At 38.8% G+C, this 241,078-nt stretch overlaps 2 protein-coding genes and 1 long non-coding RNA gene across 3 annotated transcripts; 2 read left to right on the top strand and 1 right to left on the bottom strand.

The window, feature by feature from the left end:
- The first annotated feature begins 5,298 nt into the window (after positions 1-5,298).
- On the top strand, positions 5,299-15,515 carry creld2 (cysteine-rich with EGF-like domains 2). Its single transcript, XM_067391126.1, has 9 exons — positions 5,299-5,638; positions 6,339-6,421; positions 6,548-6,658; positions 8,358-8,449; positions 9,570-9,746; positions 10,814-10,912; positions 12,737-12,820; positions 13,340-13,435; positions 15,220-15,515. Exons 1-9 carry the CDS (start codon positions 5,510-5,512, stop codon positions 15,297-15,299), a joined length of 951 nt encoding a protein of 316 aa, XP_067247227.1. The 5' UTR covers positions 5,299-5,509; the 3' UTR covers positions 15,300-15,515.
- A 5,605-nt stretch (positions 15,516-21,120) lies between these two features.
- Positions 21,121-199,178, top strand: LOC137024622 (protein phosphatase 1H-like). Its single transcript, XM_067392374.1, has 10 exons — positions 21,121-21,472; positions 86,952-87,117; positions 95,354-95,722; positions 109,337-109,449; positions 109,577-109,661; positions 135,931-136,049; positions 147,281-147,344; positions 165,150-165,257; positions 173,815-173,966; positions 195,512-199,178. Exons 1-10 carry the CDS (start codon positions 21,234-21,236, stop codon positions 195,657-195,659), a joined length of 1,563 nt encoding a protein of 520 aa, XP_067248475.1. The 5' UTR covers positions 21,121-21,233; the 3' UTR covers positions 195,660-199,178.
- A 10,071-nt stretch (positions 199,179-209,249) lies between these two features.
- On the bottom strand, positions 209,250-210,662 carry LOC137023984 (uncharacterized). The gene is made up of 3 exons (XR_010895607.1): positions 210,358-210,662; positions 210,060-210,280; positions 209,250-209,632 (listed from the first exon to the last, which is right to left on the bottom strand). It is a non-coding gene; the product is annotated as an uncharacterized lncRNA (long non-coding RNA).
- Positions 210,663-241,078: the final 30,416 nt, after the last annotated feature.

The following is a 241,078-nucleotide window of genomic DNA, read 5'->3' as shown; positions in this document are numbered from 1 at the left end:
GATATTAATTATTTAGAATTAGTTATTTTCATTATCTCATCCTCAGTTGAGAGGGATGTAATAGGTTATGTATTGTATTAACCCTGAATTTGATTATGGATTTAATTTGTTGATGGACATAGTGTTCTCCCCCAAGACCATAGACTTCTGGACCAGTGTGTTTTTTTTTTAAATAAAAGATGGAGATTAGTTATTCCTTTTTGTTGCCAAGATTGAAAGAGGATATGTTTATTATACAGTTGAAAGTCCGAATTGAGCCAGATTGGGGTGCATGTACATGGTGATAGTGATAAATTATTAATCTTGTTCACTATCCACCAAGCTGTCAGTGATCTCACAATTATAATATTCTTGAAGTAATTTTCTTAATTGAAATTGGTAGTAAAGCAAGATCTGGAGCTGAAGTGTTGTTGCATTGATTTTGTTCCAGATCTATCCATGAGATACTATAGTTGTTTTTGTGAATCCATTAAACTAAACCCTGCAAACAATCCTTAGCGCAGGCCCAGCACAGGCAGCCCTCACTTAGCCCCCAGGAATACCTCACTGGGCCCACACAGGGCCCGCACTATTAATCTACAACAATAAATCACACACAGGGTGCCACACAATTACCATTAATGAAAATATTGGTTAATGATCATTAAAAAAAGAAATGGTCAATGACTGGGGTGTCTGCCACTCAAATATTTCCTAAATTATACTCTGTAAAATGTAAATCTCTTTGATTCTGACCACTGCATGATGACTGACTCTTCAATAAATAATCAACTTCACCTAACTAGAATTTCTCTTACAATTTTTGCTGAAACAAATGTGTTTCAAAAACACACAGTAACAGCAGCCAACAACTGATGCTGAAAAGTCAAAGGTCAAGAGTCCAACTAAAGCAAACGCTCACCTCCATAACGGTGACTTTAAAATTGACTATATTCAATAAAACATCAACATCAAAAAGTTTTGTATGAAAGAAATAGTCAAACTGGATTGTAATAAGTAAAGATGCTGAGATCTGGACAAATCTGTTAGCATTTAATGTTCTGTTGCTGCTCATGTGACAGTGTTTTCAGCTTATTTATATAAGGAGATTTTACTTTACCGCCAGTCATTTGATCAATTTATCATCTGTTTTGTTATTGTATTAATTATAGATTATTTTTATTATTTTACATACATTTGTATATACATATAATATATACATACATATATAAAAATACAGCCAAAGAGAGCATGGGAAACGGAAGTGGGCTGCCTACACAAAACCTGCATAGGCCCAAAGGTACAAAAGTTGCTTTTGGCCCCGAATGGGCTGCCCCACACTGGACCTTCATGGGCTTAATGTGGGCAGTTTTCTAGTGTGGGCTGCTCACATAGAGCCCACAGTGAGCCCAAAGCTGTGGGCCTCGCCTGGGCAAGCCCACACTGGCCCTGTTTAGGTTTGGTGTGGGCTGGCCCTAGCCCATTGTGCACGCAAAAAGCCAGCATGGGCCCCGCAGGTGCATGTTTGCAGGGGATATTGTAATTGTGTTACTAAGAATTAAAACTGAAAAAGTTAGGGGCTTCTAAACCACCCTGTAGTTTTGCCTTTTGTAATTTTGTCAATGATATTTTTGGTGTTTTGTCTTTCCATTAAAAATGAGAAATTAATGAATCGAGTGATTTAAACCATTTATCTGTGGGTGTTATTGAAAGCTGTGAAAACAAATCATTAATTTGAGGTAATGTTTTCATTGTAACTGTAGCAATGCGACCCATAAGTGATAGTGGAAGGTTTGTCCAGCGTTTGAGATCATGTATTTATAGTTGAAATTAAACAACTCGGACAGCTTGGGGGAAACACTGATACCAAGATATGTGATGTTACATGTGTGGAATGGGAGAGATGTGTTATGAGCTGTAGGATCCCAGGCGTCTTCAGAAAGTGGTAGTATAATTGATTTATCCCAGTTTATTGTGTAGACCGAAATTTGGGAGAAAATATTAATAGTTTTGAAGGTTTCTTGTAGTGAATGATAGGGATCCTATAAGCATAATAATAAATCATCTGCATAGAGACAATATATGGCAAATTCATAAACAAAAGTTTGCAAATTGTATTCCTATCCCCACTTTGAAACTGAATTAATCTCACTTCTTAAATCTCTTCTTTATATAAATAATAAAAAATCCCTAAGATTTATTATGAAGAAAAAATGTGTAAAGAAAATACAAAGCTGTATGTTAGGGTGCGTTCACACTTGTAGTTCGGTTCGTTTGGTCCATTTGGTCCGGACCAAAGAAAAAAAAAAAACATTTAGTCCTGGTCCGGTTAGCGTTCACATTGGCAATTTTATCACCGAACCAAAAGATACCGAACCTTCAGGCATAGGGATGCATTCACAACGTGATTGGTCGGATTTTATGACGTATCGCCTATTTTCAGACGGAACTTACCGAACATCCAAAACAATGCTGTTTTCTGAGGTAAATGCGCTCGTTGTGTGTGCGTAGCGGTGCGTAGCCTGCATGTGATGGTATTTTGGCCAGCTGGTAACTCGTGAAGAGCTTATAAAATGTGTAAAGTAGTCAAAACACCGGCGGGAATCCCTCCGTCACACACACAAATGATCTGCTGCGTGGAGACGCGCATCTGATGCCTGTGATGGGCAAACTCGCGACTATGACAAGAAAAGGCGACATGCGTGAGGATTCTGTCCTTTTTAGGGTCTCGTCTTCCTGTTTTTGGTTCGGTTACATGTCTTTGGTCCGGGTTGCGTTCATATATCATTCGAACCGCACCAGAGTTCGTTTGGAAGCGGACCGAGACCCATCTTTTCAGCGGTCTCGGTCCGCTTGTTTGGTGCGCACCAGGGTTCGGATGGCAGCGTTCACATATGTTCAAATGAACCGCACTATCCGAGCAATCGCACCAGGGTTCGTTTTAATCGAACCAAACATGACAAGTGTGAACGCACCCTTAATGTCTGTATGTTAATGGATCAATACAGTTGTAGTGTATGCATTCTTGCCATGTCTCTTTGTCATCTCATCTTTTGTTTTTTATTGTTTTTTGTATAATCCTTGTTTTTTTCTTTGCTTTATTATATGTATGTTGTATGTAATTCCTTGACAATGTTCTTATGTTATTGAACATTACTTTAAAAAAAAAAAAGACGCAATTATCACAAAGTAGTATGTCCAAAGCTTGCCTACTCTTCTGCTACACACTCAAAAGTGTGTACTTTTTCTTCACAAAAACAGTGCATTCTTTTCAAGATTCAAGATTCCTTTATTTTTTACAACATACAATTATAATATAATAACAAACACAAAAACAAATACAGACACTACTACTCATTTCACACTGCCTTACATCCTGAATTTAGAAGATTCACTGATAGAGGAATGAAAGAACTTTTATACCCATTCAGGTATCTTTTTCTGTATTTAACCAGCACACTATAGTGTCTAGGGAGTAGTTTGTATTTGGAGTACAGGACATGGGAGGGGTCCGCTAGAATTTTCTTTGCATGTTTTGGCCTTCTATGGCCTTCTCTAAGAGAATTAGGAGGGAGGGAAACTTCTCTTTCATTGCTGTATAAACCAATCTGTTTATTTGTGATTTCAAATTTGATATGTTACCAAACCAAGATACAATTCCATAACATAAAACACTCTCAGTCACAGCATGATAAAATGAAATCAGTACCCTCAGTCCAACCCCAAACACCCTGAGTCTTCGCAAGAAGTAAAGTCTCTGTTGGATCCTAGTGCATACAGAAATCACATGGATGTTCCAAGACAGATTACAGTCATTCTTCATGTATTTGGAAGAATGAACCTGGGTAATACAAGTGTTCTGGACCAGTAATGGAGAATGATCCCCCACATGTCCCGGGTCAAAAATAATTTCTGTTTTCTTAGTATTTACAATGAGATGATGATCCTCACACCACTGTACATTTTAACCTCCAAACTATAAACAGAAATGTCAGTATCCATGTCCATAAGTCCCAAAATAGCAGTGTCATCAGAAAACTTTACAATAAAAGTGCTGGAATGACTGCTTGTACAATCGTATATAACGTAAACAAAATGGGAGAACTCACACATCCCCAAGGAAAATCTATATTGATGATTTTAGACTCAGATAATGTCTGGTTCACTCTGACCTGCTGGGTCCTATTGGTCAAAAGAGAGTGATACCACCTAATAATATATGGATTAACAGACATTTGTCTGAGCTTACTGAGAAGGACACAGAGTAAAAGCAGAGCTGAAGTCTAGAAATAATAGACTTAATAGTCTAGCGCAGGCCTTGGGGTTATCAAGATGTTGCACAATAAATTGGTTAGTGTATGGTTAGTGTAGCATCATCAGTACACCGATTGTCTTTATAGGCAAACTGATATGGGTCTAGCTGTCCCTTAATGTTTGACTTCAGCTTCCACACCATAAGCTTTTCCAAACACTTCATTACAACATAAGTCATGGCTACTGGTCTATTATCATTGTTTTCTTGGGGAACATGTTGTTTTGGAAGAGGAGAAAAGATTGCCTTTTTCCAGAGAAATGGAACTATATGAAAGTCAACTGACCCTGACAGACAGGGACCCAAGCTGGTGTAAGTTCCTCTGCACATATATTCAAAAGAAAGGCTGAGACATCATCAGGGCCTGTTGCCTTATTAGTACTTATTCTTTTAAAAAGTCGTATGACTTCCCTGGGACTATGTCTATCTTTGGAACACACTCATCAATTGTTATGGTATTAATGGCACTGTCCCGGTCTAGAGAGAAATCATGTTAATCAAACCTGATGTAGAAGTTATTCAAATCATTTGTCATAATGTCATCTATTTTGTGCAGTGGTTTCCTGGTAGAAATCCTATTTGTAATGGATTTCATGATATCCCACAGTTTCTTTGTATTATTTCTTCTCTATGTATTCTTTATATTGATATTCTTTATATTTTAGGGCATAGTATAAGCAGGCAAATTTGGACACAGCATAAGTTATGATAAGTGATTCTAATTGATTCAAGACTTGTCTAAGACAGTCATACCACCTTATCGCTAGGTGGCGAAAGTAAGAAGAAAAAAAAGCGAAGAACGTGAAATAGAAGAAAAGCGGTACTAGTGACGACATCAGGGATTCCCTATTGGTTGTTTTGTTGGAGGGGCGTAACTTGTAGGGGCGGGGTTTGTAGCACTGCGGGACACAGTCGGATACACTTGCGCGTGGAGGCATAACATTGGCTTATACGTTGATGGCCAGGAGAACTCTCCAATTACATAAAGACACAATGTTACCGAAGGGCTGACGCGGAAATCCGAATTGAATGTCTAGCTGGTGTGGCGGCATGGAGATATGTAAAAGTGACATTATACACATCTTTATACTTAACGTGTCATAATTTCAGGCACTAGATGTTGATTCAGGGCATCCTAACTAGCTGGAGACAAACCCAGAAAAAACAGTGTTTTCTTACCTGACAGCATTGAAGCTAGACAATACACTTGACGAAACCATGTTACTGTCATATAGTATTTTTAACTTGATGTTTGTTGTTTTGTTTCTACCACTTGGATTTATCTATACAAAGGACTTTAGCGCGTTATGCTCAACATGCAGACAAATAGTCGACAATTTTGACAAGGTATGTATTTTCTATCTTAAAGAAAGAGTACATTTAAAGTGACATTTCTTTGAAATAAAAAGTTTGTTAGTTTTTAAATGACAAAACAATACATATGCTATTCAGAAAAGTGTTAGTTCTTAGAAAGTCTCTAGCATCAGGAATTATACATTCATTGTAGTGGCATTCAGACATGTTTAAAAAGGGTTTCTGCAGGTCTTAAAAAGTCTTAATTAGCCCTTACACAAATTATGGCGTTAAAAAGGTCTTAAATCAGAGCTGAAAGTCTTAAATTCATTATGGCATTAAATGTTGCATGCATTGCAAAAAAATGTCATCTTCAGTACTTTTGTCCTGTTTTCCAATACAAATATTGAAGCATCTTTGATGCATTTACTTAAGCTGGACAATGACACCATTTTCTTCTAGAGCTGCTGTACAGCTAAAATGATGTTTCCTCTATCACTGTAAAGCTACTTTGACACAATCTGCATTGTAAAAAGTGCTATATAAATAAACGTGACTTGACTTGAGACGCAAATGTAAAATGAAGACTTGAAAAATTGAATGGTGTATTGTGTTCCCTTCAATTTGCTCCGTAAATTTCCTTTAGTTGGTCTTGAAAAGGTCTTGAAAACCCTGTTAAATGTGAGGCAAGTGTCCGAATATGTTTTAGGGTCTTTTTAGATATGTTAAGTTTTAACTTATGCGTTTTTCACAGGGTGTTGAAAAAACTGCAAATTACAATTTTGGTGGTGGAAACACAGAATGGGAAGAGCGAAAACTCTCCAAATATGAGTCGAGGTGAGAAGAATAAAATTGAACAAAACATCTCAAAACATTTACTTGCATGCACTAATGAGCTAATGAAAATGCACTTGTAACTTGTCAAGATAGACTGCTTACAGTCATTCTATTTTTTTTTTTCAGTGAGATTAGGCTGATGGAGATACTGGAGGGCGTGTGTTACAGCAGCAGTTTTGAGTGCAACCACATGTTGGAAGAAAATGAGGAACACTTTGAGACATGGTGGTTCAAGAGGTCAGGAACTCTGATGGAGAATTTGTGCCATAATAACTGAAGACTTCATTCTCAAGGCTGAGGTATACTTCATTTTTCTGCGTGCCGTTACGTCTCGTGCACTGTTGAGTAGGCAAGCCTTTCTGAGCGTTCTTCATTTGACTGTGTGCGAGGCAGACCTGTTCGCACTATAGCTGTTGCGTTCCAGTATTAGTCTACTGCTCTGAAAGACAAAGCAGCAGCATCATATACTTGGGTAGGGTGACCAGCCGTCTTGCATTTTGTAGGACAGACCCAAAAATTAGGAGCCTGCATTTCAATTATGGCTGTATTGTTTTTTTCTTTCTTGGAAACAAACAAACAAAACAATAATTTGCATTTAAAAATCCATTTGTGTGGCTGTCATGTTCTTTCTGAGTCCTCCTCAGCATTGAATGAGACGGTCTACTAGGGGTGCATGGCTACGCCATAAAGGTTTCTTCCTCTGCAGTCACGATACAAAAATACTATTAAAATTAATTTTGAGAAAAAAAAAAAATCATATTAACTGACTTTGTATTAATGCAATACAGTGAATGACAACTGTCTGTCATTTTCTACTGGTTTATATTATTGGCAGTTTAATATTGTGATTGTTTTACAACAAAACAAAATGATGCCATATATAAATATAAATCAGGCATAACATTATGACCACCTTCCTAATATTGTGAGGCATGGACTCCAATAGATGGTGTGCTGTGTTAAAATGTTAGCAGCAGATCCTTTAAGTCCTGTAAGTTGCGAGGTTGGGCCTCCATGGATCGGACTTGTTTGTTCAGCACATCCCACAGATGCTCGGTTGGATTGAGATCTGGGGAATTTGGAGGCCAAGTCAACACCTCAAACTCGTTGTTGTGTTCCTCAAACCATTCCTGAACCATTTTTGCTTTGTGGCAGGGTGCATTATCCTGCTAAAAGAGGCCACAGCCACCAGAGAATACCCTTTCCATGAAAGGGTGTACATGGTCTGCAACAATGCTTAGTTAGGTGGTACGTATCAAAGCAACATCCACATGGATGGCAGGACCCAAGTTTTCTCAGCAGAACATTGCCCAAAGCATCACACTGCCTCTGCCAGCTTGCCTTCTTCCCATAGTGCATCCTGGTGCCATGTGTTCCCCAGGTAAGCGATGCCCACGCACCCGGCCATCCACGTGATGTAAAAGAAAATGTAATTCATCTGACCAGGCCACCTTCTTACATTGCTCCGTGGTCCAGTTCTGATGCTCACGTGCCCACTGCCGTCGCTTTCGGCAGTGGACAGGGGTCAGCATGGGCACCCTGACTGGTCTGCAGCCCTATATGCAACAAGCTGCGATGCATGCGCGCATATATATATATATATATATATATATATATATATATATATATATATATATATATATATATATATATTATTACATGCATACATACAATGTGTGTGTGTATTACATGGTGGATGGGTTAAACAGAACACCCCTCAAAATATAAATTTTCTCATAAAGACCTCTGCTGCTTATTGTGTGTAATCATTTTACGTGCAATTAATTTATGTCATGCGCACTGTGCGATACAGTACGGCACGCCGACAATGGATGTATACTTTGGACTTCTATCTCGTTATGGAAAACATCCATTTAATCGAATTAAGAAATCTAAGAAAAAAGAAGTCTAAGAATTGTTTGCATTTCTGTTGCAGGAAAACAAAACACCCAGATCTGTTTAAATGGTTTTGTATTGAGACCATCAAAGTGTGCTGCCCTAAAGGTTCATTTGGTCCTGACTGCAACAGTAAGTGAATTAAAGCCTTACTGTATTAGGCCACAAAAAAATTTCCAAAGTATGCAAATGCAAATACAAATGCTTACCCAACACATTGCAAGTGCACAGTAATTTGTACATACTTAAAGGGATAGTTCACCCAAAAATGAAAATTCTGTCATTAATTACTCACCCTCATGTTGTTTCAAAGAGTTTAATTTATCTTCGGAACACAATTGAAGATCTTTTTGATGCGATCTTAGATCTTTCTGTCACTCCATAGACAGCTACACAGCTGACACTTTGATGCTTCAAAAAGTTCATAAAGCGATCGTAAAACTAATCCATATGAATGAATTGAGCGGTTTAGTCCGAATTTTCTGGAGAGACACGATCACTTTATATGATGAACAGATTTAATTTAGGCTTTTATTCACATATAAACATTCATCAACTCGCACATCAGTTGTGGTAAACAGAAGCTCAAACATGTTTGCTTGATGTGTGCAAGAAACAATGATATTTGTTCTTGTTGCACAGCATGTTTCAAGCCTCTGCAAGAACCAGTGAGGTTCATTCTCATGTGTTACGCAGCCTGTTTGAGCTTCCACAAGAGGTTTGTTCTCGCACTTGAAGCAGGCTCGGTTGAGCTTCTGTTTATGTTTGCTGATCAATGTTTATATGTGAATAAAAATATATATAATTTTTTTTTTTTGAAGCGTCAAAGTGTCAGTTGTGTAGCTGTCTATGAAGGGACAAAAAGCTCTCAGATTTCATCAAATATCTTCTTTTGAATGGCATGCGATTGAGTAATTAATGAGAGTTTTCATTTTTGTGTGAACTGTCCCTTTCACATGTTCTTGCATTACTTTAATCTCAGTACAAAACAGAGACAAAAGAGTAACCTTTAAATCTCTAATCTTCTAATCCATTAAACTTGATTCAGGTAGCTAGCTATAAGCTGATGGAAAAGAGACAAAAAACATATTACAGTGCTTTTGCATGCAAAATTTCTTGAAATGCATGGAACTGAGTTTGTGTAGCTAGAACAGTTACCATTCAGGCACTTATGTTGTTGGAGACTTTATTGCTCCCCGTCTTAATTATGAAAACTTATCTTGTAAAATTGTATCTTATTTTGTATTTTAAGCTTGTGTTGGAGGAGCTGACAGACCGTGCCATGGTAATGGCAAATGTGATGGAGATGGAACAAGGGCTGGAAACGGGAAGTGCAGTTGTGATAAGGGATATGAAGGGGAGTTTTGTCTGGACTGCAGTGATGGATATTTTAGTGCACTTAGGAATGATACATTCTCCTTGTGCAAAGGTACACAAAATAAACAACTTGATTACCCTCATATACAGTGGCTATGGAAAGTATACATACACCTATTAAAACAGCTTGTTTATGTAATATAAAAAATGAAACTAATATAAATCATATCAGAACTGTTGCACCTTTTTAATGTGAACTACTAAAACCCAAAGTGACACATTTCTGAGAAGAGAAAGTATCATCAAAAGCCATCTTTACAATGCAGAGGAAACACAGTGGCTTTTTCATTTAAGAATTAAATGTAATTGAGCCACTGACTCACCCAATTTGTTTAAAAACACTGAATCATTCAGTAACAAATCACAGCTGTGTTGCACAGAGAAGGCAACTGTTCTGCTGTGGATTTGTTTGAAACAATGTTTGTTGGTGATACAGAGCAAGAACAAACAATATAGTGTCAAAAATGTCAGTTAATATTGACTACTTGTTTAAACTGTTGTATAAAATCAGTCACATTTGCAGTGTTGTTGATGTTTGTGAAAATGGCACTTCTGGTTGTGTGATGTTCCTTAACTGTGCGCGTGTGCGCGCGCGTGTGTGTGCGCGCGTGTGTGTGTGCACGTTAGCATGCATGCAAGCAAGATGTCAGAAAAATCTAGGAAAAACTGACTTTATTTTTGGAGTATACCTGTCTCGACCTGAAGTGACTATTTCACATGAGTTTGTTGATTAGTGCGAACGTTTCTTTTTTATTTTTATAAACCAGCTATTTTAACAGAGAAATGTATACTTTTAATATCCACTGTAAGTTCTGTAGTTATAATATTTGTAAAACGGAGTTTGTCCGTATACTGTGGCGTCCAAAAGTCTGAGACCACCTTGAAAATATGGATTTTAAAATCTAAAATCTGGAAAAGGTTTTAGAATATTGAAAAATCAAATACAAAGAATAGGTGCATTGTGCATGCTGTTATTAAAGCAAATGGTACATACTAAAGCCATTTTGATGTAAATTTGTCAATGCAAGTTTTATGACTTATGCTGATGATATTTGAGAAGTATGTCATTTTTTGCAGTTATATAGTTGTAATTCTGTTTCTTTAATTTATGTTTTTAAGATTGTCATGAGTCTTGTGTTACCTGCACTGGAGGAACCAATCAGGACTGTAAGGAATGTAGAAATGGTTGGGAGGAAGACCAAGAAGGAGCATGCATCGGTAAGAAAAAGTTTCCCATGGCTACCGTGAACTCGTGGTTCAAGGGAATTTTATGTTATTTTTTTAATGCCTGGAAAACGAATGGAACACTTAAAATTCATGGGGGGGAGGGGGGGTATTTCTGACTGCTTTATCTAAAAACATCTTAATATTAATAATATTAATATATAATATTAATAAAATTGATAAAAATACAATTATAATTATACAGTAGGTACAAAATGCTTATTATCGCCGCATGTAACGCCGCAGCGTTAAATGCATACCAGTGACACTCGTCGTGAAATCACCACCAGGTGGCGCAGGTGGTTTGCAACATTGCATAGGGCTGCTGTGACATTTGTAAATTGGCCTAAACATTTTCAACACGGGCTTACATAATGTCCTGGGACAGTTAAACTCATTAATTATTGCAGGTTTGAATAGAGAGATTGGTGTTTGTATTTGCTGTGTCTGGGATGCAAATTTAACGATGCAGCCTCAAAGACGTTAATATGAACGCGCTTTAGTCTATAATTCAGAACAAATTCAAAAAGACATTGTAGCTATTACAGCGAAAATGTCAGTTGTTTTATCATAAATAACAATTGTTTTATGTTGTTAGGTTTTCCCCATTAAGCATAAACTGTGTTATTTGCAAAAAATCTGTTTTCCCCAAAATGCAGCGCGACCCCTGATCAAGATTTGAACACGGCCCTCTTGCACTTAAAAATACACCTCAAGACCATCATATCTCAGTCAGTGCCAGAAATTTCCTCAACAAATAATGTGAAATGAGCTGATTATTTTTACTTTGCAATAGTGATAAACATGAGTGGGTCTGTACTCTACCATTTCCGTCCACATCTATCCATCATAAACGTGTACTCCACGACTCTGGGGGTTAATAAAGGCCTTCTGAAGCGAAACGATTCATTTGTCAAGAAAAAAAGACATATTTAACAAGTTATGAAGTAAAATATCTAGCTTCCGCCAGACCGCATACCATATTCAAGTTAGGAAGAAAGTGTAAACTGGGGTTGCCTTAGTTGAATAGGGAAGGCGTAGGACATAGCATACATTTTTTGAACTTAGAGAGTTATACACTTTCTTCATACTCTGAACACAAGAAGAAAATAACATAATACATAGTCCTATTAAGAAATATTTTTAAAAAGAAATATGGGGTATTATTAATGAATTAACAATTAATTCATTACTGCATTAAAGTGCAGTCCATGAAAAAGTAAACACAATTTACTAATCTTATTGATAGTATTTTTTTAATCACCACAATGTGCAGTTGACTGCTACTCGCGAAAATTTGCTGCGATACGTACACTTCATAATGTGAAAATCTATGGTTATAGCACCACTAGCGTTCAAGAGCAGAAATGAATTTCCGCTGCAAACCACTACGGTACCCGGGATGAAAAAAAAACTTTTTTTTTTTTTTTTGCAATCAGTTTGAGTACCATCTGTAACTTAACATGATTATAAGGCTGCACAGAGAAAGTGTTTTTTGGTTATGTGTTTTGTTTTTTTTGTTTTTCTTTCCGTAAATTTAGAATAAAATGTAATATGAATGTTTTTGGTGAATCATGATTTGTTTGTGAAAATGTTCGTACGCAGATTTCACAAACAAATTTGTGTGCATGCAAGCTTAGTAAATGAGAACCATTGATTTTGAGCCAAAATGTGACCTTGCTCTTGTGTTGGAACCTTGTAAGTTTATTAAATACTTTTTGAATGTTTAATATGTGTGATGTGTAATTCTCATATATTTTGTCTTTACCCTTTATTGATCTTGCATTTTCCTCATTTTCCAAATTTTCTCCATTGCAGACGTCAATGAGTGCACCAAAGATTCAGCTCCATGCAAAGATAACCAATACTGCCTAAACACAGATGGTTCTTTCTCCTGTAAAGGTTTGTTGAAGTAATGTTAATTATCTAGCCTCTATTACTTTAGTAACGCTTTATTTTAAGTCCTTGTTAAGGCAAATTCACACTGCGCTGACAGACATAGACAATCACCAGATTACCGTACTTCACTTCTCAGACATTTCACGACCTGACAAACGTCGATTGAACATGTTTAGTTCATGAAAAGAAAGTGCTCACCAATGCTGACCGGGGTAACATACTAATCCAACAAAACCCGATAAACGGCAACAGATGGTGACAGTGGTAACACTAATCAGACAAAGTGTCTTTTTCCATTGTTCTGCATCTGTTGGTGCAGTGTGAATTAGGGGTGTGAGATATCACGTTATTATAGTGTAATTAAACAAATTAGTACTGAGTGATTACTAATATTATTTAAGTGTACTTGCAGTAGGTTAAGGCTTAGGTTTAGGTTAGTTGCTTGTAATTATGCTTAAATTACTGTATTAACATGTAACATGGACAATGTAAAATAAAGTGTACTGTTATTTTATATCCCAGCATGCAATATTGGATGCTCTGGTTGCAAAGGACCTGGTGCCGATAGCTGCCTCACCTGTGCTGATGGCTATAAGGATGAAGAAGGCACCTGCAAGGGTATCACTTATCTTCATGCTCATAAACATTGTGTAATATACCTTACCTGTGTTGGCATTGTCTCACATGGTAGAACTTTAAAGGTGCCGTAGAACGTCTTTTTAAAAGATGTAATATAAGTCTAAGGTGTCCCCTGAATGTGTCTGTGAAGTTTCAGCTCAAAATACCCCATAGTTGTTTTTTTTTATTCATTTTTTAACTGCCTATTTTGGGGCATCATTAAATATGCACCGATTCAGGCTGCGGCCCCTTTAAATTCTCGTGCTCCCCGCCCCCGGAGCTTGCGCTTGCCTTAAACAGCATAAACAAAGTTCACACAGCTAATATAACCCTCAAAATGGATCTTTACAAAGTGTTCGTCATGCAGCATGTCTAATCCCGTAAGTATTGTATTTATTTGGATGTTTACATTTGATTCTAAATGAGTTTGATAGTATGCTCCATGGCTAAAGCTAACATTACACAATGCTGGAGAGATTTATAAAGAATGAAGTTGTTTATGAATTATACAGACTGCAAGTGTCAAAAAAATGAAAATAACGACAGTCTTGTCTCCATGAATACAGTAAGAAACAATGGTAACTTTAACCACATTTAACAGTACATTAGCAACATGCTAATGAAACATTTAGAAAGACATTTTACAAAAATCACTAAAAATATCATATCATGGATCATGTCAGTTATTATCGCTCCATCTGCCATTTTTCACTATTGTCCTTGCTTGCTTACCTAGTCTGATGATTCAGCTGTGCACATCCAGACGTCCTGCCCTTGTGTAATGCCTTGAACATGAGCTGGCATATGCAAATATTGGGGCCGTACATATTAATGATCCCGACTGTTACGTAACAGTCGGTGTTATGTTGAGACAAACAACGGTGTTTGAGACTCACTGTCATTTCCATGTACTGAACTCTTGCTATTTAACTATGCCAAGGTAAATTCAATTTTTAATTCTAGGGCACCTTTAATGGCAATGATCAAAGTTGGACCATACACTCTTTCGTGGCTTTGTAGATATGTGAGCAATTGGAAGCAGTATGTATTAAAGGACAGCAGGAGTGTGTTATGGTTGAAGGAAGCATTATGTGCTTGTTTAACTAGTTTTAGAGCAAATCCTTAGTGAATGTTTGCTCTTGGTGTGAATAGGTACTTACACTGTTTACACACATCTGATTTTCTTCTGCAGAATACAAAAGGTGGTCATTTAATGGATATCCTTTTGGATAAATTCAATACAATGGCAGTAGATGGTGTCATAATTAAAAACTTACTTTAATAAATTACCCATGAGTATGATAATATCGCTGATAATTTTCCAAGTGCTTTGTTATCAGGTTATTTTTTAACCAAAACCGATCAGGACATTTGGTAAACTATAAGTAAGCTACATGTACTTTATTTCTGACAATCTTAGGTGCGTTAAGTGTTTAAGTGAATGTACTGCCTTGCATTGAATTCACCCAAATAAATATTCATGCAGATAATACAGCTTTTAAACAACATGGGGGTGAGTAAATAATAACTGATATTTGAAATACCATATTCCTAAAAGATGAAGATATGGCAGAAATAGTCATAGTATGATAGTATTCATTTTTTGAGTAAGCAATTCCTTGGGCATTTGGTTGTACCACCACTGAGGTTTTCAACATTTCTACAGTGATGTTCAGTTAATTATTACCCGTTATAGTAAGAGGGCAGATATCCACCCTATGTATAAATTCCTAAGTTGTTTTACACATAAATTCATACTTCTATAATTTGCTCTTTCATTTTAGAAGAGAACAAGGACGAGCCTGCATTTAATTCTGAGGGTGTCCAAACTGGCGATTCACCTGAAAAACATGAGGACCTCTGATGTCACATGGCTTGGATGAAGAAAACAACCACCAGGACACAAAATTAGCCTAGGGACCACTAGTACCTGCACCAATAGATACTAGTAGATACTGTTAGCTCTTCATCTACAGTGATCATAACTGAAAGGCACTTAAACTTACTTCTCAGTGAGCAAGATTTAAATTAAGATGCATTTACAGATATATCTGGGGTTTTTTTTAACTTATATACTGATTTGGATGTTGTTTTTCATTTTGTTTGTTTGTCTTGAATATGAAATAAAGTCAAACTAAAACATCAATTTTCTTTAATTGTCAAAAGAGGTTATATTTACAAACACTAAGCACAGACTTTTTTATATTAAAAATATTGGAAATGCTGTTCACATGGTTGTGAACAGAGCTATTCCTTAAACTAACCTTAAAATGGTGTATCCTGTTCATTAGATCTGATAACCTCTAATGTAGTCATTAAAATGTGGAAGGCTGATTTTCAGTCAAAATGAAGTGAAAATAACAAAAAATGATGAAGCCTAAGAAATAGATATTGGCTCAACAAAAGTCATGCAGATAATTTGCCTTATTGTGCTCTATGAAGGTGTGGAGCGGAGCCTTGGGCCAAAGGCAGGAAAACACTGGACAGGTGGCCAGTCGATCAAAAGGCTAACACACACACACAGACTATGGGCAATTTTATGTCTTATTTGGAATTGCACCTGACTTGCATATCTTTGGATTGTGGGGGAAGAGTACCTGGAAATATTGAAAAGTTGGAAAAAAAAAATGAAACATGGACTAACAATTTAAAAAATCTCAACAGGTGGTTTGTTTGCATATTTGTAACGTTTACAGTTGGGTTGAATATAGTCCCATTTTGTGCAATCTTTGTGGGTCCAGTAGAAGTAAATGGGTTTTTATATATTAGAAGAAATTTAATACAATGGTGAGCCACCCAACAACTGCTCAGCCATATTATTATTATTTGCTTTAGATTAAAGGTATAAGCAATTTTAATATATAAATACAATTAATGTGTGCTTGTCAATAAAAGACCATATCTTTGACATTTGTGAGACTGCATTACAAGCTGCTCAAAGCAGCAGACATTCATCAGAACACCAGCTCACAAACCTGGGCTGCATTTAAATTTATGCACTTCCCTCACTATAACTTCCCTCCATCTAGTTCACTCGGACGTATGTAATTGCTTGCGTTGCATGAGTGCCCACTACTGGCGGAACCCTTGTTTAAACGGAACACCCTGTGTCAGGATCACTTATTCTTAAGCATCAAGCTTAATTATTTGTATATCCAATTGGAATCTGATCTAAAATTATTGACGTCCACATTGGCTATGTTCAGATTGTTAGTCCAAATCAGATATTTGTGCATATTCAATTAAAATCTGAACAGATTTAGCAAATGTGAACAAATCTGTTTCGAGTTACATTCATAAGTGAAATCCTATTCAAATCATATTTTTGGAAATTCGTTTTTGAGTCTGATTGCTCTGATCAGATTTAACGTGGTTTATGTGAAAACATATGAAGGGAACAGAATTAAAATAGCTTCTCAGGTAATTTTACAAACTTCCAGCCAAAGCCACATCCACTTCCGTTTTTATCTGAATACAAATATTGTCTGAATCATGTTGCTGAAAATTGAGTGTCCCAATGTGTATCAGCCAGGTACTTACCAGTACCAGCACCCCTAGATAAAAAAAAAAAAAAAAAAGATAAATTGTTGATATTTTTAGGCAATATAATGCCAAGTGCTTACTTTCTTCACTATACAGACAGGTTAAAGGAATCATTGAAACAATGATTAACTATGACAACAAAATTAAACCGTGACAACCAAGGAAACACAGGAAACAATAATATACAATAATAGTCCATGAAAACTAAACTGAAAACAAATCTAAAGGTGACAACAAGGCTGAAAGGAAGGAATGAGACTTTAGTGGATGATTCACAAATATTTTGTAATCACCTGTAGGTTATGTATTTATCTAATCATAACAGTCGTTTGAGTGTGCTATATGATGTTTTATTAACAAAATTCGGGAGGAGCACTAGCAAATTATCTATACAATCAACTCGTCATATGTACCATATGTCTATCCTATCAGCTTGAGAGGAAGCATATATATATATATATATATATATATATATATATATATATATATATATATATATATATATACACACAGTCAACTCACCTACATTCCTCAACAGTTGTCAGCATCCCTCCACCAACTCGACTCCTAACACTTGGCTTTTCCTACCACAGCCAGGAATACGGGGGGGTACTCTGGGTTTCGGGCAAAATAGAGAGCTCGGAGGCCTCTCCTCAGATAGCATGCCAAATATGCATACCATTTATTTAATCTGACTTATTTGTAAGAGTGAACTCGTGAGGCATCTATTGTCACCTTATCTGAGCGCAAAACAGGATAAAATAATACAATTATGTACACTTGTTAATATGTGTTTATTCTTGTCAGTTTTTAATTCCTATATATACTTTTTGCTTATAAACACAAATTAAGCATAACACATTAAATTATTATTTATTGTATTAATATACCATCTACCTATGTATTAATATACCATCTACCTCTGTCTATGGTATCCCACTGGAAAAGGCTCCAACATCCCCCTAGTCTCAGCCTCAGACGTCACGCCCACGGACCTTCTGCCGTCAGTCTGAAGGTCTGGCTACGTGAGACTAGCATCCACCTGACCCTGTGGTATGGTATGGAAGTTTTTTCATACCAAAATTAAAATGAAAAATTAAATGCTTTAATGGATCAAATTATAAATCAAACTCTCAAAACAGCTGCTCAAATGAGAAATCAAATGCTCAAATGCAATTTAATTTTCTCATTTAGAGAAGCATGAACTGTACCAAAAATAAAATTAAAAATTATTTGTATTTGATATTTAATTTTCATTATCGATCCGTTGTAAACCTGTCACAATTAAATCTATAATGCTCAAATGATAAATCAAATGCTCAAACCGACATCGCAAACGTCAAATCAAATACTCAAATAGACCCCACACTCATCGACTCATTGGTTGGGCATTGCACTCGAAAGTGGAGTCACATGAAGCTTGCAGGTGGAGGGTTTAAACGGAATGGAGAAATCCTGCATATCAACAGAGAGAAGTTCCTTTTCACCACAAGGTAGTTGTGGCATTTTGATTAAACATTACAACATTGAATAGCTTATTCAAACAAACTGACAAATAAGGATTATTTGTAGCACAACATTATTATTTAAAATTATTTGATTCAGTCCTTTTGAGAGGCAGTTTCCAAAACCAAAGTGCCACATATTTTAAAATTCAGTAGGTTAGTTCAGAAAAAAGGTGAGATACATCAGCATCTAAATTATCTTTCCGTGTCCCTAATTGCTTACGTATACTATGCCCTGAAATATGGAGTCTTTTTGTGAAGAAAAAGTGCATACATTTGAGCGTGTAGCAGAAGTTTTTTTTAATATATTGAACAAACAGGCTCATCCCATAATTATGTGCATCCTGTCATCATAAATTGGCCTGTCAATCATCTTATGATAGTTATGTCCTCATATACACATTCCACAATTAATGTAATTTAATTTATGCTACTATACCGTACTGGAGAGAAAAGAAGTAGCACACTGATCTGCCAGTTTGGGGGCCTTTCATGTGGAGAACTGAGAGAAAAAGTATACAATATTACTGCATTTGAAACATAACATATTTAATTTTTCAGCAGGATAGGATAGATATTGATTATTAATCACTCAAATCCCTTTCAGGGCATCTCCCACACACATCACTATCTGTCTCAGACATGGTCCCTCTTTGGCCCTGTGTGGATGCACTGCCCTTGCGGTGGTTCTGGTCAGTCCATGACTGCATTCATTCATTCAGTCATTTATTATATGGATGTAATATATGTTTTGTTATATTTTGTGCCAGAATAAAATCACTGAGATTCTGAAATTAGTGAGGGATTTACAAGATTATTTGCATATCTTTTATAAAAAAAAATATTTGGATTTGAAAATTAGAATCTATTAGTCTGCATTTACATTACTTATAGTGCACATCTACACTCAACAGCTACTTTATAGGTACACCAGTTCAACTGCTTGTTTACGCAAATATCTCATCAGCCAATCACATGGCAGCAACCCAATGCAGCATATAGACATGGTCAAGATGATCTGCTGAAGTTCAAACTGAGCATCAGAATGGGGAAGAAAGGTGATTTAAGTGACTGAACATGGCATGGTTGTTGGTGCCAGGCGGGCTGGTCTGAGTATTTCAGACACTGCTGATCTATTGGGATTTTCATGCACAACCATCTCTAGAAAGTGAGCTGCAGTTCTGTAGGCAAAAATGCCTTGTTGATGCCAGAGGTCAGAGGAGAATGACCAGCAGATGGGCTACAGCAGCAGAGGACACACCGGGTGCCACAGGAAACTGAGGCTAAAATTCACACAGGCTGATTCATCCTGTCTTGTACCATCTGGTGGTGTAATGGTGTGTGATGGATATTAGTTTTAGTTTATTAGATTTTGGGCCACACTTTGGGCCCCTTAGATTGTTTAAAGGCCTCAGCTTATAAATAAGTAAATACAGTACAGTCCAAAAGTTTGGAACCACTAAGATTTTTAATGTTTTTAAAAGAAGTTTCGTCTGCTCACCAAGGCTACATTTATTTAATTAAAAATACAGTAAAAAACAGTAATATTGTGAAATATTATTACAATTTAAAATAACTGTGTACTATTTAAATATATTTGACAAAGTAATTTATTCCTGTGATGCAAAGCTGAATTTTCAGCATCGTTACTCAAGTCTTCAGTGTCACATGATCCTCCAGAAATCATTCTAATATGCTGATTTGCTGCTCAATAAACATTTATGATTATTTTCAATGTTGAAAACAGTTGTGTACTTTTTTTTCAGGATTCCTTGATGAATAGAAAGTTCAAAAGAACAGCATTTATCGGAAATACAAAGCTTCTGTAGCATTATACACTACCGTTCAAAAGTTTGGGGTCAGTAAGAATTTTTATTTTTATTTTTTTGAAAAGAAATGAAAGAAATTAATACTTTTATTCAGCAAGGATGCATTAAATCAATCAAAAGTGGCAGTAAAGACATTTATAATGTTACAAAAGATTAGATTTCCGATAAACACTGTTCTTTTGAACTTTCTATTCATAATCCTGAAAAAAAATATTGTACACAAATATTTGTACAATTGTACACATTAAATGTTTCTTGAGCAGCAGATCAGCATATTAGAATTATTTCTGAAGGATCATGTGACACTAAAGACTAGAGTAATGATGCTGAAAATTCAGCTTTGCCATCACAGGAATAAATTACTTTGTGAAATATATTCAAATAGAAAACAGTTATTTTAAATTGTAATAATATTTCACAATATTACTGTTTTTATTGTATTTTTAATTAAATAAATGTAGCCTTGGTGAGCAGACGAAACTTCTTTTAAAAACATTAAAAATCTTAGTGGTTCCAAACTTTTGGACTGTACTGTAAATAAATAAATAAATAAATAAATAGAGGGTGTGTATTTATGTATATATGTGCACACACACACACACACACACACACACACACACACACACACACACACTTTAATAATTGCAAAAATCGTCGAGCGCGAGCGATTGCGATTACTGTATTCATCATCAGGTCCTGCGCAAGTCCCACGCAAGCTGTCATCGTTTAAGCCGCTCAGAAAACAGATCCATGAGATCACATGACCTCTAATCTTTGGACTGTTTCCGCTTTGGTTCAGACACTGACTGGAAAATTTGTGAAGCGAGCACGATTCATTCAACGCGTCTCAGGGCTGTGGATCGTGCTGGCAGGGGACCATCGGGCAGAAGGAGACGCACAAACAAACGGCGCTCCGCAGACATGCTCACGCGCGTCAAATCCGCAGTTGCCAGCTTCATGGGTGGAATCATGGCTGTATCGTCTATTAATAATAATGAACGTTCGGGTGGCTCGGACCTGCCGCTCAAATACCCCTACATGAGACCGAAGTTTCTAGGACTGTCGCCGGATGAGATCGAGTGCTCGGCGGATCACATCGCTAGACCTATCCTGATCCTGAAAGAGACTTGCAGGTTGCCGTGGGCGACGGGATACGCAGAGTAAGAGCAACTCCTATGCATGCGCCTTACAAAATAACACTATTAAATGAACGCTAATGCACCAGCGGGGCATGGTTAACATGCAGTGATGTATAATAATCAGGGGCGTAGTTTGTGGGGGGGATGGGGGGGAGGTCACCCCCCCAATATTCAAATGCTTCAGTTACAACCCCCCCAATATTTCAACATGAAAATCACAGCAGATCAAATGAAAAATATGTAGAATTCATTTATTTTGTAACAATAATTTTGTTTGTATTCAAATATGAGTTTGTCATAATAAATTAGACAAAAATATTCTCCCCCTCCATTGAACCGATTGGTAACGCCCAACCAACGCGCCTCGCTCTTTCACCAAAACAACGCGAGTGGAGCTGTACTGTTTGAATGAGACAGCGCGGGTAGCACCAAAAATGAAGAGAACCGCTGCCCAGCCAACTATATTAAACCGCTGGTCCGTTAAAAAGAATAAAGCATGTACTGAGAAGGAGGTATGAGAATGTTTTGTAATACACTCATATTTTAGCTAGCTAATCCATTACAATGTAGCCATAAGGTCCGTGTACGTTTTGATAGTTTGTTTTCCAATTTGAAATGAAATACGCAGAAACGAGAAAACGGTCGTTTTCCGTTTTTTCGTTTGTTAAAAAAAAACGGGAAAACGAGATTTTGACTCGATTTTCGTTTTTTTCGGGTCACAGATAGAAAACGGAAACAGGACTTCAAAACTCGTTTTCCACATGTGGGCGGTCATTACACGCCCCTTTCAGCCGATTGGTCTATCAAATCTGAGCCAGTGACGTCATCTTCAGTTCGTTCAACAAAATAATAGTCCTCTGCTGCTATATCAGTAGATGTCATAAATCGGCTTTCTTCTGTGCAACCTAACGCGTATTTCACAGAAATATGTTTGCACAGATAAAAAAAGAGAGGTTTTAAAAAACCTACAGTAAACCTACAGTAAATTTAATTAAGTCTGTTTTTAAGCTGTCATTGTGTTTTTAAAATGTAAAATGTAAATGCCTCTACATCTGTTACCAAGCGCATGACATCCTTTGGGCTACTACCACCGATCAATAGGCTATACATAATGATAGACTGTTCTCTATTATAGATCAGTGGCTACTGCACTCATTTTTTTTTTTTTTCTTATTTTTCTTATTTTAATGTTTTGAAACATTTTATACATTTAAGTTCAATCATTTAGCCGACGCATTCTTTGCAGTAGACTATGCAGTCATATTAGAAAATAGGCTATCCACTAGGTGGCAACACCTAATAACGGTATCACCATCGGGGGGCTTTTTAGTTTTCCTTAGCTTATAAATGGCCATACAGATTTTATCTCTTAAATTAAACACTTTTATGAACACAGTGAACATTATTATATGTCACAGTTTACTTGCTATCCTCACTTTTTCTGTCTTTCCTTCGCTTTTGAATGAATTAGCTATAAATGGCCCTGAACATTTTACTTTTAATTTCGATTTAACGGCTATTGGCGATTCTGCGTCAATTGCTTGGACAACAGCAAAACAAAAACTCTCGTATATTAAACAGAACTTTTCTCATCTTTGTAATTATTTTATTTTGTAAATATTCGTGGCTTAAACAGCGGGAAAATTTACTGTATGCAGTTCTGTGGATGTTTTGAAAAACTTAAATTAAACGAAAATTATTGTTGCCTTGTCAATATAATTTCTGTTTTTTTCCCCCTGACTTTCAACTGATGCGATCATCGTTTCATTAACCTACAAGATTATATTAAATTAGAATTAAACGAAATTTGATAAATGTCTGTGAATCATTAAAAAAATCCCAGGGGTTTAGTTTTAGCCTACATGAACAAATAGCAGAATAAACAACAGAACATGAGGATTCATCATCATCACGCACCTGCAGCGCTTCTGTGAACGGATTCAATTATATAAAAGGAATAAATAGCCTATGTCTATGCGCGAAATTTATTTCACTTAATTAACATATTACCAAAATGAAAGGGGAAAAAATGCGACAATATGAGTGTCGATTCATTTTTGAGAAGTTCACAGAAAGGAAACCAAGACGGCAGAAAATTTCTTTGTTTATTTTACAAGCAATGTTTTGTTTTTTATTGTGAGTGTACAAAAATAATAGGCATATTTAACCCTTCACAGATTCGAATGATGTTACATATATTTGACCATAAATGTCTGAGTATTTTAAGTTGTTTCCGCTTTTATAAGAAAATTCAAGTGAACGCGTCGGCGCCTCACGCGCACAACATCAGTTTTAGTAACTTGACATCACAGCCTGTTAACTGTGAAAATAACATACATTCAACCAAATATATAAAAAGTTATACTGCTCATTTTAAGTAGTCTGTGTAGGCTACAATAAAAGCGTTTAAATAATAAATATAGTTTAGCCTCCAAATCGTGAATATTGAAACATTTGGATTTGTGTCAAATTAGAGAGGTAGCCTAGGTTATAACGCCGGTTTCTGTTTCAGTTCAGCTTTAAATGAATTCGTTTTGGCTTAACATTTATATATTATTTTTGTCATAATTAAAATAGCTATGTAGCTGTAATTTTGATCTTTAATGTTTGATCTTTACATATTCCCTCAATCTTTTAACCAAAGGGTTATTAACATTAGCCTATATTCAGCAGGCAATGTTAGGCTAAATAAAATAAATAAATAAAGAGAGATGAGCTATTGTTCGTTTTTCAAAATTGCTTACACTGCTTATTTATTGTGATTTATTCTATTTATTCAAAATAGAATAAAATAAAAACTGTAGGTTTTTTTTTTTTTTTTTTTTTTTTTTAAATCTGTGCTTTTCATCCGCTCCTCTGTGTGGGTAGTGCAGTTTCACTATGCATATTAAACTACAAACAGCATTACAACAGTCTGTGTGCTGATTAACATTTCTGAAATAAGTTAGCGTTAGGTTGCACAGAAGGAAGCCGATTTATGACATCTACTGATATAGCGGCAGAGGACTGTTATTTTGTTGAACGAACTGAAGATGACGTCACTGGCTCAGATTTGATTGACCAATCGGCTGAAAGGGGTGTGTAATGACCGCCCACATGTGGAAAAAGTTTTGAAGTCGTGTTTCCATTTTCTATCCGTGACCCGAAAAAACGAAAATCGAGTCTAAATCTCGTTTTTCCGTTTTTTTTAACAAACGAACAAACGGGAAACCACCGTTTTCTTATTTCTGCGTATTTCATTTCAAATTGGAAAACAAACTATCAAAACGTACACGGACCCCATAACTATCAGTGTAAGTTAACTGTAACCAGTTACCAAAACAGCCGTCTGTTTTGTTTGTTCATTTTTCAATAGTGTCTGTAATGATCAATGACAAAAATATTCACATCGGTGTTTGTTTTCTTCCTAAATTAATCTGACTTTTGAACGAATTGGCTGAATGAACGATTTAAGTGACTCACTCACTCAATAAAAAAGCGAATCGCTGCCGCCTACTGGCGGTTTCAATATTTAACATAATTTCTTTCTTTTTAGAATCACCGTTATGTTAGAATTTGATGAATGATTATACATACATTTCATAAAGTTCTGATAGATAGATAGATAGATAGATAGATAGATAGATAGATAGATAGATAGATAGATAGATAGATAGATAGATAGATAGATAGATAGATAGATAGATAGATAGATAGATTATCCAATAACACTACACATAAAACAGATTATTATTTTTTAATATAAAAAACAAAACAAAAAAAACAAACAGGCAGCATACGTTCAACCCCCCCAATGTTGAAACCAAATCTACGCCCTTGATAATAATAATAATAATAATAATAATTAAGTAATACACGTGCAGCTTTTTGTCGCAAGCATGCATTCATACACACTCTTGCTCTGTGCAGTTTTTATAGGTATAATGTCAAATTTAGCAATGTTTACAGGGTAGGATGGGGGAAGATGCCCCCCTTAAGGACAACGTGGATTTACTTTTAAATTGTAATATATTTAGATAAGTTTAGCATGTGCAGGATGATGTGTCAGCCAATGTGTTATTATAGAAAATAAATGTAAACCTTTTCTAATTTAGTTGTTATAGCACAAAATGTCAAATATTAAAAAAGGGGTATGACGGCCACTGTTGTAATATTTGACATATACAGGTGCTGGTCATATAATTAGAATATCATCAAAAAATTTATTTCACGAATTCCATTCAAAAAGTGAAACTTGTATATTATATTCATTCATTACACACAGACTGATATATTTCAAATATTAATTTATTTTAATTTTGATGATTATAACTGACAACTAAGGAAAATCCCAAATTCAGTATCTCAGAAAATTAGAATATTGTGAAAAGGTTCAATATTGAAGACACCTGGGGCCCGTTCCATAAAACAAGTTTACCAAATAAGCTTGGCTTATTTCAGTTAGTCTGATTATTTTGAACCAAATCAACTGACAATAAACCAGACTTACTGAAATAATCCTGGATTATCTGGTAAACTTGTTTTATGAAACAGGCCCCTGGTGCCACACTCTAATCAGCTATTTAACTCAAAACACCTGCAAAGGCCTTTAAATGGTCTCTCAGTCTAGTTCTGTAGGCTACACAATCATGGGGAAGACTGCTGACTTGACAGTTGTCCAAAAGACGACCATTGACACCTTGCACAAGGAGGGCAAGACACAAAAGGTCATTGCAAAAAAGGCTGGCTGTTCACAGAGCTCTGTGTCCAAGCACATTAATAGAGAGGTGAAGGGAAGGAAAAGATGTGGTAGAAAAAAGTGTACAAGCAATAGGGATAACCGCACTCTGGAGAGGATTGTGAAACAAAACCCATTCAAAAATGTGGGGGAGATTCACAACGAGTGGACTGCAGCTGGAGTCAGTGCTTCAAGAACCACTACGCACAGACGTATGCAAGGTTTCAGCTGTCGCATTCCTTGTTTCAAGCCACTCTTGAACAATAGACAGCGTCAAAAGCGTCTCGCCTGGGCTAAAGACAAAAAGGACTGGACTGCTGCTGAGTGGTCCAAAGTTATGTTCTCTGATGAAAGTAAATTTTGCATTTCCTTTGAAAATCAGGGTCCCAGAATCTGGAGGAAGAGAGGAGAGGCACACAATCCACATTGCTTGAGGTCCAGTGTAAAGGAGATTCAGATTTCATTTTCCAACAGGAGTTGGCACCTGCACACAGTGCCAAAGCTACCAGTACCTGGTTTAAGGACCATGGTATCCCTGTACTTAATTGGCCAGCAAACTCGTCTGACCTAACCCCATAGAAAATCTATGGGGTATTGTAAAGAGGAAGATGCGATATGCCAGACCCAACAATGCAGAAGAGCTGAAGGCCACTATCAGAACAACCTGGGCTCTCATAGCACCTGAGCAGTGCCACAGACTGATTGACTCCATGCCACGCTGCATTGCTGCAGTAATTCAGGCAAAAGGAGCCCAAACTAAGTATTGAGTGCTGTACATGCTCATACTTTTCATGTTCATACTTTTCAGTTGGCCAAGATTTCTAAAAATCCTTTCTTTGTATTGGTCTTAAGTAATATTCTAATTTTCTAAGATACTGAAGTTAAGTTGTCAGTTATAATCATCAAAATTAAAAGAAATAAACATTTGAAATATATCAGTCTGTGTGTAATGAATGAATATAATATACAAGTTTCACTTTTTGAATGGAATTAGTGAAATAAGTCAACTTTTTGATGATATTCTAATAATATGACCAGCACCTGTATACCCTCCTTGGGTATATAATATATATTATATATAATGTCATTAATGTAGACTGGTGATGATGGTCGTTGGCACTTGAAAGAGCTCAAAGGCTGACCATGTGAGGGAGTGTGGGACAAACCCAAATGCATTAGCTAGGTCCAAGAACAAGACTTTAATAAGACTGTAATTCTCTTCTTTCTCTTTTTGCCGTTTAAATTTGGTGCCAAATCATATTGGAATGATCCATACATCCCAAGAATACTGGAATTCCTGCTTTTTCCAATGTATCTATCATGTTGTTTTGTTGTAAATACATTGCCAACCTTTGTGCGACAATGGCAAAAAAAATTGTGGGAATGAATTAAATTTTGCCTAAATTGGTCAGTGTTGGTGGCATTTTTCTTCTTCTGAACTAACACACTTTCTGCCCTATGCCACGCTTTTGATGTGTTAAGCTTTTTTCAAATGATCTTCAAAAGTTTCTTCCACCAAAACTTAACCACATGTGGAGTGTTGTTGTATAGGCAAAAATGCTCTAACGCGGCCTAATGATTAGAGAGTCAGACTGGTAACCCAAAGTTTGTGTGTGTGCATTAGCTTGGATGAGTTAAATGCAGAGGACAACTTCTGAGTATGGAATCCAAGACTTAGGTGAATTTTGGGTGAACGCTGTCGCGTTTGGCTGCCGCTGCTCTCTGGTGTTTTTAACATTTTTTTTTCTATTAAATAGCTATTTTATCATTTTATTTTATAATTCTCTACTCCTGATTAACTCTGCTGTTGACTGTCATGATGTGAATTGTTGAATGTTGATTGTGGATCATTGTTTGGATTGCTTTTTCATCATTGTTCCACTCAGCGACTTCACTGTTTTTGTATACAGTGACTGAACTTCACCGGCTGTGGTGCTACTCTGTCGAGCCTCCGCCTTCACTCTACCCCACTGGTCTCAAACTCAATTCCTGGAGTGCCACAGCTCTGCAGTTTTGCTCCAAACCTAATCAAGCACACCTGATCCAGCTTATCAAGGTCTTCAGGATTACTAGAAACATCAAGCAGGTGTGAGTAGGAGCTGGTTGGAGCTAAACTCTGCAGAGCTGTGCCCTCCAGGAATTGAATTTGAGACCACTGCTCTACCCCATCAGGATGTTGTTTGTCCCCATCCGAAATACATCCATCGCGGGTCTCGACAGGGTTTTAGGTACGACAACTCAAAGGCTATACGATCATTTTGGACTTTGGCTCCCCGAGCAGCAAGGAAAACATGGCGGACTGTTGACCAGAGCACGCTAACTAGCGTAGCCAAACTGGCTAGCTCTTTACTGGGTGGAAATAAGTTCAAAGCTTCTCCTGTGGATTTGCTCTCCTTTTATAACTTTGAATTACAGTAGCTCCTTGACACTCTCTCTTAAAACTCGGACTGTATCATTCGTTCACTCTGCACCATGATTTCTGTCTCATCTCAAATCTCAGCTCACCTTAGTAATAATATCTTGAGTGTTTTCAGTCAGGGTTTCGTTCTAAGCATATATTACGGAAACCGCCAGTGAGAGTAACTAATGATCTGTTAATGGCAGCTGATGGAGGGTCCTTATTTATTCTTGTTTTGCTTGATTTGAGTGCAGCTTTTGTCACTTCATACCTTTCAAACCGTACACAGTTTGTACAACTAAAAAAATTTCAATCCCAACCTTCTTTTGTTAGCTGTGGTGATCCCCCAACATTTTGTCCTAGGTCCCCTATAGTTCCTAATTTACCTTCTCTCACTTGGTAATATTAGGGGCTTTCACACTGGAGGAACCTGTCATCTTTGACAGCACCCTTTCTTTTGAAGCTTGCAATAATAGTATAACCAGGTCTTGTTATTTTCATCTACGTAATTGTAACGAAATGTAGCGGTTATTAATCAATTTATGGATGAAATATGAATATAATAATTCATAAGGTTATGAATAAATTATGATTCATATATCGACCCAACGGGGAATTAAACATATATTGTGAATCAATTACAACGAATTATAATCAATTACATATATGATTAGTTCTGGTTTAATAATTATTTAGAGAAACTGTTCGTTTGTCCAGCAAACTAAGTCCCTCACAGAATATTATAAACAGAGTTATTCTCTGGCCGTGAAAATAACTTGCATCAAAGCATAAAGCGATCGAAAAACGTTAAAGTGACTTGGTTTTCAGCTGAAAGAACAAACAGAACAATCGAGCGTGAATAACGTTTTAATATATGCAAACTACGAATACAGAGGTTATACATCTAAATATATATACAAGAATATATATATAAGAAAAGATATATATATATATATATATATAGATAGATAGATATAGATATAGATAGATATAGATAGATATAGATAGATATAGATAGATATAGATAGATAGATAGATAGATAGATAGATAGATATAGATAGATAGATATAGATAGATAGATATAGATAGATATATATATAGAGACATATATAATGAAGAAAAGACAGGGAAAGAAAGATGATCAAAGAATGGCAAATTACACAGTTAAACCTTTTTGAGAGAGCCAGCACAGAAATCAGTTTAGACAAATTTAAGGTAAATGATAATACTTGCTTATTGGTTCAAGTCCGTGAGTAGCAGTTTCAACGCGCTTGGCTTGGTCCTTTCCGAGAGGGTTTCTCCGGCGGGGTTTTCAAAAGCGGTTTAAACTTAAGTAACTTAACCGAAGAGAGAGAGAGAGAGAGAGAGAGAGAGAGAGAGAGAGAGAGAGACGTGCACGAGACGATCGGGAGGTCACCGGGAGAACAAAAAAAGGTGTGTGTCGTTGTTTTTATGGAAACCCAAACTAACACACCTCCTGAATTGTAGCGGCCAATAGATGCGCAGCACTATTTGGCGGGCAAAGTTCCTTGGTTTGGTCTCCTAGATGAATTTGCATACTTAATGGCCATCAGACCGGATTTCGAGATCGAGTGCTTTCTTCACAGTATCATTAAACACATAGAAAAATGCATATGTCAGCCATGTGACCCACCTCAGTAAATAGCTCGAGTCTGGAGCTTTACGGAGAGACCAAACTCGACAGATCAGAAAGGCATAGGAGAGAAGTTATGGTTTACAGACAAAATTATATCGTTAAAATGCACACTAGCACAAATACACTCATTTAAACACTAGGAAACATGCATAGGCCCTAAAATATATGAAATATATATTTCAGCATAGTGGTAGTGTGTATATATATATATATATATATATATATATATATATACAGTTAAAAGTGTATGTTTGTGTGTTTCTGTATGTGTGTCTGTGTGTGTGTTTTTTGTGTGTGCCAGTGTGTGTGGGTGCTGGAATGTGGATCTGGCCCGTAGTCCACATGAGGGGCCCCTTTGATGTCCTAAGAGCAAGGAAATTGGGCCTGCTGTGTTACCTCGGAGGGCCACAAAGGTGTCAAGTGGGCTCATCTTTAGTAGACAGTTCGGAGCCGATTTAGTGATTAAGAAACAAAGTTCATCAGGTTAAAAGCGTTCTGAAAACTCCAAAGTTTATTGACTCTGAACGGATCCATCCAGACGTTACAACGAATTATAATCAATTACATATATGATTAGTTCTGGTTTAATAATTATTTAGAGAAACTGTTCGTTTGTCCAGCAAACTAAGTCCCTCACAGAATATTATAAACAGACTTATTATCTGGCCATGAAAATAACTTGTTATTATAGCATCAAAGCATAAAGCGATCGAAAAACGTTAAAGTGACTTGGTTTTCAGCTGAAAGAACAAACCGAACAATCAAGCGTGAATAACGTTTTAATATATGCAAACTACGAATACAGAGGTTATACATCTAAATATATATACAAGAAAATACACACCTATGTACAAGAGTGGAAGTAGAGAAGGAAAGAGAGAAGGCAAGTAGCAAACTCACAACCAGTCCTAAGCCAGCACGGAAATCAGTTTCATCATCTAAGATTGAGAAACGGCAGTATACTTGCATTGGTTGCGTGTGTCGAATTTCAGGTTAGTGCTGGTGCAGTTCGTTGGCTTCCTCCGTTCCGCGGGAAAGTTTAAACTGAGGACTTGAGAGTGAGTTTCGCTGAAAGATGGCGGTCCCGGAGCTGAGCGCGATGGCAGCGCGTGGTCACCGGAGAAAAACGTGCACGAGAAGCTCGTGAGACAATCGGGAGAGAACACTCAAGAAATTGTGCGTCTTTGCTTTTATGACAGATAAGCCGACACACCTCCTTGAGGTGGGTTAGCCAATAACATGGGTGCAAAGTTGGCGGGAAAGCTTTCCCTTTGTTTGGCCTCACGACTTAATCCAATGATTTATGACTATCAGATCAGATCTTCTAATGGAGTGTGTTCTTCACAGTATCATTAAACACATAGAAAAATGCATTTGTCAGCTGTGTGACACATCTCAGTGAGTAGCTTGTGTCCGGAGCTTTACAGAGAGACCAAACTCGACAGATCAGAAAGGCATAGACAAGAATAACTTTTTACAGATAACTGGTTTACAGACAGAATTCCACTATTAAAATGCACACTAGCACAAATACACTCATTTAAACACTAGGAAACATGCATACACAGTAAATTTTGCAGTGTTAAATGAACTCTATAAGAGTCAAATTTAACACTCGGCCCGAGTGTATTTGGTCCCACTCAGAATTGGTGATAAATTGACTCTCGTCATAGTGTTAAATTTTCAGAGTTAAATTAACTCTATTTTGAGTAAAACTTTAACACTGCTCAACACTGAATAGTGTTACTAGAGTTTAACACTAGGAGAAATTAACTCTTTTTAGTGTTACTTGAGTTTAACACTAGGAGAAATTAACTCTGTTTGGTGTTACTAGAGTTTAACACTAGGGGAAAATTAACTCAGATTAGTGTTAATATTTCACTTATGTAGAGTTTATTTACATTTGTAATAGTGAAAAATTCTCAAATTTTAAAACCCTATTGGTGTTTTTAAAACAGAAAAGAAAACAAGTTCAACGACATCACATTTAAAATATTTATTTAAACGTTATCAGGCTCAAGAAACATACACGTATATGCACAAAAATACATCACATCTGCATGAAATGACAATACATCACTATATGCAGTACAGAATCTGTTGAACCACCTAGCTAAGCAGTCTTGCTCTAACCTCAGCAATACAATGACTTCCACTTTGTCAACATCTTTGTTGTACACTGTGGTCTGAATAAAAGTGTACATCTTGTGTAGAATAGTTTTATAAATGGTGCCACAAACAAAGTGTGCCTTAAAATGTTAGTTCACCAAAAAATAAATTCTCTCCTTAACTCACCCTCATGTCATTCTAAACCTGTAAGGCTTTTGTTCATTTTCAGAACACAAATGAAGATATTTTTGATGAAATCTGGGAGACTTCTGTCACTTCATTAACAGCCTACACAACTACCACTTTCAAGGCCCAGAAAGGCAGTAAAGACATCATTAAAGTAACCCATGTGACTCTGTTGATTTAACTTACTTTAACTTAACAGTTTTATGAAGCAACACAATACCGGACTTGAGTACATGAGAGCACAATGACGCATGAGTGATTTGTTAAAATGAAAGCAGTCGTTGTGTGAATGTGTGTATAAAGTTGAGGTTAAACCAATAGAGTAACATGGATTACTTGAATGTCTCATTGCTACCTGTCGGGGCCTTGAATGTGCTATCTTCATTGTTGTTTTGAAGATGAACGAAGGTCTTACGGGTTTGGAACGGCATGAGGGAGAGTTAATGACAGAATTTTCATTTTTGGGTGAATTAATCCCATTAAAAATATCATCAAAAGGCATCAAAAAAAGACTGACTTGAATGGAATGACATGTTGATCAAGAATGAAGAACTGGTGAACTGAATTCTTGGTTTCAACAGCCAGGTGATAGGGCTAAGCACTTCCAGCGATGTCTTGAAGATGCTCCTCAATGCTCGTTTCACTCTGAGAAAGCCAAGCAAATTGCAGAGGACTAATGTTAAATAATGAAAACTACAAGAAAATAATAATAAAAATAATAATAAATAAAAACAAACCTTCTAAAAGACAAGATCTCCATACATGAGATGTAGACGCCTTTTCTGGCCTTGACAAGACAATCCTTTTCCTGATGAACAATGAACAACAAAAGCATTTTAAGATCAACACTGCTTAAAGAATGCTATATTAAGTTAATCTTTAGTCACATTTAAAGGGACATTTAAATTCTCACCCTCATGTCGTTCCAAACCCATAAGACTTTTGTTCTCGTTTGGAACACAAATTATGATATTTTTGATGACAAAATGCTGTCAGATTTCCTTCCATAGACTGCCTTTCCAACTGATACTTTTGACACTTCAAAAAGTTCATAAAGACATGGGAAAACTAATCCATATGAATTGGGGTTTAGATCAAATTGTCTGAAGAGACTTGATCGCTTATGATGAACAGATTTAATTTAGGTTTTTACTCACATGTAAACATTGATCTGCAAACATAAGCAGAAGCTCAACCAAACCTTAATAACACACAACACCAAACCTCATCCGGAAGCTCAAACGCTGGTTATGCAGCACGTAACCAGCACGGTTCTTGTGCATTATTCAGTTTCGGTCGAGCTTCTGCGTATGTTCACTGATCAATGTTTACATGCAAGAAAAAGCAAAAATTAAATCAGTTCATCATAACAAGTGACCGATTCTCATCAGACAATTTGATCTAAACCACTCAATTCATATGGATTAGTTTTACAATCTCTTTATGAACTTTTTAAAGCATCAAAGTGTCAGTTGCAAAGACTGTCTATGGAAAGAAATCTGACAGCATTCTGTCATCAAAAAGATCTTCATTTGTGATCTGAAGATCAACAAAAGTCTTAGAACGACATGAGGGTGAGTAATTAATGACAGACCTTTTTCGTTTTAGGTGAACTAACCCTTTAATGCAACTCCATGGCAATAAAACTGCCGTGAAAGATGACACAATAAAATTCTCATTTCATTTTGTACCTTCAAATGATACTGCTTGTGCTTTAGCAGTGCCTCTCTGTATAGTTTTGATTCTCCATGGCAAGTAACTGGTGGCATTTTCACCAACATAGCAATGCTCCTTAGAAAGACAAAAGCACAGAAGAAGAAAAAAAAGTTTTAAAATCCAAGAGCAAAATACACCATTTAAAAAAAATTTTAAAAAAAATTTAAAAAAAGAAAAAGAAAATGTGTGATACTTACGTAGCCATTTTTGAAGGAGGGGTCACTGAGATACAGGAACACCACAATTACTCTGGCATATTTCTCATTCACCTTCCTTGGTTGTGATGTACAGTACTGCAAAATAAATAAAAAAAAAATGTATATATCTATCTATATATCTAATATCATGTAAAAATACTTAAGATTTATACATATTTTTCTAAATGTTTAATCGTATAAAGATCAAACTAATGTTGGATTTTTTTAATTGATTTATTAGTTTCAACAGTTTTTTTCTTTCCCCCTCAAATGCATAAGTAATAACGTGTTGCCCACCTTTTTTAGCTTCATCATCGAGCCTCATTCGTGTAACGTTACATGAAAACCTTTCTTCAATAATGAGTGTGTCCTGTGAGTCAGTGGAGTCAAAGGATGAAGACAGGGACTTGTCTGAGTGCACAGGAGAAGCTTGTTAATTAAAACAAAAAAGAACAAAATACGTTAGTTCAGCAATATGTGCTATACCATGCCAATAACAGTCACTTACAAAGAATGGATTTCAAAATGCGTTACTTGTATCAACCGATGCTCTGCTGAAGTCAACTGATTGTTTATGTCTAATAACAATAATATAAAATAGTTGTTCGTGCTGCCGTGATCATTGCAGAAGGTTAAAGTGACGAGAAACAAAAAAGCGGTTATTTTTAAATGAGACTTTCTTTCCGCCTTCCCCATCGCCTTCTTCGTTGCGTAGTGTTGGGCCATGTTAATGCTATCCCACAGCGCCATCTAACTTACGTGGCTTCAATAAAAATACAATGGTGGCATTTTGACAAATCGAATTTATAATTACCTTCATTGGACATATTTAATCTGTCGGGAGCTGAACAGTATCAAATATATAGTTTATATAACATTCGAACGATTTACATAACATAATTCATAATTCATAACATAATATATTCTGACATGTTTATGTTCTGTATGTAGCGTCGTAAGACATGCTAAAATATTTTAATCCACAATAACATTTGGCTACATGCTACACGTTAAGTTTACATTATAACATGTTGAAAACACCAGCCACAGCCCTAACTGCAAGATTTCGACCATCCAAACACATAAAAATGTGTCAGCTTACCACCTAGTGTGACGTTCAATAATTAAACGTTTAAAAAAAAAATATATATATATATATATATATATATATATATATATATATATATATTAACTACAGCTGAAAATCAAATTAAGTAAGATTACTGACATAATTTAAACTTTATCATTACCACATTGTGACGAAAAAGCACATTTCTCCAACATAGGCCTAGTGACTTTATTCGATATTTCCGAGTTTAAACCAAATTACCAGATCAAAAAACTACAACTGCATTATTATTAGCACAATCGTTAACATCAAATATTAAACTTACGTTTTAATAAGTTAATTAAAAAAACTTACCTTTTAGTGCGAGGCAAAAGAAGATGGCGATGAGAGAACTTCCGCTCAGGTCTTCGGAGTTGGCTTAAGGGGCGGAGCTTAACAGAGTAAATTTAACGACGCAGAATTCAACTCTGATTATTTTCACCAACACTAGGGGGTATTTTTCACTATTTGTTGTTAAATTAACTCCTTAAGAGTAAATGCAGATTAACACTGTTTGATTAACACTGTTGATTTTACTGTGTAGGCCCTAAAATATATAAAATATATATTTCAGCTCCTTTTGAAGTCACCAAAGTGAGGAAGTTGCCGTTTTCTGTTTACTCTCTCAGGTCCACAAACCTGCCGAAAGTCACAGTCGTCCGGAGCCGAGTTAGTGATTAACAAACAAAGTTCATCAGGTTAAAAGCGTTCTGAAAACTCCAAAGTTTATTGATTATCCTGATAAGTGTGCATACGCTACAGATTCCCCCTTTCGGCCAACGAAGTTCCTGTGCGGACTTCGTTGGACGGTAACCAAGTTCAATGGCACATGGATCCGGATGGTCACGCAGCAGGTGGTTCCTACTGGTCCTTGAGGGAGAGCAGATAAGCACCTGTCCATGGATTCTTGCATCCCTTTGATCCCTTGGGATAGGATGAAGGCCAGGCCCAGGGCGAGTGAGTACTTGATTGCCATGGAGAGGCAACGGGTTGTGTTGGCAGGAGTCCAAGCTTGGGGTTTAGGTGAGCTGGTCAGGACAGGCAGTCGTGAGAGTGCTTGGAGGGCTGTATCAATAGGAGTACTGTCACTTAGCTGGGACCCCCCTTTGTCAATCCTCAGTTCCATTCCTGGATCTAAGGCGTGATGGTGATCCCTGGGGGAAGATGGGATTTCCAGTTCTGATTGGTCCTCTTTGCTTGAGATAAGCCAGATGGCTGCGGTGAAGGATGGAACCCAGGGGTACCTGGATCCACTTACTTGGATTGGGCAGGTTGACACGAGTGGCGGTGTTGTGCTGATTGTAGGTTAGGGTGGCAGCATGAGTGGGGGTGTGGACGAGCAGTCGATCACCCACAATCTCGGCTTGTGTTCCGATGACTGGGGTGTGAGGCTTGGCCTCGGCAGGGCAGCGTGTGTCTCTGGTCATAAGCTGCAACCGGCCCATTCCTTCAGTGTGGTTTCTGAGGAAGAGCTGGTTTGGGCAGAAGGACTGAAAGTCTTTGGTGAAACTACGCCTGCAAAAGTCGGGAGCCAGGGACAGCCGTGGGTTGCTGTTGTGGTGGGCTACCACATCTGAGGTGTGTTTCTTGGCATGGGTGTTACATTGCCACCACCTGATATTGACCTTCTCTTTGGGTCTGGAGATGTTATCTCGTTCACCGCTGGGTAGATTGAGAAGGGCGGCCACCTCATTCTGCTCAGGGTCGACGTGCAGTAGGACGGCAGCACCCAGGGAGTCAGTGAGGTGGGCTGGAACTAGTCTTGGTGCTGGTCTTGGTGGGTCTGCCAGTAACAAAGTCCAGCACACTTTGTGTAGGGTACTGAGGGATCCTATTCATAGCCACTCTGTCCATAGAGACGCTAACTTCTCGCAGCAGGTCTGTCATCAGAGCTATGACCAGCTGATTTTGGGCAAAGTCATTTGGGAAGGCTGTAAACAGTTGCTTCATTGAGTTCGCCGTTTGGATCAGCAGGGAGCTGTGATTACAGAGAACCACCACAATACCTTTCCGGGATTTGCAGGTGATTTGCAGGGTTTGGCTGTGTGTTGCGAGTTGTTCTTTCAGTTGTAGGCGGAGCTTGTTGTGATGCTGATGAGGGGAGCAGGCTGTGATGAGACTCGAGTCTCCTGGTTGGTACAGGTGCAACGGCAGTGGCACCTGCCGTGCCATCAGTAGTTCCGTGGGGAACACCTGAGTTGACTCCTGTATGGTGTCTGTGATGGCCATGAGCATCAGAGGAGGTTTTGCAGTCCAGTCTTTCTGGTCGACTGACCGTGGAAACGTGACTTCTCTGTTTTGCAGTGGAGCTCGATGATTTGCGTTTGCAGTCTGGACGTGATGGCAAACTTGACATCCTCTGGCGTGCTCTGCCGCATCTTGCTGCAAGCTGGGCCAGTGCGCCACTTGTTTTAATGTCTCATGCATGATTCTGGTGCCATGGTGTTTGGCACATGGTGTGTTGTGGGTGTATATCCGTTCACCCCCCTTTTGGCCCTGTGGCAGTGCAAGCTTTGGCGCTGTGAGGACATCAGGGACATATTGTAGAAAGTTCACTCCCACACGCAGCATGTGGTTGGTCTCATGTAGTTGTTTGAGGCCAGGGACCGTCATGGGACCAGATGCCGTGAACGGGAGGTTGGAGGGGTATGAGTGGTGGTGCAAAACATTTCGCATGGAAGTGTTGGCAAGTTTGGTTGTCAGTGGCAGTGGCAGTAAGGCGGGAAATGTTGCAGGAACAGTCCGCTGGCTGCGGGTTGTTGTTGTCACACTAAGGGTGGGTGAATGGGGTGGGTGTGACCATTGCTTGTTATGCAGGGTGCCAGTCTTGGCAAGGGCATTAGTTTGGTTGTTCACGCCTTTGTCATGCCCTGGTTGCTTTAAGCGTCTTTTCACCTTTTCCGCGCAAGTGATCGTGTTGTGTGCTTGGGTGAGGTGATCACGTGTCTGGAACAGGTGTTGATGTTTCACCTGCTTGTTGCATGCAGTCTTGAAACCAGTTTGTTTCCAGCCCAGAAGATGGCATGTGAAACAAGGTCTGGCATAGTGTGAGTCTGTGCACCTGAGTTCTCTGATGTTATGAGCTGAGGAGACGTGAAGGGTTTTGAGGGTAGCTGCTGCTTCACCATACTGACATGACTGGGGACCCCACCTGTTGTTCTGTGGTTGGCAGGGTTGGTTTCTTAACCGTCGTACCCCTGCATTTGCCTGTGGGATGCCCTTATGGATATAGAAACGTCCATCACCGTAGGCCGTGGGCATTCCTTGGCACGCATTCTCTTTGAGGTACCTGTGACAGGTTGGTTGCTGTTGTTGGGGTACCTTTACCTTAAGTGTCAATGCTGGTGTGTTGTTATAGCAGTTTTGACAGGCAGCTGAATCTCCGCTCCGTGCAGACTTGTGCTTTCTGGCACGTTGTGGTAGTGGCACCTGCTGGTTCAGCCTCCTGAAGTCGCTGGTGGGTCGCCACTTGCTGTCTGGTTTGACAATGGACCAGGTAGGGACTGAATAGGTGCTGTTGCATGGGCAGATAACACCTTTTCCTTCTGTTGAATGAACAACCTCCTGTACTGGTTCATGTGGGGCGATGTGACTTTTGTATTGCCTGATGAAGGTGGGAGGAGCATTTGGGTGTGTTGCACTATGCATCATGTGAAGTTTAGTGAGACCACAGTCTAAAAAGTCTTGGGCAAATGTCGCTTTGAATTTGTTCAAGACCTGTCGGGGTTTTTGACAGTCTGCGTCATTCTTTAGCGCACTTGCATCTTTCTGGATCTGTTGGCCTTTAGGCCCAAACCTTGGGAAGGGCTCCTCTGTTGTGGTGTTAGCTGTCAGGTTGGCTGTCAGAGGTGCAGCGCTTTCCTGAGTTTCACAGGCAGGCTGGTTAGCGACTGCGGGTACTGCAAGGTGTTTGTCCTCCATCAGCTCCGTTCTGTGCACCTGTTCTGTGGGTACCAGTTTGATGGAAGTGATGGAGATGCTCTTGAAGGATGCCGTGAAGCTTGTGTTGCTTAAGCTTCCTTCTGGGACCATGGCAGCTGGTATTAAGTTAATGACTGTTAAGTTAATGACTGAGTTTAAAGTCATAGGGGCCGTGGTCCACTATCCATTCTAGATGGCAGGCTTTGGGAATGCTGATGTCTGTGACCATGCATTCTTTGAGCCAGCTGTGAACTACGTAGGGTGACACTTCAGTTAGCGGTGTGGCTTTTAGAGCAAGTCCAAGTTCCACGCCTTCAGGTGACAGTGTGAAGGAGCCCAGCATGTGGCTTAGGGTTTGACCACATTGCCTGTTGAGCCAACCAGCACCCCCTTTGGTGTAAGGTGGTACTACCGTTTCCTGTGCGTGAAGCCAAACACCACCCCCTCTGGTGTAAGGTGGTACTACAGTTTCCTGTATGTTGATCCAAACAGCACCCCCTTTGGTGTAAGGTGGTACTACAGGTTCCTGTATGTTGATCAGGATGCAGACCTGTTGGATAGTCTGGCCTGACAGGAAGTTGGCAGTGTTGACAGGAACAACAGGAAGCTGTACAGTCATCGGGGCCCACAACAACTCATTTGCACTGTCCGTATGAGCATTAGAGTGCATCAGGAGGTCTGGAAGGACCAAGAAGTGATGGGTTAAATGCCGGTTGTTCCATTTTGAAGTTCAAAACGCAGATGTCCTTGACAGTCATCATGGTCGGCAGACGAAAGTCTATTGGAAAGTGTGTTTGCTTGTTGACAAATGGGAGGTCCGGTGTTCCTTCACTGAGAGCACTTAACAGCGTGTGGCTGAAGGCTGAGTTGTCTGCCCACAGTGTGAGAATAATGTCTGTTGTAGTTACATCATTCAGCTGTGAGTCTGTCGTGACCTTGGAGCAGAGAGAGTTACAGTCTATGGTGAGTTGAAGTATGCCGGGTGGCGAACTTGAACTGTGCTCTGAGCCGGGGTTCCCGCAGTTAGCTGGGAGATTTCCCGCGACCTCTGTGACCTGACCGTCTGGCTCAGGTGGTCTGGGTGACTGGGAAGGCAGAAGTTCACACACTTGAGCCCAGATTTTCAGCGGTCTGGCATTAAATAAGGGCTCAAAACAGTCTAGCAGGTCTTTGTGGATGAAACAGGGAAACGTGTCCATTTGCGCTACACACACCGGAGGTGCCAGGCTCACTCGACCAATGGTGTGGTGCATGGGAGCTGTGTGTTCAAGGTGGACCTCATTTGGACTGTGCGACTGCACAGTCAGCTCACATCTTTGTGACTCGAGAATCTGATTTTGTCTTTCAGCTTCATTTCTCAATCTTTCAAAAAGGTAAGGACAGGTTTCTGGGCAGTGGTCGGAGACTGTGTAACTGGTTTGATTTTCTACAGTCTTTTCAGGAGCAGTGTTCTGCTTGGCGTGAGCTTCGTCAACCAAGTTTTGCAGCTGCCGAGTAGACATACTGGGTGAGCAGGCCAAGGCTGCCAGGTGATCACTCACCGCAGGGTGCAGCTCTCGGAGAAGCAGAGTGTTGAAGATGAAATCTTCCTCCATTGCTGGCTGACCACGTGCTCTAAAGCAGGCCATTTGCAGTCGGCTGTAGCAAGTGTATGGGTTTTTCAGTCTGCCCCGTTTTAGGTCCATGGCAGCAGGGAGCCCTTGATCTGATGCAGGGTCAGAAAGCTTTTGGATCAGAATCTGTCGCAGGTGCTGGCAGTTGGATGTGACAGCTGCTGGCGAAGGTTCTTGGCCGTTGGACGTTTTGGGCAGTGGACTTTTAACCCCATTTGGAATTAGGGCTTCTTGACTGGTTAGGGGAAACTCGGTCATGTGTGTTTCCCCTCCCATGCCACTTTTCAGTACTCTGTAACCAGTGTCAAGTTCATTCACATAGTCTCTTTGTTGTTTCGGAGCCATAACTCCTTTCTGGGCCTGTTTGAGATGATTTTCACAGGTCAGGGCTTTAGTGTGTCTGTCTTTCAGCTTAGTTTCTGCTTTGGCTAGGGGAGCTTCGCTGTGTTGGAGTTTTCCAGTCAGTTTTCTACGCTCCACCTCCAGGTGGAGCTCTGCAAGGGCTTTTTGAAGTCTTTGCAGCTCCTCCTGCAGCTCGGGTTTGGATTCGTCCGCTGTCCAACGCTGGTCCGGGGTCTCGACGAGTCGCTGATCGTGGTGACGATGAATCTGGGCCTGATTCCTCCGGGCATCCTCCGCCTGGAGCTTGAGGTTGTGGGCGATGGCTCGGATGACTCTCGCCCACTCTTTGTAGCTCGGCATTGGATCGTGGGCCATTAGTCGATTCAGGTTGTCGTCCAGCTGCTCGTTGCTTAGGTGCTGGGGATCCACAGCGTCGTTGGGCAGGATCGTGCTGGTCAGGGAGCCCAACCCGTTCTTGAGTCCGTCCCCATGGGTGCTGGGGCTGGCTGCTCTGAACACGTTAGCTTGCTGTTGGCGAGAGAAAGACAGCACAAACAGAACCAATGCAAGCACGCGCAGAGCTAACGACTTATAATAATGCATGATTATATAATTCTTTGGTTTGGTTCCAGTTAACTGGTGCAGACAGTTAGTGGAATGTAGGCTAGACACTTAATTGTCGATAGCCAAAAGGACCACGCGGGTCAATTTGTGTGGGTGAGTGCCGGATTTGAATAAAGATTTTGACAGGCGGTAGCCCTAAGAGTCCTTTGATGACTCTCGCTGCTCGGTCATCTATCTATTACTCAGTTTTCCGTGATGGCTCTCACAGGCTCTGCTTTTACATGAACTGAAAGAAACAAACACAGTAGAGAAGCAAAACAGAACAGGGTGGATGCAATTAAATGAGAAATAGAGCAGTAAACAAATAGAAAGGAATAAAAATAGAATAGCAATAAACTAAAACAGAAGGGCTAGAGGGGAGAAGTGAAACTTAAACTTCCTATTCCAGCTGGGTTTATGACGGTGTAACGAAATGTAGCGGTTATTAATCAATTTATGGATGAAATATGAATATAATAATTCATAAGGTTATGAATAAATTATGATTCATATATCGACCCAATGGGGAATTAAACATATATTGTGAATCAATTACAACGAATTATAATCAATTACATATATGATTAGTTCTGGTTTAATAATTATTTAGAGAAACTGCTCGTTTGTCCAGCAAACTAAGTCCCTCACAGAATATTATAAACGGAGTTATTCTCTGGCCATGAAAATAACTAAAGCATAAAGCGATCGAAAAACGTTAAAGTGACTTGGGTTTTCCGCTGAAAGAACAAACAGAACAATCGAGCATGAATAACGTTTTAATATATGCAAACTACGAATACAGAGGTTATACATCTAAATATATATACAAGAAAATACACACCTATGTACAAGAATAGAAGTAGAGAAGGAAAGAGAGAGAAGGCAAGTAGCAAACTCACAACCAGTCCTAAGCCAGCACGGAAATCAGTTTCATCATCTAAGATTGAGAAACGGCAGTATACTTGCATTGGTTGCGTGTGTCGAATTTCAGGTTAGCGCTGGTGCAGTTCGTTGGCTTCCTCCGTTCAGCGGGAAGGTTTGAACTGAGGACGAGAGTGAGTTTCGCTGGAAGATGGCGATCCCGAAGCTGAGCGCGGTGGCAGCGCGTGGTCACCGGAGGGGTCCGGGAAAAACGTGCACGAGATGCTCGTGAGACAATCGGGAGAGAACACACAAGAAATTGTGCGTCTTTGCTTTTATGACAGATAAGCCGACACACCTCCTTGAGGTGGGGTAGCCAATAACATGGGTGCAAAGTTGGCGGGAAAGCTTTCCCATTGTTTGGCCTCACGACTTAATCCAATGATTTATGACTCTCAGATCAGATCTCCAAACGGAGTGTGTTCTTCACAGTATCATTAAACACATAGAAAAATACATTTGTCCGTTTGGTGACATGTCTCAATGAATAGCTCGAGTCCGGAGCTTTGAAACGAGATCAAACTCGATAGGTCAGAAAGGCATAGGAGAGAAGTTATGGTTTACAGACAAAATTATATCGTTAAAATGCACACTAGCACAAATACACTCATTTAAACACTAGGAAACATGCATAGGCCCTAAAAATATATGAAATATATATTTCAGCATAGTGGTAGTTTACAAATACAGTTGAAAATGTATGATTGTGTGTTTCTGTGTCTGTCTGTGTGTGTGTTTTTGTGTGTCCCTGTGTGTGTGGGGTGTTGGAATGTGGATCTGGTCAGTCTCTGGGGGGGTTTTACAACCCAGTCCAGCATGCTAAAAGCGTTCTGAACATTCCAAAGTTTATTGATTATCCTGATACGTGTGCATACGCTACAGATTCCCCCTTTCGGCCAACGAAGTTCCTGTGCGGACTTCGTTGGACGGTAACCAAGTTCGATGGCACATGGATCCGGATGGTCACGCAGCAGGTGGTTCCTACTGGTCCTTGAGGGAGAGCAGATAAGCACCTGTCCGTGGATTCTTGCATCCCTTTGATCCCTTGGGATAGGATGAAGGCCAGGCCCAGGGCGAGTGCGTACTTGATTGCCATGGAGAGGCAACGGATTGTGTTGGCAGCAGTCCAAGCTCGGGCTCTAGGTGAGCTGGTCAGGACAGGCAGTCGTGAGAGTGCTTGGAGGGCTGCATCAGTGGGAGTACTGTCACTTAGCTGGGACCCCCTTTGTCAATCCTCAGTTCCATTCCTGGATCTAAGGTGTGATTGTGATCCCTGGGGGAAGATGGGATTTCCAGTTCTGACTGGTCCTCTTTGCTTGAGAGACAGTGCACTGCCAGGTGGCTGTGATAAAGGATGGAACTCAGGGGTAAATGGATCCTCTTACTTGGATTGGGCAGCCTGACATGAGTGGCGGTGTTGTGCTGATTGTAGATTACGATGGCAGCATGAGTGGGGGTGTGGATGAGCAGTCGATCACCCACAGTCTCGGCTTGTGTTCCGATAACTGGGGTGCGAGGCTTGGCCGGGCAGCGTGTGTCGCTGGTCATGGGCTGCAACCGGCCCATTCCTTCAGTGTGGTTTCTGAGGAAGAGCTGGTTTGGGCAGAAGTACTGAAAGTCTTTGGTGAAACTACACCTGCGAAAGTGGGGAGCCGGGCACAGCCGTGGGTTGCTGTTGTGGTAGGCTACCGCAACTGAGGTGTGTTTCTTGGCATGGGTGTTACGTTGCCGCCACCTGACATTGACCATGTCTTTGGGTCTGCCAGTAGCAAAGTCCAGCACAGTTTGTGTAGGATACTGAGGACTCCTATTCATAGCCACTCTGTCCATAGAGAAGCTAATTTCTCGCAGCAGGTCTGTCAACAGAGCTATAACCAGCTGATTTTGGGCAAAGTCATTCTGGAGGACTGTAAACAGTTGCTTCCTTGAGTTCGCAGTTTGGATCAGCAGGAAACTGTGAGTGCGGAGAACCACCGCAATACCTTTCCAGGATTTGCAGGTGGTTTGCAGGGTTTGGCTCTGTGTTGCGAGTTGCTTTCTCAGTTGTAGGCGGAGCTTGTTGTGCTGCTGATGAGGGGAGCAGGCTGTGATGAGACTCAAGTCTCCTGGTTGGTACAGATGCAACGGCAGTGGCACCTGCCGTGCCATCAGTAGTTCTGTGGGGAACACCTGAGTTGACTCCTGTACGGTGTCTGTGATGGCCATGAGCATCAGAGGAGGTTTTACCGTCCAGTCTTTCTGGTCGACTGACCGTGGAAATGTGATTCCTCGGTTTTGCAGTGAAGCTCGGTGCTTTGCGTTTGCAGTCTGGACATGACGGTAAACTTGACATCCTCTGGCGTGCTCTGCCACATCTTGCTGCATGCTGGGCCAGTGCGCCACTTGTTTTAATGTCTCGTCCGTAGTTCTGGTGCCATGGTGTTTGGCACATGGTGTGTCGTGGGTGTATATCAGTTCACCCCCTTTTGGCCCTGTGGCAGTACAAGCTTTGGCGCTGTGAGGACATCAGGGACATACTTTAGAAAGTTTATTCCCACACGCAGCATGTGGTCGGTCTCGTGCAGTCGTTTGTTGCTAGGGGCCGCCGTGGGACCAGATGCCGGGAACGGGAGGTTGGAGGGGTCTGAGTGGTGGTACAAAACATGTCGAATGGAAATGTTGGAAAGTTTGGTTGTCAGTGGCAGTGGCAGTAAGGTGGGAAATGTTGCAGGAACAGTCCGCTGGCTGCGGGTTGTTGTTGCCACACTAAGGGTGGGTGAATGGGGTGGGTGTGACCATAGCTTGTTATGCAGTGTGCCAGTCTTGGCAAGGGCATTAGTTTGGTCGTTCACACCTTTGTCACGCCCTGGTTGCTTCAAGCATCTTTTCACCTTTTCCCAGTAAACGATCATGTCGTGTGCTTGGGTGAGGTGATCACGTGTCTGGAACATGTGTTGATGTTTCACCTGCTTGTTGCATTCAGTCTTGAAACCAGTTTGTTTCCAGCCCAGAAGATGGCATGTGAAACAAGGTCTGGCAACGTGTGAGTCTGTGCACATGAGTTCCCTGATGTTATGAGCTGAGGAGACGTGAAGGGTTTTGAGGGTAGCTGCTGCTTCACCATATTGACATGACTGGGGACCCCACCTGCTGTTCTGTGGTTGGCAGGGTTGGTTTCTTAACCATCGTACCCCTGCATTTGCCTGTGGGATGCCCTCATGGTTGTAGGAACGTCCATCGACATAGGCCGTGGGCATTCCTTGGCACGCATTCTCTTTGAGGTATCTGTGACAGGCTGGTCGCTGTTGTTGGGGTACCAGTATCTCAAGTGTCAACGCTGGTGTGCTGTTATAGCAGTTTTGATAGGCAGCTGAATCTCCGCTCCGTGCAGACTTGTGCTTTCTGGCACGTTGTGGCAGTGGCACCTGCTGGTTCAGCCTCCTGAAGTCGCTGGTGGGTCGCCACTTGCTGTCTGGTTTGACAATGGACCAGGTAGGGACTGAATAGGTGCTGTTGCATGGGCAGATAACACCTTTTCCTTCTGTTGAATGAACAACCTCCTGTACTGGTTCATGTGGGGCGATGTGACCTTCGTACTGCCTGATTAAGGTGGGAGGAGCATTTGGGTGTGTTGCACTATGCACTGTGTGAAGTTTAGTGAGACCACAGCATAAAAGGTCTTTGTCAAATGTCACTTTGAATTTGTGCAAGACGTTTCTGAGTCTTCGACAGTCTGCATCATTCTTTAGCGCACTTGCATCTTTCTGGATCTGTTGGCCTTTAGGCTCAAACCTTGGGAAGGGCTCCTCTGTTGTAGTGTAAGCTGTCAGGTTGGCTGTCCGAGGTGCAGCGCTTTCCTGAGTTTCACAGGCAGGCTGGTTAGCGACTGTGGGTACTGCAAGGTGTTTGTCCTCCATCAGCTCCGTTCTGTGCACCTGTTCTGTGGGTACCAGTTTGATGGAAGTGATGGAGATGCTCTTGAAGGATGCTGTGAAACTTGTGTTGCTTAAGCTTCCTTCTGGGACCATGGCAGCTGGTATTAAGTTAATGACTGTTAACTTGCGTTCAAAGTCATAGGGGCCGTGGTCCATTATCCATTCTAGATGGTGGGCTTTGGGAATGCTGATGTCTGTGACCATGCATTCGTTGAGCCAGCTGTGAACTCCGTAGGGTGACACTTCAGTTAGCGGTGTGGCTTTTAGAGCAAGTCCAAGTTCCACGCCTTCAGGTGACAGTGTGAAGGAGCCCAGCATGTGGCTTAGGGTTTGACCACATTGCCTGTTGAGCCAAACAGCACCCCCTTTGGTGTAAGGTGGTACTACAATTTCCTGTATGTTGATCCAAACAGCACCCCCTTTGGTGTAAGGTGGTACTACAGGTTCCTGTATGTTGATCAGGATGCAGACCTGTTGGATAGTCTGGCCTGACAGGAAGTTGGCAATGTTGACAGGAACAACAGGAAGCTGTACAGTCATAGGGGCCCACAACAACTCACTTGCACTGTCCGTGTGAGCATTAGAGTGCCTCAGGAGGTCTGGAAGGACCAGGAAGTGATGGGTAAAATGCCGGTTGTTCCATTTGAAGTTCAAAATGCAGATGTCCTTGACAGTCATCATGGTTGGCAGACGAAAGTCTAGTGGAAAGTGTGTTTGCTTGTTGACAAATGGGAGGTCCGGTGTTCCTTCACTGAGAGCACTTAACGGCGTGTGGTTGAAGGCTGAGTTGTCTGCCCACAGTGTGAGAATAATGTCTGTTGTAGTTACATCATTCAGCTGTGAGTCTGTCGTGACCTTGGAGCAGAGAGAGTTCCAGTCTATGGTGAGTTGAAGTACGCCGGGTGGCGAACTTGAACTGTGTTCTGAGCCGGGGTTCCCGCGGTTAGCTGGGAGATTTCCCGCGACCTCTGTGACCTGACCGTCTGGCTCAGGTGGTCTGGGTGACTTGGAAGGCAGAAGTTCACACACTTGAGCCCAGATTTTCAGTGGTCTGGCGTTCAATAAGGGCTCAAAACAGTCTAGCAGGTCTTTGTGAGTGGAACAGAGAAACGTGTCCATTTGTGTCCAGGCTCACTCGACCAATGGTGTGGTGTGTGGGAGCTGTGTGTTCAAGGTGGACCTCATTTGGACTGTGCGACTGCACATTCAGCTCACATCTTTGTGACTTGAGAGTCTGAGTTTGTCTTTCAGCTTCATTTCTCAGTCTTTCAAAAAGGTAAGGACAGGTTTCTGGACAGTGATCGGAGTCTGGGTAACTGGTTGGAATTTCTACAGTCTTTTTAGACGCAGTTCTCTGCTTGGCTTGAGCTTCGTCGACCAAGTCTCGCGGCTGCTGAATAGACATGCTGCTTGAGCAGGCCAAGGCTGCCAGATGATCACTCACCGCAGGGTGCAGCTCTCGGAGAAGCAGAGGGTTGAAGATGAAATCTTCCTCCGTTGCTGGCTGGTTACGTGCTCCGTAGTACCCTCTTTGCATTCGGCTGTAGAAAGTGTATGGGTTATTCAGTCTGCCCCGTTTTAGGTCCATGGCAGCAGGGAGCCCTTGATCTGATGCAGGGTCAGAAAGCTTTTGGATCAGAACCTGTCGCAGGTGCTGGCAGTTGGATGTGACAGCTGCTGGCGAAGGTTCTTGGCCGTTGGACGTTTTGGGCAGTGGACTTTTAACCCCATTTGGAATTAGGGCTTCTTGACTGGTTAGGGGAAACTCGGTCATGTGTGTTTCCCCTCCCATGCCACTTTTCAGTACTCTGTAACCAGTGTCAAGTTCATTCACATAGTCTCTTTGTTGTTTCGGAGCCATAACTCCTTTCTGGGCCTGTTTGAGATGATTTTCACAGGTCAGGGCTTTAGTGTGTCTGTCTTTCAGTGTAGTCTCTGCTTTGGCTAGGGGAGCTTCGCTGTGTTGGAGTTTTCCAGTCAGTTTTCTACGCTCCACCTCCAGGTGGAGCTCTGCAAGGGCTTTTTGAAGTCTTTGCAGCTCCTCCTGCAGCTCGGGTTTGGATTCGTCCGCTGTCCAACGCTGGTCCTGGGTCTCGACGAGTCGCTGATCGTGGTGACGATGAATCTGGGCCTGATTCCTCCGGGCGTCCTCCGCCTGGAGCTTGAGGTTGTGGGCGATGGCTCGGATGACTCTCGCCCACTCTTTGTAGCTCGGCATTGGATCGTGGGCCATTAGTCGATTCAGGTTGTCGTCCAGCTGCTCGTTGCTTAGGTGCTGGGGATCCACAGCGTCGTTGGGCAGGATTGTGCTGGTCAGGGAGCCCAACCCGGTCTTGAGTCCGTCCCCATGGGTGCTGGGGCTGGCTGCTCTGAACACGTTAGCTTGCTGTTGGCGAGAGAAAGACAGCACAAACAGAACCAATGCAAGCACGCGCAGGGCTAACGACTTATAATAATGCATGATTATATAATTCTTTGGTTTGGTTCCAGTTAACTGGTGCAGACAGTTAGTGGAATGTAGGCTAGACACTTAATTGTCGATAGCCAAAAGGACCACGCGGGTCAATTTGTGTGGGTGAGTGCCGGATTTGAATAAAGATTTTGACAGGCGGTAGCCCTAAGAGTCCTTTGATGACTCTCGCTGCTCGGTCGTCTATCTATTACTCAGTTTTCCGTGATGGCTCTCACAGGCTCTGCTTTTACATGAACTGAAAGAAACAAACACAGTAGAGAAGCAAAACAGAACAGGGAGGATGCAATTAAATGAGAAATAGAGCAGTAAACAAATAGAAAGGAATCAAAATAGAATCGCAATAAACTAAAACAGAAGGGCTAGAGGGGAGACGTGAAACTTAAACTTCCTATTCCAGCTGGGTTTATGACGGTGTCAGGCGAGTGCACGGTTGCATCATAAAACCTAGAGGGATGGTATGGATCGAGAGCCTAAGGGTTGGCCCGCACCTGAGTAATTGAAGAATATGTAATATTCTGTGGCTTTCAATTAGGTGAAGTGACTGTATGTCGTAGGCCTGGGTGAATCGTGGGTGCTCAGATAAGAACTCAATGGCAGGCCACCTTTCCTCGACGATCAAACACTCTACTGCGGTGTCCGTGGCCACCTGTCCCCTTTGTACCACGGTGCAACCTCTCAAACAGGGAACACCAGCACAATTGCGCACTTTGGCAAGGTATTTGCGCCAACGGCCCGAGTGACCAGTCAAGATTGAGTTTTCCCTGAACTCAGAGTCTGTCCCCTTTACGGGCAGTTACTCCAAACGGGCGGTTCTGTCATGCAGAAGCCTGAGCAGGGAAATTAAACAAAATTGCCGCTTGTTGTCACCCCGGGTCTCGTTGCCTCCCTGTACCTGATACACAACTCGCTGATGTCCTTGCGTGTTGCCCGTGATACGAGGTCAGAATGTCCACGATTCACACACGGTTAGTGTAAGAAGCGCCAGGCCAGGTAGCTCCACTCACTGGAACTCACTGGAGCAACCGTCAGCTCACCCCAGGGCGCTAAAGGGCCTTATCTGCAAGTGCACAAACAGTCAGGTAAACACGACTTAATTGTAAATTTAAACTCAATTTAAATCTTGTTTAAATAGAATTTAACTAAATTAAGTGTGTAGGATAAAAGAGTAGGGGTATAAAAGGAACTAGCTAGAAGCAGAACAAAAGTAAAAATAACATAAAACAAAAACAAATCAGATGCACTTGATTCAAATTTGAATTAAACTCTGTTCAATTAAATTTAAATGAGTGCATAGAATAACAGGATGGGAAAAAGCGAGAAGAGGATAATTCAGACGCACTTGATTCAAATTTGAATTAAACTTGTTCAATTAAATTTAAATGAGTGCATAGAATAACAGAATGGGAGAAAGAAAAGAGAAAGCCTTCCCTATTTGCAGATTTTTCCTAAAGAGAATTGCTTGTTGATAGCAAAATGCCAACTGATTGCCACTACTTAATTTTAAAATTGAATTAAATGTTATTTAATTAAATTCAAAATAAGTGTATGAAATAAGGGAGGCTTGGGTGTGCGTGAATATTATTGCCAGCCAATAACACACAGGACCCAGAACTAAGAGTGAATAAAATAAAACGTTAAGTAAAAAAAAAAAAAAAAAAGGGAATGAATTTCCAAAGTAAAACTAAAGAAATAACTTGAGAGAGAGAAAAGACAAAAAGGGAATGGATGAAATAAAACAAAGTAAAATAAAATAAAATAAAATAACATAAAATAAGAGTAGACCGGTGAACACAGGGAAAGGATACAAGGAAAAGAGAATTGACTTATCTGGCAGTATCCACCAGGGGGCGCACTCTCAGAAAGTGAATTCCCTTGTTGGAAGGGAAACTTAATCTAAATTAAAGATTTAAACGTGTTTAAATTAAATTTAAATCAGTAAACCACATTCCAACAACGATTGGAAAGCATAGCCACCAAAAGCAAATTACTTTTACAACTCCCCGCAGTATAGAGAAGCAAAAGATAATTTGGAGATAATTTCAGTTCAAAGCATGGAGCGGCATTGACTCATAACGTCCACGCGGTGGCGTCAATGAGTCCACACAACCAATAAGTAGGGAGGGGTGCCACACCTGAGTAGACTGCCCTCTGGCGTCTGGTCAGAGTTACTGCATCCCCCTTCCTTAATTCGTGATACAAAAACGAGCGCGCTTGTGGGTTTCTGACCCTTACGCTGTTTTAACTGCACGGTCACGATTACAACTATAGAACCTCAGCGGATTCTTTCATAAATATATGTGTACCGTTTTACTCACGGGTACACAACTCTGGGAATCAGTCCCTTTGGTGCAAACTTTAATGCACGCGAATATGTAACTTTTGCGGGATTGCTTCGCCGCTGTTACTAATCAACATTGGATCAGAATGCTGATACGAGCTCCAAATTATTACACATCAATCGATAAACCAGACGGACTGCTTTTCCGATTAGATCTGTAACGGGGATCACGTGGTTTTGGGTAGCTAGTCCAAACGACGTAACCCAGGAGCAAACCGGCTATTGTGAATTTTTGGACGACACAAGAAATTCAGATTTAATAGCGGGTAAATATAAAGGCCTTTAAAAGAGATTTAGTGGGAATATTCGCCACTATACTCCTTTCAAAACGCGTTGAATACGATTCAATTCGTTAATTCAAGCGGAAATTAATGTTCAAAACTGTAACTTACTGCAAAGATTGTCGTCCTTCACAGATACGAGCTTGAAATATCAATAGACTGCAGTGTATTTCACGGTCAACCAAGGCTAGGCCTGCAGTGTTTTTAGACACAAACAGCAGCTTGTTAACGGTGCGTAGAGAGGACTCGTGCGTCTTCTCACTGAATAAAGCGCGCATGTAAGTTAAATCATACAAAATTATTCTACATTGCTCTTTTACCGAAAACCAAGTTTAAAACGTTGCTCGCGAATCCTCCACCAAATAATATATGTAACGAAATGTAGCGGTTATTAATCAATTTATGGATGAAATATGAATATAATAATTCATAAGGTTATGAATAAATTATGATTCATATATCGACCCAATGGGGAATTAAACATATATTGTGAATCAATTACAACGAATTATAATCAATTACATATATGATTAGTTCTGGTTTAATAATTATTTAGAGAAACTGCTCGTTTGTCCAGCAAACTAAGTCCCTCACAGAATATTATAAACGGAGTTATTCTCTGGCCATGAAAATAACTAAAGCATAAAGCGATCGAAAAAACGTTAAAGTGACTTGGGTTTTCCGCTGAAAGAACAAACAGAACAATCGAGCATGAATAACGTTTTAATATATGCAAACTACGAATACAGAGGTTATACATCTAAATATATATACAAGAAAATACACACCTATGTACAAGAATAGAAGTAGAGAAGGAAAGAGAGAGAAGGCAAGTAGCAAACTCACAACCAGTCCTAAGCCAGCACGGAAATCAGTTTCATCATCTAAGATTGAGAAACGGCAGTATACTTGCATTGGTTGCGTGTGTCGAATTTCAGGTTAGCGCTGGTGCAGTTCGTTGGCTTCCTCCGTTCAGCGGGAAGGTTTGAACTGAGGACGAGAGTGAGTTTCGCTGGAAGATGGCGATCCCGAAGCTGAGCGCGGTGGCAGCGCGTGGTCACCGGAGGGGTCCGGGAAAAACGTGCACGAGATGCTCGTGAGACAATCGGGAGAGAACACACAAGAAATTGTGCGTCTTTGCTTTTATGACAGATAAGCCGACACACCTCCTTGAGGTGGGGTAGCCAATAACATGGGTGCAAAGTTGGCGGGAAAGCTTTCCCATTGTTTGGCCTCACGACTTAATCCAATGATTTATGACTCTCAGATCAGATCTCCAAACGGAGTGTGTTCTTCACAGTATCATTAAACACATAGAAAAATACATTTGTCCGTTTGGTGACATGTCTCAATGAATAGCTCGAGTCCGGAGCTTTGAAACGAGATCAAACTCGATAGGTCAGAAAGGCATAGGAGAGAAGTTATGGTTTACAGACAAAATTATATCGTTAAAATGCACACTAGCACAAATACACTCATTTAAACACTAGGAAACATGCATAGGCCCTAAAAATATATGAAATATATATTTCAGCATAGTGGTAGTTTACAAATACAGTTGAAAATGTATGATTGTGTGTTTCTGTGTCTGTCTGTGTGTGTGTTTTTGTGTGTCCCTGTGTGTGTGGGGTGTTGGAATGTGGATCTGGTCAGTCTCTGGGGGGGTTTTACAACCCAGTCCAGCATGCTAAAAGCGTTCTGAACATTCCAAAGTTTATTGATTATCCTGATACGTGTGCATACGCTACAACGGTGTCAGGCGAGTGCACTGTTGCGTCGTAAAACCTAGAGGGATGGTCTGGATCGAGAGCCTAAGGGTTTGCCCGCACCCGAATAATTGAAGAATATGTAATATTCTGTGGTTTTCAATTAGGTGAAGTGACTGTATGTCACTAATTTAGGCCTGGGTGAATCGTGGGTGCTCAGATAAGAACTCAATGGCAGGCCACCTTTCCTCGACGATCAAACACTCTACTGCGGTGTCCGTGGCCACCTGTCCCCTTTGTACCACAAAGGAATAAAAATAGAATAGCAATAAACTAAAACAGAAGGGCTAGAGGGGAGAAGTGAAACTTAAACTTCCTATTCCAGCTGGGTTTATGACGGTGTCAGGCGAGTGCACTGTTGCGTCGTAAAACCTAGAGGGATGGTCTGGATCGAGAGCCTAAGGGTTGGCCCGCACCCGAATAATTGAAGAATATGTAATATTCTGTGGTTTTCAATTAGGTGAAGTGACTGTATGTCACTAATTTAGGCCTGGGTGAATCGTGGGTGCTCAGATAAGAACTCAATGGCAGGCCACCTTTCCTCGACGATCAAACACTCTACTGCGGTGTCCGTGGCCACCTGTCCCCTTTGTACCACGGTGCAACCTCTCAAACAGGGAACACCAGCACAATTGCGCACTTTGGCAAGGTATTTGCGCCAACGGCCCGAGTGACCGGTCATTTAAACAAACCGGAAATTAAACAAAATTGCCGTTTGTTGTCAATCTGGCTCGTTGCCTCCCTGTACCTGATACACAACTCGCTGATGTCCTTGCGTGTTGCCCGTTATACGAGGTCAGAGTGTCTCCGATTCACACACAGTCAGTGAAAGAACCGCCAGGCCAGGTAGCTCCACTCATTGGAACTCACTGGAGCAACCGTCAGCTCACCCCAGGGCGCTAAAGGGCCTTATCTGCAAGTGCACAAACAGTCAGTTAAACACAACTTAATTGTAATTTAAATCTCAATTTAAATCTTGTTTAAATAGAATTTAAATAATTAAGTGTGTAGGATAAAAGAGTAGGGGTCTACAATGAACTAGAAGCAGAACAAAAGTAAAAATAAAATAAAACAAAAACAAATCAGATGCACTTGATTCAAATTTGAATTAAACTCTGTTCAATTAAATTTAAATGAGTGCATAGAATAACAGGATGGGAAAAAGCGAAAAGAGGATAATTCAGAGGCACTTGATTCAAATTTGAATTAAACTTGTTCAATTAAATTTAAATGAGTGCATAGAATAACAGAATGGGAGAAAGAAAAGAGAAAGCCTTCCCTATTTGCAGATTTTTCCTAAAGAGAATTGCTTGTTGATAGCAAAATGCCAACTGATTGACACTACTTAATTTTAAAATTGAATTAAATGTTATTTAATTAAATTCAAAATAAGTGTATGAAATAAGGGAGGCTTGGGTGTGCGTGAATATTATTGCCAGCCAATAACATCAGGACCCAGAACTAGGAGTGAATAAAATAAAACATTAAGTAATAAAAGGGAATGAATTTCCAAAGTAAAACTAAAGAAATAACTTGAGAGAGAGAAAAGACAAAAAGGGAATGGATGAAATAACACAAAGTAGAATAAAAATAAAATAAATAAACTGAAATAAAATAAAATAGAGTAGATCTGTGAATACAGGAAAAAGAATACAAGGGAAAAGAGAATTGACTTATCTGGCAGTGTCCACCAGGGGGCGCACTCTCAGAAAGTGAATTCCCTTGTTGGAAGGGAAACAATTTAAATTAAAAATTTAAACGTGTTTAAATTAAATTTAAATCAGTAAACCACATTCCAACAATGATTGGAAAGCATAACCACCAAAAGCAAATTACTTTTACAACTCCCCGCAGTATAGAGAAGCAAAAGATTACTTGGAGATAATTTCAGTTCAAAGTATGGAGCGGCTTTAACTCAGAACGTCCACGCGGTGGCGTCACTGAGTCCACACAACCAATAAGTAGGGAGGGGTGGCACACCTGAGCAGACTGCCCTCTGGCGTCTGGTCAGAGTTACTGCATCCCCTTTCTTTAATTCGTGATATAAAAACGAGCGCTTTGTGGGGTTCTGACCCTTACGGTCACGATTACAACTATAGAACCTCAGCGGATTCTTTCATAAATATATGTGTAACGTTTTACTCACGGGTACACAACTCTGGGAATCAGTCCCTTTGGTGCAAACTTTAATGCACGCGAATATGTAACGCTTGCGCGATTCCTTCGCCGCAGGTTACAAATCAACATTGGATCAGGATGCTGATATAGCTCCAAACTCTCACACATCAATCGTTAAAGCAGATGAACTACTCGATTAGATTTGTAAGGGGGATCACGTGGTTTGGTTAGCTAGGCCGAACAACGTAACCCAGGAGCGCCAACTATTGTGAATTTTTTTGGACGACACAATTAATTCAGATTCAATAGTGGCAGTTTACTAATAAGGCCTTAAAAGAGATTTAGTGTGAATATTCGCCACTATACTCGTTTCAAAACGCGTTGAATACGATTCAATTCGTTAATTCAAGCGGAAATTAATATTCAAAACTGTAACTTACTGCAAAGATTGTCGTCCTTCACAGATACGAGCTTGAAATATCAATAGACTGCAGTGTATTTCACGGTCAACCAAGGCTAGGCCTGCAGTGTTTTTAGACACAAACAGCAGCTTGTTAACGGTGCGTAGACACTCGTGCGTCTTCTCACTGAATAAAGCGTGCATGTACATTAAGTCACACACAAATTATTCTACATTGCCCTTACCAAAAACCAAGTTTAAAACGTTGCCCGCATTCTCCACCAAATATATATAACGAAATGTGTAGCGGTTATTAATAAATTTATGGATGAAATATGAATATAATAATTCATAAGGTTATGAATAAATTATGATTCATATATCGACCCAACGGGGAATTAAACATATATTGTGAATCAATTACAACGAATTATAATCAATTACATATATGATTAGTTCTGGTTTAATAATTATTTAGAGAAACTGTTCGTTTGTCCAGCAAACTAAGTCCCTCACAGAATATTATAAACAGAGTTATTATCTGGCCATGAAAATAACTTGCTATTATAACATCAAAGCATAAAGCGATCGAAAAAACGTTAAAGTGACTTGGTTTTCAGCTGAAAGAACAAACAGAACAATCGAGCATGAATAATGTTTTAATATATGCAAACTACGAATACAGAGGTTATACATCTAAATATATATACAAGAAAATACACACCTATGTACAAGAGTGGAAGTAGAGAAGGAAAGAGAGAAGGCAAGTAGCAAACTCACAACCAGTCCTAAGCCAGCACGGAAATCAGTTTCATCATCTAAGATTGAGAAACGGCAGTATACTTGCATTGGTTGTGTGTGTCGAATTTCAGGTTAGCGCTGGTGCAGTTCGTTGGCTTCCTCCGTTCCACGGGAAAGTTTAAACTGAGGACTTGAGAGTGAGTTTCGCTGAAAGATGGCGGTCCCGGAGCTGAGCGCGATGGCAGCGCGTGGTCACCGGAGATGTCCGGGAAAAACGTGCACGAGAGGCTCGTGAGACAATCGGGAGAGAACACTCAAGAAATTGTGCGTCTTTGCTTTTATGACAGATAAGCCGACACACCTCCTTGAGGTGGGGTAGCCAATAACATGGGTGCAAAGTTGGCGGGAAAGCTTTCCCTTTGTTTGGCCTCACGACTTAATCCAATGATTTATGACTATCAGATCAGATCTCCAAATGGAGTGTGTTCTTCACAGTATCATTAAACACATAGAAAAATGCATTTGTCAGCTGTGTGACACATCTCAGTGAGTAGCTCGTGTCCGGAGCTTTACGGAGAGACCAAACTCGACAGATCAGAAAGGCATAGACAAGAAGTTATGGTTTACAGACAGAATTCCACTATTAAAATGCACATTAGCACAAATACACTCATTTAAACACTAGGAAACATGCATAGGCCCTAAAATATATGAAATATATATTTCAGCCTAGTGGTAGTTTACAAATACAGTTCAAAATGTATGATTGTGTGTTTCTGTGTGTGTCTGTGTGTGTGTTTTTGTGTGCCCCTGTGTGTGTGGGGTGTTGGCATGTGGATCTGGTCAGTCTCTGGGGGGGGGTGTTCCTTTTGAAGTCACCAAAGTGAGGAAGTTGCCGTTTTCTGTTTACTCTCTCAGGTCCACAAACCTGCCGAAAGTCACAGTCGTCCGGAGCCGAGTTAGTGATTAACAAACAAAGTTCATCAGGTTAAAAGCGTTCTGAAAACTCCAAAGTTTATTGATTATCCTGATAAGTGTGCATACGCTACATAATATTGCTTGCCCCCGTCCATTTCTCACTCTGCGTGATTGTGCTATTCTTGTTCATTTGCTTGTCACCTCTTGCATTGACTACTGTAATTCTCTTTTATTTGGTTTTCCACACAAATCTCTTTTATAAGCTCCAATTGATTCAGAATTCTGCTGCTCGTATCATAACCTGGACTCCATCTGTACAACATATTACCCCATCACTCCAACAGCTTCATTGGCTTCCTATCAAATTCGGGATTGAATTTAAAATTCAATTACAAATCTCTTCATAACCTCTCTCCACCTTAACTTTCAGATCTCTTACTGACCTACATTCCTTCTTGAACTCTCCAGACCTCTTCATTGGGTCTCCTCCATACACCTTCTGCTCATCTAACCACCTTGGGCCATAGGGCCTTTAGCCATGCTTCTTCTCACCTTTGAAATTCTCTCCCATTCAACATCCGTGTTAAACTTTAAACTCATTTATTCAGATTAGCTAATCCTTTATGATTACTGTGTGCATTCAAATCTAGCACTTTTGTTTTTGTTATTTTTATAGCTGTCATGTTTGTAATTGTTGCTTTCCCTTTATTTATGGGTTATTGGCATTGTTATTTACTGTTATTTATTATTTTAATATTGTTATTGTTGCTATTTCTTCTTGATGTATGGTGACCTTGAGTGATTAGAAAGGCACCTTAAATAAAATGTATTATTATTATTATTATTATTATTATTATTATTACCATACTTGTCCTTTACATGTCAGTTTTTTTACCAACTTTCTATACCGTTAGGACCTGGGTGGAAAATGTTCTTGCCTTCTTTACTGCCTTTCCAAGCCTACTCATTTTGAAAGGACTGCTGTCAAATGGGTAGAGCAGTTAAGACATTGGTGGCATATCTAAGAGTAGAACCTGTTCTCATGCCTTTGATTATCCGTGTATGTCTTTTTTTTCTAAAAGTCCTTTCACAAATCTAAACATGTCTTTATAGAAGGAAGTTTTAGTTCTTTATTCTATCATATCTTACTAAAGGATATTAATCCCGTCTTTCTTCTGATGTCGCCCTTTCCCATTGCTTTCTCTGGTGTTTTTTTTTTTCCTTTACTTAGGTGTTCTCTTTTTGCCATCTGGATTTGGGTGATGTTGACATGTTCTTTTTTGAGAAAACTCAGCAGATTACATCAGAGATGGCAGAGAGAATAGTGACTCATGTCCAGTTTTCAAAAAATTATTCATTCCAGTGTTTAGCTTTAAAAAAACAACCTTTCTCATATTCTGAGATTGTTTCTGAGCCATGCATGTCTTCCGTCACAGCGCTGTGTACAAACACAACTGCAGGTCAGAACATCCAACTGATGCCTGTGCATTATGATAGCATTCTACAACTTTTCAGTTGAAAAAAAAATAAAATAAAAAATTAGTCTCACTAGTAAATTTTTATGGATGATGATTGTAATCAAGGTTAAGATGATTGTAGTGACATACAGGAGTCACATTAGGCACATAAAGGTTTTAAGTTTTAATGCGCAAATAAGCTATATGTGCGCTCTCTGCCACTTATCACAGAGAGCGCACATAACATTGTATTTTTGCAGAAACACATTGTATTTTTGCACAAACACATTTAAGTATGGTCGCAAGATTGTCAAAAGTCATGTCTGCCAAGTGTTTTGGAGGAGTTAGTGAGGGTCAATGGCAGGGGCGGTTCTAGGCCGTTTTTAGGTGGGCTTTTTAACCCCCCTAAAACTATAATCACCTATCTGAATGATGAACATCGGGCTAGTGGTGCTTCCTCAAGAAAGTATATTGTTTTCACGTGTTTTTAAGTCTTGTCAGTTTAAACATTCATGTGATATTTAAGCCATTCAGTCACAAGATGCTGTGAAAGAAAACTTGCGCGCTTGTGAGTGTGCTACAGCGCGCAAGTTCTATGGCATTTGGGTCTGTAATATGACTTTTGCTACTACTTGTCACAGTGAACGTCTCACTCGATGTCTTTTTTTTTATTCTTTTATTTATTCCATTCAATTTAAGGCACAGACGAGACGTAGACGTCATGTAGACATCACACAGACGTTGCAGTGAAGGGTTTTTTTTCTCTAACACGTATTGCAACACGCTAACATGACTCAATGAAGTGTGTCAGCAACTGCACAATTAACTTTCTCTTCACTTATTCCTCTCAATGAACGTGACATCTGCATCTGTCTTAAAACGTGACGTCTGAGTGTGTGTGTACAGGTTTATATTACATATTAAATTACTTTTTTTTTTTTTTGCAAAAATGCAGAAAGTTTTGTGTGATGGGTAGGCTTAGGGTTAGTGTAAGGGGATATGATATACAGTTTGTACAGTATAAAATACATTATGCCTATGCAGAGTCTCAACAAAGATATTTAAAAAAAACAAAAGTCCCCACAAAGAGTAAGTTTTTTGATATATTGTATTTTTTCAAAGTTCATTGTTGGGGTTATTATTGTTTTTATCTTTTAACATTTTAATGTAGGCTACAGCACTTTGCTATACATCAGTGATCACCAACCCGTCGATCGCAATCGCGTCAACTGGTAGCCTAGATCTGAGACTGTTTCTGTAGATCCTGTAAATAACAGAAAAACAATTGCCTAGATTATGTCTGATACCCAAAATAATACAATTAGGCTATCTGCAAACACAAGAACTATAATAAACACAAAAAAAATATGTCCTATAGTTTACTGTAATTTGTTGTTTGTTTATTTAGGCTATTTATTTATTTTTATAACAACAGCATAATAAACCATTTGTCGTTGTTGATCCGTGATCCGTACGGACCGCCCCACGGTTGTGATTCGCAGATCAATTTGCAAGTTTAACCACAATAGAGTGAAAGGTTTTCATTTGCAAGTGTTTTGTCTTGCTAATTCACACATTAAATAGATATAAAACCATTCCAGCGCTAGAAGAGGCAAAAGAGGATGCCACGCTGTTATCGGTGCGCACAGACGCACATACATACAAGGCTCGGGCACACACAGAGAGAGGCGCGTTTCAGATAGCTCGAAAATTCCAAATTGATTTCTCTTTTGCGTTCTCAATGCACTTGGATGGAAACATACACATTATGTCAGTCAAAATGCCTCTCTCTGCAAGTATTCTCGTAAGCATATTCGGTTAATTATTCATCTTAATTGAACGAGGTGAGAATTTGGATGTGTATCTATCGGATGTGTGCGTGCATGGGATCTTAAAGTGACCGCAACCTATAAATACCTGCTGTTGTCTGTCATGTAAATCAAACAACAAAACACAGCTTTAACAAAGATTAATCTATATTAAATTTATACGGTGAACGGTTTCATTTTACATTTAATTTATTACATTTCTGTACACAAAATTAATACTACAGTTAGACCTTAAACTTTATTTGTAACTTTGTTGTAATTATCTATGCTTGTAATTGGTGTACAGTATTTGTTATTTTTACAGTCTGTTCACTTGCCTTTAATAATGTATTCTAGGCTAGTAGTTTCTTCTGCTGCGATCCGTGACTTAATAACCGTGATATGATCCGAACCGTGAGTTTTGTGATCCGTTGAACCACTAGGTTTTCAGCATATTTTAAATATATTCCTAATGTTCAGTTTGAGATTGAACATTTATTTTATTTATTGTTTAATTGTAGTTATTGCAGAAGGTTTTACTATTCAATTCAATTCACATTTATTTGTATAGCGCTTTTCACAATACATATCGTTTCAAAGCAGCTTTACAGAGAATGCATGTCAACATTACAAATTAAAGAATGCAGTTAGCAAATAATGTAATAATTTAGGCAATTAATTTAAGCAAAACAGAAAAAAAGTGGCTGGCCGCGCACTGAATCCCAAAAAAAAAAAAGACTGTAGTCTAGAAAAATACAAATTTTATTATATCAATTGCATGGTGCAATAAAGTGCAAAGTGCAAGTGAATTAAAAACAGAGGAGCAGACGTTTCAGCAGATTGCTATCCTCAGTGCTCAAAATGCAACAAACAATCACCCTCTTTCTAGAAAGACGAGCAATTCAGAGCCATCAGCTTAATCCAATTATCACAATCATCAATTAGCACCAATAACAATCAATTATCACAGCAAGTGTCACAGCAAGAGAGTCTGAAAAGCAATGAACATAGCACAAACTACATGAAATATACATTCAAAGCTATGAAAACAATAAGTATTACAAAAAAAAAAAAAAAAATTACAAGAAACAAGAAAGTTCAAGTTCTTCATTCATGCCATCAGGAAATAAAGATTTAAGTTCAAAAATCCAAAATGCCTCCATGTGCAACAATTTCTTGTCTCTATCTCCACCTCTTCTATGAGGAAAAATACTCTCGATGCCCAGGAACTTCATGTCAGACAAAGAATGTTTAGCAAGATTGAAGTGATGATAGATGAGAGATGTATCATCCCGTCTGCGAATTGCACTTGTATGTTCAATTATTCTAGTGCGTAAAGCACGTGTGGTTTTACCAACATATAACAGAGAACATGGACAAATGATAATATAAATCACATATGTACTCTTGCAAGTTATCAATTGTTTGATCTTATATGTTTTTTGTGTACAACTTGTACAGTACAAGGATGTACAAATGATTGACATTTGACATATTTTGTGCAAGAAGTACACCTGTAGCATGTAAAATTACCCTGGGCATCCAATAGGGTGGTCAGAGAAGAGACATGAGTGTCTGCATGAATGAGCTTATCCCTCAGACTAGAACTCCTAGAAGAAACAAAGAGTGATGGATCATTAAATACATTCAATAACTGAAGATCACTTTGAATGATGTGCCAGTGACTCTTAATAATCCTCCTGATATCATTGCTCAATGGACTAAATGTAGATTTAAAAACACATGAATACTTTTTTTTCCTTTTAATTGCAATCAAGTTACTTTCTTCACGTTCTTGTAAATTGCGCACCTTCTCAAGTGCATTGTGAAGCCACTTATTGGGATATTCACATGATTTAAAATCTGTATATAGATTATGGGCTTTAACATCAAAATCTTACTTCCCAGAGCAGATACGATTGATACGAAAATTGACTATAGGGTAACCCACGTTTTAGAGAAGTTGGATGGGCACTGGCAGCATGAAGGAGACTGTTCTTAGCTGTATCTTTTACAGCAATCTGTTTGTCAGCAATTGATATACAAGTATCCAGAAACTGACATTTGAAATTCCAACATCATGTGTGAACTTAATCGAAGGTCTAAGGCAATTCATATATAGAACAAATGCTTCAAAATCACTTGCAGAACCTTTGTAAATAACAAAACAATCATCAATGTATCTCTTAAACAGAATGATATTGTCAAAAAAAGGATTATTAAAAACATATCTATCCTCCAAAAAGCCCAGATATAAATTGGCATAGTCGGGAGCCATAGTGGCCCCCAAAGCAGTGCCCTCAATCTGTAAATAATACTGGTTTTCAAATAGAAATAATTCTTAGTGAGAACCATTTCAGCCATTTCAATGATAAATTTAGATGGAAGGGCATCGTCTTCCACACGTAAATCAAGAAAATGTTTAAGGGCCAATAGGCCTTCATGATGTGGAATATTGGTATATAGTGAAGTCACATCCATAGTTGCCAGTATAACATCCTGATCAAAATATTGAATAGTTGATAGACATTGGAGGAAATCTGCTCAGATAACTGGGAAGAGATGTGACTAACTGTCCCAGAACAAAAGCAACAAAATTCGAGAGTGGTTCAGTCAAACTATTGTTACCAGCTACTATAGGCCGCCCTGGTGAATTAATTTACAATCACTGTTAGCAGTTTATCTGAAGGTAGAAGCAATGAGCTCCTGGAAAAATGAATTACATATTAACAATAATTAGAATATATAGAAATTTGGGAATGTGCATGTTGATCCAGATGATTGCGTCTTCTGAAGTCCTTGCAGGAGTTGGCGCTGTCTCATCACAGGTGTTAGTCATCTGAGGTCTTCTTAAGAGGCTGGATCCAAACTGAAGCTGATGTACTCTCTAGTCACCTGTCCCGAGGTAAAACAGTAAAGCAAATGGAGAATAATTAGCGTAGCTACTGTTCATAACATTAAGCAAAGATAGTCATGTGCAATTGATCTGATATGAGATGCATTATGTAAATGCTTGGCTTAAGAGATGCATCTTTAATCTAGATTTAAACTGGGTGAGCGAGTCTGAGCCCCGAACATTATCAGGAAGGCTATTCCAGAGTTTCGGAGCCAAATGTGAAAACGCTCTCCCTCCTTTGGTGGACTTAGCTATCCTAGGTACTACCAGAAGTCCAGAGTTTTGTGATCTTAAAGAGTGTGAAGGATTGTAGGGCGATAGAAGATTGGTTAAGTACACAGGAGCTAAACCATTTAGACCCTTATAGGTCATTAGCAATACTTTATAATCGATACGGAACTTAATAGGTAATCAGTGTAGAGATGATAAAATTGGTGATATATGATCATATTTTGTTGACCTGGTAAGAACTCTAGCAGCTGCATTTTGTACTAATTGTAGCTTATTTATTGAGGAAGCAGGACAACCAGCTAATAATGCATTACAGTAATCTAGTCGAGACGTCATGAAAGCATGAACTAACTTTTCTGCATCAGAAATAGATAACATATTCCGTATCTTAGCAATGTTTCTGAGGTGGAAGAAGGCTGTTTTTGTAACATGAAATATGATTTTAATATGAGATATGAAGGATAAGTTGCTGTCTAATATAACACCCAGGTCTTTAACTGTCTAGGATGGAGTAACAGTACATCCTTCTAAATGCAGATTGTATTCTGAAAGTATCTGTGTACAGGTTTTTGGCCCTATTGGCTATATGGCTAATTGAGCACCATTCAGGGCAGCACACAGCTCTAGTCTGGGAATGGTCAAACGTCGTTTTGGGGCAACCTTGGATCTTGCTATTACAAAGGCTAATTGAATATGACCACTATCGTCTTCAGTACGTAGGTAGGCAACAGATCCATAAGCTTGCTCAGAAGCGTCGCAAAAGATGTGAATCTGTTTGATGTTGTGAGACTGATCAATGTTTGAGGATGTGACACAGCGGGGTAGTGAAATACTGGCTAATGTAGGCAGTTCTGCCTCCCATTCCTTCCAGGTTATCAAAAGGTCGTCAGGTAGATTTGGGTCATCCCACTCTCGTTGCTTGTCCCATAATCTCTGAACTAAAATCTTGGCTCGTGTGGTGAATGGGAGTATGAAGCCTAAGGGGTCGTACTGGGTTGCAAGTACCTTATAAATGTGTCGAAGGGTACATGGTCCAGGCTGGACATGACGGGTTTTATACCCAAGGAGGTCTGATTTGCAGTGCCACCTTAAACCTAGTGCAGATTCTTGCACATCGGTACGATCTTGAGATAGCCACAATTCGGTACTGCTGGATCTTCTGTTGGTAGGTGGTCCACCACACTGGGGTCATTACTCGCCCACTGGCGAAGTTCGAACCCACCACTGGCAAAGAGGGTGCAGAGTCTGTCTACAAGCTGCCTTGCCTCCTGAGGGGATGGTAGGCTTTCCAAACAATTGTCCACATAAAAATTCCTTTCAACAGTGGTTCGGATGTTGTCATCAGGAGTGCTATGATCCATGACATGTCTTTGGACAGCATAAATGGCACAACATGGGCTACAAGTAGTGCCGAAAGGTAGCACTTGCCACTCGTAGATGTCTGGTGGTTTAGATCTGTCCAAGTCTCGCCATATAAAGCGGAGAAGATGCCTATCACTGGGGAGAAGACGAACCTGATGGAACATCCCTTTAATATCACCGCTAATTGCCACTGGATATTCACGGAAGCGCAGGAATACACCTAACAAGGATGGGCCCAAGGCTGGTCCTGGCAGCAGATAGTCATTCAGGTTATGGCCTTCAAAGTCAAATGAACAGTTAAAAACCACACGGTTTTTACCATTGTGCTGCACAATGTGGTGAGGGATGAACCACGATTCACTTTGTGCATCAAATGATTCAGGTGGGAGTTTGACAACATAGCCTGTGGTCTCCAATTTCTTCATCTCCTGTTGGTAGGCGGCTGCTTTACTGGGGTCTTTCTCCAGACGTTTCTCTGTGTTCCGAAGGTTAGGAAGCACTGCCTCCATGGGAGCATGAAGTATAGGCATATCTTTCTTACGCAGGAGAGGAGTGGCGTAGCGACTCACACCATCGATCAGTACTCTGACAGTCTGTGACTGGAGCAAGTCAAGGGCTTCTTGGTCCTGCTTAGACCGAGTGACAGATTTCTCTGTTCTGTTGGGAATCACGTCTGCTTGCCAGAGTCTCTCAACATTTCGGAACAACTCTGTCATCGAGGGATTAACAGCAATGTGCAGACACTGTTGAGGTTTCACATTGTCTCCAAAGACTCTTGCTGGGCCTTGTAAAGACCAACCCAGTCTTGTCTTGACAGCTGCTGGACCTCCAGGTGGACCGAGGCGGACTGGTTCAATCGGAGTGATAAGGTGAGGATGATCTGCTCCGATCAATAACAGTGGACAGGCTTTGTGAATAGGCTGTAATGGTAAGCCTCTCAGATGTCGGTAACGTCGCTGAAGATCTGCAACAGGGTATGAATGTTCGGCTAAGCTCAGTAGTTCTGCCGTGAAGGCTCCCGTTATATTGTAACTCTTGCCAGGCTGGAATGGGGTTGAAATCTGAAAGGACACTGAGGTACCACGAAGCTTAGTGACATCTTGCCTTATAGTTCTCAAAGCCAAGTCCTCTGCCTGGCCTGCAAGTCCCAACCTCCTGGCTGCTGATGTCAACAGCATAGTTCGTTCAGAACCATCATCAAGCACAGCGTAAGTATCTAGGCTCTGTCCCTTATACTTCAGAATGACTCTGACTACTTTAAGAAGGACACTGCTGAACCCTTGAGGACGGTCTAGGTATAGCTTTTTGCTAGTTGAACTGACCAAACAAGTCCCTTCCTTCACTGGATTAATGTTGATCTCATGTAGGATCTGGAGGTGCTTTCCATTACACAAATGGCAGAGTTTCTTGAGAGTACACTGAGCAGCTCTATGGTTACGCCCACACTTCCAGCATCTGTTGTTAGTCTTAATCCAGTTGATCACTTGGTCTTTGGTTAGGCACTGGAATGTGGCACATTGACTCAGGTAATGCTCTTTACTGTTGCAGTATGGACAGAAAGCGTAGCCTTTGCCTTGACTCTTGGTTGACACTGGTGGCTCTGGGGGAGATAGTTCATTTGAGCTGTGAAATATGGTAGTCTGTCTAACCTTGGCTTTAGTCTCCTTCTGTTGATCCACTCGGGAACGAGCTCTATCTCTCTGGGGCTTATATCCACCAAAGCTCTCTGGATCTTGGCACCAGGATTCAAAATTAAGCCATTTAGCTAGATCAAGAAGCGTGTACACTGAGCCCGGCTCATAACTCATGTGTCTGCGGAAGGATGCTCTTTGTTCTGGAGGGAGCTTGGACAAAAGTCGTGCCACATGGGATCCACAATGCAATTCAATGTCTCCTTCTGTTCCTAATGTCTTAAGGAATCCTACTAGAGCTTGTATCTGAAGAGCGAAGCGTTCAAAGCCTACAGTGTCGCCAGGCTGAACATCTGAGGCATCCATAATGGCAGCAATTTTGCTCAGGGCAAGCTGATGAGGTCGACCGAACCGTTCAGTGAGAGCTGCCATGGTATCTGAGTAGGGAGTGGATGAATTTAAAAAGGAATCAGCGATGAGGCGAGCATCTGTTAACTTTAGGTGATCCACCAAAACCTGGTACTTGAATAGCTCTGTAGCTTCATCAGGTAGCAAGTTATTCAAGGAAAGTTTGAGACGGGCAAATTCACCAGGGTCTCGACGGGTGAAATCTGGAATGGTTGGCTGCGGACCTCTATAAATTATCTCCTGTCTTGTAGTGTTAGTCTGGATCCCAGGAAAGTTAACTGGTGCTGCATGTGGCTGACTAGAGTAAGGGGTAGGAGATGTGGAGATAATAGAAGCTCTCCTTCCTCCTGTTGGCTGCCTTGTGTCTCTATGAGTGTCAACAGTACCTGAGGATATGTGAGCAGCCACATTATCTGGAACAAAGGCATTTGAGTTAGGCCGCACTGAAGGAGCATACTGTGCATAGCTGACTTTAGCTGCAGAAGGATCTGTATTCTTAATTGTAGAAAGGCGGCGCGGTGCAGGAACTGGAAAGGCTCTAGGAGCTGGTGTAGGCACTGGAGAGTCTGACTGTCTGCTTGAAACTCTAGGCGAAGGAACTGGAGGGGTTAATACATGAGACTGTGGCTTAGGAGGAGGAGTTGACCTTTGACTTTGTGACTGGTTAATCAGCATCTCCTGCATGCTTTTCTGTATCTCTATAAGTTGGCTGATCTCTTCCCTCATGGATAACTGAGCAGCACGGAGGCGTCTGTTCTCTTGTTCCAGATCATGCACTGTGCTTTGAATGTCAGGAGGTAAAGAACGTGCATACCATTGAGGGCTGTGTTCATCTCTCTCTCACTCCAATGATCTGTGGTAAGGTACCAGGGCTCTGAAGCCAAGCGTGGTGATTCTAAAGAATCAGGTGATCCAACAGCCCCTTCTCTTTGATCATAATGAATACTAGATGCTTGTGGATGGGCCATAGGAATACCTCTGTCCTCATCATCTTGTTGAAAGTCATCTGACCCATGTGGTTGTGGTGTTGACTGAGGCAGTAGGACATTAGCTCTAGGCAACCCAGCATACTGCAACTCGAAATCTTGTAGGTAGGCTGGCTGACGAACTATACGTCTAGGGCGTGCTCCTTGAACTTGATACTCTGCATTCTGGTCCTCTGACATCATTAGTCCAGTGTAGACACAATATCCGGCTCGAAGGACCAAAATTATTATGAAGATTTGGGTAAGGACTGTATTTGTGCTGGAGTAGGTGGATTTGTATCCGCACTGGTGTGTCGGCAAGAACACATAAGACACAGTTGAACCAGAGTTTGAGGTTTACTGATGATTCATTTCAAGCAGTAACAGGAAGTGGTAACAGTGAGTGGTCTGAAAATATTAAAGAATAACAATAAGTATTAGATATACAGCTAAATCAATAACATTCACATGTCATAGGCAATCCAGGTTACATTATTAAAGTTATTGCAGTACTTAATCTGTCCACAAGATGGCATCGCGAGCTCACACATGGAAATATGAAAGACGCCATTTTAACATGTCATTACAGGCAGTAACGGCAGATAAAGAAACTAAAAATAACGTAATATATACAAATATGAGCAAATAGCAATATAAATCGCAATCCAGAGATATTACTCACACTATAATGGCACTCAGAAATTAGTTATATATAACATAACAAATGAACTTTGGCGCTTAGGCGCTAATGCGGACTGCCGCGATGGCGGACAAATGAGCCCATGGTTAATCAATAAAGTACACAAATCTGCCTACATACACATCAATAAGTGTACCGGATAATAGGAAACAAACAACGTACTTTCTGGTCATTAACTCGCTCACATAAGTTAACTGCTCAAGGAAAGGATGCAGCAGAGCATTCACAGCTCATCTCTTACTGACTGCGAGGCACTGACCGACGTCATTCAGTAAACTGCGCTCTGATTGGTTGAATACTTCTTAACAGGCCCAATAAGTAATACTTCAGTCTCATCTGAATTTAATAGAAGAAAACTTTACTAGTCATCAAATATTTTACTTCTTTTAACACACTCTGTCAGACTGGATAATTTAGAGATTTCATCTGTTTGTGTTGAAATGTATAACTGAGTATCATCAGCATAGCAGTGGAAACTAATTCCATGTTATAATATTGCCGAGTGGCAGCATGTATATTGAAAATAGCAGAGGGCCTAACACAGATCCTTGTGGCACTCCATAGTTTACTATCATTATCTTAGATTTTTCCCCGTTTAACTAAACAAAATTGTGACGGTCTGATATGTACGACCAAAACCACCGTAATGCCTGGCCCTGAATACCAGTATAATTTTGTAGTCTAGGAGTATTTTATGATCTATAGTGTCGAACGCAGCACTGAGATCAAGTCAAGTCAAATTTATTTATATAGCGCTTTTTACAATTGGTAATTGTTTCAAAGCAGCTTTACATATTAGAAGCACAGAAAAAAAGAGAAGTGGTTAAAAATAAGCTGTACAAGCAAGCGTGGTAATGTGTAACATATTCAAGATGGTGCTACATTGAGCCAATGTTGGCTGACTCCCAGGGGTGGAAAAAAACCCCTAGAAGAACACTGGGGAAAAAAGTCCTAGGAGGGAAAAAAACCCTTGGAAGATATATATAATATATGTAAATGGATATGGAGATCAAAATCTGAATTATACATTTTTATTATTGAGATTAAAAATAGATTATATATAAATATATGTAAGCGGATACGGGGATTAAAAATCTGAATTATAGATGCAGCCAGAACTGGATCTGTAAGCCCATTGTCTCCTGGGCTACGTTGTAGTCAGGTCCAGACACAGGTTCTCCATCTGATCTGGATACGGCCTGGATCCAGCACCCGGCAAACCTCAGGATAAGCAGAGAGACTGATATTAGCGTAGATGCCATTCTTATTCTGATGTACAGGTATATCTAGTGTTATAGGAAATGTTCTCGGTTCCGGCCGACCTAATTATTGCAGCGTAACAATCCTTTTAACGGATTTGAAAAATGTTAATGTATTGATAATGTGTTATGTCTATGCAAGAGCAAAGAGATGTGTTTTTAGTCTAGATTTAAACACAGAGTGTGTCTGCTTCCCGAACAATGCTAGGAAGATTGTCCCAGAGTTTAGGTGCTAAATAGGAAAAGGATCTGCCGCTTTCAGTTGATTTTGATATTCTGGGTATTATCAACTGGCCTGAATTCTGAGATCGCAATAGACGTGAAGGACTATAATGCACCAAGAGCTCACTTAGGTACTGGGGAGCTAAACCATTTAGAGCTTTATAAGTAAGTAGCAAGATTTTAAAATCTATACGATGTTTAATAGGGAGCCAATGTAATGTTGACAGAACTGGGCTAACATGGTCATACTTTCTGGTTCTAGTAAGAACTCTAGCTGCCGCATTTTGGACCAACTGTAGTCTGTTTAAAAGCCGAGCAGAACAACCACCCAGTAGAGCGTTACAGTAATCTAGTCTTGAGGTCATGAATGCATGAACCAACTGTTCCGCATTTGTCATTGAGAGCATGTGTCGTAATTTAGATATGTTTTTTAGATGGAAGAAGGCGGTTTTACAGATACTGGAAACATGACTTTCAAATGAAAGATTGGTATCAAAGAGCACACCCAGGTTCCTAACTGAGGACGAAGATTTAATGCAGCACCCGTCAAGTGTTAGAGAGTATTCAAAGTTTTTTCGTGAGGAAGTTTTTGGTCCAAAGATTAGGATATCGTTTTTTTTTTCTGAATTTAATAATAAGAAATTTCTTGTCATCCAGTTTTTAATGTCAGCTATGCATTCTGTTAGTTTTGTGAATTTGTAGGTTTCGTCAGGGCGCGAGGAAATATAGAGCTGAGTATCGTCAGCATAGCAGTGAAAACTAACACCATGCTTCCTAATTATCTCTCCTAAGGGCAGCATGTACAGAGTGAAAAGCAACGGTCCTAGTACTGAGCCTTGTGGTACTCCATATTGAACTTGTGATCGATACGACATCTCTTCATTAACTACTACAGACTGATAATGGTCAGATAAGTAAGATTTGAACCATGCCAAAGCAATTCCACTAATGCCAATATAGTTTTCAAGTCTTTTTAGAAGAATGTTGTGATCGATAGTGTCAAAAGCAGCACTGAGATCTAATAACACTAATAGAGAAATACAGCCACGATCGGATGATAAGAGTAGATCGTTTGTAACTCTAACGAGAGCAGTCTCAGTACTATGGTATGGTCTAAATCCTGACTGGAAATCCTCACAGATTCCATTTCTTTCTAAAAAGGAGCACAGTTGTGTTGAAACTGCCTTTTCTAGTATCTTTGACAGAAAAGGTAGATTCGAGATTGGCCTGTAATTTACTAAATCTCTCGGATCTAGTTGAGGTTTTTTAATAAGAGGTTTAATAATAGCCTGCTTAAAAGTTTTTGGCACGTATCCTAGTGTTAAAGATGAATTAATTATATCAAGAAGTGGACCTACGCCCTCTGGAAGCATTTCTTTCCGTAGTTTAGTCGGCATTGGGTCTAACATACATGTTGTTGATTTTGATGATTTGATAAGTTTATATAATTCTTCCTCTCCTATAGCAGCGAATGATTCTAGTTTTACCTCAGGGACATTACAGTGCACTGTCTGAAGCGAAACTGTAGACGGTTACATGTTTTTAATTTTCTCTCTAATATTGTCAATCTTGCAAGTAAAGAAGTTCATAAAGTCATTACTGCTGTGCTCTTTGGAAACGTCAGCAGTTGAATCTCTGTTTCTAGTTAAATTTAGCCACTGTGTCAAATAAATACCTAGTATTATGTTTGTTTTCTATTAAGAGATTTGAAAAATAAGTAGATCTAGCATTTCTTATAGCCGTTCTGTACTCAATCATTTTTTCTTTCCACGAAAGGCGAAAAACTTCTAGTTTTGTTTTCTTCCAACTACGTTCGGCTTTTCTCACAGCACATCAAGTAACACCAGTATTGAGATACAGCCTTGGTCAGAAGCTAGAAGTAAGTAGTTTGTAATTTTAACGAGTACAGTTTTTGTGCTATGATAAGATCTGAATCCTGACTGAATTTTTTCATAGATTGCGTTTTTTGCAAGAAGGAGCACAATTGGACCGACACCACATTTTCTAGTATTTTAGACATAAATGGAAGATTTGAAATGGGTCTGTAATTTGCCAATACATTTGGATCTAAATGTGGTTTCTTAATGAGAGGCTTAATAACTGCTAGCTTAAACAGTCTTGGGACATGACCTAGAGATAAAGATGAGTTGATAATATTGAGAAGAGGCTCTTCTGCTACAGGTAACAATTCTTTCAGTAGTTTAGTGAGTATTGGATATAATAAACATGTTGCTGGTTTAGACGCAGTGATAAGTTTATTTAGCTCTTCCTGTCCTATAGTTGTAAAGCACTGCAACTGTTCTTGAGGGGTGATAACTGAGGCTGAATCATAAAACTCTGTTAAAGGTTGTACATTTACAATTGTATTTCTGATATTTTTTCAGTAAAGAAATTCATAAAGTCATCACTACTGTAATGAAATGTTTTGTTCTGGTGATGTCTGTTTGTTAATCTAGCCACTGTACTAAACAAGAACTTTGGATTGTTTTGGTTATTTTCTATGAGTTTTTGCGGAGATGCTTGGCCCTGGCTGCTTTTAGAGTCTTTCTATAACGGGACGAGCTGTCTTTCTACGTGATTCTGAAGACCTCTAAATGAGTTAGTCTCCATTTGCGTTCTAGATTACGGGTTTCTCTTTTGATAGCGTGAGTTATACTGTTGTACCATGGTACAGTATTTTTCTCTCCAACCTTTTTAAATCTCATCGGTGCAACAGTATCTAATATACTAGTGAAAATGGTGCACTTACTGCTAGTCATTTTCTCGAGATCATTTGTATGTTTAGGTACAATGAGCAGCTGAGACCGATCAGGCAGTTTATTTGGAGATTCATCTATAGTTGTCAGGAGAATTGTTCTACCTAGTCGATATTGTGGTGCAATTTGACAAATATCATCAGTATGCAGTACGCAAGTTACAAGGTAGTGATCAGTGACATCATCACTTTGCGGTATAATTTCTATATCGGTAGGATTGATTCCATGTGGTATAATTAAATCTAGTGTATGATGAAAACGGTGAGTGGGTCCAGTGACGTTTTGTTTGACCCAAAAGGAGTTTAGTAAATCTGTAAATGCAGCCCCTAATGCATCATTTGTATTGTCTACATGAATGTTAAAATCTCCAACAATCAGCGCTTTATCAACGTTGACCAATAGGTCTGAGAGAAAGTCTGCAAGCTCTTTTAGGAAATCAGTATAAGGCCCTGGAGGTCTATAAACGGTAGCTAAAGCAAGAGATAGTAGTGACTTTTTACTTGTATCTGAAAGTGTAACATTTAGCATAAGAATTTCAAATGAATTAAATCTGTAGTTTGTTTTCTGAGTAACGCTAAGAATCTGTATAGATTGTTGCTTCACCACCACCACGGCCAATTGGACGGCATTTATTTTTATAACAGTAGCCAGGTGGACAAGACTCATTAAGACAGAAATAATAATTTGGTTTAAGCCATGTTTCAGTAAGGCAAATTACATCAAGACTATTATCTGTGATCATTTCATTTATAATAACCACCTTAGGTGTCAGTGATCTAATGTTTAGTAGCCCTAGCTTTAGAAATTGTTTTTGTTCAGTGATTTTGCGAATTTCTGGTTTGATTACAATCAGATTTTTTTCTAGATCCTTTATTTTTATTGATAAACCTCACTATTCGGGGAATAGACACAGTTTCTATAGACTGTACTACACTCACATTTCTATTAAGTGGGCAGAACACAGACTGTGATTTGAGGTTTGACTTACTAGTCATACTAGTGTAATAGGACTTAGGCTATTAATGCAAACAGTCCTGGCTCCAGTCCACACATCGGATACCCGTGTTGCATTTACATGTTGACATTACCCTGCGTTTATAAATTGTGGTAGTGCTGTGACCATGCCATATGATGGGCCCCATCGCAGATTAACCTATTTACTACCAGTAGCCTTTAAAGGGTTAGTTCACCCAAAAATTAAAATTCTGTCATTAATTACTCACCCTCATGTCCACACCCGTAAGACCTTCGTTCATCTTCGGAACACAAATTAAGATTTTTTTTTTTATAAAATCTGATGGCTCAGTGAGGCCTCCATTGCCAGCAAGATAATTAACACTTCCAGATGCCCAGGAAGCTAGGTTATGTGTTACAGTGGATCATCAGTGCATCATTCTATATGTATATAGGTGTGTTTGGGTTGTTATTAATTATTTTTTTGAATATTTCAATGTCATATTTGTTTGAGGTGGGGTAAATTAAACGCGATATGCGGTGATGTCACAATCGTGTTGCATTGTGGTATATGGAGCTGCCTGAAGTGTAAATATGAAGTAGACTCAGTCTAAATCGAGGGAGCGAGGGTCTGTCCATATAAACTTCCCTCGTCCACTTCACAAAGTGTTAGATAGACTTGCATGAAAAATTTTAAGTCATCTTTATTTATATAGCGCTTTTTACAATGCAAATTGTGTCAAAGCAGGTTTACAGTGATAGCAGGAAACATTATTTTTAGGTGGCATTACAGGTCAAAAGTCAGATTGGGATCGGAACAGTCAAAATATTCAATCCAGTTCCATCTTTTGAAGATCGGATTCATCACGCTGGTATGGAGACGGGTTTGTTGAGGATCTGTGCCACTGGCTGTAGTGTCTGATGAGGCTTTCACAGGGGATGGTCCAGTTGACACAATCTCTGCTGACACTTCAGGGATGTGTTGTGGTCGTGTGTAGGTGCAGGTCCTCCATCTGACCTGGATACGGCCTGGATCCGGCTGACTACAGTAAACCTCGGGATAAACAGAGAGACTAATATTAGCGTAGATGCCATTCTTCATATAATGTAACGAATACATTGGGCGTACATAGGAAGTGTTCCCGGTTCCGGCTGACCTAATTTATGCGGCCTAACAATCTTTTAATGCAGTGGTCACCAACCTTTTTAAGCCTAAGATCCCTGACCTTGACCTATATGAAAGACAAGATCTAACTATTGAAGAATTGATTGAAAAAGACAGCCCAGATTGTATTTAGTATTTTTTTTCATGGCCAATTCAGATTCTGATTTATTTATTTATTTTTACAATCAAATTGGCTGATTCCAATACTGGTTCCGATATTTTTATTATTATATTATTTATTTGTTCTATAACAAGCAAACTAGCCTTAAACAAAAATATCTAGCCATTTCAAATTAGAGGTAACCACTGCATTTTAATCACGATCCAAAAAGAGATGCTACACACGTTGCATGAGCAGTTGTTTTTTATTTGAATTAGATTTAATCTCAAAATTGAAAGCAAAAACAGAACGGTCTGACTTTATCTTTGTGAAATTATATGCTACACAAAAAAGCATGAAACAAAAACGGCAGACAGGCTGAATGAGACGCAGATTCACTCTTTGACAGCAGGTGGCACTTATGGAAGAGCAGTGATACAGCATTTCCTTAGTTACCACTGTAAACAAAGCAGCACTGCGCTACTTTATTCGGAGGTAAGAGGAAAATAATATGCCATCGTCATCAAAACTTTTCTGAAGACAGTCAGTTCGCTTCAGAGATACATTCATATGACCCCTCACCCCCAATTCAATATTCATATTTTCTTCCTATTTTTCGAGCATCATGAACAGTGAGCTGCCTGCTACAGAATTTTCTCTTTGCGTCCGTCTTCAGCATCTCTGGCCTTTTGTTAATAGCCATTTACAGACTCAAAGCATGATGTGGGCCATTTACCTTTATCACTGTCCCAGTAGCTCCCGAAAATAATAGAAACATAAATACAAAAATACAGTACAAAGACTGAAAAAATGTAATGCATTTTTGTACTCATATTTCTGTTATTTTCGGGAGCTACTGGTACAGTGATAAAGATCTACCAATCAATTGCGATCGACGGTTTGGCCACTGCTTTATTGGATAAATTTAAAATATAAATTGATAATGTGTTATGTCTATGCCAGGTTAAAGAGATGTGTTTTTAGTCTAGATTTAAACTGACAGTGTGTCTGCTTCCCAAACAGTGCTAGGAAGAATGTTCCAAAGTTTAGGTGCTAAATAGGAAAAGGATCTACTGCCTGCGGTTGATTTTGATATTCTAGGTATTATCAACTGGTCAAAATTCTGAGATCACAATTGATGTGAAGGATTACAAAGCATTAAGAGCTTGCTCAAGTACTGGGGAGATAAATCATTTAGTGCTTTCTAAGTCATATGCAAGATTTTAAAATCTATACAATGTTTAATAGGGAGCCAATGCAGTGTTGACGGAACCGGGATAATATGGTCATACTTCCTGGTTCTAGTAAGAACTCTAGCTGCTGCGTTTTGGACAAGCTGTAGTTTGTTTATTAAGCGAGCAGGGCAACCACCCAGTAGAGCATTACAATAATCTAGGCTTGAGGTCATGAACGGATGAAGTAACTGTTCCGCATTTATTATTGAGAGCATATTTCGTAGTTTAGATATATTTTTATGATGGAAAAAATTTGGTTTTACAGATGCTAGAAATGTGGCTTTCAAATAATAGATTTGTATCAAAGAGCACACCCAGGTTCCTAACTGTCGATGAAGACCTAACAGAGTGTCATGATCACGGTCTGCTCCTTTCAGTTCCCGGACTTCACTTCCCACAATCCTCCCTGCCAGTCACATGTTCACTCCACACCAATCACCTGTCGCCACATACAGCCATGCACACACTCCTCACTAATCACCACACCCAGCTGCAGCTTGTTACCTGGACTATAAAAGGACTCTCATTCACACCATCCGATCGCAAAGTCTTGATTACCCAGTGTATCATCTCCGAGCATTTATATTCCTGTCTGCCTGTCTGTTACCGTTGTTGCCTGTTCCTGTTTCTTGACCCGTTGCTGCCTGTCCTGACCCTTGCCTGGTATAGCGTTCTGTGTATGATATCCGCCTGCCTCGATCTACTGCCTGTACCCTGACTACGATTCTGCCTGTTCCTTACTATTCCTGTTTGTTCCTGTTTTGACCCTGCCTGTACGACCACTCTACTTTAATAAAATGCTGCATTTGGATCTCTGCCTCAGTCCCGCTTCACAACACAGAGCAGCCATCAGGTGTTAAACAATATTCTAGGTTATTAAGTGTGGGTTTTTTTGTTTCAATAATTAGAATCTCTGTTTTTTCTGAATTCAGCAGTAGGAAATTACTAGTCATCCAACCTTTTTATATCAGCTATGCATTCCGTTAATTTTGTGAAATTAAATTTTGTCTGGGCAAACTTTTGTAAGTTTCGTCTGGGCGTGAATATAGAGCTGAGTATCAGCATAACAGTGAAAACTAACGCTATGCTTCCTAATGATAACTCCCAAGGGTAGCATGTACAGAGTGAAAAGCAACAATCCTAGTACTGAGCCTTGTGGTACACCACACTGAACTTGTGATCGGTATGATATCTCTGTGTTTACTACTACAAACTGATAGGGGTCAGATAAGTATGATTTGAACCATACCAATGCAATTCCAATAATGCCAACATAATTTTCGAGTCTATTCAAAAGAATGTTGTGGTCGATAGTCAAATGCAGTACTAAGATCCAGTAACACGAATAGAGAGATACAATGATCGGATGATAAGAGCAAATCATCTGTCAGTCAACTCTAATAAAAACACTCTCAGTACTATGGTACGGTCTAAATCCTCACGGGAAATCGTTGCAGATACCATTTGAAAAATTCATTTGTAAAAACAGATTACTACCTTTTTATTATTTCTCATAAATCATGTTTTTTTTTTATTGTGCATTTCAAGTAATATCTAACAAAATGCAGTTAAAAAAAATACAGGTAGCTTACAAAATTAAAAGTTCATTGATAGTATGTGTTTTTATATATTAAAAGTTTTTTTTTTTTTTTTTTTTTTAGCAAAAGCGGATAACTCCAACTTTTGTTTTTTGACAAAAGCAGATTGACTAATTTCTAGGATCAAGTTTTTTTTATTTATTTATTTATTTATTTTTTTATGAGAGGTTTAATAATAGCCAGCTTAAAAGTTTTTGATACGTATCCTAGGTACAAAGATGAATTAATGATATTAAGAAGAGGATCTATGACCTCTGGAAGCATTTCTTTCAATAGCTTAGTCGGTATAGGGTCTAACATACATCTTGTTGATTTTGATGATTTAACGAGTTTAGACAATTCTTCTGCTCCTATAGCAATGAATAAATGGATTTTTTCCTCAGGGACATTACAATACACTGTACTGTAGTAGATGGTTGCATGGTTATAATTTTCTCTTTAATATTATCAATCTTGCAAGTAAAGAAGTTCATAAAGTCACTACTTCTGTGCTGTTTGATGACGTCAGAAGTTGAAGCTTTATTTCTTGTTAATTTAGCAACTGTATAAAAATACATACCTAGGGTTGTGTTTGTTTTCAAAGATAAGCAGATCTAGCAGTTTTTAAGGCCTTTCTGTAAAATGCTTTCTTTCCACAAAATGTGAAAAAAGTAGTGGTGGGCCGTTATCGGCATTAACGTGCTGCGTTAACTTGAGACACTTATTGGGCGCTAAAAAAAAATATCGCTGTTAATCTATTCTCAAAGTTGGGTTGGGAGCTGGGTCTATACTACGCAAGCTATGATGACTTTCACCTTGATATTTTAGCGCGGATGTATACCTAGCCGAATTGACCCTTGTTGCTCTTTAATGTCTCGTTACCATGGTTGTGACAGATTGCTGTAGCGTCTCAGCTCAAGAGGCTCGTAAACCGATCATCTCTTCCTACTAGTCCATTTATAGCATCAAATAAACATGAATGAACATGAGAATCAATGTTGTTTCAAACACGGAAAGATGTCAATATACACAATTTTTCAAGTTTAACTCCACCGAGGTTAATTTTCTAACTCCTGACTGCTTTGTCGGACAAAATGGCGGATTACTTTTAGTCATTATTTGGGTAGCACACACATTCTGAATGTCTTGCAGAATTCAAATGAGACATTTTAATCTAGATTAATCTAGATTAATTCCAAGATTACAGTGAGATCAATCTAGATTAAAAAAATTAATTTATGCCCACCACTAGAAAAAAGGTTTGTTTTCTTCCAGCTGCGCTCCATTTTTCTGGCTGCATTCTTAAGGGCCCAGGTGTGCTCGTTGTTAAAGCTTTCTTTATTTCATTTGTTTATTTATATTTTTTCTGTTGTAATTCTATCGTTTGTAATGTTCTTTGTTTTTATTGTATACTGACTGTTCACTTGTCTTTAATAAATGTTAGTATTAGAAATAGTTTCTGTTGAGATATCAAAATTGGTATAGAGAATTATGAAATTTCACTGGTATTTAAAATGTTGATATAGTAACCTTATTTCCAGCAAATATACTTAAGAACAAATACTGTACACCAATTAGAAGCATAGATAAATACAACATAAAGTTAAAAATAAAATATAAGGTCTAATTGTAGTATTAATTATTACAGAAATGTAATAATTAAATGTAAAATGACACTGTTCACTGTATAAATTAAATATAGATTAAAGCTGCATTTTGTTTGATTTACATGACCGACAACAGCAGGTATTTATAGGTTGCTGTCACACACACATCTGAATTCTCACCTCGTTCAATTAAGATTTAACCGAATGTGTTTACGAGAATACTTGCGAATATTTGAAAATGTACCACCTGAATGTATTTTAGATTTTCTATCTTATGTTAATTTGAAATGTTTTATAGAATTTAAATTTTATGGATGATACTGAACTTTTTTGCCATGTAAATAGCCATAATGCTAACATGGCGTAAAAAAACTTAATATACAAACAAACAAGAATACTTGCCGAGAGAGGTATTTTGACTGACATAATGCGTGTGTCCATCCAAGTGCATTGAGAACGTGAAAGAGAAATCAATTTGGAATTCGCAAGCTATCTGAAACGCGTCTCTCTCTCTCTCTCTCTCTCTCTCTCTCTCTCTCTCTCTCTCTCTCTCTCTCTCTCTCTCTCTCTCTCTCTCTCTCTCTCTCTCTCTCTCTCTCTCTCTCTCTCTCTCTCTCTCTCTCTCTCTCTCTCTCTGTGTGTGTGTGTGCGCGCGAACCTTGTATGTATCTGCGTCTGTGTACACCAATAACAGCGTGGCGCATGATACTGAAATCCTCTTTTGCCTCTTCTAGCACTGGAATGGTTTTATATCTATTTAATGTGTGAATTAGCAAGACAAAACACTTGCAAATGATAAGCTTTCACTCTATTGCGGTTAAACTTGCAATTGATCTGCGAATCACAAGCGTGCTGAACCATGGGGCTTGGTCCGTACGGATCACAGATCAACAACGATCCGTTTAACCACTAATATACCGTGGTGTGAAAAAGTGTTGGCCCCATCCAGATTTTTTTATTTTTTTGCATGTTTGTCACACTTAATGTTTCAGACCATCAGACAAATTTAAATATTAATCAAAGATAACACAAGTAAACGCAACATGCAGTTTTTGAATAAAGGTTTTTATTATGAAGGGAAAACAAAATCAAAACCCACATGGCCCGTGTGAAAAAGTGCTTGCCCCCTAAACCTAATAACTGGTTGGGCCACCCTTAGCAGCTACAACTGCAATCAAGCGTTTGCAATAACTTGCAATGAGTCTGTTACAGCACTGTGGAGGAATTTTGTCCTACTTATCTTTGCAGAATTGTTGTAATTCAGCCACATTGGAGGGTTTTCGAGCATGAACCACCTTTTTAAGGTCATGCCACAGCATCTCAATAGGATTGAGGTCAGGACTTTGACTAGGCCACTCCAAAATCTTAATTTTGTTTTTCTTCAGCCATTCAGAGGTGGACTTACTGGTGTGTTTTGGATCATTGTTCTGCTGCAGAACCCAAGTTCGCTTCAGCTTGAGGTCACAAACAGATGGCCGGACATTGTCCTTCAGGATTTTTTGGTAGACAGCAGAATTCATGGTTCCATTTATTACAGCAAGTCTTCCAGGTCCCAAAGCAGCAAAACAGCCCCAGACCATCACACTACCACCACCATATTTTACTGTTGGTATGATTTTACGGAAGAGCTCCGGAAGCATAAAAGGGGAGCGACGACAGTGAAAGACGAGACAGGACCAGGCCTGGACTTTACTTTATGTTTTATTATGTTCATGTGGCCGACAGACGTCCTTGAGGGTCTGCCAGCATTACTTTTGTTTTGTTCTTTGTTTATTTTATATTAAAGTTATGGTTTGAATGTACGCCGGTTCCTGACTCCTTCTTCCAGTACATACGAACTGTTACAATTAGCATGGACAACTGCAGGGTTTCATCTAAAAAGAAAAAAAAAAACATTAAAAATGCTATATATGGCAGCCTACGCTCATGTTAAAAATTCTAATGTGAAGGAGGTTTTAATTTTCTTGAGTATGTCTAACATTCATGTAAATATTATGCACTTCTATGAGACTGTTCAGAACAAATGGTCAGTGAGATCAACGACCAATGATAAGACTCATAGTCTCAGACACTGTTAGAACAACCCATTTTATTTCCACAATGTGTCAGATTTCCAAAAAGGATATTCAGCAACAAAAACAAAATCTGTTACAGATTGGAGTCAGAATTAGAATTTGTATTGGATTGTGAAGGACTACTCTCATCCTGAAGCACAGTTAGCAATCACTCGTGAGGGGGCTTTTAGTCTGGAGCATGGTCAACAGCATCTTGATGTTATCCTTGATGTTATCTTTTTTAAATCTACCTTCATTTGCTGCCATTGCAGCTAATTATTACATTGACATACCAGCATGCACAACTCGCTTTAAATTTCTGCAAGATTTTAGATAAGCATTGCCTACAAATTAGCATAACACAATAGCTAAATGGCTAATTGGTCATTGGTTAACATTAAGCCTGTGTAGCCTATTGGTGACGTCAGCTTAAAAGGAAAGTAATTCAGATTAATGTTGTTACATTTCAGTAAAAGTTTGACAATAAACATTTCATGCTTAACAAAAGAGTAAATTGGTACTTTACTACTTTATATTGCTTTATAAATATGAATTATTAGTAATAGCTGTAATGAGATATACAATGATTATTATTAGAAAACAAAACAACATCAAATGATGCATGTCAAAGACAAAGCATCTATATACAAGAATTATAAGATTATATCAGATTATATATAGTATCAGAGTCTGTGATGAAAAATCCATCAACATTCACTCACTTTGATTTAATACTAAATTCTTGTCATTTTCTGAAATGCTGTGTTACTTTTACGTCAGATTTTATGGGACACACACCTTCCAAAAAGTTCAACTTTTGTCTCGTCAGTCCACAGTATTTTTTTCCCAAAAGTCTTGGGAATCATCAAGATGTTTTCTGGCAAAACTGAGATGAGCCTTTATGTTCTTTCTGCTCAGCAGCGGTTTTCATCTTGGAACTCTGCCATGCAGGCTATTTTTGCCCAGTCTCTTCCTTATGGTGGAGTCATGAACACTGACCTTAACTGAGGCAAGTGAGGCCTGCAGTTCTTTGGATGTTGTTGTGGGGTCTTTTGTGACCTCTTGGATTAATTGTCGCTGCGCTCTTGGGGTAATTTTGGTCGGCCGGCCACTCCTGGGAAGGTTCACCACTGTTCCATGTTTTCACCATTTGTGGATAATGGCTCTCATTGTGATTCGTTGGAGTTCCAAAGCTTTAGAAATGGCTTTATAACCTTTTCCAGACTGATGGATCTCAATTACTTTCTTTCTCATTTGTTCCTGAATTCCTTTTGGATCTCAAAATGATGTGTAGCTTTTGAGGATTTTTCACACAGGGCCATGTGGGTTTGGATTTTTTTCCCTTCATAATAAAAACCTTCATTTAAAAACTGCATGTTGTGTTTATTTGTGTTATCTTGTGTTAATATTTAAATTTGTTTGATGATCTGAAACATTAAAGTGTGACAAACATGCAAAAAAAATAAAAAAAATCAGTAAGGGGGCCAACACTTTTTCACACCACTGTATATATTTGAAGACTTCATATGCAAAAGCCTCTAAGTGCCATCTGAAATTTTCTTCTAAAATGAGCATTTTTATCAAGCTTATTTGTTTATGTTCAGTTATTTCACATTAATGGCAATGAAAATGACCAATTAATTGCCATTAAAGTGAAATTACTGAACCTAAACATACAAGCTTGATAAAAATGCTCATTTTAGAAGAAAACTGCAGACGGCACTTAGAGGCTTTTGCATCTGAAGTCTTCATTTGTTATTATGAAGAAAAAAAAAAAAAAAAAATTTGGTTATATCTCCAACTCCTGGTTGTGTTAAATAATTGTGATTACAATATTGAATCATGATTATGATTGTTCCTATATGTAAGCAGCCCTACTCCTGAGTCCTCCAACCCTTCCACTTTCAAACTATAGGAAGGTCAGCAGGTCCCTGTCCTAACTTACAAAAGCCTGGACCAGCCCATGCTTCCCCCACCTAAACTGACTGACTGATGGCTCGCCAGAACCTCTTTGAGTCAGACCAAAATCCTTCTCCAATCTCCACCAATACTGATGTTTTTGCCTCCACGATCACTGCAGCTGCAATCCTTCTAGCCTGCCGCATGCAACAGCACATGCGCAAGCAGGACAGAAGAATCCACTAGGTGGCAATATGCACAGTACTGTGCACAATGTGCAGTCATTGAAGAAGAGTGTGTAAAGAGCAATTCAAAAACAAGATGATTAAACTCAGAAGCATTCTTTTTTGAAGCATCGTTTTTGATTCATGTTCTCTTGGTGTATCTTCTGAACTATGTTGCAATGGTGGAAGCACTATTTTTGTTCTCCGATCCTGCCCAGCGAATGTCCCGTTGATGACACGATGTCTGGTAATGAGTATATAAAAAATTGTACTGCGCATGTGTCGAACTCGGTCATCCGTGCGCATCTGTGGTTAGTATATTTTGAAAGCTGTGCGGATGCGACTGCGCGCAAGACGCGTCCGGGCGCAGAAAGTGCCCGGGGCTCTAAGCAGATAATATTTTTTTAAATAGGGCCTCCCTACCTATGGTTTCACCTAACCACCCCAATTCCCTAATGTACATGTCATACACCAACACATTATTGTGAAGTGTTACCGATTTTTTTTTTTTTTTTTACTATGTATATTTATATGAATGTATGAAGAAATATTTACTTGTGAAGCAAACATTGCTTCAGGGAAATGTATTTTAATTTAGTGAGATTGAATGCTTTAATCAAGGAAAAACAATGGTTATGAAAATAAACTAAAACAAACTTAAAATAACATGATTTCGTACCCCTTTTGCATGTCTAAATGAAGTGACACATCATTTTAAAATAAACTTTTAGTTATCTGACTCTGTTGCCAGATATATTTGCTTATAGCAAGCATAAAGCTCATTAAATCCTGATGTCTCTTGAGACAACATGTCTATATGATTTTTGTTGTGTGGGACTGCAGCTTTCTTAAATATTATGGACATTATTACAATATACTGAGATGTAGCCAGGCACAGTTAAACTTGTGACTGACACAGTAATTTGCACTGTTGCCTCACAGCAAGAAGTTTCCTGGTTGAAGAAGTGGAGTTTATATGTTCTTCATTTTTTTATTTTTTTTTTATTAAGTGCATTTTACTTAAAACAAGTAAAATTATCTCCCAGTGGGGTAAGAAAAATAATCTTAATGCAAATGGAAACAAAGTTTAAAAATGCACTTCAATTTGTAAAATTAGTTTAAATAAGACTACATACTTTTGTGTCTTTTTTCCTATGTAGAAAATGCATCTTGATTTTAAGAATTTTTAGATATTTTGACTGGAAACAAGAAGACAAAAATACTAAGAAAGAAAAGCATTTTTTGCAGTGCAGGTACGTTTATTTATTGTGCATATTTTCATTATGAAACACCATCTAAAAGGAGTTTCACAGGACTGCAGGTCAGTGGTCTAGAAATCAGTGTAAATGGGGCTAATAAATGATGTTCAATTGAGAACATCTTGCTGCAACCTCTGAAAGTAAACTAATAATTAGAATTTACTTTTGGATTTCGTTGTGGTTGGATGCATTGACACGCATATTCCCATCATCGCACCTTCCGTAAATGAAACGGATTATGGTACGGAAGGATGCCAGATGGAAGAGTAGTCTGAGATATACAGTGTATGCTGTAACCACCACCACAGCTGATAAATAAACACAAATTTTTCACAAGTTATTTGGCAGTCATTATTTCCTACAAATGCAAAAGTAACAGTTATTCTATTTCCTGTTGGATTTAATATTCTTCCAATACCTGGTATTGTGGCCATCTCTTCATCTGTCAGTGGTTGTGGTGCAGGTCCTCACCCCATTTTGCGAGCCTTTCCCTTCTTGCTGCTGACTGAGTAGAAGTCAAATGTTAATTTCATTACCCTAATTAAGAAATGTAACAGGTTGGATCATAGAACATTTAATTATGTAAAAAAAATAAATAAATAAGCATCGGACTATGTGGAAAAAGCTGCTGCACATTGAAATAGACACTGAATGATATTTATTTAATATGTCAAATGTTTGTAAAGTCATGTAGCCTACTTACCATTCTGCCAGTTTTCACTTCTGATGTTATAACAGTGATTAAGAATTAAACTTGCATATTGACTCATAAGTATGCGGATGTCTTTTTGTCAGTGCTGTTGCCATGGTGAATCGTAATTTCGGAGCTCCATTGATCATGGCTTTTCATAGTCGTGGTGCACACGCTTAACTCAGAGTCATCCTACTCGGAGTTGATTAACCTAAAGCTGGGTACACACCTAAAAGATTTTTGAAAACTTATAAGATATTGTTTTGTTTTACATAATAATCTCCAAGTGTTTGTCCTCGGAAGTGAAAAATCAAACCAAAACGCAACAGAAACAAACATGAAACTGACACTTCTCCACTGTGTGACCCTCTTTATTCTGTTGGAGTACATCGCTTACCTGATGAATACCAGTGAATTGTTACCAGTCAAACCAGTAAAATATTCACAAGTAAAATATTGCCTTGGATAGTCATTTAGTATGACATATTTGTTGGTGTTTTTTCAATGACTGTATCATTGTCTATTTTTTAACTTTACCCTATTAAACATTAAAATGAAAATGCTTTAATGTCATGCTATCTCTTTTGGTGTTTGTGTTTCAGGGTAATAAATGCAGGTAAGAGTGCTCTGAATGAGGACCAGGCATGCTGTGAGGTTGTACTGGTTAAGAAGAAACCTATAGGACCCTTGACACCCAGAAAGACGGCTACAAGTAGAAGAAGGTCATCCCTTCCCAATAGTGTTGACATGGGAATGTGGGAAAATTATGTAAGTGATTCTTTCCTGTACCTGGTACACTGAATATCTATTGAACAATGTTTTTTCAAGACATTTTTATTATTATTAACAGGATTGGGGAAAATCATACATCTGTGATTTAATATTTGCTTTATATACGTTAAAAATTCCTGAAGTAGCTATGCTAATGTCTTTTCCTCACACCCTTTGTGTAGATTTATAATATATGATCACACTATCTGTGTGCCATTCACCGTCTTAGCAAAGCAAGAGAGAGTGGCTGTCTAACCAAGGATGGTCCTTATGTGCCCAGTCGGGTCAGTCAAGTCAAGTAAAGTCATCTTCATTTATATAGCACTTTTCACTATACAGATTTCACAGTGATAATAGAAAAATTAATTGACAGAGATTGTTTTGGCTTTACAGCAGCTCTAAGAAAATATTATCAAGCTAAAGTAGGTTTTTGATTGAATTACTTACGTTGTAAAAATTGTTAAATATTAACTTACTTAGGGGCCGCTTAAATGACACCTTTCCTACTGAAACCACATGGAAGAGAAATGTCACAAGGCCTGGGAAATAAATAAATTTCTTTACACCGGAAAGGTGAAGGCTACAAGAAGATCAGCAAAGCTTTACTTATCAGTCAGAATACTGTAGTAAAAGTGGTACAAAAATTTTAAAAAGACGGAACTGCAACCATCTCACAGAGACGTCCAGGTTGTCCACGGAAGTTAACACCTCAACAGGAACGTCTTCTGAGAAGGGTTGAAGAAAATCGGCATGCAAGTTCACTGCAGTTATCTAAAGAAGTAGAAAGCCAAACTGGGGTGACTATTTCCTGTGACACAATACAGTGTACACTGCAGAGGAATGGCATGCATGGGTGCCGTCCATGAAAGAAGCCTTTCCTAAAGCCCAGGCACAAAAAAGCCCGTCTAGAGTTTGCCAGGGCCCATGCTGACAAAGATGAAGACTACTGGGAGTCTATACTCTGGAGTGATGAGACCAAGATAAATGTTTTTGGAACTGATGGCTTCAAAACTATGGCGTCGCAAAGGTGAGGAATACAAAGAAAAATGCATGGTGCGTACAGTGAAACATGGTGGTGGCAGTGTCCTTATGTGGGGCTGCATGAGTGCTGCTGGTGTCGGAGAGCTGCAATTCATTGATGGCATCATGAATTCACAGATGTACGGCTCTATAGTGAAAGAGAAGATGCTACCATCACTCCGTGCCCTTGGTCGTCGTGCACTTTTCCAACATGACAATGATCCTAAACACAAAAGGCAACTGTTGGATTTCTGAAGAAGAACAGGGTGAAAGTGATTCAGTGGTTCCTGATCTGAACCCAATTTAACACCTAATGGGGAGTTCTGAAGAGACAAGTTGAGCATCACTCTCCATCTAGCATCCAGTCTCTAAAAGAGGTCATAATTGAAGAATGGAAAATAGTAGCAAAATAGTAGTTTTTGTTGCGGGGTGTACTCATTTTTGCATCACCCTTATTTGAGTACAACTGAAAAATGTGTAATCAATGTTATATTATTAACCTTACTTTCATGTTATAAGTTAAACAGATGTTATATTAAACTTAGTCTTGTCAACATTTTGTAAATTGTTTTTGTGTTCATTGAGATATTGTTAAAAATGTTACTTTTCAAAGGGGGTGTACTCATTTACGCTAAGCACTGTACATGATTTGAATTATAGAAGTAAATAGAAGTATAGTGTTGTAACGAAGGGGGACTCAGGCAGGGATCCAATTGCGAGCTTTTAGTAAAAGTGAGCGTGGTTGTACAGGCAGGGTCAATCAGGAGCAAACAGGAACAGCAAGGGACAGGCAGAGTCGTAGTCAGGGTACAGGCAGTAGATCGAGGCAGGCAGATATGATTCACAGAACAGCAGACAAGGTCAGGACAGGCAGCAACGGGTCAGTAACAGGTAACAGACAGGCAGACAGGATAGTAAACGCTCGGAATTGTAACAATGTTAACAAGACTTTGCGGTGAGATGGTGTGTGTAGAAAAGTCCTTTATAGTCCTGGTAATGAGCTGCAGCTGGGTGTGGTGATTAGTGTAGTGTGCTAGGCTGTATGTGGCAACAGGTGATTGGTGTGGAGTAAACATGTGACTGGCAGGGAGGATTGTGGGAAGTGTAGTCCAGGAACTGACAGGAGCAGACGGTGAACATGACATAACGCCCCCCTCCCGGAAGGTGCGGGTGGGTGCATTGGAGATCTAACGGCAGAAAGGAACGGGGTCTCCAATGCAGGTTCCAGGGCAGCCATGGTGGGTCAGGTGCTACGGGCAGCCATGGCGAGTCCGGAGTGTCAGGAAGCCACAGCGGGTCAGGAGGCTTGGGTAGCCATGGTAGGTCAGGTGGCTTGGGTAACCACGGCAGGTTAAGTGGCTTGGGCAACCACGGCAGGTCAGGTGGCTTGGGTAACCACGGCAGGTTAGGGCTCATAAATTGCCATAATAGTTCAAAGGCCGATGACTGCAGTGGCCGGGCAGAGTCCCCACCCACAAGCTCCCCCCCCCTGGTATACTTCCCAACCCCCCCCCCCCCCCCCCCAAAAAAAAAAGTTCTCGGGGAAATCAATTGAGGCCTTGGCGGGTTCATGGGCAAGGAGCTCGGGTGGCGCCGACAGAGCAAGGCGTTTGGGTGGTGCTGGCAGGGCAAGGAGCTCGGGTGGCGCCGGCAGAGCAAGGCGTTTGGGTGGCGCTGGCAGGGTAAGGAGCTCGGGTGGTGCTGGCAGAGCGAGGTGCTTTGGCGGCTCTGGCAGAGCAAGGAGCTCGGGTGGCGCCGGCAGAGCAAGACGCTTGAGCACCGCAGGCAGTGCGAGCAGTTTGGGCTCTGGAGTGGACTCAATGGCTGGAATGACCCCTTTTTTCCCAGACACTGAAGGGGTGGCCATCTTGCCCGTGGGCACTGGCAAAACGGCCATCTCGTCCATTGCATCCATAGAGCTTGAGTGCGTTGCAACCCGTGGACTCGAACTTGAGGGCGTATCAACCGGCAGACTCGAACTTGAGTGCGTTGCAACCGGAGAATTTGAGCGTGTTGCAACAGACGAACCTGAGTGCGACGTGGCTGGCTGGCTTGGGATCTGTGACTTGACTTGGCTCATGAAGATCTGCTGCGACTTGACTTTGTGTTGTTGTTGTAGGCATCATTTTAAACTTTTTGAACTTTCTATTCATCAAACAATCCAGAAAAATTAAATGTATGATGGTATCCACAATAATTTTAAACAACTGTTTTCAACACAGATAATAATAATAAATGTTTCTTGAGCAGCAAATCATATTAGTATGATTGGGAATTAAATGTGGGTTTTACAAATATTTAACCAATAAAAAGCATTTAAAATAGGTTGTGACTAAACCTTGTAACTCCATTGGCTCCTCAAACTGTCAGTCAAATCTCAAAAAACTCCACCACGCCTGCCCACGCATGCATAGTTTGGAGTCGGACATCTCTGCTTCTTTGCAGTTCGAGGGTAAATAAAAAAACTGATGTTTACGTAAGTACAGTGTTTTCTTTACTCAACTTAACTAGGCTAAGGCTAAGGCTAACATTTTTTGTATTTTGTATGTCTTTGTAGTCTAGTTAAAGCACTGTTTTAAATGTCCTGTGCATATAGCATTTCATCATATGAGATTTTAGTCATGAGATTTCAACAAGACTGAGCGCCCATATAGCTACAATAAACTAGTTGATATACTGTACGATGATGAAAACATAATGCGATGCACTTACTACCTCAGATGCGACTGTTTCAGTGAGAGACAAAATATCTGGTCAAAAACCTTGTAACACAATTTGAGATTGATTTTCATAAAATGTTAATATTATATGACATGTGCAAGTCTGTTATATAATAGCTATATAAAGCCACAATACCAACTTCGATGACAGTGTTTAATAAATACGAGGTGTAAATTTAAAGCACTGATATGTACATTTTTCGTTTTATCACTAACATCATACCTTACTGTGTTCTTATTTGACTCAAGCTCAAGTTAAGCATTAAATGTGAGTACTACTTTTAATATAATAGTTTTATATGCTGTTTGAAGCAATGCATGTTTGTGCAGTTTTGTTATATTTTTATAGTGTTGTTGGGAAACACTGGCCTAGAGTCACTGAGTGAGATCAGATGGTACACTGTCAAATTAGAGATGTCTTCGAGTTCGACAAAGGTCGTCAAAAATGAAAAGAGAAATGGAGAGAGAGAGAGAGCTTCCTTTGCTGTAATGTTAGGCCTCTAGTTGTCTCTAGTGTCTAATTGATTATTAAAAGTCACTGTTGCAGTGTAATGCTTATTGCACTTTGTTCATGTTTAATATAATGTATGTTTAACCATTGTTTAAGAATGTTGCATTTTCTATGAATATCTGATTACTGTACTGTATTTGTGTAAATACATTTACATTTTAATAATAATTCATCTGCTAGCTACAACCATGGTAGGTCTCTGACTAAATACTGATACCTAGTGGTCAAAACCAATAGCAAAAATAATAGGTCAGTATTAGTAAATGTAGACAAAGATTTTGGTTGTCTTGTATGTTTGTTGCGGAATGCGTGCGGCAGGGGGCCCGACTTCATTATCTTTCATAGAGAAAATTGCTAGCGGCACCCCTGAATACTTTAATATACTTGTTTTATATGCAAAGATTTAAGGGTTAAAATCAGGGTAGAAAATCCATCCAACAATACATCCACAAATAAACACCAAGGATATCTATCAGGCTAGCCTCCTAAAGCTGGCAAGAAACAGGCATGATGATGAAACAGTTTACTGAACACGTCTGGCTGATGATGAATTCTGTGATGCGAGATGAGACCCACCGTTAAACGGCAGTTACCAGTTTCACGATAGTTCAAGAGAGTGAATCAGACAAAGGATGTCCCTAGTAAAAAAGTAATATATTTAAAATACATTTATTTCATACTAAGCATAGTTTAAATCCATATCTATAGTAAACATATTTACTGACATATCACTTGAGACTTACTGAAATAAAAATTATAATTAAACTCTATTTTGAGTACTACTTGTGCACAATGCACATATCTTAATATTAAGTTTAAAAATGTATTTTAATGTCAGTGATCCTTATATAAAATATGTCTTTTAATGCAAAGTGTGCCTTAAGTATACTTGCAGTAGTTCCACTTTAGCACAATCAAATATACTTAAGTATGTCTTTAGTTCGACCTCGGCACTACTTCCGCAAAATTAAAGTGCATTAAGTACAAAATTAGTTGTTCCAATTTAGCAGACTTTAAGTAAACCAGTTTAGTATACCAAAAGTACAATTGCAAGGTATTTGTATATACATGTATAGTACATAATATGTAAATGTATTTGTAGTATACTTAGTATGAAATAAATGTATTTCAAATACATTTTAGTATATTTATTTTTCACTAGGGTTTGCTGCTGTTCATGTACCTTTTCATTACCATAAAACTTTTTAGTCAAGTTTTTTGCAACCTTGATGACACATTGAGGATTTCATTGTCCGATGTTCATGCCATAGTTTTGAATATTCTAGAGGTTCCCTAGTGAAAAATAAATATACTAAAATGTATTTGAAATATTTAAAATATAATGTATTTGAATTTATTTTATGCTAAGTATACTACAAATGCATTTACATATTTACGTACTTAATATAAATACCCTGCAATTGTACTTTTAGTATACTAAATTGGTATATTTAAAGTCTGCTAAATTGGAACAAGTATTTTTTGGTTGGGGTCCAACTAAAGATATACTGATTTGTATATTTGATTGTGCTAAAGTGGAACTATTGCAAGTATACTTCAGGTACACTTTAAATATATTCCATTCAAATTATACAGTTATCATACTATCCTTAGTGATATTAAACACATTTTAGACTTAATATTAAGAAATATGCATTGTGCAATAAAGAAGAAATCCAAATAAAGTTTAATTAGAATATTTATGTTAGTAAGTTTTAAGCAACATGTCAGTAAATATATTAATGGGTTTGTAGTTAGTATGAAATAAATACATTTTAAATACATTTTGTTTTTGTTTTTTTCACTAGGGCTGATTCTTCATCCATTGCCTCTGACATTTTTTCCTACCGTCACAAACTCGGAAATGCTTAAAGGGTTAGTTCATCCAAAAATGAAAATTCTGTCATTTATTACTTACCCTCATGCCATTCCACACCCGTAAGACCTTTGTTAATCTTCAGAACACAAATTAAGATATTTTAGTTGAAATCCGATAGCTTCGTGAGGCCTCCATAGGGAGCAATGGACACTTCCTCTCTCAAGATCCATAAAGGTACTAAAAACATATTTAAATCAGTTCATGTGAGTACAGTGGTTCAATATTAATATTATAAAGTGACGAGAATATTTTTGGAGCGCCAAAAAAAACTAAATAACGACTTATTTTGTGATGGCCGATTTCAAAACAATGCTTCAGGAAGCATCGGAGCACAGATGAATCAGTGTGTCGAATCTGCTGTTCGGAGCGCCAAAGTCACGTGATTTCAGCTGTTGGCAGTTTGACACGCGATCTGAATCATGATTCGACACACTGATTCATCTGTGGTCCGATGCTTCATGAAGCAGTGTTTTGATATCGGCCATCACTAAATAAGTCGTCCCATTTTGAACAACATGTAAGCATGCTGTTTGGGACTTTGATATACCAAAAAAAAGGGAATTGCGATAGTCCAGACACGAGGTAATAAAAGCATGGATAGCAGTCTCCAAAGAACGCTTGGGGAGACAAGAATTGATTTTTGATAGAGAGCGAAGATAGAAGAAACTAGATCCAATGACTGCACTAATTTCCTTATCGAATTTAAGGGAACCAGTGGCATAGCGTCTGGGGATGCTGGGGATGCAGGGTATGCACATGCATATGGGCCCTGGCGGATTGAGGGCCCGCTATTACGGACTTAACCCCAAAGTGTACTTCGGTTATCTGCGCACCGTCTGCATTGCGTAATTTCCGTTATCAGGAGGGTTCACAGACGTCAGCACTCACCGTCTGCATGCAGGAGTCACCGTCAGGACAGTGTGTGTACTGTACAACAGCCCATGTGAGAGTGAATTGAATGCTTAAAAACAACGTGCAGTGCACACGCCGAACGCGTCTTTTTGCAGCCAAATACTTTCAAAGGCTCGCACACGCATCAGTGCGCGAGACAGAACCTCTGCACATATGTTCAGAAAAATAAAGTATAATAGAAATAATGTTGTCAACTTGCTATAGCCTATCTGAAATGTAGGCCTACTAAAATCATTAAGATGCTGAATAAATGGTCCATAAAATGGTCCATGCCATGTCTTAGCGATGATCTGTTGTATTTGACTGGTATTTGCTTTTCTGTCATAGTGGGTTTCTGAAACTTATGCATGCAGTAATGTAAGTAGTACAGAATTTTACATTTTAAGATACTGCACTCGTACACTCACTGGGGTGGATACTTTTTATTCAACGAAATAAAAGGCACATAAAACGTGATGGAAACATATTTAGAGAAGAAACTTCTATTTATTAGGAATAAAACGTGCATTAAAAAAAGTCTGTGACAGAATAATTAATTCATAACTGGAATAATCTTCAGACTCATCGCATCTGAAATGATGTTATGATCATTCTAAAATTCCAAAGCCAGAGTCGAATCGGTCGAATTCAATCATGGACTGTGTTGAAAAGCCATTTTTTGACATTTTTGAAATAGATCCGCAATGCAAAGTCATAATGATGAGGAGGGCATAGGGTACTGTAGTGCTGTTGTTGTCATTCCTAGAACAGTTTTTACCATTTTTGTCTGCATGTTTTAAAGTGATTAAAGTTCATATTAAAGTCCTGGGACACTTTCGCATAGGACGCATCCACCCCCCTGCAGAAAGTTCATGCTTTTATAAAATGGAAAGATCCGGTCCTTGAAATGTAAGGCTGAGCGACATAGCCTTATTACATCAATAAATTATTATGTTTTTGTTGCTTTTTATTTTATGAAACCTTGCAAAGTATATGTTTTTACCATTTGGTAAAATCAGTAAACCCTGTGAAACCATGGTTTACAGTTACTTTTGAATAGCAAAGGGGGTTTTAGGCATTGCTCCATGTTGTGCCTAACAATGCCCCCTTAGCTGTTCTAGAATCACTGTTAACCATGCCTTATTGGGCTTATTGCTTTAATATACAAGGAAATTACTAAGCAGCTGTTGTTTGCTGTGTTGTTTTATGTAGGCTTGTATTTGTCCACAAGACTCAGAAGGGCTGATCTTCCATTACTGGGCACTGTTTGATGGTCATGCTGGTTCAGGAGCAGCAGTGGTGGCTTCTAGACTTCTGCACCAACACATTGTGGAGCAGCTCCAAGGTGTACTGGAGGTTCTGTCTAACCCGACGTCTCTTCCCCCAACTGTATTGGGTGATGAACCCAGTCACCACCCATCCCCATGCACACATCGGGCCCTCACCCGGGCTGCATCCCTACGTGGGGCCACTGGTGCACCTGGCTCCCCCTGCACCCCTCCTACACGGTTCTTTGTGGAGAAGAAGATCCATCATGAAAGCCTTGTGATTGGTGCCTTGGAGAATGCCTTCAAGGATATGGTGAGGTCCAACTGTGTGTAGTTACCACAAAATTACTGGATGTGGTTTGAGTTACATGAGTTTTCCATTTCCAGTGGTATTAGATAGGAGAGAATGAAAAAGCTGTATGAAATAAATTTTAATGCAGAATGTCTATTTATACTTGGTGCAAATAGCCCGCCTTGTGGCAGAGCCTATTTACACTAATTCCGCACACCATTTTCTGACTGACCCAGACAAAATTACAAAAGAAACCCATCAGATAACAGGAGCAGTGGCGTGGTGATGAGTTTTTCCAAACACAGTGTTGAATGGGTATTTAATAGGCCTATAATTGAAATTGCGTTTGGTGTAGGGTTAGGGGTAGGTGTTGGGGAGGTGCATTAGGAACAGGGACAAGTAATGTTCCAATAAGGCAGCATCCATTTATGATTTTAATAAATAAAAACATATACAGTATATTAAATATGTTGTTATTATTGCATATTGTTTTATAATATACTACAATTCACTGAGGTAATCACACATCTTTACACTTAAATTACATTTAACACTATTTGCACCTAGTGCAAAGAAAATATGGTAACACTTTTCTTAAAACCTTTATATACAATGCACTATACAAATATTTTAAATATTTTAATTATGCCTTGTAATAATAATGCATTGTATGGTCTCATCAATAATTGTAACCACTATTATAATAAACCTTTAGAAAGTATATTACATGACAAACAACCAATTTCAGATGTAACAAGGAAATATGCAAATATTAAAATGCATTTTAACATTGATCCAGGGGCGTAGCACCAAATTTTGGGCCCTGGGTACAAACCGTCTTGCTGGGCCCCTGTACCAAATACCATAGTGATACCAATGGGTGGGGTATTGCATTTTTATCATAAAAACGCTTAAAATGTAAACAAAATAAGCCACACTCTGATTAATATATTTTTGTTTCATTGTCAAAAGTACTACTAACTTGCTAAAATAACTTGCTATAAGTACTACTAACTTGCTAAAATATCAGGGTACACTAACCGCCAAACTAGACATTCAGTCTTTGAATTACGTTTTAAAATAAGTCATTTTCATTCATTAAGATGTGCATTAAACTGAGAACAATCCTGTACTTAATGTAAGAGCGTGTGCGGGCTAATTTGCATAACAATGCGGTAAAATAGGCGCTAACGATCTGTGTTTTCGCGGGTGTTAGATTTTGATAATGGAGGGAAATATACAGTGTTTTCATGTAAAGTTCTGACTCTGGGGAGAACTGCAGCAGAAAAGGAGACAAGCTGCGCAGGCTCCGCCTCCGTCTGCTTCTCACTCCGTTATTTACTCAGAAATATTGTTTGCTCGCTATGTAGGGTGTGATACTATAAAGTATTGGTATATTATTCGAATAGAGTACGAACATAAATGTATGCTATTCTACCTGGAGTAGATATTTATGTTAAAACAATGTCAATGCTCGATGATGCATTTGTAGCTCACCTTTCTTTTCAAAAACCTGAGTGAGCAACTGCTTGCCCTCATTTGCCTTTCTCTCTTTAATCTTCTTTTCTTTTCGTTTTTGAGCCCCTGATTTTCCTTTCTTAAGGAAAGACATGACTCTTCCCCTGTCTTCCTAGTTCATATCACGGTTAACTCCAGCTCCTGTCTCATTAACTGATTCACGAATCACCGCAGGTCCGTAGAAGCACCTGACCTGCGGGTCGTACCATTTACATTGATTCGAGAGGGGTGGTGGGGCCCTGCACAGCATGAAAATGACTTTTTTTTATACCAAACCAGTGCCTAACTACAAGTTTAGTTTTGCACAGCAACTTTTTTATTTGTAAATAAATGCTATACAAATGTTAGTGCATGTATATGTATGTATAGAAAACTGACTTCTAAGGGCCCCCCCCTGCCTCGGGCCCTGGGTACTCGGTACCCTTTACCCCCCCAGTCCGACGCCCCTGCATTGATCACAATTATTTATGAAAAGACAATGCATTATAACATACATTATAAATACATTTATAGTGCATTATACATAAATGGGCGGTTTCCCGTACATTGTTTAAATTAAGACACGTATAAGCCTTAATCTAGAATAGTGGATCATGGTTAAAAAAAATAGCTTTCTGAAACACAGATTAAGTACAGATTACGAACACCTAGGCTATGAAGTCTTGAACTAAAATAAACCAACTATGCTAATCCGAATTAGCACGATCAAGGTTGCCAATAAAACATGGCATGAACCAAGAAAAGCTTAAAATTATATGGAACTGAGAAGCAAATCCAAGGAAAACAAAGGCAGCAAAAAAGACTGCAATCAAAAAATCTTTACTAAACAAGAAAAAACTCCTTTAAAGCAAATAGCAAAAAAAGAAAAGAAAAAGAATGCCCAGAAATCTATTTGTAATTAATTTAATGCAAATGAACACATCTACAAGTACAATACTACAACTTCAGGTAAGAGTCATCAGCTTTATTACCTTACTGTTTGTGAAATCTGTGGGTTGACATTACTATAGTTATTTAATACAGGTCTTGTGGAAGAATATAAAAATAAACCTCAAAAAACTGCTGTTGACACCTGAAGAGAGAGGTTTAAGGATGTTGGATGAATTACTGACAGGAGTAATGGAGAGCCAGCAATCTTTGGAGAAAATACCAGATGATGACCATGATGACAATTTCAGGACTAAATTGAGGCTTAAATATTATGTTTCAAAGCAGAATACACATTATATTGATATACTGAGATATATATTGTATACAGTCATGTGAAAAAGTTAGGACACCCTATTGAATTCCATGGTTTTCCATATCAGGACATAATAAAAAAAATATCTTGTGCTTGGCTGTTCTTAAAATTTGGAAAATAAAACCTCAGATGAACAATAACAAATGTCATGTCAACATGTCATAATTTATTTAACAAAAATAAATCCAAGATGGAAAAACCATGGGTGACAAAGTTAGGACACCCTATGATTAATTGCCTGTAGATCCACTTTTAGCAGCAATAACTTGAAGTAATCATTTTCTGTATGACTTTATCAGTCTCTCACATCATTCTGGAGGAATTCTGGCCCACTCTTCTTTACAACGTTGCTTCAGTTTATTGAGGTTTGTGGGCATTTGTTAATGCACAGTTCACGCCACAACATTTCAGTCAGGATGAGGTCTGGACTTCGACTGGGCCATTGCAACACCTTTATTTATTTTTTATTTTTTTCAGCCATTCTGTTGTAGATTTGCTTGTGCTCTTAGGATAATTGTCCAGTTGCATGACCCAATCTTGGCTAAGCCTTAGCTGCTGGACAGATGGCCTCGCATTTCACTCTAGAAAATATACAGAGTATACAGAGGAGTTCATGGTCGACTCATTGGCTGTGAGGTGCCCAGGGCCCATGGCTACAAAACAAGCCCAAAATCATCACCCCTTCACCAGCAGGCTTGACCTTTGGTATGAGGTGTTTGTGCTGATATGCTCTCTTTGTTTTCACCAAACGTGGCACTATGCATTATGGCCAGACATTTCCACTTTGGTCTCATCTGTCCAAAGGACATTGTTCTAGAACAGTGTTTCTCAACTCCAGTCCTCGGGACCCACTGCTCTGCACATTTTGTATGTATCCCTTATTTAACACACCTGATTTAGATCATCAGCTCATTAGGAGAGTCTGCATGAACTGAATTGAGTGTGTCAGATAAGAGAGACATACAAAATGTGCAGAGCAGTGGGTGCCGAGGACTGGAGTTGAGAACCACTGTTCTAGAAGTCTTATGGTTTGTTCAGATGCAACTTGGCAAACCTAAGCCTGTAGAGGCCTGTAGAGTCTGAGGTGTAGTTGTCTGCAATTTCTCTGAGCAGTCCACTGTCTGATCTTGGGGTGAATTTGCTGGGACGTCCACTTATGGAAAGATTTGTGTCTGTTTTGAATGTCTTCCACTTCCACTAATTTTCCTCAATGTAGAATGATGATGAATTTGAAATTGTTTGGAAATGACCTTGTAACCCTTCTCAGATTGACTGCAGCAACAATTGCTTCTCTAAGATCATTGCCATATCATTGTCATATGTCTTTCCTCCTTGGCATTGTGTTAACACACATCTGAAGGCTCCAGACGCTCAAACTGCCAAAACTTCAGCTTTTATAGAGGTGATCACACTTGCTGGTGATCAGTTAATCAAAGACATTTGATTAGCAGTGCCTGAACATTACTTAACCTCTTAATTCCTATGTTAACAGTAATGGTGTCCTAAGTTTGTCACCCTTGGCTTTTCCAATTTGGCTTTTTTTTTTTTTTTTTGCTAAATAAATAATGACACAGTTTGATATGTCATGTGTTGTTCATCTGAGGTTTTATTTTCCAAATTTTAAGGCCTGCCAAGGACCAGATGATTTTTTTATTATGCCCTGATACAGAAAACCATGAAATTCAATGGGGTGTCCTAACTTTTTCACATGACTGTATATTGACTCCTGGTAGGTTTAATTCAAGCAATTTAGCCCTGGAGTAGCTCTAGTCTACCTCCAGGAAATATCTAAATATCTAAAACCATGACAGAGAAGCATATTTATTTTAATCTGGTTAATTTAACCTGAAAGGCCTATTTTAGTCTAGGACTCAGCTTTAACCTCTGTCTGGGAACTGCCCAAAAATAAAAATAAAAATGTAAGTGTAAGTGTGTAGTCAATGTAAAGGAGAAACAGTTAGATATAGGCAAAAAGTCAAAGAGGAGGCAGTGCCTCTAATGGCCCATTACCCTGTCAGTGTGATGCCGGCAATGAGTCAAAGTGATAGAAATGGTTGGATAAAAAAAAAAAAACTCACTCACTCATAAAATGAACCTCTCACTAAACCTCTTGTTCTCCTGATCATGTACAAATCAAACTTGAACTTCAAATTACCTTATTTTTAATCGCTGAACACATGCAGATGTACTTCTGGCAGAGATCTACATTGTCTAATAATAATTTAGCCTGAGGATGGCACTGAAATTATGATTTATAGGCTCTAATACACACATATAAAATGTTATCTTAGAAATACCTTACTGTAGTTCTGTCATGACAACTCTCAAAGAGACTTGCATGGTAATGAATATGGCAATGTTAATGTATTTGGTCTTGGCGGAATAGATGTGCTACGCTGCTGCTGCTGCTGCTGCAGAGTAAGTACCGAGACTTGCTACTGCCAATACAATCACAGACATTGCTGTGAGCAGGGTTAGGCAAAAATACATCAAAATGTATTTTAAAATAAAATACAAAATACCTTAATTTTAATTGTATCAAAATAAACTACAAAATACAGCAGCCAAACCATGTATCAAAATAAAATACTGTATATCTGTATTTTAAAAATACTAATAAAAAACACTTTTACAAGGGAGCATGAAATTTCTTTGCAAATCTTCCATCGATTGGCCTATTTGTTCTATCCCTTCACCATTTCACTGACTCAGTTGATTAAGTTAACAATGTTTGATAGCAACAGCTTTTCTCTGCCAGAGTCAATCAATAAATCTGACATATGCAACCAGTTAAAGGCACAAATATGTAGGGTTTTTAGATTAAAATATCCAAAAACCACTAGAACAATGTTATATATTTTGTTGACTTGTGTACTTACATTATCCCAATTGTTTCCAAGAATGTTTAAATCCAGAGAAATGTGCAATTTTAACCAGGACATGGACCGTGCCCATGTGTCGCCTATCAATCACATCATATCACCCTTGATTTCTGGTTTTATTTTGTAGAAACCATGGAAACCCCAAATACGCATTATATTCTTCATCTGTCTAATAAACAAATTATAGGTTTTATTAGACAGATGAGGAACTGTTTGGATTCATTCATCAACAGAAAACAATGTTTGGATTCATTCATCAACAGAAAACAATGTTTAAATCTCGTTTTCTTGATTTACTGTGAGTACCATGTTTTACCATGACTATTTGATCTAGTTTACTGCAGTGTGCAACAAGTGCCTCATGGCAGCTGCCGAGTGAAATCACAGAGTAGCATTATAACAACTTTCAACAAACAAATGTATCTAATATGATAAACAGTGCTGCATTACCGAACATAAGCTAGAGCAAAAGAAAGCAGAAGTGGCGACTGTGGCATAATAAAAGTTCTGCTGCTCTCGAGACGTGTCGCGCTCGTCTCTCATTATCAATCTCTCCAGCGGTCTCGTTTAGCTCCAACATCACTCACCCTGCTCTGCTTCATACTATAGTAACGTTAATAATCTCATCCATAAACATGATTTCTGCCCGAGTCCTATCCCGATTCTTTTCCACTGGCTGTAGACATGAAAACAACACCTCCCATGATTCCACAAAATGAAGGACTGAATAAGTGACCTCTAGCGGCTGGATTTAACAGATCAAATATTCACATATCCCTGTGATCACCCAGATGAAGGTTAGTTTTAAAGTAACCAACAGTTTAATTTTTAAAAGTTTGCGAATGACTTATAATTGTATCCTAATTTAGTTACTTGATGTTTGGTAATGAAGGACCTACTTTGCATCAGCAACACGGGCTCAATGACAAACAAGTCATTTATAAGAAGACAACTGATGGCTCCTGTATTCATAGCAACTAAATTCTAACTAATTAATCAATTGATTGTTAATTATAAATATAGGGGGCTGCAGTTCGGTATAATTTTTTTAAAGAAAATTATGTAAATTAAACTATTTAGCCTAGGCTACTAAAAACGAACACCATCTGATCTGAACAAGTCTGGGCAAACCACTGAGTAAGCACCAATCAGAGGCCGCATTTTTATGATGTCATCATGTAGACTTCTTACAAAGTATTTCTGTCACGATCACCGTCAGTTTCTGTCACTTCCTGGACTACATTCCCCATAATCCTCTCTGCCAATCACCTGCACTCACTCCACCAATCACTACACTAATCACCACACCCAGCTGCCATGCATTACCTGGACTATAAAAGACTCACACACTCATCACCTGATCGCGAAGTCTTGTTTTCACTTGTGTTACATTTCTGAGCATTTCCCTGTATCCTCTCTGCCTATCTGTTCTTGATCCTGCTTGGTTACCTGTTTATGATTCCTTGCTGCATACCTCTGGACTGTTTATTGTTTCCTGGACTGTGAATGATATCTGCCTGCCTCGATCTACTGCCTGTACCCTGACTACGATTCTGCCTAGCCCTTGCTGTTCCTGTTTGCCCCTGCTTAGACCCTGCCTGTACGACCACGCTTACTTTTGTAATAAAGCTTGCAGATGGATCTCTGCCTGAGTCTCCCTTTGTTACAATTTTACAGTATTTTAAAAATACAAAAATACAAAACACCAAAGTATTTTGATACAAAATACGAAGCCATTTTCATCAACCCTATCAAATACAAATTACAAAATACTACTTTGTATTTGAAATACGTATTTGAAATACATGTATCATAAATACTGCCCATCTCTGGCTGTGAGCATGTAAGACATGCTGCTACTGCACATATAACATACATGAAATAACCCCCCAACAAAGCAGGAGACACAAGAAAAGTGCAGAGCCCTCCCCCACACAACATCTTTTCCAGATAATTTACAGGATTTAACAAACTAGATTTGGAGTTTGTAGCACAGTTGTGCAATGCTGAAAAGACTATTGCTATACATTTGTAAAGCAATTTTTCACCCTGTGGAGAAATGGACAATATAAGCTGAGGGAGAAAATAAGCTGCTGCATAGGCATATGCATATAGCTGCACATATGAAAAAACACAGTCAGGACAAGGTAAGACAACCCCCAGCCACCCACCCACCCTTTTTTTTTTTTTTTTTTCACAGAGCCATGAGACTGCATGTTTTAATATCTATGGGTGCCTGGGTTACCATGCCTAAAATGGCTTATCTCTAGTGGCCTATGACAATGTGTGCCTGGGCTACCATGCCGAATGGCTTAGCTCTAGCACTGTGTTCTCATTAACAATAAATGTTGCAAGCTGATAAAGATGAGAACCCCAGCAACCACCTTAACAAATGTAATAAATCATATGATGTATCATTGACATGATTCTTTTGATAAGTTAAAAGCTGTTGAGCAATAAGAAAGACAGGAGAATGTTCTGACGCTGTGTGCTGCTCAAATCAACTGCACACATTAAGCATAGCTAATGAAACATTGTCCTTGGAAATATATATCTCAATTAGTTGCTTACAATTACAAAATGTGCCAACAATACCAAAAATAATCCCTTTTAATGAAAATAAAGGTCCATGTTTAATAAAAATGTTCATTAAATTAAATGAAAATGTTTAGTGAAATTAGAAAATATTTAAGAGATTGTTAATATAATTGTATACATGCTCTCATATCCATATATTTTGTTCTAATGTCACAAGTAATAATCTCAAGGTTTACTGAGATTTACACGATTCTTTTTGCAGTGTGGTTTTGGTGAAGTGTAAAAGTTACTAGAATAAACATTGTCATGTCTACCTGACTTCTTCTCACTGCTGCAAGTCGCCTCCTGTCATTTCAATGAATAGAACAACGGCGTCAGTCAGCGGAGGCTTGCGGTGCGGACCCAGGCGAAAGTATAAATCAAGCTTTATGCAGCTGAACGTGGTAACCCCGTTGAAAGCGTGAAAGCTTATTTCGCTTTAACCTTTTCTGATAACCGTAGCTTAGATGGCATATCCTCACAGCAAAACATACATAGACTGCTGCTGCATAAACACAATTGCTTTAACGCTACAGCTTATATTCTTGGTAAATCACTCCACAGACTGTTAAACATGATGCTAGTTTACATTACGATTGCTCATTTATAAATTAACACACAATATGCACAGAGATTTGGAGTAAAAGAGTGTTCATTTATCTTAGATGTTGATTTTTAGTTGCAATATCAAACGCTACGGGTATTTGACTGTTGAGCCGCAGCTCATTGGCCAATAGAGCATCAGCAACCAATCAGCTGCACCATGTAGATAACAATGTGATCGCTACCAAATTGATTTAAGGAACTATCAGCCTGTGCCATCTAGAGTTTCATGACAGAACTAGGTATTTGTCACAGCAAATTTGTCAGTTCTGCTTTGAGACTGTTTGTGAAGTTTTTCCATTACAGACATTTCTGAGTTCCTGTTCCCTGTGTTTATTTTCTGTCAGTTTGTTTCCATAGTCACTGATTAGTTTCTTTATTAAATCATTGTTCACCTGTGTCTAGTTTAGTTGTTAGTTTCTACTGTGTGTGTATATATATATATATATATATATATATATATATATATATATATATATATATATATATATATATATATATATATATATATATATATATATATATATATATATAGCATGTGTTTGTGTTTTTTCTCTTGTCAGTTATTGTCTTTGTTTATGCAAAGATGTTACACTGCATTTTGTTTCTCTCATGCCTTTTCGGACTATCACATTTTGATTTATTAAAACTGCTACAAAAGATCCCCATTTCAGTTCTCCTTCTTCCCCACCTGCAGTTACAGTAGTATTAAAAAAAATAAGAAATTGTATTTATCCTTTATTTTACCAGGATAGTCCCATTGAGATATAAAATCTCTTCTTCCTGGCAGTCCGATCCAAAATGGCAGCATAAAAAGTTTCACAATACATAAAATGCAACACATAAAACCAAACAACACATAAATAAACTTTTATCCAGCACTCAAATAAAGTGTTCTTTTGTGAAAAGTCATGTGAATGATGTACATGAGATGAAGACTGTATAAAGTTTGAGTGTGTGTGTGTCAAGTCAAGTCAAGTCAAATTTATTTATATAGCGCTTTTTACAATTGGTAATTGTTTCAAAGCAGCTTTACATATTAGAAGCACAGAAAAAAAGAGAAGTGGTTAAAAATAAGCTGTACAAGCAAGCGTGGTAATGTGTAACATATACAAGATGCTGCTACATTAAGCCAATGTTTTCCCAGGGGTGGAAAAAAACCCCTAGCGTGCTAACACTGGGAAAAAAGTCCTAGGAGGGAAAAAAACCCTTGGAAGATATATATAATATATGTAAATGGATATGGAGATCAAAATCTGAATTATACATTTTTATTATTGAGATTAAAAATAAATTATATATAAATATATGTAAGCGGATACGGTGATTAAAAATCTGAATTATAGATGCAGCCAGAACTGGATCTGTAGGCCCATTGTCTCCTGGGCTACGTTGCAGTCAGGTCCAGACACAGGTTCTCCATCTGATCTGGATACGGCCTGGATCCAGCACCCAGCCAACCTTAGGATAAGCAGAGAGACTGATATTAGCGTAGATGCCATTCTTATTCTGATGTACAGGTATATCTAGTGTTATAGGAAATGTTCTCGGTTCCGGCCGACCTAATTATTGCAGCGTAACAATCCTTTAACGGATTTGAAAAATGTTAATGTATTGATAATGTGTTATGTGTATGCAAGAGCAAAGAGATGTGTTTTTAGTCTAGATTTAAACTGACAGAGTGTGTCTGCTTCCCGAACAATGCTAGGAAGATTGTTCCAGAGTTTAGGTGCTAAATAGGAAAAGGATCTGCCACCTTCAGTTGATTTTGATATTCTGGGTATTATCAACTGGCCTGAATTCTGAGATCGCAATAGACGTGAAGGACTATAATGCATTAAGAGCTCACTTAGGTACTGGGGAGTTAAACCATTTAGAGCTTTATAAGTAAGTAACAAGATTTTAAAATCTATACAATGTTTAATAGGGAGCCAATGTAATGTTGACAGAACTGGGCTAATATGGTCATACTTTCTGGTTCTAGTAAGAACTCTAGCTGCCGCATTTTGGACCAACTGTAGTCTGTTTAAAAGCCGAGCAGAACAACCACACAGTAGAGCGTTACAGTAATCTAGTCTTGAGGTCATGAATGCATGAACCAACTGTTCCGCATTTGTCATTGAGAGCATGTGTCGTAATTTAGATATGTTTTTTAGATTTAGATCAGTTTTTTCTGAATTTAATAATAAGAAATTTCTTGTCATCCAGTTTTTAATGTCAGCTATGCATTCTGTTTGTTTTGTGAATTTGTAGGTTTCATCAGGGCGCGAGGAAATATAGAGCTGAGTATCGTCAGCGTAGCAGTGAAAACTAACACCATGCTTCCTAATTATCTCTCCTAAGGGCAGCATGTACAGAGTGAAAAGCAACGGTCCTAGTACTGAGCCTTGTGGTACTCCATATTGAACTTGTGATCGATACGACATCTCTTCATTAACTGATAACGGTCAGATAAGTAAGATTTGAACCATACCAAAGCAATTCCACTAATGCCAATATAGTTTTCAAGTCTTTTTAGAAGAATGTTGTGATCGATAGTGTCAAAAGCAGCACTTAGATCTAATAACACTAATAGAGAAATACAGCCACGATCGGATGATAAGAGTAGATCGTTTGTAACTCTAACGAGAGCAGTCTCAGTACTATGGTATGGTCTAAATCCTGACTGGAAATCCTCACAGATTCCATTTCTTTCTAAAAAGGAGCACAGTTGTGTTGAAACTGCCTTTTCTAGTATCTTTGACAGAAAAGGTAGATTCGAGATTGGCCTGTAATTTACTAAATCTCTCGGATCTAGTTGAGGTTTTTTAATAAGAGGTTTAATAATAGCCTGCTTAAAAGTTTTTGGCACGTATCCTAGTGTTAAGGATGAATTAATTATATTAAGAAGTGGACCTACGACCTCTGGAAGCATTTCTTTCAGTAGTTTAGTTGGCATTGGGTCTAACATACATGTTGTTGATTTTGATGATTTGATAAGTTTAGATAATTCTTCCTCTCCTACGGCGGCGAATGATTCTAGTTTTACCTCAGGGACACTACACAGTGCACTGTCTGAAGCGAAACTGTAGACGGTTCCACGAAAGGCGAAAAACTTCTAGTTTTGTTTTCTTCCAACTACGTTCGGCTTTTCTCACAGCTCGTTTTAGAGCCCGAGTGTGCTCATCATACCACGGCGTTGGATTAGTTTCCTTAATCTTCTTTAGACATAAAGGAGCGGCTGCATCTAATGTGCTGGAAAAGAGAGAGCCAATAGTTTCTGTTGCAGCATCGAGTTCTTCTAAGTTGTCAGGTATACTAAGGCGATGAAACTGCTCGGGAGATTATTTATAAAGCAATCTTTAGTGGTAGAAGTGATGGTTCTACCATATTTATGGCTGGGTGGTGGTTTTGTAGCCTTGGCTAACTGTAGTATACACGAGACTAAATAATGATCTGATATATCATCGCTCTGCTGTAGAATTTCAACAGCATCAATATCAATTCCATGCGACAGTATTAGATCTAGGGTATGATTATGACAATGAGTGGGTCCTGACACGTGTTGTCTAACTCCAATAGAGTTTAAAATGTCTGCAAATGCCAATCCAAATGCGTCTTTATTATTATCTACATGGATATTAAAATCACCAACAACAAGGACTTTATCCGCAGCCAGTACCAACTCTGATAGAAAATCAGCAAATTCTTTGATAAAGAGTGTGTGTGTGTGTGTGTGTGTGTGTGTGTGTGTGTGTGTGTGTGTGTGTGTGTGTGTGTGTGTGTGTGTGTTTGTGTGTGTGTGTGTGTGTATGTGTGTGTATGTGTGTGTGTGTGTGTGTGTGTGTGTGTGCACGCACGTTTTTGTGATTTATGAGGACACAAATTTGTATAATGACATGGGTATTACACTGGTATTACGATATTGTCTTAACACCATTGCTAGAGAACACCTATAACTATGGTAAAATCACTGTAAGGCTGATCTCATGTGGCTTTTTATTTTTAGTAGCAGCAAAAACAATGTGGTAAAAGACAACACTTCAATATTAATAGAATATTGGCTATTTATTAGTACTTGTAAAACACATATTAATACCTTATTCTGCATGACCTTATTCTACATTCTTAATCCTACCCAATACCTAAACATAACAACTACCTATTAACCTGTTAACTAACTATTGTCACAGTTCCCCTCTGTCATGGACTCCAATTCCTATTATCCTCCTTGTTTGCACACCTGTACTCACTTCCCTCATCAGCTTTCTGCCATTCCTGGATTCCCTGCACCTGTCTATTGTCATCAGCACTCTCTTTAAGTTGGACTCTTGCACTCCTTTGTCGGTGTTTGCTTAGATGTGTTTTGGTTGTTCCTGTCTCTTGTTAAATAAATAACCTATATTGCTGAAGTCCGGATACGTCTCATCTCTTCTGAAACCATCACATATAACAACTATTAATAAGCAGTAAATTAGTAGATTATTGAGGGAAAAGCTGTAGTTAATAGTTTATATGTGTTCCCTAGAAAGTGTTACCAAATATTTTAATTTCATGATAATAATGTCAGTTAATAACAATAAATAATAACAATAAATATAATAACACTAAATAATTGTTACGACATGTAAATTTTTTTTATTATTGCCTTTTATTTTTGATACATAAAATGTATAGAATTCAGCTGATGTGTGGCCATAGGTGTACATATATTAGATATTTTACAATGATTACAAATTATTTTGAACATGGTTTATCCAAACAAATGAAGTAACAGTTTATTTTATAGTTGCTTTTCTTAATTTCATCTCCATATCTCTGTGTTTATTTCAGGATGCCCAAATCGAGAGGGAAAAATCTATATACAACATCTCTGGTGGCTGCACTGTGCTTGTAGTTGTCTTTCTGCTGGGAAAGCTGTATGTTGCCAATGCTGGAGATAGCAGGTAAGACATATTTAATTGTATTTATACACATGATATAATGAATGAATCTATGAATAGATTTGATCATTTCCTTATGTTTACATCTCTCTCTCTCTCTCTCTCTCTCTCTCTGTTTTTTACTCCTCAGAGCCATTATAATCAGAAATGGAGAAATAATTCCTATGTCCACAGAATTCACCCCTGAGTCCGAGAGACAAAGACTTCAGTTCCTTGTAAGTTGCCATATCATTCGCTCCTTGGAAATATCAAAGAGACCAAATCCTTAGAAATATGAAAATGAAATTAAAATTAAAAAAATAAATAAATCTTTAAAATAAACATGCTTAGGTAAAAGACAAGTAAAGACAAGGTTTTTACATACAGCACACAGTGTGTTGGACATAGTGGGCAACTGGATATAGCACAGCATATTTTAAAATCAAGGATTTAAAGTTTGTCGATCGAGTCTCCAGTGAAGCTGAACTCTGCAGTCCGTATTCACTTCACACGGACCGACTGTCATAAACAGAATTCACGCGTTCATGCGGGCTACAAATAGACACATCAGAAGATCTCACAGCTGGATTTGATTAAATATGCAAGGTTTGTTAAATTAAATGTTAATTAGATATTCAGAGATTTGTTTTAATGATATAGACTTGTATTTGCTGAATGTTGACGGTAAATGAGAAAGTATTATAGCCTTTAGTTTGCCTTTCTGTAACTAATAATATAAAATCAAACACTACTTTCTCACATACCATTTACATTTTTGTTCATCACACTAGCTTTGCGTTGTAGTAGTCAGGCAAAATTAAACAAATTTTAGTTCATTGACATTTGAATCGTCTGTTTTCCATGTCCACTTTTCTTTTCTTCACTTGCCATGTTTTTGCTGTCAGACTAACTCTGCATGGCCACTGGCATGGAGCGAGAGGAGCAGAGCATGCGTTTTCAATTCATTTCCATGGGAATGAATTGAAAATGCTCGTTCTGCCTCTCTCTCTCTCCACACCAGTGGACACGAAACATTAAGCAATGACGCTGCATTTGAATTTTTGTGACAGAGACTTGCTTATGCTGAGGGGGTGGCGCAAGATGGCGACCTGAATAGTTGTGTTGGTTCGAGCTCTGAGGCATTTTTTAAGGAGTTTGCATCTTCTGGGCGAATTTGTAACTTGTATTTACAAGGTGGGGAGTCAGAACTCGCCTAAAAAGTAGAATACATTCATTTTTTCATTAATAAAAACCTCAACATCAGACTCTGAAGTATATTGATAAATCACACTGCATGTGTGCATCACCACATGCACATTTTCCAAAATGCCAAAGAACAAAGACAGAAAGTTACTTTTTTTGCTTCTCGATGCATCATCTGGACACTTTGATTCATCCCCAAATACTCCAACAGGCAGTCCTCTTTCAAAAAAAAAAACTCTGTCAGGAAGGAGACCTCAAAATCTCTAATGCCGATATACTTTGTGCTGTCAATGCCCTCATGGATCGCTTTTCAGCGATGGAACAACAAATTGTCTAGATCTCGGTCGCTATAGTAAATCTTTCAAAGACGGCTGACTTTGTGGCTGAGGAGATGAAATTGCTATATGCAAGGGTCAAGACTAATGAGAACAAGGTGTCGCAAATTGAGCAACTGGTCAACCTCAGAGAAACAGGAGAAGAAAATATCAGTTTCAAAGTGCTCGAAATTCTAAAAATTCTGACTCCGGGCGAGGTCAATGACATCCGATTTTACATGGACACAATCCACAGGATTGGGTGTTCTAGGATGATGTAACCATCCTAGGCCAGTCATCATCCAGTTCGCGCTCCGGACCTACAGAGAGAAAGTCTGGAAAGGTGCACAGGATCATTCTGCACTCAAGGAAAGAGAGAGAGGTGTTCGCCTGGCAGAGGACCTGACATTTGCAAAAAAGACAACAGAGGTAGTTGCTATGGTTAAGGGTAAAAGTGGCGAGAGAAGAAGTGAGGAGAGCTTACTTTCATGGAGCAGATGTTTTTATTGATGAAGAAAAACTGTCTGTTGATGAATATCAAGATAAATATTAAAGCTGCAAGCAGCGATGAAAGGGCCCTCGCACCCAGGCTCACCATCACCATCACCCTCAGGAAAACAGTGAACAGTGGGCAACATGCATGTAAGCGAGTAAATACAGGAGAATTATGGCAAAATCATGTAAAAGTGCCACACTTCCTGCAGCCAGCAGGTGGCGCTATAGCTAACTGAATATTGTCATATAGATGTCTTTAGGCCACGACTTTTATCACTCATGTGAAGTTTGGGGCAGATCAGACATAGTATGCCTGAGTTACAACAGCTTCCTCTTCCATGGCGAAACATCAGACTTTGTCAGTCCGCCATGGACATGCCCTTCAACGAAAACTCAAGATCTTTGATATTTATCATCGCTAAGGTCTTAAGATTAGACTGGCAACATTTGATGTTGATCTGGTTAAATCTCTATGAGGAGTTAATCACAGTGTAAAACATGTCATTTCCTGTTGCCCTCAGGTGGCACTATGACTATAACTGAATATTGTCATATAGATGTCTTCAGGTCAGGACTCTAATAAAACATGTGAAGTTTGGGGCAGATCAGACATTGTATGCCCGAGTTACAACAACTTCCTGTTTCATGGCAAAACATCGAACTTTGCCAGGCCGCCACGGACACGCCCTTCAGCGAAAACTCTAGATCTTCGCAATTTAACATCTCAAAGGTCTTTAGATTAGACTGACCAAATAAGATGTTGATCTGATCAAAGCTCTAGGAGGAGTTCGTTAAAGTACAACATGTGGAAATGGCAAAAACTGCACAAATTTTGCAAAGAAAATTCAAAATATCTCACTTCCTGTTGGTTTTCAGATTTCACTCCAAGAGACTTTTTTGTAGGTATTGGGCTGTTAGATGTGTGTGCCAAACTTCATACCTGTACGTGAAACGTCGTGTCAGGGGCACTTCGTTGAAATTTTTTAGGTGGCGCTATCGAGCCATTTTGCCACACTTAATTCTGAAACCCATATCAAACGTAAATTTTCACCACTTCTGATGCATCTGCAAAGTTTCACGAGTTTTCGAGTATGTTTCGGCCCTCAAAAAAGTGATTCACCTTACATGGCAAAACATCAGACTTTGTCGGTCACCACGGACACGCCCTTCAACGAAAACTCAAGATTTTTGCAATTTAACATCTCAAAGGCCTTAAGATTAGACCGGCCATATATGATGTTGATCTGGTTTAATCTCTATGAGGAGTTAATCACAGTGTAAAACATGTCATTTCCTAATGCCCCCAGGTGGCGCTTTGACTGTAACTGAATATTGTCATATAGATGTCTTCAGGTCAGGACTCTAATAAAACATGTGAAGTTTGGGGCAGATCAGACATTGTATGCCCGAGTTACAACAACTTCCTGTTTCATGGCGAAACATCAAACTTTGCCAGGCCGCCACGGACACGCCCTTCAGCGAAAACTCTAGATCTTCGCAATTTAACGTCTCAAAGGCCTTTAGATTAGACTGACCAAATATGATGTTGATCTGATTAAAGCTCTAGGAGGAGTTTGTTAAAGTAAAACATGTGGAAATGGCAAAAACTGCCAAAATTTTGTAGAGAAAATTCTAAATATCTCACTTCCTGTTGGGTTTACAAACTTTGCACCCTGGGGCTTTTTTGTAGGTATTGGGCTGTTACATCTGTCTACCGAATTTCATAACTGTACGTGAAACGTAGCACGAAGGGCGCTTAATTGAATTTTTGTAGGTGGCGCTATTGAACCATTTTGCCACACCTAATTCTGAAACCAATATCAGATGTAAATTTACACCACTTCTGATGCGTGTGCAAAGTTTCATGAGTTTTTGAGAATGTTTAGGCCCTCAAAAATGTGATTCATTTTGGAGAAGAAGAATAATTGGCTGAGCAATTCCAAATATAGCTGCGAGCAGCGATGGCGGGCCCAAGCCCGGTGGCACCGCCACCCCGGTGGCTTCAGGGCAACTGTGCACGGCGGGCAATAGGCATTTAAAACGGTAAAACATCGAAGGACTATGTCAAATTCACTCCACATTTACTGCACTACAAGGTGCCGCTATAGAGCCCCTCCTCCCTGCTCATTTTCAAAGGTTTACATGTGCCAAGTTTTAACATTATTCTGATGAATTTTGAAGCAAACCAGGTAAAAATAAGAGGGTGATCTCAATGTATGCTGAAAGTGACACATTTTCTGCTTCCAGTTGGCGGTGCTATGACTTTGAATCACAATAGTCACATCCATGTGATCAGCCTTGTACAACGAAGACTAAGCCGAAGTTTCATCAAAATCAATTAACCCTTAAATGCATGACTGTTTCGCCAATCATTCTTACATATTCGGGTCGTTATCGACCTGGATCAATATCTAACATGGAAGGATCTCTACCTGTCGCGATAATATAAAACTCCTCTGATATTAGAGTAACAATTACAGAAGAATAAAATAAATTGTATTTTGTTACCTTTTGGAGCTTGAAAGGGCTCATTCTGAGCAGATGTTTTATGCCATCATCACTGTCCTCGTCAGAGCTCATTTCCCAGTACATTCAGAAAATAATGGGCTAGTTTTATGTTTCTGGTCAACGAATACGAGCCCATTCGCGATCTCAAACGTATTCTCAAAACTATTTCATTTTCAACATCTTCAAAATCAATATTTCGATCACTAACAGCTTCACCAGATCAATCCAGTAACAGTTACAGTCATATTTCATTGCGTTCAGTAATTACTCTGCAGTAAATCACTGAGCCATTTCATGTTGTTGTTATTATTATTTCGTTTTCTGTTTGAATGAGTCGTCACTTCAGCATTGTGTATCAGACACTGCCACCTTGTGGAATAAAGGTGAATCGCACTTATTCCGTCATCTAAGATTAAATTATTGTTGTGCAGAAAAATATATGTACACTCATACACACCTCGGGTCGTTTGCGACCCTATACAATTTTTACAAAAAATGCATACAAAAATAGGCATTCTTTTATGATTTTATGATTTTTTTCTTGTTATATTCTTTATAATGAATTGATTGAGGAATACCAAGAAAGTTGATGTCTAACTTTAAAAAATGAACGAGGAGGAGGGTAGTGAATGACGCCCCGGGTCACAAAAGACCCGAGGTATGCATTTAAGGGTTAATGTATGCAAAAGTTATAACACTTTGTTTCCCTTTTCTTGCCATAAATTCGTTGCCTCGCCACGGCCAAACCGTTTGAGATATCCAAAATCCGTTTGCAATTAAACAACTTCAATGTGTTAGCAACAAGTTAAAAAAAGCTTGGTGTAAATTGGATAAACCCTGTAGGAGTAGTAGTATAAAATTCATAGTTCATAGTATTCATGTTTTTTCAAAAAATTAACATTCAAACAAAAATAGCCGACTTCCTGTTGGTCGGAGCTAATGAATGTAAATTAGAAAATTGTCCGGCTTGATGAGAATAATATGTGTACCGAGTTTGGTGACAGTAGGAAAAACTAACCCCCCCACTTTTGTCAAAAGGTGGCGCTACTGAGCCCCTCCACCACGCCCATTTCTATGGCTTTGTCCATGTCTACTGGTTGACAATATTGATGTGTGTGTCGAGTTTCATGCAATTTGAAGCATGTTAAGAGCCTCAAAAACACTCAAGAATATTATTACAGTTTGACCTGTTGCCATGGCAACAATATTTCAAATATCAAAAATCCTGTCATAGGTCTACATCTGCTGTGTATTGACTTTACACTGATGAAGTTTGAAGCAAATCAGGTAAAAATAAGAGGGTGATCTCAAAGCATTTCAAAAAGTGATACATTTCCTGCTGCCAGTTGGTGGCGCTATAACTTTGACTCACAATAGTCACATCCATGTGATCAGACTACTACAACCAACACACTCCTGAAGTTTCATAAAGATCAATTAATGTATGCAGACGTTATAACACATTTCCTGTTTCCTTTTTCTCGCCATAAATTCGTTGCCTCGCCACGGCCAAACCGTTTGAGATATCCAAAATCCGTTTGCAATTAAACAACTTCAATGTGTTAGCAACAAGTTAAAAAAAGCTTGGTGTAAATTGGATAAACCCTGTAGGAGTAGTAGTATAAAATTCATAGCCTGTTTTTTCAAAAAATTAACATTCAAACAAAAATAGCCGACTTCCTGTTGGTCGGAGCTAATGAATGTAAATTAGAAAATTGTCCGGCTTGATGAGAACAATATGTGTACCGAGTTTGGTGACTGTAGGAAAAACTAACCCAGCCACTTTTGTCAAAAGGTGGCGCTACTGAGCCCCTCCACCACGCCCATTTCTATGGCTTTGTCCATGTCTACTGGTTGACAATATTGATGTGTGTGTCGAGTTTCATGCAATTTGAAGCATGTTAAGGCCCCCAAAAAGCCCCGGAAGACGAAAAAAAAAAAATTAAAAAAAATAATAAATATAGTTTGACCTGTTGCCATGGCAACAATATTTCAAATATCAAAAATCCTGTCATAGGTCTACATCTGCTGTGTATTGACATTACACTGATGAAGTTTGAAGCAAATCAGGTAAAAATAAGAGGGTGATTTCAAAGCATTTCAAAAAGTGATACACTTCCTGCTGCCAGTTGGTGGCGCTATAACTTTGACTCACAATAGTCACATCCATGTGATCGGACTACTACAACCAACACACTCGTGAAGTTTCATAAAGATCAATATATGTATGCAGACGTTATAACACATTTCCTGTTTCCTTTTTCTCGCCATAAATTCGTTGCCTCGCCACGGCCAAACCGTTCGAGATATCAAAAATCCGCTGGCAATTTTTAATCATCAGTGTCTTGACTTCATGCTGACCGAGTTTGGTGGCGATCGGATTAATCGTCTAGGAGGAGTATATCAAATTCCAGAGCATGCGTTTTTCAAACAACCCTTAATAGCTGACTTCCTGTTGGCGTGGCGTTTAACTTAGAGCACGAAAGTTGTTCGGCCCGATGTGGTCTATATGTGTACCGAGTTTCATACTAATACGTGCAAGCGTGTTTAATATATGGACCAAATTTTCAGACTTTTTTCAAGGGGGCACTGTCGAGCCCCCCTGCCACGCCCGGGTACCAGTCTCTGTGGTGTCCTAATGGCCGCGGATTCCAATGTGTGTGCAAATTTTCAGGAGTTTTTGAGCATGTTAAGGCCCCCAAAAAGCCCCGGAAGACGAAAAAAAAAAATTAAAAAAAATAATAAATATAGCTGCGAGCAGCGATGGCGGGCCCAAGCCCGGTGGCACCGCCACCCCGGTGGCTTCAGGGCAACTGTGCACAGCGGGCAATAGGCACTTAAAACGGTTAAACATCAAAGGACTATGTCAAATTCACTCCACATTTACTGCACTACAAGGTGCCGTTATAGAGCCCCTCCTCCCTGCCCATTTTCAAAGGATTACATGTGCCAAGTTTTAACATTATTCTGATGAATTTTGAAGCAAATCAGGTAAAAATAAGAGGGTGATCTCAATGTATGCTGAAAGTGACACATTTTCTGCTTCCAGTTGGTGGCGCTATGACTTTGAATCACAATAGTCAAATCCATGTGATCAGCCTTGTACAACGAAGACTAAGCCAAAGTTTCATCAAAATCAATTAATGTATGCAGAAGTTATAACACTTTGTTTCCCTTTTCTTGCCATAAATTCGTTGCCTCGCCACGGCCAAACCGTTTGAGATATCCAAAATCCGTTTGCAATTAAACAACTTCAATGTGTTAGCAACAAGTTAAAAAAAAGCTTGGTGTAAATTGGATAAACCCTGTAGGAGTAGTAGTATAAAATTCATAGCCTGTTTTTTCAAAAAATTAACATTCAAACCAAAATAGCTGACTTCCTGTTGGTCGGAGCTAATGAATGTAAATTAGAAAATTGTCCGGCTTGATGAGAATAATATGTGTACCGAGTTTGGTGACTGTAGGAAAAACTAACCCCCACTTTTGTCAAAAGGTGGCGCTACTGAGCCCCTCCACCACGCCCATTTCTATGGCTTTGTCCATGTCTACTGGTTGACAATATTGATGTGTGTGTCGAGTTTCATGCAATTTGAAGCATGTTAAGAGCCTCAAAAACACTCAAGAATATTATTACAGTTTGACCTGTTGCCATGGCAACAATATTTCAAATATCAAAAATCCTGTCATAGGTCTACATCTGCTGTGTATTGACATTACACTGATGAAGTTTGAAGCAAATCAGGTAAAAATAAGAGGGTGATCTCAAAGCATTTTAAAAGTGATACACTTCTTGCTGCCATTTGGTGGCGCTATAACTTTGACTCACAATAGTTACATCCATGTGATCAGACTACTACAACCAACACACTCCTGAAGTTTCATAAACATCAATCAATGTATGCAGAAGTTATAACACATTTCCTGTTTCCCTTTTCTCGCCATAAATTCGTTGCCTCGCCACGGCCAAACCGTTTGAGATATCCAAAATCCGTTTGCAATTAAACAACTTCAATGTGTTAGCAACAAGTTAAAAAAAGCTTGGTGTAAATTGGATAAACCCTGTAGGAGTAGTAGTATAAAATTCATAGCCTGTTTTTTCAAAAAATTAACATTCAAACCAAAATAGCTGACTTCCTGTTGGTCGGAGCTAATGAATGTAAATTAGAAAATTGTCCGGCTTGATGAGAATAATATGTGTACCGAGTTTGGTGACTGTAGGAAAAACTAACCCCCACTTTTGTCAAAAGGTGGCGCTACTGAGCCCCTCCACCACGCCCATTTCTATGGCTTTGTCCATGTCTACTGGTTGACAATATTGATGTGTGTGTCGAGTTTCATGCAATTTGAAGCATGTTAAGAGCCTCAAAAACACTCAAGAATATTATTACAGTTTGACCTGTTGCCATGGCAACAATATTTCAAATATCAAAAATCCTGTCATAGGTCTACATCTGCTGTGTATTGACATTACACTGATGAAGTTTGAAGCAAATCAGGTAAAAATAAGAGGGTGATCTCAAAACATTTCAAAAAGTGATACACTTCCTGCTGCCAGTTGGTGGCGCTATAACTTTGACTCACAATAGTCACATCCATGTGATCAGACTCCTATAACGAACACACTCGTGAAGTTTCATAAAGATCAATATATGTATTAAGACGTTATAACACATTTCCTGTTTCCTTTTTCTCGCCATAAATTTGTTGCCTCGCCACGGCCAAACCGTTCGAGATATCAAAAATCCCCTGGCAATTTTTAATCATCAGTGTCTTGACTTCATGCTGACCGAGTTTGGTGGCGATCGGATTAATCGTCTAGGAGGAGTATATCAAATTCCAGAGCATGCGTTTTTCAAACAACCCTTAATAGCTGACTTCCTGTTGGCGTGGCGATTAACTTAGAGCGCGAAAGTTGTTCGGCCCGATGAGGTCTATATGTGTACCGAGTTTCATACTAATACGTGCAAGCATGTTTAATATATGGACCAAATTTTCAGACTTTTTTCAAGGGGGCGCTGTCGAGCCCCCCTGCCACGCCCGGGTACCAGCCTCTCCGGCGTCCTAATGGCCGCGGATTCCAATGTGTGTGCCAATTTTCAAGAGTTTTTGAGCATGTTAAGGCCCCCAAAAAGCCCCGGAAGACGGAAAAAAAAAATAAATAAATAATAATAATAATAAATATAGCTGCGAGCAGCGATGGCGGGCCCAAGCCCGGTGGCACCGCCACCCCGGTGGCTTCAGGGCAACTGTGCACAGCGGGCAATAGGCACTTAAAACGGTTAAACATCAAAGGACTATGTCAAATTCACTCCACATTTACTGCACTACAAGGTGCCGTTATAGAGCCCCTCCTCCCTGCCCATTTTCAAAGGATTACATGTGCCAAGTTTTAACATTATTCTGATGAATTTTGAAGCAAATCAGGTAAAAATAAGAGGGTGATCTCAATGTATGCTGAAAGTGACACATTTTCTGCTTCCAGTTGGTGGCGCTATGACTTTGAATCACAATAGTCAAATCCATGTGATCAGCCTTGTACAACGAAGACTAAGCCAAAGTTTCATCAAAATCAATTAATGTATGCAGAAGTTATAACACTTTGTTTCCCTTTTCTTGCCATAAATTCGTTGCCTCGCCACGGCCAAACCGTTTGAGATATCCAAAATCCGTTTGCAATTAAACAACTTCAATGTGTTAGCAACAAGTTAAAAAAAGCTTGGTGTAAATTGGATAAACCCTGTAGGAGTAGTAGTATAAAATTCATAGCCTGTTTTTTCAAAAAATTAACATTCAAACCAAAATAGCTGACTTCCTGTTGGTCGGAGCTAATGAATGTAAATTAGAAAATTGTCCGGCTTGATGAGACTAATATGTGTACCGCGTTTGGTGACGGTAGGAATATCTAACGCCCCCTCTTTTGTCAAAAGGTGGCGCTACTGAGCCCCTCCACCACGCCCATTTCTATGGCTTTGTCCATGTCTACTGGTTGACAATATTGATGTGTGTGTCGAGTTTCATGCAATTTGAAGCATGTTAAGAGCCTCAAAAACACTCAAGAATATTATTACAGTTTGACCTGTTGCCATGGCAACAATATTTCAAATATCAAAAATCCTGTCATAGGTCTACATCTGCTGTGTATTGACATTACACTGATGAAGTTTGAAGCAAATCAGGTAAAAATAAGAGGGTGATCTCAAAGCATTTTAAAAGTGATACACTTCTTGCTGCCATTTGGTGGCGCTATAACTTTGACTCACAATAGTTACATCCATGTGATCAGACTACTACAACCAACACACTCCTGAAGTTTCATAAACATCAATCAATGTATGCAGAAGTTATAACACATTTCCTGTTTCCCTTTTCTCGCCATAAATTCGTTGCCTCGCCACGGCCAAACCGTTTGAGATATCCAAAATCCGTTTGCAATTAAACAACTTCAATGTGTTCGCAACAAGTTAAAAAAAGCTTGGTGTAAATTGGATAAACCCTGTAGGAGTAGTAGTATAAAATTCATAGCCTGTTTTTTCAAAAAATTAACATTCAAACCAAAATAGCTGACTTCCTGTTGGTCGGAGCTAATGAATGTAAATTAGAAAATTGTCCGGCTTGATGAGAATAATATGTGTACCGAGTTTGGTGACTGTAGGAAAAACTAACCCCCACTTTTGTCAAAAGGTGGCGCTACTGAGCCCCTCCACCACGCCCATTTCTATGGCTTTGTCCATGTCTACTGGTTGACAATATTGATGTGTGTGTCGAGTTTCATGCAATTTGAAGCATGTTAAGAGCCTCAAAAACACTCAAGAATATTATTACAGTTTGACCTGTTGCCATGGCAACAATATTTCAAATATCAAAAATCCTGTCATAGGTCTACATCTGCTGTGTATTGACATTACACTGATGAAGTTTGAAGCAAATCAGGTAAAAATAAGAGGGTGATCTCAAAACATTTCAAAAAGTGATACACTTCCTGCTGCCAGTTGGTGGCGCTATAACTTTGACTCACAATAGTCACATCCATGTGATCAGACTCCTATAACGAACACACTCGTGAAGTTTCATAAAGATCAATATATGTATTAAGACGTTATAACACATTTCCTGTTTCCTTTTTCTCGCCATAAATTCATTGCCTCGCCACGGCCAAACCGTTCGAGATATCAAAAATCCCCTGGCAATTTTTAATCATCAGTGTCTTGACTTCATGCTGACCGAGTTTGGTGGCGATCGGATTAATCGTCTAGGAGGAGTATATCAAATTCCAGAGCATGCGTTTTTCAAACAACCCTTAATAGCTGACTTCCTGTTGGCGTGGCGATTAACTTAGAGCGCGAAAGTTGTTCGGCCCGATGAGGTCTATATGTGTACCGAGTTTCATACTAATACGTGCAAGCATGTTTAATATATGGACCAAATTTTCAGACTTTTTTCAAGGGGGCGCTGTCGAGCCCCCCTGCCACGCCCGGGTACCAGCCTCTCCGGCGTCCTAATGGCCGCGGATTCCAATGTGTGTGCCAATTTTCAAGAGTTTTTGAGCATGTTAAGGCCCCCAAAAATCCCCGGAAGACGGAAAAAAAAAAAAATAAAAAAAATAAATAAATAAATAAATAAATAAATATAGCTGCGAGCAGCGATGGCGGGCCCAAGCCCGGTGGCACCGCCACCCCGGTGGCTTCAGGGCAACTGTGCACAGCGGGCAATAGGCACTTAAAACGGTTAAACATCAAAGGACTATGTCAAATTCACTCCACATTTACTGCACTACAAGGTGCCGTTATAGAGCCCCTCCTCCCTGCCCATTTTCAAAGGTTTACATGTGCCAAGTTTTAACATTATTCTGATGAATTTTGAAGCAAATCAGGTAAAAATAAGAGGGTGATCTCAATGTATGCTGAAAGTGACACATTTTCTGCTTCCAGTTGGTGGCGCTATGACTTTGAATCACAATAGTCAAATCCATGTGATCAGCCTTGTACAACGAAGACTAAGCCAAAGTTTCATCAAAATCAATTAATGTATGCAGAAGTTATAACACTTTGTTTCCCTTTTCTTGCCATAAATTCGTTGCCTCGCCACGGCCAAACCGTTTGAGATATCCAAAATCCGTTTGCAATTAAACAACTTCAATCTGTTAGCAACAAGTTAAAAAAAGCTTGGTGTAAATTGGATAAACCCTGTAGGAGTAGTAGTATAAAATTCATAGCCTGTTTTTTCAAAAAATTAACATTCAAACCAAAATAGCTGACTTCCTGTTGGTCGGAGCTAATGAATGTAAATTAGAAAATTGTCCGGCTTGATGAGAATAATATGTGTACCGAGTTTGGTGACTGTAGGAAAAACTAACCCCCACTTTTGTCAAAAGGTGGCGCTACTGAGCCCCTCCACCACGCCCATTTCTATGGCTTTGTCCATGTCTACTGGTTGACAATATTGATGTGTGTGTCGAGTTTCATGCAATTTGAAGCATGTTAAGAGCCTCAAAAACACTCAAGAATATTATTACAGTTTGACCTGTTGCCATGGCAACAATATTTCAAATATCAAAAATCCTGTCATAGGTCTACATCTGCTGTGTATTGACATTACACTGATGAAGTTTGAAGCAAATCAGGTAAAAATAAGAGGGTGATCTCAAAGCATTTTAAAAGTGATACACTTCTTGCTGCCATTTGGTGGCGCTATAACTTTGACTCACAATAGTTACATCCATGTGATCAGACTACTACAACCAACACACTCCTGAAGTTTCATAAACATCAATCAATGTATGCAGAAGTTATAACACATTTCCTGTTTCCCTTTTCTCGCCATAAATTCGTTGCCTCGCCACGGCCAAACCGTTTGAGATATCCAAAATCCGTTTGCAATTAAACAACTTCAATGTGTTAGCAACAAGTTAAAAAAAGCTTGGTGTAAATTGGATAAACCCTGTAGGAGTAGTAGTATAAAATTCATAGCCTGTTTTTTCAAAAAATTAACATTCAAACCAAAATAGCTGACTTCCTGTTGGTCAGAGCTAATGAATGTAAATTAGAAAATTGTCCGGCTTGATGAGAATAATATGTGTACCGAGTTTGGTGACTGTAGGAAAAACTAACCCCCACTTTTGTCAAAAGGTGGCGCTACTGAGCCCCTCCACCACGCCCATTTCTATGGCTTTGTCCATGTCTACTGGTTGACAATATTGATGTGTGTGTCGAGTTTCATGCAATTTGAAGCATGTTAAGAGCCTCAAAAACACTCAAGAATATTATTACAGTTTGACCTGTTGCCATGGCAACAATATTTCAAATATCAAAAATCCTGTCATAGGTCTACATCTGCTGTGTATTGACATTACACTGATGAAGTTTGAAGCAAATCAGGTAAAAATAAGAGGGTGATCTCAAAACATTTCAAAAAGTGATACACTTCCTGCTGCCAGTTGGTGGCGCTATAACTTTGACTCACAATAGTCACATCCATGTGATCAGACTCCTATAACGAACACACTCGTGAAGTTTCATAAAGATCAATATATGTATTAAGACGTTATAACACATTTCCTGTTTCCTTTTTCTCGCCATAAATTCGTTGCCTCGCCACGGCCAAACCGTTCGAGATATCAAAAATCCCCTGGCAATTTTTAATCATCAGTGTCTTGACTTCATGCTGACCGAGTTTGGTGGCGATCGGATTAATCGTCTAGGAGGAGTATATCAAATTCCAGAGCATGCGTTTTTCAAACAACCCTTAATAGCTGACTTCCTGTTGGCGTGGCGATTAACTTAGAGCGCGAAAGTTGTTCGGCCCGATGAGGTCTATATGTGTACCGAGTTTCATACTAATACGTGCAAGCATGTTTAATATATGGACCAAATTTTCAGACTTTTTTCAAGGGGGCGCTGTCGAGCCCCCCTGCCACGCCCGGGTACCAGCCTCTCCGGCGTCCTAATGGCCGCGGATTCCAATGTGTGTGCCAATTTTCAAGAGTTTTTGAGCATGTTAAGGCCCCCAAAAAGCCCCGGAAGACGGAAAAAAAAAAAAAATAAAAAATAAAATAAAAAAAATAATAATAATCCTTAGAAGTACAAGAGGGCCCTGCGCGAATTTTCGCTTGGGCCCTAATAATCCTTAGAAGAACAAGAGGGCCCTGCGCAAATTTTCGCTTGGGCCCTAATAATCCTTAGAAGAACAAGAGGGCCCTGCGCGAATTTTCGCTTGGGCCCTAATAATCCTTAGAAGAACAAGAGGGCCCTGCGCGAATTTTCGCTTGGGCCCTAAAAATAATAATCCTTAGAAGAACAAGAGGGCCCTGCGCGAATTTTCGCTTGGGCCCTAATAATCCTTAGAAGAACAAGAGGGCCCTGCGCGCTTAATTCGCTTGGGCCCTAATAATAATCCTTAGAAGAACAAGAGGGCCCTGCGCGAATTTTCGCTTGGGCCCTAATAATCCTTAGAAGAACAAGAGGGCCCTGCGCGAATTTTCGCTTGGGCCCTAATAATCCTTAGAAGAACAAGAGGGCCCTGCGCGCTTAATTCGCTTGGGCCCTAATAAGGTCCTCACACCATCGGTGCTCGGGCCCTAATTAACTGAGTAGGAGTTATTGACTATATTGGCTAGGCAGTCAAACTGAAATAGGGTAGAATCTTCTATTCTTTGTCATCATTCGGCAGGTGTCGCTATTCTTCTAAATAAGTTTAAAGGTGATGTATAGGAATTGGTTACCTCAAAAGAAGGTAGATGGTTAGTTGCTAAACTGGATAATTCTGTATTTGTCTTAGGAAATTTTTATGGTCACAATTCTTCAGTCCAAGCTAAAAATATGTCTAGAGAGGTCACACACTCTATATCAGTATTGATGGGGAAATATCAAGGTGCCTTTTTGATAATGGGCAGTGATTTCTTAGATCGTTTCCCTCCACATACAATTTATTTTTCAAAATTTAAATACTACTACCCTTCTATGTACCCACATTTCTATAGTGGATATTTGGAGATTATTGAATTTTAATGAAAAGTGTTATTCTTGGAGTAGGCTAACTCCTCTAGATCTTTGCAGTCAAGGATTGATTTATAGTTAATCGACCCAGGATGTGTCCAATATGTTACTGAAGTTGCTTATTGCTTATTTTTATTTTTTTGGCACTCTCTGGTTGTTATATTAAAAATAATAGTGTTCTACTAAACTGATAACAAAATATGTGGAATCTTTTCAGTTATATGAATCTTTATTTGAAATGGATAAATGTTCCAACTTCTTTGAGTCAGTTAAGCAATCAGTCTCTATCAGTCTCAATCTATTTCTATTCAATTTTGAGACCTTAGTGATGAAGAACTAAGGAAGCAATAGATAGTTATAGCTATTTGTTCAATGAAAAAGATGGTCTTTCAGTTGAATTTTATCTCTGCTTTTGGGATATCATTGAAAACCCTTTATTCGAAATGTATACCCTAGTGAAAAAAAAATAGTATATTTAAGCACAATTTATTTGTATGTACTTTAGTATAACTAAATGTACTGGTGGCACACTATAAATTTGTATACTCAAAGTCTAATTTTGTACTAAATGCATTTTAGTTGTCCAAAAGCAGTGCTGAAGTTCAACTAAAGTTGTATTAAATATACTTGTTTGTGCTAAAGTGAAACTATTCCAAGTATACTTTAGTATACTTAATAATATACTCTTGTATTTAATTTTTAAAATGCAGAATTCACTCAGCATAAACTTTAAAAGTATTTTGGTGACATTAGAATTGTGATTCAATTACACTGTAAGAGTGTTGAACATACATTAATACTATACTGACAACAAAGTATTTTAGTGATTTTAAAACACATTGCAATGGCATTCCAAGTTAACTTGAAGTGTACTAATGGCATCATTATAGTGTGCTTCAAATAGGCTATAATAAAGTAATCTTTCTAAATAAAGTTACACTCTAAAAAATGCTGGGTTAAAAAAAACCCAAGCTGGGTAAAATATGGACAAACCCAGCAGGTTGGGTTAAAGGGCACCTATTATGCCCTCTTTCACATGATGTAATATAAGTCTCTGGTATGGTCAAGTTTCAGCTTAAAATACCCCACAAATTTGCCCCTATTTGGGGGTGAGCAAAAATATGCCTTTTACTATATTAATATATTGCTGGCTAAAAAAATTAATCCAAAAGTGGTTGAAAAAAATGGCTGGGTAAAAACAACCCAATCCCTGGTACTGTCCATATTTAACCCAGCAGTGTACAGCTTTAGAATATGCCTTTTACAGACAGCCCCAGTATACCAGTAACTTACTTATCCAGTGAACATCAGTGAGACAATGGGAACAGATTTCTATGTATATTGAATGCAGGAACCAGTACGGGCTGGAATCGAACTCGGGTCACGCGGGCCACTGTCGCAAAAGAGCGTTCGGCTAACCAGTTGCGCCACCACAAATATATAGACTATGCTAAACTGGTGTTACTTTGTGTTTTCTCTATATTGTTACAAGTACAGCTATAAGCGTACAGACATAATTAATGGCAACTATCAGCACAAATTATATGGATTAAAAGACTGTGAATCGCTGACAAAATTATTATAATTATAATTATATAGACACAGTAAGTGGTGCATGAAAATATACAACAGGAACGTGCATTAAACTTTAAGCTGTTGAAGAAATACGAAGCCCCACACATGACATGCACACGAAAACGTGCACACGATTTACTCATTTTTCGTTCCCTCAAATTATGTGCATGATTTAGGGAACGAAATATTAAATCGTGCACACGATTTAGCCTACTATTTTTTTCCTGCATTTCATGTCCAGGGCTCCATAAAAAAATAAAACCATTAGACGCAACATTAAATATCAAGAATGTTTTGCTTCCCTTTTACCTGACATTATCTGACATTAACGCAACATGAAGCAATTGCATAAACTGGCACATTAGTTTTATTCTTGTGCACGCACTAAAACACAGACAGTTCTGTTCATTGGTGGAAAATGTGAACGTGCAGAAATGCTTGTGTTTCCGTGTGTGCGGATGAAATATAATCATCTATAACATTCCTCTGCCGATTGTCTCTGCACGCCTCACAACTCTCAATGCACCACAACTCACAGCTCCTGACAAAAACACAATGAAATGATTTGGCGGTCTTGCATTAAGCTGTGGATTTATATGTGATGCATAAATTAAAATTATTTACTTTTCATGCAGTAAACGTTTCTGGAATTTTTTGACATTTTAACTTTCTGTGTTTTGTTTGTTTGTTTGTTTGTTTGTTTGTTTGTTTGTTTGTTTGTTTGTTTGTTTGTTTGTTTGTTTGTTTGTTTGTTTGTTTGTTTTTTGCTCAGGATCAGTTTAATCATTAATTTAATAATTCATAATATTTTGACAACCCAAAGGGCTGCAGTCCATATTTCAAAGTGCAAATAAGGGCCATCAAAGTAGCATTAATGGGAAAAGTGTATTACAGTAGGTGCATTGAAGTGCATTAGGAATACACAAATGTAATAAAACTTCTGATCAGGTGTGTGAATTTTTCATCATTTCAAACTGACTATATGTTATTTTCTTTATTTGTCATAATTACAAATATTTACTTATGTAACTACTTTCTTTATGTATCTGTATCTGTTTGCAACCATGCAAAATTGTGAAAAGTGCTATTTAATTAAATTAAATTAAATTAAACATTAGCCTACCTGATATTCAAAGTGTGAGCAAATTATTAAAAAAGGTAAAGGTCATAATTATAAAACTTACTTATGATTATTTTTTGCAACTCAAAACATATTTCCTGTATCTTTTATCTAGGCCAATACTATTTTTTAATACTAAACAAGTAGAACTCAAGTACTGTTCATTGAATTGGACATTTAATCATAACAGGTTAACATAGTATTCAACAAAAAAAATTACTGAAGTACTTAAAAATGTAACAAATTAAATCATTTTATTTGCAAATTTCTCATACGTCTGAGCTGTAGGCAAAAGTTGTATTTGAAAATTCTGCCCTTACAGCCAGTTAGCAGAAACAAACTAGATGTTTCAGTTCATACCTCATGTTTTCTGTGGTCTGCACAAAAAGAAAGTTTCATCTAAAAAAATACATGGCATCATCTAAAATTAATTTGATCATTCTCGGAATTGAAATACACTGTGAGACTTGTGTCTTTAGCTACAATGACTTTCTAGACTACAAAGTTTCTTGTGACAAATGTGCCAAAATCTGCAACCAATAGTGATTACTCCAGCGAGCTCAGTTGTTTAGCAGAAGTTCAGCAAACCGATTGTTGGTGACTGTGATGGCATTGGCTTTATGGTGTGTTCAAAACATATCAATCATTGAGGTTCAACCAATAGTAGGACGTCAGGGCAGGCCAATGGGGGTCAAGGTTTAGCTTCAGCAGTTACAGTGTTTTCAAGTCATGACAAGAATGTATTTAAAATGCACATGAACATCAGCACAACTCATAATTATGAGTTTAGGTAACTCTGAATTTTCTTAAGAGTTTCCGAGTTAAGTATGTGATTGTGAGAAAACATGTCAGAGGCAATGGATGCAGAGTCTGCCCTAGTGAAAAAACCCTACCAAAATGTATTTAAAATAGGCCTACATTAATTTCACACTAACTAAAAACCCATTAATATACAGTAGTCTGCATTTGAAGTGGATCAAAAAAGTTAATCAAAGTTGTCCTTAGAAGAAGGTTTTAGGACAACTTTGATGAAGGGTTTTGATTTGCTTCAAATGTTGACTATTTACAGACATACATAAATATTTTAATTAAACTTTATTAGCAGTTCTTCTTTATTGCACAATGCATATTTCTAAATATTAAGCCTAAAATGTGTTTAATATCACTATTAGTAAGCATAGTATGATCACTGTATTATTTGGTTACAAGATATATATATATATACTTGTACTAAAGTATACTTGCAATAGTTCCACTTTAGCATAATCAAATATACTTAAGTATATCTTTAGTTGGACCTCAACACAAAAATACTTGTTCCAGTTTAGCAGACTTTAAATATACCAATTTAGTATACTAAAAGTACAATTGCAGGGTATTTATATTAAGTACATGCAAATGTAAATGCAATTGTAGTACACTTAGCATAAAATAAATGTATTACAAATAGATTTTAGTATATATATTTTTCACTAGGGTAAGGAATGAATTGAATCAAATTAATTCTATGACTTCTATGAAACAGAGGTTAATAACCCTACTCCCCAAACCGGATAAAGATCATTTGATTTTGGATAACTGGCATCCTATAATATTATTAAATGTAGATTATAAACTGTTATCTCATGTTCATGCAGTTCGTTTGAAAAAAGTTCTAGACTAAATCATTAATGAGTGTCAAACTGGGTTTATGGCTGGCTGACATAATTTGGAACATTAGACTGATTTTGGATTTGTTAGACTATTCAAATTTGGTGGAATCAGGCTTTAATTGTTTTCCTAGATTTCCATAAAGCTTTTGACACAATTGAGCATCAGTTTATCTATAGGGCATTAAAATATTTTAATATTTAGGGGCCAAGCACCGAAGGTGCTTAGGCACCTATTGTTATTGTTGGCGTTCCGTACGCTTATTATTATTAGGGGCCAAGCACCGAAGGTGCTTAGGCACCTATTGTTATTGTTGGCGTCCTTTTTTTTTTTTTTTTTTTTTATTAGGAGCCAAGCACCGAAGGTTTGTTATTGTTGGCGCTCCGTACGCTTATTAGGGGCCAAGCACCGAAGGTGCTTAGGCACCTATTGTTATTGTTGGCGTTTCGTACGCTTATTAGGGGCCAAGCACCGAAGGTGCTTAGGCACCTATTGTTATTGTTGGCGTTCCGTACGCTTATTATTAGGGGCCAAGCACCAAAGGTGCTTAGGCACCTATTGTTATTGTTGGCGTTCCGTACGCTTATTATTAGGGGCCAAGCACCGAAGGTGCTTAGGCACCTATTGTTATTGTTGGCGTTCCGTACGCAATAGGTGCGGAGGCACCTATTGTTATTGTTGGCGTTTTTTTTTTTTTGTTTTTTTTTATTAGGGGCCAAGCACCGAAGGTGCGGAGGCACCTTTGTTATTGTTGGCGTTCTTTTTTTTTTTTTATTATTATTATTCTTCTTCTTCTTCTTCTTCCGCTCTTGAAGTCTATGGTAACCCATAGAACCGCTTGCGGGAAAGTTGTGAAATTTGGCACACAGTTAGAGGACAGTCTGACCTTTGTCCACAGCAAATTTGGAGTCTCTAACTCAATCCCTCTAGCGCCACCAGCTGTCCAAAGTTGCACTTATGTTTATGTTAATAACTTTTGAACCCTAAGGGCTAGAAACACAATTCTTTTTTCCTCTTATTCCTTGGCTCAAGCCGAATCGAACGCACCCTATGATGATAAGTCAGAGCAACCAGAGCAACGAATTTGAGGCATGATGCAAAAATGACTCTTGAAGCTGTATCTCTGCAATGCTTTATCATATTCAGACCATACTTGGTATGTGTCATCACAAGCATGACCTGAGGCATCATACAATGTTTCAGCACAGCGCCACCTACTGGAGTGGAGATATGAAAAATGGTCATTTTTGCTTATAACTTTTGATGGGTTTGTTCAAAAATCATAAATTTGATCTCGTTAGATTCGGGGCATCATGCAGAGTCGAATGATATCCAATTTTCCCATATCGGACATTTTGGCTGTCGGCCATTTTGAATTTTGTGCTAAAATGCTGTATTTTATGAACGCAATAGCGTATCGTTATGAAACTTGGTATGGGTCATCAGCACAATGCCCTGAAGCAGCCTAAGAAGTTTCGGACCAGCGCCACCTTGTGGTCAAAAGTTATAACAAAATTCACAAAAATGCTAATAACTTTTGACTATATTAACTATGAAACTGGTCTCAGTAGATTCCTTGGGTCATGCTGAGAACATTGATATCAAATTTGCCATAGTCAGCTGAACTTCCTGTCCGCCATATTGTTTTTCTTTAAAAACCTACTTTTTCGAACTCCTCCTAGACCGTTGCTCCGATTTTCACCAAAATTGAACCGTATCATCTTCAGACGATTCCGACAAAAAGTTATGGATTTCAAGTCGATACGCCAAACTGTTTTCGTATAACGGAGCAATGAATTTGAGGCATGATGCAAAACACACTCTTGAAGCTGTATCTCTCCACTGCTTTATCGTATTCAGACCAAACTTGGTACATGTCATCACAAGCATGACCTGAGGCATCATGCAGTGTTTCATTGCAGCGCCTCCTACTGGAGAGGAGATATGAAAAATGAATATTTTTGGTTATAACTTCTGATGGGTTTGATAAAAAATCATAAATTTGGTCTTGATAGATTCTGGGCATCATGTTGAGTCGAATGATATCCAAATTTCCCATATCGGCCATTTTGGCCGTCAGCCATTTTGAATTTTGTGCTAAAATGCTGTATTTTACGAACGCATTAGCGTATCTTTGCGAAACTCAGTATGGGTCATCAGGACAATGCCCTGAAGGAGCCTGAGAAGTTTTGAACCAGCGCCACCTTGTGGTCAAAAGTTATAACAAAATTTACGAAAATGCTAATAACTTTTGACTATTTTAACTCATTGTAATGAAACTGGTCTCAGTTGATTCTGTGGGTGATGCTGAGAACACAGGTATCAAATTTGCCATAGTCGGCTGAACTTCCTGTCTGCCATATTGTTTTACTTTAAAAACCTACTTTTTCGAACTCCTCCTAGACCGTTGCTCCGATTTTCACCAAAATCGAACCGTATCGTCTTCAGACCATACCGACAAAAAGTTATGGATTTCAAGTTGAAAAGTCAAACCTTTTTCGTATACCGGAGCAACGAATTTGAGGCATGATGGAAAACACACTCTTGAAGCTGTATCTCTGCAATGCTTTGACATATTGACAACAAACTTTGCAAGTGTCATTGTCACCTCACTCTGACCATACCACATTAATTTGGTCACAGTGCCACCTATTGGTCGAAAGTGATGAACCAGTAAATCCTCATTTTTTATCATTTTTCAGCTCTTTTGCCTTAAATGATCTTAATAGGTCTTTAATTGCTCACGGTTGCATTTGGTCTGATGCTCACAGCCATGTTGGCTGGCTTCTTGTGCCGTTTTTGTGCTTGGCCCCGTAATTGCTGCTTGAAGCTATATTTTAATTTGTTTCTATAATTGAAATGTCTCATAGAGGTATTAATAGTTCCATTAATTTATATCCAAACACTTCTAAAAGATTTTCCTTTTGAGAGGAGTGTGCCAAGGTTGTCATATATCCCCTTTTTTATTCCTTATTGTAGTAGAGTTTCTTTACATTTGAAAGAACAGTTTGAATTCTCCGAATATTCAAGGAATTACAATCTTCAACAAAAAAATTAGATTGACTCAGCTTGCGGATGATACTGTTCTTTTCTTAAGGAATAAAGAACAGTTACCCACACCATTGCAGTTAGTGTAAATTTTTTCTGTTGCTTTTGGTTTAATGTTAAATGTAACGAAATGTGTTACAAAAGATATAGTGGAGAGACAAGAATTAACTTTTTTCCTTAAACTTAAAGCCCAAAACATCTTTAATAACTGGCTTCAAAGAGACTTGACTTTTATAGGTAGAGTCCTTTTAAAAGGAGTGGGTGGATTTTTATCACTGTAGGGTGGTTCTCTACACACTGCCAACACACATTTATGTCCAAACACTATGCAAAAGTGAATTTTTCCCTTTAATGTGTGATTATTCTACTAGCAAACTGTCTGTGGCATTATCCTATTTCAGTAACACTTTAGTATAGGGAACATACATAAACTAACTTACACACATTAATTTCGACTTTTCCCTCAATAAACTCCTCATTTACTGCTTATTAATAGTTAGTGAGTTAGTTGTTAAGTTTATGTATTTGGTAGGATTAAGAATGTAGAATAAGGTCATGCAGAATAAGGCATTAATATGTGCTTAATAATCAGAAAGATGAGCAATATCTAGGAATCTCTGAATATGTGCCTCCAGGGTGCAGTTACCTTGACGAAGGCTTACAAGGTGCCTTGCGGGATACATGCTGGGACTGCACACGCTCATAGAAGCTGCTGGATCTGGGTTGGCGAAGTCTTCTGTAACAAATGGAGACTCAGGCAGGGGATCCAAGTGCAGCATTTTATTTACAGTGAGCATAGTCGTACAGGCTGGGTCGAACAGGGGCAAACGGGAACATCAGAGACAGGCAGGATTGTAGTCAGAGAGCAGGCAGTGGTCAAAAGGCAGGCAGAAAGCATTCACAGTCCAGGAAACAATACACAATCCAAAGGTATGCGGCAGAGAATCATAAACAGGAAACAGGCAAGGTCGAGGACATGCAGGCAGACAGGCAGACAGGCAGGCAGGCAGGCAGACAGACAGACAGACAGACAGACTAGTGATGGCCAATTTCAAAACACTGCTTCATGAAGCTCCGCAGCTTCATGAATCTTTTGTTTCGAATCAGTGCTTCGGAGCGTGTATCAAACTGCTAAAGTCACGTGATTTTAGTAAACGAGGCTTCGTTACATCATCACTGTTTCGAAACAGTTCGAAATTTCAATGGTTCACTGATAGAGGGCGATGATAAAGTGAGCCCATGTATCATTCACTGAGAACTATTGAACAAGTGTCTAGGGCTTTACCCTATGGTTTTACCTGATCTCTGATCAGTTTTATACATTTGTAGATGTTTTAATTATACATTAGAATAATTAAAATTAATAATGGTAGTTATTAATCTCTTATTGGCCTGTTTAGCTTGAGCCATGGAACAAAGAAACAAGCCTTTAAAATTGATAAAAGAACACATGATTACAAGTCCGTTTAGAATTGTTTTGGAACGATTTGATGCAGTTTATATATAAAAACATGCTGCGTCCCAATTTGCATACTATTCGTCCTAAATAGTATTCCAAAAAAAAATTAGTATGTCCCAAATCGCAGTATGTTGAAATGAGTATTCCAAAGATACCCAGATGGTCTACTTTTTCCCGTTAGAATTCGAAGTGAAGATCCGTGCACACTTCTAACCACTAATATTGTTCATAACACATTGCGCTGTGGACGAGGATTCGATGAGAACTACAAATATGAATAAAAAGTGTTAAAAAACTACAAACATGACAGATGTGCGAGACCGACGGTTAAGCAGAGCGGTTAAGATAAAGGGGCTTGAATGATTCATAATCAGTATAACCGGACAAAAAGATATTTATTAAATGTTATCCACATTATATTTCATCTGCAACAGCATATAGATATATATATATATAATATATGGTCATTAACTTTTAAATGCATCATTATGCAAAGATGAGGAGAGTTGTTGCATGAAAGACCCCTGTCTTTTACAAACGTTTGACATCTTCTTCCTTAGCTAGGCTCATCTTTTACAAGCTTGCAAGGCCATAAAGTACTTAGTTGGGGGGCTTATTTAGCTGTTTAGCTGACACTGTTTCTTAACTTAACTTTACTCGCATTTGACGCTTGGCGGGTTTTAATTATAGGCCCTGCATAGAAGATAAAAATTTTCTCAATAAATATATTGCGTAGTTTCTATTGTCTTAAGTTACTATTGTATTGTGATTTTTGTTGATGTTTGTCTTGTTATTGGTTTATTTGGCACATCTTTTCGCATTCTATTTTTTTACATTTGAGTTTTTGGTAGCACTTTATTTTACAGTTCTGTTCCCCAAGTACTGTGTGCTTATTATAGTAATTGCAATAACTGGGTAATAACTAGGTACTAACCCTGAACCTACCCCTAAACCTAACCATAACCCATGTACTTACCTTATATTACCCAGTACTTCTTAGATAAGTACATTGTAAGTACATGTAAGTACACGTACTGTAAAATAAAGTGCAACTGATTTTTTCCTCAATGGTATGAAAACTACAGTGGCCAATAGAGCTCAACGTGCTGCAACTGAAGAAAAAACATGCAGACAGAAAAAAACACCAGCAAATTAAGAAAACATCTTCATCAGTTTTACAACACGTGTGCTGCAAATAATCACAACATGGTGTGTTTTTGTATTTGGATGCATTGTAATTTAACAAATTTGGGTAACACTTTATTTTAAGGTCTTTTAACTAGTTGCTTATTAGCATGCATATTACTAGAATATTTATTAGTACTTATTAAGCACATATTAATGCCTTATTCTGCATGACCTTATTCTACATTCTTAATCCTACCCAATACCTAAACTTAACAACTACCTTACTAACTATTAATAAGCAGTAAATTAAGAGTTTATTCGGGAAAAAAGTCATAGTTAATAGTTTATATGTGTTCCCTTTACTAAAGTGTTACCCAAATTTGTGAATGGGTTTGTTATTTGTGCATTATTTTGAGTACTGACATTTTCATATTATTTTAATTTTTGCTCTTATCTGGCTGAGATTGAGGAGTTTTTCATCAATTAAACGCTCTATAATTTGCATTTGCTTGGTTTCTGTAGTTTTTTGTATTTATAAATTTCACTATATGAATATTATTTCTGGCACAGTTTTGGGGATTCTGGCATAATATCGGTCAAGTTACAGGTGTGTTCTGGGGCTTCTGGATAAGTTGTGGTTGAGTTCTGGCTGACATCTGGGGATAACGGCGCTGTTTTGGGCCAGTTATGGCTAATATCTAGGTATATTGTAAAGTTCTGTGTGAGTTTTGGTCTGCTTCCGGCATTGATCTGGCTGACTTTAGGCAAACAGCACTTGAGTCAACCTTGGACCATAATTCCATGCAGTATGTAGGCCAAAATCTCTGCCGAAACTCAGGCAGATCTGGCCCAAGACCAATTTGCTATCTGGGTGTGTCATTTTGGGAGTGTAAATGTAAATTGGGTAGTGTATGTAGTAGTTCAGTTGTCATCAACATTTTGTAGGTATAGTTTGCAAAGTCTCTGTTTGCTGTTTGGGTGTTAGATGATTTCTTTTTCTGTATTTGTTTTTAGGGTTTCATGCAGCCCCATCTGTTAGGAGGAGAGTTCACACACTTGGAGTTCCCCAGAAGGGTGCAAAGAAAGGAGGTGGGCAAGAAGATGTTGTACCGAGACTTCACCATGACTGGCTGGTAAGGGTATTATATTTTATATATACATAATTGGTAACACTTTATAATAACTTCATGCTATGAATCATTAGTTTAACATTAGTAAATAGTCAATCATTTATAAAGCATAAATAGACATTAGTAAGCAGTTTATAAATACAGCTATGAATGCTTTGTTCTTGATTTATAAGCATAACTAATATGTTTAATAATTGTATTTTCATACTTTATTAATGACCAATTTATAATTTCTAAATTAAATATTACATTATTTACAAACCAGTAATTTAGGAGTTGTGAGTGATTCATAAAATCTTTAGAAAGTATAAGTAAATGATTAATAAACTATTTAAATGTACATATATACATCTTATTATTTAGAAATATAGAACATGTATTCCTACTGTATTTCATGATTAATTCAGGTAGTTATAAAACATTTAGTAGTTGTCCATTCACTATTTTTGTCTATCTAAAGTGAGGACTATTTATGCCTTGTAAAGCTTTTACAAATTAGATTTAAAGGCTCAGTTATCTTCTAAATAAAAAAGGAAACAAACACAACACAGAGTGATACAGAACATAGAAATATTTATTTCAAGATGCAAAAAAAATCAATCTGTAGAACTGTATACTTGATATAACATGAAAAATAAACCTCTGCAATATCAATGAAAATAAAAATTTCTGTACACCTCCAGAAAACATAACTGTGCAGTAAAATGAATCTAAGCATTTGCAATCTGGTATAAAAATACATTTCTGTAAAGTGTAAACATTGATAAATAAATATTTACAAGTGCCAAAGCTGGATTACAGGAGTGCCAAATTAAATAAGTAAAATCAGACAAAAATCAGACAAAATCAGAGAGTTTGCTTTCTGAACACCTTGCAGTGATTGAGTGGAATGAATGGTAATGTATAAGCAGTGTGAAACATGACTGCAAGGACCAGCCGGCCGCCTTACAGATGTCTTTAATCGAACTCCACTAGACCAGGCCCAAGAGGAAGCATTCCTCTAGTGGAGTGGGCTCTAACTCCTATGGGGCAGTTGAGGCCCATAGACGAGTAACAAAGAGCAATAGTGTCGACTATCCAACGCGCAAGATGTTGCTTTGAGACCGAAGACCCTTTGGTGCGGCCGCCAAAGGTGCTGATCGGATTGCCGAAAAGGCTGTGATCGCTCAATGTAGGTCCTTAATGCCCTGACGGGGCAGAGCAATTCCAGCTCTCGCTCGTCCGACAAGGGAGGAAGCGCTGAGATGGAGTCGAGAGCACCTTAGGAACGTAGCCATGCCTAGGTTTCAAAACGACCTTGGAGTCATCGGGCCCGAACTCAAGGCATGCAGGGCTCACGGAGAGGGCCTGCAAGTCGCCAACACGCTTAACTGATGCTAGTGCAAGTAGCAGAGCGGTTTTGAGCGTCAGGGTCCTGAGGTCAGCTGAACACAGTGGCTCAAAGGGAGGCCCTTTGAGAGCTCTAAGGACCAAAGAGAGGTCCCAGGTGGGAACGGTGAGAGGACGAGGTGGATTCAATCGCCTAGAACCTCTCAAGAAACGCACCACAAGGTTGTTTCGTCCCACTGACTGGCCAGCGATAGGAGCATGAAACGTTGGCTGCTACGTAAACTTTGAACGTTGAAGGGGTGCGACCCAATTCTAAACGCTCTTGGAGGAAAGACAGTATCGGAGATACGTCACACTCCATTGGGACTATGTTGCGTGCAGAACACCAGCCAACAAAGACCGACCATTTCTGGGTGTAGAGGCGTCTCATAGACGGAGCTCTTGCCTGAGAGATGATATTCAGCACGTCTCCCATCGAGGGACCAGAGGTGCAGAGCCCAGAGTTCTGGCTGGGGATGCCAAATCGTCCTGTTCGCCTGAGAGAGGAGGTCCCGTCTCAGGGGGATCGGCCACGAAGCTTTTGTGGAAAGCCTGAACAGCTCTGAGGATCAAACTTGGCTCCTCCAGAGCGGGGCCACCAGGAGGACTCTGCGCTTGTCTTCCCTGATTCGTCTGATGACCTGTGGGATCAGAGCGATCAGGGGAAAAGCATAAAGGAGGATGCTGGGCCAGACATGGGCCAGCGCATCTTCCTCCTTTGAGAAATAAATTGGGCAGTGAGAGTTGCTTTCTGAGGCGAAGAGGTCTACCTCTGCCTTCCCAAAGAACTCCCAAATTGTGAGAACCATCTGGGGGTGGAGCATCCACTCGTCTGAGGGGACATTGCTCCGAGATAGCACGTCTGCTCCCAAGTTCGTTCTCTCGGGTATGTGAGTCGCCCTAAGCGACTGAAACCTTGGAGATGCCCATTCCAGAAGACGCTTCGCCAGAGCGCATAAGTGGCTGGACGAAAGACCGCCCTGGTGATTTATGTAAGACACCACTGTCATGCTGTCTGACTGGACTAAGACGTGGCGTCCCATCAGGTGTGCCTGAAACGCGTGAAGGGCTCGAATCACTGCCAACATCTCGAGGCAGTTGATGTGCAGATGGCATTCCTCATGAGACCACGAGCCGAAGGCCGGTCTGCCCTCGCAAAGAGCGCCCCAAACTGTGTTGGACGCATCTGTCGAGAGCACCATCCTTCTGGACACCGCCTGTAGGGGTACCCCTTGACTGAACCATACAGTATTCATCCAGGGTTTCAGAGCTGTCAAACAGGCCTGATTGACCCTGAGACGCAGGCAGCCGTGCCGCTAGACGTGAGGAGAGGCCCAGGACTTCAACCAGTATTGCAGAGGCCACATCCGAAGAAGCCAGAGCTGCAGAACCGGGAAGGCGGAAGCCATCAGCCCTAGCATCCTCTTGAAGAACTTCAGAGGGAAAGAGGCGCTGTTCCTGACTGATGCCGTGAGCTGCTGAATGGCCAGAGCACACTCTGGAGAGACTACAGCCGTCATACGGACTGAGTCAAAAACTGCACCCAGGAACGTTATACGCTGGCTGGGGAGTTGTGAGCTCTTGGCAAAGTTGACCCTGAGACCCAGGCGCTCCATGTGGCTGAGTAACATGGATCTGTGATGCTCCAGCTCGGCTCGTGACTGGGCTAGGATGAGCCAGTCGTCGAGGTAATTGAGAACCCGGATTCCCATCTGCCTCAGAGGGGAAAGCGCCATGTTCATGCACTTGGTAAAAGTGGGAGGAGCTAGGGACAGCCCGAATGGAAGGACAGTATATTGGTAAGCCACACCTTCGAATGCGAATCTCAAGAATCGCCTGTGATGAGGGACTATCTGGATGTGAAAGTATGCATCTTTCAGGTCCAGTGAGCAGAACCAGTCCCCGGGGCAAACCTGCAGGAGGATCTGCTTCAGCGTTAGCATCTTGAACTTCCGTCTCATGAGGGAGAGTTTCAAGAGGCTGAGATCTAAGATGAGTCCGCCATCTTTTTTGGGGACTAGAAAATACCGGCTGTAGAACCCCGAGTTGCTCTCTGAGGGGGAAACTATTTCTATAGCTCCTTTTCTCAGAAGAGACATGACTTCGGCTCGGAGGACATGAGCATCGTCCGTGTTGACTGAAGTCTGAAGCACCCCGCTGAAGCGCGGGGGCCTTCGGGCGAACTGAAGTGAGTTGCCTCCCCAGGACCCAGCTTGACACTCCAGGGATGGCCTGCCAGGCCTCGGCCCGCGTGGCAAGGGGTTGAATGGCATCGGACGACGGGCCGCCAATCGGGGGCCCATACACCCAGAGAGTGGAAGAGGAATTTTGCTCTTTCTTTGAGAAGGTAAAATACTTATAGTGTTCACCATGAGAATGGCATTTGGCATGGATGCAACACTGGGCACAGTTTACACAACACTGAACATATCTCCCACGCCCGGAGTTGAACGAGGCGGAGGGGTGATGGAACGAAAGAGCTTTTGGGGTGGTCCGGCTGTGGCAAGACTTTGCCCCATCCTCTTCCATCCTCTTCCCCTTCCTTCCTTAGGAGGCGTCGAGTCCAGCAAAATCTTTGGCCGGGGTCCCTGACGTTGCCTCGGGAAGGAGGAGTGCTTACAGTGGCGCTGTTCCTTGGGTGGTGCTGCCTGAGAGGTAGAGGGGGCAGGTTTGTTCTGTTGAGCCGGCGCAGACTTGGGGCGGCTGGAAGCAGATGTAGAGCTGGAGCGCTTAGGCAGGAAGTGTCGCATGGCCTGGGACGACTTCTGTGCTGCAGTGAAGCGCTCCATAAAGCCCTCTACTGCTGGCCCGAAGAGACCGGAGGGAGAGACCGAGGCGTCCAAAAAGACCGTTTTGTTCATCTCCTTAATTTCGGTCAGGTTGAGCCACAAATGGCGCTCAAGCACAACCAAGCTGGCCATGGATCGTCCAATGGCCTGGGCTGTGGCCTTTGTGGCACACAGGGCTAATTTAGTGACGCTGCGGAGGTCACGGAAGGCAGGTGCATCGATGCCGGACTCGTCCAGAGAACGGAGGAGCTTCTCCTGAAACACTTGGAGAATCACCATGGTGTGCAGCGCTGAGGCAGCCTGGCCCGCGGACGTGTAAGCTCTGCCAGCCAGGGCAGAAGTGGTCCTGCAGGGCTTGGATGGAAGGGCCCTCTTCGTTTTCCAGCCCACAGCCGCGGGAGGACAGAGGTGAGCCGCCACTGCTTCATCCAGGGGGGCGGTAGATTCTCTTCAGAGCCATCCACAGAGGTGAGAGCTGAATAATGCGTAGTTCGTAGGCAGGCAGAATACGGGGCGCGCCATGACTTCGTCAGCTCGTCATGAACCTCTGAGAAAAATGGGGCGGCGCGTTGGCGAGGGGCCTGGCGGGGACCCGGCAGGAACCACTCATCCAGCCTGCTCCGTGATGGCTCCTCTGGCGGAGGCCATTCAAGGACCAAAACCTCCACTGCTTTCGAGAGGATGCGGAAGAACTCGGCATCCATACCCGGCTTGCATTCAATGGGCTCCAGCGAGGGAAGGCGGGCGGGGTCAGAATCACCGGCCCAACCTTCAGTTTCAGAGGCTGCGAGAGACATGGAGTCATCAAGCGGCTCGTCCTCAGACCCGCCAAAGGAGAAGAGGTCGCTCGCTTCTGCCGAGGGATGCGGCTCAGAGCGGGAGAACAGGACGGGGGACTGCTCTCTTGGGGGAGAGGGTGAGGCACGCGGGGGGAGAGCTGGCATGAGGTCATCCAACTCCGTGTGCTGGGCCACTCTACCCCGCTGTCTCTTCCTAGCCGGCTCACGGGAGGAAGAAGACGGGAGGGCGCGAGCGGAGGGATCGCCTTCACTGAAGAAGTCGATCCGCGAGTGCAGAGAGGCAAGACTCATGTTCTCAAACGGCGTTTGAGGGGCTCTTTTAGAGCGGCGAGAGCCGTGAGAACCGCTAGGAAAAGCTCTTTTAGAGCGGCAATAAACCACGGGAAAATTGCTCTTTTAGACGCGCCAGATTGCGGCAGGAGACGGGGCTGGCAGGCGGCCGGAAGCGGGAAGTGGGCGGCTCGAGGCGGCAGTCGACGAGGGTGCTGGCGCTTCTTCGTCGGCGAACTCAGCAGTCCGCTGCGGGAGCCTCTTCAACAGCGGCGAGAGCTTCTTTCCAGGCGAGTTTCTTCCAGGTGGCGAAGGCTTCAGACGGAGATCTGCGAGGAGGGATGTGAAGTCGTCGCTGAAGGAGAGAGAACTGAAATCTTATGGCGAAAACGCCTGCTTCTATAGCTCTTAACCCCACCCATTTCAGCGAGAATATTTGAGCGCTTTATCGCCATAGGCCGTGCAGCTATGCCGCACCACCATTGGTTCAACAACTTGTCTATGAGTGAACCAATGACGATGCAGTTACACTGCGTTATTGAAAAAGGCTTCAAGTTTTTTTTGTTTATTTTGTTGCTTGTTTAGTTCCTTTTTAATTTTATATGATATTGCAGAGGTTTATTTTTAATGTTATATCAAGTGTACAGTTGTACAGTTTTTTGTCATTTTTTGCATCTTGAAATAAATATTTGTATGTTCTATATCACTCTGTTGTATTTGTTTCCTTTTTCTGTTTAGAAGATAACTGAGCCTTTAACTCTCCTTTCTAAAGGTTTTACAAGGCATAAATAGTCCTCACTTTAGATGAGCTCACAAAAATAGTTAACTGACATGACAACTACTAAATGTTTTATAACCTGAATTAATCATGAAATACAGTAGGGAAATGTGTTAATAAAGTATTTATTAACACTGAGTAACTATTACTATACGTGACCAGTCACGGAAAGTAGGGACACAAGTCGGTTCTGTGGCATTTTGAGTTATTCATAGATTCTGAAAGTGCAGTCTCCAAGCTTTCCAACGATGTGTGACACATGGAAATCTGATAATATTTGGAGAAGTTGTGGCCATTTGAAGGTAGGCACTCAAGAAAGCTCTATAGGGAGAAAAACGCCTCTAAAGTTGCAGTTCTCGCCTGTTCTCACCTGCTGGGAGTGACAATAGGGCTCATTTACATCTCATTTAGATAAGCCATACCCCCTGTAAAGCTGCATGGACCACATACTATTAATAATAAAGGTTAATGTGCATTGTAAATGTCAGTAATTTATCTTTTTTGACTTTTATTAAAATGATTTAGAGGCTGAAACATGTGACTTTTTTGTCAAAGCTCCATTTGAACTTGTGCATTGTAGATAACATGTTGCAAGACACTCCTTTAAAATCTGCTCATAATTTTTAATGTTATTATTTTAAAGTTTATTTAAAGAAAAAGTACATATTGATGCTAATTTTATTTGCTGGTTTTCCACATAAAACTTGGTGAATTCACTTTTTGAACAGGATTCTGTGATCACCGTGATCATTTTGGTCACTATAATCATGAAATGAAATGTTCTCACCTGAGAAGCCTGTTAAAGAAGAATAGGCAATCCAGGAAATAACTGGACTAACAGAGGCCAGAGATCGCTAACTATGGCTATTCAAAACACTTTTCAAGACAATAAATACACGATTGAGACAATGAATGCATGTATTGCCTCTGAATTTGCGTCTGAATAGCGCTCCCTCCGTGGGCGTGGCCGCATTAGCAGATAATGAGCTGAATCACGGACTTCTGACATGGCTCTCTTTTCATACAGATTACATAAACACAGACGCTTTGTTTTCGATTTGACTTACATGTTTTAAAACTTGACATTTCAACGTTTTTTCAGACATAAGTATATTTTTTTTATGATTAGTATTCACTAAGTTACAGTTCATTTTCTGAGAACTATATTGGACGTTCAGAGGGAGACGAGATCACGCATCATGTTAGTTTTCTTTATTCTTCAAAAAGTACAAAATTTTGTTTTTAATCTGAGTGTACACAAATAAAAGAAGACATTCTATAGTTTCAATTGATATATTACTTATGTCTCTATGATGGAGTATTTTAGGTCTGTTTTGCTGCAATGTGAAAAAAATCCTGCAAAATGCGCTGGCGCGTTACCCGACTCCAGAGAGGTAATGTCTTATTATGCCGCTTTCACCGTCACTCAGATCATCTTCAGAATCAGTGAGCGCTTGTTCATAAGCATCCGGCTTGTCGAAGAAGTACTTCAAAACATTTTCGGTGTAACGGCCACGGTTCTTCATTGAATTTTGATATCAGAGCCGGCCAGAGCGCTGCATAATAAGTAGCCACGCTTCCCAGTATGGAAATACACACAGACATGACACGCCCCTACTGCGTGCTAGAATCTCAGAAAAACAAGCCGATTTCAACCTCAAAATGTACGCTTTTAAATATCCCAATACTGCTATCTCAAACACGGAAAGGCTTCTTCATGATCTCAACTAACAGATTCTGCAAAAAAACGAAAATCACCAATTTTGAAAAAAAATGCTTCTTTCTCATTTTGCTCAAGAGTTGTGCTGCCGACTTGTGTCCCTGGTTTCCGTGACGGGTCACATATAAATGTCCATTGCAAAACAAAACAAAAATTTCACATTTCTTCTGAATGATCTGCTCTGTCATCGTTCTTCAAGAAAGGCTGCAATCTGAGCAGCGATCGTATCTAACAAACAAATGAGCCTGTGTCCATAGTATATTTTTTTCAAAATAGTGCACCAGTTTTAGTTATAATATCCAAGCAGTGCTGTCAGAGTTGTATATCCTCCTGGTATTGTCATTGTAGTAAATCTTGCAATCAAAACTTTCAGCCAATGCCACGATCCAACAACGTGTGTTCTGTGTCTCTTCCCCATGCATGCACACAGGCACACATCAGTCTCGAATATTATGCGGCAAGCCATAGTTTATAATTGTATAAAATAATCGAGAAAAAAAAGCACAAAAACGGCTGAGATGCCAAATTCAGCGGCAGCTGAGGTAACATGACGGCTCACAGACAGCAGCATAATCTTCCTGTCACTCAAGTGACCACGCCCTTAATTATGCAGAACTTTTAAGGCTTAATATAATTTAAACGGATAAGTTCTAAAAAAATTCACCCCCCTCAGAGTTGTCATGAAGGGCAAAAATAGCAGTATAGACCAAAACCACAATTTGAACCAACTTGTAAACATGTTTTTTTTCTGCTATAAACTTGGCCAATTTAACATGGGACTCTATGAGATTCTGCTCTCTTTTGGAGCCTGTCCCTAGCAGCCAGTCGATGAATCGCAGTTTAAGTTACTTCCGTATTGGCTTCACGAGAGAAAGGGGGAGGTTGCCGCTTGGGAATGACCAGCAGTCTTCATTTTCGGAAGGAGGTGGTACAGGTTCTGCATGCCTGTTTTCAAAAATCTTAGCCATGAACTCCAGAAAATGGTCCTTCATGTGTGGGTGTTTTTTCTGCATACATGTGAGTGAATGGAGAAGGTTACTTGCTTGTTTTCTGTTATTAGGAAGTCTTTGACTTGGACTGTGAAAGGGAAGTGGAGCAACCCAGCTGTTTGATTCATCTTGATAGACTTTTTCTTGCATCATCTTCAGAAAGACTAGATCTTCCATTGATGGAAATAGCATGTCATCATCTTTTGTGGACTGGAATACATCAGTTCTATTGCTTTTTGTGTGTTGCAAGTTTTTGTGTCAAAGATGGGGCCAGTGAAGTTATATGCACATTGTAATTGCAAAACTTATCTTTGGTTTGGATATTGTCTTCACAGGGTCTCATTTGGCTGGGGTGTTCATTCATAAAAATGCTTGTTTTGAAAGCATTAACTTCAAATGGTTTGTGGGCACCATACAGACAGACATCCCCTATATTACCTATCCCAAAGCTAACTTCTGAGCAAAGGGAGCATATCAAGGACCATTGTGCTGTTAGAATACTTTGTGCACTTCAATGATGTCTCTTCCAAGAAGAAGGAGAATCTCAGCCTCAGGGTCAAGTGGGAGTATCTTATGAGCCATTGATTTGAGGTGAGTATGGTTCCAAGCAGCACCAGGAGTAGCGATCTCAGCTCTGTTGTTGTGTAGTTCATTACACTCAATAAGTGTGAAGAGTGCGAAACTGTCACTGTCATTGATTTATTCTACAATGAAACCTTTTGCTCTGTGTCCTAAGATTTCTGATGTACCTGCACATGTCTTCAGTGTGTAAAGAGATGCATGGTCAGTGACATCAAATTTGTCAAAGAAGTGGATTTTTCTAAAGCCTCATTACTTTGGTTGTCTAGAATAGCATACCACTGGTGCCCTGTGCTTTTCAGATGAGAGCAGGTTCACCCTGAGCACATGTGACAGACACGAAAGGGTCTGGAGAAGCCGTGGAGAACCTTATGCTGCCTGTAACATCATTCAGCATGACCGGTTTGGTGGTGGGTCAATGATGGTCTGGGGAGGCATATCCATGGAGGGACAAACAGATCTCTACAGGCTAGACCAGTGTTTACAAAACGACCCTACAAAACAACCTCCAGCAGGCCACTGGTGTGAATGTCTCTGACCAAACAATCAGAAACAGACTTCATGAGGGTGGCCTGAGGGCCCAACGTCCTATAGTGGGCCCTGTGCTCACTGCCCAGCACCATGGAGCTCAATTGGCATTTGCCATTGAACACCAGAATTGGCAGGTTCGCCACTGGCACCCTGTGCTTTTCAGATGAGAGCAGGTTCACCCTGAGCACATGTGACAGTCACGAAAGGGTCTGGAGAAGCTGTGGAGAACATTATGCTGCCTGTAACATCATTCAGCATGACCGGTTTGTTGGTGGGTCAATGATGGTCTGGGGAGGCATATCCATGGAGGGACAAACAGATCTCTACAGGCTAGACCAGTGTTTCCCAACCTGGGGGTCGCGACCCACTCTAGGGGTCGCTAAATATTTATAAAGTGGTCGCCAAGCTCACTCTAGTTTGAGGGTTAGTGAGGAAACAGTTACCAGTTTGACAATAAACCATGATGCACAGTTTAATATTTTAATCATCATTAAAATTCTGTTCAGTATTAAGCAAAGTAAGCACTCACGCAGATACAGCATGCAGTGTATGTTTCGTTTGAATAAAATGGCGGAAAGAAGTGAGAGGTTTTACAACAGAGTTCTGAGTTAATTTCTGAATTAAAAAGTATGAATGAATTCTATGAACGTATCTCTGAAGGGAGCTGACTGCCTTGAGACAAGATTTGATGGCATTTTCTTTTCATCTTCCCTCTGTAAAAATAATAAGCTAATGTACATTATAAAACAATTCTGATTCTAATTCTATTTAATGTTTGAGGTGTTGTTGCATTTATTAAAAACTTAACAGCTGGTTTTTTTTATTGTATTTTTTTTTTTTTTGCATTTCAACTTCTCATCAGGTTTTCTGTACAATCAAATGCTCTCTTGAATCTAATGTGTCTCACCCTTTACCGAGCTTTACCGAACTCAGTGGCTCTGGCCAAAAAAATGGCAGCTCTACTTTAGACCCATTTATATTCTATGGGTGAGTAATGAGACTTGCTGTTTTATTGTCCTGTTGTGCATGTTCTGCTTTTTCAACAGTTTTGGTATTTCATTTCCCTTTTTATTGATTTTACTTGCATTTCTACCACATTTTGCTATACAATTTATGTTTTTAAATGTGTTCTTTATAGTCATTTGACGGCATTACTGTCCAGTATGGTTGGTACTGTGATACAGTGAAATTTTTCCTCATTTTTACAGTTGTTCTTGACATGCCCCTTTTAATAAAGTGGTTTAATAAGTGCTCACTTAATGAACTTGACAAGATAAAGAATCAGTGGAGTGGCTTTCTCACTGGGCCTTTTTTTACTCTCTGCTTTCTGGGCCAGCTGATAAATTGTATATACATTTAATTTAGATACCCTTAAGTCCTACTTTGTTTTGTCTTTTTTTGTCTTAACAGGGCTTATAAAACCATTGAGGATGAGGACCTCAGGTTTCCTTTGATATATGGAGAAGGAAAAAAGGTAACTGATGAGAGAGTGGAAGGGGAAAAAAGCAGAAAAAGCAAATGAACACACAGGAAATGACAATTAGATCAGAAGTGTCAAAACAAAAACAAAACTATTTTACAATTGTTATTTGTTATTTAAAATTCTGTTCACTTTCTTGGTCACTAGTCAAATCAAATAAGTAAATTTGTGAGGATGACTATAACCGCTTAACACAAAAGAAGAGATGGGAACATCAGGTTTTGCAAACATTTTGGAAGAGTCCATTCCATCTTGTGAGGGCATTACACAAATTCAATACTCAAATTCTGATACATTTTTGCCCATAGTATAATTTTTATTGTATGTTGTGATGATGTTAACATTTCCTACATGTGTACCAACTTTTATTAATTACTTATTAGTCCTCCTCCTCCTGTATAAAAACATTGAAGTTGCATATTATAATGTTGAGACAATTAACAAAAAAAAGACAGACATTTTAAGCCTTAGGAGAAGAAGACCATTATAACATATAAGTAGTCTAGGGCGTCTTTTTAGAGAAATTGCAAAGAAAGCCAATGTGTCAGTTATCAGTTTTCTTACACCATAAAAGGCACTCAGAATCTGGAGGAAACTGACATGAAGAAGTCTGGCAGACCCAATACCACAAATGAATCAGAAGATAAGTTTCTAAATGTGTCAACAGCTTCCATAAGCAGCTGACAGGACAATATCTTCAAGCACAGCTTAACTCTGATTGATGCAAGCAAGTGTTATTTTATTGAAGACATTGAATGATCATTTATAGGAAAGTGAACCTTGATGTTGTAGTGATTTTGGATTAGCCTCACAAGAGGGCACCACAAATGTAGTTAATGGTTTTAAATATTAATATCAATATTTTATATTAATATTAATATTAATATTGAGTCAGATGATTCCTTCCAATATTTTGGGGCACCAGCAAGGAATCTCACATTGACAATAAAGAACAATCATGGAAGATTGTTGACTGAATTAGAATTTTATAAATTGGAGGAAGTTTATCATCTGACCAGAGGTCGCATTAACCAAATATTTTCCGTCATTGACAGAATTTTTTTTGCAATGACAAAAAAATCTGAAGTCCGTCCATCATTTTGACAGATTACACTGAGACTGATGTAACTTGTAACTGTAATTCCCACCCCTGTCCAGTTGGTCGTGAGTGCGCTCCAGTATGGCAGCAGAGCGCAAGTTCAGAATAAAATGAAAAAGATGCAGTTGATTACACACAGGCGAGCACCCAATTCATAATTCACATGCTTTCGATTCGATTACGATTTCGATTCAATATCAATTATTTATAATTATTTATTAATTATTTATTAATTACTATTATGTAGTATATCAGTTACAGTACACATTCAATTTTATAGAGGAAAAAAATCTCTCAACTTATGCTGTAAACTACACATCGGAGTCAGTTGGTACTACTATAATAATACTGAAGGTTAAATTAACTTATTTATATACAAACACTTAAATTAAACTCAATTATGTTTTTTATTATAAAGTTTAAAATGACAATCATATTTCTACTCAAATTAGTTTTTTTTTAAATATAAACATTTAAATCGTGGTTGTCATAACTGATTTATTCAAACATGCATTAAATTTTGAAGAACATTAAAAATTATAATGAATATGTAAAGGTGCATAGCTATATTTATCATAATGTTGCTTTCTAGAGTACAGTTTTCTAACTGATTAATGAGTTTATGGTCACTGAATAAAATGTTTTTCTGAGGTAAATGTGATGTTATGTGACATTGTTTACAAGCTGTTTTATTGACATCTTTCCGAGGTTTAAATACTGATGGAGCTATTACACGAGACATGATACGGATTTTGGTAAGTTTGATTTATTGGATGGGAGGCGCTACATGTTCTGTTCATTCATCAACTGAAAACAGACTAGACTAATTGATTCTTTGGATTTAAGAATCGATATTGGTTCGTAAAAATGAGAATCGATTAAAATCGAGAAATCAATATTTTTTTTACCCAGCCCTACTAAATCCTACGAAGGAAAATGACTAAACTAATGACTAAAAAAATGTAATCAGTAATCAAACAGAAACTACAAACTACAAAACAAATGGATGTTAACCAAAATTAAATACCAAGTATATGAGCAACAGATTGGACAAAGCAATGAATGGGTAATTAGCAGTCCATGGGGGAGTCAATTGTGGTCTTTCTGGATGCTGGTATGAAGTAGTAAATAAGCATTTACTATTAATACAGATAACATGTCTAATGTATCTATCTGTGTACGCTGACCCTAGATAAACAGTCTCTACACAAATAGCAATCTCATATAGCAACAACCGAATGCCAAGGCCTTTGGGAAAAGGTTCGGTTAGCTTATATTTACATATTTCACTTCGGTCGGGTGATCAGTCCGGGAATGGGAAACGTTGTCCACTGGTATACTTCCGTGTGCAGTGGGAAACTGCATTGCTTTCCAACAGTTGCAGAGCTGCACTGAGTACTGGAGGTCTTTGTGTAATCCAGAGAATGGTAGGTCAGATGGTGGTCGGTCCGCAGGATCTTCTGTAGGTTGGAGGTACTTGAGTTATGCAGGTCAGGAACCAAAGTCCTCTGCAGAAGCAGTTGGGCTGCATGAAGGTCTGTGCAGTGAAAGGTTTACTCGCAAGAGTATCACCTTGCTCGTGCTGTTGCTCTTCCCTCGTCAGGTCAGAAACTCAGAACAAGGGTTTGTTCACTTGGGAAAGATTTTATTCCTTCCTGTTGGGGAGGGGATTACAAATCCCTGCCTTTCCTGATGTGGTGATGTGATTGGGTCACAGAATTCCAGTTGTCCGTCCCTTATCAAGCCCACCTTTCATCCTGTGGAACTTGTTGTATTGTCCCAAAATACACAGTTGAATAAAACCATGTCTCTAGGACCTTGGAAATGTTTTATTTATTTTTCAAACCTTTCTCAAAGTCCTTGTAGCAGTGTTCTGAGCTCATAGAGTCCAGACTTGATATGAATTGAAGTGTCACATTTCTGTCTCAGTGGGTGTGATTGCATTGGCTTTTATTCCAGGTGCAGTTTCCACTGTGTATGCAAAGTTTAAAAGACGTATAGGACATGTTCCTTACAGTATTCCTGTCCATTTTTGTGGTTTCGAGCCAATATGTATAGAAATTGTCATTCTTTTGGAGCATTTCTTTGTTCTTGCTGTGCTCTGGCCAGAACCGGTTTGGCAGCCCTAGGAGTCCATGGTCATTCACACCTTGGACTCAGGCATGGAGGGCTGAGGTGAACAAAGGCAACTCGTGATGAGATTAGCCTCTGATCAATGGGCCATTGATGTCATTTTTTCCTGTCCTCCACCTTTGGCAGTCCTGATTACAATAGTTGTTTAGTTGTCGTTGAGGGTCCTATCACACTCTTTTGTATTAATCAAAGTGGGATAAAAGGATGTCTGTTGTGAAGCTCTGTTGCCACCACGTCTGCTGTTCACTACAGCTACAGTTCACTACAGTTCACTACTACATCTGCTGTGTTATAACTTCTCTAAATGCTAATTGGAGTAAGCATAGCATAGGAGTAGGTTGCATAGGTGTCCTGAACAAGAATGGTCTTCAATAAAAAAATAAAAAAAACACGTAAGAAATCACTGCTGACAAAAAAAATATTGAGGCATATCTTATGTTTGGCCACCTGGATGTTCAACTACAACACTTTTTTTTTTTAGAGGAAAATTGGCACTGCACATCAACACTAAAAGCTTTTCCCAACAAAGCATGGTGGAAGGTGGATAAAGATGCAAAGTTTGTGAAGATATGGAACACTATTACATCTATTGCCCACACTCTTAAACAGAGCAAGATGCTCTTGCAAGTCACCATGGCTCTCAGCTGCTTGTTCTCTTCTCCAGGCGAGTGCAGCGACTCTATCCTCAAGTGCAGACTCACTTTTGATATGCAACCATCTCAGTTCCCCATGGAATGGTCAAGGGTGGCCTATACATTTTCCCACCTCATGGGCTGGTGCTTCAGTGTGGCACAGCTCTATGGGAACAAGATATGCCAATAATAAACTCATCAGAAATCTTGAGGCAACACTTATGCTTTTCAAGTATACAATTTTGGTAGCCACTAGTGAGCCAGCTGAATACACAGTAGTGATGATATTAAAAGCATCAGCTGTGTATGTGCCTGTGGACAACTCTGTATGAGCAGTGAAATGCACTTGTGAAATACTTTGTAAACAGACAGGATACTTCCAAAAGTAGTGTATGCAACATAAAAAGTTAAAGTTAAATTAAACCTGAACAATGTGCTTCTTAAAGGGTTAGTTCACCCAAAAATAAAAAAATCTGTAATTAATTACTCACCCTCACACTGTCATTTCACACCCGTAAGACCTTCGTTCATCTTCGCAACACAAATTAAGATATTTTTGATGAAATCCAAGAGCTCTCTGACTACTCATTAGACAGCAATTTAACCACCGCTTTCAATTTCCAGAAAGGTACTAAAGACATTGTTAAAACAGTGGACGTGACTGCAGTGGTTCACCTATGGTGGAGGGTTCCACTTGAGCCCAATGCCCGTGGCAGCCTGGGCAAACATGGCCATCAACTCTAAATGCGATTCCACCTTAATGACCACCCCGGAGGGCGGAAGTTCGGCGTCCTCATCCTGTCCACAGGACAAAAGCCCACTCTTCGATGCAGCGATTGACATCAGATCCTCATCCGGAGCTCCGAATATGACGTAGGGTACCTCAGTTGAGGCAGCCACACCAGCATCTGGCAACTCGACATCACATGGCATGCTGGAGGAGTGGAAGGTTCGTTGGGCCGGATCTGATGAAGAAGCTACCACTGTAACCCTCAGATCTCCTAAAGTGCTAACCAGACCTGTGGCTTTACTGAGAGAAGGCGCGGGGGGATGGGTAGCAGCAAAGGGGACTCTTTGTTAAAGAAGGAGAGTCGCGATCGCAACAACAACTGGACATGCCCTCACAGTTTGCCACAGTTTACTGAATGCCCCTGCTGCACTTTTAGGAACTGCTCTGACAGCTGAAATGCTCAGGGATGAGATGCTGCGCTGTCTGTGCCAGCGCACTGATGCACACACCACTGAACTGCACCTTCACACCAGCCAAGAATCCCATGAGCTTCGAGGCAGAAAGCAATGAAAATTGCTGTTGAGGAGAAACTCCAAAAAGCAATTAAAATTGCTACTTTTGCTCTCTTAATGGAAATTTGCACTCTCTCCTGAAAGGTGAATGGATTAAGATCAATCAGTTGTGACTGCTCGGCTCCTCAAAGAATGAATGAAAGTGAGTATGCCAGTCATATTTATATCCGTATGTTACAGGTGGGTGGGATCCAGCATGTAAATCTCACTGGCCAATTCCCATTGGCTCGTTTTTTACCACTTGGAAGTCTCTCCCAGGCGAGACCCCATTACATCAGTATCAACGTAACCTTGAACGTGACTGACTGAATAGGAACAATTGTTTCTTATTTTCACTGGCATGTCTCTTAGATGTTGAGGACTCGTGCATCTTTGAGCCTACATTCAGCATGAGTAAAATACTTATAAGTACTATTAAAATCAGACACTATATCACAGATACTACAGGGAGTGCAGAATTATTAGGCAAGTTGATTTTCTGATCATATTTTTTTTCCAAGCACATTTTACCAATTCCAATCCACATCAATCTTAATAACTACTATTAATATTGTTTTTAATCATTTATAAGTGATATATAATTGTTCATGAAGGCTGGAAATGAAACACCTATATTCAGGTGTGCAGAATTATTAGGCAGGTTTTCTTTTACAGATAAAATGAGCCAAAAAAGAGATTTAACTCAGACATAAAAGTCAAAAATTATTAAATACTCATGAGAAGGACGCAATACTAATGTAATACTAGAAATTGCAAAGTTAAAGCATGACCATTGGACAGTGAAATGCTCATTGGGTCAGCTGGGTCATACAAAAACAGCTGGAGAAGAAAAGACACGTTAACTGCAAAATAATTAAGAATTAAGGTGAAGAATTAAGTGTGAAACCATCAGGAACCCTTTAGTCTCCAGCGCCACCATTTCCCAGTACTGAAACCTACCTGGAGTCTTCAGAAGTGTGAGGTGTCAGGATCTCAGAGACTTAGGTTAGGTGAAGAATCCTAAAAAATGACCCGCTCTTAATAAGAATCACAAGCTGAAGTGTTATAAAATACATGAAGACTGGGTTTTTATAGGCCTTATAGACAGACAGCTTGAGAGCGACTCCTGAAGGACCAGCACCACGCTTTTTAGGATTCTTCACCTAACCTAAGTCTCTGAGATCCTGACACCTCACACTTCTGAAGACTCCAGGTAGGTTTCAGTACTGGGAAATGGTGGCGCTGGAGACCAAAGGGTTCCTGATGGTTTCACACTTAATTCTTCACCTTAATTCTTAATTATTTTGCAGTTAACGTGTTTTTTCTTCTCCAGCTGTTTTTGTATGACCCCGCTGACCCAATGAGCATTTCACTGTCCAATGGTCATGCTTTAACTTTGCAATTTCTAGTATTACATTAGTATTGCGTCCTTCTCATGAGTATTTAATAATTTTTGACTTTTCAGTCTGAGTTAAATCTCTTTTTTGGCTCATTTTATCTGTAAAAGAAAACCTGCCTAATAATTCTGCACACCTGAATATAGGGCATTCTTCATTTCCAGCCTTCATGAACAATGATATATCACTTATAAATGATTAAAAACAATAATAATAGTAGTTATTAAGATTGATGTGGATTGGAATTGGTAAAATGTGCTTGGAAAAAAAATATGATCAGAAAATCAACTTGCCTAATAATTCTGCACTCCCTGTATTGTTAGATTTTGCTGTATTTGGCCGTGCAGTCGTTTGGGTGGCTCCCCAATGCATTCGATTTCTCTAATACATAAAATAAGTAAGCTTGACCAGAGTTCTTATGGGGAGAAGATGATATTGAAGGTAGTAGTGTAGCACAGTTCTTCAGCAGCGATGTCAGCGTGTCGGCCTTCAAAACATCTTAACCCAAAGTTCTGTCTGTGGGACAGAACTTTATACATGACATCAAAAGGGCTACAAACAATAGAACCTGTTAGGACCTCCCACAGGAGATCGATCTACCCTGCAATCTACTCTGAGCAATGCTGTTTGTTTGTTATTCACACCCATCAGTTTCTGTGGGCCATACGTCTGTATGGGCCATTTGGTTCACACCTTTACAAACACAGAGTTGATTGCATCTGAGGCACAGTCACAATGTAAATCCATCAAACTAAAGATAATTGAAATACACATAATCTTTCACTATATCCCAATTAGAATAAAGAACTTAAGAATAAAAATACTTACCTTTCACAATCAACGGCTTGATCTAGTTGATCCTCAAACTTAAATTGAAATTCATGCTCTTCCTTGAGGTAAATTCTTCCAGAATTATTCTGACTAAGCTTGATGCATTTTCTAAGGACTATCAGAATGGACTTCATTGAGTTCTCTTTCGAAAGGGAACTTCAACTCTGCGCTGAATTGCGCTATGGGGAACGTCACTCATGACAGGTGTTCGAAATGCCAAGAATTACAATCACAACTCCAATCCTATTGGCCGGCGACAGCCTATGACGTCGAACGGCGCGAACCGTGACGTATAAAGGGAGTGCCTGAGTAAGCAGTCAACATCTTCTCATCTTTTCGAGACTGTTTTGTTCGTGCCTGTCTCACTGTTCCGGTAAGAATACTCTAATCATGTCTGAAAAACATTTCAGGAAGTGTGCTGATCCTTGTCCTAGGTTTCTCACACCTGGGGACACACACAACCTGTGCGTTATGTGTCTGGGCGAAGAGCACGCACGGACAGTGCTTGAGGGTGCTGTCTGTGTTAACTGTGATCGTCTGCCCATGAAGACGCTCCGTTTTCGTTTGGCCCTCTTCTCGAGGGGAGAGACGACAGCACCGTTGCCCAGTGGTTCTGGCCCTGCTCGTGCTGAGGCAGAGTGGCGGCTGAAATCATGGGGCTCTCAGGTGGAGCTCGCCGAGGAATTTGAGAGGGGTGTGAAGCTCTCTCAGGCCGAGGCGACTGACGAGGACACGCTCCTGGATGATGATGACGTCCTGTCTCTGACGTCATCGGATCCAGGAGCAAGTGCTCTGTTGGCAGCAAGCCCCAGAGAGCAGGAGATGGCTGAGGAGGAGGAAGCGGGTGAGCCCGCGGCCTCTCTTAGGCCACCCTGCCAGGCATATACGGAGTTATTGGAGGTTGTGGAACGGATCTCGCTCTAAGGGCCACAGAGCGACATCTGTGGCTTAACTGTGCGGACATCGGGGAGAAAGAAAAGCGTTTTCACCTTGATTCCCCAGTCTCGCCATCTGAGCTTTTTGGCATCGATCTCTTCTCGTTGGGGCTGAAACATCCTGCCCTCGCTCGCTTTCTTCTTCCACCTCCTGGCAGCATTGATAGAACATTCTGTATGCTCAGGCTTTTGCAGTCAGGCTGACAGTTAGGGCCCATGATGAATGTTTTTCTGACTGCCTGCCATCTGGCTTGATAGTGAAAGTACTTTTAGGCTTAAAGGACTTTGGATTTTCCTTCTCTACTCTGACAGAAGGGAAAGGTATCTTGGTTCTACGAGCCGCAGGAGGTAAGTGAGGTCTATTTATCTCCTCTAAAAAAAAGAAAATGTAGACCTTATTTTTTCCTGTATAGTTTCCCTGAGCATATAGTCTGGTATAGAAGAGGTTAATTTGGGCTTGATAACTGAAACGCTAGGTTGGCTAGTTATACTCGCGGCTGCTGTTTGCCACTGTGTTATTTTTAGCCTCCTGTGTTAGAGTAGCTTCTCTGCTAACACTTTATGCTTGTTTGGAGTTGGCACTCTTCGTTTCAGTTATGTGCATTTGGTCGGCCTTTCGGCCGCCTGGCGCTCGTCTTTCCTGGCTTAGTAATTTTTAGATGAGCCCAAGCGTGGCATGGTCTTTTTAGATTATAGCTAGCGGCTGGGCTAGGTGTAGGTGTTTGCATTCTTCAACACTATTATCACTATTCCTTGTGATTTCCTAGTTCTGGCCTCCTCCTGAGGGAGTTGTTGGCCGTATGCCCTTTTTCCCCCTATCATTTTTTCTGTGTAGGTGCTATAGCTTTTTAACAGCTAGGTTTAGTCTGTTATGATATGATGCTGTATTTCACAGGTGGTAGACCCTTATCTTTAAGAAGATAAGTTATGCAGTTTTGCTAGGCCCCACTTTTGCTTACAATGTTTCACAATGAGCCTCTTGAATTTTATTCAAGTTTGAGATACGATTCTACTCCTATAGAAGCGAGTTTCGTTCTCTAGGGTTCATTACAGATTCCAGTATAAATCTGTTCTGTGAAACATTTATCCTGTTTAGATGGCATGTATTACAAAGCATTCATGTTTGCTTTGGGGTTCTAAGCTTTGGCCCTACATACATATGTGCTGCCACAGGTTAACGCCTGTTTCTGTGATAGCAGGCTGTGATTAGCCTCTATCTATGAACGTGGTGTTTTGTTGTACTCCACGGTTAGGGTATGTATTTTCTGAGTACATCACCTGTTGGATTGCACACTCAAGTGAGTGTAGAGAGTCTTATTCTGGTTAGAATAGCTAATCTCTGTTAAAGGATTACTCCACTTTTAAATAAACTTTTGCTGATAATTTACTCACCCCCATGTCATCCAAGATGTCCATGTCTTTCTTTCTTCAGTCGAAAAGAAATTAAGGTTTTTGATGTAAACATTCTAGGATTTTTCTCCATATCATTCATTTCAATGGGCACCAAACGTTTGAAGGTCCAAATGGCAGTTTCAGTGCAGCTTCAAAGGGCTTTAAACGACACCAGACGATACCAGACGATGAATAAGGGTCTTATCTAGTGAAACGATTGGTCTTTTAAAAAAATAATAAAAAAGTTTAAGTTTTATAAGCACAAATGCTGGCCTTGCTCTTTTCTCCAATGCGCGTTCGTGACATCACTTAATACGCAATTATGTTGAAAAGGTCACGGTTGACGTAGGCGGAAGTATCGAGTCAGTGTTTACATTACAAATGTGCGGAAAGAGGATCGTATACACATATTCAAATGTCTTTGTGTCAGTTAATTGTTTAATCCTTTGAGTGGTATGGTCCCACATATGGGATGTTTATTTCTGTGCCCCATGGCGTACGGTTCCACACATGGGATTTAGAATGTTCAGCGACGTCACATAACTGCTAGATTCAAACTGCTTTCGCGCTCTGGCTGCGAGACGGATGCGTGCTCTCTTGTCATCACAGCTATGCAGTGTTTTCTATGGTGGCCGAGAGAGCTCAATGCGCTGCAAATGAAAAAAATACATGCAAATAGAGAAAACACCAGCAAATAAAGAAAACATCTTCATCAGTTTGACAACACATGCGCTGCAAATTCCACAACACTTACAAATAGTGAAACGCACTGCAAACTCCACAACACTTACAAATAGTGAAACGCGCTGCAAACTCCACAACACTTACAAATAGACAAAGATGTCTTTTTGTAAGTGTTGTGAAGTTTGCAGCATGTTTGTTTTTTTGTAAGTGTTGTGGAGTTTGCAGCGCGTTTGTCTTTTTGCAAGTGTTGTGGAGTTTGCAGCGCGTTTCACTATTTGTAAGTGTTGTGGAGTTTGCAGCGCGTTTCACTATTTGTAAGTGTTGTGGAGTTTGCAGCACGTTTCACTATTTGTAAGTGTTGTGGAGTTTGCAGCGCGTTTCATTATTTGTAAGTGTTGTGGAGTTTGCAGCGCGTTTGTCTTTTTGTAAGTGTTGTGGGTGGAATTTGCAGCGCATGTGATGTCAAACTGATGAAGATGTTTTCTTTATTTGCTGGTGTTTTTTCTATTTGCATGTGTTTTCTTCATTTGCAGCGCGTTGAGCTCTCTCGGCCACCGTAGTTTTCAGCCACATAATGTTTCTTTTAAGGTTTCAGACATTTAAATACGCATAAGCACCATTAAACGATACATTTGGAGTTTAAAAAACACACACTGATGTCAGACGTCAGTGGAATCATCAATAAACAGTGAATTCAAATATAATTTGCCGACATTTATTCATATCAGACACACATAATGGGTCTAAGTAACTATAAAGTTTACTCTCTTATTCTTCCAGTTCACCAGCCACTTGCATATATTTCAGGAGAAACTGATGTATTCACCTGCTGTAAATCAGACTGACAGAACTCTGTGAACTGCAGTGCCAACTAAGTTGGCGGCGCCCATCTCGCATTATAGATCAAGATAAAGATCATTTATAAAAGTTTTTAAAAAACAAAACACACTCATTCACACATATTTGAGAATCGGAATATCAAATAATTGAAGACATGTAAGCAAGTTTGCGAATATTTTAAATAAAAAAGGAAAAACAAAATAATAGTGATCTGTCTCTCATACAGTGTTATTGTGGCTACGTTCAGCGCTCGTGACACGCCATGGAAACAATAAGGGCAAACATTCTAAAATAAGGGTCGCCTTAAAAAAACTCATATGGCGGTCAGAATATTTTAAACTCACGCTTGAAAGGTGTGCGTATCCTGGGTGTTTTAATATTAGAAAGCCTAAAAGAATTTTTGTCAGGACAGAAATTTGTGACTTTTCAGAGATTTCCTATGCACAATCCTGAGCTAATGAAACTGTGGTTGCTATGCCTACGTCAACCGTGACCTTTTCAACGCAATTGCGTATTACGTGACGTCACGAACGCGCATCGGAGAAAAGAGCAAAGCCAGCATTTGTGCTTAAAATAACCGATCGTTTCGCTAGATAAGACCCTTATTCATCGTCTGGTATTGTCTGGTTTCGTTTAAAAACCTTTGAAGCTGCCCTTAGGAGAGATAATTAGGAAGCATGGTGTTAGTTTTCACTGCTACGCTGACGATACTCAGCTCTATATTTCCTCGCGCCCTGACGAAACCTACAAATTCACAAAACTAACAGAATGCATAGCTGACATTAAAAACTGGATGACAAGAAATTTCTTATTAATAAATTCAGAAAAAACTGATATCCTAATCTTTGGACCAAAAACTTCCTCACGAAAAAACCTTGAATACTGTCTAACACTTGACGGGTGCTCCATTAAATCTTCGTCCTCAGTTAGGAACCTGGGTGTGCTCTTTGATACCAATCTTTCATTTGAAAGTAATGTTTCTAGTATCTGTAAAACTGCCTTCTTCCATCTAAAAAATATATCTAAATTACGGCATATGCTCTCAATGACAAATGCGGAACAGTTGGTTCATGCATTCATGACCTCAAGACTAGATTATTGTAACGCTCTACTGGGTGGTTGTTCTGCTCGGCTTTTAAACAAACTACAGTTGATCCAAAATGCGGCAGCTAGAGTTCTTACTAGAACCAGAAAGTATGACCATATTAGCCCAGTTCTGTCAACATTACATTGGCTCCCTATTAAACATCGTATAGATTTTAAAATCTTGCTACTTACTTATAAAGCTCTAAATGGTTTAGCTCCCCAGTACCTAAGTGAGCTCTTAATGCATTATAGTCCTTCACGTTTATTGCGATCTCAGAATTCAGGCCAGTTGATAATACCCAGAATATCAAAATCAACTGAAGGCGGCAGATCCTTTTCCTATTTAGCACCTAAACTCTGGAACAATCTTCCTAGCATTGTTCGGGAAGCAGACACACTCTGTCAGTTTAAATCTAGACTAAAAACACATCTCTTTGCTCTTGCATACACATAACACATTATCAATACATTAACATTTTTCAAATCCGTTAAAGGATTGTTACGCTGCAATATTTAGGTCGGCCGAAACCGAGAACATTTCCTATAACACTAGATATACCTGTACATCAGAATAAGAATGGCATCTCCGCTAATATCTGTCTCTCTGCTTATCCTGAGGTTTGCCGGGTGCTGGATTCAGGCCGTATCCAGATCAGATGGAGAACCTGTGTCTGGACCTGACTACAACGTAGCCCAGGAGACAATGGGCCTACAGACCCAGCTCTGGCTGCATCTATAATTCAGATTTTTAATCCCCGTATCCGCTTACATATATTTATATATAATCTATTTTTAATCTCTATAATAAAAATGTATAATTCAGATTTTGATCTCCATATCCATTTACATATATTATATATATCTTCCAAGGGGTTTTTTCCCTCCTAGGACTTTTTTCCCAGTGCTAGCACGCTGGGTTTTTCTCCTAGGGGGTTTTTTCCACCCCTGGGAGTCAGCCGACATTGGCTTAATGTAGCACCATCTTGTATATGTTACATATTACCACGCTTGGTTGTACAGCTTATTTTTTAACCACTTCCCTTTTTCTGTGCTTCTAATATGTAAAGCTGCTTTGAACAATTACCAATTGTAAAAGCGCTATATAAATAAATTTGACTTGACTTGTCTTGAAGCTGCACTGAAGCTGCCATTTGAACCTTCAACCGTTTGGTGTCCATTGAAATGAATATGGAGAAAAATCCTAGAATGTTTACATCAAAAACCTTAATTTCTTTTCGACTGAAGAAAGAAAGACATGGACATCTTGGATGACATGGGGGTGAGTAAATTATCAGCAAAAGTTTATTTAAAAGTGAACTAATCCTTTAACTCCCAGTCAATCGTGACCACAGCAGCTGTCTTGCATTTGCTGTTAGATTGTTGGCTCTTTATTGTAGCCTCTCTCTTATCACAGCTTGTTTTTAGGCGCTGTTGGTTATGATCATGAGTTTGCTCATGTATTTTTAGCACTACCTTAGGCTTGCTAAGATGCTCACGTTGTCTGGGGTAATAGGCCTGTTCGGCCTTCCTCAGACCGTGATAGCATTCTTATGTACCGAGGTACATTGCATGTTAGAATGTGCAGGCTTGAGCTCAGGTTTGGTAACTAGTTCCCCACTTATCGTGTAGGATCTAGACCTGCCCCCTTGAGCTTGGGCCCTGTTATGACCACAGGCTGGCGCCACATGGTGCAAAAAGTAGTAGGCCTTGCCAGGCCTCCTTTGTAGCTTCTGTGTTGACCCAGCCGGGTTGGTAATTTCTGGACTCATTCCATGGTTGAGTTATGTCTTTGACTCTCGCCGCCTTCGGCCGCGCCCACCTCTGTACGAATAGGCCCTATGTTGGGCCTTTCATTGAGTTCTGTGGCGTAGTGTGTACTTCTTATACCCGAGGGCTTTTCAAGTATCTTGCCTGCGGGCTGGCCCTAGTCATGAAGCTACCACTGGTTGATGCCATATGTTCATAGAGGTTGTAGGCCCCCGTCAGGGCCTCCTTTCTGTATGCATGTTGGCACAGCCTCGTATGGGCTTCTATGCGACTCATCACCATGGATGGGTCTTGATACCACTAGTGTATATGGGTTGTAGGCCTTCGCAGGCCTCCTTTGTGCCACGCTGGAGTTTGGCTTTGTACTCCTCTCGCTTAGAGAGTAAAAGGTGTTTTTACTGAGTACATGGCTGGTTTGTGCTCCCCTGTACCAGGGTTCTCTATCGCACAGCTTCCTCAGCGCTTATCAGAAGCTGAGTAGATCCTAGGATGAGTGGTCTTACTCCCCTCAGTACGAGGGTTTATAGCCCTCAGCTGAGTTCCGCTCTTCAGGATGCCCATCTCTGCATGTGGGTTTGAGTTGCTCACTGCCCATTCGCAATTACTCTTACCTGCTCTCCTCTTTGGAGTTTGCGCATTGGAGATTCTGTATGTCAAACCATGTTTGGCTTTCACTAATTAGTACGGCCTCCTTGGTGGCGTCAGGGGTGAATTGATCCCCCTAGTGACTGGCCGGGATTCCTTCTGGTTCCCTGGCCACATTCCCTTTAAGTGACCACTTCAAGTCAAGTTAAGTCAAATTTATTTATATAGCGCTTTTTACAATTTGTAATTGTTTCAAAGCAGCTTTACATATTAGAAGCACAGAAAAAAAGAGAAGTGGTTAAAAATAAGCTGTACAAGCAAGCGTGGTAATATGTAACATATACAAGATGGTGCTACATTAAGCCAATGTCGGCTGACTCCCAGGGGTGGAAAAAAAACCCTAGGAGAAAAACCCAGCGTGATAACACTGGGAAAAAAGTCCTAGGAGGGAAAAAAACCCTTGCAAGATATATATGTGTAAATGGATATGGAGATCAACATCTGAATTATACATTTTTATTATAGAGATTAAAAATAGATTATATGTAAATATATGTAAGTGGATACGGAGATTTAAAAATCTGAATTATAGATGCAGCCAGAACTGGATCTGTAGGCCCATTGTCTCCTGGGCTACATTGTAGTCAGGTCCAGACACAGGTTCTCCATCTGATCTGGATACGGCAAACAACTTCCTACGGGTTGTTGGTCCCAGATGCCTTGGCAGGCCTGTCACGAAAGGCCTCTTTTAGGCTCACCTTGGGCAGTTGGCCGTAGGGAATGCTGTCACAGACAGCCTTGGAGAGTTGCTCCCGTTTTTTCCCTGGAACTGCCAGATGTTTATCCAGACATTCTGGGCATGCACTCTCCTCTAGCATGGCGGCGTGGGTATATAGTTCCCCATAGTGCAATTCAGCGCAGAGTTGAAGTTCCCTTTCGAAAGGGAACGTCTCAGGTTACGCATGTAACCATGGTTCCCTTAGAACAGGGAACGAGACTCTGCGCTTTCTTGCCATGCTTCGGGGTGCCTGCAGAACAGTCCCTCAAAGACAAGAAGGTGTTGACTGCTTTCTCAGGCACTCCCTTTATATGTCACGGTTCGTGCCGTTCGACGTCATAGGCTATTGCCGGCCAATAAGATTGGAGTTGTGTGATTCTTGGCATGAGTGACGTTCCCCATAGTGCAATTCTGCGCAGAGTCTCGTTCCCTGTTCTCAGGGAGCCATGGTTACATGCGTAACCAGAGACGTTTCCTTTATTTTGCAAAAAGCACAACATTTTGTTTTTACTGTGAGTGTACACAAAAGAAGACATTCCACAGTTTTTAATAATATATAACTCTTATTTATATGTCCAAAATTGACAGAGTATTTTTAGTCTCTTTCGCACTGGTAAAAAAAAAAAACAAGGTGGTATCGCCGATGCAACGGCCGACCCCTGAGTTTTAACATGGAGATGATCTCATCATAAGCCATTAGCTCCCTTGGGTCGGCGGTCACCGCAATTTTTTTCTAACCAGTGTGAAAGAGACTCAAAAAATATGTTGCACACACAATTAAGAGTTATACACCATTTTAATCTGTGGAATATCTTCTTTTATTTGTGTACACTCAGAGTAAAAACAAAATGTTGTGCTTTTTGTAAAATAAAGAAAACTAACATGATGCGTGATCTCTCGTCTCCCTCTGAACGAAGTCCAATCTGATAGTTCTCAGAAAATGAACTGTAACTTAGTGAATACTAATCACAAAAAAATGAGACTTCTGTCTAAAAAAATGTTGACATGTCAGGTTTTAAATCGTGTAAGTCAAATCCAAAATAAAAATTCTGTGTTTATGTATCTGTATGAAAAGAGAGCCATGTCAGAAGTCCGTGATTCAGCTCATTATCCACTAATGCGACCACGCCCCCGGAGCCAGAGCTATTCAGAGGCAAATTCTGAGTCAATACTTGTATACATCGTCTCAATCGTGTATTTATTCTCTTGAAAGTGTTTATCTGGATGTTAAAGCCATGGTTAGCGACCTCTAGAAGACATGCCGTTAGTTCCTGGTTCCTGTTCTTCTTTAGATGAATTTGTGGACTTTTTCACAGCCTACCTGACTGAAAGGGCTCATTAATATGCAGCTCATTAGAAGTTCTTTTGTCTTCTCAGGTGTAAATGACCTTTATTTGATGATGATTCATGCCTCCACGCATACTGTGTTTCTTGACCAAAGATGTTTTAGAAAATTTAAATCTCTCTATTGTTTTAAGCAGGCAGCATAATTTTTACCTCATTTTGAAGCAAAAACTCTAGTCTACAACTTACAATACCCAGAAGTCTTGTGAATACAGATTTAATATATATTTTTTGGCTTTATTTCAATGACTTTAACTTTTTTGTTTTTTCAATAACCATGCATAAACGTTATTCCTTCAAAAATACAAACATGTACATACATGTTCCTCACATATTATTGTAGCCTAGTTTGTGCTGAATACAGTGTAATGACACTTTTTCCATTAATGTGTTTATGAACAGCTGAAAAAAGCACAAATGTCAGGGCATGTCAAAACTTCTCCAGGGCCCCAAAAATCCTCAGACCCCTGAGGGGTTAACTGACAAATCATATTAAACTTTTCATTTTGACAAGCGAATGGCATGCACATATAGGAAGAGTGTAAGCTAGAAAACTGCTTATTATTGACCATTGATTTAATAATTATTTTAAATAAATATACAAAGTTATATAAACTAAGTCACTGATGGTAGAGGTGTTAGTGAGGCCAGCAGGGGATACCCCAGTATAGTGACGGGTAACCTATACTGTTACAAACACCATCCTTCGGATGAGACGTTAAAACCAAAGTCCTGACTCTCTGTGAGCTATGACCAGGCTGGGAGACCAGCTTAAACCAGCTGAACACCAGCTAACCCAGGCTGGGAGACCAGCTAAGCCAGGCTGGAAGACCAGCTAAAACCAGCTACTTCCAGCTTAAACCAGCTAAGACCAGCCAACCAGCTTAGGCTGGTTTTAGCTGGATTTTTCAGCAGTTTCTTTCATTCATAATATAAGCCCTATTTTTCAGTGTATAGTCCTATGTACTTTTCTAGTCTTGTGAATTTATGCTTATTTTTTATTTCTCACACACAGGCACGAGTGATGGCCACCATAGGTGTGACTCGCGGTTTAGGAGACCATGACCTCAAAGTCCATGACTCCAACATCTATATTAAACCCTTTCTGTCCTGCTTTCCAGAGGTGAGCTACTTTTTAGTTAAATTCAAATGAAACAATGATTAGAAATGTTATCTTGAAGGCATTGCGGGATTATCAAGCAAGATATCTGCACATTGTGTCACAGCTGGTTGCAAGTAGTATAAAGGTTTATTAAAGGTGCTCTAAGTGATCCTGGGCGGTGTAAATTTCTGTTGACGTTCGAAGTGTTGTCAAACAAAACAGAGGCTAGCTAGACCCTCCCTCCTCCTCCTCCTCCTCCCCCTCCCCTCCGTGCTTCCTGAAACAGTCATGAACTCGCATTTAAAATCATTCTTGTCGGTTATTGGCTGGAGCATGTTTATTATGTTTTGTGGTCCAGGCTGCACCCGTTTGTTTTTATTGCCATTTTCGGAGCTTGTGGCGACTACAGAGACCGCATTTTTTTACAGTGTGTTCAGGGGACAGGCAGCTAGCGGATAGTGAGGAGATGAGTACCTTTAACGAACTAGAAACAAAAAAAAACTCGAACTGAACAAAACACAAGGCTAAATACACAGAGAAACTAACTAACAAAATGAACATCAGGTGCAAATGATGATCATACAAATGGAAAAACTATGGAAACAAATTGACAGCAAGGAAACAGAGCTAAACACTTGCAAAACCCACTGGCTCTCCCTGGCTAATAATGAATACTAGTTGGTGAAAGGGTGATCAGTGAATCAGTGCTTGAAGTAGAAAAAAAAACTGTTGGTACTCCCAGGGGGTTGAAATCTCGATCCGGGGGCAATTATTTTCCTGTAATTTTTCCTGTACAAAATATTATCACTGTAAAGCTGCTTTGACACAATCTGCATTGTAAAAAGCACTATATAAATAAAGGTTACTTGATTTGAGCCCAGAAAGTGCTTTGCCATTGAAAATCGTTAAATCACTGTTAAAAAAATAATACATAAAGGCTATAATAAGACCAAACTTGAATGCATTTTATTTGAAAGGCCCTATGATACAATTCAAAATTCAGAAGTGCTAATCCCCCATTATGTTTTTCATGCTAGAGTGTTTCAATTTTTAATCTGGGTTGTTTACCATTCCAAATAAATTTACGAATTGTAGGCAGCGGAATCATGGCGCTAAGAAAATTAATTAGTGGCAACATGTTCGTTTTAACACAAGCTATTCTGGCATGTAATGATAGTGGCATTGAGGTCCATTTTCTGAGATCTTGTTCGACCCTGGCTTGAATTTGTAGATAGTTGGCATCAGGTATTATAACATGGAGGGATGAATGAACAACAATGCCTAAGTAACTGATTGAAGTTTGTACGGGAATATTACAAGGCAGTTTAACTTTCTTAGCCATACTATTAAGTGGAAGCAAAGAGGATTTACCCCAATTGATTTTGTACTCGGAGAACGTACTGAACTTTCCAAATACCTTCAGTATCTGGGGGAATGAAACTTGAAGTGATATGTGTTGTTTGTAAGAGTTAACTTAAATTGAACAGACATTTTCCTTATCAGTTGGGCTAGGGGCTCGAGTGACAGCGCAAACAGCATTGGGGATAAAGGACACTCATGTCTTGTACCTCTTTGTATGTTAAAAGGCAGAGAGTGCAATCCATTAGTTATAACAGAAGCAGTGGGGTTTTTATATAAAACATTCAACATATTCACAAAGCCTTTGCCAAAGCCATACGCATCCAAAACAGACCAGAGGTAATCCCAATCCAGCCTATCAAACTCCTTCTCCGCGTCCAAAGAAAGATCTGCAGCTGGAGTGGGACAAGCCCAGGATTCATGTATGACATGCAGTAGTCTCCGAATATTATCAGCCGCTAATCAACCTGACATGAACCCTGTCTGGGCGGGATGCGCTAATTTATTCATATACCGCTGCAATCGTAAAACCATAATTCTGACATACATTTTTATATCTGTATTTAACAAACTAATGGGTCTGTAATCATTAATAGTCTGAATGATCTTTCCCTTTTTGGGTATCAATGATATAAGTGCTGTATTCATCTGTGGATGAAAGGCACCATCCTCTACTGCCGTGTGGATGGCTGTCAAGAAGACAGGACTAAGTAAATCAAAGTATTAGAAATAAGGGGTCCGGGATCCCGTCTAATCCTGGTGCTTTGCCTTTCTTAGCACCTTGTAATGCCCTTTTTAGTTCCTCCAAGGTAACTGGTTGTCCTAAAAGTTCAGCTTCTTCATGACTAAGACGAGGTAAAATAAGAGATTGCTAAAAAGTAGTACAGCTTGGACTTGTGGGATTGAGTTCAGAAGTATAGAGTTTAGAAAAGAAGTCGGAAAATGCAGAGTTAATCTCTTTGCTCTTCCTTACCAGTCCTTTAGATGGGTGCTTAATTATGTCAATGTAGGCTTTCGCTTGACTTTGCTTCAGTCTTAGGGCTAAAAGTTTGCTAGGTCTAGCTGGTTCTGTGAATCACAAATTTGGATTTACTTCTCAGAAGCTCATTTAGTTCTGTCTTAAGGGTCGGAAGCATCTTAAATAGTGAGTGAGAATATGAAGATTTAAGCAACAGTTCAGTTGATTGACATTGTTTTTCTAAGTGGTCAATTCTCTGATTCTGCATCTTTTTTACATTTGTGGCAAAAGCTATGGAGAAATCTTTGATAAAACCTTTCGTAGTGTCCCAGAAAATATAGGGTCTACAACCGAACTAATATTAAATGAGAGGAATTCAGACAGGCCGGCTTTGAAATCTTCATTGAACTGGTTATTCTGTAAAAGAGAGTTGTTAAAACGCCACCATGGAGATCTTTCAGCAAACCAGTTACGTTCAAAATCTGCCATTATTGAATTGTGATCTGAAAGTATTGCTGGTAGTAACGTTGTCTGATCAAAAGAGTTCAAAAGTTACTTGGAGCACAATAGATAGTCTATTCTTGAATATGAGAGATGTCGTCTTGAGAAAAAGGTAAAGTTTCTACTTATGGGGTTCCCAGATGTCCAAACATCAGCCAAATTTAGCGCTTTTACAAAGTCATTAAGTGCAGCGGAAGAACTGAGCTGAACCTGATTGCAGGAGGAAGATCTATCCAACAGCAGGTCTATCACTGCATTCATATCCCCCCCGATAATCAGAAAATAGTCTATCAATGAAAGCAAATGATTAGTTACCTGTGGGAAAAAATTAGCCTCAAAAATTGTAGGGGTGTAGATTGATACAAATGCTATGTTCTTTCCCTTAATGTTTGTACAAAAATAAGCAAGCCTACCAGATTGATCTTGACTTTGTCAATCATAAGGTTACAGCTACGAGAAATCAAAACAATAGTACCTTTAGTTCTAGTATTATCAGTAGAAAAAGCTGCAACTCTATAAAATTTATGCTGTAGTCTTTGAACCAGTTTTAATTTCATTAATAAAAACTATGACGAAAAATGTTCGTTGACAACCTTTTTTCCATGACTAAGACAAGACGATGAGAGATGACACCAATGTAATTTAACGATAACGTGACTAAAACTACATATGCAGTATTGTTGATGAGACTGAAATGTGACTAAAAGACTAAACCCTTTACCAAAATCACTCTTTTGAAATCACTTTTTGTTTTTGTCGAATAAAGGAGACAAAACATTAGCAACATAGCAAAGATTAAGTAAAATGTGTTCTTTTAACAGAAAAGCTCTGATAGGGGGTTTAAATTCTGGAAATCTGGCAACCATAAGCGTGACCGCTCATAAAGACTGATGTACATTTTAAACAGTATTGTCAGTATTTTTGCTCTATTTTGCAACGAAAGCCACAGCAGAGTAGCCTGGTAATACCAGACTCTGCTACTTCACTTTGCTTCGTAGACAGAGTCTGGAATGGCATAATAGAGAAGTGTTTTCTCTCTCGCTAGGGGGCGCTTGTCTGAAGTTTAAAATCATTGGTTACTCGTAAGCCAATCAGATACGTTTAGTTATGACGTATGTTATGTGCCTGTACAGCCGCATCGAAGCACAGACATCATGCATCGAACTCAAATCTATAATTGAACTTCCACTGTAAACCTGTTGTAAACACATGATAAAACAAATGTTTATCAAACACTCTTCTTGTTCTGGCTTCAGTTTGAAAAAGAGTTGAATGTTCTCCATAACAGAGCGAATTGCATCCCGTGTCTCGTTTCCCATTTCCGCGGTCGTTTCGGTTTTCGATTTCTCTAACCTACAATGTAAAACTCGGCGCTTAGCATCTACGTCACGGCTCTCAGCCCGCCCTCTGTTCGTTGATTGGCCCGGCTGTTTCCAGACCGGTGGCAAACAGAAAGCTCTGACGCTGTATCAGACTGAGTACAGAAGCGAAATGAAATTGAGCGGAAGTAGGAAGTCTGACGTAGTCAGGCTAACAGCAGAGCAGCACACAAGCTGTTTCGTGAATGAATCTGCGGCTTTGAACGAATCATCAATGATTCAATGATTCATTCATAAATACAGTCGCTTGCTTTGATACTGAAAGAATGAATGACTCGATGATTCACTCATAAAAAACAGTGACTTACCACCACCTATTGGCGGTTTTAATGTAATATTTAAAAGTATCACTTAATTTTTTATCATCATTGTATTTATTGCATTTTTAAAAATATATATGTATTTAAGGCATTATTTATTTTACAAAGGTATTTATAAAGGTAAAAAATGCACTAGAAAAATCGATTTAAGAAGGTTATTGTCCCTTAATGGAAATGTATAACTGCAGTCTAAGTGGAAAAGAGAGGGTATGACAGATGTTAAATCCCTCAGGGGGCACGACACTCTAGAAAGTTTGAGAACCACTGAAAGAGGATATGTAAAATTGCACAAGTGCTACTGCTGCTATGAGTGCAATGTGAATACAGTCTCTTACCTTGATTCAAATTTTCATAAGCTTACATGAATTGGTCTAAAGAGAAAAATTATGACTTTGTCTAAACACTACATATAAAATAGCTAGCAAAATTAATGTTGGTAACTGTAGTTTGACTAAAAGTAATGACTAAGACTTGACAAAAATGTGATGACTTTTTGTCGTCTAAAACTAGACTAAGATATGAAAGACTAAAATGACTAAAATGTGACTAAGACTAAGGAGCATTTTCGTCTGAAGATAAGACTAAATCAAAAATGGCTGCCAAAATTAACACTGCTTTGAACATCTGCTCTCTTTAGATGGGTTTCCTGAATTAGAGCAATATCAATTGCTTTCACAGATAGATAAAGAATTTGGCTCTCTTGTTTGGACTATTAAGACCTCTATACTCTATACCTGTAAGATTGATATAATTTTGAATATATCCATAATCTATTGAAAAAGTGGTGTGTAATATTTAGTAGTAAAGTAATGTTTTGCAAAACCAAAATATATCTGCTTGACCTGTGACAAAACCAAAACAGTGCAAAAATTAGATAAAAATAACATGAACAAATACCCCCTATCAGAGACCGCAAAATCCCCCCACGTTATAAGGGCCCGTGGCAACATCCACCGTTGTTCACCAGAACATCCAACATCAACCACCTTCTTCCATTTTATCATGAAACATGTAGTATAACAACATTATTGCATAGTATAAACAGTAGTGACAGCCAAATAGACTATGTATACTATAAATGAACAGAGTATACGTGTTTGGCCTATTTAACCAGACAAAAAAAAAAAAAAAAAAAAACAGGACTCAAATCCACTAAAACAGATTGTTACATTGCTTGCACTTTACAGCATAAACAAAGTACTCACTCCTAACCCATCCAAGGACTTGCTTTACTCATCCATAGACTCTGGAGGAGGCGGCGGTCCATAAAAGGATAATTTACATCTGGCACCGGATGTATGGGTATTACGAGCTTCCACTAAGAATTCCTCTGCTTTTTTAACTGAATCAAATGAGTGTTGGCTACCACCAAAGCTGATGCAAAGAATGGCGGGGTATATGAGGAAGTTTGGAATTCCCAACGCATGCAGATCCTTTTGAATACGTGTTAATTTAGGGTGTGACAATACACCGGTATTGGCAATAACCACAATATTTAAAATGAATAGGACGCTTATGATATCATGACATGTAAATACTCCAGCGCCAGTACCTGATTGGCCTCTCAGGTGGCAGTATTGCACCTTAACATGGACACCTGTCAAACAAGAAGAATACACAGCGCGTCAGAGTGATAGGCTCTGTCCCAGGGCCGTCGCCAGAACATATAGAATGGGGGGGGGGGCATTCGGTTTCCATAGGGGGGCACACATTTTTATAATCTGAGAAACAGACTTTCGCCAAAATAATAATGTCCCGTATTTATTATTAATGAAATAGACTTCTATAATGAAATAAAGTTCTATATTACCACAAAAACACAAGATAGTCGATCCTAATTAAACTACACCAAAAACGAAACCCCTTTGCATTATGGCAATATACTTTGCAAACACGAGACACAAAAGCTTTTCAATTCCGAACAGCACAATAATTACATAATTGCATAATTACATAACAATTTACATAATTGTTTGTTAACCAAAATCTGTTGATTTCTGGAACGCAATGACAAGTCAGAGGTGTTTAATTTAGCACTGAACAAAAACTCGTTTTGAGCGGCGAGTGGATTTTGATTTGTAGACGCTGGCAAATATTCCTTCATTATAATTCGTTCTAGAAATCAACAGATTTGTTCGTGATTAGCTACAGTGCTCAACACTCCAACGTTGTAAAGTATTGTCGTTCTTCAGAGCGCAAACACAGAGGCGCACTGGATCATTTGCCAAATATGTTTCGCCAATATGCTAATATTAACTGATCCTAGACCAGTAGTTATGTGCAGTTTTTCCCTCTACAAGCAATCAGAAGCAGCAGCAGGTAGGCAGTGGTTTGAGTGAGAAAATAGTCTCAAGTCCATCGCCGAACCACACACACTCCGCCTAATTTCTATTTCATATTTCTGAAGACAATGTGTTATTTAAAGTTACCGTTGTAGAGAGAGTTTTCCTATGAGCTAAATGCTGCTGAAGACATTTTGTTCTGGAATATGTAAATAGCCAGATCCACAAATAAGGTTTTTGCTCTCAATTGGAAGTTTGCTGGATGACTATTAGGGGGGCACGTTGTGTCATCTGGGGGGGCACTGCTCCCTAATGCCCCCCCTTGGCGACGGGCCTGCTCTGTCCACACCCGAAAAAAAAGTAAGCTCGACAGTATGGGAGTTTTTCGGCTCCTTAGACAGCCCAATCCTCAGGATTTGCATAGCTACAGTCAGTGCAAAGGGTTGCAACACCACCAACCTTTTTAACCACCTCCGTGTCCATCACCCTGCAGATTACGCCATTTTACAGAGAGTAAGTTGCGCTTATTTTACTAGTCATGGAATGGGGAATGTTATTTTAACCTGCTAACAGAGATTTTCTTTGTACATATATTTAAATAAAGGGTGATTCTATTAATAAGTAGCCTACCACGTTTTCTTTACTGGTCTTACTCAACGTGATGTAACGTTAGCTATGCATGCAGTTATTTGCCCTCAAAATTCAAGATACATGGGCATTTTTTGCCCCGACGAGTTTTTGTCATTATATCATATTATAAGATGTGTTTGTATTACAATATCACACGAGCAAGAGTGCTGTTTTCCCCCAAATCAGCACAAATGCAATGTTCCTTCAACGTATTACATTTTAGACACAGTATTGTTAATATTTTCTTTCCTTCGGCAACGGAAATTTTAAAATTATGAACAGCAGAACAGAGCCCCGTGCAACAGAAATGTTTTTGTTACACTGACTGAATCCGCGTTTAGAACTAACGTTTTGAACAAATCTGTTGACTCAATCACTCATTATGACAGTGACTTGCTGCCACCTACTGGCAGTTTAGTTTAGTTTCATATTTAAGGTACATTTTAATTAAAAAGTAGAAAAAATCCATATTTAAATATTGAATTAAATATATGTATACATATTGTAAATGCTGTGTAAATTAATGCCACTTATCACTCTGTCACCACTGTATTGCAAAGATGGATTTTGTTGATAATGCTTTCATATGATTGGTAACAGCTATAATGCTATAACAGCTATAACAGCTATAAAATTAATACTATGCTAGTATTAATTTTTATTTCTTCAGGTCTTAAAAGCCTTAAATTTGACTTTAAAAATGTGCAACCCTGAAAGAGAAAAACTAAATCTAAATAAAGTAAAAAATATTTAGACTGATAATACCCCCCCATCCCCCCCCCCCATTCTTTTGGCCACAATAACTGTGGTGAGAAATATCTAATATCGTTGCAGCCCAAGCACAGACACTACATTCATTACAGTTAATAGGCACATTGTAACTGGAATTGGCCTTAAGACATGAGAAGATCTAGTGAATGAGTCAGTGCATGAGAATAAAAGCAAAATTGTTGAAAGCGGCAAAAGAAATTAAGACAGCACAGACCAAAGGTAATTTTATGTCATCTGACCCAAATGTTCTTTGAGGGCAGGTCAAAGCAGCCAGTGGCAGAATATGTAATGTGTAACATGGAACATGGTGATGTAATGTCTTATAAGCAGTTTAAGCCCTTATGATTCATACTGAATGAAGCTGAACTTTCTCTGCAGGTGAAAATGTATAACCTGACACAATATGAGCATGGAGCAGATGATGTGCTAGTCATGGGAACTGATGGCCTGTGGGATGTCCTTTCTAATGAGGAAGTAGCAGAGACTGTGACCTCATTCCTGGCCAGCTGTGATCCCGATGACCTTCACAGGTTTTATGTTTTTGATTATGTGCCTTTATTCGTGCCCATGTATGTGCTAGTGGAATTGTCATGCATTATAATTAAACATTATTGCACAAAACTTTTGATGATGTCAATTCCAATCAAAAATGGTATTTTGCCACAAGTTCATGTAGAAGTTAACCTATGTTGCATATTAGGCATATACCAAAACAGACAGGTTGTATTGTCCTCATCCTTGAAAAAAGCCATGATCAAAACTATATTAGATCAAAAAGCTATTACCAAAATGGCATTAAATTAAGAACAATTGAAAATGAATAGACAATTAGAAACCAAGATGTAATTTTAAACTTCAAGATTTTAATTTTTTTTAAAAACTCTTTTTGTACTGATTTTGCCATTTCATGTCCAGTGTAAATCCTCAAGCAAAACCAGTTCACATTCTGTGTTAAATTTACAATTTATGCATGTTACAAAGAAAAGAGTGTCCATTGAATGGCTTGACTAATTGCCTCTTGTTTTTATCTGGTTCTTCTGCTGTAGTAGGTTATATGGCACTTTGAACTGAAATAATTTGGCAAAATGATGTAGAATTCAGTTAAGACCTGGAACTAGCAACATACTGTAGAAATGCAGCTATTAAATAATCGGCTACCAGTTTATATTGAATATAGCCTTCAGAATTTATAAGTTTGATTTGCTGCCATATGTACATTGGTGTGATACACACACTGAACCAGTTTGGTAATTGCCTCCGGCCAGTGCAAAATTATCATAACGCCGTTTTGGAAAGCGGCAGGCTGGGACCTGCGGATGGCTGCATCAGTGTTGCCAACTTAGAGACTTTTCAGATCCCTTTTGCAACTTTTTTCCAAGAAAGCGCGTTGTGACGAATACTTGTGAACCTGATCTAGCTTCCGAGACCCACCGGTACTGCCACACGAGCGTGAGATCTTGCTTCTTTCCCGCTGCTGCAGGCACATATCTCTATGTCTGCTGTTTAGTGAGTGGCTGAGAGGAGCAGCGCAGTTAAGAATGTGTGCTCTGCCAGAGAACAAATAAAATAGATACTATTGCTTCTAACCTGAGTGATCATTTTACGTGTACATATAACGTTAGCTAAAATCACAGCAACTGTCTTTATCTTATGTGTATTGTGATTTTGTCAGACAACATCTCAATTATAAATCAGGATTTAGCGCTGGTTTAACATGTCAGGGTTCGACACTAACGCTTTTCAATTAGTCCGGGATAATTGGATTTTTTGAAGGAGCAAGTGAAAGAATTTTACTTGCCCTGACCTGATTAAAAAGTCAAAATGAAAAAAACACAAAAATTATTTTATTACATTTAGTGTAAGTGGCGATCGATAGTGGATGATAATAGGCTGTATAATGTAGTGACAATAACAAGGTTGCGCTGTTGAGGCTCGCGCAGCATCTCGAGGAGAAATGGAAACATGAGCGAAGCACACACAAAAAGAATCTCAGTTAAACATACTGCAGTAAAAATTCAAAATGTGGAGTTTTTATAACTTGATACAGTTAAGCAATATCACACGACCAAGAATGCCGTTTTCCTAAATAGGCTACCATCACGATTAAATACGTGACATTCATTTCATACAACAGTTCAGGTAAAAATATTTAATATTGTCACATTATAGAAGGAATATTGACTGTTTTTGTTCTATTTTAGCAGTGAAAATAGTTTCAAACAAAAATCACAGCAGAACCATAGCGTAGCAACAATCACCCTGCATCCCAATGTGCACACTATCCACCCTATCCACCCTAAATAGTATTGAATATTAATAATGTTACATACTATTAAGGATGGATAGAATGTTCATTGAGATGCAGGCTCAGCCTTGTTTTCATTACTGAATTATTCAGCAATTTTTAAGCATTTTGAGTTAAATATTTAATGAATATTTAAGTGCATTCATAAACAACTGCCTCATTCTTTAATGAATCAGCCATCGGAATGAATCGTTTAAATGTATGACTCCCTTATTAAGATGGTTACTTGACGCCACCTACTGGTGGTTTAGTTTAATTTTTTAAAAGTATAATTTCCCCCCAACATTTCTTACAATCCCATTACATTGTTTAATGCAGTTGTAATTTTTTTATTGTAAATTTGTAAATGATTTAATTTGGTAACAGCCCTTAGTGCCTTATTCCAATAAAATTTATTAATCGAATTTAAGAATTTAAAATGAAAGATGAATCATACATTTTACATGAATTGTACAAGATTTTTTTTTACACTACATTTTTTTTTCGAACAAGCAACTTTAAAAGTGAATGACAAGGCTCAATGTCGAGCCCTGTATGAAGTCTTAATGGGCCGCGTTTCAGTCACAATTTCATATTGTCTGACAACAAAAACAGAAAAATATATAGATGAAACAATTTTATTGGGAATTTGGCTGAAAATTATATTATGTGAGCAAAGAGTGTAGCAGCAGAGAAGCAAACAAATTGCTGCATGATGTCATCTATTGACATTTAGCGACATAATATATATGGCATTAAAAATGTAAAAATTGGCATCAAAAAGGCAATTAAAAAGCATTAAATTAGATTTGATGAAACCTGCAGAAACCCTGAAAAGTGTATATTCATTAGTTAGTTATTCTTTTGCTCACTTGACAGATGCTTTGCCAAAGCAATGGCAAATATCATGACGTTAGAAACCTTTTATGGTATTTTGAAAAAAGTAAAAAATATTTTGTGAATCATTATGAAACTATGGTGGAACGCCACAGACTAGGTAGATTATATCAAGTGTAAGTAGCCCCTTGCTGGCAGAGGCTATTTACACAAACTCTGCCCACCACTATCTCTTTGAGCCAGACAAAATTACAAAAGAAATCGTCTTGGTTTACAAATATAACCTAGAAGAAGGGAGGTCTTGGAGTCTCGACTAATGAGCTGATGATCTGAATCAGGTGTGTTTGATTAAGGAGACATAGAAAACATGCAGTGTTGGGGAGGAATGTGTTTGGGAACCCCTCTCCTAATGCCTTCCAATGCCAAGCACTAGAGAGCGGTGGTCTCAAAAAGATAACTCTCAATAAAAGGAAAGGAGACCTAACAACACTACCTGTCAAAGAGGCTCACTGAGAGCCGAACCACCTTACATTATTGGTAACAGACCAAGCTCCTATTGTAAATTTTAGTTTTCTTATTATTATTCCTCCCGAATGGGAGTCTATGGCAGCCAGGAACGTGCACACATAAAAGGGGGCTTGAGCACCTGCCCTTTTTCTTCCTGGAGAGAAAGTGCCCTTTTTTCAGGGGTGCTTTTTTTTGTTTTTTTCAATAAATGAATAAATATTCTTGTTTGCGCACAGCTTCCCTGTATAAATATATTTACTGAATAAAAAATAATAATAACAATAAATACTATATATCAGGTCGGCTTTGTCGAATTCAGTAGCCCTCCCTCTGCGACACACCATTCATTCCCGCATGCTCGCGTCCCACGCTCATGTTTGCTGCTGGCTGAAAACTTTTGATAACTATTCCCGGGAAAATACAACTGCTGTCTGCCGATGAGAAACGAAAAAGAAAAAGCCCTAGATGGATCCATCCCATGCATTTCTTTCAGGTAGCCTATGCATGTTCACAAACATGTGGAATTTTTGGCTATTTAAGGGTGAGATTATCTATACGTTTAGCGCCACGTTAATAGTTTGACCACTATCAACGTTTCTGCCTGATTTGATACTAATGTAATTTGTCATATTATAATTTCAAATATTTAAATGTGCTATGCTTTGCGTTTTGAACCATGTTAAATCTGTAGGGCTCTCAATACCAGAAGAGGAGCATCCATGAACCACATTATTAGACAGTTTTCTAAGGATGCACGCTTTATTAAAACTATTTAAAAAAACATAATACAGCATTACATAATGCTATTCTTAAATCTACACTTACACAGGATAATACATCAATGAAAGTTTAAACACTCGCTCTGTCTGTACGTTTGGTGTCCATATATTCTTGTTGAAAAAATTAAAGTGGCTGTAGCATTTCTATCATAAAGAAGTGGATGAATATTATTATTTAACTAATAATAATTTTTTTAATTATGGTGGTTTTCTTTAATCGTGGATTTGATCGTGCTGTGCTGTGTAACAACAAAAATCAGCAGGCTTTTGGCGCCCTCTGCCGGCATTTGATGTAATATATAATGTAATTATAACATTTCAGGGGAAAAAAAACTCTTCATGTGTTTAAATGTGCAGATTAGCTTGTTTTGGTTAATTTAGAAGAAATCTACAGGTGCAAACAGATGGATGGTAGGAGGCTTAAAATAAACACAATTTAAATGTGTAGGGTTAGGGTTAAGTTTTCTTTCCATTAGAGTAAAAAACATGGCAACAAAAATTAACCAAAATCTTAAAATTATCCACTACATGAAAGAAGTATACCAATAACACCAAAAGAATTAAAACGATTTATTGATTTGTGCAAAATAAATAAATTATTAGTGAAACTATGTCCCTCTCCTTAGTGCAATCATTTATTATAAATATATATAGCTACTTGAAAATAGTAACTCTTGTGACAAACCTAATGAATATCAAAGAAGACCATGGTCTCTGTGTGAACTGATTATTTTGTAGAAATTAAGAATAAAACAATTGCGTGAGTGTGAGAGAATTAAAATAAATTGGTAAGGAAGTCAGAGTTGTCTTAATATATTTAAGGGTTTATTGTTTTTTAAATAAATAATTATGAGAAGTGCCCTTTTTACCCACTTGAGCCCCTGCCCCCCAAAATGTCTGTGCACGTCCCTGATGGCAGCCCTATCAACGCAACATGAGAAAATTATTACATTTGGCACTATTGTACAGATGGTCATAAATAGTCATTGGACCAATTTTGGAGTCTCTAGAACGAACTCTATAGTGCTACCACCAGTTCAAAAATTAACTTTTTAAATGGCTGTAACTTTTGAACCCTTTGTTCTAGAAAAATGAAATTTGCTACACATGATTCCTCTCTTCATGCTAATCACATTCAACATCTTACATTAAGACTCCACCCATTACAGTAGTGGCCATTTTATAAAGTACAGTATTCCTTTTTTTTTCACAAGGGCCTTCCAACCTGACAAAAAAAAAACATAACATTAAAGGGATACTCCACCGTTTTTTCATATTAAACTATGTTATTCCCTTAACTACGACGAGTTGATACATACCTCTCTCGTCTCAGTGCATGCACTAAATCGCTCTGTCTTGCGGCGAAACTTTGTTAGCACTTAGCTTAGCCCAGTTCATTCAATAGGGGCCAAGCAGAGAAGCTACCAAACACCTCCACGTTTTCCCTATTTAAATACTGTTACTCGAGTAGTGTAACTCGACCTAGGACGGTGACACAAAACAAAACGTTGCGCTTTTCTAAGCGTGTAAAATGGATAACTATATTGTATGGCGGAATACTATAGCAAGTGCTCGGGAGCACTTTGACTTGGCGCAGTAATTATATTATATATTATATTATATATTATTAGGGCCCAAGCGAAAATTCGCGCAGGGCCCTCTTGTTCTTCTAAGGATTATTATTATTTTTTTTTTTTTTTTTTTTTTAGGGCCCAAGCGAAAATTCGCGCAGGGCCCTCTTGTTCTTCTAAGGATTATTATTAGGGCCCAAGCGAAAATTCGCGCAGGGCCCTCTTGTTCTTCTAAGGATTATTATTATTTTTTTTTTTTTTTTTTTTTTTTTTTTTTTTTCCGTCTTCCGGGGCTTTTTGGGGGCCTTAACATGCTCAAAAACTCTTGAAAATTGGCACACACATTGGAATCCGCGGCCATTAGGACGCCGGAGAGGCTGGTACCCGGGCGTGGCAGGGGGGCTCGACAGCGCCCCCTTGAAAAAGTCTGAAAATTTGGTCCATATATTAAACATGCTTGCACGTATTAGTATGAAACTCGGTACACATATAGACCTCATCGGGCCGAACAACTTTCGCGCTCTAAGTTAATCGCCACGCCAACAGGAAGTCAGCTATTAAGGGTTGTTTGAAAAACGCATGCTCTGGAATTTGATATACTCCTCCTAGACGATTAATCCGATCGCCACCAAACTCGGTCAGCATGAAGTCAAGACACTGATGATTAAAAATTGCCAGGGGATTTTTGATATCTCGAACGGTTTGGCCGTGGCGAGGCAACGAATTTATGGCGAGAAAAAGGAAACAGGAAATGTGTTATAACGTCTTAATACATATATTGATCTTTATGAAACTTCACGAGTGTGTTCGTTATAGGAGTCTGATCACATGGATGTGACTATTGTGAGTCAAAGTTATAGCGCCACCAACTGGCAGCAGGAAGTGTATCACTTTTTGAAATGTTTTGAGATCACCCTCTTATTTTTACCTGATTTGCTTCAAACTTCATCAGTGTAATGTCAATACACAGCAGATGTAGACCTATGACAGGATTTTTGATATTTGAAATATTGTTGCCATGGCAACAGGTCAAACTGTAATAATATTCTTGAGTGTTTTTGAGGCTCTTAACATGCTTCAAATTGCATGAAACTCGACACACACATCAATATTGTCAACCAGTAGACATGGACAAAGCCATAGAAATGGGCGTGGTGGAGGGGCTCAGTAGCGCCACCTTTTGACAAAAGTGGGGGTTAGTTGTTCCTACAGTCACCAAACTCGGTACACATATTGTTCTCATCAAGCCGGACAATTTTCTAATTTACATTCATTAGCTCCGACCAACAGGAAGTCAGCTATTTTGGTTTGAATGTTAATTTTTTGAAAAAACAGGCTATGAATTTTATACTACTACTCCTACAGGGTTTATCCAATTTACACCAAGCTTTTTTAACTTGTTGCGAACACATTGAAGTTGTTTAATTGCAAACGGATTTTGGATATCTCAAACGGTTTGGCCGTGGCGAGGCAACGAATTTATGGCGAGAAAAGGGAAACAGGAAATGTGTTATAACTTCTGCATACATTGATTGATGTTTATGAAACTTCAGGAGTGTGTTGGTTGTAGTAGTCTGATCACATGGATGTAACTATTGTGAGTCAAAGTTATAGCGCCACCAAATGGCAGCAAGAAGTGTATCACTTTTAAAATGCTTTGAGATCACCCTCTTATTTTTACCTGATTTGCTTCAAACTTCATCAGTGTAATGTCAATACACAGCAGATGTAGACCTATGACAGGATTTTTGATATTTGAAATATTGTTGCCATGGCAACAGGTCAAACTGTAATAATATTCTTGAGTGTTTTTGAGGCTCTTAACATGCTTCAAATTGCATGAAACTCGACACACACATCAATATTGTCAACCAGTAGACATGGACAAAGCCATAGAAATGGGCGTGGTGGAGGGGCTCAGTAGCGCCACCTTTTGACAAAAGTGGGGGTTAGTTTTTCCTACAGTCACCAAACTCGGTACACATATTATTCTCATCAAGCCGGACAATTTTCTAATTTACATTCATTAGCTCCGACCAACAGGAAGTCAGCTATTTTGGTTTGAATGTTAATTTTTTGAAAAACAGGCTATGAATTTTATACTACTACTCCTACAGGGTTTATCCAATTTACACCAAGCTTTTTTTAACTTGTTGCTAACACATTGAAGTTGTTTAATTGCAAACGGATTTTGGATATCTCAAACGGTTTGGCCGTGGCGAGGCAACGAATTTATGGCAAGAAAAGGGAAACAAAGTGTTATAACTTCTGCATACATTAATTGATTTTGATGAAACTTTGGCTTAGTCTTCGTTGTACAAGGCTGATCACATTGATTTGACTATTGTGATTCAAAGTCATAGCGCCACCAATTGGAAGCAGAAAATGTGTCACTTTCAGCATACATTGAGATCACCCTCTTATTTTTACCTGATTTGCTTCAAAATTCATCAGAATAATGTTAAAACTTGGCACATGTAATCCTTTGAAAATGGGCAGGGAGGAGGGGCTCTATAACGGCACCTTGTAGTGCAGTAAATGTGGAGTGAATTTGACATAGTCCTTTGATGTTTAACCGTTTTAAGTGCCTATTGCCCGCTGTGCACAGTTGCCCTGAAGCCACCGGGGTGGCGGTGCCACCGGGCTTGGGCCCGCCATCGCTGCTCGCAGCTATATTTTTTTTTTTTTTTTTTTTTTTTTTTTCCGTCTTCCGGGGCTTTTTGGGGGCCTTAACATGCTCAAAAACTCTTGAAAATTGGCACACACATTGGAATCCGCGGCCATTAGGACGCCGGAGAGGCTGGTACCCGGGCGTGGCAGGGGCTCGACAGCGCCCCCTTGAAAAAAGTCTGAAAATTTGGTCCATATATTAAACATGCTTGCACGTATTAGTATGAAACTCGGTACACATATAGACCTCATCGGGCCGAACAACTTTCGCGCTCTAAGTTAATCGCCACGCCAACAGGAAGTCAGCTATTAAGGGTTGTTTGAAAAACGCATGCTCTGGAATTTGATATACTCCTCCTAGACGATTAATCCGATCGCCACCAAACTCGGTCAGCATGAAGTCAAGACACTGATGATTAAAAATTGCCAGGGGATTTTTGATATCTCGAACGGTTTGGCCGTGGCGAGGCAACGAATTTATGGCGAGAAAAAGGAAACAGGAAATGTGTTATAACGTCTTAATACATATATTGATCTTTATGAAACTTCACGAGTGTGTTCGTTATAGGAGTCTGATCACATGGATGTGACTATTGTGAGTCAAAGTTATAGCGCCACCAACTGGCAGCAGGAAGTGTATCACTTTTTGAAATGTTTTGAGATCACCCTCTTATTTTTACCTGATTTGCTTCAAACTTCATCAGTGTAATGTCAATACACAGCAGATGTAGACCTATGACAGGATTTTTGATATTTGAAATATTGTTGCCATGGCAACAAGTCAAACTGTAATAATATTCTTGAGTGTTTTTGAGGCTCTTAACATGCTTCAAATTGCATGAAACTCGACACACACATCAATATTGTCAACCAGTAGACATGGACAAAGCCATAGAAATGGGCGTGGTGGAGGGGCTCAGTAGCGCCACCTTTTGACAAAAGTGGGGGTTAGTTTTTCCTACAGTCACCAAACTCGGTACACATATTGTTCTCATCAAGCCGGACAATTTTCTAATTTACATTCATTAGCTCCGACCAACAGGAAGTCAGCTATTTTGGTTTGAATGTTAATTTTTTGAAAAAACAGGCTATGAATTTTATACTACTACTCCTACAGGGTTTATCCAATTTACACCAAGCTTTTTTAACTTGTTGCGAACACATTGAAGTTGTTTAATTGCAAACGGATTTTGGATATCTCAAACGATTTGGCCGTGGCGAGGCAACGAATTTATGGCGAGAAAAGGGAAACAGGAAATGTGTTATAACTTCTGCATACATTGATTGATGTTTATGAAACTTCAGGAGTGTGTTGGTTGTAGTAGTCTGATCACATGGATGTAACTATTGTGAGTCAAAGTTATAGCGCCACCAAATGGCAGCAAGAAGTGTATCACTTTTAAAATGCTTTGAGATCACCCTCTTATTTTTACCTGATTTGCTTCAAACTTCATCAGTGTAATGTCAATACACAGCAGATGTAGACCTATGACAGGATTTTTGATATTTGAAATATTGTTGCCATGGCAACAGGTCAAACTGTAATAATATTCTTGAGTGTTTTTGAGGCTCTTAACATGCTTCAAATTGCATGAAACTCGACACACACATCAATATTGTCAACCAGTAGACATGGACAAAGCCATAGAAATGGGCGTGGTGGAGGGGCTCAGTAGCGCCACCTTTTGACAAAAGTGGGGGTTAGTTTTTCCTACAGTCACCAAACTCGGTACACATATTATTCTCATCAAGCCGGACAATTTTCTAATTTACATTCATTAGCTCCGACCAACAGGAAGTCAGCTATTTTGGTTTGAATGTTAATTTTTTGAAAAAACAGGCTATGAATTTTATACTACTACTCCTACAGGGTTTATCCAATTTACACCAAGCTTTTTTTAACTTGTTGCTAACACATTGAAGTTGTTTAATTGCAAACGGATTTTGGATATCTCAAACGGTTTGGCCGTGGCGAGGCAACGAATTTATGGCAAGAAAAGGGAAACAAAGTGTTATAACTTCTGCATACATTAATTGATTTTGATGAAACTTTGGCTTAGTCTTCGTTGTACAAGGCTGATCACATGGATTTGACTATTGTGATTCAAAGTCATAGCGCCACCAACTGGAAGCAGAAAATGTGTCACTTTCAGCATACATTGAGATCACCCTCTTATTTTTACCTGATTTGCTTCAAAATTCATCAGAATAATGTTAAAACTTGGCACATGTAATCCTTTGAAAATGGGCAGGGAGGAGGGGCTCTATAACGGCACCTTGTAGTGCAGTAAATGTGGAGTGAATTTGACATAGTCCTTTGATGTTTAACCGTTTTAAGTGCCTATTGCCCGCTGTGCACAGTTGCCCTGAAGCCACCGGGGTGGCGGTGCCACCGGGCTTGGGCCCGCCATCGCTGCTCGCAGCTATATTTTATTTTTATTTTTTTTTTCCGTCTTCCGGGGCTTTTTGGGGGCCTTAACATGCTCAAAAACTCTTGAAAATTGGCACACACATTGGAATCCGCGGCCATTGGGACGCCGGAGAGGTTGGTACCCGGGCGTGGCAGGGGGGCTCGACAGCGCCCCCTTGAAAAAAGTCTGAAAATTTGGTCCATATATTAAACATGCTTGCACGTATTAGTATGAAACTCGGTACACATATAGACCTCATCGGGCCGAACAACTTTCGCGCTCTAAGTTAATCGCCACGCCAACAGGAAGTCAGCTATTAAGGGTTGTTTGAAAAACGCATGCTCTGGAATTTGATATACTCCTCCTAGACGATTAATCCGATCGCCACCAAACTCGGTCAGCATGAAGTCAAGACACTGATGATTAAAAATTGCCAGGGGATTTTTGATATCTCGAACGGTTTGGCCGTGGCGAGGCGACGAATTTATGGCGAGAAAAAGGAAACAGGAAATGTGTTATAACGTCTTAATACATATATTGATCTTTATGAAACTTCACGAGTGTGTTCGTTATAGGAGTCTGATCACATGGATGTGACTATTGTGAGTCAAAGTTATAGCGCCACCAACTGGCAGCAGGAAGTGTATCACTTTTTGAAATGTTTTGAGATCACCCTCTTATTTTTACCTGATTTGCTTCAAACTTCATCAGTGTAATGTCAATACACAGCAGATGTAGACCTATGGACAGGATTTTTGATATTTGAAATATTGTTGCCATGGCAACAGGTCAAACTGTAATAATATTCTTGAGTGTTTTTGAGGCTCTTAACATGCTTCAAATTGCATGAAACTCGACACACACATCAATATTGTCAACCAGTAGACATGGACAAAGCCATAGAAATGGGCGTGGTGGAGGGGCTCAGTAGCGCCACCTTTTGACAAAAGTGGGGGTTAGTTTTTCCTACAGTCACCAAACTCGGTACACATATTATTCTCATCAAGCCGGACAATTTTCTAATTTACATTCATTAGCTCCGACCAACAGGAAGTCAGCTATTTTGGTTTGAATGTTAATTTTTTGAAAAAACAGGCTATGAATTTTATACTACTACTCCTACAGGGTTTATCCAATTTACACCAAGCTTTTTTTAACTTGTTGCGAACACATTGAAGTTGTTTAATTGCAAACGGATTTTGGATATCTCAAACGGTTTGGCCGTGGCGAGGCAACGAATTTATGGCGAGAAAAGGGAAACAGGAAATGTGTTATAACTTCTGCATACATTGATTGATGTTTATGAAACTTCAGGAGTGTGTTGGTTGTAGTAGTCTGATCACATGGATGTAACTATTGTGAGTCAAAGTTATAGCGCCACCAAATGGCAGCAAGAAGTGTATCACTTTTAAAATGCTTTGAGATCACCCTCTTATTTTTACCTGATTTGCTTCAAACTTCATCAGTGTAATGTCAATACACAGCAGATGTAGACCTATGACAGGATTTTTGATATTTGAAATATTGTTGCCATGGCAACAGGTCAAACTGTAATAATATTCTTGAGTGTTTTTGAGGCTCTTAACATGCTTCAAATTGCATGAAACTCGACACACACATCAATATTGTCAACCAGTAGACATGGACAAAGCCATAGAAATGGGCGTGGTGGAGGGGCTCAGTAGCGCCACCTTTTGACAAAAGTGGGGGTTAGTTTTTCCTACAGTCACCAAACTCGGTACACATATTATTCTCATCAAGCCGGACAATTTTCTAATTTACATTCATTAGCTCCGACCAACAGGAAGTCAGCTATTTTGGTTTGAATGTTAATTTTTTGAAAACAGGCTATGAATTTTATACTACTACTCCTACAGGGTTTATCCAATTTACACCAAGCTTTTTTAACTTGTTGCTAACACATTGAAGTTGTTTAATTGCAAACGGATTTTGGATATCTCAAACGGTTTGGCCGTGGCGAGGCAACGAATTTATGGCAAGAAAAGGGAAACAAAGTGTTATAACTTCTGCATACATTAATTGATTTTGATGAAACTTTGGCTTAGTCTTCGTTGTACAAGGCTGATCACATGGATTTGACTATTGTGATTCAAAGTCATAGCGCCACCAACTGGAAGCAGAAAATGTGTCACTTTCAGCATACATTGAGATCACCCTCTTATTTTTACCTGATTTGCTTCAAAATTCATCAGAATAATGTTAAAACTTGGCACATGTAATCCTTTGAAAATGGGCAGGGAGGAGGGGCTCTATAACGGCACCTTGTAGTGCAGTAAATGTGGAGTGAATTTGACATAGCCCTTTGATGTTTAACCGTTTTAAGTGCCTATTGCCCGCTGTGCGCAGTTGCCCTGAAGCCACCGGGTGGCGGTGCCACCGGGCTTGGGCCCGCCATCGCTGCTCGCAGCTATATTTATTTTTTTTTTTTTTTTTTTATTTTTTTTTCCGTCTTCCGGGGCTTTTTGGGGGCCTTAACATGCTCAAAAACTCTTGAAAATTGGCACACACATTGGAATCCGCGGCCATTAGGACGCCGGAGAGGCTGGTACCCGGGCGTGGCAGGGGGGCTCGACAGCGCCCCCTTGAAAAAAGTCTGAAAATTTGGTCCATATATTAAACATGCTTGCACGTATTAGTATGAAACTCGGTACACATATAGACCTCATCGGGCCGAACAACTTTCGCGCTCTAAGTTAATCGCCACGCCAACAGGAAGTCAGCTATTAAGGGTTGTTTGAAAAACGCATGCTCTGGAATTTGATATACTCCTCCTAGACGATTAATCCGATCGCCACCAAACTCGGTCAGCATGAAGTCAAGACACTGATGATTAAAAATTGCCAGGGGATTTTTGATATCTCGAACGGTTTGGCCGTGGCGAGGCAACGAATTTATGGCGAGAAAAAGGAAACAGGAAATGTGTTATAATGTCTTAATACATATATTGATCTTTATGAAACTTCACGAGTGTGTTCGTTATAGGAGTCTGATCACATGGATGTGACTATTGTGAGTCAAAGTTATAGCGCCACCAACTGGCAGCAGGAAGTGTATCACTTTTTGAAATGTTTTGAGATCACCCTCTTATTTTTACCTGATTTGCTTCAAACTTCATCAGTGTAATGTCAATACACAGCAGATGTAGACCTATGACAGGATTTTTGATATTTGAAATATTGTTGCCATGGCAACAGGTCAAACTGTAATAATATTCTTGAGTGTTTTTGAGGCTCTTAACATGCTTCAAATTGCATGAAACTCGACACACACATCAATATTGTCAACCAGTAGACATGGACAAAGCCATAGAAATGGGCGTGGTGGAGGGGCTCAGTAGCGCCACCTTTTGACAAAAGTGGGGGGGTTAGTTTTTCCTACAGTCACCAAACTCGGTACACATATTATTCTCATCAAGCCGGACAATTTTCTAATTTACATTCATTAGCTCCGACCAACAGGAAGTCAGCTATTTTGGTTTGAATGTTAATTTTTTGAAAAAACAGGCTATGAATTTTATACTACTACTCCTACAGGGTTTATCCAATTTACACTAAGCTTTTTTTAACTTGTTGCGAACACATTGAAGTTGTTTAATTGCAAACGGATTTTGGATATCTCAAACGGTTTGGCCGTGGCGAGGCAACGAATTTATGGCGAGAAAAGGGAAACAGGAAATGTGTTATAACTTCTGCATACATTGATTGATGTTTATGAAACTTCAGGAGTGTGTTGGTTGTAGTAGTCTGATCACATGGATGTAACTATTGTGAGTCAAAGTTATAGCGCCACCAAATGGCAGCAAGAAGTGTATCACTTTTAAAATGCTTTGAGATCACCCTCTTATTTTTACCTGATTTGCTTCAAACTTCATCAGTGTAATGTCAATACACAGCAGATGTAGACCTATGACAGGATTTTTGATATTTGAAATATTGTTGCCATGGCAACAGGTCAAACTGTAATAATATTCTTGAGTGTTTTTGAGGCTCTTAACATGCTTCAAATTGCATGAAACTCGACACACACATCAATATTGTCAACCAGTAGACATGGACAAAGCCATAGAAATGGGCGTGGTGGAGGGGCTCAGTAGCGCCACCTTTTGACAAAAGTGGGGGGGTTAGTTTTTCCTACAGTCACCAAACTCGGTACACATATTATTCTCATCAAGCCGGACAATTTTCTAATTTACATTCATTAGCTCCGACCAACAGGAAGTCAGCTATTTTGGTTTGAATGTTAATTTTTTGAAAAAACAGGCTATGAATTTTATACTACTACTCCTACAGGGTTTATCCAATTTACACCAAGCTTTTTTAACTTGTTGCTAACACATTGAAGTTGTTTTGGATATCTCAAACGGTTTGGCCGTGGCGAGGCAACGAATTTATGGCAAGAAAAGGGAAACAAAGTGTTATAACTTCTGCATACATTAATTGATTTTGATGAAACTTTGGCTTAGTCTTCGTTGTACAAGGCTGATCACATGGATTTGACTATTGTGATTCAAAGTCATAGCGCCACCAACTGGAAGCAGAAAATGTGTCACTTTCAGCATACATTGAGATCACCCTCTTATTTTTACCTGATTTGCTTCAAAATTCATCAGAATAATGTTAAAACTTGGCACATGTAATCCTTTGAAAATGGGCAGGGAGGAGGGGCTCTATAACGGCACCTTGTAGTGCAGTAAATGTGGAGTGAATTTGACATAGTCCTTTGATGTTTAACCGTTTTAAGTGCCTATTGCCCGCTGTGCACAGTTGCCCTGAAGCCACCGGGGTGGCGGTGCCACCGGGCTTGGGCCCGCCATCGCTGCTCGCAGCTATATTATTATATTATAATTATATTACTGCGCCAAGTCAAAGTGCTCCCGAGCACTTGCTATGGTATTCCGTCATACAATATAGTTATCCACTTTACACGCTTAGAAAAGCGCAACATTTTGTTTTGTCACCATCCTAGGTCGAGTTACACTACTCGAGTAACTGTATTTAAATAGGGAAAACGTGGAGGTGTTTGGTAGCTTCTCTGCTTGGCCCCTATTGAATGAACTGGGCTAAGCTAAGTGCTAAAAAAGTTTCGCCGCAAGACAGAGCGATTTAGTGCATGCACTGAGACGAGAGAGGTATGTATCACCTCGTCTTAGTTAAGGGAATAACATAGTTTAATATGCAAAAACGGTGGAGTATCCCTTTAACACTAGAAGTCCCAGAGATTTGTAACCCTCCTTTAGCCAAGTGGATGCTAACTGGCTAGTCTTTTGGCTATCATTAGCATCAATTCATGTGTAAATATGGTCATTACCTGAGCAATCTGCAGGGGGGTTGGGGGTGTGTGTGTGAATGGTTGCTGGTGGCTTGTTTGTATGTGTGGGGGAGGGAGGGCTGCTAAAAGCAGAGAACTTGATTGACCATGGGCCGGTTTCAGAAAGGAGGTTAAGTGAAAACTCTGAGTATGTTAACCCTGAAATGAGGGAGTGCAAGTGATGTTTAAAAAGTTAACTCACTCATTCACACTGCAAAAATGCTTTTCATACTAAGTATTTTTTATCCTATTTCAAGTAAATTTAAAAAAAAAATCTTAAATCAAGATGGATTTTCTATATGAGAAAATTATGTATGATATTTAGTCTTGTTTCCTGGGGGGATCTAAATTAAGTGCATTTTACTTAAGTAAAATGATCAATATCTGCCAGTGTGGTAATAAAAATCTTAATGCAAACGGAAAGTGTTGGAGTGTCTACCCAGGTGAAAAAAAAAAGTGCAGTAAAATACACTTTATTTTAGTACACTTTTACACTTCCATAATGTTCAGTGCTCTATTTCCATGCACTTATTTTGTACTTAATATACTAAAAGCTCTTATTTAGTACTTCTTAAGATAATCTTAAGAACATCTAAGTGTACTCAACTGTGCTATTTTGAGACACCATGAATTTGAACTAAAATGTGCTTTTAACATACTATCTCTGTATAGAAAAATGTATTTAGTTACCACTTGTAGTACACTTGAATCCATCTTTCAAACACTTTTAAAAATGGACTTATGAAGTAATATCAAATATAAGATTAATATATAATGAATATATACAAAATGTATTTATAATATATTGCCAGGCAGTGCCAGGATTGTGAGTGATTGCTGGAATGTACTCACTCACTTTTTAATATTATTTGTAAATATGTGTACAAATGGTTGGTTTCTTTATTTTATTTTGTACTATTTTTTATCAATAGATCTCAGCAACAAAGGAAAAAAAAAAACACGTGTTTTGATTTCTCCCTAAGATGGCAAAGTGAAACACAAGTTTCCTTGAAGTGGCTCAGCATGGCCCCACATTGTTTACATAACAAAAGCAACTGTTCACAGCTGATTAAGGATATTAGCCTAAAGACTTCCAGCCCATCGGTTGTCCTGCGGGTTTTATAGGTAGAAAAGCCAAATGGCTGCTCTCTGGGACTTCTAGTGTTAAGGAGGCCCCGCAAGAGCCTTACACTTAATACTAAATGATTCTTACTCCTGCTTGGAAATTGCACCTTTCTCATTGGTCAAGCCAAAACTCAGAGGTGTGACTGCTGTAGAGGTTAAAAAGCCCCCACGCAGATAGAGCTGCGCTCATCTGGCCTCATCCACTTCAAGCCATGCGCAACTTCCTCAACAACAGGGTCAAATTAGCAGCACAAGTTTGACTTGACTTTTATTATTCGTCACGTACATGGTTATATGGAACATATGACCAGCAGTGAAATGTAAAACAGGTCCGCTCCACAGGCAATGCAAATATTAAGAGTACAAACAAGAAAATTATACAAAAGAATATGAAAAACCAAATAAAAATGATGAACTTATAAATAAATTATATAAGACAATATACTATAGACTAATAAATATTATCAAAAGCAAAATGTACAAAGAAATATAATGTGCAACAAATTGTGCAGAGTTTATACTTGACAGCATCACAATCATATACAAGTTAAAAACGGTGTGCTTGAATTTAGAAATCTGATGGCCTGGGGAAAAAAGCTCCTCCTAAATCTTTCAGTTTTTGCCATCAAGCTACGAAAGCGCTTACCAGATGGCAACAAAATGAAAAGAAAGTTGCCAGGGTGTTTTGTGTCCTTAAAAATTTTAACAGCTCTACTTTTACAGCGTTTAAGATAGATGTCCTCCAAAGAGGGAAAAGCAGAGCCTGAAATGCGCTCAGCTAAGCGCACAACTCTATGCAGGGCTTTACAATCTTGACTAGAACTGTTCCCATACCACACTGAAATACCCTGAATCAATACACTTTCGATGGCCCCTACATAGAAAGTTTTCTGAATCGCTGGTGAGACTCTGAATTTCCTCAGCTGTCGCAGATGGTACAGTCTTTGTCTGGCTTTCTTAACCTGAGTTTGAATGTGGGTAGTCCAAGTCAGATCCTCGGAGATGTTTACACCAAGGTACTTGAAACTACTCACCCTCTCCACAGGGGTCCCATTAATCATAAGAGGAGTGTAAGGCTGCTGATATCTCTTCCTAAAGTCCACAATTAGCTCTTTAGTTTTACGCACATTCATAGAGAGACAATTGTCCTGGCACCATGATGTGAGTTTCTCTACCTCATCCAAATAAGCAGCTTCACTATTATTGGAAATAAGGCCCAAAATCACAGTGTCATCAGCAAATTTAATAATAGATGTAGAGCTATGGGAAGACACACAATCATGCGTGTAGAGAGAATAGAGCAAGGGACTCAGGACACAGCCCTGTGGAGCTCCCACGTTCAGTGTGATGGAGTTAGAGGTATACTGACCGACCTTTACCACTTGAGGTCTGCCAGTGAGGAAATCAAGAATCCAGTTGCATAGTGCGGAGTTCAGGCCAAGGTTCATAAGTTTAAAAACTAGCTTAGTGGGAACAATAGTATTAAAAGCAGAACTATAGTCAACAAACAGCAGCCTTACATAATTCCCCTTACTGCTGTCAATATGCTCAAGGGAAGAGTGCAAGATGTGAGAGATGGCATCATCAGTGGATCTATTTGAGCGATAAGCGAATTGAAGAGGATCCAGAGTGTCAGGAATGGAAGAACAGATATTGCTCTTTATAAGTTTCTCAAAGACCTTCATGACTATTGACGTGAGGGCAACCAGACGATAGTCGTTCAGACACGAAGGGTTATTATTCTTGGGCACAGGAATAATAACTGATTTTTTAAAAACAGTGGGAACTACTGAGGTAGCAAGGGACTCATTAAAAATAGATGTAAACAAACCAGCGAGCTGGTCAGCACAGGTCCTTAGAACACGGCCAAGAATCCCATCGGGACCTGCTGCTTTCCTGACATTCACTCGCTTTAGGGCCCTCCGAACCTCATCCTCAGACACGGTGACCACATAGTTATCGCCGTCCTGACTGCCGCTCCCTGACACGCAGATTGGCAGACTCGCGTTGTCACGGTTGCATTCAAAACGGCCATAAAAAGAATTTAACTCGTCAGCCAGCGACGGTTCTGCTCTCACAGCTACAGAGGATTTGTTTCCAAAGGCACGGATAGTTCTTAGTCCTTGCCACATACGTCGGGAGTCATTTAGCTGAAAATGTGACTCTATGCGTTCCTTGTATCGGTGTTTGGCGGCTCTTACTGCCCGTCGGAGAGCATAGCACGCTGTTTTGTACTCACTCATGTTCCCCGACTGGAGCCCGGCGTTAAATGCAGCAGTACGTTTGTTTACTGCAACACGGATAGTTCTGTCCATCCACGGTTTCTGATTTGAAAAAGTCCTTACAACTATAGTGTCCGTAGCTTGTTCAGTTAGCATGTTTACAAAACTTAATGCAACATCCGTGAACTCACTGACATCAGAGGAACTCGATCGAAACATGTCCCAGTCTACATCGTCAAGCGCCGACTGTAGCATAGCTTCTGAATCGGCGGTCCAGCGCGTTACCGCCCTCTGCACCGGGGGTTCCTGAACAAGCCTTTGTTTATATTCCGGTGTGAGAAAAATGGCAGCATGGTCCGATTTGCCAAAAGCTGGTGATAAGCGAGCTTTATAGGCATTCTTAAGTTGAGAGTAACAATGATCAAGTGTATTCGGTCCTCTAGTTGGACAGGATACATATTGGTATAGGTTCGGCATTGTCGTGATTTCTTCATTCAATGCAGAAGATATTGATTAAAACCTCAGCACCATCAGACCGAACAATCAAGAATTTCTTCTGAGACTGCATATCCAGATGCTCCTCAACAGCTAAGGCATTTGCAAGTATCATACACTAAATGGCGATTTAGTATTAAGTGAACCCCTTTGTTAGCTAAGGTGCTTTATAGTGAGAAACTGATGGTTCTTCCTGCTCATTAAATTACTTTTAATAGATTCATTCCCCTGTTATGCTACAGTTTAATTCAGTTTCCACTCTCTCATTTCCTATGTATGCGTGAATTGTATGTCTGTGTGTGTTTGGTCTAGCTGAATGTTTGTGATTTAATTAAATAAAACTTTGTGCACATTCTTGCGAGTTGATTCTGATCTGCTTATAAACCAATCTGGTCGTGAGCCCACGACAGGCCAGGACCCCCCAGCTGTTGGGCGTGGGAGCAGACCCGGGCCGGCACAGTATAAATGTTTTAAAGGCTGCAGCTTGCGCCTTTGCCTCCTTAAACTTATTGACCACCACCTCAATAGATGTGCCAAACAGTTCAGAAGGTGAAACAGAGCATCAAGGACAAAGCCCTTCTTTTTCTCCCCGATGTTAGCCATGTTTACCCACTAATGTATCTCCCTGACCAACATTGCCACCATCGACTTGCAGATCGTGGAGAGGTCTGTTTAGGGGCCCAGAAAGCTCAAAACTGTGATATAAGAGATAACACATTCTCCTCCAGAATGTCACTGTCGGCAAACACAGAGGAGCACAAAAGGCCCAGCCCCCTCTCAAACACCTCAACAAGCTCCAATCTCAATTTCCTCTTCACCTCAGCGACAAGACCGGAGCTGTGGGGTACAGGTGTTTGTCCCAGTTCCCTTGAGAAGAGGAACAAACGAAAGCAGAGCTTTTTTCATGGGAAAACACTCATAGTGCACACAAATAGCCCCCTCAAGGCCTGAGTGTTCGTGCTCTTTGCCCAAACAAACAACACAAAGACCGTGTGTCAGGTGTCAAATAATGAGGACACCAATCAACATGCTTCCTAAATGCCAGATGCCATAATGAATTATCACTTACTGTACATACTTTAAACAAACGTCTCCTGAAGACGAAGAATGTATTCCTCAGGTGCCCTTTTATACTCATGGTCGCACTGGTAGTGACCTCATAGGCTGTCACCGGCTAATACAACTGTCGTGTTTGCACACATGCTTCAGACACCAGTCATGCTGAGGCTTCCCGATAGCATCTTGTCAGATAGGTGAGGCGTTCCCCATAGCATCCCATTCGAAAGGAAACCCTGTGATAACAGCAGCATTGGTGTAGAGAGTAAGACAGTTGTCATCGTGCCTGACACAAGTTCGAATCCACCTTTTTCCGAATTCATTCATCTCCCTTTTTTCATTATATATCAGCTGGAAGAGGTGTTTGTTTTAAATAAAAATAAAGAAATTATTTGAAAAGTGGAAATAAAGTGCCCAATGGGTATTTCATAGTGGGAAAAATAGTATTATAATGGGAACAGTTAGTATTAGGTATAAGGGAGAGCTTTCGGGACAAGGACAAGTAGTCACTCGAAAAGGCAGCATCCATTTATGATTTTAATAAATCTAATCATTTACACTGAATATGTAATTATGTATATTGTTTTATATTATAGTATAATACACTGAGGTTTGCACTTTACACATAATATCTGCCATTATTTGCAGTAAGTAAATAGCATCGAACAACTATTTACACTTATTAGTGTAAAGAAAACACATTTTGTTGCTATTTACACGGTGCAAATAGCTGCTGCCAAATGATATATAATGTAAGTCTATATATGCTTTAAGTGTGTTGTGATCACAGGTACACAATGGCAGCCCAGGATCTGGTGATGCGAGCCAGAGGAGTTCTGAGGGACCAGGGTTGGCGAATCGACAATGATCGGCTTGGCTCTGGGGATGACATTTCTGTTTATATAATTCCCTTGATGTATGGTAACCGTCAGCCATAGTAGGTAACCTACTAAAGGTAATCTAAAGTGCCCAGCACTTCTTTCACATGTACCCTGATACATCCTCCCTTCTCTCTTTGGGTCAGTATAATGTGGTAAATGAGTCTACTGTAGTAACACCCATCACAACACCCAAAGATCATTCTAAGCATGATAGAAATGTTAATACCTGAACCCTTTTCCATGTGACCCCAGACTGACCAAGTCTGTTTCTGCACGGCTTTGAAAGTTTTTAATTTTTCTTTCTTTTTTATCCAGGGCAGGCAGTAAGGATCTAAATGCCAATTGTTTATATTCTTGTCACTTCTGAGGAATTATAATACACTTTTCCTTAGTGATATATATAAGTGAGAAAAGGATAATAACTGACAATATGATTTTAATGAATTTGTTTGACATTTCTGTAGCTATGAATAATTCTTAAATTATATTGTTTTGTTTTGGGTTTTTATTGTATTGTACAGCAATGTTTTTATGTCATTGGTTTGACACCCTTCCTGTCCTCTATAGGATATCTTCTGATTTGCAAGATGTGGGTTATTTATATCAACGTAAAATGTGTTCATTTGGTTAACCCCTTAAGCCCGAAGTGTACCGCCGGCGGGACCCCTCCCACCTTACCCCCCCTGATTCAGATACAGCTGCCCTGCTATATCTGAATCAGACTCCTGAATGGGACTTGTTTGGTAAATCCACAGTAATTAACAGAATGTAAATTTAACTCGTTTAACATAAAGTCCACAATCTGAACCACTATTACAGTACAATCTGAACCGCACCAGCATTAAAATAAAGGTTACACTTTATTTCCATAGTCCACTTTAGACATTTTACTTACTATAAGTAACTTTGCAGCTAGATGTCAGCTCTCATCAATTTGCAACTACATGTCAGTTAACTCTCATTAGATTATTAGTAGGGTTAGGGAGTAGGAACATAAATGAACAAGGCCTTACCAAATGTGCACAGCAACACATTCCAGAGATCAGGTAGATTTCCGACTGAACAATTAGAAGGTTGTAATACTTGTCGATGGCAACTATCTTTCCCATGACTGCTTAATCTCAACTGTGGAGGGGGTGGAGGTTGTAACGAATGTCAGGATGATTTACAAAAGCAGCATTTTTAACAGATATTTAAGTGAACTAATTTCTTTGGCTTAAACAGACAGCAGTATCAACAAATCTACTAATAAACTTTATTAGTTACTAAGAATTGATTTTAAATGTCTTTATGAATCATGTAAATTGTATGTAATCTGTGGAGTTATTCCTTTGTGTTAAACAGTTATTACAGCAACCTTTTTATTAACTTCTACCTCATTTATAGGAGATACCTCATATTTGGTATGTCTTTGACAATTAAAAGATTTCCTGGAAATTGACTTTCAGACACATCATTTGCTTTGTTCTGAAACAGGGACTTAATTTGTTACAATGTTGCATTTTCTTCTTGGTTCATTGGCAACAATACAAGTGTTTATACAAATGTTTTTACAAGTCATATGTGAGGAAAAACTCTTATTGGTCAGAGTTTCCTCTGAGTCATCCATCAAGACAGATTGACAAGTTCGCTACATGAGCTTATTGAGTTTATCTGTAGCTGTCATCACACACACAAACACTTATATGAATGTAGTCATCATTCAGACTCTAATTGATAAATTTTATATATTTAATTATATTTAGAATTATATATAAATAATTTATAATGCAGTTAGAGTGGGATTCAAGGCTTTGTCGGGACAGCAGTGCATTGCAGTGCATGAAAAAGAGCAATTACTCTCTTTGGTTTTTAACCACAGAAACTCAAAGAATCAGACACTGCTGCTTTTTATATAACGCATTTCCCATCAAAATTTATGAAAACACTTGGTTCGTTGGTCCATTGGGTCGGATTGTTTTCTCACCTCAGCCGGACCACCCCAGAGTTAATTTTCAATTGCGCAGAGACCACCTTGTTCAGGCGATCTTAGAGCGATTGTTCTGGTACAAATCCAAGGGTGATTGACGTGTTTATATATGCCTAAACAAACAGAACTAAGGTAGAAAACACACCAGGTTACGAAACAAATGCTTCAAATGAGCGAGGTGTAAAAACACCTGTAGATTTGAGTAGGATCTATCATATTCACATTATAAAAGTTTTACCCAAACTGTTCACCAAACTCTCGGGAAGTTTGCAACCACGTGATAAGGACATTATGTTAATTTCATGCAAAAAGAGGAGAATGTGTCTTAATCCGAGTTCTGTACAGAATTGGTAAGATACTCTCATTTCAGTGTATCGGTGGACAAATAGTTGATAGTGTAAATATTCTCTCTGGATCATTTGCTTACTTTACTGTATGAATTTGATTTTGATTCACTGTGATTCAAATATTGCCTTTGAGTTAAACTGATCTGATTTCCTTTGCAAGGGTTGAATGAATGAAAAAAGGCATTTACATAGCGCTTTTTTCTTATGTACTACTGTACACCCAAGGAACTTTACAATCATATCAGGGGGTCTCTCCTTGACCACCACCAGTGTGCAGAATTCACTTGGATGATCCAACATCAGCCACAGTACAACAGCGCAAGTGCACTCTCCACACAACACCAGCTATAGGTGGAGAGGAAAAAGAGCGATCTAGCCAATTTAGTTTGTAGAATAAGTTGACATACTTGCAAATTTAATTATATTCAGTAGAATGTCTGTTAGGGGAACATCAAAATAAACTGTTAGCAGATATTAAGTAGACATTCTAATAATACTCTAATAACTTGTTGTTGCAAAGTTACTTATAGTAAGTAAATGTCTAAAGTGGACTATCAAAATAAAGTCTTAAAATAAATGTACTAATCCATCACCAGTTTTCACATCTAGGAGAGAGTCTAAAAATGAGAGGATGTTTCTGTGTTTGCTGATAGTGCACTTTCAAATGTTTACATTTTTACTGTCATATTTCAATTTTTGCAAGCTGTTTGAGCATGGTATACCAAGGAAGTTTCTTATGATCTAGCCACCACATTTAAAGAACAAAATACCATGAATTATTCTATTGGACTGCAATGCGTTGTTTTTTGTTGTTGTTGTTGTTGTTGTTGTTTGGTTGTTTGTTTGTTTTTTGACCAAGCTTATTTGTATTTTGAATTATAGGTATAAAGGGGGTCATTTTGTCTTTACTTAAATATTTGCTCTTTACTTAAATTTGTGCTGGAGCACCTTAAATATTTGTTTTTTCATTGCATGCCATAATATTTATTCAAAAACGAAAAAAAAATGTTGTTCTTTTTCAAGTTTCAATTGCATATACATTTGCAACATATGTAAAAAAATATTTTGTGCTGATTATGCCTGTTTTTTTTAACAGTCACCTTGCTTTTCATCTCATTTGATTTTGTCCTATATGTTGTATACAGAACTATAATAAAAAACCTAGAGAACCATTTACATACTTGATTCACCATTGTGAAAGTGTAATGTATATTTTGTAACATGAAAATTAATTATATTTTTGTTTGTTATTTAAAACAAAACTAGGGACCACATATTTCTGTATTTAAAAAATAAATAAAGAGTATGATGATTTCTATGTGTCTGCACTAGTATTTACTGCAAATTAAGGATCATGTCAATTCATTGCCTGTCAATGACGACATATCCGCGTTACCCTCGATTTACAGTTTTACTTTCGTAGAAAACATGGAAACGCCAAAGACGCTTTAATATATTATGTGTTTTATTAAACAGGTGAGCAACTTTTTGGATACATTTATCAACAGAAAATAAATTATTGTTATATAGCTCAATACAGTTAGTCTTGTCATTGCTTGAATCACTTGTTTCTTGATTTACCACAAATACCATGTTTTTACCATGCCTTAGAGACACTATTTTGCCAAGTGGCTAACATAACATAATCGAAAGAGCTTTCTCCATCATACAATATATTTTTAAATTAACTGCATGTCATTTAGCAACACAAGTCATCCTGTTTTTATTTAATAAGACATTGTAATATCTATATAGATTACTGCAAAGTGCAACAAGTCTCTTATACCAGCTGCAGCATAATCATGATAAAAGCTCCGTTGGACTCCCACAGCTCTCAGCTTGTCCTGCTTCATACCACAGTATGAACTTTAAAACTTTAATACATTAGCTCATTCATGAACATGATTTCTTCCCTAGTCCGTCAGATTGCTTTCCATCAGCTGAAAGTACTTGGATTTCAGACACATGAATTCAAGGCCAGGAAAGTACTTGAAAACAAATATTGGTCCCTGAAAGTGCATAAATTAAATTTGAAATACATTTTGTTAAAATTATAACATGCCCCCCTTAGTCTTAGGGCCTTTATCTATTTAGAGTTAGTCATTCCTAAAAATTTTAAACATATTTTCAGTCTAAATTTCATGGAAGCCATAAATAAGTTAAAAACCTCTAAGATAAATGGAGGGTTCTTCCGTTATCTTTAATTGGTTGGGTTAATGCCATTAAAATGGTCTCTCTGCCTTGATTTATATATCTTTTTCAGAACTTGCCTATATATTTGGCACATTCTTTTTTTAAACTTTTTTTAGATTCTGTCATTTTGCCATTCCTTTGGGGCTTTAAAACGCATAGAATTTCTAGGGCCCATTTTCAGAAGCCGAAAGAGTTAGGTGGTCTAGTGCTCCCTGTTTTCTGTCATTATTATTGGGCTGCTAATGCAAGGGCTATGATGTTCTGGCAGATTAGTGATCAAGCTGCCGATAATTTGATGGATACACATCCAAAGTGGCTGTATTTACTTTTGCGGTAGTAGGACACCTAATAAGAGCTGCCTCCCACCCCTTCCTGCCAGTACTGTCCTCTCATTACTGTATACATGCACTGGCCGAACGTTTACGTGCTCAAAGTCCCCATCTTTTTGCGCTATTATGTAGTTTGTTGGTTTGTATAACATGCAGAAAAATGGATATGCATGTCACAAGGATTACAGACCTGCCGGCTGTTAATGTGATTTAAGATAACTATACTCACAAAACTCACTGCTCTTTATGGATACATTTATTCGCTTTATTTAATAAAATAGTAGCACAAACCTTTTGGAAAGAAATTCAGAACCATGGTGACTTTGATATATAGTACTCTAAATTTTCATCACATGAAATGCTAAACAGATGCTCCACAAATTTTCCACAAACTGCTTCTTGTTTCATCTCCACCCTCAAACGGAGGAAACAATCCATTTTAGAACTTTTAGAGTCTATGCCACATTGTTTTAAAAGTTTTCTCAAAGCCTCAACCTGTGATAATAAATATGCAACAGTACTAAAAAAACATGCTGCACTTGGGCAGACATCTTTTTTGCAGCCTTACTTAAAACATAAGAAAGACCTTTCATTTGATCCAGGCATGACCAGACAATTAATTTGATCTAGGCATGACCAGATTATTTCATAGTAATGTTAAATCCTATAATTAAACCAAAAAGGTGTGTTGGATGACATTAGTCCTACATTAATCAATTAAGTTGAACAAAATTTGTAAATTCAACATCATAGAATGAAATCATTTGGTACCACTTTACTTGAACAGGTTGTGCATAAGACTGACATGACACATGACTTCATATGAAGGAGGTTTTATGCATGTTTATGACAACTGTCATTAAATGTCATTCGCTCAAATATGTCATTTTTAATGCAAAGATGACATTGTTTGAGATGTCTTTGTTATGACAACTTGACATAAACCAAAATATCATAACCTGTCAGTGTCTTTGTCATGACGACTTGATATTATTTAGCGTTATGGTTTAACATTACATTAAACTGTCATGTGGTTGGTTTTGACATTGGCTGTCATGAGGCCATTATAATAGTGTCATAAATATTTTTCTGACCACTTTTTTTCAGTGGTACAAATTGAAAATGTCATTAAGTGAATAATCTGTCAAATAATTTTATAACAGCGTCATGAATATTTTTATATATATAGTTTTTTTTTTATAATGTTTCCTCCAACAGAAGGTCAGATAATAGACATTTTCAAATTTCTTAAAAAAGGCGACACTATTATAAAATAATGGTAACACTATTTTAGGGTCTTTTATGAGTTGCTTATTACTATTAGAATGCATATTACTAGAATATTGACTATGTATTAGTAATTATTAAGCACATATTAATGCCTTATTCTGCATGACCTTATTTTAGATTCGTACCCAATACCTAAACTAAACAATTAACTATATTTATAAGCAATAAATTAGGAGTTTATTGAGGGAAAAGTCATAGTTAATCATTTATATATGTGTTCCCTATACTGAAGTGTTACCAAAATAATGTAATGTAATGTTAATGTTAAAAAGCAAAGTAGTTTCTTAAGTTTGATAATTAATCTGCTATGTTTATGACAGGTTATGTTGTCTTGGTAATGTCAAGTTGTCAAGTTGTCAAAGTTTTCTTTCCATTAAGACATGGCAGCAAAAATGGACCAAAATATTAAAATTGTCCACGTCATGAACAAAGTATTCCAATAACACCAAAAAAATTAAAACGATTTATTGATTTAAACAAATTATTACTGAAACTATGTCCCTCTCCTTGGTGCAGTCATTTATTCTAAATATATAGCTACTTGAAAATAGTTGTTGACTTCTCTTGTGATAAACCTAGTGATACTAAAGAAGACCATGGTCTCTATATGTGAACTAATTATTTTGTAGAAATCTGTGGAGTATAAAACAATTGCGTGAGTGTAAGAGAAGTCAGAGTTGTCTTAATATATTTAAGGGTTTGTTATTTTTTTAAATAGATAAATATGAGAAGTGCCCTCTTTTCCATTTGAGCCCCTGCCCCCCAAAATGTCTCTGCACGTCCCTGCTGTAAAGTATGTTTTAGAACTGTGATGACATGCCATTCTCGCATAATTTTTATTATGATTATTTTATGATATATATCATGATTATTTTAATTCTTTAATACGATTTTAATATGATTTGATTATTATTTTTTATTGATTAAGCACGCAGCTGAAGTAAAATTGAAACTAAATTCTAAAAAATAAGTGAACTTCACAGGGGAGCTGAAAAGGCATACAATCATTATGCCTTCATTAGCATACCACACCCCTAATATTATAAAGAGTCTTGACATGTGTTCTATGTGTTTGCATGCATTTACATTACTACTTGCTGGTGGTTTATGCCTCCCTAACACAGAAAAATGTTATGTCATTCTAATACCCTGTAGTACTGTTCCTAAGTAAATGTGTTAATACACATTTACTTAGGAACAGTACTACAGGGTATTAGAATGACATAACATTTTTCTGTGTTAGGGAGGCATAAACCACCAGCAACACTCTCAAAACCAGACCGGCAATATAGTGCCTCTACTGGGTACCCCTCAGAAGCCTGCTGTTCCACCACTGCCAAGCTATGAGCAGGATGTGAGCCGATGGCACTGATCTCAACAACAGAGAATCTGGATGAAAACAGAAATGGGAAGCCGACAGAGACTGAAACAGGCTTATGTCTTCTGTGGGATAGTGCCTGCAAATCCAACAAAGCAGCACATCAGGGAGCACTGGCGCACCAGGGTCCCACACCCCAAAGAGCTGCTGGAGAGAGTGGAGAGCGTTCTCCAAAGATTCTTTTTAGAATGCGATCCTGATGGTGCCACTGTTCAAACCATTAATGTTGAAGGTGTGGAGGATTCAACGAGTACACATTCTCAGAGGCTACCTGAGTGACCCAGACGTTGCGGAGCCTCTATAGGCATGGTGGAACAGTCCAGCTGAACCATGTGAAGGGGGAGGCGGCAGCTCTACCCGTTTGGATCCCTGTGACAGGCACCTTTCAGCAGGAGGGGTTCCATTTCCATCAGGCGAGATGGGTCACAGGTATCCACAGAACTTTTCCAGGCGCAGGGCATGATTGAAGTGGCTCGCTGGAATTTTAAGCGCCTTGTAGACCTGAAACAGCCTGGAGTGAAGCTGCCTGCAGTTTTTGATCCTGTGCTGATCATGGAACTGAACAAGCTCTCAGACATGGTGACAGGCCAGGCCAAGTATCCTGCCTTGCTTGTCTCACAGACAGACACCAGAGAAAGGTTTGGACTACAAAATGTGGATCCTGGTTGTCGTCCTGTCCCCCTGGACTGGGACAAGCACAAGTCCCAGAGGGTACCTGTTGCAGGGGAGGGAGAGCATCAGTCCTCAGAGCCGTCTGCTCTCAGTGAGAGATTCCCACCTGAAGACCCACCTGAGGAGGTGAGGGAGGAACACTTTGCTCAGGTAAACTTGACTTGTTGTACTTAAAAATATTCTTACTCACTAAAACACAAAATATACACTACTGATCAGCTTCATTTATTTGATCCAAAATACAGCAAAAACAGTAATATTGTGAAATATGTTTACAATTTAAAATTGTTTTCTATTTGAATATATTTTGAAATGAAATGTATATTTTCAGCATCATTACTCCAGTCTTCAGTGTCACAAGATCCTTCAGAAATCATGCCAATCATAATTTTCTATTCATCAAATAATCCTGGAAAAAAATTGTACACAAAAAATGGAAAACTATTTTCAACATTGATAATATTAATAAATATTTCTTGAGCAGCAAATCATCAATATTAGAATGATTTCTGAAGGATCATGTGACACTGAAGACTGGAGTAATGATGCTGAAAATTCAGCTTTGCCAAACAGAAATAAATTGCATTTCAAAATATATTCAGATAGAAAACAGTTATTTTAAATTGTAAAAATATATAATGAATAAATATAATGAAGCCTTGGTGAGCAGAAGAGACTTCTTTAAAAACATTAAAAAATCTTACCGTCCAAAAACCTTTGACTGGTAGTGTAACTATCACTGATTGTAACCCAAATGAATTACCCTATGCTCCAGGATGACATCTTTGGTGTGGCTTCTCTCTCAGAAACAATGATCCAGCCTGCACAGCCCACCAAAGTAAAAGGTAATTCAGCTCACATCTTTATTCCTTATTTATATGAGTACTACAGATATTTCAGATATAGTGAAAATGATTTATTCTTTTCTGTCTTTTTTCCTCTCCTTTAGATGAATTGACCCCACCACTGCCCTTTGTTCCCTCTCCACAAGCTGCTTGCACAGGTCCCATCAAGACAGGCGGTCTACTTTTTGTCCTGGACTATTTTTGGTGGACACAGCCCATGAGGGATTCCATTGATGGCCTTCTGGCAAAGTACCATGGGCAGAAAGACCTTCTCTGCCAGGTGGATGCAGAGTATGCTGCCCTTGTGCAGGCTGCCTCCAAGGATCCCAATAGCCTCTTGCACCCCACCACGAAACAGCATATCTCACGTTATGTGAAACACCTGGCCAAGATGACGAACACAAGTTTATCCCTGAACACCAGTTCAGACAAACTCCTGGAGACCCAGCAGCTGTGGCATCAACTCACAGAAGGCAGTGAAACTGTACGTGTTTCAGTGGTAGCCCTCCCACCTGTCCCAGTGAACCCACCCAGAAATAAGCCCCAGGAGTCCCCGTTAACTAAGCGTGAGATTGAACATATGGTGAAAGAAATTGTGGAGAAGCAGCAGCAACACCAACAGCAGCCTGTTACAAAGAGGACACGGAACTGTCTTGCTTGTGGCCAGCCAAAGTCACGTTACCTTGGTGATGGCGCCTCCATTCATTTTTTTTTATCAGTCTGGGAACGTGAAGTACTTTTACTGCTCTACAAAGGTACACCATGTATGCATGTATGCAGCGGAAGGCCTTACCAATCCTCGAATGCCGTTTGCTGACTTTGCTGAAACACCTTTTTTTAACCGAGAGCTACAGGCCGCAAAGCAGTGTTCTGCAGAGGCAAGACAGGTAATGGAGGAGCGGAAAAATAGAAAGGCCATGGAGCAGCATCCCACTGGTCGCCTCTGTAGGTTCTGCCACAAGCCACTCAAACAAGGCCCACAGAGGCCACACATACATACTGGGTTCCCTGGTGTGGCAGGGAAATATGTCTATTGTTTGAACAGAGTTTTTTCTTTTTATTGTTCTTACATTATCTTATCTTGTTCAGATTTGTAAACACTAATTTGTTAATAACTGTTAATATTAAACTCTGTACATAATTATTTAATTTGAAATAAATGTTTTCATTTTTTCCTGTGTTCTCCAAAACATTAGATTTTATCATTATTATTGTTGCTTAATCTATATTTTTTAAATGTTTAATTTACTTCCATTTCTTCATTAAAATACCAGAAGTATTGGCCTTGTTCATGGCCGTATCTACCATTGAGGACACCGAGGTCATGTCCTCGGTGTTTTTTCCCTAAATTTCAAATTAGTCAAAGCTGAAATCCAGCAGTGATGATCTCACTCACTTTTACCGTCTCTAATCCCCCCCCAGGTGTTGCTACTCCACAAACCACCAACAGAGCATAAAAAATACCAAAAATAAAAATATTTTTTAATACATCGCCAAGTAAAACGCTGCGTTTATAAAGAAATGTCTCTTTACGACCACAACAGTGAACTGTGGTCAGATGAGATGTTGTCAGGCTATGTCAGTAAAACTCCAATCAGCCGTTAGGCTATAGCCTACTGTGCTCGAAGCGTCAAGAATTGCTCGCGCAAATGCGCGGCGCGTGCTGCATATTACTGCATTATAGTTTACCTAAAGCGCTAAAGAAACTACGGGCATGCACCATCATTATTCTGAGGTAAATGAAGTCATGGAATTACCAAACATGCGATTAAGCTGCCCAAAAACTGTGCATGTATGTATGTATTTGTTGACATGGTTTTAAAGCTATTGTTATTCAATTTGTTGGCCTTAAAACGTCTTAAAATGCATATATGTACATCAAGGAAATAAAAAATTTCTCGGGGGAGCATGCCCCCGAAACCCCCTAGCAAAACACATTTTGTGACCTCGGTAAATATAAAACCCTGCGTACGGCCCTGGCCTTGTTTGCAGTGAATTTTTTTTATTTATTTATTTATTATTATTTTTTTTTTTATAGACTTGCATTGTTGTTTTATCTTGCTCAGATTTTTAAACACTAAATGTGTTTTAAAATAACTGTTACTATTAAACTCTGTACATAATTATTTAAAAATATTTTTCTTGTTTTTCCTGTGTTCTCCACAACTTTAGATTGTATTATTATTATTATAGTTGTTATTGTTTAATCTATAATTATTTAATGTTTGTTTATTTAATTATTATATATTTTGGTTAGTATTGTACTGTATTACCTTTTTATAATATGTATATTATTGTACTATAAATAAAATGAGAAACGTGCTATTATTTGGTGTTTATTGGGTTATATTTCATATATGGGTTTTCTGTACATAGTTATACAAATATAATGTGAAACTCTTTAAAAAAGATGGTCTAAAACATGATCAAAATGTTCTTTTCAATTATTCATATTAAATATTTTCTATATCAAAGGTAACTATACCCTATTCTAATGTAAATGTTTATTAAGATCATTGTACATTTTATACATCCTACAAGCACAATTCTTATCAGTTTTAGTTTATCTTTGTGCACAAAGTTTATTATATGTTAATCGTGCTTAAATTGTATCTAGATGAAAAACGATTACAAATTCATTTTGTGGTCGAGGCAGGATTCGAACCTCAAATTTGGTGTATTATTTTTGACCCGCCTCCCTGGTATTTCCTCCGTTCCTATTGGCTAGCAGCGCTTAACACCTACGCGCGGCTGCCCAGCAAAGGCTAGTATTGCGATCCAACAATAGAAATCGCATACTACATAAATAGGTACTACATTTAAATTTGAACGTACTTCCCGACCGTTAAAACAGTACGTTCTATATAGTATGAATATGGGTAGTATGAATGGAATTCGGACGTACTACATCCGCCATGTTAATGTTGTCACGTGTCATGCGTCGTCACTCAGCAATGTTTTTTATTAATGCTCACCGCTTTCATCGTAGTTTCAACTTCAATTCAATCAACAGCTCAAAGGAGGCATCGGGCAGCTGCTCGCAGATCACGCTTTCTTCAACAGCTTGTTTAATATGTCAAAGTATAATCACCTATTTAGCTAGGAAATTTTACCTCAGAATAAAAATACATCTGTGAATATCACGACAAGAGGCTGATTTGAAGCAACGAAATTAAGTAATTTATTGTTAACAATGAATGCATATAAAAATACACGAGAAACAAAAGACATGAATCAATAAACAAACTTGAATACATAATATATAAATAAATAATGTGTAGATAGACAGAGAGGGCGAGAGAAATACACAACATAGCTTAAATATTACATACAATATATACAAATAAATACAATAATACTAATATACATATTCTAAAAAAAAAAACTACAAACTGGTTTCATGTGACGTCACTGTATTCTATCGCCGCCATATTTGGGACCGGTCACAGCTGCACGCCCTGTTAAAGCCTATGGTGACAGCAGCCACAACTACCAGAGGAAGGCCAAAGAAACGCTCTCAGAAGGTTCACAACAAGTTTACAATATATCTGGGATATGTGGTTAGACGTTTCAACAGTCGTCAGAACTACACATTTATTTGATCCCAAAGTAGTTAGATCGGCAGAATTATTGGCTTCATTCAGAAGGGACCACACCACTGGCAGCCAAACAGCAATGCACAACATTAATAACTGCTGGGACTGTAATTTACATAACATTATAACGAAAACACGACTGTAATAAAATGTTGTGACTTCTCTGTGTTGTTGTTTCAGCGTGTTGTTGTGGTAAGAGCGCGTCGACTGAGTTAAACATTGATTACATAACTTGTTCAAACTTCACTTGTGCATTCGCGTCATTTTGTGCAGATAAAACTTGTAATAATTTTATTAAGTATATCTGATTTTTCTCATAAAGGATGTGTTTCGTTGAGGTAAATAACCCACAGAGCTGATGATCATCTATAGCTTCAGCGCGAGCACTCAAAAAGTAAGACATTAATATGATTGGGACTGTCTTCTTCTTATACATGATATTATAATCGTATATACTTGTAAAATGACGTGAATTATTTGGGCTTATTTGCTGTGTTTCGGTGTTTCAATGACGTTACTTCAAGTTCATCTGTGCGTGATTTTGTGCAAATACTAGTTGTAATATTATTTTTATTTTGTATTAATATCTGGATTATTTTATATAGGATGTGTTCCGTTGAGTTAATTAACTTTCAGTTTATGTTTTTTTTTTCTCTCTTCAGCTTCAGCGTGCGCAGCTCAAACAGCAATGATTAAGTCATTAAAATGTTTTACGTTGCTACAGAGTAATATTAAAACTTTAATATTTCTTTTAGAAAATGCATTATTTTTAATACCTAGCTCTTATATTGTTCTAGTATTATTTTCATCAACACATAGTTTCATTAATAATAAGGATCATGATTTTTTTTTCTCAAATCATCTCATTTTGATAACAGTATTATTTGAGCTGCGTGCGCTGAATGAACACCCGTAAACTGAAGCGCTTTGCTAGAAGGTTAATTAACTCAACGGGACACATCCTATATGTGGCATTCTGCTATTAACAGCTTTACACAATTAAGCCAAATATGGCAACAGCTCGACTACGCCACCCCGGAAATGGGCCGGGGACCCACGGGTACACAAAGTACCACACACACACAGATAAGCAGTGGCTGGACAGGTATCAGACGACAATGTACATTACACAAACTTTTATTTAATAAACATCAGAAAAATACAAGACCATTCTCTTTAATGTATAAAAGTTAAAAGAGGAGTACGATCACTCATAAAACTTCTTGCACATCCATATAGACATGAGTTTACCGCTTCAAAACTGGGGAATTCGTCTTGCCTATCGGATAAACACAGCAAACACTCGTGCTCTCACAACACAGCACCAACAACACCCGTTGTGAACACTGCAAGCTGACAGCCGAACCACCACCACACACAGAGGACACTGGCTAATACTGATACCCCAATTCTGAAGGGAAAAAGAGAACAGGATGAGACACAAGCGCACACATACAGTAACACTTTCCACCTTATGGTTTGACCAAAAATACGTAGCACATGCTATTAAAGGGATCAGTGTCACAAATCAATAGTGATCGTCCTAGCTGATGTTCATTAATTGTTAAGAGCACAGGATCATACCATAAATATGCATCAAATAAACAAACAGGTGAAACACAAACACTGGTTCCAGAATAAAAATGAGGTCAAAATAACAGCATACACAAAACGACACAATAGTAGTGACAAACACGTAGCGTTTCGCCCCCAATTACCCCCTTTAAATCCACAGATCGCGGAAATTCAAGTCTCTTGAATTTGGCTGGATGCGCCACCGATGGCCGGCAACGCGCTGTTGGTCCGGTCGTCAAGGTGATGACGTGAATTAGTGTTACCTGCAAAGCCGCAGCAATGACATCATCCGGTATACAGCAGAAGAACGGTCGAAGAAATCAACGCGGAGAGAGAAAGAAACCATCCAGCCGTCCGAAAACGTTCCAGTTCATGCATTCATTACAGCTAAGAGATGATATAAATCGTGTTGTTCAACAAGAGGAATTACGATGCTTAACCGCGCCCACAAAGCCTGCTGCAACACCTCCTGGCTCCCGTGTCACTAATAAAATATAAGACATGGCATTAAAAAAAAATAGAAATTACCATCCCATTAACCCAAACATGAAATGCACATACCTGCAAATAAAGACTCGCACCACCCCGCACACTCAATGGCGTGCAAGCCACAAGGTTCGCAGAAATAAAGTTGCTCAACGCGTCTACCATACTCCTCAGCCACACTGAAATACATGGGTGTCAAATTACCCCGTCCAAACATATGCAAGACTGCAGCTGCCACCAGCAACGCTTACCTTCAGGACATCAACACGGCGCACCAGAAATGACGTCAGCACCGAGACCCCAAATGACGTGCCCTAGATGTCAGACTCATCCTTTTTTTTATACAGATGGAATGTACCATTTTGCTCTAATTAACGAAAAGTGGGGGATAACATCACCACATATATAGGGTAATTCATATATATTTATACAAGATATACATTAAATTACAACTTATATTTGCACAAAATCATGCACGCATGTACTTGAACTAAGTAATGTAGTCAGCTGGTGTCGTGGATTTGTTTATCCTGTAACAACACGCCGAAAACTCAGCAACTAGAATTCACAATATTTTCAAATAAATCAAATAAATTTGTAGTTCTGACGACTGTTGAAACGGCTAACAGCACCACATATCCCAGATTGTAAACTTGTTGTGAACTTTCTGAGAGCATTTTGTTTAGGGTGACCAGACGTCCCGTTTTTCCCGGGACAGTCCCGTATTTCAGCTCTATTTTTAGTGTCCCGACTTATTAAGAAAAAAATAATGTTTTGTCCCGTATTTCATCTTTCAACTGGGTGATGGAGTTCTGTCACACAAGAACAGCCTAATCAATTCGTCATAGAACAAAGTTACCATTCAATCACAATTCGTTATCGATTATTCACGCTGAATAACACAGACCAGAAGCCTCTCTCTCACGCACTCTCTCTCTCTTTCGCGCGATCAGTTCTCCTCGCGCCTGAATGGTCAAATGCACACATAGTTTTTCAAAATGTCCATCGTGTGGAGTATCTCACGTAAATACAGTCGGTTAAGTGGACGTAAACAGGTGGGTAAAAACAGGAAATGTGTCAGTAGCCTATATTACATCCATGGATTCGGTCTTAAAGGGACAGTAGCCTAATTAAATATTTGTCAGTATATTCAAATGTGAAAAAACAAGTTTAATCTCTGTCGTATTTGTTGTATTGTTTGTAACTTGTTTGTAAATTTCTTTTTATATAACAATATATAACAAATATTTATATCTACACTGCCCTCCAAAAGTTTAGAAACGCCCTAGAAAAGTGGGGTTTTGGACAATATTGGCGTGAATCCTTTTTAATTTGTGATAATTTTGCACTGGTAAGGGACAACACAAATTATAAAAACACATTTTATTACATAAACAGTTTAAACATAGAAAAAAACAATTTTTGATTCATCAAAATATCCAGCATTAGCAGCTATCTGACCTAAACTGGGTTCTGATTGGTTCATTGTATTCTAAACTTAATTGGCAATCAATTGTTGAAGCTATTAAGGTGTGCTGACCCAAAAATATTTTACAAACCTGGGCCAAGTTTAAACCAGTAACCAGCATCACAGCTGGCAAAGGGGCATGTCTGACTTTGACATGTATATACTGCCATTATTATGTAATGAAATGAAATGAACACATGAAAATTATTATTGCTGGATAATGTCAAGTTACTGTAATGTATTTGCACCAAAAAATTATAAGGATTTATGCTGATATCGTCCAAAACCAGACTTTTCCAGGGGTGTTTTCAAACTCTTGGAGGGCAGTGTATATATATATATATATATATATATATATATATATATATATATATATATATAATATAGTGAAATAAAAGGGGGGGCTCGAAAGGGGTCTCGCCCAGGGTGTATTTCAATGTAGAACCGCCACTGTGAATGATTAATAAGCAGTTTCTAACCTGACAAAAAGATATTTATTAAATGTTATCCATATTATATTTCATCTGCAACAGCATTGTGAACTTTTATAACGATGTGTTTGGTCATTAACTTTTAAATGCATCATTATGCAAAGATGAGGAGAGTTCTCTGCATGAAAGACCCATGACTGGCAGATCAACGTGCGACTACATTTCTCTCCGAAACGGAAGAAAATAAATTTAATTCAATGTGGAGGATTTTAACTGTGACAAGATGATTGACAGGGTAGTTTAAACAGTTACAGGTTGAGTAACTAAGCAACAGAACGTCCGTTAAAGACGCAGTTATGACGAGGTAGTATGTCCCAAAACTTGCATACTCTTCTACTAAAAGTATGTACTTTTTCTTTACAAAAACAGTACATACTTTTAGGACGTAGTAGGCGAATTGGGACGCAGCATATGAATTCGGACATACTACTCGCCTCGCATACTGTTTTTCGCATACTATATAGTAGGGAAGTATGCGATTTCGGACGCAGCTAGTGTTGCGCCACTGAAGACGTTGATGAGCGTGTGTCCTTTATCAAAGTTGATGGACAGTGATCTTGATCTTATTCTTGAAATAACGACTTATTGTGTTGAAACAACGACTTAATATCTTGAAATAACGACTTTATGACTGCAGATGTCTGCAATAACTTAAACAAAAACATTTTTTCAAAAACATATTTGCTATATCATCACAGAATATTTAATAAATATATATATATATATATATATATATATATATATATATATATATATATATATATATATATATATATATATATATATATATATATATATATATATATATATTAAATATGATAACTAGTTAAGACCAACCTGAAAAAAAAAAATCTCTGCTAGGTTTGGGGACATGTTCTGATGATGTCAGCAGCAGTAACATCATCAAACCCAGATCACTGTTTACAATAACAAAAAACAAACTTAATGACATAAATTGTTATGGCTTTGTATTAGCTTTCATAGTTAGAATAAACAGATGAGCTCAACATGACCTCCTCAATGCATAAACTTCACTATAAAACAAATATGGAGGAATGTTTTAACTGCAAAACTTAGTTTAGACATACAAACTTTATTAAATAAATGTTGCGTCTGAATCATCATTTGGCAAAAATTTTCATTCCTTTTCAGCACAAATTTTTCAAAGCAAATTCTAACACTAGTTTGCACTGATGCAAGCTGTTAGTAAATCTTATGGCTGTAAGTCTTAAATTGTAGAAACAGCTCTACAAATTTTGTATTTCTCTAGTTCAGTTGCGGATTTTGTCACTGTTAACTCAAAATAGTTAACTCAGTGATCTGAACACACTGTAATTGTCCTAAACAGATTGTAAGTACACACAAATTGCAAATCATGTTAACCATCTCAAAACACTAAGCACAAAATTCTCAGATGTTTTCATAATAGTTCAAACATCCAACCAAAACTTTAATATATCAGGAGAAAACAATGACAGCTAATTGGCTTTACACAAATCACAATCATTTGTGTACCATTTGTCCAAACACAACAAACAAAACTCTGGAATTTGTATTATCATACATATTATTATATGCAAATGGTATGTTTTCGATTAGCCCCAAACTGATATCTGCTAGATTAATAATACACACAACACAGGAAATGCAGGATTGGGAGAAGAGCTGAGTACAGCATTGGTGTAATGGAAAGAGCAAGAGGAGAAATTGTAAGAATGCATGGACATAGTAAAAGTGGACAGCAGGGTGGAAGGGGTGGGAGGAGAGGTGGATTTCAAATTAAATCAGACTTATTATAATTCATTGGTTCTTACAGTTTTTCTTGATTGATTAAACACATTTCTTGAAATTATTCCTCATATTCTCAAAACAGTAAACACAAATCCATAACGTCTCACCCAATTCCCTAAACATCCTATTTTCAGGTCAAAATGAAGCTCCACTCAAAACCACTCACTCTTGCTGAAAAAACAAACTTTGTCCTCAGACATCACAAACAAGCCCTTATTGTGTGTGTACACAATACAACATAGTCTTACACACTAATGAGATCAATTCAAAACAATACTACAAAAACCAAAAACATAAACCAGTAATAAGTTGTGTTGCTTGTGGTTCTCCCCCTCAAGGAACTTTTCACATGATGAACATATGTATACATTTGCACATTTTTTTATTCCTTAATGTACTGTACAGTACAATACAACAAACAACAAAAAAAAATATTCTGCCCCAGCATCACATCTTTTTTGGTCTGGGACAGGCCAGAGAATCTCATCAACATCACAGGCTGTACTGGCCCTAGCCAGGCAGCGGGGGTAAAATCCTCTTGCATGCCTGATCCACCCCTGGCACACATCAACTGAATGTCCAGTTAGGCTTCGATGACTTGAAGCTATGCTAACTTAAGTGAACAATATTGAATGACAACAAATGACAACTGAATGACAACTTTCTAAATGACAACATGGTGTAGGCAATGAGAAATTAAGGGATTTGTGTGTAGAGTTTTGCAGTGACAGTTCAACAAATCTGATTCATTTGTCAAAAAGGGGAATAGTGTTTATAGTTTAGGGAAATGGGTGTGCTTTTTGATAAATGGCGTTATGGTTTTTAAATTTTAGTTCAAAATCCAAAAGCCTAGTGTTTAAGTTAGGAGCTTACAGTTTTTTTATGATTGCTTAAGCACAATTTTAAAAACAAGGCTCATTTTGTCAAAACACTACACACAATTCACAGATCCGCACACACAACTAGCAGAACACCTCAGTTCTTTTGCAAACTGAAACACTTCATTTAAAACTTTACATTAGTTTTTCTCAATTTCTAAAACACTAAAACCCATTGGCTGAATAAAGTTCTCAGTTGCCTGACCTCATTTACAGTTTTTTACGATTGCTTACACACTAAAATTAAACTTTTCCCACAATTAGCAAAACCTTACACTCAAGGAGAAAAACACAATGCTAAATCTGCACAACTATAAGCACATTCTCAGCCTCACACTTTTTGAAAAACACTACACACATTGTTTTGCACAACACTAAACACACTTCTCTACATTAGACACAGAAATCTAACATAATGTCACTTCTTTGCCATTTCAAGACACTGCTTTCCAAAATACCACCCCTATAAACCAATTGATCAAACACAGCCATCAGGTGTGAAGACACTTGGGTGCTTAGCTGTAAACTCAACAATCAGGTGCTATAGTACTATAAAAAGGCAAAATGTCAGTTTATGAGTCTCCAACTACAGTTTTTTACGATTGCTTACACACTAAAATTAAAAATAACACACAATTACTGAAACTCTACACTCAAGGAGCAAAACCTAAGCCCAGATCTGCACAACTATAAGCACATTCTCAGCCTCACACTTTTTGCAAAACACTACACACATTGTTTTGCACAACACTAAGCACACTTCTCTACATTAGACACAGAAATCAAACATAATGTCACTTCTTTGCCATTTCAAGACACTGCTTTCCAAAATACCACCCCTATAAACCAATTGATCAAACACAGCCGTCAGGTGTGCAGACACTTAGGTGCTTAACTGTAAACTCAACAATCAGGTGCAAGTACAATAAAAAGGCAAAAGAGTGAGTTTATGTATCTTCATCAAAATGAAAGGCAATGTTGCAGAAAGAGGGAGAGGGAGAAACATCATTTTGAATGTCCTGGGCCACCGTGGTGTTGACATAATATATGTTGCAGTCCTCCACCAGCATGCCAACTTACAGTTTTTTCCAATTGCTAACACACAATTTTTCAAACTAGTCTGGTTTTATCAAAACACTTAACACAATTCACAAAACCACACACCCAAACTGCAAAATACCTCATATATCCTGCAAAATGAAGCACTGCAACCGAAACTACACAGAGCATTATCAAAATCAAACTTTTGCATGAAATGGCACACACTTCATTCATATTACCAGATTTTTTGCCTAACCACCTACACACTGTTGGGCATAATGAAAAGCACACCCATCTTTAGTATGCTTTGCCATAATACTAAAATATGTATCAGATTGTTCACATGCACAGAAATATTTGCAGATACACACACATGCTGTTGCAACATTATTTTTTTTTCCTTCACTACAGTAAACAAGTCAGTACAACATAACCACAGCAGATATATTTACATGGGACTGAACAAAAATATTCTTACAAAAAAAGTAAACTGAAAAAGAAAATTTCTGAAAAAAAATATATTACAGTAAAAAAAACAAAACAAAAAAAAGGCAAGAAAAATAATTAGGCAGCATCTTGCCGCACAGCCGGGTCTGGCCACAACGCCTCGTCAACATCACAGGCAATATCTTCCCTTGCCAGACAGAGGGAAGAAGCGCCTTGAGTGCCTTATCCATCCCTGAATTGCACCCACATCAATCTCACCACATGCCTCTTCCATGGCCTGCACAAGAGGCATGCGCACAAAGGGCTGCCGGTCGTATACCTTCCACCGCCATGCCGAAAAGAATTCTTCTATGGGGTTCAGAAATGGTGAGTATGGTGGGAGGTATTGCACGAGAAATGTTGGGTGGTCAGCAAACCAGTTTTGGACTGGGGCTGCACGATGAAAGCTCACGTTGTCCCATACTACAACGTACCGGTTTCTTTGATGGTCTGCATCATTCATACGCTCTGGTGGTATGAGAATGTTGTGAAGTCTGTCCAGAAATGTGAGAATATGGGCTGTGTTGTATGGTCCAAGTTTGGCATGACGGTGGAGGAAACCATGCATATTGGAGATGGCAGCGCACATTGTGATGTTCCCACCACGTTGGCCAGGAACATCTATAATGGCTCTGTGGCCAATGAGGTTTCTCCCTCTTCTTCTGGTCTTTGCTAGGTTGAACCCAGCCTCATCTATAAAGATGAACTCATGTGGGATTGCATGAGCATCCATTTCCAGTACTCCCTGAAAACAAAGAACAAAAATCACTCAATATGGTGTTATCCAGTACACTGGGAAACAATGTTGTGTGTAGTGTACTGCAGTCAATATAGTACTTACATCCACATATGCTCGTCTGAACTCTTTGTTTCTTTGAGAGTTTCTCTCAAACGGCACCTTATAAAGTTGTTTCATTCTGATTTGGTTTCGCTTGAGAATGCGAGCCAATGTGGACAGAGTAACTAGTTGAATGTTGTTGAATAAGGTGTTGTCTTGGATGATGTGGCTTTGAATTTCTCGTGATCTGATTTCATTATTTTCCAAAACCAAGTTTACAATGGCAGCTTCCTGTACCCCGGTGAACATTTGGCCCCTTCCTCCACCATGGTGTCGTCTCTCAGTCCTTTAGAAAAAATAAAATAAAAATATATATAGGGCTTGGACAATGCAGCCTAAATATTTTCCCCCACAGTAGAGTACATTGTACAGGAAACTTGTACAGTTCATGAATGGCTGATGTCATACACTAAGTAAACAGGTGTCACCAAACTGATACACTATGACATGGGGTATACTACATGTGTACTACATGAAATTTTGGTTACATACCTGTTCTCCAGTCTAAAGGTCCGGATGACAGAGGCGACAGTAAAACGGCTCAAGTTTGGCTGCACTCTCTGTCCAGCCTCACGCATTGTCAACCCATGGTTGATGACATGATCTACTAAGGTTGCTCTGATTTCATTTGAAAGTGTTTGTCTTCTTTGGCCATGAACTCCTCTACCTGCTCTACCCCTACCTCTCACTCTTCCTCCCCCTCTTATTCTCAACCTCCCTCTTCCTCTTCCTCTTCCTCTTCCTCTCTCTGCAATGTCTTCCATTGTTGTTGTAAAAAAAAAAAGGTTCTCACCTGTGGTCTTTTCATAGTGCTTACATCCTGATTGAAGTGTTAACAATTAACCACTGAGGTGTTTGGCCAGGTGGCACATGTAATTGGCCAATTAGCTCATGTAGTGTCATTTTGAATGGCAGTGTTTTGAAATGGCAAACATGTGACTTTATGTCAGATTGTTGTGTCTTATGCAGAGAACTGTATTTAGTGAATTTAAAAAGTGCTATTTTGAAATGCAAAATGTGTGTAAAACAGAAAAGGTGTTTAGACTTTTGGAGACTTGAGAAGAAGTTTTGCTCTCTGTGTGTCAGTTTAAATAATTGTGCTGTGCATGTCATTTTAGTGTGTTAGCAATTTGAAAAAACTGTAAACCCTTACAACACGGCCCACATATTCACATTTCAGACAGACTGCACAAAATCATCACAGCAGAAGACCAAATGGATGCAGAGCAGATGAGATACATTGTCATATGGGGACAATGTAAATTTCCACCTATCTGCTCTGGTCCAAAACTGGTTTCATTAGCATCCACAATTTTCACTCTAATACATCCCATGCTGTCCCTTCCTTAAACCCATTGAGTTTTTTGTTTGTTTGTTTGTTTGCTTTTTTGGCATGGAAGGTTTACAATCTCCAGCCCTATGTCAGGATGTGCCTCATTCATGGAGAAGGCCTGACCTAATTGATGCAGGGTGTGTGCAAGGATGAATTCACCTTTCAAGAAGATTCTTCAAAAAGATTCTTCCCTCACTTGCGAGAGAGGACATTGCCTGTGATGTGGATGAAGCGCTATGGCCAGATCCAGCTAGGCGAGGAGATAATGTATAGTATGTTTACTGTAGTATTTTCTGTACAATATTGTCAGTTTTTTCAGATGATTTTTTATGTTTGTTGTTGTTATTTACTGTAATTGTAACCTGTACTGGATACAGTATTTTACATTTGTCTGTTGTTTGCTGAGCTAACAGTGTTATGCACACTACTGTAGTAGCATGACAACTGGGACATGTTTTGTTGTTATTCTCCATGTTAAATGATTTGGGTATATGGAGAGAAATCAATGATATTTTCTCAGTCTGCAGCATTGGTCTTGTGTAGTGTTTGGTGAACTATTGTTTTGGTCTTTTATCCATTCACTTTCTCCGTGTACTTAATTTACAGTACTCTAACCACTGAGAATTAGACTTGCTAAAAGTGTTTTAGGTTAGCAACAGCAGTGTGTAACTGGTTCAAAAAGATTAAAGTCATATGAAATGTGTGTGTTTCGTATGGTAACAAAATATTGTTTTTATAAAGTTGTGTATGGTTTTGACAAAAGTGTTCCATTTTGCAAATGATCTGAAGTGTTGTGCTACTTTGGTGTAGGGTTGTATTAATTGTGTGTAGTGTTTTGACAAACCGGGCCCTGTTTTCAAAATTGTGCTTAAGCAATCGTAAAAAACTGTAAATGAAAGGCAATGTTGCAGTAAGAGGGAGAGGGAGAAACATAATTTTGAATCAACGTGGGCCAACGTGGTGGTAACATCCGAATGTATGTTACAATCACGCAGAATGAGGTCCTCCACCTGCATGCCAACTTAGACCCTTACAACACAGCCCACATATTCACATTTTAGACAGACTGCACAAAATCGTCACAGCAGAAGACCAAATGGATGCAGAGCAGATGAGATACATTGTCATATGGGACAATGTAAATCTGCCCTGGTCAAAAAACTGGTTTCATTAGCATCCACAATTTTCACTCCAATAACTCCCACCATACTGTCCCTTCCTTAAACCAAAGTTTTTTGTTTGTTTGTTGTTTTTTTTGGCATGGAAGGTTTACAATCTCCAGCCCTGTGTCAGGATATGCCTCATTCAAGCCATGGAGAAGGCCTGACCGAACTGATGCAGGATCTGTGCAAGGATGGATTCACCTTCCAAGAAGATTCTTCCCTCGCTGTCTTGCTTGAAAGGACATCGCCTGAGATGTGGATGAAGCGCTATGGCCAGATCCAGCTAGGCCAAGAGATGATGCTTTGGTGTTTTGTCTCCACAAATATTTTTGTTTTTGTAATATATTATATTTAGAATATGTTCTAATTTTCAGTGCAAAATAAAACCTTTGGAAAGGCATTGATGTATTGAATGGTTTTACAATGTGGTGAGAAATAAATATTTTCATCAATGTGCAGTACTGATCTTGTGTTTATATATATATATATATATATATATATATATATATATATATATATATATATATATATATATATATATGTATATATATATATATTCATGTACTTTACTCTAACAATATCTCTGAAAAAAATCAAACCCAGACTATATAATTAGAAAAGTATTAAAGTTACAAGAGTTTAAGATTGAGCACAGCAGTGTGTAAATGAATCAAACAGAATCAGAATGTATGAACCATGTGTGCTCCATACGGTGTCAAAGTTGGGTTTTGTTAAATGAACTTAAAGTTTTGAATGAAGTGTTTCATTTTGCAAATGATCTGAAGTGTTGTGCTACTTTGGTGTAGGGTTGTGTTAATTGTGTGTAGTGTTTTGACAAACCGGGCCCTGTTTTCAAAATTGTGCTTAAGCAATCGTAAAAAACTGTAAGCTAATTGTGCAGTCTGTTGTCAATACCTTAAACCATTTCACATGGTAAAACACAATGTGCAGATCTCACTTAGACTTTTCAGCAAAATTATAACATTCTCATTCTCAAAACACATTCTGCACATGTAATCCAAACACAGAGGCAACAATCAAATACAAAATAAAGAACACACATCATTGATTGAACACAACCACTCAAAATTGATGTAACCTTTTTCAAATTATGTGACAATGAATATGAGCCAGTTCAGAGAGCAAACAGGTTGTTGAAGGAGGGAAGGAGAAAGTTTGGGAATGGATAGAAGAAACAATGTGAGAGGATTAGGATGAGGACAAGTGCGTATGTGAGGTGGGCAATAAGGATGAAGAGGAGAAGGGCAAGAAAGAGGAGGAGGAGGAGGAGGAGGAAGAGGAGGAGGCAGGCAAGAAAGAGGAGGAGGAGAGCAAGAAAGAGGAAGAGGAGGAGGAGGAAAAGAAAGAGGAGGCGCAGGAGGGCAAGAAAGAGGAAGAAGAGAAGGAAGAAAAACAAAAAAATGAAAAGAGCAAAGCAGAGTAGTAATTTCTGATCAATTTTGATCATTGTCTTTTGATGAATGAAATCATGTTCTATCAAGAACATGTTTTTGTTCATCAAAAGACAATGATGGAGAAATATTACATTTGTTTTGAGATTAAAAATGTACTTCTCCCTGAGAACTACATGTTTTGAACAATGTGTTTTCTATTTTTTGGTGTATTGTTTACTGGCTGCTTGATAGTGTATATAATTTAGATCACTTTGTTTATGATTTGAGAGCAGTGCTTGATTTTGAGACGAAAGTTTCATTTTGCAAGAGGAGTCAGAGGTTTTGTAAATAGTGCTTGAAGATGAGGTTTTGTGTTTAATGATTTCAGAAAATGGGGCAAGTTTTTAGAAATTGTGTTTTAGCAATTGAGAAAAACTGTAAGAAAACAGTGTGTGAAAACAAGTGAAACTTGTTTATAGTTTTGAGAAATGTGTCTTTGTTTTGAGAATTGAATAAATGGTTTGGGAAAAAGCAGAAGCAGAACGTTACCACCCGTACTCCCCCTCAGAAATTCGGGGGGACGTTCTCCACAGCAGCCTTCGAGGGGTAAGACGGATCTGAGGACTGTCATTATCACCAAGAAGGCTACGGGTAAGAAGTCCTGACCCTACCAGTGTCAGGTCCCTGAGGGCAGCCCCCTCCGGAGATAAGTGGTGTACACCTCATCATACAGTGTCCAGTTCTCTTCAGTGCCCTCAGAGGGCCATTCTGCCAACCCTGCCACCTTATGTGCTTCAGGGCACAGCAGTCCCCAGCGAGCAAACACCCAAGTGTCTGCCCGGAAACGTAGCAGTGCTGGGATGCTCGCCCCCTCTGAGGAGGGTCTCAGAACAGTCAGTTCCGTTGCCCCCTGCTGGTGCACCGCTTCAGGGCGCGAATTGGTTGTTCAAAATACACCGAGGCCACTCTCGAGAGACTGGTTCCCTTAGTAGAATATCTGACAGTGTGGAACTTACTGCCAAATATTTCTCAATGAGCCCTGCATACAGTTGAAAAGAGTAATGCCATTCAGTTCGGGTCTCGCCCACCCAGATTCATGGGGGTCCTGCCCACCGTAGTAGGTGACAAATCGTGTCACAGATCAGGTCTGAGGACTGGTTTGTCACGATCGATCTCAAGGATGCATACTTCCATATCTCCATCCTTCCACATCACAGGAAGTTCCTGAGGTTTGCTTTTGGGGGCAAAGCTTACCAATATCAGGTTCTTCCATTTGGCCTAGCGTTATAACCCCGCACATTCACCAAGTGCATGGATGCAGCTTTGGCACCACTTCGCCTACAAGGCATTTGTACATCAACGATTGGTTACATCAACGATTGGTTAATGGCCCAATCGCCACAGTTAGCGGCTCGGCATCGAGATGTCGTGCTCGCTCACATGAAAAAGTTGGGGTTAAGGTTTAACGGCAAGTAGAGTGTGCTTTTTCCAGCTCAGAGAACCACTTTTATGGGCGTTGTTTGGGATGCAGGCGCGTCTTTCACCTGCTCGCATAAAATCAATCCTTTCCACCATAAACCAGATAAAGCTACGCCACTGTGAAACAGTTTCAGAGACTATTGGGGTTGATGCCAGCAGTGTCCAACGTGATACCTTTTGGTCTGGTGTACATGAGACCCCTGCAGTGGTGGCTCAGAACCAGGGGGTTTTCTCCAAATCCTTTTCGCTGTCGTCGCAAGATGCTAACGACAGATGCTTCCCTCACAGGTTGGGGGGCGATCCTAGACGGACACTCGACTCAAGGTCTGTGGAGCGAACACCACCTCTCCTGGCACATCAACTGCCTGGAGATGATGGCTGTTTTTCTGGCTCTCAGGAATTTTTTCCCAGACCTCAGGGGCCACCATGTTCTTGTCTGGTCAGACAACATATCAGTGGTTGCCTACATAAATCACCAGAGGGTGTTTGCGGTCGCTTCCACTTTACAAACTGGTGCACCAAATCCTCTTGTGGTCCCAGGGGAAATTGTTGTTACTTCGAGCAGCATATATCCCCGGGGTCCAGAATATCGGAGCAGACGTCCTGACAAGGCAGGGGCTGAGGCCCGGGGAATGGAGGCTCCACCCCATGGTGTTGGAGCAAATATGGGGAGTATTTGGCCGGGCTCAGGTGGATCTGTTTGCATCTCGAGAGATGTCTCACTGTCCACTTTGGTTCTCCCTCACGCATCCAGCTCCTCTTGGACTGGATGCCATGGTACAGACGTGGCCGAGGCTTCGTCTGTATGCGTTTCCCCTGATCGCTCTGCTCCCGGGAGTTTTAGAGAGAGTTAGCTTGATAGTTGAGCTCTGGCCATGCAGAGTGTGGTTTTCGGACCTAGTATCTTTCCTAGACGGCTCTCCATGGAAGATTCCGATCAGGAGGGATCTTCTGTCCTTCTGTGAAATTTCACCGTCACCCAGAACTATGGAAGCTGTGGGCTTGGCCTCTGAGGGCACCCAGCTCATAGATTCTGGTCTCTCAGCCAAGGTTGTGGGTACCATCCTTCACTCTAGAGCTCCCTTGGGAGAGATCCTCTTATTACTCGCTTCCTCTGTGGCACCCTGAGGCTGAGGCCTGCTGTACATTCCTAAAGTCCCAGCTAATGTGGTTAGGCCTATTGTACTGCAAGCCTTCTGTCTCCCTTTATCAGGGATTCAGACCAGGAACGCCTTAATCTGCTTTGCCCAGTTCGGGTGTTGGATGCTTACATCCACAGAGCTGCCCTGTGGCATAAGTCAGAACAATTGTTCATTTGTTTTGAGTCCCCTAGCAAAGGGGCCCCAGCATCTAAGCAGAGAATAATGGATAGTTGAGGCTATCTCACTGGCTTATGAGACGGACTACCTTTGGCAGTTCGAGCCCACTCTACTAGGAGTATGGCGGCCTCTAAAGCTCTTCTCTTTGGAGTATCTTTACAAGATGTTTGTGATGCAGCAAGCTGGTCCTCGCTGCACACATTTGTGAGGTTCTATGACCTTGACCTTAGCTACACCTCTAGGGCACGGGTTCTCTCTAGTGTTGACGAGGCATTGGTCATTATGGCTGCAGGATATTAACGTTCCCACAGCATCAATTTCTCGATGCAACGCCATTGAAAGGGACTGTCTCAATTACGACTGTAACCTTAGTTCCCTGAAGAGTTGTTTGTTTTGTTTTTGGGTTTTTTTGGCATGGAAGGCATCTCCAGCCCTATGTCAGGATATGCCTCATTCAAGCCATGGAGAGGCCTGTGATGCAGGGTATGTCCAAGGATGGATTCGTCTTTCAAGAATTCGCTTGATGTGATGTGGGCGAAGTGCTCAGGCCAGATCCAGCTTATGCTTTAAGCCAGAGATGATAGATATTAGATATTTAGATTAGATATTTTAGCTTAGATATTTTTTTTTTTATATATATTTATATTTTAATTTAAAATCATACTTTTGTTTTGTTTTGCAAATGTTTTTGTTTGTGTACTATATTGAATATGTTCTGATTTTCAGTGCAAAATGTAACCTTTGGATGTACTGAATGGTTTTACAATGTGGTGAGAAATAAATATTTTCATCAATGTGCAGACACACCAATGTGTGTCTTGTGTTGTTGTTTATTTTTTGTTTTGTTTTGTTTTTTTCAATATATTCATGTGCATTACTCTAACAATATCTCTGAAAAAAATCAAACCCAGACTATATCATTAGAAAAGTATAAAAGTTACAAGTGTACAGCAGTGTGTAAATGAATCAAACAGAATCAGAATCTATGAAGTTGGGTTTTGTTAAATTAATGTAAAGTTTGAATGAAGTGTTTCATTTTGCAAAAGAACTGAGGTGTTCTGCTGTGTGTGTGTGTGTGTGTGTGTGTGTGTGTGTGTGTGTGTGTGTGTGTGTGTGTGTGTGTGTGTGTGTGTGTGTGTGTGTGTGTGTGTGTGTGTGTGCTTTTGTTTATATTACATTGTGGGGACCAAATGTCCCCATGATGTAATATAAACCTGAGTTCACCTACATCGTGGGGACCAGCCAGCGGTCCCCACAATGTAAATGGGTTTATAAATCATATAGAATGAGTTTTTGTGAAAAAGTAAAAGTTTGCACAGTTTCCTGTGAGGGTTAGGTTTAGGGGTAGGGGCAGGGTAGGGGGATAGAATGTACAGTTTGTTCAGTGTAAAATGCATTGAAGTCTATGGAAAGTCCCCACAATTCACAAAAACAAACATGTGTGTGTGTGTGTGTGTGTGTGTGTGTGTGTGTGTGTGTGTGTGTGTGTGTGTGTGTGTGTGTGTGTGTGTGTGTGTGTGTGTGTGTGTGTGTGTGTGTGTGTGTGTGTGTGTGTTGTGGCAAAAAATCAACTCCGACTCTACTGCATAAGCGACAAACACGTCTAATTGTCTTTAAAGCTTTTATTTCTGGCAAGACAGGTCAGACAGGTCATACAGAAACACAAGTAGCTGCAGAGTGTAAGACCAAGAACGAAAGCTTCCCCTCACTTTTATATCTCTAACCTCCAAGGCCGAAGCCTCTGTCCTTTTACCATATTTGGAACATCCCTTAGTGGCTGTAACTTTCCACACATTGTTAACACAGACATGTTTTTCCAACATCTATGTTAACACTATGTTAAACATTACCACTTAAGCCAACATCATACCATGTTCCATAAGCATAATATTTCACAAGAATACAGGTAAAAAGCATATGAAAAATTTAATTTTCCACAACATGTGTGAATTGTGTGTTGTGTTTTGACAAAATGAGCCTTGTTTTAAAATTGTTCTTAAGCAGTCGTAAAAAAACTCTAACCAAGTGTCACTATGTAAACTCAAATAGGACACATTTATCCATCAGTAAACATTCAATAGCAAAAATGATGACACACCAATTGGAATCTCAGGATATTGGGATATTGGGATAATATAAACTGGAGCTTTAGAAATTGCATCCTAGAATCATCAACAGTTACACATACAGTACACAACAGTATGAGAGAAATTGCACTATTCTAAACTATAAACTATAGTACATGTACACCCCCAAATTTGTGATTGTCAAATTTATTTGTAGCCCTTTTTTTTTTTTTTTTTTTTGCATGTGTTGTATTTTTGAAAGGAAGAGAAAGTCTTTTGTCAAGAAGACCACGAAACTGTAATATTTTATACTGTAATGAAATTTGGCTGAAGATACAGAGGATGGTGAATTTATTTCTTTATTTGTGTAGTTTACAGTATACTGTACTGTGATGTTTTCATATTTCATATTTAGTTATTTTGTTCTTTTCTTTTTTTTCTTCTTGAAAGATCAACTACATCATGTATTTTCATCTCCATTCACTTTACAGTAGTGAATTTTTTTTTTTTTTTTCCTAAAGCTCATTGTTGCATTTTGTCTGCACTCTTTCACTTATATTGTATACTGTAAATCACTGAGCTGCCAAATCATTCTTGAAACCAATAAGAGGTATTTTTGTTACAGTGTTATGAATTTATCTCTCTTATGTTCACTAGGCAGGAAAGTAGCCTGTGTTAGTCAGGTTTTGTTTGTCATCTGAGGCCAAAGATTGATTTTGACAGAAGTGAATAAATTTTTGACTGAAATATTTGATTTTGACGTAAGACAGTGACTTAACACCACCTTCTACCGGTTTTAGTATTTTAAAAGAATCACTTTTCACGTTTTTATCATCATTGCATTTTGAACTCTATTGAACATTTCTTTTATTTAAAACATTATTAATTTTGTAAAAGTATTAATAAAGATAAAAAATGCACTGGAAAATTAACTTCAAAAATAAAAAAAAAAAATAAGGATTGCCCCCTAAATTACAGTTTTTTTCAACTGCTTGCAGCTTACACATAAAATACAATTTCACACAATTTCTGAAACCTGACACTTAAACACCAGGGGCCTCATTTATAAAACTTTGCGTAGATTTCATCCTAAAAGTGTACGTACGTGCAAAAGCTAGATTCTGCGTACGCACAAAACAAATCTGATTTATAAAACCATGCGTACGCCAGATCCTGCGCACAAATCCCTTTATAAATCCCAGTCAGCGGAAGATTGTGCGTACGTGCATCTCCACCCTGTCTAGACCCCGAAGCCGCCGCCAGGCGCCGCCATTTGCGCCATTTAGAATTTCAGCCGCCGCCAGCCAATAATTTCCTAAGCCAAATTGAGCCACCATCTGGTAAAGTTTGGCTGAGCCGGCTAGAATTATTTGCATCAAATAATAATTCTATCACATAGAGACACACACACACAAAATATATAAACAATACACGAGATCTATTTTCCCACTGGTTTCATAACAGCACAGTCTTGTGCTCGTACCGATTAAAATGGCTCGAAGAAGCGATGCATTTTTTTTTTCTCGCACTGATGTGAAAAAGCGGAAAGAAGCAAGCAAGGTTATTTTGATCTTCTCACATACTTTCCTAATTCCTACTTACTTTTTTTTTTTTTTAAACTTAGGCCTACCCAGACTTTTGTTAAATCTTCAGGGCACGGTTGCACAAACACCTGAATCAAAGATGTTATGAACCAAATATTCTGGAACGGAGAGATTTATAGCACTGAACGTGATATTGCTGCAGTAACAAACCACCGTTTCCACATTGCTAATTCACGACGCATGCGTCATTGTACACTGTACATTGAAGTGAAATGTGCAAAACTTTGTCCAAAATAACACTGATAACGGTGTGTGTTTATATTAAGGCGAGACACGGCAGGCAAAAACATCGTTTTTTTTTTTTTTTCCTGGTCAAGTTTTAGATTTTTGGATATTTGTCTTCAATAACATGTCTTCTTTCAGACTTGTGGTGAAAAAAAGTCCGAAATACACATTTAGGTCTTTATTTTACTACACTTCGTCTGTTTGCGTCTGTATATTTCTCATAAATTCAACAAAAGTTTGCGTTCTTAATCAACATACGCGATCTCTGCCGTCACCCTCTCATCGCATGCACCGTTAGGAATCTCTCTTCTGTACAATCCTGTTGGATCCAAATATGGTAGTTTCCTTTTTATCAGCAACCATACGTTGTGAAAGTAAAATCTATTGTTTTCTTTATTACATTGTATTGCATTTTGTAGAAATATAGTGTAAGCCATGCATTAGTGGAAAGATAATCAGTATGACATCTGTAGACATGGAGTGGCAGCTTCAGCCATTTGCAGCTATGAAAAGTTTGGCGGCTGCAGCAGCCATTTAGGTTTTGGCTGAGCCGGCTAGCCAGCCAATAACTTCATCAGCCAGCCATTATTCTCAAAAGAAATGGCTTCGGGCTCTAACCCTGTCTCCTCCCCGAAATCACCATATATGGAGCTTACGACGCCTAGTTTTACTATGCATAACCTCATCTGCATATCATTTCCATACACGTTCCCATCCACGTGACATCCACGGTTAACACCGTCAAAGGTACAAGACATTGGAAAATATTACATATGGACTCTTAATGCAATTTGTGCCACACATTATGTTGATAAAGATCATCCAATATCCTCTTTATGTTTTAGAATAAATATCAAAATATCCATAAAAACAAAATTGTATAAAATACTTCAGATAAAGGTTTTAGAATAGAGACGATTCATTCATTTCCACTGGCCAGATAGTATTTGAATAGTTTTAAACAATTCAAATCAAATTTATGCAGTTTTGCCGATGAGGTGAACATATCTTTTAGAAAGTTTATAGGCTATTATTTATAGGCACTTATTTATTGCAGTGTAAATACAATTGTCTGAAACAGCGCGTCACTGACAAAGTATTTTTAAAAGAAAACATGCAAATCTTACCGTTTTCCTCAAATGATATCCTTCAAATGGTAATTATTTGAAGATCCTTCACACATATCATTGGACCTATTCAAACTGGACAACGGACCGTTCGACCACCGAATCCAGCAGTGTCTGATATCTAAGTTAAGTGTGCATCACTGATCGTCATTCTCGAAAACATATTTTGTCATAGCATCTGCAGTGTGGTTTAAAGAGGAATTATTGTGCTTCCAGCAATCCTCGCTGTCATTAAAACAGCGTGTCACTGGAAAAGTGATCGAAAGCAGCACATCTTTTTTTCCCAGTTCATATCACTTTTGTCTCCCCTGAGCATCCATTATGATGATATGTTATATACGCACATACCTTTTTATAGCCCATTCATTAAAAAACAATAGTATATTCAAAGTATTTGCACCTGGGTAAGAATGAGGTGATGTAATAGGATAATTTAGAAGTTTTTCATTTTAAATAGTTATTGCTATTTGGGCCAGTTGGTGTCGCCAAAACACATACTCTTCTAAAAGAGTGCGTACACGGTCAAGAGCATCCTTACGGTGCGCACTTATTTACGCCAAGTTTATTTTTTATAAATCCCGATATGTGCGTGGAAAAATGCGTACGCATATTTCTATGCCCATTTTGTGCGTACGCAACGTTTATACAAACGCAACGTTTATACAACGTTTATACATCAGGCCCCAGAACCACACACCCAGGGCCTCATTTATAAAATGTTGCGCAGAAACCATCCTATCTGATCTTACGATCATTTCTCCGATGTGCGTACGTGTGATTCATAGAATGAACGTACACACAGAAAACGAGCGAGATTTCAGATGTGAAATCTATAAATCGCAAATGATCTGGGGTCTCATTTATAAAACTGTGCGTAGGATCCCTACTAAAAGTGTACGTACGCGCAAAAGCTAGATTCTGCGTACGCACAAAACAAATCAGATTTATAAAACCATGCGTACCAGAACCGGCGCACAAATCCCTTTATAAATCCCAATCAGCGGAAGATTGTGCGTACGTGCATCTCCACCCTGTCTCCTCCCCGAAATAACCATAAATGGAGCTTACGACTAGTTTTACTATGCATAACCTCATCTGCATATCATTTCCATACATATTCCCATCCACTTGACATCCGGTTAACACCGTCAAAGGTACAAGACATTGGAAAATATTAGAACCATAAATGCAATTTGTGCCACACATTATGTTGATAAAGATAATCCAATATCCTCTTTGTTTTAGAATAAATATATCAAAATATCCATAAAAACAAAATTGTATAAAATACTTAAGATAAAGGTTTTAGAATAGAGATGATTCATTCATTTCCACTGGCCAGATAGTATTTTAATAGTTTTAAACAATTCAAATCAAATGTATGCAGTTTTGCTGATATACATATCTTTTAGGAAGTTTATAGGCTATTATTTATAGGCACTTATTTATTGCAGTGTAAATACAATTGTCTGAAACGGCGCGTCACTGACAAAGTATTTTTAAAAGAAAACATGCAAATCTTACCGCTTTCCTCAAATTATATCCTTCAAATGGTTGGCTTTAAAAGATCCTTCACACGAACACCTCCTGCAGCTGTGGTTGTACAGTAAGATATTATTGGACCTATTCAAACTGGACAACGGACGGTTCGACCACCGAATCCAGCAGTGTCTTCCATAATATCTAAGTTAAGTGTGCATCACTGATCGTCATTCTCGAAAAAATATTTTGTCATAACATCTGCAGTTTAGTTTAAAGAGAAATCATTGTGCTCAACAGCTCTCCTCGCTGTCATTATAAAACAGCATGTCACTGGAAAAGTGATCGAAAGTAGCACATCTGCTATCTCAATTCATATCACTTTTGTCTCTGAGGGGGAGCATCCATTATGATGATATGTTATATACGCACATACCTTTTTATAGCCCATTCATTTAAAAAAATTAGTAAATTCAAAGTATTTGCACCTGGTTAAGAATGCTGATAATGATAATTCAGGTTGATGCAATTTGATTTATTGGGTGATGTAATAGGATAATTTAGAAGTTTTTCATTTTAAATAGTTATTGCTATTTGGGCCAGTTGGTGTCGCCAAAACACATACTCTTCTAAAAGAGTGCGTACGCACGGTCAAGAGCATCCGTACGGTGCGCACATATTTACGCCAAGTTTATTTTTTATAAATCCCGATATGTGCGTGGAAAAATGCGTACGCATATTTCTATGCCCATTTTGTGCGTACGCAACGTTTATACATCAGGCCCCTGGGGTCTCATTTATAAAGCGTGCGTACGCACAAAACGGGGCTGGAAGCGTGCGTACGCCAGTTCCCGCGCAAAGGTTGTGATCTATAAAAACAAACTTATGTGCGCACCTTTAAGCAAACTTTGAGCCGTGCGTACGCACATTCTGGAGACAAAGTGATATGAATTGAGATAGTAGATGTGCTACTTTCGATCACTTTTCCAGTGACACGCTGTTTTATGACAGCGAGGAGCGCTGGGAGCACAATAATTCCTCTTTAAACTAAACTGCAGATGTTATGACAAAATATTTTTTCGAGAATGACGATCAGTGATGCACACTTAACTTAGATATTATGGAAGACACTGCTGGATTCGGTGGTCGAACGGTCCGTTGTCCAGTTTGAATAGGTCAAAAGATAATATCTTACTGTACAGCCACAGCTGCATGTCATCTTCAGACAATTACCATTTGAAGGATATATTTTGAGGAAAACGGTAAGATTTGCATGTTTTCTTTATAAAATACTTTGTCAGTGACGCGCCGAGTCAGACAATTGTATTTACACTGCAATAAATAAGTAGTCCAATCGTTTCCACTAAAAATAGCCTATAATCTTCCTAAAAGATATGTTCACCTCATCAACAAAACTGCATAAATTTGATTTGAATTGTTTAAAACTATTAAAATACTATCTGGCCAGTGGAAATGAATGAATCAACTTTCCTAAAACCTTTATCTGAAGTATTTTATACAATTTTGTTTTTATGGATATTTTGATATATTTATTCTAAAAAAAGAGGATATTGGATGATCTTTATCAATATAATGTGTGGCACAAATGGCATTTATAGTCCATATCTAATATTTTCCAATGTCTTGTACCTTTGACTGTGTTAACCATGGTGTCACGTGGTTGGGAACATGTATGGAAATGATATGCAGATGAGGTTATGCATAGTAAAACTAGGCGTCGTAAGCTCCATTTATGGTTATTTCGGGGAGGAGACAGGGTGGAGATGCACGTACGCGCAATCTTCCGCTGACTGGGATTTATAAAGGGATTTGTGCGTACGCAGAATCTAGCTTTTGCGCGTACGTACACTTTTAGTAGGGATCCTACGCACAGTTTTATAAATGAGAATGGTTTCAGTTCTCCGCGTTTTAAACGACACTAAATTAATGTAATTTACATATAAAAGATCATCAGCCATCGTCCAGATCCTTGGCGAAATGCAATATATATACAGCTTTAAAACTACAGATATTTATTTTATAAAATATATGTATCTTCAAAAATAACATTATGCCAAATTATTTTCTCTTGAATTTCTTATAAATACAACCATTTCTTATAAATAAATATATATATATATAAAAATTATGGGGGCTGAATCCCCCCATACCATAAGATACACATAATACACATAACGCCACCAGAATTGACTGTATTGAATTGACTGCAAAAAAGTGCAACAAAAAAAAGTATACTTCAGTGACTTTGACAAAGATACATTTTTATTGTTATAATAATGTATAAACACGTATTTAAATTAAAATGTTTTAAAAATGTGAATACATTTGTGGAAATGGCAAATGAGTATTGCTCTGTGGCCATCTAGTGGCTGTCCTTGAAGTTTGTGTTTTAATTTTAAATGTGTTTATTTTCCACTAGATGGCAGCAATCTTCCACTAAACGATGGCACATTGTACATGTTATCTCCATGAACGAAATTAAGAAATCAAATTAGATTTAAATTATTAAAATGCAAATAGAGCTCGGAGCCCTCCCCTCGGACAGCATGCCAAATACGTAAAAACTTTACTCTATCTGATTATAAGTGTGAACTCGTGAAATGAAAAGGAAAAAAAGAGTAAACGAGCCGTCTTTTCATTTCTGGTCATTGCATTATAGGAAAATGAAAAGATCGTTGTCCATAATCTCATTATCAGATAATTTCACTCAAAGCACAACGGAAAAGTTAGATCTTTTATGTTAATCCAACAGCACATATGTTCTCTACTCCATGTGCTGTTGCATTACATAAAAATATCTTTTTCTGTTGTGCATTAAGACGTGTTATAAGATCTTTCATTGGACTTCATTCAAGAACTAACATTACATAAAATATGTGCTGCGGCATTGCATTGCATAAACGATCTAACTTAATCCGTTGTGCAGTGCCGAATTAACATATAAACTGCACTTTCATTGCACTGTAATAATTATTATTCTGTTGCGCGTTGAAGAGAGAACACAATAAAACAGATATGCTCTGTTTTATTTAATTGCATACAACAATGGTTAACTGCCCTGCCCTACACGACCTAACATATTTGTGCATTGAATAGATACACTTTCCTTTTTCCATTGCATTGCATAAACGATCTAACTGAATCCTTCGTGCACTGACAAAACACACAACATATTTCACAACATATATGTTGCATTGCAATGAAAATAAGAACTAACTCATTCGTTCGGCACTGAAGAAAAAATACATAACATATGTGCTGAGATCTGTTGTGCACTAAAGAATAACAGTGTTTCTGTTTCTTTGCACTCTTACCTTGTTTCTTTGCACTCTTACCTTAAACTTGTTCTGTTTTGCATTGAAGAATTAAGCAATGCACAGCAAAAATAACAACATGCATTGCATACAAAACTTATTCCGTTGTGCATTAAAGATTTCACACATAACACACGCTGTTGCTTTAGATTGCATATTTCGTTGTGCAGTGAAGAATAACATACAAACTATGCACTGTTTAATGAAACAGTGCATAGTTTGCATTGTATACAAGTTCTAACTTATTCCTTTGTTTACGTGTGCTATTGCACAACATTGCATACAAGAATTAACTTATTCCGTTATGCATGTAGAAAAACGTATTCCATGTGCATTGAACAAAAACACGAACAATGCACATTGCATTGAATTGAATTCAAAAACTAAATTATTATATTCTGTTGTACATTTGATGTTTCAAAGAAGTATGCATACAAGTATGAAAGTATGAAGTATAACATAATTCTTGCTTTGTCTGATGATAACCTATGTGTTGTGGCATTGCATTTGCATAAACAATCTAATCTGTTGTTAAGAATAACATATAAACAATATGCATTATTTAATTGTATACGAGAACTTATTCCGTTGGGCACTGAAGAGATAGCACAATTAAAAACACATGAGATGTACTCTGTTTGCATTGCATACAAAAACTAACTAATTCCGTTGTGCATTGAAGAGTTGACACATAGGTGCATTGCAATGAATATAAGAAATAACTCATGTCGTTGTGCACTGAAGAGAAAGAAATAACATCATCATTGCACTCATTGCATTACATAAATGCATATTTTATTTTTATGCATAAACGGAATAAGTTAGATCATTATTCCGTTCTATATCAATGCTCTATTAAAACTAACTTAATCCGTTGTGAATTGAAGATATAACATTGCATTGCATGTTGCATTGCATTGCAGAAACGATCTAACTTGAAAGCTCAATATCAATAAATCAAGAATATAAGAAATTAACTCATTCGTTGTGCAATGAAGACATAACACATAGCATAAGGTGCTGTTGCAAACAGATTGCAAATTACGTTGTGCAATGAAGAAACATATGCACTGCATCTATGCATCTAAAGATTGCATACAGGATCTAATGTTGTGCATTATCATTGTGTTAGAGAGATAAGCTATGTGCTGTTACATATGTTGCATTGCATACAAGAATATAACATTTCGTTGTGCCTTAATATGTTCTATTTAATTGCATTTCAATTGCAATAAATCACTCGTTCCGTTTGTAGAGATAACATATTTTTTTGTTGAGTTAGTGATTCAAGTTAGTTCTTGAAATAGTGATTCAAGTTAGTTCTAGTCAATGAAATAGAATTTAACGTATGTTATTCTTTAATGCATAACGGAATACATTTGTATAAACAAATGCTGATGCAACAGATATGTTATGTGTATACTAGAATAATTTAGTTTTTGTGTACAATAAAACTATCTATTATTCATGTTTAAGTTAGATCGTACCAAATGAGTTAGTTTGCGTTCTTAGTTAGTTCTTAAAAGCTCATATTTTACATTTTTACATGTCAACATACAACGAATAAAGTTAGTTGTGTTATGGAATGCAATGAACAACGCATATTTCATGAGTTGCACAACTGAGTACTTGTTACGCAATTGCCATGCAAAATCGCACATGTGTTGCAGTGCATTCAAGAACTCATTTCGCTGTACATAACAATAGTTAACGTGCATATTTCATGAGTGTTAAATGTATAACTATATTAATATAATATATTAAATGTATAACTGAGTAACATAGTAAAATCGCACGTTGCAGTGCATTCAAGAACTAACTCATTCCGCTGTACATTACAATAGTTAACGTGTGCTGTTGATAGATAACCATAGAATTGCAAAAGATCTAACTTGTTCCTTTGTGCACTGAAAAGACAATCAATAACATATGTGCTAACGCATGCCTACAACTAACTGATACATGTACATGTAGTATGTATGAGTGCATTCCATTAGATACATACATAACACGAGCCTTTGCATCACAATGCATAGAAGATGCATTATAAAGCAATAACTAACTTGTCTTAACAGATAGTACATTTGTGTATTTGTGCTGTTGCATTCCATTGCAGACACTTGTTGTATTGCATTGTATACAAGAACTAACTCATTCAGGTGTGCATTGAAGAATAAGACATGTAATTGCATAAACAACTAACTTCCGTTGTATATGGAATATAAAATATAACATGAGCATAGGAAAGATGCATAGGAAATGTAACTAATTTGCTTGTGCAATGAAGAGATTATGTATGTGCTGTTGCAGTGCATTGCGCGCTGGACCTATCGTTTTGCAATGAAGAATTGTTATGCACAAGCTATGCACTTGTGGCGATGCAGTGCATTTAAGAGTTAATGTGCTGGAAGAGATTTACTCTGAAGAGATTTATTCTACTTACTCACATAGAACATAAAGTTCTTATTTCTCTGTGCATTGAATCGAATCGCATTGCTTTGTACACAACAATTAATTTATTTATTTGTGTACTGAAGAGCTAACACATATATTTGTTATATTCAGTAAACAGAAGATATATAGGTATAAGTTAGGTAGGTTCTGTGTGTAATCTCTTCAACACCACATTATGTTAACTCCAACGCACAGAGGAAAGAGTTAGTTCTTGTACGCTTTGCAAAGCAACAAAGTGCATTATGCACTTATTCATTGCACAGATATTTCGTCAAGATGTAACGGTTAATTTTTTTGTGCAATGAAACAACCCATTTCTTATACATGAGTAATTCTTCATCGCACACCTGAATGAGTTAGATTTTGTATACAATGCAACAAAACAATGCATTGCATAACTTATGTTATTCTTCAATTGCAATAAAACAGAATTGTCTCATGTGTCATTCTTCAATGCAAAAGTCAATAAAAGTCAGGTTATGTATGCAATGCAATGCGAAAACACATATGTCTTCAATGCACAACGGATTAAGTTAGTTCTTGCATGCAGTGGAAGGAAAAAGACATAAAAATTACATATTTAAGTTGTCGTTCTTAAATGCAAAAGCACTATATCGCAACGCTTATACGTTATTCTAGGTCCCATGCGCAACGAACAGCATGCGATCTTTTTATTGTACAACAAAATGAATTAGGTGTGCATTGCAATGCAAAATGCTCAAACATGTTTTATCGTTCATATACAACGGAATTTAGTTGTCTTATGCAATGCAATGACAATATTATATTGCAAACAACACATATTACTTTGTTCTTCTTCAATTCACATCTGAATGAGTTAGTTATTATATACAATGTAACGCAACAAGCTCATATTGTTATTCTTCAATTGCACAACGTTGGATCGTATACGCAATGCAATGCAAAAGCACATGTTCATATGAGTCTTGCATTGCATTAATGTATCTTCTATATTTGCATATGCAAAGGCTCATATCTCTTCATAAACAAATGAGTAAGTTATTTGTCGTGTGCATTTTAAGAATAACACAAGAAAATATGCGTTGTCTCATTGCATTGCAAAGAATGAATTGCATTGCAAAGAAGAATGACACATGAGACATTCCGTTTTGCATTGTACAAAAGTAATAACAAAGGATTGTATATTGAGAAGATAACACATCACATATTTGCTGCATTGCATTGAAGAGATAACATATGTGCTGTTGCATTTGCATACAGCAGCTAACATTCCTTTCTGCACTCACCTGAATTGAATGAGTTAGTTCTTGTATTTAAGAATGACAAATATGCGTTGTTACATTGTATAACCATAACTAATTTATTCCGTTGTATATCGATGAGATATATATGAGCTTTTTGAATTACAATGCATAGAAGATCGAACTTATTTTGTTTTTGCAATGAAGACATAACATGTGTTGTTGCAGTGTATTGCACAAGACATATTAAGATAATGTTGTTGCATTCAAGATGTTCAATAACATACTTTGAACAGACATAACAATATGTACACTGTTGCATTTGCATACAAAATTCGAACTTATTTCTTTGTGCATTTAAAAATGTTCAGTTGTATTGCGTGGCAAACAACAACTAACCCATTTCGTTGTGCGATGAAGAAATAACATACATTGCTTTGCACACACAATGTGACGGTTGTCCATTGAAAAATAACATATAAGCTACTTGTTCATACAAGACCACTTGTTCACTTGCCTTGTGTACAATAACTAACTCATTCCGACGTGCTTTGAAGCGATAAGTGAAGATATGTTTTATGCAATGAAACATTATTATCTTAATATGTCCTGTGCAATACACTGCAAGACATGTTGTCTTCATTGCAAAAACAAAACGAGTTCGATCTTCTATGCATTGTAATTCAAAAAGCTCATGTTACATGTTATCTCATCGCAACAACTCAATGCAACAACGCATGTTTGTCATTCTTTAATACAAGAACTAACTCATTCAGTTTAGATGAGTGCAGAAAGGAATGTTATGAATGAATAAGCTATTTCTTGTGTGTAGTGCAATGAAACGGAATGTCTCATGTGTCATTCTTCAGTGTAAAAGTCAATAAAAGTCAGGTCATTTGTGCAATGCAATGCGTTAGCGCATATTATTTGTTGTCTTTTCAGAATAAGTTAGGTCTTCTATGCAATTCTCTGTGTTATCTCTTCAACGCAAATGTTATACTTCAGTTGCAATATGCAATGCACAAGCAAAGCTTATGTTATTCTTATTTGCTCTATGATAGATCCAGTGAGCAATGAACTGCAACATGGACATATATAATATGTTTTTGTTTTTTGTTTTTTGCATAAACCAAATTAGTTACATTTTTCTATCTAGCAGTAGGCTATTTTAGCTTCGATATACAACGGAAGTTAGTTGTTTCATGCAATTCTCCAACGCACACCTGAATGAGTTAGTTCTTGTATGCAATGCAACACAACAAGTGCATAACTAATAATGCCAATAATGCAATAATGCTATTGCACGTTATCGTAAAAGAGAGAGTTAGTTTTTGTAAGCATTGCATTATGCATATTCTATGCATTGCAATGCAAAGGCTCATGTAACGTTATTTGTATGCAAAGCAATGCATTCCATAACACAGCTAACTTAATCCGTTGTATGTTGAAGAGATAACATGTAAAATATTTTACATGTTTTAGTTTTTACACTACAATGCAGGAAGAACTAATTTGGTTGAGCTACAGTGCAACAGTCCTATTGTAGTGCGTTGCAGAGTTAACATATAAAGAGATATGTTGAAGAGATAACACTATGGACACTAGATTGCATAAAGTTTTACTTTTCTGTGTATTGAAACGACATTGCTTTGCAAACAACTAATTAACTTCTTCAGTTGTGTCAGTAAGAGATACATAACGTGAGCCTTTTTCATAGAAACTGCATTATAATGCAATGCATACAAGAACTAATTCATTCAGATAAGATAACATATATGCTTTTGTATTTCATTGCAAATGCGATCCAACATAAGTATGCACTTGTTGCGTTGCAGTGCATGCTCATCCCTAACTCATTCCGCTGTACATTGAAGAGTTAAATATGTGCTGTTGAAGAGATAACACATGGTATTGTATTGCGTTCGTGACCAACATATTCCAATTTGCATTTAAGAATGACATGAATTATGCGGTTTCATTTCACTGCTTGCAAGAACTAAAAAAGCTAAAACACATGTGTTTTCGCATTGTATTGCTTACCTAGCCTTTTATTGACTTTTGCATTGAAGAATGGCACATGAGACATTCTATGTTGCCCTCCAAGAAATAGCTTATTCCTTTGCACACTGAAGATATAACCCACGGCATATTTGCTGATTGAAGCGATAATATGAACCTTTGCATTGCAATGCAAGAACTAACTCATTCTGTTAAGATAACTGCGCTTGTTGCGTTGCATTCCATATATGATACAACGTTGTGCAACTGAAGAATAAAATATAAGTTATGTACTTGTTTTTTTGCATTGTATACAAGAACTAACTCTTTAAGGTGTGTGTTAAAGAATAACAGGTAATATGGGTTGTTTCATTGCATTGCATAAAACAACTAATTTCGTTGTATAGCGAAGATAAACATGTAACACGAGCATTTTGCATCACATTGCAGATTATATATGTGCTGTAGTCCATTTTGCGCACTGGTCCTATCATCGTGGAATCAAGAATAATATATATGCTATGCTTGTGCTTCACATAGGTAATGCAATTGTAATGCAATTGAAGAATAACCTTATCCATGCACTTGTTGCTTTGAGGTGCATTACAAGAACTAACTCATTCCGCGGTGAGTGGTGAAGAGTTAACATATGTGCTGTTGAAGAGATAACATCTAGTGCTATCGCATTTTTGCGCACTGGTCCATCGTGGAATCAAGAATAATATATATGCTATGCTTGTGCTTCACATATGTAATCATTGCACTTAGCAATGTATCCAGCGTAGTGCAATTGAAGAATAACCTAAGCTATGCACTTGTTGCTTTGAGGTGCATTACAAGAACTAACTCATTCCGCTGTGAGTGGTGAAGAGATATCATCATTAAGATAACATGTGCTGTTGCATTGCATTCCATATACGACCCAACGTTGTGCAATTGAAGAAAAACATATGTTATGTACGTACAATAACTAACTCCTTAAGGTGTGTGTTAAAGAATAACAGGTAATATACAGGAGTCAATATTTGACGTAATGAACATATTTCTGGCCAAAGAATACTCAGTCTTGAACTTTTTTATACATACTTCTTGACTTCCTCTGATAATTCGTGAGCCATACAGGAGTCAATATTTAATACAGCTGTCGTATAATACAGCTGTCGTATCATCAGGCTGTCAATAACTATGTATGAAAAGGTTCATGATGGAAGACTCTTGAACCAGAAATGAATTTAATAGGTCAAATATTGACTCCTGTATGGCTGATGAATCCTCAGACAGAGTCAATGAGTATGTATGAAAATGTTCAAGATTGAGTATTCGTCGGCCAGAAATATGTCAATTAGGTCATATATGGACTACTATATGCCTTCCGTATCATCAGAAGGAGTCGATTAAGTATGTATAGAAAATTCATGATCAACGACTCTTGGGCCAGATTTTTTTTCATTGGGTCAAATTTTGACTCCTGTATGACTGACGTATCATCAAGGCAGAGTCAATAAGTATGTTTGAAAAAGTTCATGATCAAGGACTCTTGGACAAGAAATATGTTCATTAGATCAAATATTTACTCCTGTATGGCTGATGAATTATCAGACGAA

Source organism: Chanodichthys erythropterus, chromosome 8, assembly GCF_024489055.1.
Source record: "Chanodichthys erythropterus isolate Z2021 chromosome 8, ASM2448905v1, whole genome shotgun sequence".
Taxonomy (NCBI): domain Eukaryota; kingdom Metazoa; phylum Chordata; class Actinopteri; order Cypriniformes; family Xenocyprididae; genus Chanodichthys; species Chanodichthys erythropterus.
The sequence above is the reverse complement of the archived record's forward strand: the minus strand, read 5'-3'. Positions and strand labels throughout refer to the sequence as shown.

Bases quoted from the DNA above. Each gene is read 5' to 3' on its own strand.
- LOC137024622 (XM_067392374.1), top strand. From the start codon at position 21,234: ATGCTCACGCGCGTCAAATCCGCAGTTGCCAGCTTCATGGGTGGAATC. The intron at 109,450-109,576 runs GTAAGACATATT...TTTACTCCTCAG, and splicing joins GCCAATGCTGGAGATAGCAG to AGCCATTATAATCAGAAATG. The intron at 173,967-195,511 runs GTTTTATGTTTT...TTGTGATCACAG, and splicing joins GATCCCGATGACCTTCACAG to GTACACAATGGCAGCCCAGG.
- creld2 (XM_067391126.1), top strand. From the start codon at position 5,510: ATGTTACTGTCATATAGTATTTTTAACTTGATGTTTGTTGTTTTGTTT. The intron at 5,639-6,338 runs GTATGTATTTTC...CGTTTTTCACAG, and splicing joins TAGTCGACAATTTTGACAAG to GGTGTTGAAAAAACTGCAAA. The intron at 8,450-9,569 runs GTAAGTGAATTA...TTGTATTTTAAG, and splicing joins ATTTGGTCCTGACTGCAACA to CTTGTGTTGGAGGAGCTGAC.